The following is a 288,358-nucleotide window of genomic DNA, read 5'->3' as shown; positions in this document are numbered from 1 at the left end:
CTTTCCTTCAGTGACTTTTTTTAAGAATCTGCTCTACAGCAGGCGCTGTCCTAGGTGCTGGTGATACAGTAGTGAAAAGACGAGACTCCATCCTCAGAGTTTACACTCCTGAGTGGGGAGGTTGACAATAAACAAATTAAACAAGTGATTACCTAGTATTTTACAAGGTGACAAACAGTACAGAAAGTAACAGAGACAAAGCACTGGGGTGGGGGTGGCCAAGAAGATGCCACTGCAAAGGTAACACCCGAGAGGCTGAAGAAAGAAAAGGTATGAGGCATGTGACTATCTAGGAATAAAAACATTCCAGGAAGGAAGAAAACCAAGTGCAGCCCCTGAGGTGGGAGTGTGCACAGCATGCTCAAAAAAACAGCAAGGAGGCCAGAATGGCTGGAGTGGAGTAAGCAAGGGGTGTGTAGCAGGAAATGACATCAGATGCCTAATACGAGGGGTGGGGGACGGTGGCTAGAGGGAAGCCCAACTGCACGGGAAACTGTGCTCTAACCCCCATGTCAGTGCTACACGAAGCCAGCAGACCAGCAGAAGCGGCAGCGCCTGGGAGCTTGTCAGAAATACACATTCTTAGATGTCCCCCCACACCTACTAAATCAGAATGTCTGGCAGCATCTGAACTCTCAATGTGATTCTTATTCATGCTACACTTTGAGAAACACTCTTTGTAATAAAAAGAAGAATCCATCAATCTTACCCTGAAAAATCCTGAGCTGAAAATTCAATTCTGTCCCTTACAGTCTAACATTAAGCTAATTGCACAATCTGTCCAGGCCTCAGCTTTCCTCGTCTGTAAAGCAGACAAATTCATGTCTGTCTCCTTTTAACAAGAGACTTCCTTTTGAAATGTTTTAAGCCAAATTTGATGGTAAATGTTAAAGAAATGTGGTGACTGTAAATCTCTTGACAAATGTGAGTTTTTGTTACTATGGACAGGAGCCTCCAAGCCCGTCCACCCTCAGGGGTTTGCTCTCTTCTGTGGGACCCTCCAGTGCTGTTGGGTTGGTTAAGACTTGCACACAAAAGGCTTACAGTATATCTGCGCTGGTTATGTTAACTCTGGCATGGAGCCTGAACACTTGAGACTGCAGCTGGTGTGGTGCTGTTACAGTATATATGGTACCTGTCCTCGCTTTGGCAGGCAAGGCCCTCTCAGTCAAGCATTTCAGACTAGGATAATGAGACAACAGAGATGCTGTGGGATACTTAGCCCAGAACATCCCATCACTCTTTCTACCCCAGAGCAGTCACTGGGTTTTATGCAAACACTTGTTTGCTGAGACTTGGTACAGGTGGTGAGAGGGGCACTGAATTTGGAGTCAAAAGAGAAGGGCTCAAGCCCCCAGGTTTACTACTTATAAGCTAGGTGACCCAGAGAGCTCACATCCCCATGCTAGCTTACCTTCCCTGTCAGTCCCGCCAGTTGGCAGGAGGTTAAGCAAGATGATGTACATGAGAGCTCTCTGTAAAAACTAAGGCAGCATACAAGAGAATAGCACTTTGCTATCGTATCCAGTCCCTCAGTCGGTCAATAAACATTCAGCAAATATGTACCAAGTCCACAACGTAGCTGGCTGTGTGATGGCTCTGGTGCACAGCAATGAGTAGGACAGACCAAAATCACACCCCACACGGCACTCATAGTCTGGTACGGGAACAGAAAGAACAAAGGGCAGCATAAAGGAAAATATAATCTGTTAAGTGGTCATGAGTGCACTGGAGAAAAATAAAGAGGAGAAAGGGGATGAGGGAATGTTGCGGGGAGGGGCTGCAAAGTCAGAAAGGGAGCTCCTCGCTTGGACAGTGAATTTGACCAAAGACCCGAAGGAGAGAACAGAGCCCACCTGGGGAGAAGATCGTGTTCAGACCAGTACTAGACCTCATCGGTCTTATACACCTGTGATTCAGAATACTTGCAGAATTGTCCTTGTTTGTTAGTATTTCTTCCCTCTTGCATCACTTTTGGGGTAGTTAGCTGAGCATCATTTGTGTCATGAGTAACTCACACAAAGGCACAAACTCAAGCCATGTCAACAGCTTATTGGAGAACATTTTATTCACTGAGGAGTCTGAGACAGTGTCTGGCTGTTAAGTGAACCCCTCTTCTGTCAACCCCAGAAACGTCCCCTAAACATAAGAATGGGAGCCACACGCTCTGCAGATTAGAGACAAACCCCATGTCCACCTTGTTTTCACCACTAACAGTATTGTTTCCATTCAAGCATTAGCTCCCATTTGGCTGAACATCTATTATGGACTCAGTATTTTGCAGAAGAGGAACAAGTACCATTTTATAAAAGAAATGACTCCAGCACTTTTACGTGGTACAGGAGGGACAGAGCGTGTGTCCAGATAGATGGACTCCTAAGTGTATTTTTTGATTCAACAAAGGTGGACTCCAGAACCTAGTGTGAAATGGGAGTGTTAAATGAACATCATCAATTCAGAGAATGTTTCTGTTTCCAGTGGCAGATGTGGAGACTGGGATTTGGGGGGGGACCAGGAAATATGAGGATCTGAGAGGAGATGGAAGGCACTGTGGACCATCTGAGTTGAAAAAGCAAAACAGCAAATGAGAATCCCCTGGGGCAGTACAGGCAAGAAGTTTAAGAACAATGAAAACAGGTATTTCATTTTAAATATATTTTCTATCCCATGCTGCAGCTCTCCCCCATTATCCAAGCCTTCAGTAAAAACCACCTTGCGATCTTGTCTTTAGAGAACGAAAAATGAGGAACCACATCTGCTGCTCTGGAAACAAGACGGCAAACAAGGTTCAGCAGGAACCCGAGTTGAAAGTAAGAGACAACCAGGCAACTGTGAGCCCTCACCAACCACATCCCACAGAGAATACCTGGAGATGTGAGACAGACATTGGTCTTGCCTCAATCCAAAGGTGGTCACTTTACATCCACCTTAAAGTTGAAGTAACTCTCAGGTAACTGGGAAGGGTGGGGACCAGAACGTCTCACTGCACAACCCCAGGAGCCACTGTTCACATAAAAGTCTATGTGCAAGATGGCAGCCTTGTTGGGGACACTCAAGTTACACATACATCATCTCATTTGATCTTCACTACACTCCTGGGTAAAAGGCATTATTATCCCTGCCTGACAGATGAGAAAAGTAAGACTGAGTCACCTGTCCAAGTTATCATGAGTATAGGTGAAATCAGTATTGAGATTCAGTTCATCCCAACCACAGAAATCCACCCTAATTCCATACCTCACCCACTTCCATGAAGTAGTGAATGCCAGTGGGTCCTCCACACACAGTGCTTGCTGCCACTTCAGAACTACACTCCTCCACCTAAAGCAAGAATCTACAGAAACTGAAAGGACACAAAAAAATCCACTAATTTTGAATCACAGCACCCCAGTTAACACAAATTTATGCAAATTTGAACATATCACATCTGAATAACAATGGGCAAAGTTAAGAGGCAGAGTGTAGAGAGTTAATAAGTGAAGGGAAATCCTGGCATGAGAAACATCCCACTTGCTTCTGCTTTATTTCCAAATCTAAACATCACCCCACTTTAAATATGTAATGCAGTTTCTTAAGGCAGCTCCAAAGGATCAGTGTGCTCTCCTGTTTCTCTTTCCCCTAAGAAAGCCACAAATGCAGCTCATCTTAAATGTCACCAAGGCTTTAGACTGACTGCAGCCAATCAGCTCTCAGGGTCAGAGGAGCTTGGAGAAGGTCAGTCAAGTCTCATTTCCCTGGAGCTTTTCCACTTTTTCCATTATCTTCTCTCACCAATAACATCCTTGAGATCTTCCACTTCGCCTCACAGTCAGTGTGGCTGGCTCTGGACACCAGGACACCAAGCCTTCTCTGCATTTCCGTTTTCTTGTTTATATCTTCATTTTCATCCAGTCTTTAGATCCCTCTCTATGTGACTCAACCTTCAATCAAACTTTGCTCTGCTTCTTTGATGCTGTGAGTCCAGAGAAAATCGAGCGGCTACAGATTGTTCTATTGTCTGTCACTCTAATTAACCAACAAAGAATTTAGGCTTGTGACAAGTTGATTTCTTAGGATAAGTGACATCGAGCCATGTTCCGGAGCACACACTCTGATGGACTCCATGACCCTGGTTTCAGGGAAGCTTGTCCAGACTTCAGCCATGATCTGCAAGACTTCATCCAGAAAGACAGGAGGCACCATTAGTGATAATTAAAAAAGAGCAACCCTTTTTCCTAGGCTAGCTCAGTTATTTCCCTCAACCCCGAATAAAAGAACCAGATCTTCCAGAAACTCTGATGCCTATTTTTTGATAGGAAAAATCTGTTCTAGAGAGTTTTGTTTCCCTAGTTAATCTGCAACATTGGGGGGAAAAAAAAAAAGAAGTGAGTGGGAGGAAGACAAAAAGGACGTTTTTCTTTTCTTGCACACAGCTGCTGCTGACAATCTGGGTACTTCCCTGCTAGAAGAGTGCAGGCCGGGAAGCTCCTCGCACAGCGCAGGGACATTTCTGCAGGGGCTTGCCCCGTCATCACCGGCACGGATCTTTTCTATTTTAGTTCCAGTTGTCAGAGAAGTCATTATATCCCTTTCCTGACCGTTCTCCACTGGAGCTGCCCAGTGGAAAATACAAGAAGCACTCTGGCAACCGAGAGAGTTCCCGTCTGCAGAATTCACTAGCCCTCCATTTGTGGAGTGCAATGGTCCCGGAGCTAATCAGAACTTGTGGTGGGTAGACCTGTTAGCAACCAAACTGCTTAAGGCAAAAAGGAAGTGTATCATCGGCTCGTGCCAGTGAAAAGTTTGGGTTAGCTCTGGACTGGCAAGGCTGGACACAGGTGCTCCAACTCGGTCGTCAGAAAGTTGCCTCTCTCTAAACCCGTCTCCCTGCTGCACGGCAAGAAGGCTGCCAGCAGCTCCACGTCCATTTCCTATTATCTCATAAAGCCTACTAGAAAGAGGGTCTCTTCCCAAAAGTTTCAAAGGAAACTCTGAGATTTCATTCCCTTGCCCTTACCTGAGGAGGTGAAACGGCCAGACCATGGGCCCACCCAGGAGCTGACAGTGAGGTTACACACTGAACCACATAAACTGTGAACCACGGAGAAATGTTCCCAAATGAAACCAAGTCGTTGTTACCAGAAAAAGAGTGAGCAGGTACCGGACAAAGACAATCCTCTACCACAGGGAGATGAATGCAGGGGACAGCCAACCCACCAACAAGAACTTGTTCACTTCCAGCTGCCCCTAGAATTTGTCAAGTGCCCAATACTCAGTTTTGGAGGATCTGCAGAACCAGATGGTAAAGAGGGGAAGGAATCGGTGTACATTACACAGCCGTGTTTGGAAAGAATGAACATCCCTTCCTGAGCAGCATGGCCACACACCCACCCCCAAAGCCTACGGCCTTCCCTAGAAAACCAGGCAGAGCAGCTCCTCTCCTCTCCCAGCCACCCTCGCTCGTTCTAGAGCTACGAAGCAGGGCTTTTTCATTGCTACTTTCTTTTCCTTTCAAAGTTGTCCTCGATGATTATCTACAGCTAACATTCTTTCAAGTAAATCCCCTCTTTACTAACGATGGGTCAGCAAGGCCACAGGCAAGTCCAGCTACACCAATAACTGACCGAGTTTTAAATTCAAAACTAGAGAATAAACATCTGAAACCAGTTATATCAGAATACAGCAGCACCAGAGTGAACACCAAAAACCAACTGATAAGCCAGATGGCTCTCTACATAAAATTGAGGGGAACAGAAAGAAACACTGGAATTTGTCCCACACGTTCTGTCTCCTTAAAGATGACTTTAGGGCCCACGCTCGGTGGGGGATGGACCCAGTGTCCACCACTGCACTGAATAAAAAGGAATCAAAAGATACAGTTCCAATCATACTTGTTGAATGGTTATTAAGAGATCCAAAGCCTAAATTGATTTTTAAAAATAGAGTTGGCAATTATGGTGAATATTCTAGGTACCTTGGGCAGTCGGTGAAGGAAGAGAGATTTCAGGGAACCTCCAGGTGATCCAGGAAGGTCTGTCACACAATACGGGATGGATGTCAGCATTATTAGTTATCTGACGCATTCTTCAGTTATAAGCAATTGACATTCACTCTGGCTTGCTTAACCAAAGGGAGATTTTCTGCAAAGCAGCTCACAGAGCTGAAAGAGCTGCTAAAAAATGGACGTACAGGGGCAAGAACAAAGGTCACTCCAGGGATCAAGGCAGCAGCAGCAAACTGATATCCTGACAGGGCACAGCTTGCGTAAATCACCTCCAGCTGCTTTTCCATCCAGGTATTATTCTGCTCAAGTTTAGTGTCTCAAGAGAAAAAAATGATTGGCTCTGACTGGGTCATGCATCACTGCCTGGCTGGAGGGGGTGGTGTTGTGGGGGGAGGGGTGGAAGACCCTTGACTGGCTTTCCCACCAAGGCTGCACCCAATATGGAAAAGGTAATTCTGAAATGCCATTAGAGAACTACTAGCTGAAGAAAAGTACAGTTGGGCTCAGCAGAAAAAGAGAAGGAAGGGACAGAGGAAGGGAGAGGAGGAAAGAGGAAAAGGGAGGAGAGGGGAGGAGAGGGGAGGAGAGGGGAGGAGAGGGGAGGGAGGGGAGGGAAAAAACGTCCTCTGCCCTATGTTGTCTTTGATTCCTACTCCACAACGTCTCTTTACTGTTCCCACCTCTGTAACATAGAGATAATCACAGCACCAACCCCTAAGTGTTGCAGATTAAATGAGCTAGTATCTGGCATGTAGTAAGAACACTACAAATGTTAGTTCCTTTTAAATTGTTGTTATTATGACTACCTCTATTCATTAACCATATGAAGTTCAATTGACAAGTGAGCAACGCCTCCGAGGAGGAAGGGGCTTTGGAGAGGCAGGTGGAAGGGAGGCGCTGTGAGCAGGAGCACGGGGGCGGGATGCACATGGCACGTGGGGAGAATCAGGACGACAGTGACGTGGCTGCAGTGAAGAGTGGTCGGGTGGCCAGGACCCTCTGCCCTTCAGAGTTCTCTGATGGATGCTGCTCAGCACTGCTGCCTCCATGTGAGCCCTCCAGGTGATCCCAGAGAACTCCAGAGCCATCAGGCCGCAGATGACGGAACACTAACTGAATCCGCTTTTGTCCAGAATGGCTACCATTGTGTTACGGTCAACAGCATGGCCTTGGGAGTCAAACCTCAGCTTGAATCCCGGCTCTCCCTCTAAAATGGCTGTGTGTCCCTGGGGAAGCTACCAAATCTCTTTAAACCTCAGTTTCCTCAAGTGTCAAATGGAAAAGTTAAGAGTACCTTTCCAATGGGTTGTGAGAATTAAACGAGATAACACAGACGTGGTTAGCCACAATGACTAGTTTTATTAAGACTGTCGCTTGTTATGAAGAAGCTAGGAACCCCCAGTCAACCTTTCGAGTGGAACATGGGTAGAAGAATGACAGATGCATCTAACACCCAAGTCTGGGGAACTCCAGGTTCCAGTGAATTTACTTTGCTTCCATTTGCCCTGGGATATTCTTATTCTTCAGTCTAATTTGCCTTCAGGGGGGTCCAGCACACGTACATTACTTTCCATAAGCCACACAGGCCTGGGCACTGGGGACACAGGGATGAGCATCACGCACCCCTTGCTCTTGGGTAATTCGTGGTCTTTCGGGGCGACATATAAAGGAAAAATTATAGAGGCATGCTGAGCATTCAGACAGGGACAAGAGAAGTACAGGGGAGGGACAAAAATTGACCCCAACCAAGAAATTTGAGAAGTTCCACCAGAGGAAATGACCCCCGGGCTGGGTCTCAAAGGAAGAATGAAGGCTGGCCAGGTACAAACACTGGGAAGGCTGCTCCAGGCAGGGGAAGCAGAGGCCCAGCACAGAGGAGTGACCCTGCATGGGGTCTGCAGAGTGTGTCACGAGCAGGCACGCACCGCGTCAAGTGCAAAGCACCGTATGTGGAGGCAGGAGAGACGGGCACTTCTATGTCCTTCCTGAAGACACTTTTATGCCACGAAGTCCCCTCCACTTCGCACACTTGCACAGTGACCCCCTCTGCAGTCTCTGAACACAGCACATACGTCCCCACTCGCGGCCTCTGCCTTTGCAGTTAGCTCTTTCTTCCCACAAAATTTCTGTGTCTGGCTCCTTCTCATTAAGGTCCAGGCTCAGATACCAGCTCCTGAGAGAGGCCTTCTCTCACCGCCCAGTCTGCTCTTTCTGCTTCCCACCAGTCACTCCAGCACTGACCCTGGCTCTACACTTCCTTATTCCTATTTAAAGTCATCTCTCGGGGGAGGGCATGCCTCAGCGGCAGAGTGTGTGCCTAGCACGCACAAGGTCCTGGGTTCAGTCCCCAGCACCTCCACTAAAAATAAAATAAGTAAAGACCTAATTACCTCCCTCCCCCCAAAAACAAATAATAAAATCATCTTTTTTGTTTGTTTGATGCCTGCCCTCCCCTACATCACTAGAATGAAAGTTCCAGGAGATACTTTACCTATTTTAGCTAAAACTCAGATACCAAAGTCAGAATCTAGCATATTAGAAGCATTTGAAAAATACTGATTGTGCCTCATAAACACCAAGCCAAGGAGCATCAAGTAGAGGTTAGGAGCTCAGACTCCAGGACCAAACGCTTAAACTGAAACCTCTCGGCCACTGGTGGCTGTGTGGCCTCAGACAGGGCGTCTGGCCTTGCTGTACCTCAGTTTCCTTTCTATGAAATGGTGATAATTATTGCATCGACCTCACGGGGATGTTATGATGACCATGTAAGTGCTTAGCACAGTGCCTGAAATGCAGCAAGCGCTCAATGCATTTTAGGCATTTATCCTCTACGGGAAGTCACTTTATTATCAAGAAGAAATAGAAAACCATCTGTTTTTCTGAGATAAGTGCTAAATTTTGTTTGTATAGACCTAACTTACTTAAAATAATCATATGATCAATCATCTAAAATAAACAAACAGTGGAGCAATGGCAAGAGATTATTATATTACGTAGTGTGTCGCCGAAGAGGAAACCCTCAGGAGCACCAAGGCATACAAGGACCATAGGTTGACAGGTTGCGGCCTAACCATGAAGGAGGGATAGTTATTCATAAGGTCTAAATGTGAGTTTTCAGCAAGCATTTTAATGCACTGGTGAATGCTCAGTCCAGCCGAAAGGTCCCAGATGATTGACATCCCAGATACAGTCAATAAACAGGGGCACATTTCATTGCCACGTCCTCTCTGCACTGCCCATTAACGTGCCTTCTCTCCGTTTTGCCAGCACAAGTTTCCCAGGTCTGTCACACTCGGCTTCTGCCTAAGTCTGCTTCGAATGATGCCAATCGGGGTCCCACACTGCCCGGCAACCCCTTCCACATAGCTGAGCTAAAGGAAACCTCTAGCAGAGCAGAGGTGTTATCAGTCAAACCACCCGTCGATTTGCTCTGTTCTTAGATGTCAATTACTCACCACCCAGAGTCAATTCTGACCAGGGGGAAGGAGGGCTATTTCAGGTAAGAATGCTGAAATAAATACACCCTCCAACGAAGCACGCTGGCCTTCGAGGAACTGCGTTCCTACTCTGGTACATCAGCCCCACAGCCTGCCAACGAGCCAGTCTGTTCTGCGTACAAACACAGGCACGTGCATAACAGCTGTGAGTTTCTGGTGGGCATTTCTCGGCGAGCAAGTGTATGATTAAAAAACTGAGATTTGTGTTGAGGTGAAACGGGAAAGGGGGCGCCATCCCCATCAGCCTGCTATGTTTCCAGCACTAGTATCAGCTGCTCTGTTCCGTCCTAAACGGAACTGCTCTCTTCCCCATCATCATGTCATTTTTATCATGCCAACAAATGATAAGGCAAAAACCCATCATCACAAACCAGCCTGTGAAAAACCAACAATACGAAGTTGAAAATGAAGAAGAAAGTCTTGTATTTCCTTTCACCTGTAGGGGAAAAAAAGTGCTGAAGCCCAAGGCAAGCCCCCGTCACCATTCAGCAGTCCATCTGCCTTTAAAATATATAGCACACAGACTGAACAGGAAGATTCTGGCTATGCATGGCAATTGTTCCATTTTCTGTATTTCATAACCTGCAATTTTGAAGCCATGCTTGGTACACACGCTTGTAAAATAGTCCTATCAGATAAAAGCAGAGGGATGCTAAACTATTGGAAAATAAATCAAATTCTCAGCAAGCAGTTATAGCCATCATGTTGCAGCAAGCACACGTGTAGTTTAAGCTCTGCACGCACAGTCTATCCATTGTAATGATTTGGGGTCAGGATCCTGCCACGTGCACTCAGCATTCTCTGCGGAGTTAAGCCCACGCAGAGCGGGGAAGGCTGCGGAGCTGGAGCTCGTGGCCCTACAAGCTGCCCTCAATGCACCTGTTTGCGTACAGCCATTGTACCTAAGTACAAGGCAGAGAAGAATTAGCACATGCATAGAACCTGACTGTTCACAAGGTGCTTACATGAGCACTGTATCCCTCGATCCTTAAAAGAACCTCGGGAGACAAGCAGAGAAAAGCATTTCCATGTTACAGCAGCAAAATGACATTTGGAAACACCTGTAAAATATTGAGAAAAACTCTGAAAATCCACCCACATTCACTCCCTCTCAAAACTGGATTGGAGTTGTGGGAGGGGTGTGTTTCAGCAACATTTTGCCCCAAATCCAACATATTCACATTTGACTACAATGAATATTCCCTGTCTTTGACTTTTTTTTCTTTTAACACAAATACTCAAGTTTATCAAATTAATTAAATAAGGCTACTTTATGAGACAATGGCACAAGACTCTGTGATGCCTTATTTAAGCACCAAATATGAAAATAATTCAGCGAAAGGGATCACTGCTTGTAAATACCATTAAACTGAAGAACAGTGCTCTATTATGAGGTCCTAAAAAATATTTCATAATGTATTTATTTTAACGTAAAAAGTAAAGAAATTGAAACGGCTTGGGTTTTACTTAGGAAAAAAAACACAAAAAGCTTCAAATTCCAAATCTGAGTATCACACTAAAGCCAGGTTTGTTCACAAAGCTACGCTGAGAACAGCCTTAACCTCATCGATACAGCGCTCTCCCGGTAATGAATGTCCAACGACAAGCCTCCACTTCTCTCAGGATGCCGCTCCCTCCAACGTGAGCTCTGCTCCACTCTTTCCCTCGCCCTCAGCTCTGACTCCAAATCTGACCGTCTAAATCATCTTCCCTCTCCTGCCTTCAATTTCATAGCACCCTACGATGAAAACTTGACCTCGGAGCCAGGCAACAGTCCACATTTTTCCCCTCGGGAGGGGATCATAGGAATCCATCAACTGGCCCCTGTATTAGTCTTCTCACGTGGCTGCGACAAACCACCACAGACTGGGTGGCTTACACAACTGACATTTATTTCTCAGGGTCCTAGACACTGGGAGGTCCAAGGTCAGGGTGCCAGACAGTTAAGTTTCTGCTGAGGGCCCCGTCCTGCTCTTCAGAGAGCTCCCTCCCACTCTGTCCCCACATGGAGGAGAGAGGGCTCTCGTGTCTCTTCACCTTCTAAGAAGGGCACTAATCCCAACATGAGGGCACCACCCTCACGACCTCATCAAAGCCTAATGTCTCCCAGAGGCCCCCGTCTCTAAGTACCACTGCACTGGAGGTTAGGGCTTCAACTTATTAATTTGGTGGGGGGAGAACAGAGTCCACAGCTATTTCTAATTTTTGAGTTATATCCTCTGCAATACTCAACAGCAAAATGTTTACTTATTCTTGTCATCCCCCCTTAAATTTATACATGAAGCCAAAGAATTGCCCCGGTAATAGCTGAGGTTTTATATATATATATATATAAGAGTAGTGTTATCATATACTTGTATAAAAGAATAGAAAAACAAAAGCTAATGTATTAAAGAGTCCACATTACAAATCCTTTTAATGATCCTGAAGACCCCTTCAGGTATTCCCCTAAAGTTTTATAAATTCTCTGCTAATTAAAATCTTTTTCTCAATATCTAGCAATTAATATAAATAAATACTGGTTTCATTTTTAGTCTTTTTTTATTAAAGTATAGTTGATTTACAATATTGTGTTAGTTTCTGGTATACAATATAGTGATTCAGTTATACATATATATATATTCTTTATCATATTCTTTTTCATTATAGGTTATCACAAGATATTGAATATAGTTCCCTGTACTATATGGTAGGACTTTGTTGTTTATCTAGTCTATATATAGTAGTTTGTAACTGCTAATCCCAAACTCCTAATTTATCCCTCCCCCTCTTTCTCCTTTGTATGTCTGTGAGTCTGTTTCTGTTTTACAAGCAAGTTCATCTGTATCATTTTTTAGATTCCACAATTAGGTGACATCATATGATACGTTTCTCTATCTGACTTACTTCACTAAGTATGATAAATTCTCACATTTTTAGTTTTACTTGCTATTTTAGCAGTTTTTACTTTTCTATATAAATATACAATATTTCAGGTGCATTATGGATAAAAAGAGTTGTGTTGGAAACTAACCATTTCATAATATTTGTTTGGAAAGAGTGCTTTCTGAATTCCAAACAAGCATTTAAAAATAAATAAATAAACTTACAGGGAAGAAACAATCTGTAAGTTGGGACTATCCTGTAAAAGATATCACATTTACCAACATAACATTTAAGATTTGAGGCAATATAATTAAATTTAGAAAAAGTATTCTCCAATTTAATAAAAGGGAGAGAGACATACACAAGGGTCAGATGACAGCAAATGCCAATGTATAATTATTGATTGTCCATAGAAGTGGAAAACTTAATTGTAATGTCAGGGTTTCCAAGTATGAATCGAAGAATAAATCTATCCAACTTACTAGAAAAGTTTACACTTACTCAAGTTTTTCAAAAATGTACTATTTCTGTAGCATTTAGAACCAAGGAGGACAACCAACCAAAAGGAAGGAGACAAGAAAGCAACCAGAAAGACCTCGAAATGACCTTCTCCTAAAAAGTAGGCGTGGTCTTCTCAAAACCCCACTTCACTGAGCTGAACCTCAGTTCAGTTCTTAGCCTGAAGTGAAAGGACCCCCAGACTCCTGCAGGGCAACTAGCAGACCTCCCCCCGCCCAGAGCCGCCAAGATGCATCATGCACCCACTCACCACATTAAGGAATGTAAGGACACATCAGGTCCTGCTGAAGAGAATGTCCAAATAAATCGATTGCTGTTTCCCACACCCTACTGCTTCCAATCCCACCTTCAGTGTCTCAAAGCTACTAGTAGATCCAAAGTCATCTTTGGAGGAAGTGCCCAGCACGGATCAAAAAACGATACACGATCTCTACTCACCATGTTTTCTATTTCTGCACATTTCAACTCCATAAAGAGAAGCAGAACCAGGGTATAGGCACCGTGAACGGAATCTTCCCAGGATCCTGATGAGTTTTTATCACCCCTTTTGAAATCATCTTTCCCAAAAGCCTCACGTATAAAGCGAGCAAGGTCACCGAACTGGGAGGAAAACAAATCAAAAGAAAAAGTCTGTGACACAGGGCAAGCAGGAGATGCCCAGCCCCTTTCATCCACCCCACCATTTGCAAGCACTGCCCCGCTGGGCAACGTGCATTCCCACCTTCCTGGAGATTTTTATCCATTACTTCAGGGGTGTGAGGGGGTGAGGGCATGTATCACTGCCCTTGTAAGAAAAGACTTCAGGGGATGGTAATGGAAACAACATTAATAAGTTAATTTATATAACAACTTCAGTCCAATGAGTTTTAGGATCATACTACATACAAACCACTGGATTTTAGACTTTGGGGATTATTGACTTCGTGTGTGTGTGTGTGTTTTGTGAAAACTGCGGGACATTTTTAATGTGTGTGTGTGTTTTATGAAAACTGCGGGGCATTTTTAATGTGTGTGTGTGTGTGTGTTTTATGAAAACTGGGGCATTTTTAGTGTGTGTGTGTGTGTGTGTGTTTTATGAAAACTGCAGGGCATTTTTAATGTGTGTATGTGTGTGTTTTATGAAAACTGGGGCATTTTTAGTGTGTGTGTGTGTGTGTGTGTGTTTTATGAAAACTGCGGGGCATTTTTAATGTGTATGTGTGTGTGTTATGAAAACTGCGAGGCATTTTTACTGTTATATTGAGCAAACTAAACCACCCCCACCCCCACCCCCCCAGCCAGGAGGCGGGAGCTCACCCCGTGAACCCCGAGGGTCGGCGTCTGGAGCCTGGAGGACGCCCGGGGCCCAGGCCGAGCCCCGGGCCGGCCCCTCTGCGCACCCCCTCACCACCCCCCAACCCCAACCCAGCCGGCCCTCCCCGCACCCACCCCCAGGCCAGCCAAGCCTCACCTAGAAGCCCGGGCCGCCGCGCCCGCGGGGCCGCACGGGGAGCCTCCCAGGAGCCGTTCTCTCGCCCACAGCGCCTCCGGGGAGAGCCGGCCTGGCGTCCGGAAGTGCGCGCCGGCCGTGACCCCGACAAGGAGCCCGCCAGGGGGGGCGCGTCTGCGCCCGACCGCCCCGCCCCTGCCGCAGCGCCCCCTGGGAGAGCCGGCCTGGCGTCCGGAAGTGCGCGCCGGCCGTGACCCCCACAAGGAGCCCGCCAGGGGGCGTGCGTCCGCGCCCGCCGCCAACAGCCCGGCCCCTCCCACCCCTCCTGCAGCGCCCACTTTGTGTGTGTTTTTAATTCAAATGTAGAGTATTAAGCCTACACACTTAAAAATATGCCATATAAATTATGTTAAAACTTAAAGTAGATATCTGTAACTGGAAGGAAAAATCTGTTCTCAAAGATATGAGTGCCTGAAACTTGGGAGGGAATGAATGAATACACTTCAAATGAGTAAATGAAGTGTTATTTAGAGAGCATTAATTTGTGCCATACCTAACGCTGCGTCCATGCGTGTTGTTTCATCAGTCTGGTGTTGTTCTGATTTTATGAATAAGGAGAGAGTTACTTGCCAAGGACACGAAGCAGCTAACTGGTGGGACTGGGACTCAGGGAGACACTGTGCGGTTGGACAGTCAATACAGGACGAGGCTCTAGAAGTTAGGTTTTAGCTCTAGCCATGCCACTAACCTTTGTGACCTTGACGATGATTAAGATTAAGAATAATCCTTTTGTCCTCAGTTTCCTCCTGTAAGGTTCCCTTCTCTAAAATCCTACAATTCTATAAATGCATGCCATCCCTCACCTGCATTTCTGTTAAGTGGTTGGATGAAATTACCCAAGATGTGATGTAAAACCACCCAGTTCTATCATGCAACACATATTAGGCATGCCTTGAGTGCACTACCTCGATTTTCTAATCCATGCAAGTGCTTAATTTGTTGTATGTAATTTGTTCCCTTTCAAGTTAATATCCCTGTATTATAAAAATCAATAAACACACATTGAAAATAATTACATAGATATAAACCTCTTACTTTGCAAAAATACATGGTAATGCATGCATTTTTCTACCCAACAACTTTACTATGTGTTAAAATGATGCTCTATGCAATCTTAGACAGAGGAAAATGTTTCCTAGGGAAATTTCAAACATCTACATGGGAAAAAAAAAAAAGAGTACACATAATCAGTATAACGATCTCAAGGATGGAACCAACAGAAATAAAACTGCCTCCTTTGGTTCTTCTGGTAGAATAGCTAGTTAAAGACAAAAACCAACACTAGCAAGAGGAGGTGGTTAGCCAGGATCAACTTACTACTGTTCAGTGGGTGCATTTGATTATGGCTTTGCTACTAAGCATTGCAGGATGAATGAAGTTGCCCTGGATTTCTCATTCTCTACAACTACTGGTGCCAACCCCATGTGGGCCCACAAGGGGAGGCAGCGTGGAAACACAGCTTGTTTCCTGAGCTCTGACCACTGCTTCTGAGACCTTACAGCCAGAGTCCAGTGGATGCAGGCACTGGGATTCAGCACTTTCCCAAGTGTGCTTTATGAGATGCTCATTCAGGTCAATCAAATTTTAGAAATATTCCATCTTTTACCCCCTTTTTGAAGAATCACAAGGTATATTAGCATATGAAAGTCTCTAGGAAGTCTTTTATAAAGATGCATGCTTAAATTGGCCACACTTACCAAATTTATTTGTTTGTAGAACCCCCTTCACCCTGATATCTATTAATGCCTCACAAAGGATCCCAGGGAACACACTCTCCTTAGCCACGTCTAGGGCTCCTGATTCTCTGTGGTGAAGATTAAATGAGAGACAAAGAGGGACCCCACTCATGAATCACCTACTGTGTGCCTAGCTTTGCTCTCTGGGCTTTGCAGGCACAATTTCATTTAATCACCACAATAATCCTATGAAATAATATTCTACTATCCCCATCTGATAAATAAGGGAGCTGAAAAATATATGTAAGTTTGAATGAGACAGATGCTCACAAATTAGTGAAAAAATCAAATTATAATTATAGATAAATAAATATATAACACATGCACATTTATTATACATGGTCTAGAATGAAGATTGTTAACTAGCAGCCTATAGTTATTTCTTAATTCAAAAAAAATAGCTGACAATATTTAAAATCCAGGAGATTTCAAATTTAAGAAAAAATTAGAAGCTTCAGCAATGAGAGGCCACTTCCTTCGGGTAATGTTCTTCTGATGCCCCTGCAGGTAAGGCCTGCGATCTCTGCTTCCCCAAATCCCATCTGGCTGGCTTGACTCATGTGCGTGAGCTGTCTGGTTCATACAAACATTCAGGTGTGTGATGTCTGGTCTAGAAGGATAGGTACCAAAATGCTCTGCAGAAAAAAAAATTACTGTGGTTTCTCCTAGGTTACAGCCAGTCAGAACAGCTACTGTCCTCGAAAAGCTCATAGTCTAGCAGGAAAGACAGACCATTCACTCAGCTGCCCAAATGAGTCACTCTGGAGTCATCCTCAACTCCTCCTTGGCCTCCATCGGCCGAGCCAACCAGGCACAGCTCCACCTCCAGTAAATACCTCACAAGCCCGTCCTCACTTCGCTATTTCCGTTCCCACTGCCTTGGTGCCATTCCACGTCTTCTCAACCAAGGCTAGCTATCTTAAATAAGGCTATATTTGTTACGTAATTAGCAAATTTTGAGATCTATCTTTTTTAAATTGATGACTCTTGTGCCATATAAAATGCCTATAATTGTTTTTCTTTCTGTTTTATTTGGGGGGGTGGATTTTGCAAATATCTTTTCTTGAAAATGTCCCCTATAGTGGAAAACCCCAGATATGATTAAAAAAACCCCAGGTATGATTAAAGAAGAAAACACCTAAAGCACTCTTAAGAGAAGAAAAACAGGGACAGAGGGGCAAGGAGAGTCAGGGATACTCACGTGGCTGCTTCACCTTTTAAAGTTCTCTGCTCTAACTTGAAGGATTTATAGTTTTGTATTAAAGAGAGAAGCTGATTCTTTGTAGAGAAGCTTCTAGTGTTCTAGGAGTTGACACTGTAACACTGAATAAAATCTCCAAGGAAAAAATGACCAAAAAAAAGAATAGACAGATGAAAATGTAAATAGACGTTTCCCCAAAAAAGACAGTCCACAATGATACGAAAATTTCTAAGTGATACTTTAATAAGATTCCAAAGCTCACCCCCAGCCCCCCTCAAAAAAAAAAAAACTCTCCACTTTTTTTAGGTATATTTTGAAATAAGAATGATATCTAATATTCTCCTCATGTGTCAAAACTCTTGCTAATTCTTAACACGAACTTATGAGGTAGGTGTTACTGTGTCCATTTTATGAATGAGAAATCTGAGACCAGAGTGGTTCAGTAATTGCTGGAGCCACATTTACTCCACTATCTACGTGTTCTCACCTACTGTAGTATAATAACTAAGTTAACAATTTATCATCATACATAAAAGCTAATAACTGCTTCGGAATTTTACTGGCTTCAAAGTACTAAAAAAGCAAGAGGAAGATACAGCATTTCTTTTCTTCTGAGCCATTGAGATGAGAATCAAGTAGTAGCGATGCTAGTTTTACCCGCTCCTTTTCAGGTAACTGCTTCTGCTGGTACCTCTCAAATAGTGTTAAATGGTTATCGATGATAAGTGGACATCCTTCCCTTTTTCTTGTCTTTAAAATGAATGCCTGTACTGTTTACCGTTAAGCTTGGTTCTGGCTTTTTCACCGAGACTGATAGATCTCACCACATTAAGGAAATATTCGTCTATTCCTGTTGAGTACATGGATACCCGTAACTACTTTTGTAGACTGTCATTTGAATCCTTCAGCACCACGGCAGATTTAAAACACGGTCACAAATTCTTCCACACCCTTCCCCAAGAGAAGCAGGGTCTCCGTCTCCTCTCTTTAATCTGAGTGGTCCTGTGACAACTTAAACCAATAGAATGTAGCAGAAGTACCGCTATGTGACTCCAAAGGCTAGTTCATCTTAGGTCAGGCAGCTTTCTCCTTGCTCCCTGGAAATTGCTCTTCGGATTGCCCTTTGAAGATCCTGAAGCCACGGTGCTAGGGGGAAGCCTCGGCAACACAGAGAAATCACACATAAGGGCTCTGGTTAACAGTCCCGGCGGCACCCAGCCTTCAGCCATCCCAGACCATGCGCCAGGCATGTGAATGAAGGATCTCCCAAATGCTCCTCGCTCTCTGCCATTCAGGTGAGACCCAGGACATTTCACAGCAGAGACGAGCCACCTCTGCTATGCTCTGTCAAAATTCCCACAGAGACTGAGCATTTGATAAAACAGTTATTTTACACCACTAAGTGTAGTACAGCTGGTTATGAAGCTATAGATAACCAGAACAAATGTCAAATACCTCTCTCTGTCTCATTTTACACTTTTTGGTCGGAAGTCAACTTTGTCTAATATTTAGATTGCAAACCTTAATTTCTTTTGTTTGAATTTTCTTCTTTTGCCCATCCTGTTATCTTCAATTTTTCTGAATCATTTCAAGTCTGTCTTATAAATACAGCCTGGGGGGATGGGTATAGCTCAGTGGAAGAGCACGTGCTTAGCATGCACCAGGTCCTGGGTTCAATCCCTCGTGCCTCCATGAAAATTTAAATAAATATACCCAATTACCTCCCTCTCCTCCAAAAAAAAAAAAAAAAAAAAACAGCAAAATAATAAAAATTTTTTTAAATGGGAAATAAATGAGCAAAAATAATTAAAAATAAATAAATACAGCAGAGTCAGGTTTTTCTTTACACTCCAATTTAAAGATCTTTCTCTTTTGATAACTGAGCCAAACTCATTTATAATTTTAATATGACAGATATATTTGGCTTCAGTTCACTCGTATTGTTTTATGTTATTTTTATTTTCTCTTTTTAAGTTTAATTTTTCACTGCGTGGTCACCTTTGAGAGGGAGAGAGAGATGATTATGCGTGCATGGTTATTTTGCTCTTTTGGAAAGATTGTGTTCTTAATCCATGAGTTACAGCTATAATTACAACTTTATAAAATAATGAAAATCTTCTATTTCTAAATAGTATCTACTGGTTTCTTACTCTTTCTTGCCTCCTCTTCCTTCCCTTCATGTCTCTCTCTCTCTGCCCCCTCCACCACCCAGTGGTATATTATTATCTTTGTAATTGTTCTTTCTACTGCTAAATAAGCATTTCACTTTTATTACTTTCTTGTCACCTTTAGACGAAATCATTTGTCAGTAATTACCAATGAGGACTCAGCAAACTCATTCTACCTCCTACCTTCTTTGCTCCTTTCTTCTCTCCATTTAGTTAGTGGTATCACTCCTTCATTGTCACGCACACAACGTCTGCATTCTGTTCTCTCATCCCACTTTCCACAAGTGTCTTAGTCTTGGCTCCACTTTTAAATACATTTAAGATCATTGCCACAGAAGCATGAAGTTGGACACTTACCTTATACTACATACAAAAATTAACTCAAAGTGGATCAAGATCTAAGTGTAAAAGCTAAAACCATAAAACTCATAAAAGAAAATATAGGGGGAAATCTTTACAACAATGGATTTGGCAATGAATTATTGTATATGACACCAAAAGCACAGGCCACAAAAGAAAAAATAGATAAACTGGACTACATCATAATTTAAAACTATGCATCAAAGGACATAATCAACAATGTAAAAAGACAGCCCTTGGAACAGGAGAAAATATTTGCACATTATATATATGTGTTAGGGACTTGATAGCCAGCTATATAAATAACTCCTCTAACTCAGCAACAACAAAAAGACTCCAACTTTAAAATGGGCAAAGGATTTGAATAGACACGCTCCAAAAAGATATACAAATGGTCAGTTTTAAAGATATGCATGAAAATATGCTCAACATTGCTTATCAACAAAGAAATGCAAATCAAAACCAAAATGAAATGCCACCTCACCCCATTAGGATGGTTACTATGAAGCAGCCAGGAAATAACAGGCGTTGGTAAGGATGTGGAGAACTTAAAACCCTTGTGCACTGTTGGTGGGAACATAAAATGGTGACGCCGCTATGGAAAACAGTATGGCAGTTACTCAAAAAATTAAAAATAGAACTACCATGTGATCCAGCAACTCCTCTTCTGGGTACACCCCAAAGAACTGAAAGCTACAGCTCTAGGAGATACCTGTATAGCCACGTTCATAGCAATCTTATTCACAATAGCCAAAAGGTAGACGTAACCCAAGTGTTAATCATGGCTGAATAGGTAAAGAAAATGCAGCATACACGGCAGTGGAACACAGACACACCTCGGAGACATTGCAGGTGCGGGTTCCAGACCACTGCAGCACAGTGAGTATCACAATAAGTGAGACACAAGAAATTTTTGGCTTCCCAGTATATATAAAGCTATGTTTACACCATACTGTAATCTAGTAAGTATGCAATATTGTGTCTTCAAAATACTATACATGCCTTAATTTAAAATTACTTTATTACTTTAAAAATGCCAAAATAATTACAACAGTAACATCAAAAATCACCGAGCACAGATCACTGTAACAAATATAATAATAATGAAAAAGTCACATAAAGACATGAAGTAAGCAAATGCTGTCAGAAAAATGGCTCCCACAGACTCGCTCACTGCAGGTTGCCACAAAACTTCAATCTGTAAAAAAAACACCGTATCTGCAAAGCACCGTAAAATGGGGTACACCCGAATTGCCCGGCCTTAAACAGGAAGGCAGGTCCGACGCACACTGACGTGAATGATGCTCTGCGCAGGCGCGGTCTGTGGTCCGCACGCGTGCTAGGCCAGGCCAGCCCCGTTCGGGTTTCTTGGCCTCACACCTGGGCACCTGGTTGCTGCTCCGGGTTCCACCCTGGACCTGAAAGCCCGAGGCAACGAGTATGTGAAGGAGGAATTTAGGAGACCCGAGGCCTTGGGTTCCAGCGGGGCCCAGTGTTTCTTGCAAGAATGGGAGGCATGTGCAGCAGCGCTATGGCAACAAGCTAATGAAAACACAACATTCACCTGAAAAAGCTTGTTTCGGAACCATCCTCCCAGAAGAAAAACGTAATGACTTTCGTGGTGAACAAATTGGACAGTTGCAGGAGCTGATGCAAGAAGCCAGTAAACCCAATAGCCAATTTAGTATCACTGACTCCATGAAACCAAAAAATTTAGTCTATTAGAATAAAGTTTAACGAAGCACTTAGAGTTCAAAAAAATTATTAAGCTCAGTGGAATAAGTCAGCCACAAAAAAAGACAAATACTGTATGATTCCATTAAACAAGGTGCCTAGAATAGTCAAGTTCATTTATAGAATGGTATGTGCAGGGGCTGAGGGTGAGAGAAATGAGGCGCTGTTTAACCGGTACAGAGTTTTAGTTTTGCAAGATGCAAAGAGCTTGGGATTGATTGCAAAACAGTTTGAACACTCTTAATGCTGCTGAACTGTACACTTAAAAATGGTTTTTAATCGTAATTTTTACATTACGTGTATTTTACCACAATTAAAAATATTTTTTTTAAAAAAGAGAGAAAAAAACATATTAAAAGGAACTCAGAGACATATCAATTTCCACGTATAGCCCCTAACTGGAGCTCAATTTGAAAAAACCATGTATTTAAAAAAATTATGAGATAATCACAAAATCTGAATGCTGGATATTTGATGACATTAAAGAATTACTATCATTTATTTTTCGTTGTGATAATGGTATTGGGGTTGTATTTTTAGAATATGCTTTATGTCTTTTGTTTTAGAGATGCATAGTAACACATTTACGGGGGAAATGACATAATGGATTATTTCCCAGTTGGCAGATAGAAGGACAATGATTAGGGGTGTAGATGAGACAAGACTGATCATGATAACTGTTGAAGCTGGATAATGGGTACATGAGAGGTCATTATCTTATTCTACTTTTGTATATTTTGAATTTTTTTTTCTAATAAAAAACTTCAATTTCAGAAAGAAAACATTCGCTGCCAGTTCTCTTGCCCCAGACATGCAAGCCATCGTTTGACTGGCAGAACTTCTCCCGTGAGTCGTTTATTCCTGAAAGGCTTGTGGCAAGTCTTCCCTGAGATCTTCCACGCGCAGTGGGAGTGGATGTAAAGAAAGTGGCTCCCGCTTTCTTTTGCAGAGAATCTGAGAGGTGCTGCTCCTCCGGCCCCTGGTGTTGAATGTTGCTGTGGAGACGAATGTGGAGTCATATTTTTCCCTCTCTAAGTTATTGGAGCTTTTTACTGCCCAAAGAATTCTTCCTTCATCCTGAGAGTTCAGTCTCATCAGAACACTTCTTGTTTTGATGGTCTGGGCCAGTTTTCCCTGGGACACAGTGTTTTTTCGGTTTGTTCAGTCACATATTTTATTACCAGAAGTTTTCCCTGAATGGTATCTTTAAATGTTTGGGGTTTTTTTCATTGTTTATGATTGTTCACTGTTTCGTTGTTTTCCCACTAGAACTTCAGCTGACTGTCTCCAGGATGGCCCATTTCTAGTCTTTTATGCCCATTACTTCCATCGCTGTTTTTATGGTGTCGCTTTTCCTCACGTTTCTTCCAGTTGTGTCTTCATTCTGTGATTCTTTATTCCCTGCCTTGCAGCTCACCTTCTCTATTTTCCACTTACTCCCTACCTCCCCTCTGTATTCTTTTATTTTTTGCTTTGTGGTCTTCATTCATCAAGGTTGTTGATTGCTTCACTGAGTGTATTTTTATTTTAACTCATGGCAAATTGTTAGGACTAGATTTTCATCTGCTTGTGAGTGTTCTCCACCTGCAGGCCCACATTTTTTTCCCATAGGATCTTTCTAACAATGCCCTTTTTTTAAATTTTTTTACTTTTCCTCATTGAACGAATTGAACTTTCCCCAATGGGCTATTTTCAAGAAGTTCTTTGACTGGGGAGGGGGCAGGGCAGCCCAAACTCTACTCTCCTCCACTGCTGCCCCAGAATTAGACTGTTCCCTGCAAACACAGCTCATCCTGGGATTCTTTGTTCAGCTCTTGACTGTATTTCTTGGAGCCAAACCAGAAGAGGCGCACCAGCAGGAGCACCAGCCCGGCGAACCCTAATTCCTGGGCAGCTGTGTTGGCTGCGCACTTCAAGTGAGCCCTTCCCCTGGTATTTTCCCTGGCACGTCCGGCAATCGCCCATCCCGGTCCCTCTCTCCACCCTCTGTGTTACTCCTTTTTGTTTCCTCATTGGCAGCTGTTACACAGTTTCATCTCCTCTTGGCAGTTCTTACAGGTGTTAGAGAGTCTCGTTTATATTTGTCTCCTGGTTTTTCTGAAAATGATGGAGACTCTTCCTTTTCTTTCCCTTTTTTTTTTTTTTTTCTTTTGCATGATTCCTAGGACAGGAGGAGGGGAAAAGCCAGAAATCTGACAGCGTGATTAGGGAGACACTTTTGAGAAGCTTTATGCCTCCCATTTTATTGTGGTTGACTTTGGTTTTGTTACTCTGATTTTGATGAATCTACCCTCTATAAAAACAGTTCACTTTCTTCTCACTCAGTGTGTGTATAAAACTTGTTTAGTCCATTGGAGGCTTTCTGAGCAAGAGTAAACCATCTCATCCAGGAAAACATAAAAATAATGTAAAGGGAATGATAAGCCCAGATGCAGCAGAATTCTTCCACTCAGTCAATCCTGAAATGGAAGTGGGATTATTGCAAACCAACTGACGATGCCTTACCAGCTGCTGAATTGGATCCCGCTTTAACTCTGCACGATGACAGGGTGAACTTATTTCCTTTCATGTAATGAAACCAGGATCTTTCATGGTCAGTAAGAGTGTGGAAGCATCTGGATTCATTGACTGCAACAGACCTTAATAGTGTGCAAGTCGCTGGGGGAAAATTGTGTGTATCATATTGTCATTTTGCATCTGTTACTCTGATTAGGATCACTGTAATACATTCGAATTCATTAATGGTGGCTACTTTGGATCTCTAAATAATTAATGGAATCATAGGTGTCTCCCTAAGCAACACCCTGATGGCACTGTGTGTTAGGCAGTGCTGTGTGCTCTGAATAAACAGCTCTGACACAGCTCCATCTGTAGAGTCAGGCACCTCCTCTTGCGCCAGCTTCCTTAGCCAAGCCTGGAAAAATAGGCAGAGCCAGAGCAGACTCCGTGCATCACGATGGTTTTTAATGCAGGACGCCAGGCCCCAGCCCATCTCGTGAATTAGAACCCCTGATGGTGGATCCTGGGAATCAGCATTTTAATGGACATCCCAGTGTTTCTTTTGTGCCCTACAGTCTGAGAAGCTCTGGATAGAGGCCTGTTGTCCAGAAAAAATGTCAGCAAGATGGGGAAAATATTATGTTGTGACTCCTAGTCCACTGGAATTCCATCACATTGTATGTGAAATTTCCTTGCCCCAGATGCTTGATATGGTTGCAAGGCCTGAAGAAAACAATTTCTCCTAAGTTACAAAATAATCTCATCCTGCCCCACCTGATTTTGCTGATTGCTCTGCCTGATTCCGCCTGTGCTCTGAGGATGAGCAGTTGACAGCACGTGAAGCAAAAACATGACTATCTGTAGATTATTCTGAGAGCAAATCTAAAGGAATAAGAAAGAAAAATCAATTTATTAGGCTACGATTAAACACACACAGACAATTAGCTGTGGAAGTGCTTGTTTCCCAATATCCCGAGGACAACGACGCTTGGCAGATTCCTCAGTTTATCTGCGTTTCATCAGAGTAGAAGACCACTCACATAAACGGCAGCCATCTGTCCTGGGGCACCGCAGAGGTCATGAAAAGATCTGTAATCCACGCAAATTGCAAGCATTAATAAAGATAACGCCCTAGTCAGAAACTGTGGAGTGAATGTGGATTTGTAAACGTCTCAAGACTAGCCAGAAAGGTGGGGGGATAAAAGCAGAAGATGAAGGTTGCGGAGGAGACCAGGGGACGCTGCTGCAATCTACACCACAGAAATCCCTCTGCCCCGGCCTGGCTTGGCTTTCTTCTAGGCTGCACCTCAGGATGTCCCCCACAAAGTTTCCACAGATGAGCTCAGTAGCCCCACCCATCAAATCAAACCATTAGCTGCATAGCAAAGGGATCAAAGGGAGCCAGGGGATTCTTGTGAACTCCAGATGCCTAAACCGCTGCTCACAGAACAAAATGTCCTGGGCACACGGGGCTATACATGGCAGGCAACAGGCATCACCTGCAAATGGAAATGGCACTAAGAGGAAATATTAGCAAGGAGTTACCGGTAGCCACATGTGTCAGGCCTTACTGTCATTAATTTAATCCTCACAGCCATCTTTCCAGATTACACTTATTTCACTGATGAGGAAATAAATATGTAATAAAGACACTCATCTAGTGAGTAGTGGGACCAGGGTATGAACCATACAGATCTAGCTCCCAAGTCCATGCTTTTAACCACAATCCTGCTCTGGAAGACGCTGGATCCCTTCAGTGGTACAGGCTTGACGCTGACATTCTGGTCAGAAACACAGCAGCGAGAGTCTCAACCTAAGAGTCTGCACTCGATTCGGCGAGATGAGGGATGTGGCTCCAGACGCAGGCAGCACAGCGGGCTTTCCAGATGAGAGTGAGGCCAGAACTCAGCAAGTCCTGGTTCCGTCAGACTGCAACTAACGTGTAGACAATAGATACTCATTAACTGAATTATTTAATTTTTGACTTTGTCAATCTGTATTCCCAGTGTGAAACACACCTGGCACACAGTAAGTCCCCAATAAATGCATGATGAATGAGTAAATAAATATATGAACTGGTGAGTGGATGACTCAGTTTTCAAAGATACATGCACCCTCATACTCACCTGTAGAAAAACACTGCACATAGACCAACACACCAGCCCCGCCATCATCATTCCTTTCTGCCAGACACTGGTCCCCAAGCTTCTGCACAAGTAGAGGGGGGTTCATAGCTGCTTATATAACAGACTGTGCCAGGAGCAGGAAATAAAGGAGGCACAGGCCATGAACATCCCCAGGCCGATGGCTCACACACCACCAGGGTTTCCATCCAGGGCCATTATTTTTAGCATTGCTTTGCACTGCCCTTTTACTACCAGGATCAATCTGAACTTTGAATCATTTGCTCTTTGACCTAAAGCATATGGATTTACAGCATCCTTTTCAGGGCCCTGGGATCTTTATCTTGGATTTTCCATTGTTTAAAGATCAATCTTAACTAATTGGAGCTAATTAGAGATCAACAAAAAACCTTCCAGTGTCTATCTACAGCCTACAGTAGTATTTTAAAAAAAAAAAAAAAAACCTATTCAATTTTGTGACTGAGTCGAAGTTCATTTCATGGGCAAGTATAGGAAGGACCCACCTTTAGCAAATAGATTCCTCAGTTGTGCAGCTTTCAGTTGACAGATGCTTCAGTGATGGAAAAATAAAGGACAAGAAGTTAGACCTCCTAGGTTTGAAACACATTTTCACCACTGTTAGACGTGTGACCTTGAACAAATCACTGCGTCGCACTAAATCTGCTTGCCCGGTGAAAAACGACGTGTTGAACTCTCTGCGAGACCTACAAACACACACGTGTCGTTTATTATGGCCCATCTTGTTCCACCCGCTCAGCTTATTTATCAACAAGGTTGGGAGTCACTTGAGGATGTGTCATAAACTCTGTCTGCATTTCTTCCATTGCTTCCAGACACTGTTAAACACAAAAAGCTGGTCAGCGGTCAACTGGATTGAAGTAAATCGAGGTTCTCCATGTTTACCTTCCAAAATATACGAAAACCTTCCCAAATTTATGTAAAGAAAGCACTTCAATAATCAAAACAATATGCTCCATTTAGGGGTTTTGCCTTCTCTCTCTTATTTCGCACGTATGTGCTCCCGTGTGTGTGTGTGTGTGTGTGCATTGGAAATAATCCACGCTCCTTTCACTCTTGGTTAAAAATTGTAATGGTTTTATACATGATTTCCCCAAGTGAAATTTCCATTGAAAATGGAAAATACTCGATTTCTGTTTGCACTAAGTGGTTTAAAATGCATGACAATTAACAAATGAGTCGCAGGCAGCCTCTTCCTGTAACTAATGCCCTGCCAGCCGGACTCATCAGTTACATCAAGGACACAATATCCACTTTACCAAACACCCAGCTTTCCTGGACTTTGTGCCTGTTTGTCTGCTGGCCTTCCTAGTCTGTTTCTGCGTGTTTTATACATAAATAGTCTCCGGCAAGTTATAGCAAAGGTGTCTCCCTTCTCCGTTGCCACTTTGCCGTCTGCACTTTACTGCAGGGTAACAGCCATAGAAGCCACAACCAACAGCACCGACTCCGGGCTTCTCAATCTGCAAGCTTGGGAAGAGTCTCAGGGTGTTACGTGCTGGATTTAATGTGATGTTGTCATCTGAAGCGAAAATTATTTGTACAGCTGGAATAGAACATTTGCATAAGTTACAATTAAAAGGGAAAATATAATTACAAATTTTCAACTTAATTTGAATGGTTTTTAAAACGCTTATTTGGCATAGGCACCAGCTTGCAGGCACACAGAACGCACTCCCAGAGTCGCATCCCTTTGTCTGAGTATCACTGTGAACTCGTTTTTGAAGGGTTTGCTTTAACCCCCTGAATCCCAACAGTAACCAGCACGGAGAACCTAAGGTACAAGGCACTGTTTGTTTTCAGAACAGGATTACAACACACACAGCAATTCATAAATATTTGCATCTTTTAATTGTTTCTGAAAATTGAAGAGGCAAGTGGCGCCCGACAGTAGTGCTGTTCCTCCTGTGGGGTGAATGAGCAGTGGAATTTTAACTAGCTTCATTCCCTTTCAGCTCTCAGATCTGAGATCTTTGGTCGCATCTCCTGTACAATGTTTCCCTCATATCACAGTCTCTTTAATGGCCCCAGTTTCTGATTTTTTGTCCCCCTCCTTAATTACATGTCTCTTTCTTGTCGCTACTTCATGATGAAGGCATGTCATTCTCCCCAGACACAGGCTCGGCTAGGTGTCCATGCATCACGTCCATTTGTTCGTTTGTTTTCAAGATTTCTTTTCTAAGAAACAAAGGAATCCTTCTATTATCTTCAAACATAAGAATCAAAATTTTCATAAAATACCTTGTACAGTATGTTTACTTGAAACCCTGCTTCCCCAGAGCCATGATAACTGTGATTATTATGGAACACGCATTGTGTGGCATCAATGAGTTTTGAAAAAGAGAGAAAAAGAGAAAATTATTCCATTCAGTCTTTCTCAGGAAAAAAAAGATCGAAAAAGACATATAAATGGAAAAAAAATTGCTATTATTACAAATTACACAATTAACTATGCCTTTCTATTTTCCGGATCCTTCTTTTCACAGCTATCTCCAAATAATGAGACACCAGAACATACTGTTGGGAAAGAAATGAATTATAAAAACTGATCCTTTGTTCTATTTGCCCTGGAAGCTGAAAAGGAAATTCTATGGGAAACAGAAAAATATAAAGTAAGACTATAATCTTATTTCATCTTTTTCCTGAGAAACCACAAAGGTGCTCATTTGATTGAGAATATTATTAAGGAGCATGATTTCTTTTTAATCACAGAAATCCTGTTTATTTATGAAAGAACAAATACAGGACAATGAGAGAACCACCACACCACCTTCAGGAAAACGCACTGCGGCTTAGAATGTCCCCAAAACTAACAAGGAAGCTTCCTAAATGATGGCCTTGAGGGTGGTCATCTTCTGTGCAACAGACTTACTAACGTCACTACGCAAAACTGGGATAGAAATTGAATACCTATATATGACAAACACATATACATTTTATTTGATTAATTTGGGGGGGGGTTGTTTGTTTTGTTTTGTTGGCAGGGGGAGGAAATTAGGTTTATTTGTTTATTTTTGTTTTAATGGAGGCACTGAGGATTGAACCCAGGACCTCCTGCATGCACTCTACCACCAAGCTGTACCCTCCCCCCATTTATCCTGGGACCTATAGGATCCTGTCAACCTCCTGGCCCATCAGCTTCCTCATTTCTTTTCTCTTTGATGTATTATGGATAATTGTATCGGATCCTAAGTTTATAGTCAAAGTCAGAAGTCAGAAGTGGACCCTTTCCTAGAACACATGGCATTTCCCAAACTGTGGAAACTTTACCACCAATGAGGTAATTTTAACTGCCACACAGTTAAGTATTTTCATTGCTATCTATTTATTTGTAAAATAGAACATCACATCAAACTTGTGACTTCACCATTTTTATTACTTAGAATTATTCCCTTTTAAATTGACTTAAAGGAAAATATTGCGAAAACTATCACAGATGGTATATGTAGGCACAGCAAAGTCATGAAAGAAGTACCGAAATGACCGAAGTTTAGGAAACAGTATCCTGGAAAAGAAAATTACTTCTCCACCACGGATTGATTTCTTAAATTTAAAAAAAAAAAAAATTCTCTCAGAAAAATTTTAGAAGGAAATTAAAACCTCAAGGAAGGGCAAAATATTTTTAATCTTTACTCTTCTTTTTGATTCATGGAAAACATTTCTCAAAAAGAGTAAAAGCACCCCAGCACACTGACTTTCCTTGAATCATGCAGAGAGGAAATTCGAAACAGGTACTTTCAGGAAGATTCAGGAATTTTTCCAAAGGGCACCTCACAACAAGCCGAGACAGGAAGGGATAAAGGGGAGCCTCTGCCAAGTTGTGGACATGGTGCAGTTGCTCTCGTGGTTCAGCAGGTCACGTCACGCCAGGAATGGAGTGATGCTGCCCATCAGGTGAGGACTTCCCCCAAAACAGACCCTGAATGGAGCTCCCAGAGGTGGAAGAAAATGAGGGAGCCTGAGCTGGGCAGCCACCCTTCCCTCCTCAGCTCCGAGCCACCCCCCATCTCGTTCTCCCTCTCCCTTCCTTCCCTCCCCAGCTTCCCTGCCTTTATTTCCTCCCCTTCTCTCTTCCACCAACTGCACTAAACTATGACAGCATGGAGATCTGTTTTTCCATTATTTAATGTCTTTATATATAATTTTTTGTTTTCTCTCCTGAGTTTTAAATGTGCATGATTGCAAAGTTTTACATATCCAGTTCTCAAAAAAGGCTAAAATTAGGCTAAAACTAGCCCTAGGTTGGTTTTCACTTGTACGTCATTCTAAGATAGACAGTTTGTGTGATTCAGTGCCCACTCCCACCGCCGACACTGAAAATAGGGAGATAATCAGAGCTGAAGTGAAAGGACCCATTGCCCTTCTTGGTGGGAAGAGACATACATGTAATATAAGAATAACTAATGGAGTTGAAGAACTGTTGTGTTTTGTTGTTCTTTGTAGTCTTCTGAGTAAGTCATGCCATTTTGAATGGTATTCAAGTGAAATCTAGGCTAATTCACTATTAAGAGAAAATAGATCATTCTTAAATGTTTCTTTACACCCTTAGTATGGAGGTTCCCCAAAAAACTAAAAATAGAACTACCATATGACTCAGCAATTTTAGTTTGGGTATATATCCAAAAAAAAAAAAGAAACCAAAAAAACAAAACAACCCATAGTAATTCAAAAAGATACATGCACCCCAATGCTCACCTCAGCACTGTTTACAATAGCCAAGATATGGAAGCAACCCAAGTGTCCATCAACAGACAAATGGATAAAGAAGATGTGGAATATTACACAGCCATAAGACGGAGTGAAATTCAGCCATTTACAGCAACATGGATGGACCTAGAGAATGTTATGCTTATTGTGAAATAAGTCAGACAAACACTATATGCTATCACTTATATGTGGAATCTAAAAAATAATACAAACAAATGTATATACAAAACCAAAACAGACTCACAAATATAGAAAGCAAACTAATGGTTGCTGGAGCAGGAGAGGCAAATTAGAGGTATGGAATTAAGGGATATAAACTACATGTATGAGATAGATAAGCAAAAAGGAGCTATTGCACAGTACAGGGAATTATATAGCCATGATCTCGTAATAGATTTCCACGGAATATAACCTATAAAAATACTGAATCACTGTGCTACATACCTGAAACAAATATAGCTGTAAATCAACTAGATTTCTATTTTAAAAATGAGGAAAATGAAATTTATTTTGATATAGGATACTATAAGTATTTAGTTCACATTAGAACCATGAAGACAGAGTCCTAACCCCATTGATATTCCAAGAAGTTAGTCCACAAAATACCCACAGACCAAGGTGACTGAACAGACTGAAAACCTCCACTTGGCAGGAATATTAGACAGCTCTTTTCTGTCTAGTGATCACACGTTCAAGCTGCTGCTAGTCCCCCACCCTTCCACACCTCCCCATGCCTGCAAAAAAATGTCCAAATTCTTTAATATGTATTAGGTCCCTTCAAGACCCAGCCCATTCTCTTTCCCCGCCTTGCCTCTCACCACATGTTAGCCAGCTCCCTGTCTTACATGCCAGCCTGTGTTGGCCCTTTGATGTAGTTATGTCCTTTTTTCCGAAATCTCTGAATGGCAAAGTCATACTCATCTTTCAGAATCCAGTTCAAATTTCATCTCCTTCCTTGAAGAGTTCATGACTCGGCCTTTGTGCTACAGCTCCTGTTCAAGTGTCTACTTTACAACTTACTCAGGGAAGGACGTGGGGATGCAGGTCTCCCCTGAGCCTGAGGCCAGACGTAACTGCGCAAATGGAGAAAGCCAGTGGTGTGCATCCAGGGACCCCTGCCCAGGGGACATGGCGGGGGCGCTGACTGGGTAACCAGCCCCACAGTGACGGGGAAGGGAGGTCTGGAGCACAGAGTGGTATTGGCCTCGTGCATCTGTCCCCAGTCTGACCCCAGGGACACATCTCTAGGTCCTTAGAGACTGATGAATAGGAGCGTGAATTCTAAAGCTCAATGCCTGGACTCAGATCACAGTTCTGTCACTTTACTATTGGCCTTGAGTGAGTCAGTTAGCCTCTCCACCCTCAGTGGAGATGATAATAAGAGAGCTCCTGCCTCATGGGCCTATCTCAAGGATTACACGTTACACTGTTTGCATATAAACAGTACCTGTCCCACAATAAAGCATCACATAATAAGCACCAGATAGTGTACTTAGGAAGAGAGATGGCAGCTAGGTAAAAATGGAAGATGCTGTAAGGCCTTGGGGCACATGCAGCACTAACTCAGAACTCAGCACTAAACTGAGTGAAAACAAAAAGAGGCTGCTCTTCCCAAAGCGACCATTGGACACTTAGAGGCAGCGGCACCCAGAGAGGCCCCACTGCAGAGACGGCAGCAGGGCCCAGCGGGAGCCATGGCTGTCGTCTTGTGGCCTCCGTGGTCCCCAGAGGCGCTGTTGCCAGGCAGTGATGACAGCATAAGAGGGGTCAACACTCAGTGGACGCACGGGCTGAGATATCAGTCTGACTCACAAGTCTGTGGGACATAATTCCCACTGAGGTCGACCAGGAATAAGGGGGTGGGAGGGTGCTTTGCCAAGGCCCTCTAGGAGTCCAAAGTGATGAAGCCCTCAAATTATCATTGGTGTGACTGTGTTTTTTCAGAAGGGGGATACTGAGACATCATAAAAAGCACGAGCTTTGCTTTCAGGCAGACTTGTACTCCATTCAGCCGAAGGTATCTCCTGAGCATTTATTCTGTGCCTCAGGCTCTGCGCTAGTCGGTGGAAATACCACAGTGAGCAAGACAAAAAAACTCTTCACATAAAGCTTCTCCTACAGAGGGGACAGAGACCATAAAAGAGTAAAAAATCAAGCTAATCAGATTTCCTGTTTAAGAGCTGCGAAGGCAATAAAATAGGTGGTATGGTATAGAGATGGGGTAGAGGGAGCTACGCACACATGGCAGCCAAGTGACTCCTCCCCTTCACAGTGAGGGCTGATGACCAGCATGGCAGCTCGGGAAGATCTGGAGACAGAGAGTAGGACCCTAAGGTCTGGAGACTTGGCATACTGGAAGAACAGGAAGAAGAATAGTAAATCCAAAACAAGGTTCAGCGAACTATGGTCTGTGGGCCAAATCCAGCCTGCTGCCCCCTGATACAAGGTTTTATCCAAACATTTGTTCATATATGATCTGTAGCTGCTTTAGTCCTAGAATAACAGAGTTGAGTGGCTGCAACAGAGACTGTATGACCTGAAAAACCTAGAATTTTTACTAACTGGCCCTTTACAGAAAAAGTGGGCTGAGCTCTGATCTAAAGCCTATGAATGAGCTTGGGTGCGAGCGGGGGGAACTGAAGTCTAAGACGTGTGGGAGGCAGCCAACTGTGGGACAGCATAAAGCACGGCGAAGAACTTGGGTTGCATTCTACGGGTGATGGAAAGCCATTGGAAGGGTCCAAACAAGGGAGCCACATGATCTGACTACGTTCTCTACTCTGGGAGCTGTGTGGAGATGGACTGTAGGGGCGACGCGGCAGGGAAGGCAACTAGACAGCTGCTGTAGAGCCCAGGGAGAGGGGAAGGCGGGGTGGACGGGTGGCAGCGGTGCAGATGGGGACAAGCAGTCAAGATGCCTCATCTCAGGTGCAACAGGCTTGAGAATTCCCAACGTGGCTGTACGACCCTAGGCAAGTTACCCAAACTCTTTAAGCCTTAGTTCATGTGAGTAAAACCCTCAGAGCACTACTGTACGGGTTAAATTACAAAATGCACCCGAGGCACTTGTCAAAAAATAAGTGTTCAATGAATGTTGGCTGCTGTGGGTGCTGTTGCTGTTGTCGACGGTGAGGCCCATGGAAAAGTAGGTCACAGCACGCACCTCACTGCGTCGGTCCTGCCCGTCTCTCCTCGGCCAGACTGCTGCGTTCCCTGGAGACAGGGAAGTATTTATCCATCTTTATGTCCCCAAAACTGTGCCGGGCACATGGTAGAGGCTTAATAAATGTTTATTGATTTAACTATTAAGGTTTTTCTGAAGAAAAGAAAGGTAGTATTCATTCTGCCATTTTTCACCCAAAGTGTTCTGTTTTTAGGGTTGATATGGTACATTTTTATGACACAAATTGTTCTGAAGACACAGAGGCAGTTTGTATCTAAGGAGAGCTAGTAGCCAGCATCCTGTCCAGTGCAAAGGGAAACTCAGATACTGCTCCCCAGGAACCTTTAACCTGATAAAAATATGTCAATGATTACAATTATGTATTAAATCTGGGCTAAAAATCCACACACAAGAAATTCAGTCGTGTCAGAGACTTCTACATATAAAAGCTCTCTGAATTGTTTTAAAGTGTCGAGTTGTTTTTAGACACTTATTTCAAACTAGTTGGACATTCTGAGCCCTTGTCCAGCCATACTGAAGAGTACTCCACTTCTTTATTATTACCTTCTTTCTTTTATTGATCATTATTCTGCCTGTAATTGAAATTTTAGAATTTTTGGCCAACTCTCTTATTCTTTGACACTGCCACTTATGAGGAAAGACTGGAAACCTTCCCTTCGTAAAGGACTTAAATTTTCTCATCATAAAATGATCAATGCCGACTAAGCAATTATTTCAAATGAAATTAAATATGACATACAAATTTTCAAATGAAATATGATACCCATGAAGTAGGTACATATTTTGTGACATTATTAATTTTAAAAAAGGGGTGACATATCGTACGATATTTTGTATTGTTTTACAAAATTATAAAACCCCAGATGGGCCATCTCAATAAAATGGCACTAGGTGCGTCACCTCCTGTATTCACAGTAGTCACATGTATCCTTACCACACACTTGTTGCTATATCTTAAAAATTACTAGAATTTTTTTTTAATTAAAATAAGATAAGGGGGAAGGTGTAGCTCAGTGGCAGAGTGCACGCCTAGCAAGCAAGAGGTCCTGATTCAATCCCCAGTACCTCCATGAAATAAATAAATAAATCTAACTCCCTCCCCCTGGCAAATCAATAAATAATAAATTAAATTAAATTAAAATAAGATTAGGTGGAAAAGTATCTCAATGGTGGTCACCAAATGATAGCAGTGCTATGCAAACTTGTCAGTTTAGCCCACAAACTCTGAAAGTATAGGAAACTGAAACTGACAAAAATATTTAAAATAACAGGACATGAAAGAAGAAAATCCCTTATAATAGTAAAGAAAAAGGTAGAAATCCCTGAAACATCAGAGAGCAGCCATGAGGAGGGAGCTTTTTTTTTTTAACACGAAGCCTGGCATCTCACAAATAACGTATGTTCCATATTATGTGGCAGTTGCTATGGTAACAACCTTTATTTTCTGAAACAGTACACAGATGTGTACAACATACTAACTTGCTGGTTATAAATTATAGCTTTTCCCATAGTTCAGTAACTTAAGAATTCTATGTTTTTGAAATCTCAGAAGTTCTGTTGTTATTAAATTTCTTTTATGAGATAATTTTCTTTGTACTTTCAAAATGAGAGTGTTCCCAAACAGGCCAAGAGGAGGATGAGAAGATGGGGCAGATCAGAGAGTAGCAGCAGGCCGAGGTCTGTTTTCTATGAAGAGTCTGGATGAAACCCACTGAAATGAGGAGAAAATTATTTTAATTAATTAGGTGTCATGTACAATAGCGATGAGAAATATGTCGCCAGCAAAATGATGTTATAATAAAGTTATGAACTGATTTCTTATTACAAGGTGCCATATTTGCAGTTTTAAAATAAATGAAGATTATTTCTTAGAAATATTATGAGCATTAATATAATTTTACAAGCTACAGCAGTGTGGGGAGTGAATTAGCCTGGTTACTTGACTTTAAATGAAGTTTTTTGAATCTCGAAAGGGTCTGAGTCTGGGAGAAATTTATATTACTATATTTAATGAGTTAGCATCCTTTTGTCGGGTTACAAAAGACAGATTTTTACTGATTGGAATTTTTTTTCTTTTTATATTTTAACCTTAAGCAACAAATATTTATCAAGTGCCTTATATGTGCAGGAAGCTGTCTACAGCTAGATGCATATAGGTACGTGTAGAAGAAGAAATTATAGAAAAATTGAATTCTGTAGATAGTTTTTTCCTACTCTGAAGATTTACATTATGTTTTCTATGTGCTAGATCTGAATATTTTCTTTAAATAGTTCACTTTGTAGATTCTTAAACCTTATCAAAAAGAGTCATCTCTGCAGCATTTGTCAGGATCTGGGAAACAAGTTTGCAGACAAGGTTATCTATTTAGCACGTACACTTAAAATCTATCTTTCTAAAATAAGAAAAATATTTCTAATTACAAGGAGTAAGTATCTTTATAGAGAGAGTAACAAAGCACCCCAGATTTAGAAAGTCCAGAAATTACCCTGCAAATGGATATTCCTAACAAACATAAAACACTTGGAAATGCTGTTTCAAGTCACAATACAGTTACATTCAAATTCAAAATTGTCTTACAGCAGCAAAAACAGAATGAGAAACAACTGAACAAGGCATGGATGAGAACAAACCATTTTGAAAAGCTTGCACCATTAAGTGGTTGTTAAAAATTTTTTTCCTAATGCTTTCCTCGCATGCTCCTTCCAGTATCTTTCGAAGATATATTAAAAACAGAACCATGAGTAATCCATTCAAATCCTTACATGATCAGAGAGAGTTAAGTTATCACCTAATGGGGCCTTAGAGGCTAGAACTCGGAACCCAGTGGAAGACGAGTACTTCGCTGCTAGATGCATTTTAAAAGTATTACTTAAATTACATTTAAGTCATCAGATAATTATGAACTTTCTTCTCTCTTATATTTATACGGCATATTTATTGAATTGCACAGTATGCTTTTACAATAAAGTGCTTTTTACGTTGCCGCCTTTGTTCATCCAAAATAAAACTGACAGTTATCCTTTTATAAGCTATTCCAAGAACATTTTCTCTTCTTTGAAGCTGATTGATGCACTACTTTAAATGTTCCTGCAAATATCTTTTCAATTCAAGTTTTTGCATAATGTAATAAGAAGATAAAAGAATTCCATACTTCAACCGGAGACATTACAATGCAAGTAGAGACATTATCAAGGGCATTAACATGCTCCTAATAGCAATAAAACCTTTTAACTGTCTGATGTAGAGCATGCTCCCACCAAACCACCACGTATTACGGTAATTGGCTCCAATTTCTGAATCTTACATTGTAAAGTTACAAAGAGTTAGGTCGAACCAAAAAACAAACCTAGAATACTCATCTTCTTAGCGTTGCCATTATCAAATGTTTGCTTCCTACCTCGAACGAGGGCAGGTCTGGTCTGTTGCGCCGTTCTTTTCTGTGCTATCTTGTTTTTGCATCCTGTCTCATTTTTATTCCTACTGACTCTGATATAAATACATATTTTTTCCCCAAATAACCCTTTTCTAACTCCAAAACATCAGAGGAACACAAATAGCATTTTCCTCAGAGTTTCAGTGTCACAAATGTGTTCTCTGTGCATGCCTGTGTCACATTTCATTCACTTTATGTGTTCTCTCATCCCAGGGAGAGACAGTGGGGAAAAATATTCCATGAGGACGCTTTGATTTTCCTTTACAACACACTACTAAATTACGTGAGTAGCCTTTCCATCCTGGCTGTGAGGAAATATAATTTCAAACTAAAGTTGAGCCCAGATTCTGTTAAATTAAATAGCAAAGGAAAAATAGTTCTTGGCTTTCTCCCACTTAGATGGGAAGCAGGGCAACGGGGAATTGACACAAGTCGGTCCTCGGTGATTAACCCGCAGTTTATGGTTGTGTTTCCAGGTGACGTGTCCATCATGCAGGAAGCTTCTCGGAGGCTGTCGAGAGCAGCCTGTCTGCTTTGAGAACTGCAGATCTATCAGGATCCAGAATCAAGCTCTGAAAAAGCTGTCATTTCATTCCTCTAAAACAGCCTCTGATTTAATGTACAAGATGTCAAGAAGTAAAGGACAATAAAATAAAAGCCAAAAAGGAGAACTATTTCAATTAAGAACCATTTCTATACCAATTCTTGAAAATCACATAAAATAAAAGCTGTCAGAATCAATCTGTGTTTAAAGGTTGATTTCTGTGGTGCTTACATGCAACCTGTAAGACAGGGAAAAACACAAATTATTAACAGAGCAATTGAACCTTAAAAATTCCTTTCCTACTAGATAGATAATTTGGTTATTAAATGTTCCTAGTGGATCTAGAGAAAGCGTTTGTATGGCGGGTGCTGGGATTTAGATAGAGAAGGCGAGAAACATATCCTCATCCATTAACAAAAAGTCACAAATGTCAGCTCCACTCCTGTAAGAAGAAGGAGTTTCTCCCATTTCCAAGAATTTAATATTTTGATTGCCAAGAATTAAAAGCCTTATATAAGACTCTGGGAATTTACCTTTATTGCCATGATTTTCCAATGGTGTTTGAATGTCCTTTTCAGAGAAAGATAAATATTTCTTCAAGAACTGCCCTATCACCCCAGTAATCAAATATCTTAAAGGTGAACTGAGAAAAAAATCTTTATGAAATTTGAGGCAGCCTTTTATCTAAGAATGTAATAATATCAAATAGAGATACAAGCATTGCCAAAAATAAATAAAATTCTTCCAAATGTGTCTTCTTATTTGGAAGACATAACTTTCATTCTCATTTGTTTTAAAATGTGCTGTTTAAGAAACATACATTATAACTCCAACTTACTCCTGTCCTTAGAATTTTTATGATGTTAGACTTCTTATTCCACATCTTCTATTAAGGCAGATAGTGGACAAGGAAAGAAGAGATGAATTCACATGCTGTCCCCAGCTGACTTGTATATTTCAGGAATATGCCCCTTTCAATGGTCTATTTCCGATTCTTTATTTAAAAATGAAATGAAGTTTTCTCTGAAGGAAATACTTTAAAGAAGAAAATTCACTGCCTCATCATCAAATCGAGAAGTTTTCTTCAAGCAACTCGTCCATAAGCAACAAGAGAAACAGCCGAAGTACTGCTTCCAATCAAAAGGAAAAAAAACTACAAAATCAGCTCACTTGTGATTTCCTTAATGTACTTAAAAGAGATAAAATCCCACGGATGCCTCTAAAACTAAAAATGGAGGAAAGGGCAACTCTATTGATTCCCTACAAACCAACGAACATGTAGCTTATTGATAACACTAAACACCATCTAAGCCTTTAGTGATTTTCAACCAGAAGTCTGCCTCTGAATGAAGGTTTAAATCATTGTATTAATATATTAGGGGGGAAATTATCACGGGAGACCCTGGAAATTAATTAAAAACTCTGCACTCAGTTTGTTTGTGAGAGAAGATAAATATCACACATGGGAAAAGATGCCTGACAACTGTCATAGTTTTCAGATCCAAAATTAGACCCTGACAGCTATGTCTTTGTATGAGTCTCCTCAGGGTATGATATGCAGAGATTTAGAATATGAAGATTTCTGATAGAAGTATTTATTACTGACACTTCCGAAACATTCCATGTGTGGCATCAGCAAAGCATGCTCCATCTCAGACAGAAATGTCAGGTTTTCTTCCAAGATTTTTTTTTTCTTATTCCTTTCCCCCATTCTCATCCCTCCCTCCCCACCCACCACCAACCCCCTTCTCCTCCAAAATATGGGTTTTTTAAGAAGTTCAACAGCAGCCCCTGGTGGAACTCAGCAGTTGTTTCAGCCTGAGCACAGTTGTCGAAGAAACTCCATCTACCCTGTCAATAAGGAGAAAAGTGTATCTGTGTGTGTATCACCGCATCTGCGCGCTGACTCCTACGGGTCAGAGATCAGAATACGACCCCAAATGCCCAAATGCTGTGCTTTGTGATGGTAATTTCAGCCAATTTCAGTAGCTGGAGTTTTGAAAAACATACATATGTCACAAACAATAAGCCTCTGTCTCAAATGTCATATTCATTTTATGCATGAAGACCAATAATTAACTGCTCCTGAATAATGCCCACCACAGAGTGCATGCAACGAAGAGGCTCCGCACCCGCAAGCCAGCCATCACCATTTTGTTTGGCGGGTGTTGTGACAGATTCAGCTTTGTCCCTTAGCAAAATGAGCTATACAAAGTGACAATTCTATGCAAGGGGAGGATTTCTGTGGGTCAGAGCTCAGAAAACACGCAAGAATGCCACAGTCTGGCCCCACTGAAACGGCAAGCTGGACTGAACAAGAAAGCCCGAAGAGTGCGCTTCACGGAGCCCACAATACTCCTCCGCCTGCTTAGTTGGCAGCCACAGGTGATCACCTGTGGGCAGAGGGGAGAGGTGTGGCTCTTCGCAGCAGGCAGGGTAGGTCTGTGCACTTCACAGGTGCCTGGTAGAGGGCCTCAAATCCAGCTCCCCTTCTAGGGCACAGTCATGGTTCTGTGGCTCAGCCTTGTGCCTTTGGGGCTGTACCACTGCAGAAAGAGTTTTTTCCCTAATTCACACAGAGGTGCCATGTAGGCCTGAGGTGGCCCTGGTGCTAGGCGAGCAGAGGGAGAATTATCCTGAAGAAGTCTGCTTTCCTGGCTGAGATTCTCAAGTGCGCCAGGGCTGGGGGGCACGATGAGCATTCACCCTCCATGGGGCTCATGTTAGGACAAAGGAACAGTGGGAAATTTTCTCAAAAGACCCAAAATTTACTGGAATAAATTTATTCAAAATCTTTCACTGTGTATTTTGACTTTTCTCTTCTTAAATTTAAGATGTACTTTATCAAAAGGAAAAGCAAATAGTATATTTAAAGCTTAAAGTAATGCTATGATAAATACTGGAATAGAATAAATATAAATTTATATGAAAAAATGGTTTTTAAATATGGAAAGCACTGTACTTCACATGAGCCCTTCACATGTCCCTGAGGTCACCTGGAGCTCTTGACTGCTCTCAGGTGAAGCTGAATCAGTGAGCCAGTGTGTTGAGACCATAGATCCCAGGATGAGCCCCTTAGCGAGTGCCTGCTGGGCGCCAAGCACTGTATTTGACACTGAGGAACAAGAGGTATGAAAGGAAGTACGGCGTGGTCTCAGTGAGTTACAGTCTAGTGAAGGACACAGATCTATGTGAATAACTTTAATATCCTGTGGCAGCAACATGCAGAGCCCTAAAAGACAAAGTGGGGTACTTAGCTGACTTTCTATAGGAGTGACACTTGCACAAAGTCTTAAAGAAATATTAGAAACTAGCTACAGGGGAGAGGATTAGAGGACAATATAGGAGGAGAATCGCCAGGACCCAAGGGGTGAAAGCGTAAAACTACATGACGTAGCCAAAGAACTACGGGCAGCCTGCTATCACCAGAGCATGAAGTGCAAGGTGAACACCAGAGGAGAGGCTGCGGAGGCGGGGAAGAGCAGTCACGGAGGGCCTTGTCTGCCCTCCTAAGGAGACAGGAGTTGTCCTATCGGCCACAGGGAACAGTGAAAAGCCTTCTATAAAGGAGTGACGTAGCTGGGGGAAGAATGAGAGTGAAGGTCAGAAGACTGGTGGGGCTTTGTGGTGCTTGCCCAAGAGAAAGAGAATAAACCCCCGAATCCCGGTGGTGGAACTGGGGTTGGAGAGGAAAGCTTCAGAAAGAGTCAGAGGTAAAAGCAGAGAGTACTTAATGACTTATTGGATATGGGCAGAGACGGGGGAGGCTCGAGTAACTCCCAGGGTTCAGGTGTAGACAACAAAGACGGAGGCCACCAAGTGAGTTAGAGACTACGAGGGCCAGGACAGGTTGGAGGGGAGAAGATGACACTGAAAAGAAGTACTTCTCAAAGCATGTCCTCCAATACCCTCCACTGGCCTCCTCCACATGCTCCTTGTCACACTGATTATTAACACTGCCCCCAGTGTCCCAGCTGGAGAGGACCTCACAGATTATTAAGTCCAGTTGCTTTCAGACTGTGTGCTGTGGGGGTCCCGGGGGTGGCAGAGCAGGCAGGGCTCCAGGCTGCCTCCCCTGACTCAGCCCAAGAGGGTCTGCTTTTACCTGTTGTGTGTGTAAGAATTCTTCAGAAGACTTAGTTTTAAAAAGAAAACCACATGTTGAAAACCACTGACAACCTCTTCCTTTGACGGAGAGGAAAAGTGAGGCCCACAGACGCAGAATAACTTGTCTACAGACACAAGTATGTAGCAGAGGCTGAGCTGACCCATGGCACTGAGTTCCGCCCGTGTCAAGGCCACACGTCCTCTACGCTGTGGTTTCCTGAGTAAGAAATTATCTACTTCTGCTGTGCTTTTGGAGTGAGCACCACAAACCTCACCCCCAACACACAGTTAGTAGTTTCAGTTTTATTCTGTGAATAAATATTTACTGAGCATCTTCCACAAGCCAAAACTTCTTCTACTGAGATCATCTGCATTTCTGTTTGGATCCCCAGTTGCAGCCTTTGATTCTTTGGTAGACTTCTAATGGTGTCCCCAGTTGGTATTCGACTGTGGCCAGATGTAGTATGATCCAAGAAACAGACAGATATACTAGGGGTTACTTTAGTCCCAAGTAAACAGTATTATTATCAAAGGCCTGAGTTTCCTAACTCACTGGAGGATATAGCCAATTTATTTTAATCTAATTTTAATACACTTTTTAAAATCCATGAAGCTCCTAAAATACAGTAAGGCATTAGTCATATTTTTTAAAGAATTACTTTTCAGATATTACATTAATTTTCCCATACACATTCCAGTGCTCACCGGAAATAATGACCCAAAACTCACTGGTATATGAAATAATTATAGAACAGATTGCTTTCAGAAAGTGAGAATTCAAGCCAATCAATTCAATCACTCGTCCTCCCCATCATACTGACTCAGCACCAATAGGGTGATTCCTAAAACAAAGAGAAGCGCATCTTTTTTCAACCTAGAGAAATAAATAAATAGGGAAAATGTTAGCCGAGGGGTTATGGTAGCCTCTTGAGCTCCTCCTCCAAGATCATCCCATCCTGAAAATCCTCTCCCAGGGCTCTGAGAAAGGAGCAGCGGGCTGCCCGTTCGTCAAGTGTGAGTCAGGGTGGGGAACAGGAGCCAGCAGGGGGACGTCCTTCCGTTCAAGGCTGCCAGAGACCAGACTCACATGGCCTTTCCGGGAACATTCTGTAAGATCTCGGGGGGCAGAAAGAAACCACTGCTCCATCTCCCCTGTTGGGGAATCCATTCTTCATATTATCAAACTCCTTAAAATAAGGGAACGGGAACTCAGTCGTTCTTCAACTGCCTTTTTATACTTCACCACCCCACCCCCAAGCAATCTCTTATTTTCTTTCTTTACTCTTCCCATTTGCAGATAATTTTAAAATCAGAAACTCTATACTTTGACATATATAAAAGCCAGTTAGTGGAGGTAGGTTGCAAGTACAGAGAAGGAGCAAAAAGGAGAAAATCCAAGATTATAGCTCAAAAAGATTTCAAGGCTCACCTATTACCACCCCATTTCCTTCCAGGTGAAAAATCTAAGTCAAATGACTTGTCTAAGATGATCCGGGGTCGGGGGGTGGAGGTGCGGTGATGAGGGCACAGCTCAGTGGTAGCATGCACGAGGTCCCAGGTTCAATCCCCAGTATTTCCAGTAAAAATAAATAAACAAACCTAATTACTCCCCCCGCAAAAAAACAAACAAAACATAAATAAATAATAAAACTAAAAAACACTTTTAAAAAAGAAATTTAAAAAAAAAGATTATCCCACACCTCTGTTCCCATATAGTGGTGTTACTGGGTATAGGAGGCAAATAAGCAAACAAAATGTTTTAAGGATCAAACAAGAGCCTCATTACTCCACAGGCCCCCATTTATACCACCTCTTTTATGCTGCAAAGTGCATTAGTGGTAGACAGACTGAATCTCAGAGTGAGCAAACATTTGGTTATCACTTGTCCCCACTGACCTCACACTTCCCACGTGTATGAGTATATCCAGAGTTAATGTCCTTTTGAGATCATCATGTTTGTGGTATCTTGGTCCACCGTCCTGGAAAATCTCCCTTCATAGCCATTTCTTCCCTTCACTCAACAAAAGTTAGTGGGAAGCTTACCCTGCACCGGCCCTCGACAGCACTAAGGAGCAGCGTTCTTTTGCTCTCTTACCTGCTCACAGCTCTGTCACTGTGTGGTCAGATGCAGGAACCATGTTTCTTTCCCAAATCCAACACATTTATCTATCAGCATTTTCATACAACGAGGTTTAAAATGGCCTAAATATCCCTAAGCCCATCCAGGGCAGTAAATGAACGCTGGCTTGTTAGCTCCAGTTCCTCCTTTGGGTGCTCTGGCCTCCTTCCTTCTGTGAATTCCTCTGACTGCCCTGGGGCCTGGCTGATCTGAATGCAATGACACTGAGCTCCAGATGAACAGAATTTCACACAGCACATGAAGGCTCACTGGGAGCACTGAACAAAATGAAGTGCCTTGATGAGCTCTTCAGATTTCAGAATCCATTGGCTGAAGATGTCCCAGAAGGGAGAACTGACCGCGGCTTGGAAACGCGAGATAGATGGAGAACAGAATTTTCTGACAAATCCTTGGAAGCATCTGATGAAATGCTATTTAAAGATCCAAAACCATTCATGTGACTATGAAAATTAGCATAGGCCCACATACCTAGGACTGAAAGAAATTAAGTTGGGCCTAAAACACAGCTGGTTGCCTTGTGAGAAAGCAAATCGTTGAATAAAAAATGGAAAACGTGACCCAGGTCTGAAAGGCAATTTTTCCAGTGGTTAAGATACGGCTCGTCTAAGTACTCAATAAATATTAGCTATTATTACTATTTCTCTTCTGAGCATTTCAACTAACAACTTATTACTGTGATTAAAAATATTACATAATACCTCCAGTAAGTCTGTGAAAATTTGCTTTAATTACCATGTTAGATAAAATTCTACTTTTGGAAATCATAACGTATTGTGTGTAAAAAAAATTTTTTTAATCTTATCCTTGCCTGCCCCGCTTCCCAGACCTTTCATTAAATTTAGTTATAGCATAGATCCCCTCTGCCCTTGGGTGACAGGGAAGGATAAAGGGGTTCCCGGCAGCCCTCATCTATCCAAGGGCTTGTATTTCTTTAAGTTTGTTAATATTTGTATGTACATGTCTATTTAAAGCCAGGGGATTATCTTTCTATAAACACATAGCTGGCAAGTTGTAAAAAAAAAAAAAAAAATTAGCTACGCTAGGGTCAAAGGCCAAAGCAAACATCCTGTTGGCTAGTAGCGTTCTACTGACACGAGGAAAGTCCTCCTGTTAAGAGAAATCAGCTGCAAGTGAAACAGCCTGGAGACTGCTTGAAAAAAATCCATCTTTTTCAAAACCATCAGAATGCTCTAGAATACCTGAGAAGTATTTTTCCCAGCAATGTAAGCCAGTACATTTAATCACACGTTCACTGAACATTAATTCTGCACGGAACATCGTGCATGTTGCTCTGAGAGAATGTAGGAAGTACCGCACGGGTGTCCACCCTCAAGGAGCTTGCTGTCATGAAGAAAAGTTCATTTCCTCGGAGGGTGTTGATGCCACACTTCTCCCAGACTGTTCTGCATAAATATGAGAAAAATCAAATTTTTTTCTAAACTGTAAGAAACCTTTGGTTGAATCACTATGTCTTACACGATAGCTTAAAGAATATATTTTCCTTTGTGCATTTTGATATTTGAGAATAATAAATTCAAAAATTATTGGGAAAAGTAGGTCTGTAATTGACCACCTAGGGAAACTATGCAAAATCCCCTCAAAATTCCCGCCAGGAGGAGAAGAGAGGTGGGTTCAGACACAGCGCTCTGAAACCTTCCCAAGCTTTCTCCAGTGGAATCCTAATTAGTAAGACCCCTTTAAGCAATTTTAAAGCTGCTTAATTTAAATACAGGAAGTGTTTCCTTGGGCTCTATAATACTTTGGCAGAGCTGATCCTATTTCCTGAGATTAAATAGAAGAAAATTCTTTCCTCGGGAGATTGAACTGCACACAATAAGATCATTCATTAGAATGTTCATATAAATTCAAGATATACCACAGGAAGAGTAAATGTCTTCTTCATAAAAAGTAACACCCTAGAAATGCTAAATGGAGCCATGACTGGCTTTACTCTTGAGTTTTGGCCTTTATGAGTTACAAGTTCTTCAGGAAGAATTACTGAGGTGATAACTCACTTTGACAATGAAACCTAGTACAGAATAACTTAAAAAAAATTAAATCCTTTTTCCTAGATGAAAAAAAATCCATCAATATTATCTGCTTCTTCAAAATTTTGCTTCCATTCATGAAAATAAAGCTGTACCTTCTGTAATCTAATTTACTCCACTCTGCACCACTTAAGACTTAGCAGCTGGAAATCTCAGGAGCTTCATACCAAAAACTGCTACTCAAATGTCCAGTCGGTAAGGAGAGGGGGGAAGGCTATGCTTCTGAAACTTTTTTATTGTCCAAGAAAACAAAGGGGAACATTCTTCCATCCCTTGCCGTCCTTCTGTAAATTTACATCACCTCACTAAATTTGATAGCTAAATAGTGTTCTGACAGTGTTGTCGAGACTTGCATGTCAGATTTAGAAATGTTATTGTGGAGGCTTACTTTGATGGTGAGATTTGAGAAGCCTATTTCCCTGCTAAACAAATGTATTATAGAGTGATGGATAACCGAGATTCAAAGGATTACAATGAGAGATCAAGGAGTTCACCTGTAATATCTATCGCATTGACAGCCAACTTTATTGAAGTTTCACAATATTAACTGCCTCTCTGTGAACTGGCTTAGCTGGCTAGGTGATTATCAATTTATCACCAGTCAAAACACAGATTGCTTCATGTACAGTGTCTGTGGCATAATCATGTACCTTGAATCTGATCAAACTGGAATGATCCTACGAGGGTGATTCTTGTAAGAGTGAGGAAGAAACATGTTAGGAACTTCTGTAATGAAATTGTGTATAATTCGTGGTTTGATACAACCTTTTTTCCTGGATCCTAGATGGAGAATGCACCACCCCAAAAGGACACAAAGACAAAGCCTGACGGGAAGAATGAGAGAAGAATAGAGACTATTCACTCCCTTTTCCTGAGCTTTGCTTCCTCTAACCACCCCTCACACTCACTCCAGAGAGGGCAAGTAGGAAATTGACCAGCCCTTGAAATAGACTTGCACCATGAAACTCCACCTAGCATAATGGGAACTGACTGAATTATATGTAGGAAATTATCTGGGATAACCATGGACCAACACTGAAATGCTTACGTTACCTCTCTGACTCTGTTTTCAATATAGCTTTTAAGTGCTTTATCATTCTACCCTATTTCCTGATCCTGCCCTAAACAAGGTCTAATCTTTCTCCGCATGTTGTGTTCCATCAGTAGCCACTCCAATTAATAGCTGTTCAATGCAGGAACAGAGCGAGAAGATTTTGGCCTTAGGCAAAAATTAATAGCTACGTTAGCAAATGCTTAATGGCCACTTACTATGCGGCCATTTTCAAGGACTTTTTATATATTAAATAGTTCAAGGACTTCTTGTATATTAATTCATTTAATCTTCTTAACTATTCTGTGAGGAAAGTACTATTATTTTCACTGTGCCATCAATGAGAAAACTGACAAACAGAAACATTAAGTAACTTGTTCAAGATTACCCAGGCTGCAAGCTGAACCCAGGCAGATGCCTCTAGAGCCTCACAAATTCTGAAACCCAGTCACACACTGATTGGATTGAGTTGTTCTGGTCCTACTCCAGCTGCCTCCATTATATAAAGTAAAACTTCTCTAGAGAAAAATACCGTCATCCAGAGCCTCTACAGCTCTCCGTTCAAAAGTGTCTGGTGTTCAATAAAAAGTCACCAGATATACGAAAAAATCAGATCCCCCAAAAAAAGAAAGAAGGAAAGAAAAAATAGAGACAGGGCCACAGATGATCCAGATATAAGAGTTATCAAACATGAATTAATGTGTTCAACAAATAGATGAGAAATACCCTTACCAGAGAAATAGAATCTATAAAAAGAGAATCAAGTGGAAATTTTATAACTGAAAAATACAATAATTAAAATTAAGAAGTCAACAGATGAGTTTAATAGCAGATTAGACCCAGGTGAAAACAGGCTTCGTACTATAAGATAGCACAGTAGAGAATATTCAGACAAAAGGACCAAAAAAAAAAAAAAAACGCACAAAAGAATGAAATATAGAAAAGAAGAGTGAAAGAGACACATGGGAGATGGCAAAGTTCTAACGTAAGTGTAACGGGAGCTCCAGAAATACAGACATTGATTAGAGAGGAAACAGAGGCAAAAGCATTGTTTGAACAGCTAATCTCTGAGAATTTTGCAAAACAGATGAACAATGTCAACTCCCAAGAAGGATAAATACATTACTAATTCCATTGTAGTAAAACTGCCAAATGACAAAAAGAATAAACCATAAGAACAGCCAGACAAAAAAGCATAGTACCTTCAAAGGAATTACAACAATGATAACTAAGTTCTCAACAGAAATCATAGCAGCCAGGAGAAAGAATGACATCTTGAAGTGGTGAAAGAAACTATTGACAACTTAGTCCACACACAGAGAATATATCCTTCAAACATAAACGCATTAAAAACAAGAGTGTTTGTTGTCAGCAAACCTACAATAGAAGGAGTTCTTTAGACAAATGGAAAATGATCCCAGATGAAAAGATAGAAATGCAGGAAAGAATGAAGAGCAGTAGAAGTTAAATATAAGTATAAATATAAATGACTGTTGACTGCAACACAGTAATAACATGTGATTAAGTTTAAATGCAGGTATAGTTAAAATGTATGACAGCAATAACTCAAACAGCAGAAAGGATAGATGAATTTAATGTGTCCTTAAATCCCAGCCTTGTCTGGGAAGTGGTAAAACTACTAATTTATATCAGACTCTAGTAAGTAAAGGATGTTGTTATATCCAGTGAATATAATTCCAAGCGTATCAGTAATTAAATTAAATGTAAATGGACTAAATACTTCCATTGAAAGACAAAGTTTGTCCATCTAGATGAAAAAAATAAAAATTTAATTATATATTGCCTAAATAAGCACATCTTAAATATAATAATACAGCAAGGTTGACAGTAAAAGAATGGAGACATATCATATAAATACTTTTATTAAACATAAAAAAAGACATTTTAAACTGATGCTTTGAAGTTTTAATCTACTATATATGGAGATGAAAAACTGGTAAAACTAAATAATAATTTAAGGATGCTTATATTAATGAAAAACTTTTTAAAAGAAAGTGTGATTAACAAAAAATTCAGGATAGAAGCATGAGAAAGGACTAGGTAGCAACATAAATAAGAAGATTAAGAGGCTTCTGTATCTTAAAGTTGTACAGTGTTTATTTTTCTATTATCCTTTAAATGGTACACATATGTGACATCTTAACTCTCTTTTGTATGTATGCTTTATTTCACAATAAAATCACTTTCTAAATAGTAAAAAATTATTCTACCAGAAAGAGATGACAATTTTAAATTCATGTTCTGTCACTAATGAAAGCAAAAATTGACTCAGTTAAAAGTAGAGTAACCCCAAGATGATAGGAGGAGACTTTAATAACACTTTTCTCAGCTACTCATTGAATAACCAGACTAAATGCTGTAATAACAAACATGCCTTAATTAACATATATAAAACTCTGCATCTAATACGGAACAAGAGACATTTATCAAAATTGACAATATACTGGGCCATAAAAATAAGTGCCCAATTTCCCTCAAATTTCAAAATATTGAAAGCATTAATGTATTCTCTGACCCCAGAGGAATTAAGCTAGAAATCAGTAACAAAATGACTAGAATGTCCCCCAGATATTTGGAAATTGGTCAAAGAAGAAGTCAAAATGGTAATTAGAAAATATTTTGAACCTAAATGATGGTGAAAACATGACATATCAAAAGTTGTGAATACAGGTTAAGCTGTGCTTAGCGGGAAAAGTCAGTGATAGTGGTTACATTGAGAATGAGGGATCATGACTGAGCAGAGCACAGCAGGGGCCTCTGTGTCTTGCTGGAGAAGGTGACTACATAAGTCTTGTCCCTTTGTGAAGAATCAACCATGCTGTACATTTATGATTTGGGCATTTTTCTACATGCTTGTTATATTGGAAGAAAATTTTACTCAAAAAAAAAAAGAAGAAATTATTCCTGGCTCCTCTTTTTCTCACATTTCACATCCAGATCATCAACATTTCCTGTTGGCTTTTATTCAAAATTTATACAAAATCTGGCCACTTTTCACTACCTCCCAGCTGCTAATCTTGTCTAAACCAACAGCATCTCTTTCTCGATTTATTTCAGAGTTTCATATCTGGTCTTCCTGTGCTGCCCTTGTTCCCTGTAGTCTATTGTCAATACAGTCACCACAGTGAGCTGTTCAGGCTGAAACAGATCATGCCACCACTCTCCACAAAACTTCCCAACTAGCTTCTCATTTCATTCACTATAGAAGCCAAATAATTGTCATGATTCTTGTCTCTGAGTGACCTAGACTCCCATCCCCTCATTGACTTCATCCCCTACCACTCACTGCTGATTCACTGCTCCAGGCTTCCTGCCTCCCTACCCTTCACAGAACACACCAGGGACTTTCCTGCCCCGTGACATTTGCACTCACTATGTCCTCTGCCTGGATGTTTTGTCCCCTAGATTCACACAGTTCACTCCCTCACTTTCTTCAGATCTCATAAAAATCACCTTTGTCCCTGACCATTATCATTGCAACTCTCTCCACCAACAACTTCCAATCCCTCTTCAGTTCAGTTCATCAAGTGTTTATCCAGTGTCAGTATGAGCAGGCATTGGTCTAGCGCTCTGGACAAATTAGTAAATGAAACAGGCAAGCATTCCTGTCTTCATGGGATTTACATTCTAGCAGAAGGAGGCAATAAGAGACTGAATGAGGAGTGTAAGAGAAACAGGAAGGATGACTTCCAGGGTTTTGATCCAAACAACCAGAAGAATGTAGTTGCCAGCTGCTAAGATAAGAAAGAGTGAACATACAAGTTTAAAGAGGGAAAAATCAGTTCTGTTTGGTGTGTTATGTCCCCTTTTCTGCTTTATTTTCCTCCATAGCACTTATCAACACTGACATACTATATATTTTCTTTATTTATTTGTTATTATCTATGTTTACCCACTGGAATGCAATCTCCAAGAAGGCAAAGACTTTTGTTTGTTTTGTTCACTGCTACAGCACAGGCACCTGGAATGAATTCATCCACTCCGCAAGCATTTACGGAATGCCTCCCAGGTGACTGGGACTGTGCTAGGCTGGACCCTACATGTTTCCTACTGTAAGGAGCTTCGAGGCTAGTGGGACATACGGACAAATACACAGTCTGCATGTAATAACTCTAGGGATCCAGGACACCATGGGAGCACACAGGAGGGGTATCACACACAGACTATGAAGGGAAACTCAAGAAGCTGCCTGAAAGAAGTGATATTATAATACTGTAACCAAGAGTGGAGTTATCCACTTGCAAAGGAGAAGAGCATTCCAGGAAGATGGAACAGCATGGGCAAAGCTCGGAGGCTAGAGAGACAAGGAACACTCAGCAAATTCACCTGGCCTCTTAGATGCAGCCTAGAGAACGCACTGTGTCAGGTGGGGACTGAAAGAGTTACGTCACTAAAGAACGCCCTTGGCTGACGGTTGCTCCGCCAAAGGTCGGGGCTGAGGCCAGCAAGCACAGGCAGCCGCCACCAGCAGCAAGAGCAGCGATGGCCGCGTCTTCCCCGCCCACCAGGCAGCTGTGCTGGCAGCAACAGCAGAGGGTTCTGAGATTCGCTACCCGCCAGCAGCACTCCAGCAGGCTCAACCGTCGAGACCAAGGGCAAAATGGAGGAGGGCTCCTCTGCATTTCATCCCTGAGGGCAGTCTGTGCTCCCAGTTCCCCTGCAGGTAGAAACAGGCAGAAAGAACAAAACAGGAAAACACTCCTGAGGAGGCTGAGGAGGGAGGAATCCCATAGAAAAGGCTGGAATTTCTGTTAGCCGAACACGAGCTTGGTGCCCTTTGTAACCTCATTTGAATCCACAGACACAGAGAGTCTGGTGACATTCAAGTTCTACGAGAGCACACATTCTCAACAGGGGTGCTCTTACCCCCAGGGAGGTGAAATTGGTTCTTGGGGTGAAAGTATCTTAGGCTGGGGTACTAGCTCCACTACTACAAGGACACCAGAGGGTGGGGAGGGTTTTAAAAATGTCTAAGAAGGTTACTCAGGAAGGCTACAATTTTTTTAATGATAAACACTATACCAGAACACATCTCTCCTTGGGAGATGGAGACCAGTAGGGTTTAAAAGATGTGTTCCTTGGAAGAAGAAAGAGTAGGGGGCAGGGATAGAAAGGGGCAGGAAAGGAAAGTGGCTGGTGGCAGAAGGAGCATGCGCAGGCCTGGAGAAAGAGAAAAAGGTAAACAACACCAAGCGCAGCAGAGCGGCCAAGTACGATGAAGTCTGGGCGGGCTTTATTGCATTTAGCAATTCGGAGGTCGCTGATCATTTAACCTCTTTGTGCTTCAGTTTCAATACTTGTTAAATTAAATTGAAAAATAATCTCTAAGGCAACTTACAGCTCTGAAGACTCTCTCACCTGGCCTGGGTCTCCTTACACGCAGAGACACACACAAAACACACACCACACGCTTATAAACACTCCCAACACACATGCTAATCTCCTTCTTTAATCTAATTTTCCTGTCTCTCCACAGTTATATTTGCCTTTGGAGAATTCCAGTTCTCTTTGTCTAATTATAACAATGTTTTTTAAAAACCAGCTATGAGAGTCCACATTGCCCTGAGAAGCTAAGCTGCTGAACATTGAACTGGTGCTATCAGTCCCTGTAAACACTCCTAAAGCCTTGCAAAGACCTTTTATAATGCAGTAAACTCTTTAGAAAGGGGATACCAGATTTCATTTCATGTTCAAAAAAATGATTTTAAAACCCAGATTCATTCAAATGGGGCAAAAAAAATTATCTCCTCTTGAACTATCATTCATTCATAAAATATTTATTAAGTGCCTACTGTGTGTCAAACAGCACAATGTGTGCTCGGGAAACGATCAGTGAGTGAGACAAACAGTTCACAGCTTCCAGGAGCCTAGGGGAGAAAGCCAGGGGAGGAACTGAGAAGTTGACAATGTTAGACAGCTCCGTCCATGCTATCACCTGGCCACGTGGGTAACATGTGTGAACCTTGGACCTGTTCCTGACAATAGATCTTGAGGAATCAGGAAAAGTATCCGCTTACGAGGGGGAAAGATGGCAGCACAGACAACAGTCACTCAAAAAGGGGGGTTCTTAATCTTTTGGGGGCCAGAGACCTCTTCTCAGAATCACATCTAAAGTAAGATTATAAATGAAACCAATTAGATTAAAACACAGTTACCATGTTTTAAATTTGTGATATAGTAATGTATGTACTTCTTTACTAACACGTTAAATGATCCTAATAACGACAATAATCTTGAAGGGGTGATGAGCGTCAGTGATGTGTCGAGGCACCTGCAACCCTATAATGTGCTATGAAAATACTTGTGATTCCTGCTGATGACAAAGTCACGCTGTGCTTAACACTTTGGTCTGCGGTTGACGTCAACCAGTAAATGGAATGTTACATTTCAGTTAGAGGCTCATGGAAATACAGAGCTTTTTTATTATCTGAAGTCACAGTCCTCCCCTGAACTCCATCCACAGAGAGTCTGTGGCCCCCAGTTCTAGAACATAAAGCTAATTCAGGATCTTCTCTCTCACCCACACGGCTCCACAGTCACTCCCAGAGCTACCGCCCCATCCCTGCAATTGCCCAGAGAAGTAGCTCATCCATTATTGGGAGCACACTGCCATCCCATGGCTTCTCCTGAAGAGTTTCACAGTTAATAACACCCACAACAAAGCAGCCTTTTAGGGCATTAGACCAAACCTGCAAATTAATGCTCCAGCTCATCACAATTCATTAATCAAACTCAGACCGGATTTAACAACAGATTATTAAAGACTCAAAATTATACCCACAGAAAAAAAAAAAGGCAGCTCCCAGAGGGTCAAATGTAATGTGAATGGTTTTGCATAAAACTAAAAACCTGCTATTAAATTAAAAACAGGAAAAATTATGTCCACTGCTTATCGCCAGTCTTTTTCTTTTTTTTTAGAGGAATGTTACGCTAATTTATTTCTTTGCTGTTTCTGGCTACACAGTAAAAGACTAAAAGGTTAAAATGCAGTGGTTCTTTTGATGTTTGGTTGAGCAACTTACACTAACATGTACTGACTGAGGTAAAGAAATTAATGAAATTACTCCCATAATTCATTACTAATGGAACATTGTCAATGCTTTCAGCTGACAGTTCACACACATCGGTCTCAGACACCGAGACACCTTGTGGTGACTGACTGCAGGGCTCACTCCTTCTGATGATGCTCAGCAAAGCAGAACTCAGCTGCCTTGTCCCACAGTTTCCTGATCCCTCACCTCCGTGCTTTTGCTCTTGATGAACAAGTCTGTTCTCTCTGTGAACAAAAGCAGGAAGGGGGAAACAATGATTTGAATTTTTCTCTCTCTTCAGGGAATTTTGGCAGACCCGCTGGGAATTCCCAAAGACATAAACATTCAGAATGCTATAATTTGGCAGATCACAGTGCTGCAACCAACTGTGCAATGAATTTTTTTAAAAGGTTAATATTTTAGAGCAGCAATCACAGATAAAGAGCAGAAAAATAATAAGAAGTATGAAAAAAACTAATTTAAAGAACTGTATGATTTTTGTGACATCTTTGCTCTTTCCCCATTAGGATTGAATCATTAGTTCTTTCTGTTTTTGTAGAAACAGAAGCAAAAATTACTAGCACACATGCTGATTAAGGTAAGTGAGTGACATTTCTGGAAATACAAAATGTTTTATTCAGTGTAGGTACCTGTTTGATATTTATAGGGCGTTCTCATCTTAGTAGTGTTTTTTCAAACTCTAAATTCCTAAAGGAAAGGGCCTATGTCTTTGTTATACATCTGAAGATAATTAATAACTTCTCTTTGAAGATACGCTTCTACACACTCATACCAGGATGGTAGAGAATGATGTTATGGGTGAGGCAAATAAACCAAATGATCATATAATATGTGAGTAAGTCATTATTATATGTATGTATAATAAGGTCCAAAATAGTCAACACATTCAAAACACCTTGTAAATACCGGGAGAGTCTAAGAAAACAACATGACTCAGGTTTGGATTTTGTTTACATGGACGTAGTTTCCTCCTAAGCAGCAAGTACACAGTCCACTTTTGTCATCCCCCTCTCTCAACGCCTGGCAATCTTTTCTACCAGCTCAAGATCACAGTCTATCCACAACATAGCATTGCAAACAGCCTCCATCAAATCGCTCAGCGATCACTTAAAATGAAATCCATTCACTCCACTCAGGTGCAGCATCTGGCACATAGGAAGTTCTCCATAAATACTTACTGAAATTAAAAAATGAAACTCCCGCCCTTCTTCCCAAATGAAAACACACTACGTGAGTTCTGTTCTTCCAAAATCAATTTAACCACTACTAATTCCCACAAAGTGTCGTCCTAGAGATTAACAGCAAATAAGTGCCTTATAAAAATACTTTATATTTTTGCAGTTAGCCTCCAATCTCATGCAGATGTTTGGATACACCCCAAAAGAAAGCTATATGTATTTGAAAACACAATAATAAAACCCAGATCATAGAAACTGGGGACTTGGTAGGCCACCAAGATTCGCAAAAATGAAGCAGGCCTTAACTTTTGAATGGGAGCTCTTTGGGCAGAAGAGTCCTACTGCTATTTCTTTCTTCTCTAAGGTGAAATAAGTGGGCGAAGTATAATAACAGCTACAGTGCAGAGAGCCTCCCTCCACACCAGGCAACTGCTTTGCGGGTGACGCGAACAACAGTCCCATCATGCAGACGTGAGCATCACTGCTTTACTGAGCAGGAAGCTCAGAGCACGTCGGCAGCTCACTGAGGCCAGGCTAGGGAGTTGCAGAGCCAACAGGAAAAGTCACGTCTGCCTCCAAAGCCCCTGGGACACAACTAGTCCCCACTCCGATGCTCTTCTCTCAGACCCTCTCCCGTGTGTGCCCTCCACTAGAGCCACCTCAAACCTAAAAAATAATGACTGAAGGAAACACCTGGGCCCATCCCTATCTGGGTACCAGCTCCCCTTGGGCAGCCCACAAAATATAAGTGGCAGGACAGCAAGGTAGGTGACAGTCTGGGCTACGGCGTCACTGCCTAGGTTAGCTTCCCAGTTCTATGCCTTCCCCACGCAGGCACTTTTCTCATCTTCTTGTGCTTAGTGTTCTCCTCAATAAAATGAAGTGATAATAATACCAGTATCAGGAGGCTGCAGTGATAATTAAATGAGTTAATACATGGAAGTGCCTGGTGCCTGACACATAGAAAGTGCTGAATAGTGTTGGATGTGGTTTTTAGTTCTTTTGGCTATAATGGAATGGAGATTTGGTTATCCACAATTCAACGAGTTAGCTGACCAGCTTCCAAATACCAGGTTTCATTAAGCATCTAACACACTTCAACCTAAACAACAAAATAGTCTGAAAGTAGCTCTAATCTAAGGCATTAGATTGTAGATTCTTTGACATAATGGAGAATTTGGCAATTCCGGTCTAAGTCCCAGTGGTACAGCTATGTTCTGCCCGAGGCAGGAACACCTGATTCATCTCCGTGACTGAGTGACTCAGGTGAGTTGATCTGAGTCTACTGCTCATTTTTATTTCTGAATTTTTTAGTGTTTTACCCCAACCAATCATTTTATCTTTCTGCCCTTTAGTTCTTCAACTATTAAATAATAGCAAGGGGCAGAGATGAGCAAGTGGTCGTGAAAACGGAATGGGAAGGAAAAGTGCCATAAATTTTGTCTATAAAATCACTCAAGCTTTCATCTATTGTTTTAAAGTTGAAGAAATAGGGAACTCATGCTTAACCTTGCAACCTTATTTTCAATGTACAGATGTAAAAATTAAGGCCCAAGACCACCCAGCCAATAATCACAATTTTGAGATTTGAGCCCACAACAGACTGTCCTCAGATGCCTGCTCTTTCCACAGCTTCCACCTGTCTTTCTAATGAAAGGAAGAATTCAGATTTTCTTTCATTGCTATTATTTCTTACATATAACTCATTCTAACACATTACAACTATCTGACTCTTTTAGCCAATTATACAATAATAATAAAAATATATTGCTAGCATAGAAATCTCTAAATTACAAGAATAGCTTAAAACACTACCTTCCATATGGGCTGCAATATATGATAAAACTAAGGATCTAAATATTTTATAATTAGAATTGATGCAATGCTGAATTAAAAATCACGAGTCATACAATGCTCACACCCCCATAATCTGAATTAGTCTTTTGAAACAATGTTGAATTAACACTTGCATTCCCTGCAAGGGGAGACTTTAAAATTACTACAAGCTAGAGGAGCCAGTGAACTCTGTAGATACTGCAGTCAAACCCTCTCTAGGTCCTTTCCTCTTGGTTGGGAAAAGCAAAGGGATTTAGTTTACGGAAGAAGATAATAAGAATACACAGCAGTCTAAGGTAAACTGAATAAAGTATACATTCGTCCTTTGCTGAGGAGCCTAGCTCTTCATATCCGAAGTCACCCTGAGGTGAAAATGTCCCAGTGACACTCTGACCACAAGTCAAAAATCCATATGATTACAGGTAAACTGGGCTGCTGAGCCTTATCCTAAGCTATATTTCATAAAATCACTCTCTCTGGATCAATAAAATGCAAATGCTAAAATTATCTTGTAGTACCATCAAAATAAAAGGAACCTTGAGAATATGCCTGTCATTCTTAATTAAAATGAGCTTTCTAATTCCTTTACTCTAACTAACTGAAGTTGATATTAATACTATAAACACTTAACTGACTGAAGAAAGACTCTAGCCAGACCCCCAATGAGAGAACACTTAATTCATCTATGATGCAGCTTATAACTGTTTAGCAGTGTGGTTGTGGTAAGTCTCTTTGGCCTGCTTTTTAGATGATTAAATACTTTCCATCCAACTGAATAGATGTCTTCAGAGTTGCATTTTGCATGCTAAAACATTCTTTAAACACATAAGCCATCGCTCAAGATTTAAGAGGAAAAGAAATCTTTGTGACAGTACATTCATTATGTCTTTATTAAAGGTGGACTTTTCCATAGGGCTTTGCATCGCTGAAAATAAGGCTCAGTTTAACAACAAAGCTAGCTTTCCTAGTACCACAAAAATTATAAAATTTTAATGTTTAACGTGTTCCTTAATTATAGAAAACTCTGCAAAGAATAACATCCTTGAAATTTACTATGCAAATGCTCTTAATTTATGACAAATTGCTCCTTAAAACACAAGTATTAAATCTCTATTAGATTTGTTGAGGTAATGTACTAATGTGCATCACAGAGGTCTTAAATTTCTAAGCAGCAATGCTGTTTGTTAGATGCAAATAAGGATTTTCTTAATTAAAATACACTATCCCCAGCCTCTCAGCAGATTTAGCTCAGTTTTTATATAGGACAGGTTCATTATCTACCTCAAGTTATTAAAAGTATGACCTACTGTGGTTATTTCCTTTAAAATTTAATTTTAATTACTATTTTGTTAATGGAAATAAAGCACTAAAGAATTGTGAAGATGATCCAAAAGCAATTTTGAAAACTTAATTAAAATACCTCTTGAAAGCTTCAAAAGGAATTTAGCACTTACATGGTTTGATAACTGATGGCCTTACAAATATAGCATTAGATACCAACTCTATTTTTTAAAAAAATCTTTGGATGAAGCACAATTTAGAACTAAGGCATTTTCCTAGTCTGCATCTTGAACTAATGGTCCAACTAAATAGGTGTAAACATAAAACTTTTAATTCAAAATTTTAACAGTAGGCAAAGGTTCTTAACAAAGAAATGAAATGAATAACCATTACACAATGCCTTCACGATACACAAACCTTAAATGCATTCAGAGTTTTTGCATAAAACCATCATGGTTTAATCCAGATAATTGCAGATGTGTTCAGTTTGTCTTCTGGTCCTTCGGGACTTGAATATAAAATTAAAAGGCTGGTAAGATGCTGTATAAAATTCAGTACCAGAGTTTTATTAGGCAGCTTCCTCTCCAATCTAAATTTCAAAGGTTTACACATATATTATTGATCTTATCTGTGAAAATATTGGCTCAGTAAGTAGCCTTTAAACATAACACAATCCATAGATTTTATTGAGATTCACTACTCCTCATGAAAAAGATAAGAATATGAGATGCAGGGCATAACAAAGAGCGTGCTCCAGGCAAGAAACAGTCTTTGTGATGTTCAAAATATATTTAGCAGCTCTTATATTACAAACTTTACAATGTTATGGTTCATAATGCAATGTGCATTTTGGTATCAGGCTGCTTGACTACTTCCAGTAAGTAAAGTCTCTGAATTCATTAGCAATAATGACTTTTTCCTTTTTATATCTATTTAATGGAAAAGGCATTTTGCCAGATACCACCCTGTCCAAAAAAAAAAAAAAAAAAGAAAGAAAGAAAGAAAAACCCAGGATGCCATTTCAGTAGCATAAAATCATGGATCTATTCTTTTAAACATTGGAATTCAAACTTCAGAAATTAAAGAAATTTTATTTAAAATGTAAAATAAACATATGACTAAAATAATGGGATAACAATTAAATTGAGGTACCACTGAATTTCTATATTAAACTAGAAATGTGGTTTAAGATCACACCCCCAAAATCTGACCTAATTGAACTAACTAAAGAAATTCTATAAAAATAAGAGAGTCCATCTTTTGGTTTGGTTTGGTTTCATTTGGTTTTAATTCAACACACAGGAATTACCTATTTATAAGTGAATTATTTTCTAAGACTTTATTTACATGTCAGTTTTTTAAAATTGAAAATGAATATTACCCTAGAAGCAATAAATAGGGATTAGGTTTATCCTAAAAAAAATCTATAAAAGCTTAATTTAGCCTTATGGCACAGCTGAGAGACTTACAATGAAATATAGCAAGAAGCAAAGCTGTTTCAATACTAGCAATTAAAGAAAATGGAAAGTTAAATTGAATAAAAGATAGTTTATTATTCTTAAATGCTCTGGGAATAATAGATTTAATTTGAAGAGAAAGCAAATGGAGATGAGGCATTTGTCAGAATTCTGAAGGGGGTTTCTGAGCGTTTTCAAGGGCTTTGGAGGTTGTTGTCTTCAGCTCCGCATTAGGGCTGAATTTCATGTGAACACGTAACGTACATTACTTGTGCAGTTAAGGTAAGTTTAAAAATCGAGTGCCTTTCCCTTTCCTTGTTGCAGGTATTCTTTAATATTAACTTGATTTTTATCAACAGTGATGAGTAATTTCTGACTGATAATCTGAATGGAAAAAGAGCAATACCAGAGAAAGATTTTTCTGGTGATAACTAAACATGCATTGGAAGAATGGAGAGGGCAGTAAGGAACGAGGAAAAAGTGTTAGAGAAGGGGGCGGGGGTAAATAAGGAAGCGCGTACATAATATGAAAATGGTAACCTGAGGTCCATTGGTTCTTGGAATTTTTTTTGTTTGTGTGTGTATGTGTGTGTAAAACAGGGAAGAAAGAGAGGGATAAAGAACAAACAGTATGATTTCCTGACATTTGTCCTTCTATTTAAGTTAGTTGTTTTTGTTTTTTTTTTTTCCTATCTCAATTGTTTCTTTTGAGAGCAAAACATGCCAAAGTGGTGGGCGATTCATATGATCCCTTAAATACAAAATACCGTGGCTTACGTTTCTACACTAACAAGCATTGAGAAAAGGCATAATAAATAAACCTTAGAATAATTCAGAGTTTTTACATAAAACCACAGTGGTTTAGCTATATTATTACAAAACATTTTGTTTGTGTTTTGTCCCTCCAGGACCTATGCAAATTATTGAGCTGATAATGAACTGCATAAAATTCAGTACCAGAGCCATATTAAGCAAGAACCCAAAACAAAAAAACTCAGAGCCTTTAGCATGCTCATGTGCACTGGGACTCTAAGAGTGCGCACGGCTTCCCCCATGAGTCTGAGCTTTTCTCCAGGGGTATCCATCAGCGTTAAGAGTTCTGTGGGACACACCCTGGGTGAGAGTTAGAGTCAGGAGTAAGACAAAGAGTCCCACTCCCACCCCTATTGTTCAGTCGTGTTTTAAAAGATGTAGCCGATGTAGTAAAACACGTAAAGAAATTCGGCATAAATCAGAAAGGAAGAGATAGTATTACCATTCTTTGCAAATGATACTAGAAAATCAAAGAGAATCAACTAAAATCTATTAAAACCAACCAAAGAGTTCAGAGGAATGACAAAATAGAAAAGCAATAATTTTCACTTACACTAACAAAACAATCTGTTGGAAAATATAATAGAAAAAAATACTCCACTCAAAATAAGAATTTAAAAGAGAGAGGGAGAGGGGAAGAGACAGATCACCCGAAAGGAAAATGAGCAAAGACTATTAACAAGCAATTAAGAGAAATAGGCAAATAGCCAATTAACATATGGACAGATGTTCAAACTCAATAATAATAATAAATATATAAATTAGATCAAGATACCATTTTCCCCTTAAGAGAATTGAAATGATTAAAAACACGGGTAATACCCTATCTTGACTTGAAGTCTCTCTCATACAAGTAGTATTACTCAGAGTCCACATAGACAACAAAGAGCACACTCAGACTGAGCAATCTGAAGGGCATTTAATAAAAGGATTATTCATAAGGGCGTGAGCCGGGTAGAGGGATAGGGCAGTCCCCAAGGCTCGAGCAACACAGCCGAGCATGGAGACTCACCTACCAGGACTGTGACCCTGGGGCTGGGGAAGCAGCCAGCCCTCAGCAACCTCTCAGGGAGGCCCAGGACAAGCAGCACCTCACCCAACTCTCCTTCCTTCTCCTCTCCTGCCAGTGCCCCGCCCCTCAACCCTTCCATCAGTCAACCCAGCCCTACCAGAAGCCAGAAGCCAAGGGACCTGTACTCCTAGATGAGCCTCCCAGAGCACAAAACAAGGTAGAGAAAAGTAGAGGGTGCACACGAAGGGGCAGCAAAAGATGCCTAGCATGTAAGAGTTCAGGGAAATGTAAGTTAGTAAAGCCAAAGTGGGTGATAATCTGGTGGCACATATCACACATTTAAATATTCACACATCTGACAAAGGAAGCCAGAATACACAACGGAGAAAACACAGTCTTTTCAATAAGTGGTGCTGGGAAAGCTGGACAGCCACATATAAAAGGATGAAATTAGAATCTTCTCTAGCACCACATACAAAAATAAACTCAAAATGGATTAAAGACCAAAGTGTAAGACTGGAGACCATAAAACTCTTAGAGGAAAACATAGGCAGAACACCCTGTGACATAAATCATAGCAATTTTTTTTTGGCCTATCTCCTAAAGTAAATGAAATAAAAACAAAAATAAACAAATGGGACCTAATCAAACTTATATTTTTTGCACAGCAAAGGAAACCAAAATGAAGAGAAAAACTATTGAGTGGGAGAAAATATTTGCAAATGATATGACTGGTAAGGGGTTAATATCTAAAATACATTAACAGTTCATACAACTCAACAACAACAAAAACCCAATTTAAAAAATGGGCAAAAGACCAGAATAGACATTTTTCCAAATACAACATGGAGATGACCAACAGGCACATGAAACGATACTCAGCATTGCTAACCATCAGGAAATTGCAGATCAGAATCACAATGATACATCACCTCACCCCGGTCAGAATGGCTATCGTCAAAAAGAGCACAAATAACAAATGTTAGTGAGGATATGGAGAAAAGGGAACACTTGTACACTGTTGGTGGGAATGTAAATTGGTGCAACCACTGTGGAAAACAGTATGGAAGTTTCTCCAAAAACTAAAAATAGAACTACCATATGGCCAGCAATTCCACTCCTGGGTGTATATCCAAAAAAACCCAAAAACACTAATTCACAAAGATACATGCACCTCAATATTCACAGCAGCATTATTTACAATTGCTAATATTTAGAAGCAACAGATGAATGGATAAAGAAGCTGTGGTATATTTTTACAATGGAATACTACTCAGCCATAAAAAAGAATGAGATTTTTTTTTTTTCCATTTGCAACAACGTGGATGGACTTGGAGGGTATTATGCTAAGTAAAATGAGTCAGACAGAGAAAGACAAATATACAATATCACTTATATGTAGAATCTAAAAATACAACAAACTAGTGAATATAACAAACAAGAAACAGACTCACAGATACAGAGAACAAACTAGTGATTAGTAGTGGGAGAGTGAGCAGGGAGAGACAAGACAGGGGGCAGGGATTAAGAAGTACAAACTATTATGTATAAAATAAGCTACAAGGATATATTGTACAATACAGAAATCACAGTCAATATTTTATAATTATCAATGGAGTATAACCTTTAAAAATTATGGACCACTATATTGTACATTTGTAACTTATATTATACATTTCACTATACTTCAATTAAAAAAATAAAGAAAAATATATAATATGTATGTATATGCATGACTGGGACATTATGCTATACACCAGAAATTGACACATTGCAACTAACTGTACTTCAATAAAAAAAAGAAAAATATATATAAATATTCATATATATCATAACATTTGCTTAGTAATTTTTTTAAAAGTTGGTAAGAAAAATTCAAACTATTAGCAGTGTTTGTTTCAGAGGAGGGTTGGAAAGAAAACTCAGGGCTCAATGGCCAGCCAGGTCTGGGTTTTCATCTCAATTTAGCTGCCAGTCAGCATTCTTTTAACTGCAAAAAACAGAGAAAATCAAACTGACCAGAGAAAAAAGTTTTAGTCACGGCTCATACCACCAAACCATGAGGAAGTCTTCAGAAATACCTGGGTCCAGGGACTTGAACCTCATCAAGTTCTTTCTCTCCCCTCAACTTGCTGACCCTCCCCTCCCATAATCTGCCAGCGCTGCTCCCAACAGTTGGTTTCATTTTCTCAGGCCCTCTATTCCCACAAGTTCAATCCACAGACACAGGCAACACTAAAAATATATTCTTCAAGCCTCTTGGCCAGAGGGAAAGGAGTCCCCTGGTGCTTCCATTGTAAATTGTCCCAGGAAATGGCACCAATTGGACAAGCCTGGGTCACGTGGCCCGCTGGGGAAACAGGGCACGATGACTGGACCTTTCTGCTACAAACGTGCACTCTGTGGCCACAGGACATGAGCATTTTTTTTGGCCGCCACCACCACCACAGGTTTGAGATAGAAAATAAACACAATCTCCCCCAAAGAGAAATTTTCTTCTGGACAATAAAAAGGTAAATAAACACTATGTTAACAGTAACCTGGGACAAATTACTTAACATCTCTGAGCTTCAGTTTCCTCATACATAAAAAGGGGATGACAGTAACTATATCACAGGCTTGTTGTGGGTTAATCTTATTCTTACTATTTTATCATTCTCTTTCTCTTTGTATTTCCATATTATTCCATATTTTTAAAAAAACATGTATTCTTCTTATTCATGAACTAAAAAGCTATTTCCACTGTGAGAAGAAAGAAGAGCTCAACAACATTCATCGAGGAAAAGCCAACAGGCAAGTTAATCATTCATTATTCAAAATTTGTGTTAGTTTTATATTTACCATTTACAATGTACCTGTTATTAACAGTTACCACACTGTGTTCTATGTACACGATCAAGTTTAACCTTCAGACTTACTTCATGAAGTAGGTGCAATTCCCATTGTACTGATGAAACTCAGAGAATTCAACTAACTTACCCAAGGACACAGAGCCAGTAATTAATAGAGCCACTGTTTACACAGTTCTGACTAAAGAGGTCTGCAAACTACAACCAGCGGGCAAAATCCCCGCTGCCCTCGGTTTTTCTATGGCCCATGAGCTGAGGATGGCTTTTCCACTTTTTAATTGTTGAAACAAATGAAAAGAATACTTTGTGACACATGCAAATTAAATGAACTTCAAATCTCAGTGTCCACAACTAACGTTTTGTTGTAACACACTCATGCCCATTTGTTTAGACCTCTCTACGGCTGCCTTAGCGCTGCAGTGGCAGAGGGAAGGAGCTGGGACAGAGATCACATGGCCAGCAAAGCCTGAAATACTTACTGTCTACTCCTTTACAGTAAAGGTTGCCAACCCTGGGCTGAATCCAAAACCCATTATGTTTCAAGGACATCTCACTGCCGCTCCTTGATACTGCCTGAAACTCATCTCTTGGATGCTGTCATTATGAGTCTCTGGTGGCCCAAGCAAGAGAATTTCAATGCAAGAAAACAGAAGAGCACGAGCAAGTTCATCTTGGGCGAATGTAGAGAGATAAAGGAGGTAAAATATATATATACCACCCTACCAGCCATACCACTCTAAATGCACCTGATCTCAAAAGCTAAGCAAGGTCGGGCAGGTTAGTACTTGGATGGGAGATGAGAACTGCACCAATTGATAACGTCTGCTCAGGACAGAGCAGGGGAAAGAAACAGGTTATGCGTTCTCACATGGCACACGGCGTGATCATCCACTGACCGCACACTTTTATGCTGAATGTCTGAACTCAACATCACACATTATTCCCAACACCTAGTGGGTCAGGAAACCTTTTGTAATAAAAAATTTAGAAGTAAACCCTACACTTCATTCTAAAAGTATACTACTCAAAAGCAACAGAAATAAAAGGGGCGAGGTAAGAAATGATCTATTAAAATTTTTATAATCAAAACTGAAAACCTTCTAATCAGTTTGTAAATATCAGAAGACAGTCTGCTTTTCACTATACATAAAAAATGTGGACTTCCAGATTCAGAGCAATCCTAGGGGTTCTTCCAGTACATTCCCTGCTTCATTGCAGCCGTGCTACATTACACTATCCTTGGAAAGTAATTACCTACTATTTTCTCAAAAATCTCCTCAGGCTGTACAGCTACCTGTGTTCACACTATCTTTTCTCATGACCTTTACACTTAAGTGATGCTTCTGATATAATCAAAACATCAACAGTAAGAATAATTTTTAATCAGAGAGAGAGAATAGTAAATCCATGACTTCCTTTTACTTTATCACTGATTCACTGTGTAGCTTAGATATATACAAATCTTACCCAAGCTCTAAGTTCTTCATTTATGAATCTAAGCTAATATGAAATATTAAAAGAATTAGGCTGAGAAATTTTATGAATTCCCTTATCGTCTCTGACAATAGATGTCAAGGAAGTACAAGATATCGCTAGACTCTCATCCTCAAAATTAAAAAGCTGGGTTCCCCTAAAAGAACTAAGGAGCCACTGGGCAACCAGAGAAGAACTAGACTGAATACATGAGGAGAGAGCCGATCGCCGCTTGTTAGCCGCGTGACCCTCAGTGAGTTACCTAATCTCCTAGCCTCCACTTTCCTCACTGTTGAGCAGTAGTGTTCGTTAATGTGTGTTAAAGCCCTTTGTACACTGCTAAGTACTGTAAGAAATGTGAGTTTATATTGTTGTTCTCAATAACTGTCCCTGGGATCTCAGACTACTGATTTAGAAACACATTTCATAGATAGAGCCAGATCATTTTTAAGTTTCTGATGACTGCTTAGGGTTAAGAAATCAGGGCATAAATTTCATATGCAGCATTACAAGCGGGAAATAAACAGGAAAAGGCTGACGGGCTGAGAGAAGCAGAGAACATCTTGCTAACTGACTCATATTTTCTTTGTCTCATTGGGTTTGATAAAACTACGGTGAAGTCTTGATTGGAGATTGCCTATTACCTGGCAGGTTAACCTTTCTCTTCTACAGGATTTGGGTTCAAAAGCTGATGACAAAACCACCATGTGTCTAAAAACTGATCTTTTCAATCCTACTGTGTAAGCAGGTTGAGACTGCTATGCCTGTTAATTAACCCCTGAATCCTGTCAAGGTAATTGAAGCATAAACTTAGATAAGATTAATACAGCAGATAAAGTAAATTCCAGTGCATGCTTCTCCCACTCTCTGCCCCTTCCTGTCTCAGTTTGACAAAAAGCAGATCCCACAGCCTTAGCCCAGATCCACTGAGAGGAGTAAAGTGTGCACTCTGAAATAAAATAAAGCATTAACACCTCACACAACATTGTCAAATGTGTATTTTATAGATGTCTCGTCTTACTGAATTTTCTTGTTCCCCTTGTGCGTATTTTTGTGTTGGGAAAGGATAAACAGACTCCATTGTCCTTTCTCATTTGGTTAAACGTTGTAGTATTAAGCCAGAGATATGATATCAACTACTTTTACTTAGAAATTATTTTAGTTATAGACAATGATCTGTTTGGCTTTGTTCAAAATCAGGTCCAGGATGATCCTTCATATATTTCCATTAACTATGAAATTAAATAGAGGAAGCAATTTTTAAAAGAGAAATATTGCTTGTAGCCTGAAACCCTAAGTGTTGAGTTTCTGCCTGAAGTGGGTTTTTTTCAATTAAATTATAAACCATGGGTAATAGAGATTTATAATGGGAGTGCTGATACAATCTTAACTATAGGGAAGCCATCCGACACGCTCCATGCAGTATATGGATGGATTATTTGCATTAAATTATCTTTAGGAAATGCAAACAAAACAAAGAAAAATGTAAAGCTTGTTGCATTATTAGCATAAAATTAAAGTCCTTGAATGCATAATTGTTTTATACCCAAAGCATTAACAGATTTTATTCTTAGAGTTCAAAGACCTGCTGATTAATATGCAAAATGGCCTCATTTTATAAGCAGTTTTTTTTTTTTCCCTCCTCTCAGAAAAGAGACAGTTCTTCACTGGAGGAAAATACTATGAAGTTTAGAAAACACTAACTAATATTGATATAAAAGCCCACACATCTATACAGCCAAAAACAGTAACGCCTAGATGCTGTTAGAATATTTATATCTCTTCAGTCTGTGTACGACTATAAACTGTATGTTTAGCCAGATAATACCTAGCTTAGGAAGATTAAGTTTACAAAATATGAAGAGAAAACACTGCCTTTCTCTAGAATGGCTTACCTACTTGTATAGTAATTTTTTAAAACTATTAAAAAGAAAGAAAATCCAATAGAAAGAGAAATTCTGGGTCCAGTAGTATAAATTTAAATTATGTGATTCCAAATCTAATTTTACAAAGCGGGCTCCCTCCAATTTATATGGCCCCAGTCACCAAGATTTGTAACAAGAAAAAAATAAAATAAAATTTAAATTGCACAATTTTTTAAAACTAATGATTCTCCAAAATTCTAATTTCTTCTTATTTTTCTAAATAGATATCAAAATACTTTAATCCCTGGAAGTGATATACTGGGTTATTTTCTCTAACACATTTCTTTCCAGCGTGGACAGTCTAGAACAACTGATTTTTTCATTCTGAATATTGATGTATTTCTAAATAATTTATGCTCTTTAAAGCATCTGACACCTGGCAAATTAAATTATAACCACCACAACACATTGTCAAGTTTTAGAAACTGTGGAAATTTCTTTGACCAAGAAATAATGTTTCTAAAAGAGAGGTATGAGGTCTGAAATGTAGTGCAGTCCCAAATGTGTCGAACTCACTGCACAAAGGCACATCAGTCTACGGGACTCAACCTCCAGATACAACACCCGGCTCACTACCTGATTAGAATAACACTCCTTTGATATGCTGTATTCATGTGGCGAGTATTGATTAGGAATTCACCATGTGCCAGGGAGTGTGTTGAGCTCCCCAGCATCACCATTATGCCATTTGGGCCTCATAAAGTTACTCTTTTCAAAAACTCTTTTAGAGTTAGTGAACAAAGAAGGATGAATAATTCATCAGTGTCTTTTTCAAGCACTTAACACATAATCAATACTCAATAAGAAGTTGAGAGGAAATGAACAGTTAGAAGACAATATTAAGCCACATTCACATTTTACTCAAAATTAATAAAATTCAGAAATGCTTAAAAGAATACTTTGAAATGGAAAGTATACAGATTACATATGTAAAACTCTACTTTGAATGTGAAAATGGTTTTACTCATTAAGATGTCTTGTCAATAACACACTCTATTGCCCTACTAAATAAGCATATACAGATAAGAAAATGACATTTATCATGTGTGTTAACAGAAAGCATGTTCCAAAAATGACTAGATGATTTAAAATTTGTTCAACTCACAAGGGCCCAGTACTCCAACATAATGGGTGAGATTAAAATTGTTTTTATACTTTTCCCGAGGAAAGAACACCAGCCTTCTTGCTAACTCTGCTAATTTGCTAACCCAAAGGTTAAAATTAGCACTGTTATCGCCAAGGAAAAAAAAACACATTCTTTCATTACTTTTTGCATTTTTAAAGTTTTTAAATGAAATAGAACAAAGTGTTTCATTTATAAATTATTTCACAGTTTACCAAGTGTTTTCATACAAGCCACTTTCATTTAAGGGACTTAAGAGGCTTCCCTGAGAAATTACTACCCACAGATCACTGCCTGTGACAGTTCTATTGTGTTTCTAGCTAGTTAAACCCCATCTGTAATATAGAAATCAATTCTGGGAGCCACTGTTAAGAAGGACATTGACCAATTAGAGTGTAATGAAAAGTAAATGTCCAGGTGAACAGGAGAAGCTATAATTTTTGATAAATTATTCAAGCAACTTGGAAAGTGAAGAAAAAGGAAAGGCACAATATCTGCTTTCAAATATTCAAAGGGCTGCCGTGGAGAGATGAGTGTACCGATTCTGCGCTGCTGCAGAGGCTAGAGCTAGGGGAGAGAGCTGAAAGTTACGGCAGATTCTGATTGAATGCAAGAACGAACTTTGGATCTGCTTGTGCTGTCCTGTAACAGTAACAGCTGCCTCATGAGGGCGGTGCCGACCTCTGGAGGGTCTCAGTTGGAAGCTAGATGTCTACAGAGCTATCATTTTTTAAAATTACTGTACCTGGTGGAGAACTGGACTGAAAATTTCTAAGTTGCTTTCTGAGTCTCAGATTCTACTTTTCTAGATAAAATGAAATCTATAAATGCAGTGCAAAAGGAGATTTTTACTGTATGTTCAATTCTCTAAAAGAAAAATATTTTCAATTAAGGTTTTAAAAATTAATATAAGACTCTGTGATACACAGAATGCTTACTTCCAACCAAAAAGGGTCATTTGGCCATTTAAAACACTCAGTGTATGAAACGGGAGGTATAACAGGTCTCAGGCAACAGGCCCTGTACGCTCTATTCATATCTAAATAATCGCAATCATAAGAAAGCAACTTTTATTTGTGAGGAAACTATATGAATTTACCATGAGTATAAATTTAAGGGTAATTTTACAAATCAAGAATAAAGGAAATGACCTCTCCTTGCTAACACGCCGGAACAGAATGGAGCAGGTACCTTCCTAGGAGGCCGTAACTATTGGACAACAATTATTCCCTTGGCTCCCTGAGTTCTCCTTGATTGCATACAGGATGATAGAGCTAATACAATTCTCTTTCAAAGTAAGTTTATAGACCTAGGTCCTCGTTCTAGTTTTGCTACCACATATATGCCTGGCCTTGGGTGAGAAACTTACTTTAGTATCCCGCTTTAAAAAAAAAAGAGCAGTTGGATTAAAGCATCATTTTAGTTCTTTCTGGCCCTAAGGTCTATGACTTCTACGTATGAGATATCCCACTTACGCAGTCAAGCACCATCGACCTTCAGGAACAAACAATGAACCTAAAAATAGTTTTTAAGCCTGTAATTGTGAGTACCAATGGCAATAACAAAAAGGGAAAAGGGATAAAGTTTAAGAAGACAGACTGTGATCGGATGGCACACCGACTGAAAGAAAACACACTCTCATTGAGTGATGGTGGCTATAAAAGCTAAGCCCTGTTACCCTAAAGTCATAAAATTCGGAAGATGTGGCAAAAAGGGAGAGAAGAAAACTGCAAAGAAGAAAAAGGGCCAAAAAAGAGGGAAGAGAAGAGAGGAAAGAAGTCCTTAAGCAGCCAATCTCTGCAATGGCAGGTTTTTAAAAAGCACCAGAAATGGTGAGCAGGAAAAAGAGAGAGAGAAGAGAAATGAAGTAGTGGGAGCAAAAACAAAACACAGAAACAAACTCTGGCTGGAGCATGAAACAATGGGGCCCGTGCAGTAGAAGTGGGAGCCCAGGCTCGTTCACCTCCGCAGACCAGGAGAGGGCTTCCTTCTCCCACAGCAGAGTGGAGTCCTGGCTGTTAGTGACAACCGGATGCACTGAGCTTAGGGGAGTATGTTCAATCCGCTCTGCTTAGCAGATGAGCATGAAACATCTTTAAAATGTTTTCATCTCTAAGATGTTTCCAAAAGACACTTGTTAATTAAGGAACTGACCTTTGGGTCATGAGGAACCTCATTCATTCAGAATTCACTGAGGTACATGGAGTGAATTTGTGCACATATATACATGGATGATTTATAAGTAGATATAAGTAACTTCATACTTGAAGGCCTAGAACAAAGCTCAAGCCATAAAGAAATCAAATATACTCTGCCCTTCTCTCTATTCTCTTTCTACTTGGATTTCTTGGGAATTCACGTTTGTGTGGGCTGACGATGTAAATCCAGCAGTGGGCTTAATGAAAACCACCAAGTGCACATAAATTCACAGCAGATCTCTCCCCATTTTTTTTCTTTGTGCTCTTTTCTTAGGAACCGGTGTCTTCAGGAGAATTCTGAGCAAAAAGCTTCATGTCATTCTAGGTCTCCTGGCTATCCTAGCACCGTGCAAACTGCCAAAACTATTAGTAATCATTCTGGGAAACAGAAAGATCATAGTAATAAAAATAAAAGCACGCCAAATTAGCTTGTTCTTAAATTAGAAACATGGGAACATAAACTAAGAATGTGATAAGCTGATATTTCCCTACAAATAGTCAAAGGAATATTTATCTATAGGGTACAAGGCGGGATGGTATCTGGAAATACTAACTCACGTGTCTTCTCCCCTGGCATTTCCTTGTATCCTTTCCTCAGCCCAAACAATTGGGGCGTCTTACCTTCACTGCAGTATGGAATGGTTGTTGAAGCTGGATACAGGTAAACAAAAGAATTCAACTCTTAGACATGTTTTGAAAGCTTACTTTGAATTGAGAAAATCTAGATTTCTAAGAACTCCAAGCAAAAGTTTAAGCCATAAATAATAGATTTGGAATAATTCACAAGTCACATTTTTACCTTCTGTTATTTATACTAGGTATCAAACTTCACATCCATCAGGACTAGATCTGACGACGCATGATAGAAAGCTCCAAACGTGGCTTAAAGCCACAACGGTATATTCTTTCACATCAAAAATGAACAGCAGGTGGCTCCTGTTTGCTGCTCCACTTTCCCCCTCAGGCTCGCCTCACAATCCAAGATAGCTGTCGGCGTTTCAGCCATCCTGTCCACACTGCAGGCGGGGGGGGGGGGGGGGGGGACGGGGACGGCAAAGGCAGCAGCGGCCGGTGAGGCAAGGCCTTGAAGAAGTCTTGCTGGAAGTCACATATGGTGCCTCTGCTTACCCAGAATTTAGTCTGATGACCATATCAAGCTTCGAGAAGCGCTACAACATGTACTATTTATTCTAGACAGCAACGTACCCAGGTAGGAAATTACTAAGACAAATAACTACAAAGGAAAAGCCTGGCCTGGAAATTAGGTAAACACTCGGTGATCTCTACCGCCACCAGCTTTCCTCTCTCCAGAGGATTTACTGTTCTCTGGGCTGAGGGTTAAAGGGACTTTAAAGGAGACATTTTGAGTGAGAGAGAGAGAGACTAGAGCCTGAGATAAATCGAACCAACCAGAAAGGACCAAGTGGGCAAAAACAAACAAACAAACAAAAAATCAACAGAAGTTCTTTAAGGGTAGAAACTTGCTCATTGGAAGCTCAGTAAATATCGAGTTTTGTGAAATGGAATTCAGTATTCAGAGACTCCCCTGGAACAGTCCAGTGCGCTCCAGGGAACAATGCGGGAGCAGAGTTCGTGCCCTCTCACTATGCAGGTTCATGCAGGTGAGCACCACAGTTCACCATGAGGAGCTGGTGAGCTAAGGTGCTAGTCATCCTGCCCAGCGGTTTCTGGCAAGAGCCTCCTAGGAGCACAGTGACCTATTTGTGCACCAGAAGGAAATGTGCTCCTCTAGGCCCTGAAACTTGCCATGGTCTGGGTGAGCAATCTCCCTTACACTGAGGACATTCAGGAGACCACTGAAGCAGAAATTATGACACTAAACATCAAGATGGGTTCTGTGATCATAGGTTTGGTTTTGTTTAGAGTTTTTTTAATATACATTCATACGTACACAAACCAGTCTTTTCAGAATACAGAGGAGCTGAAATTTCTCTAGTAACACCCTTTGTATTCATTTCACAGTGAATATTTACTGAGCTTCCAATAAGCAAGTTTCTACCCTCAAAAAACTTTTGATCTAATAGTGGGGACAGTAAAAGTCCACTTAAAACTATAACATAAAGTACAGTATATACTAAGAAAAAGGAGGGGAGGAGGAGGAGAGGGAAGGTAAAGAACCTCAATGAAGTTTCTATTGTGAATCTTACACCACGTTAGGTGCACTTGCACATCGTTTAATCCAGTGATTAAACGAGTCTAAGAGATAAGAAAGTGGCATTATTCTCACTTTGCATATGGGGCAACTGAAACTTGCTACAAGAATTGAGACCAGAGAACAATTACTGATCCCAGAATGGGGATTGAACTCCTTACGGGAGAAAAAGTTCTAGAAACAGAAAAAAATGTCAACATAGTTAACGGAAGAATGGACAAGAGAAAAAGATATTTCAGGGAGAAGGATGAACCTGAGTATACGCAGAAAAAAGAAATTAGGAGTATTTATCTAGTTTAGCTAGGGCAAGAGGATACTCAGAGGATGACAGATCCAGAAATAATAGCTTGTAATCAAATTCAGAAGGCATCTGAAAATCGCAGAGGGAAGAGTTTACAACGAATCCAGCAGGAAGCGGGACGGATGTGCTTCCTTGGGGAAGATTTATCTACTTCAGGTCTACCAGTCTGTAGTCACAACTCCAAAATCCAAAAGTTCTAAAAATCAAAAATACGGAGGTTTTTACTAATTTATTTGGAGACAAAAGCCAATCTGATCTTTGGCATTAAAGTTTAACATGAACAACAAGAGACTACTTACTTAGACCATTTACACCATTATTTAGCTTACTTAATGTGAACATTCCTGCATTTCACTACAGAAATAACAACGCTTGATTACAAGATGCTGCCCAGTCTTTTTGGGGACTTTGTAATATATAGTATTTTCTCCATATTGCCTTTCTAAAACTCCAAGAGTTAAAAAGAAAAATCTGCATTCTAAAATAAGTCTGACTGCAAGAATTTAATATGAGATATTACTAACTGTAATGTCTAGCAACGTATAAGATGGGATGGAGGCACAAAAGTGAGAAGAATGGTTCGGACACTTCCAATAATTCTGGCCAGAAAAAAAAAAAAAGTAAAGTATGGTAGCTGTGAAAATGGAAAAGACGGGTGAATGTAAGAACCACTGGGAACTAGATTTGGCAGCTAATTTGATGGAAGAGAGTGAGGAAGTAGTCAAAGGAAATTCCTGGGAGCCTAGTGGCAGTTTCAATAACAATATCAACAACAGCAAAAGTGGGTTCATTAATGAGTTTGTTCTAATCATACTGGGTTTACGATGTTGGCGGACACCATCTAGGTTGTGATGTCAGGCAGAGTTAGTTACAGGCTTTTAGAGTTCAGGTGAGAGGTCAGGACCTGAGGCACAAATCTGAGACTCAGCTACATAGAGGGGATGCTGAAAGACATGGAAATGGACGAAATTCCCAAGGAATAAAGTGAGAGATGCATAGCATTTGGGGAAATCAGTAGCACTTTCCAGCCTAGTTTTCTTAGTTGCATGAAAGGTCTACGGCTGAAGCTTAGCAGAGGCTAATCATCCTTAACAACGGGGAAGCAGCGTTGTCAGGTGCAGCGGAATGCACCGGGCTCACAGAGCGAGGAGCACAGCTTCAGAGTTCTCTCCTAATGACACTTCGGGGTGTCTGCTGCCAACAGTAAACTGAGCAAACACTAAGTTAGAACTCTGGAAAGATGCCCCGAAGAAGATGAGTTCACTTTTTTCTAAAATCAATATATGTCCTTGAGTCCACATTTTTTATTCTCCCAGTCTAGGAGAAATGTAGCTTTCTGTGGAGTCTATTACTGTGGCCAGTTCTGTCTCAAACGGGACCGTTCAAGCCAAAGTAAACTACAGTTTGTCAAGTTGTTAGCTTACTTTGAAAATGGTATCTTTCTTACCAGCGCTACTACAGATTCATACTGTAATAGGGAAGGACAAACCCGACTCCATGTTCGATCTGCTCTTTAGCTCTGCCCCTGTGCTCTGCTCCCTGGGCTTACTCATTCTGGTTCGGCAACTTCTGTAAAAGAGTGCTGCCTGCAGCCTGAAATACACAGGAGAGCCAGTTCTCAGGGCTCTGACCTTCAAGGGTATAACACTTTTCCTTTCATACAGAGAAAAAAAGTTGCAGAACAGAGGATAATAACATTTGTCTTTTTGGAGGTTTACAGGAACATCATGACCTGACTCCTACAAGAACAAAGGAGTCCAACTCCAAGAAGTTTGCAACAACCAACCACATGCCCTCCCTTTTTCCATATAAAAGGAGCCTGAACTGTAACTTGGGTAAGATGATTCTCTAGGATATTAGTCCCCCATCTTCTTGGTCTGGTGGCTTTCAAAATAAAGTCATTATTCCTTGCCCCAACACCTTGTCTCCCAATTTATTGGCCTGTCATGCAGCAAGCAGAATGAGTTTGGACTGGGTAACAATATCAGTATTTAATGTTTTGTAGCAATGAAAACATGGTAAGAATAAATTGCAATGAGTTAAGCAGATATGAACGAAAAGCCACATTCCTCACCTCTAAAAACAAAGCTACAGATGAGATATTTCTTGACAGGTATGAGAGCTAATCTTATGTGTCAGCCTGGCTGGACCACATTGCCCAGATATGTGGTTAAACATTATTCTGGATGTTTCTGTGAGGGTGTTTTGGGGTGAGATTTACATTTAAATTGGTGGACTTTATGGTAGATTGCCCTCCGTAATTTAGGCGGACTTCGTGCAATCAGTTGAAAACATGAATAGGACAAAAGACTGACCTCTTAACACGAGGGAATTCTTCCAGCCTCAGCCTCCAGACTTGAACTGCAGCACGGACTCTTCCCTGGTCCCCCAGCTGACAGCTCTGGGCCTGCAGCTACTGCCTGGGTTCTGCCTGTGCCGGCCCACTCTGCAAAACTTTGGATTTGCCAGCCTCCATAATCACATGAGCCAATTCCTTAAAATAAATAAACGTATGTCCTGTTGGTTCTGTTTCTCTGGTTAATACAAGACAGGTGGAAGGAATGAAGCTACTTAACTTCAGGCGATACGAAGAAATCGGAGAAATTGAAATTTGTGATTCAGGTTGTTTGGGAAAAAAGCAATCTAGTCAAAAGCCAAATGGTAGAAAGCAAAATGATTGGGGCATTAAAGTAGTTGAAATAACAAACTGATCAAAATTAAGATTCCACTCCCTGACTTTTTTATTTCTTGATAATTTTTGTACATCACTGGCAATTTTACAACCTTTAGACGTTTCTCTTTTTTCACAATATGAGGGAAATGCTCCTATTTTTAATTTTTTTTATTTCAAATTCACCTTCCTGTCCAATGCAATTTATGTAGTAAAAACTTTAAAAACAGTTTTTCGTTGATCAAATTCAGACTTGTGTGCATCAACTTACAGACAAATCAGCCATCATATGACAATTCCAAAATTTCAACAGCACCTTCTTCTTATGTAGCTGTATTTTTACAATTATTTAAATGTTACATTTTCCCTTTTGTATAAAAATAAGTGGAAAACAGCAAATTAAACGGCCAAAAATAATGCTAACAAGCAAAGGTCTCGTAAAGGGAGCACAACTGAGAGAAGATGGAGATCATGTGGCACACAAAGGGGGATGACAGCTTCTATCGTGCAATCACTCATCTTTACTCAGCTGAGTGTTAATTATGAGACAAAGAGCAAGATTAAGAATATGTGAGAAATGCTAGAAATATATGATCAAATATTATTTGATAGACAAGGGGTAATTAAGAATTTTATAATATGTTTAGCCTCCTGGGCCTGGAATGCCCTTACAACATGTATGTCTACAACTTTTCACATTCAACCTCCTTACATATTTTAGGAACATACGACTATAGGATAGTGCTTCTCAAACTTTAATCTGCATGCAAATCACCCTGGGATCTTGTTAAACTATAGGCTCTAGTTCAGTAGGTCTGGGGTAGTGCATGAGATTGTGTCTGTGAACTACACCTTGAATGGCATGGCTACAAGAGACTCACACTCAGAGGTGCACACAAACATTGCAAAAGCTACTCTGTCCATGGTTTACCAAAATTCCACTAGATGAAAACTAGTAATTCATAATACTCAACCCAAACAATTGATTTTAGAGCAATTTTTTTCATCCAAACTGCTTTTGGAAAAACTATTTAAATTATATCATTTGCTTCCAGAACTTACATTTGTTAACTTGTTGTTGGTTCACAATTTGGCCCCCATACACAGAGAACAAGGAGAGACCTTCGAAAGAGGCAGACCACTCCAGATTAGTAGGTGGTGGGTTTTAATAAGCAAGTGAACTTACATACAAGGCTTGTTGCGGACAGCCCTAAGACAAGTAGATCTCTACACCCTGCCAGAATCTTAACTCTTGTGGGTTCAGTCACATATTCAGTCCAGGTGCTCTTAACTGCACCTTACTCTCTTAAGGCTGCCTCCTTGAAAGGGATCCTAGTTTAGGAACAGTGGGGAGAACATACATTCCAAGGACATAGGAGGGTTTGAGGGGTCCAGTTCTCGGGTCAACCAGCAGTGCACGTCCTCTCAATGACCTCCTCCAAAACTCATTGAATTCATTTTTTTAAGTCCTCTTTTCCAACAGACCTAGAATGGCAGCAAAGAAGAGGCAAGGAAATATAACAATTTCCTCTAACACATCTCTCAAATATGCTTCTTGTACAGACCCCAGTAATTCATAAGTCGATGGTACCACCATTCACCCAGCTACTAAGGACAAAACCTAAATATAATCTTTCATTTCGTTCTTATGCATCTTCAACCTCAGTCTGGCATCAAGTCTGCTCAGCTCTATTTCCAATGTTTCTAATAGCTGACCACTTGTCTCCAGTACCATCACAACCAGACCATCATCATCCCTCAGCTGGACCATTTGCTATTTGCTCTGTAACAGCCAGATGATCTTATTAAAGTGTAAATCAGATATCACATCTATTTCCAGTGCAATGAATTCCCATTACATGTAGGGGGGGAAGAAAGTCTTCCATTGCATTGTAAGACTCAACAGGATCTGGCTCCCTCCCTCTCCAAACTTATCACTGCAAACATACACCTTAGATGTTACCCCATACATCACTGTTTCCCACAGAGGCCACTCTTGGCTCTGACTGTTTCAAACAGGCCATGCTCCTCCAGGCCTCAGCTCTTCCACACCTACTGTTCCTGCTGTCTGGAATTCCTGCTGCCTCCTTTTCCTGTGGTTGGTGCCTTTTTTCCAGGTTATCAATTCTAATGTCATCCCCTTACAGATTTCCCTAACCACCCTACTTTAAATAAACTACACTTCTGCACCTAACTTACAATTTTGTTCATGGCTGGGCCAAACGTTAGGATAGAAATTGCTATTAATGACAAAGATTTAAGAATTATCTTCAATATTTTCCTCATTTACCAAAATTTTATAACTCTGGCATTTTTTTAAGCCAAGTTTACTTTTATAGGGGAAGAAATACAGAAATATGCACTAAAGTAAGTGTATAGTTTAATGAATTATCATAAATGAAGTGAATGAGAATCAGCACCCTGGTCAGGAGGTAGAACGCAGCCATCTCTCCCACCCGCCATGTGCCTTTTTCCAACCTCATCCTCTCCCCATAGGCAACTGCCATCTTGACCTTCACTGTATCAACTTCTTTGCTTATTTTTTAGTTTTAGCCCTTGAGTATGCATTCACAATTCTATGTCATTTTGCCTGCTTTTGAACTTTCAGAATCATATGGTACATATTCCTTTTGTTTTCTTCATTTGTTCAGTATTGCTTTTTTTAAGATGAATCCATGTAGCTCTGTGCGGCTATGACACCCTCATTTAGTTTTGCTGTATAGTGTTTCACTGCATGAATGTACCACAACTTACTTGTCTATTCTATGTTCATGGGTGTTTGGGTTGCTTCATTTGACCTATCAAAAATAATATTGTTAGGAACATTCTTGTACGGGTAACATCACACATATATGCACACATTTCTGTAAGGTATATGCCTTGAAGCACAAATGCTAGGTTATAACATATGGAACTTTCATTTTTCTAGATTATGCCAAGTTGTTTGTTCAGAATATTTGGGTTGATTTATACTCCTGCCGATGGTGTATCAGTGGTGCCACTGCTCCACTTCTTTGTCAACTCTTGCTATTAACCATCTTTTAAATTTGAGCTATGTTGGTGGGTGGCTAGTGGCATCATTGTGGTTTTAATTTGCCATTCTCCTAATTACTAATGCAGTATTACTTCATCCATGAAATTATGAAGTTGGGCATGTGCAAATGAACAGATACGTGCAAGATCCGGCTCAAGCAGGTCCTGAAGGCACCAGTAAGCGGCATGATCAAGCTGCTAGGAGGCCTACAGCGACTCCTGAACAGCTGCTTGTTCAGTCTACACCTAGGGGGTCCTGAGGACGCCCAGAACTTGTTTACTGAGGCAGGAAGAACTCAGGCCTGGTATTTGGATGGTTCTTCACAATATTTTTTAGCAATTACCATTCCAATCTAGAGTGTCTCTGAAAGGTAGAGGTGAAGAGAAATCTCAGTGGGCTGGACTTTGAGCAGTACTTCTGGTTGTCTGCTTTGTCTATGTAAAGAGAGGCCCTCACATGTAAATCTACAGTATTTCATGGGCAGTGGCTAATGGGTTGGCCAGGTGGTCGGGGACTTTGAGAGAATAAGATCAGAAAACATTTAATGACAAGGAAATCAGGGGCAGGGATGTGTGAATGAATCTCTCAGGATGAGCACAAGATACGAGACTATCTGTGTCATATATGATGGTCACAGAACCACCACTGCAGAGAAAGTCTTCATCCACCCATCCTGCGGCTGTCAGTGATCCTCTGTCCCTAGCACCCCAGAGTTTGCTCAGTGGGCTCATGTACAAAGTACATATGGCAGCAGGATGGAGGTTATACATGGACTCAGCAACATGAAATTCTTCTCAACAATCCTGATCTCACTATTGTCACTGCTGAGTGCCTAACCTGCTAAGAACGGAGACCAATGCTGAGCTGCCAGCAGGGCCTCACTTCCTGGGAGACACCAGCCACCTAGTGGCTTAATAACATTGGATCCCTTCTCTAGTAAAAGGACCAGCAATTTGTCCTCATGAAAATACTTATCCTGGGTATGAATCCTAAGTCCCTTCCCATAATACCACCAACCATAATCTCACAGACATGGTTCTCTCTCACAACGTAACTTCTAAATGAGAAATTCATTTCACAACAAAAGAAATGTAGTAATGAGCTCATAACTATGAAATTCATCGGTTTTTCCATGTACCAAATCACCCAGAAGTGGTTGGCTTGATAGAATAATGCAATAACCTACTAAGACTCGGATATTCGGCCAGTGGGAGACAAGCCCCTGAGCGGCTGAGGTGCTATTATGTAAGACGTAGCTACACTCTGAACCATGATTGGTATATGGTATCACTTCTCCCACTGCCAGAATACATGGGTCCAAGAATCCCAGAATAAAAATAGGATGGATTTCTCTCAGTATCATGTTTGATAACTCACTCACAGAATTTTTAAATTCCCATCCCATAAACTTGGGCTATACTGATTTGGCAGTCAGTTCCCATGGGGGAAACAATGTTCCTACCAGGGCACACGAAATGGTTCGGGTGAATTAGAAGACTGACACGTGAATATGTTAGGCTCCTTACGACACTAAACCAATAAGCAAAGAAAGAGGTTCCTGCCGTGGCTGGGGTGACTGATCCAGATTATTACAAGGAAACCGGTCTTCTGCTATGCAGTGGGGTCAGTAAGAACTACATCAGGAACCCAGCAGGTTCTCAGGTTGCCTTTTTGTTGTTGTTCTTTTTTTTTTTTGTTAAACATTTTTTATTGATTTATAATCATTTTTCAATGCTGTGTCAAATTCCAGTGAAGAGCACAACGAACACACATATACTCATTGTCTCATTTTCCTTGCTGTGAGCTACCACAAGATCTTGTATCTATTTCCCTGTGCTATACAGTATAATCTTGTTTATCTATTCTACATTTTGAAATCCCAGTCTCAGGTTGCCTCTTAACATTCTCTTACTAAACAGTGAAAGTTAATAAACCACCAATGCCTAAGGACTCAGATCCTTCCAGAATGAAGAGTCAGCCACCCTACTAGGTAAAGAGCCTTGACCAGCTAAAGTGCTGGCCGGGAACAAAGTAAACGAAGTAGACGAAGAAGTTGTCAATATAAACTGCAGTTTCATGACCAGTTACAGAAAATAGTGCTTAGGCAAATTTGCTTCATTGCTTGTTCCATGCATTTTTGTGCGTATTAACTATTTTTTTCTTCCCCTACCCTCTGTCAAGTTATGTAAGAAATGGTGGTGGTGCAAACCTGACAGCTTAATCATCTAGGCAGGATTGTGACTGAACTAGAAAAATGAACACCACTACGGATAATAGTAACTCATGGGACTTTATTTCTCCCCTTTTTGGGAAGAAGATGAGAGTTTCTTCATTTGTATAAAAGATAGTCACGTCTGCATAGACAGAAGCATAAACCTGTTGTCATACAGGAATTTAAAAATGGGTAGAAGGCTGTGTGTGGATGCTCAACAGCTAAAAGGGGAGGTCGTGCTGGTTCCTTACAACTGGCACTCAGCTCCCTCTCCCCGCACTTCCCATGGCACACCCACCCCCCTGGGGCTGGGACATGCAAACTACATTTCCCAGCCTTCTTGGCCAACGGTATTGCTGTTGGGCTTGGCCAGGTGGGGGTGCTGCTGGGAAGGCAGAGTCCCAGCGCCCTGGCGGTTGCTGGCAGCTGCTGCGGTGGCACAACGAGGGTGGAGTGACTCTGACTCCCAACTGCCAGCAACTGCAGCTCCATTTGAGGCAGCACCATTCCAGTAGATCCAGGCTCAATGACAACAGCCTCCGACGCTGCAGCCGCAGGCGCAGGCTCCTTGTGGCTTCTGAGCCCCGAGAAGTCACCCTCCCATAGAACCACCTGGCTGCACTTGCCAGTTCTCCAGGAAAACATCATCAACACTCTAGAGTGAGATAAAGGAACCGAAATCCCCTCTCATTAACGGAGCCCCATAAAACAGTCAACAGGTACAACGGCGCCTGAAAACGAGCCAATCAGATCAAACTGCCATAGTCACAGGACAGCCCTGTTGAGAACGCTGCTCAGCACGCCGCACGTTTCCTCAGTTCTCTCTCCCATCAGTTATAATTTTATAATGACATCACCGTGCTTGCAGTGAGAGGGATGTGCCTGGCCTTTCTTCCATCACTTGGCCCCTTATTCAAAGCACAGGTGGCTTCATGCACACAACTATCCTTTTTCAAACATGAGTGCCTATTTATGCTTGTGGTACAGATTTTAACACAAGCTTTTATTTTATGACTTCTCTCCTCAGGTCATAATAAATGCATTTTGAGGTTATCATACTTTAACAAATTTCGTAAGAAATAAAAAATAGTATCTCTATATAATTTCCTCCATCCAGGAAGCCAAGTTAATTTTGTGTGAAACATTTCTCCCCTTATAAAACTAGAAGGTAAGTATTTCAAAAGAGAATTTTATTTTAAATTGACTCTCCAGTCCTATAACTACCATGCTATTCTGGGACCCCAAAGAAAGAAATTGTAAATCAAGTTCTATAGAACTTCTTTGGTTTGTATTTAAACTAAGCATTTATGCAATTCCACAAAGAAAATCAGTGTTATATTTTTCTTAACATTCAACTTAAAACATTAGACATAATAAGCTGAATGGGGGAAAATCGTGATCAAATGCTAAACATGTAAACATGAAAATAAATCTCTTTTTAAAAATTCATTTAATTACGAGAAAATTGGCCAGAAAATAGCGCAGTTCCAAACAAATCCTCTGTATAAACACAAGGGCTCATTTACCATCATCTTTTCATATTTATCTTTTAAATAACATTCTATCTATTAAACCAAGCCTTTACTGGCAAAAATTAGAATACACAGTTGTTTTTACTATTTAATATTCCATAAACAGAATTGGCTCTTGTTCCTGAAGTTACGATGGTGTCTGTCATTGTGCTTCAGAGAAACTCTAAAATTGTTCCCTTATGAGTATTTCAATTAGCTACTCCTCAAATCCAATACAAAAACAACAACAACAAAAACCCCACCGCTGCTTCACTGAAAGACTCCTGTCTCCCATTTCATTTTACCAGCCCAAGTACAAATTCGGAGAAAAGCTTCTTAAGTCCTGCAGTTTCAAATTCCTTTTGTAACTCATCCAACGATGAATACTCTTTGACTTCAAATGCCAGAAACCTGCATTATACAAGAGAAACTCATGAATATGCTTAGATTTGTCAGAGTATAATTATCGATTCAGTTGCTTTTCCATCTGCAATAGTCCTAAATTATACCTTTTGTGTTCTGTCTGTACTTTTGTTTCAAATAGTACACTAATCATTTTCTCTTTGCATTTCTTTCCACTTGAGTCCACATCTACTTTGGAGGTTTTCTGAAGAATCAGGTACTCCTAAAGGATAATGCAGCACGTTAAAAACATACCTTACTCTGAATTTCAAAGTCCTAGTTTTACAGGAGACATAAACCTGCCGGCTTACTTTCATGCTTACAGAGTACTTACTCGCTTTCCGAACCAAGCAGCGAGAGTCACAGTGTCTTTACATCCTTGGATGCATAACGTACTGGCGAGTGCTGAAGTAAGAGGAGGATGTAAATGAACTACATAGGCTTAAATCTAGACTGGGCAGCCTGCTAGGTCTGATCCTGGCACTCGTGACAACAACCCTCTGTGCCTCAGTAACCTACTCCACAAAATGGTGCTCATAACAACACCTACCTTACGGGGCAGCTGTGAGGATTAAATGGGTTAATACACTTAAAAGCACTGAGAGGGGCGCCTGGCACACAGTGCTTAACACAGCGCCAGCGGCTGTCATTACTGTTACCACTTCAAGGCCTGAATGAAGTTAAGAGGTGCACAGCACCTAACGCCCCAAATTGATGCCGTCTATAAATATGTAACTAATTCTCCTGATACACAACCATAAAAACTGAAGAGATATTTACGTTAAACGACATTTCAGGGACAGCTAATAAAAAAGAAAGAACTCTTTAAAAAGTACTCTGCAGTAGCAGAGCTCCAGCCATACGATTAAATGCATGGTAATTAATTGATGGATCCAATCTGAGCAACAACATCTGAAAATCAGCCGCCCTGAGCCTGATGCGCCTGAGCTGGCTTAAAGAAAAAGCCGAGGCTTTTGGGGAAATATGAGCAAGGAAATTAATTTGTATTCATTTTGCCAGCCAGTATTTTACCCAAAAGGATCAAGTTTTGTACATATACTATAAATCACCTTAAAATATGTGGCTCCTTGGCCAGACCCCAGCCCAGGATCTATATAAATCTGAATTACTTGTTGTGCCTGTATGCTATAACCTAGCACTACTCTGGTTAGCTGAAGCTACTTACCAGCAAGTTTTGTGATGAGAGCCCATCGTGAAAAAGCTAGGTAGTTACCCTACAAATCTGTAAAATGATAGGTTGTGCAAGATAAATCCATAAATCTGTTTTAAATAAATTCCACTGTAATTATTGCTGACCCACCCCACCTGGAAGCATAAAAACCTATTGGGTTATTTGTAGCTCTTTTAAGATTTAAAATGCAATAAGCAGCTTGTCTTGTCTGGTCCCACACAGGTTAGTTGAGTTTAGAATGAGAACTTGAAACACGGGAGGAAGATGATGACTTTGAAAGCAGCTGCTGAGACAAGTCAGGTGGAAAGCGAAAGTTAGGGAGGAGGTGACAAGCTGACAGCGCTAACGACTCTCCTTCCACTCACGCTGAATCCTGGTTAGCAGGGACCAGCTCCTCTTTCCAGGTACTGCACACACCAATTCAAGTGTCAGAACGAATCTTTAAATGCCAAAAAGTTAAGATTTTTGCAGACTACTCACAAATACACACTTTGCTGTGCTTAAGAAAAGAAACAAAATATGCCCAAACTTTTAGGGCAAATTTATATAAAGTTTAGGCTCAACGCTAATTACAGAAACAAACACTCATGCACTGCAGAGATTTTTTTTAATAACCTATCACTCTCAGTAAGCGGCATGACTTTTAAAACATAATCTTCTACGTATTCTTTGCAAGTCTGTAGTTTTAAGTAGAAGTTAAAGATATTCTTTAAGTAGAAAAATAACGATCCATTAACATGTTAAGAGTGAAAGCAAAAACATCTTAATGATTAATCGGTCTCACTGTTATAAAACACATTTATACATTAGACACACCACGTCAGCAGAAAATGGCCAAATTCATATTCAACATTAAACTGTTGGCACCTTGATGTTGTTTCTGTCTCCTTGCAGTAAAATCAGTATTAGTTTACCCATGAACATCAGTCTTCCTGTCAGCCTTAAATCGGAAGCCCACTTCTCCACAGTCTTGACATATTTAGTCTTTGCTCTCATGTGATCTAAATGCAAAAGAGTTATCCACAATCCATCATCCGCAGTCGTGCTGACTGTGGAAGTACACTTTTCGCTGCCACTTCCAGTTTCGGGTTGCTTAAGGACGTGCCTGAGATTTTGTTGAATCCAGAGGACTAGTTCATGAACCATAGGTTCCGACAAAAGGCTCTCTGCTTGCTCGAGTAACTTCTCTTTCACAGTCAGGCACTGGGCCCTGGTCAGGTGTTCGGAGTTAACCACGACACCAGGTAGACACGATGGGTAATTGACCGGTAAATGGAACACCAATTGTAAGGGTATATCCGCATCCATAAATCCTTCGGCTTTTGCGAGAATTCTGAACACAGTCCCATCTGTCTCTGGAAGGCATCCAAAAATAATGATTAGCTGTGCCTAATGCAATTTGAATGGAACACTAACAAGTTAAAATTTTTGTTTCAAGTGTCAATTTATTGTTCATGTGAAAACTCATTTCTTTAATGAAGAGACACATCATACTCAGAAAGCAACAGTTTACAGATTATTTCCTTCAGCCATACATACATATCCACAGATTCATGCAGACCAGCACCCAGGATTTCACTGGCATTTACAATTGCTATTAACCCATTTTTATTAAGGTTACCAGAAAGGTTTCTCAGCACATGGTTTTTTTCCTACCCAGACTTAGTTGATAATTCTGAAAATTCCTAATAAACTCATATGAACATTCAAAAAAACAGTATCGTGTATATATAAAATCAGTAATTAGTTTAAAAGTTATACACGAAATCCAGTGAAAGTCATTTTGCAGTAAGTCCAAGTCACAGCAGACACTGGATCCCGCGTGGCTGTAGGGGTGCAGAGGGCGTGATGACTGTGCACGACTCGGGAACTGCCTGGACCTGCTCTTCTCTCACTTCACATACATTAGGATCGGGCGTAACACGAGGGCAGCGAGAAGAGCTAAACCTGGGCGGACACCAAGTCAGCCGTTTATGGCCCCCAAGGAGGAGGGGAAAGCACACCGAGGAAAGAGATGAAACACCCCGCTCTCTTTCAGATTTGCTCCACTTCACCCCCCTGATGTGTTCCACACCACTTCACCCCACTTTTCAAAAGCTGATAAAACGTCAGGCCGATTCATTCTGCAGGGGGCAGGAGCACGCGGATCAGAAGAGCAGAGGAGGAGAGAACTGGGCGCGGACGAGGCTCTTTGAAGCGAACCTGCCTCGTCGGCCCCGCTCCTTCCCCCACAGCCCGCGCTTCATTCTGCCTCACAAGACAGGCGGTCAAATCGTTCTCATTTTCATACCCGGACTGCTGCTCACCAGCCTCAACAATGGAAACCTGAATGCCTCCCCATTTTAAAGAACCTAACAGAACATTAAAATGACTCTCTAGCCATCCGATTCCACTTACATAAAAAGCGGTTGCTACAGACATTGATTCGTACCGGGCCAAACACATCTGTTATACAGGGTTTTTCTTTAATAGAAACTTCAGTACCAGCTGCACAGCACTGCTATTTTAGGACACCACCCTGAAACCCAGGCAGTAACCATTCTAAAGATCATACTAAAATGCTATAACTTAAATTTGTATTATGTAAGTAAAACGTGTGTGCATAAAGATCGTCCAACCCTAACTTAGTACATTCCTTTAAAACCCAACACCGTTTCCTCAAAACCCTTCTTTCTTCCATCTTTTTACTTATACTTTTTAAAAAATATTTTATTATTAAAGTAGGCGCCCTATATGTCAGTTAGATCAGTATGTTTCACTAGGTGAAACAGGCATTATAAACGGACCTAGAGGCAATGTACGCACACGAGGCTAAATAAACCCTCCAGAAATCACGGAGGGGGCCCACCTTCCCTCTCAAGGAGGAGGCATGACTTAAAGCTCTTCATTCATCCATCATTCAACAAGTGTTCACTGAGCACCCACGGGCCCAAGGCACTGTACCAGTCTGTGAGAGGAAACAGTGGGAAGGACTCATAGCCCTTAGCCTTAACTCAACCCAGTTTCGTAACATCACACAGTGGACAGAGCCAAAGTGGTCTTCCTCACCTTCTCTACACCCAAAAATGTCTTTACTTACAAACATATCTTCATATAATTTCTATAAACCTGTATATATTTTTTAATCTCCATGGAGATTACTCTTCATGGGAGTGGCATTTCTGAATATCTTCTGACCAAGGAAACTGACAGCTTTGGTCAAGGGCATGTGCATGATGGACAGCCTTTGAAGCCAATGTGCTGCTCCCTGCAGGCCGGGGAAGATTCGCTTCCAGACCAGAATAATAAAGATAACATGATCAAGACAAAGGTTGGGCAGGATTGCTAACGGCTCCCTTATAAAACTGGGGGCTCCGTGTTCCTCAGCTGTAACAAAGACCCCCAGTGTGTCCTCGTGGCCCCATGGGACTTGGCGGACAAGGGGAAGCAACATGAGCATGAAGTGGATGCTGCCTGCGGTGCAGTGAGTAATACACTGGCGAAGTCCACCAGGGCTCACTGTGTCCCGACAGAAGTGCGCCAGCCCTCGCGGTGGTCAGGAACGCCTGACCACCTGACAGTACGTTCGTTCTCCCCAGCGTTTCACTCTCCTTTTCACTCTTCTCTCTGAGAAGGAAGTGTCTTCCTCCCTTTCACGGCAAACCCCACCACCTCTCAGACATGGCTCCAAACTTGATCACTTCTCCTGTGCCTGCATGTTCCACCACTCCCTCTAATGTTTGCTTCCTTCTGCTTATAAAATATTTACCTTCTCCTTGCTTCAAAATAAAAAATTCAGTGCCACTAATTCTCTTAGGCTACAGATCTTTCACTGTCCTTTCATTTCCAATCTTCTTGAGCTCTCATTTTCACCCCTGCCTAGCTACTGGTACCGAGGCTTCTACCATCACTTCTCCCGGAAGCTCCTTTCCCAGACTCTGCCAGTGGGCTCCCAGCCACCGCCATGCTGGAAGGTAACCAGCAGGCCCGGGGTGCCGGGACGCCGAACTCCCTAGGAAGGCCTGTCCTCAGGTCGCTGGCTGGCTCCCAAGAAGTGAGCGATGAGCCCATGGGATATTCTGCCTGATGGGAGTGTCTCTTGTGTGGCTGTGGCCTTGGGCAACAGGGCACCGATTTGATTGAGCAGTACATGCTAGCAGCAGGTAACTCTCACTCTGGCTGGAGTCTGAGCAGCTGAGGTCAGCCATGCAGGCAGAATGCCACTGTGACTGCCTCCCAACTCGCCCTCTCCACACCTAGGCTCAGGGGAGCGCCCCCCGTTGGCGACACCTGTCACGTGCTGCCACACGTTGCCGAGAGAACTGCGCACGTTTGTGTGACTCCTGAGAGCTCACCCTGCTTTCTCCTGGGCCTCAGTCCAGGCACCCTTCCTCTCTGCTGACTTTACCTGTCCTTTTGCTGTAATAAACTGTAGCCATGAGTACACCAGCTTTGCTGAGTCCTGTGAGTCTTTCTAGCCTGAGGGGGCCTGGGACCCCGATCCAGCCACGTTCGATGGCCTTTATCCTGCCCTACCTTTCCACGGCATCTGGACCTACTGCACCAATCTCCTTCTCAAAATCCTCTCCTCCCTCCCCTCCCAGACGCCACACTGTCCTGCTTCTTTCCCTGCACCTCTGATCTTTCCTTTGCTGCTCCATCTCCTTTTCCTCACCTCCTAGGGCGTCCTTTAAAGTACAACCCCATGAACTACTTTCCCGGTCCAGTCACCCAGGCTTAAATTCTTAAAGCCACCTCGGCCTCTTTTTTCCCCCATTACTTCACACTTAACATTCAATTGCCAAAGTCCCACAACAAGTTCTCTAGAATTTCTCTCCTTTTCATTCATACTATCACCACCCTAATGCAAGCCTTTCTGTGGTTTCTGCAAAAGTGGGTTCCTCACTGCCAGCCCATCTCTCCCTAAACCAAATTACCCCATGCCACTCTCCTGGACTGAGAAACGAATTACAGACTCCTCCACCCAACGCCGAGAGCCAGCCTTCCACCCCAGCGTCCTCTCTCCTTACTTCAGCTAACCCATTTCTTGCTACGTCCTGAACACAGTCTCTGGTTTCCCATCTCTGGGCCTTGCTCCTCCTATCCCAGCTCCCAGAAAGGTCCTTAACTCTCCGCTTTCTGCCACTTTCTTGTTCAACCACCAAACTGCTCTCTAAAGCCTGTCTTATGAGTTCCATGGTACTCTGAATTTATTGTGGTGTTTTCATACCCAGAATTATTATGGTCAAACCAATTAACTATTTTCTTCACCACAGGAATATCTCAGTTTTCTTTTTAGACAACAACCAAGAAATAGTTTTATAATTTGTAAAAAAAAAAAAAAAAAAAAAAAACAACTTTAAAGTTTTACAGTCACGCAGCTCTGAGCACTACGCCACTAGCTTGTAGTCATGGTCTCCCGGGTGAAGACATCCCTGGTTCCTGTGGTAGGCCAAAAATTGGCCCAAAGATGCCTCCGTCCTCATCCCCAGAACTCGTCAATGTGTTCATTCACATGGCAAAAGGGCCTCTGCGGATGTCACCAAGTTAAGGATCCAGTGGACTCTAAATATAACCCCGAGTGCCCTTACGAGAGGCAGGGGAAGAGGTTACCATAGAAGAAGGCAATGTAATCACAGATTCTGTGCTGCTGGCTTTGACTATGGAGAATGGGCCACGGGCCAAGGAGGATAAAGAACGGAGCTCTCCAAGCTAGAAAAGGCACAGAAAGGGACTCTCCCCTGGAGCCCCCAGAAGGGGGGCAGCCCTGCTGACTACTTGACTGCAGCCCTGTGAACCTGATTTCAGACTTCTGACCTCCAGGACCGTAAGAGAATAAATATGCATTGTTTTAACACAACACATTTGTGGTTAGGTGTTACAGCAGCCGCAGGAAACTAACAGTACCTGTGCCCAGAAGCAAGCGTTTCCCTCAAGCAAGACTCCCCTCTGGTCAGAACCCTGAAACCCACCGCGTTCCCCAGCCTCTGCCATACACACACTCAGCTGCTCCGCCCAGTGCGGGGACAGAGACAGGCAGTCCAGGGAGAAAGTCCTGAAAGGCCACTGAGCTGGCCGTTCAAATCCTTACCAACTTCCTCTCTTACTCATTTTCTGGTCCTAGTCAGCAAATAGACAAGCAATGGGAGAAAATTCTGACTTTTGCCTCAGAAAACTGTGAAATTATGTTATATACTTAGAAGAAAAACTGCTTCGATTCTATCAAAAATTGGGAAGGATTGATAGTCTTCCTAATTGGTCTTCTGTGTGACTCCTTGCATGTCTGCACACACACACACACACACGCAGGAGTTGCAAGCTGAAATTACACAAAATGATGCTATCTCTGTAAGAAAATGAAAAGCCCATAACATACCCTATTTTACTAATATTTAACGTGGTAATAAAATTACGGATTCTTTTAAAGCTCACTTTCTCCCTACAACTCTAGTAGTTTATCTATTACTCTTCCATTTCTCGTCTGCCTTGGTTTGTCCATGCAATTAAACTGGCTCTTTTTTGCTTCAGAATTTTTCATGTAACTACATGCACTGTCAGTCTGATTTGGGTAGTTTTTTTTTGTTGTTTTTTTTTTTTTTTTTTTCATAAAAAAGAAAACAAGGTTGTCCCTATCTGCTTTAAGATTATTAACAGCTTAGAATCAGATTGATGAACAGAAAAATAATGGCGCTCTACATCTAGTGCTAATCTCTGGCCTCCCCTGGCCCCGCAAAACTCCAGTTATTAAGTTTAACTCACAAACTTACTCTCAAAAATCATCTACACCGTAGAAAACCTATGTCTGCCCCCAGAAAACCAAAATTTTCATAAGTTCCAAGACTATTTTCATCTATTCTAAAAGACCCTTCCAAAAGATGTAAGTCTTACCTCTGGCTGAAGTTCACCCGCATAACCCCTAGCTTGGGCTTGTTTTCTGTAGAAGTCATGCTGCCTTAATACAGTACAGCAATTTCATAACCGAAATAGGGGTATCAAACTTTATTCTTCCTCACAAGCACATGAAAGACATTATGCTCCTAACCACACTCCAAACAACAGAAATTCAAACAGGAGAAACTGAACTGAACTCCAAAGTCCACACTAATGTTATTTTTTAAGAATTCACCCTACTCCATAATTACACACAACAGAAACTCAATAAATGCCATCCAATAACAGAAAACGGTGGAAAATGTAAAGAAAACGTAGGAGAATGAGTTCTTCAAGATTTATTTTGAGCCCATTAAGACATCATTAAATACCATACACAATTGACTTGCCCTATACTTGCTTTTATTTTATTTTTTTGCAGTCTCTCTATGTCCCCTTAGGGTAAGACTTTGCTCAGAAAAGCACTCAAAAGCCCTCAGCACCCTCTCTTACTTCACTGCACAGGATTTTCTTTCGTCTTACTCCCAGGCAGCTCCCCACAAGTACGCATCCACCAGTGCCTGTTTTCATGTTACAGCTGGAGTTTTATATATGTTTAAAGTGTGGTTACAGGGGAAAAAAAACTAAAAATAAGTGAAGCTAAAAGTGGCAATCCCATCCTTTAGAAGAGAAGTTCAAGGCTGAATTGGTTTTAGTGGTGACCTCAGTGCCGACAAGCAGCAGGAAACAGGGCTGAGCAGATTTAGAGAGGTCAGTGGGTGACAGTCACGATGCATTTTGCAAGAGGGCCCAATCCAATCTGAACATCAGTGTTAGCAGAATACAAAAATTCACTCTGAAGCTACTGGACAAGCATATTTTATGAATTGAGTCTTGTGACAGCTCCCATTTTACAACTTTTTGATCTGTAAGATGATTTTCAGAAACACAACTTCATGTATAATGAGCACGGACTATGGGAATATCACCTCTGTGACCCTCAATTACCTCATCAGGACCATGAAGATTTGTAACAATACCAACCCAACCTGTCTCACAGGTGCACACCCACAGGCGTGCACACACTGCCCTTCGGAGCTCTTCTGAACAAGCTGGGTCACACCCGTCTCTGCTCGGGGTGCCCCTGCTCTCTCTTCCCGGACTAGTGTTATCCTTGCTCTAAGAACTGTCCTGAGACAGCAGCCTCATCTCTACCAAGGCCCCCGAAGCAGCGCGAGGGTCCGTACACTCTGGGGCCGGGTGGTTCCTTAACCAGCCTGAGCCTTGGTTACTTTCTCTGTAAAATAAAGTTAAGAATACCCCTCATCGAATTAAACATACGTAAAACATTCAGAACGATGCTTGGCATGGAGAAAGCACTATGTTAGTGTCAGCTGCTCTTACTACTGTATTCCTGTTTATCATTACCTTTTATGCCCAAGAATTATTACTAAGTAATGTGTTCCTAGCATGAACCTCTATACCTAGGCTGGATTTTATTTATATAACATTCAAATAAAATACTGGAAAGAAAAAAAAAAGAATACCCCTCACCAAGTAAGACGCATTTAAAGTATCAGGTACACGGCAGGTGGCCCCGTTATTATGCCTGGCACCTCGCCTGGCTGCACTGCACAGGGAGAAACCAAACACCCTTGACCTGTCTACCCACAGCCCTCGGCTAGACAGGAGTGGGCGCTTACATAATTTGCAGCCGTACTAGTTACACCTGATGCCTCTTACTATGAGCTTACTACAAACCATCGCAAAGAGACCACAATGTCCGTATGTCCCCTGAAATTCTCAGCATAAATTAGTCCAGCTAAACTGAATCCAACTATTCAGACTCTTCAATCTAACGGCCTTACCAGATGACCTTTGATTTGGCAGCCTGAGCCTTCTCATACCAGAAGTGCAATCCTACCCATTGTGAACCTGATTCCAGCGGTAACGAGGTGAAACGTATCTGGGGGGTGGGGATACGCCAGGAAGGAACTGATGGTGTTCAGAATGTTCTGGTGTTAAGCTTATATCCTCCAACCCTAGCTGACAGTGACCATGAGAGTGGTGGCCAGCAGCCCCCTGTCTGTTTACTGTGGTCTGTTAAAGTCCTTACCTTACCCTTATCTCCCAGTTGCGAGAATCAAACATCCCTACTTCAATCCCTGAACTGTTCTAGTCTCCAATGAGCCTTCCAGCAATAAAATGTCCTCAGTTGTTACACTGAATTCTTTTATAATTCAATTACTTATTGATGCCAGAAGACTGAGTTAAATTAATTAGGAGGCATGGCTTGAAAGTCATGCTCAATTTAACAGCAGATAAAGGGTCTACAGTGTTCTTCATATTAAGAAACTGCTTTCTTTCTATGCTTCCTTTTTTGGGTTTTCTCTGACCCATCAGCAGTGTCATATGCTCAGCCGTGTACTAGTGACCCAGACCACTACCACTCCATCCTCTTTCAGGTGTAATGAGAAATCATAGGTTCATTTTTCCAGGATATTCCCAGATGAGCCATAATAAAGGAATTTAAGAAAACTGATGATCTCTTCAAACAGCCTGCCTCCGGCAGAAGTAATTAGCAATAAAGAGAGCAGCGGAGACAGCAAGTAAGACGATGAAGAATTACAAATGCTATCCAATCAGTAGATGGGTCACAAGAAAACACTCAAAGTGGGTAAATCCTTTCACATGGAGTTTGAACAATTGTTTCAGAAAGCTACGAGACAGGCTAGGCACTAAAAGCAAAGCAGCTCCACTACAAGAGCTGGCTCACAAGGCCCAGAACATAACCATGCTCAGTGAACGTGTGCAGACGGCTGATCAAGAAAGAATACATGAAAAGGAGCCAACTCCTGCTCCGTGTGTGAATTAACACTCCACATGGATATCAGGAACAGATCCTAACCCTTGCTGGCTTTCTCACAACACCCAGCACATTTTAGACTACCTCTTAAAGGTTAACCAATTTATAGTCAGATAACTTTAGTAGTAGCTGAAACATAATTGACGTTTAAATCTCATGCCAAAAAATTTACATAATGCATTTGAAAGCTAAGTGAAAATTGAAAATTATCTGCATCACTGCACTTTTTCATAAACTGCAGTTTTGGCTTTTATTTAACAGAAGCCACAGACAGGGAGAGAATAAGTTTTAACTATCATCAAAATACGGCCGGAAGAACCTTTCTAGACTGTAAGCTCCTAGAGGACAAGGGTGATGTCTATGAAACCCTGTCAACGTTTCCGGGGAATAAATAAATGTGAGTTGAATAATTAATGCGCCCCCAAGACACCTTTCAGCAGACTAGAAAAGGCGTAAGAGGAGCAGTCAACTTGGAAACGTAACTGAGAAAGAATTCTGAGCTTTGGTCGAAATCAAAAAATTCATTCAACAAACATACTGAATAGCTACCACGTGCCTGTCACTGCCCTAGGCGCCTGTAGTTTTGTGATTGCGAAATAAACAGGGTCCCTGCCCTCATGCAACTTGAGACAACCAAGTTAAAACTGTGGTGGGTGCTCTGGAGGACAACGTGCATGGTGCTTACGAAGGACTTAACGCAGCTTGGGGAAGCTGGCTTTAAAGCGGGGGTGTCAGGACAGGCCTCTCTTTAGGGAGAGATGAAGACTGAGTGCAGGGTGGCCAGGGAGGGCATGGGGGAGTGCCCTCCAGGCGGGCACGGCTGGTTCGCAGGGCTGGGCGGCCGGCGAGTGGGGGGCGAGGGTTGTGGGCACGAGCGAGCGGGGGACAGGGCGCAGGGGGCAGGGGCAGGGGCGGCCCGCACGAGCCTGGACGGCAAGCTGTCGGTCTGCTGCCGAGTAGCGAGCAGGGGCGCGGCGCTCCCCACGCGTCAGGGGCCGCCTCCTTCACACGCCCAGTCCCGGCGCGTGTCATTCCGTCATTCAGCCAGCCGGGCCGCCAGGGGTGGGCCCGGGGCAGGAAGCCCAGCCTCCGCGGTGGGCAGGAGAGGGCGCCCGGTCCCTCCGCGCGGGGGTAGTCACCTGAGCGACTCAGCACTTCCCACTCGTCGGGCCCGCAGAAAATCGCGGCCAGGGCTGAGAGCTCCTCCTGCACCGGCTCCGCCATCGTTGCACCGCCCCTTCCGCCGGCTCGGCACCGCCCCTTCCGCCGCCGCCGCCGCCGCCGCCGCTCCCGGCCCAGAGCAGCGCGCCCGGGCGGCCACCGGGGGGCGCTTCGCGTCTCCACAGCGCGCGGAGGGCAGGAGAGCCCGTCAAGTCCCGCCCACCAGCTCCTGCTCGCTAACTCCAGACGGTGGGCTCAGCCCCTTCGGGGAGACTCTTCTCCGAGGGCGAAGGCCCCGTGGTCCCGGCAGGGTGTCTGCTCGAGGCCACCACGCAGCTCCCCTGCTGCCTTCCTGACAGGGACGCCTCCCCGCAGAGCCCGGGATTCTGGGACTGCAGCCCACGCCTTGAGGGCGCGCCGTTCCCGCCCAGACTTGGCCTTGAAAGGGTCTTGGAGGTTAGGAAGAGACAACAGGCAGCCAAGTGGCCAGAAGACGTTAGCCCTTGTCTGGCTCAGAACTGACCCAGGTGTTGGGGACACTGTAGCTAACGGAGCAGTCGAGATTCTCCGCCCTCGGAAAACGTCCGGGCGGTGACAAGTTCCAGATGCTGAGCTGTGACTGGCTCTGGGACTCTGGACCTGGACCAGATTCCTGGGACCCCTTCCTCTTAACGGATGCAGAAGGGGAAGGTCCGGCCTGTCCGCCCTGACATTCTTGAGGGAGCTATGCACCAGGGTGCTGGGCAGCATCCTAACGTTCCCGTTTGTCTCCAGCCTTCACAGGGGACAACCCTGAAGACATCGACGGGCCTTTGGGGGTACAATCAAGTGTATAAATGCAGCAAACGCTAGCCCTTCAATATTACTTATTTTGTGATATTCGGTGCAAACAAAACAATGTAATTCTTGAAACATAGTAAAGAAATGATCACCCCTGAACTCAGCGCTTAAAATTTAAAAATTTGAGGAATACCAACAGAGTGACAGGATTCTCAGTCCATTCTGTTTCAGCTTTGAGTTCGTGAACAAGGTTGCAATGATTGTGTGATAGTTCTGTCAGTCAGCATGTTTGATGTGTCTGATTTGTCCTTTTGTTTTTAAGATCACAGTTCAAAATTTTGCAGCCCCCAAAAGTAGCTGGTCTAGCTCATGGAGGTCCCACAACTTTTGTTTGTATTGGAGATAACATTATGTGAGATAAATCAGGGAAGTCAGATGGCTACACAGTGACTTCTGTCATTGACCTACAGAAGTCAGAACAAATGGGGCTGATTTTAAGACTGAATTCAAATTACCATCATCACCATCATCCCCACTGCTGCTAAAAAGTGGTTTTAAAAAGGAAAAGATACTGGCTTCCAAGACCAGAAAGGAAATCTAACAAGATAAGCTGCAGGAGAAATGCTTTTCAGAGGATTCCAAGGGATTTCAGTGACCCCAAGTAATTAAGGGCACTGCTGTGTACATAATTGAAAAGACAAAGGTTTATTTAAACGCATAATTATCTCTGACGTGGCCAATTTGTTTAAAAATAATGCTAATTATTCCTTTGAGTTATTTCCAAAATAGCAGTTCAGTAGGTTCATAATTAGCTGCTAAAGAGTTTGGTGAACAAAAAGAATAAATTTTTCATTTAAAATATCATTAAGTTCTGTTTGATTTTAGCTTGAGGTCCAATGTTAGTATTAAAAGTGATAAGAAAATAGTAATTTAGTTATCTGACTTATTTATTAAAGATACTCTACAAAAAATCAAATAGTTCATATATTAGTTTTAATTTCCCAAATTCAATATATGACTGAAACAGTGTGAACAGTAAGACTACAACTGTCAGAAATGTTAGGAGGCAGTCCCTGAAGCCTGCTGTCAGCAAGGTGTCCATGAAATTGATGTAAGAGTGCATTAATCTATTTAAAATGTTCTTGTCAATAGATTTCTTCTTTGCTCTTCCTTTCTTCCTTGATTTCTTAACCCACTTTTCAGACTCCATTTAGCATGTTTAAATAAGAAAGAAGTCGATGTGAATGTCTTTTAAATTGACACTATCCTAAGGCCCTGAAGCTCCATGAATAAGTTTCTGCTCTGACATTTGGAAGTAATCATCACAGAGAAAGCATAATGTCAGCTTGATATTTCTCACACTATGAAAAAATCACTACATGTCAAATATCTAAAGCCTACCTTAATGCAATAAATGTTCTTGTATTCACAAGCTACTGAAAATTCTAAATATTTAAATGTGGATGAATGTCTAGTCAGAGCACGGGTCCCCTTCTCTCTCTCCACTCCCCTGCCCCGAGCAGTGCACGGTTTCCTAGAACGGTGTCATTTATACCTGCAGCTTTTCAAAATAGTTGCTTTTCCAAGGCCAAAGGAGCAGCTTTCAATCTCTCACCTCCAGTTAAAACCACTAACCTGGGAGATAGTTCTTTTAACTTATTGGGGAAACACTTCTACTCACTTTATCATGAGTAGTATGTAGACAGATACAGATCAACTCTGTGTCTGAAATTTTAGGTCAGACATCATAGAATTGGGCATAGAAGCGAGAACATACAATTTTAAGAGCATTAAGAGAAGTTAAGTGTTAGCATTGTGTCAAAAAAGCTGAGAATCCTAATTCTGAAGTGAGAGGGGCTGGCGATAAGGAAAATGATCGTATTAACACTATGAGACAAGTAAAGATGCTTTCAGGAACCACTAAGAGTGCAGGACAAAAGAGGCATTAAATGCCAGCTTGCTAAATGAACCTGAACTCCAGTAAGCCGTGCTGCTGGTTTTGTGTTTGCTCACTTCATAAGTGTTCTCGGGCGCCGGCTGACCTTGGCCTGGCTCCGCAAGGTGAGCGTTAAAAGCAGCAAGCTCTTGCTTGCGTCGGTCCTCATGGGTCTACACAGGTAAACCCAACGCGCAACAGGTACCATTCTTTGATCACGCTGAGGCTACAGGAATTGTCACGTATCCTGTCATTTTCCTGGTGTGAAGGTCACTATCGTGTACAGGTGGAGGCAACGGGGCTCTGGGTAGCGTGTCCCTCCCACAACTTCCCGGAGGAGAAACATGCTTAGGAACGTGGTGGGTTTCCAAAAGTATGTGAAGTCAGGGGTGCTGACTGGTCATAGTTCTTTTTGTTCTGTTACTGTATGTGGGTCATAGATTTATTTTTCACCCAGGTAACATAAATAAAATGTGTGAGAATTTGATACTGACTCTGCAGTCGTTATCATGTTGTGGAAAGATCTGCCTCTACCTTGTCCAAGTAATCCGTACTCCCTCCAAAAAAGTGGTTCATTCTGCCCGTGAGAAACGTGCTCAGTTCTCACCCACGAGTGACAGCAAAACAGTTCCAGCTTGCTTTGTGAGAAAACAGCCACATGGCCCAGGGCCACTGACATAAAAATCCAACGCCTTATCAGTGTTATAAAAACAAGTCTTCACTATCAGTAAAGTTTTAGAGATTTTCTGGTCAAAATAACACTCAACACTTAATTTTGGTTACTACTGTAAGTGGATTCTTTTTATTCATGGTATTTTTCCAGTGTGTGTCACTAGTCTAACCAGTTTTTATTACCTGAGAGGGCAGTTAGGGTCTGTGCGAATTTTATAAAAATCCTTTTCTCCAAACTCATAAAGAGATTATAAATGAGTAAATGCCGCCATTGTGGCAAAATGGATTCTCAGTGATTGAAAATTGAAAAAGAGAGTATGTCAGAGAATCACAGTTGTGATTTCCTTAAGGGAAAAAGGAGTGAGGGTCCAACAGGCAGAAGATGCATTAGATTCAGACAGAGGAAGGGGAAAGGGGAAAGGGGAGAGAGAAGGGGAGAAAAGGAGGAAGCGGGAGGGGCAAAGAGGGGAGACAGAAAGATGAACGCTTCAGAAGGTGATTGAGAAGGATGGTTTCTTAAACTTTTAGGTTTTTTGGGGGGGGTAGGTTTATTTGTTTGTTTGTTTGTTTGTTTGTTTGTTTATAGTGGAGATACTGAAGATTGAACCCAGGACCTTGTGCATGCTGAACACGTACTCTACCCTTAAGCTATACCCTCCCCACAAAAAGATGATTTTTATGAAGTGAAGGAAACCATGAGTTAGGAATTTGGCTTAGTTTCTAGAAGGAAATTGATTATCTGCTTTTTACACAACAGAGAGTCATGAAACTTTATTCAGTAATAATAGGAGGTCTGAGGTTTGCTTCAAAATCATGCAGGAAGGGGGAAGAAGCTGGGGTGTGGATGGGGAAGTGGACCACAGGTTAATCACTGGAGAGGCAGAGTTGTGGGTACTGAAGGATTTGGCATTTATTCTGTCTGCTTTTGTATATTTTATATTCTCTATAGTAAGTTAATTTGTAAAATGTTTTCAGTAGATAATATATCAGGGTATTTTAATTTTGCATAATCAATAAAGGGAAAATTAGGAGGGAAGAGAAAAGAAGAAAAGAACCGGGGCTAAGTAGAGAGAACAGAGTTGGTAAAAGACATTAAGAGAGAAGATGACGGGTTCTGAAGTGTTAAGTTTAGCAAGCGCATGACTGAGGGTTTGTTCAGGTAAGAAAAGCACAGAACCGAAAACTTCAGTGTCTTTAACAAGACACAGGTGGTTTTCTCTTAGATGCTCAAGTAGAGGGAGGCAGGCAGAGCCGTGGGGCTCCTCCGTGTAAGACTCCCAACCCCGTCTCTTCTGCAGCTCCGCTCTGCACATCCCAGGTCCCCAGGTTTGTGTGTGGTCCAGGGTGGCCACTGGAGCCCCAGCCACCAAGTCTACATGTGGTCAGGAGAGTGGGACTCAGGCACGCCCCGTCGGCTAGAATTTAGTCCCATGACTGCCCCCAGCTAAAAGGGGGACCAGGAAATAACATTTTTATTGTGGGAGGCCATGTACGCAGCTAAAAGAGGCATGAAGCACCATTGTTATTATCCCTTCCTTATTGTGGAGAGTGGGGGAACAGCACTGAGACGGCTGGCAGCTTCCACCACATCAAGCTGAGTTTTGGCCAAGAGACGAAGTCGTCACGTGACCATAATTCTGTAGAGATAATCCTTTCTGCGTCCTTCGACCCCCACCACCCCTTATGCTTCATTTCACTGTCCCATTTTATGTTTCTCATAAAATTTACCATAACCTGAAATCTCCTTGTCTGTTTGTTTACATGCATCTTGTGGTTGCCCCACAGAGAGAGCAGGGTCAGTCTCCCACCAGTCCCTCCAAACTGGTTCAGACGTCCAGAGTGAGGAGGACACACAGACATCGAGAGGGTCTGAGAGGGTTTGCTGCTCACAAGCTGAGGCTTTCCGGGAAGAGTCGGGCAATTCAAAATGGCCTGAATGAAGGCAGGGGTGAGTGGCTCTGGTGTTCATCTGGCTAAGAGGTGGGGCCAGGTTGGAGTTATCCTCTGTACGATTGGGGTTTCTGTGGTCTGAACAAGGGAGGGAGTGCCAGACTTTCTTACTCACTTTCTCAGAGGCAGGACAGAAAGGAAAAGGGTGGGGTGGGCTTGAAAGCTGTGGACAGTCGAACATCAAAAACAGAGTCAGACATGCCTACTCTCTGTCTCCACTAGAATTCCAACTGCCACAAAGCCAGGGGTCCTGTCAGTCTTGTTCCTGTATCCTCCACATCTAAAACAGCAGCTGGCAAATTAGGAATTCAATAAACATTTGTTCATACAAATAAACTCACTGTAAAATTTATAAACTCTTCATACAGTGGCTCATTCACCAGGATTCTGGAGTGCTACTGTGTGCTGGTGACTTCATGAGGTCTCAGGCTGAGTAAGACACATGACTGCCCTCCTGGAGCTCTCAGTCCAGTCTGGGAGAGGCATCACCCTTCCCCGGGGATGGGTGATGAGTGTCCTGCAGGTGCATGGAGGGCCATCAGAGAAGGTCCCGGACGCCTGGCTTGGCCATTGTGTTAGAGGTTCTCCATCACAGGGTAAGAGGGGAGGAGGAAAGCTGCAGGAAAAGATGGCTGGAGATAGATCTCATAGATTTTATTCTTCAACAAGCATTTATTAAGCACCTTACTACATGCAAAGTATTACACAGGGTCCCAGCAAATCTGTGGTTGTAGTGAAGTAAGGGAGATGGGTCTTAAAAGGTCACACACGTGGTAATGGGCAGCCTGTTGAAATCATGGGAGTAGACAAGATGACCTGCTTGCATCTCAAGAATTTCACAATGATGGTGATGTATTTCCCAGCAATGGGAACAGAGAAGCACTGGTTTGTCAGTTTCTAACAATCTGGATCAAAACAACAGTCGCTTTGTGGTAGTGTCTCTGTATTTCCCTGTTGTTTTCACTTGTTCGTTTCATTCTGTGTTTAGTGAGGAGAAAAGTCAAGCTGAGAAAACAGAAAAAAATTTCTTCTGTAGCACTGTTACCACCTGGAAGGGTCTCTCTGTCTCTGTCTCTCTCTCCTTACAATAGAAAGACTCCCTAAGAATACAAGACTGGGCTAGAATACTTTGTTGTTGTTTCAGATAAAATCCTGCTATATTTATGTGATTCTTTTCTTTTTTCTTTTTTTATTTTCTTTCTTTATTTATTTTTAATTGAAGTACAGTCAGTTTACAGTGTTGTGTCAATTTCTGGTGCACAGCACAATGCTTCAGTCATACACATACATACATATATTCCTTTTCATACTCTTTTTCATTATAGGTTACTGCAAGGTTTTGAATAGAGTTCCCTGTGCTATACATAGAAATTTGTTGTTTATCTATTTTATACATAGTAGTTAGTATCTGCAAATCCTGAACTCCCAATTTATCCTCTCCCACCTCCTTCCCCCACTGGTAACCATAAGTTTGTCTTCTAGGTCTGTGAGTCTGTTTCTGTGTGTGATTCTTATTGCCCTTTGAAACACTGGTTGGCCAGTCATTTCTTCACTGGTGGCTTTATTAGTTTTAAAAGGAGCATTACATTCTAGGAGAAGCATAGCCAGGGTTCCTACCGTTGGGCTCATATCACCAAATACTGTGTCCTTAGCGCCTTCTCCTTTATCGTTAAATACTTTCCCACCTCTTTGTCTACTGAATTCTTGTCCATTCTTTGGGCCTGAATCCCACTCCTCCTTCTGAGTCTGATTGAGGACCCCTCCTTGCCTCCCCACCGTCTATCATATTTACATACTTGTCAGGCTGTATGGTAATCGCTCACGTGTCTGCAACCCCAGTAGAGTCTGACTTTCATGAGATGGGGAGGGTTTCTAGTCCACCTTTGGAAGTATCTCCAACTCCCAGCACAGTGACCTGCACACAAAAGACACTCAATATTTGTAGAATAAATAAAAAATGAGTGAATGCATGGTTGTAGTGTCAAAGTAAATAGACTGCGTTTTGTTTTTCTTGTCACCTCTACTCTGATTCCCACCAGATGTTACTCGCCCTCAAACATGTCGATACACATCAACATTAAGCAAACATGATGACCCATGGCCTTACCTGAGTCACATTAAGAGGTGTGAAGAAAGCACAAAGGGCAAAGGAAGCAGTGGGTTACTCCGAACAGAGAAAAGGAGAAGTGTATCGCCTCCTTCACAGTAACTTCTCACACGTGAGCAGCAGCCGTCCACAGTCACCACTTTACTTGACTATTTTGTAAACAAAGGAAAAATGAATTCTAAAGTAATTATTACAGCTAATGTACTATATAAAGTTTTGACATTACTGGACTAAGTCTGGAAATCACATGGTAGGTAAATCTATATAGTGTCTGTGTCCCAAACTGAAAGGGGACACCACCTGATACCTGATCCAGGCCGGCTAGAAATATATCATATTGCCACCTAGATGTGTGAGTAGGGCATGTATTTTATTTACTATTCAGGTTAATAGTAATCATTTCAAAAATCAAATAGTCACTTGAAGACAGAGTATTATATATAACAATGCAGCTGTTGTAATTAATTGGAAGTTACGAGAATCAGGTTTTCCATTGTGTAACTCATAATTACCTAAGAAGTTTCTTTTCTTTTCTCTTTTCATTTTCTGATACTTCAATATGTTGTTGACCCATGACTTAAGTTAAAAGATAGATTATGTTGAAAGGGACACGGGGAATGATTGGAGAGGGGCCCAGGGAACTTTTTGTCACAATAGAAACATTCTATTACTTGATTGGGGTGATTTTACTTGAGTTTATGCTATTTAACTTTAAGAACTATGAATTTACTTTATGCATAATATATCTCAATTTTTTTTAAAAAAAAGAGTATTGGGAAAAAAGAAAAGTTAGTAAGTTTATAATATTTTCATACATAAGATTTCTTTTTTTCTGAATTTGAGCGAAGTATACACTCAACTTGAAAATTGAAGGGAATTATTCTTTTTAAAAATCTTTAAGCCTTGCTGCTGCTTGGTTTTTATATATAACAACGAAGCCTGGCAAGAAAAAGCTGCAGGTTTCAAGTATCTTCAAATGGCACCAACTTGTCTCAGTGAGTGGGATGCTAACAGAACTGAAGAAACCATCCCTTCACTCAGGGCAAGCTGTTTTTAGCCTAAAAGTTCAGCCTACCATTGTCTGTTGATGTAAAAAAAAAATGATTGATACAAGTACACCTCATTTTATACAAACTAAAGAGGGGGCTATTCAAATACTTTTAATGCACTAAATGAGCTCCTCATTTCAAATAACTTTATGATGGCTTTTTTGGCTAAGTGAGGGACCTGTGATGATGTAGACGATCTACCATCTGTACATCAGTTCTTAGATGCACACATTTTTAATATTTTAACGTCTCCAAAATTGAAAAGCTTTAGACCACAGGCGGCGCCTCCCAGTGGCCATTGGCCAGGCAGAGGCAAGACCGATGTGGCTCACACAGGCATTCATTTGGTTGTTTTCTTGACTTGACTTCTGGTGAGTTCATGAAAGTAGCAGCATCAAAATGTGCAGAATGGCAAAATGAGTATTAGCAACTTGGAAAAAATCCTAGGATTCTACCATTAGTGGAGCATCTTTTTTTAAAGAAATGCTGCCTCACTGATGCTTTTGTTGGAACAAAGGATGACATATGTGGAAAAAGAGACACTGAGTTGATATATGATTCAGTCGACAGACATAGAATGTGAAGTCATTTTAGGAATACTTTAACCAGTTATTTTGGTTATACTGTCCTGTTTATGTACACACAAGAGTGATTTGATCATGTGCATCTAAATAAGTCCAAAAAAGCTTTTTCAAGAAATGTAAAGTAGAAACTTCCAGTGATAAGGAAGTGGGCCATAGTACAACTGGCAGCATTTTTTCTTTTGCAGTGGCCCATAAAATAATGGCCCATCTTACAAGAGACAGCATCTTAGAATCTATTAAAGCTGCTCTTTGCACTTTTTGTGTGTTGGCTTTTCAGGCAACAGCGGATGATGGAAAAGCAGGCAAGAAAGACTTGTCATCAGATAGTATCTTAAACTGATAATCATAACAATACTGTGTTTTGAGTAGCTACTGTGGACCAGCTACTAAGTGCCTTATGTACATCATTACATGTAATCGCCCCCAAAAACCCTGAGAGCCAGTTCTTACTGAACAGAATTTTATCTCTTCCAAGCCATAAAATAACATGTCCAAGTTAAGATTGCAAAGCTGAACTGGAACCTAGTTTTGACTGATCCCTAAAGTTCTTGGTCTTTGTGTAGTAGATTCTTGCCCTGTCTCTCCCCAACCCCACCTTCCCCACAAGTTCAAAGTGAAGGCTCACAGAAGGTGGAGAGAGAGAGAGAGTTAAGTACCCCAGCAGCATTCACCTTCTGTTCATGTTGTTCTTGAAGACAGCTTCCTCCTTGATTTGGTGAGGAGGTTGTTCCTTCAGTTATGTGCGACAGCCCAGAACCCGAACATCAAACCAGCCTCTTTTCTTGCCCTAGCTAGTTCTAACTGGGATTTTTATCAGTTGCAATGAAAAACACGCTACTATAATCATTCACAGTTTCAATACTTTACACATTTTTCTTGTAATAATAAAATATTACTTCTAACACAGCCAGAGTTTGAGCCCTGTTGGCTCACTTCATTAAACCGCACAAGGAATGCAGCTGGCTGTTTCAGTTACACCTGATTCTCTCTGGATTAAACAACGCCCTGATCTGCACAGGGCAGAAGCAGCGAATGCGGCGTAAAGAACACGGGACTGTGAGCCAGCTCAGGTTTTCCTCCGAGCAGCTCTGTGTTTCAGGACAAGTTGCTTAACTCTGATGGAACTCAATTTCCTTGACTGTAAAAAGATGCAAATTACAAGATGGTTTCTAAGAGTCTTTCTGATTTTGAAATTTTGGCTCCTACAGAGATTAAAGACATTCAGATAATATATAGGTTAGTATGTGTAAGGAAATCCAATGGACTTCAGGGCCAGTTTTACGCCCAGTTCCTTTGGTAATATGTATTTTTTTCTTAATAGAATTCAAATTCAATATTATTAGGTGATATGCTTAAGAAGATTAGAAGATAATAAGACAGTTTGCTTAATGGCAAAAAAAATTTTTTTTTAACTTTTAAATACTTATGGATGAAATAAAAAAAATTGATATTCTAAACATTATCTCCAGAAACTATCTCAAAATAGTTTTCATACTATAAGACTTGTGACTCAGGGAAGGAAAACCACCAACTTCTGGAATGGTGCACTGAGCTTTTTATTCTTAGCCAGAATAACAGCGTACATCCTTGAAATGGAAGTCAGATCTTTAAGCGATAAGAAGGATGTGGAAATGTTTTTGTTTTTCTTATGGACTATTGATTTCAAATTTTAATACCAAAATAGAATATATAATTACTTTTTTCCCCAAGTGATGACCTTCAAAAAACCCACATTAACAAGTGATTTGCAATTGTTAAAAATATTTATGCATTCAATCTCAGACAATCAGTACAATTTTATGAATCAAAAACTAAACTCTTTAGCCAAAATGTTGACTTGGAAAAACAAAACATGAAATGTGATTAGAAAATTATGATATTAAGTATTTCTTCCAAAACTAAGCATTTTTTCCAACAGAAGTGGAATTCTGATTTCAAGTTAATAAACTGATTTCAAGTTAAATAGACTGTATTTGAGGAGATAGGCCTCAATATTTTTTTTTTTACTGGTATCATGTAATTCCCTGAAACAGCTATTTCTTTGTTTTTTGTTTTTGTTTTTTTTTTTGCTTTTTTAGAGAATAAATATCTTGTTGTTTAAGCCACTCAGTTCATAGTGTGTTTTTTTAAAGACACATTAAAAAAATTTTTTATTATTTATTTGGAAGGGGGAGGTAATTAGATTTTTATTTATTTATGTATTGTGATGGAGGTACTGGTGGGTGATTGAACCCAGGACCTTGTACATGCTAAGCACACACTTTACCACTGACCTATACCCTCCCCCCGGAGGAGCCATTTCCTAACTCAGTTCAAAGACGGCTTAGAAGTTTTTACAGCTTTCTATGACATCTAACTTGCTCGTACTCAAGAAATTATTCAGGGGCATAATTTCCCTCATGTGTTCGGTGCTTTGGGTAACATTTGAACAAAAGGAAATTAAGAAAGGGAACAAAACTGCCCTTCTTGAACACCAGCGATGTCCACTGCCTTAGATGTCCACACCAACGGATGCGGGTCCGCGGAGCCACACGCTGGGAAGGGCTGCGCCAACTCGGCTTGCCGGCTCAGCCGCAGCGAGCACGCCTTCTGCAAGAGGAAAGGTGGCCTTTCAGAATCCCCACCCCCGGATCTCCAGGCGTCACAGCATCTTAATTACTCACATGTTGCGAGGCCCGGATACTGTGCTCGTCCCAGCGGTACACAAATAAATGACGGCCAGGAGGAGGCGGGCTCTCTGTGCAGCTCACAAGCGGCTTGCAGCGGTGATATTCAGAATATTAACCATCAGTGCAGCTTGGGCTCTGACCAGCCTGACATACATTAGGCAGGAGCGTGTGTACCGGCCAGCAGTGCACCCCAGCTGAGCGTCAGCCCCAGGAATTAGTAGCTTGAGTAATCAGTGCAACTTTAGACGTTACAAATATAGTTTGAAATACATTCTCACTTAATCTTCAAAAATTCTGTTATGTAGGCATGATTCGTTTTCTAAATTATAGATTTACAGAGATTAAGTAATTTTCCATAGGTCACATGGCTAGTAAGTGGTAGAACCTAGAAAAACTACCTACAGCTGCTTAACACAACCAGTTAGTTTTATTCTGCGGTTTCTCTTTCAATCTCAGTGCCAATTATAAGGACAGGAAACTCACTAACTTTGACTTTTTTAAACTGTTCTATCTGTTTAGAAATTAGAGAATGATAAGTGGCAAATAAAAACGTTGACTCAGTATTTCAGCTGCATGTTGTTCAAATCACTCAGCTATAAGCAGTTCCCATTAAATGACTTCTTTCTCGGCCTATGGAAATGTTAATGACTAGCATAAGAAATATGTGAATAAGACACTTTCAGTATTATTACATTTTTTTATAGAATCTATAGAATATTTATTATTTAAACCATCTAATCTATAGATGGCTTAGTATTTAAATTTAAAGTGTTCACCATTCTATAAATGAACTTACCAGCCTTGGACAAATTATACCCCCCACAAAATTTAGTGTGAAGGGTCTTGTTAGTCAGACTCAAGGCTTGGTTTTCCACCTGCAGCCTGCTCAAAATAAAGTGTACCCCAAGTGGATATATTTTCAAGCACACCAGAAAGCCTCTTTCTTCCACAGAATCATAATGACGCAATTGCTAGTTATCATTAACTTATTAAAGACCTTCCTTCCAGCCTAGATTACTTACCAATAATTAAACAATATTTTTAAGCACCAGCTTGGACATAATGTGTTCAGAGGGAATGGGGAAGAAAGGTTAATCAGTACAGCATCAACCAAGTGTTTCAAATGCTTCAGGACAAACTTTTAAATCTAATACTCTAATACCAGGGAGGGTCACTGGCTTTCCTTTGGACAGTGGATCCCAGAAGGGCCCAGCAGGAGATTTTTGCTCATTATTTCCCCTGTAAAAACTCTTAGTCTTTATACCAAGCTATTGTGAAAGCAGTCACCAGGACCGTTGCCGGTAGATGTGACCAGTGTCCAGGTTCTTGTCCCGTCCCAGAAAGAATTCAGAGACAGGATGCAGAGGTTAAGAAAGTAAAGTGAGGATTTATTAAGGGATGGATAGGACACTCTTAAAGGGAGGGCGGGCAGGCTCAGGTGAGTGGCTGCCATGAGTTTCTTTGGCAAGTTGGTTACACAGAGTGTAAAAATGAATGGGCGGAAATTTCATTAGGTAGGGAAGGTTTGGGGTTGTATTCCCTGATTTTCATCCCAACTCCACCTTCCCGAAGGGAGGAAGGATTTTTGTCCTTATTTAGTCTGGATCGGAAGTGTCATGGCTTCGGTGCATGATGGGTACTTCTAATCTGCAAGGCTAATTTTCTTTAAATGAGGACATAACGAGCAAAAGGTTACATTCAGACACTAGATATTCCTGCCTTTCCCCACCTTTCTTTGTCAGCCTCCAGGCTGCTTGTCACCCCAAAATGTGTGACTGCTTATCAGCCCACAGATCCCTGCTTTTCTTTCTCTGCCCAGGGACCCCTGGTGCTCACATGATGTATGGTTTCCTGCATTTGGCCTGTGCCCCTCCTTTCTGCCCAACTCCTGCCATTTGGCCTGTACTCCTCTTTCTCTGCTCATATCTAGCTATCTGCCTGCTATAATGGGACCACACATTCATACAGTTTTACTTTAAGTCACCTTTTTATTCATGTACAGCATACAGAAGTTTGTACAAATCATACGAGTTTTCACAAAGTGAACTCATCCGCATAACCAGCACTGAGATCAAGAAACAGAACATGGTCAGAATCCCAGGCACCCTCATCCTGCCCCTCCTCATCCTTACCCAGCCCTCAGCTCTCTCCAGTGTAACTTTTAACATCATAGACTAGTTTTGCCTGTTTTTGAACTTTATGTAAGTGGAAAATTTTTTATCAGACTTCTTTTGCTCAGCAAAAATATGAGTTCATGAGAGTCATCCATATTGTGCTTGTAATTGTAGTCCGTACATCCCCAGTGCCGTGTGGTATTCCATTGTGGGAGTATACAACACTGGTTTTCTGGTCTATTATTGATGACACTTGGGTTGTTTTCAGTTTGGAGCTATTCTGAATCGTGATGTTACATCATAGTTTCAAATCAAAAGTAGAGGCGGAGGGTATAGCTCAGTGGTAGAGCACATGCTTAGCATCCATGAGGTCCTGGGTTCAATCCTCAGTACCTCTATTTAAAAAAAAAAATGTAAATAGGGGGAGGGTATAGTTCAGTGGTAGAGTGCATACCTAGCATGTGCAGGGTCCTGGGTTCAAGCCCCAGTACCTCCACTAAATAAACAGGTGAATAAACCTAATTACCTCCCCCCAAAAAATATTTTTAAAAAATAATAAATATAAATAAATAAATAAAAATAAACCTATTGCCTCTCCTCCAAAAAACAGCAAAGAAGTCTTTTTAAAACATAATATAATCAGTTTGAATAAGAAAAAGTTTAACAGATTCTTTGTTTTCTCATTATTATTTTCCTCTAAAAAAAAAAGGGAGGCTATTGGATTAGATAGAGCAGAAATGAACCTGAGTCTAACAGTCTATGATCATATGGTATTTTAATAACACATCCTTCTTTTCATAAAAAATAATCCTACATAGCCAGTTTAGCTACTTGATTAGTTTGTGCTGCTGCTGTAACAGATTACTGCAAATTTAGAGGCTTGAAGCAGCGCAGTTTGTTCTGCTACAGTTCCAGAGGTCAGAGTCCAGAACAGGTCTTGAAGAGCTAAAAGCAAAGCATCGGGCAGGCCTGCATCCCTTCCGGAGGCCCTGGGGAGCCTGTTTCTGGCCTTTTCCAGCCTCTGGAGGCTGCCACGTTCCTCCTCCCATGGCCTCCAGCTTGGAAGCCCATCGCCACCAGCTGAGTCTCTTGCTGCGTCTCTGACTCTCATGCATCTCTTTCTCTTTCTCTCTAGTATAAGGACTTTTGTGGTTACATTGCCCCCCGCCCCCGCCCCCGCCCCGGATAATCAAGATCCTTAATCACATCTGCAAAGGCCCTATTGCTAGTAAAGTCACACATTCACAGATTCCAGGGATTAGGGCATGGACACCTTTGGGGGACCAAGACAGGCGGGAAAGGGGCGGGGCACAACCATGGAAAGAACGACACAGCAATTAGCACCAAGACGGTGGAAGATTCAACTCCCAGTAGACCTTGAGCTTCAATGTATGCTCACTGAAACACAATAGCTGCTAAATGGCACTCCCACAGGTGCCTGGACAGTTCTCAGGCTGACCATAAAAGGGTGAATGGTGGCCCAGCTCCTGGGGATCCCACCCACTTCCTCAAAGTAGCTGGAAGAACCCTCCCACTTGTTAGCGTACGGAGCTTCTGAGCCCATAAACTGACAGCCCCCACACCTCGCGGCCCTCCTTTTGCCTTTTGAGACTGGCTGCACTCTGTCTATGGCATATGTATCTCTCTGAATAGATCTACTTTTACTCAACGGTGGCTTGCTCTTAAATTCTTTCCTGCGCGAAGCCAAGGACCCACACTTGGCGGGGCCCATCCCAGGGCCTCTACCAAGACCTGGGACGTGGCCATCCTCTCGCCCCACATTTTTTCCTGTATCAGGGCTATTATTCAGCCGACCACACCAACCCTCTGAAATTAAGTTCAGCTCCCATTCCCCAGTACACCTTGCCCTTGCCACTTCACCAAAGAAAAGCAGACCCTCAGTGTCCTTTCACCATCTGATCTTAACTGGAAGACGTTTACAACATAAGCTCCTGGAGAATAGAGGCTGACCGGCTTCATTGCCTTCCCCCCACCACCCGAGTAATCTGTGATACTCAGGGGGCCCTCAGTGACTTGCTGAATGAACACATGACGTTCTCCCGACATCCTCACATCATGTCCCTGCCAGTGAGGGGCAGCTGCGTGACACTGGAGGACCTGCAGCTGTGGTTTTACTCAGTACTCTGATCTCAGCCACAACACATCAGGTCTCTCTGTGCCTCCTCATCTAATAAAGGGCGTGGCTGGCACAGGTAATATCTAGAGTATCCGGCCACCATTCGTATTAGTTTTAAGTGGGAAGATGCTTAGGATACACTATAAAGTGAAAAGGTCAGAATTCAAAATTTTATCAATGGCAGATTTAAACCGACTGTAGAATTACGCACCATGCTAATAGAAATGTCAGTAATAGGGGAAGTGGTTTGGGGGTACGTGGGTACTCTGTACTACCTTCATAATTTTAAAGTAAATTTTAAACTGCTCTAAATGAAAAAAATATACTTTGTTAAAGTTTCTTGGCAGTGAGATTAGATTATAAACTGCTTGAGGGCAGAGACCATGTTCTCCCTTACATTTGTTTACATGAAGTCTGGGACAAGGCTTCACACAGAGCAGTTGCTAAGCGCTAAGTATGAGAGATTTTGTTTTTCTTTTTTTTTTTTTTTGATTTCAGATGACCACAGACACAGTATCTAACAGTCTTGTAGGAACCGTGAAGGCAGCTTTGCTGTGTGAAAGCTGGCCTGCACTTGACGGAATCACTTCTCACTGAGGGATGGAGTCATGGAGGCGGCTGAGAATTACGGAGCCCTTAAAGGGATGCGTCAGGACTGGAAGTGAAGGAGGCCAGAAAGGGCACAGGTAATTCAGACAAGCATGTTTAATTATTTTATAATTGAAAAATTTCTAAAGTCTCTGTTTGGAGGGTTCTCAGTGGCGACAAAGATGCGTGTTGAAGAGACTGTGGAATACAGTCGGCCCTTCGCATCCTCAGGTTCCACGTCTGTGAATTCAACCAACCGCAGATTGAAAATATTCAGGAAAAAAAATTCCAGAGAGCCCTCCAAAGCAAAACTTGAATTTGCCTGTGGGCCAACAACTATTTACATAGCATTTACATTGTATTAGGTATTATGAGTAATACAGAGATGATTTAAAATATGCAGGAGGATGTGAGTAGGTTATATGCAAGCACTACGTCTTTTTACATAAGGGTCTTGAGCATCCTCAGAGTTTGGTGTCCTCGGGGGCTCTGGAACCAATCCTGCATGGTTACCGAAGGACAACTGTACAAATCTGCAAATACCAGCACAGGTCCAAAACTGCTTAGAAATTATGATGTGATCATGGGTTTTTAAAGTTTGAAAAACATGGGACTGAATAATTGGGCTCCTCATTAAAATGATTTTATTACAAAAATGAAGCTACTCACTCAGCATCAATGATCATAAACTTCTCTGCCTCCAAAACTACTGATTATCTCTAAACTTCTTATTTAATTCCAACCTTAAACAATTATCTTTATAAAAGCAGATGCAATGACCAAAAAAAAAAAAGTATATAAAAAGTTACATTAAGGAAACGTGAAAAAATTAACCATCGTCATTTTTTGGTGTCTAGACCATGGATCACATTTCTTTCCCTTTTGTTTTAGTAAGTGGGTTTTATTTCTATGACGAAAATAAAAGTAAACATTTAAAAAGTATTTTTAATTTTAAGAGTTTACAGAAAAAGTTTTTTTTATTGTTGACTCGTAATTTAGCAATTAATATTACAAATCTCTATGCACACTAACATCTATGATCAGAATTCTTTTCGAAGTGTTCAAGCGATTTCTCAATTTGCTCTTCACCCCTCACACATATCCCTTCCTTGGCCTTCCCCATTTTGTGATATAGGACCACCATCTTCCCATTCGTTCAGGCCAAAATCGTAGAAAATCATCATTTATCAGGCTTTCCCCCTTACCTTCCCACAAATCTATAACAACCACTATCAACTCTGCTTCTAAAATATACCCTGAATCTGTCCATTTCTCTCCATCTCTACTGTCAGCACTTTCGTCTGGACCAGTATTTTGCAAACTGTGAGACACCACCCACTGGGGAGTTGCGAAGTCAGCCTAGTGGCTGACCACCAGCCCTTCTACAGCGTGGCTGAATAGAAACAGCACAGCCCACCACCCACGGCGAGAGTATTGGCTCCTGAAACTTCTGTTTATGAATATGTGTTTATGTACTGAGTCACCCCCAAAATAGGTTTTGTCTTGTGGACTGTCATTTAAAAAAAATGTCTGAAAGCCTCCATTTAAGTCCCCATCGTTTCTCACCTGGACTGCTGAGAACCTGGAACACCTGTTCTAAGCGTGTCGCGAAGCCGAGCACTTTATAATGGCCTGAAGGCCCGGCACGGTCTGATGGCTGCTTCCCTCCCCACCGCGTGGCTTCTCCTCCTGCTAACCACGCCCTGATCACACTGGATTTCTTTTTCTTTCACACACCGAGGTATCCTCACCTCAGGGAATTTGCACCTGCTGCTCCCTCTGCCTGGAATGTTCTTCACCATACTTGCAGATTCCACCTGGCCTGCAAGGGTCACCTCTGCAAAGGGGCCTTTCGAAACCGTACCCCCCCCCCCAGCCCCACTGTCTTTTCTTTCTTTCTCAGCACTTACTTTTGCCACCTGAAAGTACCTTGTATACTTATTTATTTTCTTCAGACTTGTTCACAACCATTTTCCAACTACTAGCATGTAATTTCTAAGGGAGCAGAACCTTCCTTGCCTGCCTTGTTCACTAATGTATCTCCAGAGCCTAAAATAAAGCCTGGGACACAGCAAGCACTGACTAACTGTTTTCGGATTGAGTGCCTTACTGTCTGTGAAACGGTGTGCTAGATCTGGGCTCAAAGAGGGAAGACGCGGCCTGCAGAGTCGCTGACGTACCACACGCTTTCCTGTTCCTCACCTCTCGAGCCCTTCCATCTCTCCCAGGGCATGGACGTGATAATGCTGCTCACCGTTTACACCCTCTGCCTTGCATGGGGCCTGGCCCCTAGAGAATAAAGCCTTTGAAGTGGACGACCGAGATCGTGAACTTGTGCTGGCTCCAGTGACACAGGGTTGAATGATTTCTCAGCAGGCCTCTGGAGCCTGGGTCAAGCATAGGAAATGTGTGTATTTGTTTAGAGTCAGGATAAGGATACTTAAAAGTTGAAACTAATGATTGGAGAGTCATGAAAGGGGCAGACAACAGAGTGCAGACTTCTTCCTTCTGGCTTTGGTTTTTGGGTTTTTTTTTTTGGCATTTTTATTTAAAAACTAGGCCCCTTTTTAAAAAGAATGGTCCCAAGTTATAGAAGGATTCCTTTTAGTCATTTTTAAAGAAAAAATTAACACAGGGTCACATCCATTTTCTCCTCCATTCTTCAGAACATAAATCCTAGTAAATTCTAACATACTAATTAGTATTTCCTTTTGCTCATTACAATGCTGAGGAATCACTCGCATTTCCCCCTAGAGCAAGGCAGACTGCTTCTCACGTGACTTTTCTTCATGATACAGTGCCTGAGACAGTCCATCTACTGACTGTAAAAACCTGGAGTGGATTTTTACTACAGATAATTCCGTCACCAGTCAGGTAAGACCAAACAAGTTGTAGGAAAGAATTAAGCGTACCACCCAGCCAAGTCACACACAATAAACATTGTCAGAATAATTGCCCCATCCCGGTTCATCCTGCCTTGACTCTGCGCAAAGCCCACCAGATAACCCGGGCAGCCCACATTTAGGGTCGCTAAGAACACAGAAATCTCACGGAACGTCTGCTCACTCAGTACTGAGCCAATCAAGGCAACCGACCCGTTAGTGTTAGGCTGACTTCTCAAGATAATTGGAGGATTCAGATTTTTTTTGTTTTGGAAAGAGGAATAAATAACTTACTATTTACATTTTCTTTAGTCAGATACCTATTTCTTTTCTGGTGATATTTTATCGTGGGAAACAGAGAAAATGGATTCCATATTTGGATGCCACGGTCGGGATGTTTACATCTTCCAAAGGTTAATACTACAAAGAGGGTTTTAAAAAAAAATCAACTTGGCTTCAAATGTAATGGGAAAGTACATCATTAAACCTTTATCTGTTTCCCCTGAGTGTGTCCAAGCACTTAGCAAACACTCAGCCTTTTGCGCTAGGTTCATCGATCGCAAGTGACACCGTCTCCTCTTGCCAGTGGGGAAGACGGAGTCATGAACAAGGGGCCTCACTCATGGGCACGTCGTCACCGTCAAAATCAGGATTTAAGCCGCCTCTGAAAACTTACACAACTTAAACCAGTATACTAGAATTCTGTCTGCCATACCCTGGGCTAGATCCTAACCCCGATTCTAATTACTGTTACAGAATGAAGGACTTTGAAAGAAAAAGGGCCTCCAGTTCACCCAGTTCAACTCCTCGCTTTACAGACGAAAAAGCAGACGCCAGCAAGGCGAAAGCGCCTGGCCGAGAGGCTCCCGGCCGCTCGTGGGGCTGGAGCTGGACTCCAGGTTTCCAGGCTCCCAGAGGAAAAGTCTTTCCACTGCGTTACTCAAAGCCCTCGACGTCTGTGTAGAAACCTGGGAAAGGCTGAGCTCCCAGTGCTTGGCCCAGCCAGTCGGGCCGGGTGAACTAATTTCTTCGACTTTTAGGCTGAGAGAAAACATGACAGCTTGGCTCCGGCTTGGAGGCTTAACAGGACCGGACGCTCTGAGAGCCAGGCTCAGGCAAGAATGAGCTTCTTTATCCAGGTGCTCGTTTGGCAGTGCAGCCAGCGCTTAATAAATATTAAAATGATTCTGGGAACTTACTCCTTCCAACTCGGCATGAACACATTTGCCTGTTCTGCTCTTAGTAGGGAGAAAGAGCCAGCTCCTTAGCCGTGTCCTGAGGACGCGCAGGCGGCAGGCCTGTGGCAGGCAGGAGGCGCGGCGGGGAGAGCGGGCGGCAGCCGCGGCACCAGCTGGCGGGGCTTGAGCTCGGAGCTTCGGGCAAAATCACCGAAAACCTTACATTCGGTTTAAGGACTTTAGACTTGGGAGTAGTGTCGAGCAGGGCTGTGACACAAATTGAAGGTGCGTTTTTAGATGTGCTGGTCAGTGTCGGGCGTAACGGACGAGCAGGGAGAGGGTGGAGTGGGGAAGACCAACCAGGATACAGTCCGAGAGGGCCTGCCTCCCCCTCTCACCTCACAGCAACTCCCAGACGGGGACCGGAGACCTGGCACCAGCGCTGCAGCCTCCCTGCCCCTGCTCCGGGGCACACCAGCTTCTGCTCCACCCTTGGAACATTCGTCCCTCCTCTCGCCATCCAAAGGCCACCTCAGCTAAGGAGTCAATCCCACCCTAAGGACTTCTTCATAGACCTGCAGCCAGACTTCATGGAAGGGCCTTGTTCTTTGGGCCCCCTACCAACATCTCTAGGCCGTTTCCAAGCTCTTTGACTGGACAGTGCTGGGCAGACACCAAGGGAAGCAATGATTCATGAGGACAGGGTGGAGAGCCAGAAATGGGTGTAAAGATAGCCTGGGTCAGCTGCCAGTCAGGAACCTGGAATGAACAGACACGGGGGTCAAGGCAGGACAGTGGGTCCGACACAGAAAAGCATTTGAAACCCCAAAAGTAACAGTGAGGCACTTTGAGAGTCTTTTTCTTTCTCCCACATTGAATGAAGTCTACCCCAGACTCCATCCTGCCCTTCCAACCACCATACCTTCTCCTTCCTCATTCATGGCGAAATGCCTCTGACCTGACTTCCTTCATTTTCCTCTCTCATCCGTGACATCCCCCAAGAGCTGCCTGCTCTCCAGCCTCCCGCTGAGCCCACGGCTCCCCACATTCTGATGTCACAGCCACGAGCATCTGTCACCCTTCAGTTCCACAGACTTATTCGTGAGCCACGTTCAGTCTTTCTGACCCTTTTGGCTCCCCCCTGCAATCAGCATTTATCAGCTCTGGCCCGTCCACTTCCCGTCCTTGCCTCGGGCACACGTCAGGCGCACCTAACTGCATTTGTGGTTGCTTGGCCGGTGTCTCCATCGCTAACTTATCTCTGTCCTCCCACTCACTGGACACCGAGAATCTCCCTCAAATGTCACATCCATCACATGACTAAGCCTTACAGCTGCGCTCGCTCCTTCATAATTGCTTTGTTCAAATTAAAGCTCTTACGAATTGGATGCAGGAGTTGGAAGGAACGTCAGAGATACTTCAAATGATATTTTACAGATAAAACTAAGAGTCACAGAGATTCAAACACTTCTTTGTGGTTAACCTTAGGCTCTCTGGCACCTCACTCTTTCCAAATTGCTCTTTTCTAATTTCCCATTCAAACAGAACCCCACCCTCCGGGGCTGCATCCAGCCTTTCTGTCCACAGCGCGGTAGAGTTAAAAACTGCTCCTCCTCTTCTAAAACCTCTTGTGATGAGGCTGCCTGATGACACAAGTCATTCCAAGAAGCTGAATTGTTGGGCCCAGCTTGGCTTTTGGTAACTACAGCAGATCAGGACTGCAGGCTCAGGCACCCACGGGGACCACTGCTTCACGAAGGCCACCTCCTCATTCCTGCCTCTGATTGTCGGCAGTGGGTGAAACACTGCTCAGATATGCTCTCTTGTGTGTAAACACACACACACACACACACACACACACACACCCTCACACATACACACATACAGAGAGGAATACAGAATGAATAATGTGGATATTGCATCTTAATATAGAAATGACATAAACATTCTTACACCGTGTAGGGAATTCCACTCTTTCCATTTTTCTTGATAAGTTCACGTCACCCCAAATTCAGTGCACGTGGGCACAGCATTTTCCTACTTTATTTTCCCAATTCTCCTAAGTCCTTCCTCCTTCCCTTTCTGTGTCATTCTTTCCAAGTTTCCATCTCTCCTTGAGCTTTACCCTCAATAGAAATGCAGCCCATCTTGCCTGTTCCTCCTCCTTTCTCCCTGCAAGTCCCCTTTGAAAGTTCTGCTCAGGCAATTTCTGGAGGAGGTGAGATGATGAGACTAGGTGTGGCAGAAACAGGTAGCTGGAGGTGGGGGAAAAGAGGAAGGGGCTGTTTAGCCAGGGCAGGGAGGACCTAGGAGCGCCTGCCTTAAACCACAATGGGCCGCTCAGGCAGAGGGGTGCACACGGGTCGCAGGTGAAGAGTCCAGTTTGCGGGGAGCCTCCAGAAACACCTGTCAGATGATCAGTTCCTCGCGTGGGCAAAAGTTGGAAATCCACCATTATTGCTTATCTTGTGCACGTCTAAGGACCACCAAAGGGGAGGGCACACAGTTAAGTCGGCTTTGATGAAGATTAGAAGGTAGGAGGATAAAGAGAGACATCCCTGACAGCCGGAGGGCGGGAGGGGGCGCCCATTCACTCTTGCTGGGAGGGCTTCTGAATCCTCGGAATTTTACCTGTGGCCTGTCTCCACTGTCAGCTGTGACTGCTATTTTAATTCTGAAATGCAGCTGCTCCTTTGCCAGTCTTGACACAACCTTTTAGGCATGTTCTGAAGCATGACTCATGCCACTCTCCAAAGGCCAAACCGCCCCAGTGGTCTGTTCAATCAGCCCTCCGCTTCCTGGTCTAGGGATGTCCTCGGACCGAGGTGCAATCTGAGCAGGTAGGAATTCCAGCCAAGACACTTGGCAGAAGACTCTAGAGACCACATGAGAGGCCTCAGGGACAAAGGGAAGGAGGTTAAAAACGTAACTGCCAAAGTTTTACTTAATCTAAAAGAGCCTATTGATTATGTAGCACCATTCTTTCCACTAATAAGCAGGACTGAAATGTTTGCTGAGCCCTCGATTTGCTACAGGGCTGGGACCTGAGGGAGAGAGGGAAGGGGGAAGGGAGGGAGGAGGGAGGGAGAGGGGGGTTAACAAGCTCCACAGGTGTCTTGGAGAGCATATATTAACTTCAGGATTCCGATGCTAGGACAGGTGATTAAGTGAGGACAGTCACTTTTATCATTCATTAATTTCTATTAAAGTGTACACCTTGCAGACTCCAACTCTCGCACTGGATCACTGTGACTTTATTTTTTCCACAAAATACAAAGCTTCACACCACATTATAGTAGTGTTCTAACACAAGAAAACCCCAACATTTTCATGAAGGGGTGATTTATATATAGGATATTGATTTTATACGTTCTTAAAACAATGAAATTGTCATGACAAAGTAATGCCAAACTTGTATAACATGCAGATTATTGCTTAGAACTTGCATATACTTGAAAATGACACACCTACAAAGTACACAAACATTTCAAAATTTTAAGGGAAATACCTCAAGGTGTCTATTAATCCCTCCAAATAAAGCACAACCAGAAGCAAAAAAGGAAAGAACACTAAATTGCTGTTTTACTTGCTGATAAATCTGAATAACACTGATTTGTAAATTACCAAGTCTTGTATTTTATAAATAAAACCAAAGTTCTTCAGCCTTAAGGAAATACACTGGAAGGGATGTTCTCAAAATGTTAATAAATGTCTTCTGAAAAACTTCCAAAATCTGTCAATTAAATATTAATGTGATCTATTACCAGAAAAAACTAGGTATATATCACTATTGCTTTCATATTTACTGCAGTTTTCAAGTAAATTTTTCAAATCAAATCTATGTCTAAAATTATTATTGCAAAATAATTACCAAAAAAAATCTCATAACTCATCCCAGTTACAAGTTAGTAAGAGAGTATTATCAATGCAAAAATTCCTTGAGTAAAAAGTAGACATAATCATATCAGAAGCAAACCAAGCAAGGAACAGAAAAATACATAGCATATTTCATTTACAGTTATATTTTTAGGCTTCATTAACCAAAGAAGTAGCAGATACCTTGATGCACACTTAATTACAGAAAGAATTACACAAAGATATAAAGGAAAAAGGTCATAATCATACAGATGATGATTAACCAGTTTTCAGCCAGAGGTATTGTATTTATAGTTTTGAGATTTAGAAAAATTTCTCTCTCTCTTTTTTTTTTTTTTTGGTCTCAAATATAGGGCTTGATTTCAAAATTGTCTACTGCTCAGAGGGAATCAGTGTAAACATTTTCAATGCAAACAAGCCAATCGTTAGCTTCACTGCCATCCAAGTATCTTCCAAGGAAAGCATGACCTTATCAAAGCTGATAGAGACAGTTTGAGGTCTGGGCTAAAAAGGGACAGGGCTCAGGTCCTTGGCTGTTGTACTTTGGAAAACACCCTGAGTAACCCATCTGCTGGTAAGCTTGTTTTTAAAAGAAACAAGATTAAAGAGCAGGACACAATAACACTGCCGTAGACCCACACACCCTCCTAACGCAGAGCACCCTGGACTCCTCCTCCCCCCGTCCTGGGATGGGAGGAAGGACGCTTAGATAACTGACATGCCTACAGCAAACCCCCGGCTGAAACAGGCTATAAAGCTCTCATTATTGCTAAACCAGTTTAAGAGAAAGAGACTACAAATGTTCCTCGGTAAAACCATACCATCATTAGCTTTGCTTGGTGTTGTAAACTGAGCATTATTACACGCTAAACGGCTTCCTATAGCCTCTTAATAAATTATGGTTTGTCTGTTTGCTACTCAAACTTACTGCAATGCTTTTTTTGTTTCTCAACAAAAGAACATATTTGTGAACTTTTAAATTTGCCTCAATAGACTGGGAAGCTTACAGGTAAGGGGAGTCCCCAAAAGTTGACCTAGAAAGGTGCTGGCAAAAAGAAGGGAGGTGCTGGCGAGGTGCTCACGGTCATCGGAGGAAGAGCTGGATGCTGGACGGGCTCAAAAGATTCAGAGAGAAAACGAGATGGAGGGACCAGCATCGCTGCTTTTAAGGGCAAACCGGTTGGTTGTGGTGTCTCCTCCAACCGCAGGTCCTGCTGGGTTTTCTTTGTTCTAGCACACAGCACATATGCTTCGTGTCAGAACTCCCTTTCAGGACCTGTAGTGTGCCTTCGTCAGCCGGCTGTGGTTAGGGCTGGGGAGGCGTGCGCCCGGGGCCCCTGAGCACGGTGGGGTCTCGGGGCTGTGCCGGTGGGACCCGTGGAGACACGCGGTGCCACATTTCTGATAAAACCGCATGAGATGGCTTCTTACGGAATCCAAAACACACACATACATAGTCTTCTATGAGGTGAAGTGTAACTGATGATTCAACAATTACACGGACTTCCCAGTGTCATCCAACCGACTAAACCACTTAAAGCCAATTCAAATGCATAGCTGCATATTTGGAGTTAAGAGTAACCTAGAAACTGAAATTTGCTCAAACATTTATTTAAATAGTGTCTTTTGGAACATGTTTATTTTCCTTAAAAATGAAGCAGAACAAACATGAACATAACAACACACCTTTCCCCACATATCTCCATGAGAAGAATATTTCTAAACACATCAGAACAAATGGTGTTACCAACAGTAAAGGTGGCTTTTCACACCAGGGAAGAACCATTCTCCACATGTCCAATGCACCTCAGAGAAAGTGTACAATTTAAAAACTGATACGTTTAGCAAAAATTTGATTTGAGTCAAATAGGTTAAAATTTAGAAGAGTTTGATTCAGACTTTGATTACAACAGTACGGGGTCATCCACAGTCTATCAGTCGCCCTTAGGAATGGTGAAGACATTATTATTTCTCTTAACATAGGGCAAGTCCATAAGACAACAAAATTGAACAAAACTTTGAAATCAAAATTGCATTTCAACTTCCTATAACATATCAAGACAATTTAAGCAGGAATTCATTTCTTTGCATTCATATATAACTCCATTTTGAGTTTTAAATAAACGCAAATAATATTCATTAAAAAAATTTTTGATACAAGAATGCAAACTCTATAAACTCAAGCTCAAAGTTTTAAATTCTCCCAAATAAAATATAGAATGCAGTCTATGACCTTGCATGCTGTTTAGCTAATTTTCATTCATTTTCAAAATTTTGTAAGAATTTTCACTTTCTAGAGTACTACACATCCAGAGAACGTCTTGATAGTTACAGGTTGTCACTAATCTTTTTCTACAAAAATAGAGTTGCTTAAAAATTTATACCAATTTGCTTTCATTTTCTATAAATATTTTAACAGTTGTTAAATATCAGAATGCCTAATAGAATCGTTTAAATTAATCTATGTAGTTCAAAGATTTAACATGTAAAATGTCTAGCAAAAGTTTGTCATTTAATAAATGAAAACTTCATCATTTAATAAATGAGATGTCCTGTCTTTAACTACTTGTATCTTAGGGAGGTGGATACAATCACAGCACAGCGGAGTGCAGCTCCTGTCACGATCTGACTTAAAGGAGCACAGCAGCTTGCGGTGTCTTTTCCATCTCACATCTGTTGTGTGAGGTGAGGAAGTATGCACAATCCACTTCTGGATACTGACTCTGGACGTTAAATGAGCTGTCGCAACGCCAGCATAAAACGAGAATCGCCGACGAAGGGAATAACAAACTTGAGCTCGACACGTTGGTACTTTAAATGCACCTACTTGGAGAGGGGCTACCCTACTGAAAGGTGCTGCAGTGAAAGTGAAAGTGAAGTCCGAAGCATGAAATAGCAACTATAAGAACTGAAGCTGCCATATGGAAACTCACTAAGGTAATACAGCTTTATACTGTCTTCGTTTTGACGGTGGGTTTAAAATCTGTGTTCAGAAACTATAGAAATATCCAAAGAGTCAAAAATATTTATTTCATGTTTTGTTTCTTTCTAAAGGAATGTATTTCCAAAATAGTTTTCTAATATAAATGTTTTCCTTTTAAAAAGCCATTTTTCTTGCAAAAGAGCGAGAAAAGAACAAAATAAAACCCTGTGCTTTCCTACCCCTCGGAACAGTCAGTACATGTTTAAGTGCCGATGTGGAGAAGGCACTAAATGTAGTAACAAATGATCAGTGTACAATTAGTAAACTTAGAAACAAATACCTAAATTTTTACATTCCTTTAATTCTTTCAGAAATTAGTGTACCTGGTATAAGCCAATCAACTTCGTTGTATCCTTTTGTTACTGACTGAGATTTCAGTTGCCTTCTTTAAATGTTCTAAAACTTACCAGGCTCTATCTGCACTGGACAGTCAGGTCAAATCAAATCAAGTGAAATCAAAGGTCTGGAAATATCCAGCTAGCCTCCCTTCGTCATCACAACACGAACAATGAGAGTGAATCAAACCTTCTCCTTCAAGCTGAGAAACTGAACGGATTAGGTCTTTTGGTTTGGGTTCAATTAAATTCAAGTATGTACCACTGACTAATTTTTTTCCTTTAGGTAAGAGCGATCATTGAAGTCAAGTGCTTGAGAAAAATAAATAAAAGCAATAACAACTAACTATGTAATTCTATATTTAGGTTGTAGGGACCAAAGAGAAAGCGAACATAAACTCACACAAACAGGAGGGAAAGAAAAGTCACCAGTCACTTAGCCTCACATAAAACAGTAACATTGATCATCAGAACACTTGGATTAAATTATCTTTTTCCTGTCCTTTCGGAAGGATAGAAATTCAAACACTCAAAATGCTGATTAAGCAAGCATGAGTGTAAATTGTGAGTAAAATATGAATACTGATTTTTTTTTTTTTTGTAGTTTTGGTCTCATCAAGAAGAGGCCTAGTTTAGAAGCATGAAAAATACATACTGCAAAAGACTTTGGTGCTAATGACGCTGGATTCTGAACTCAGGGGAGGTTCTGCAAATAGAATAATGTTTTTCATAGAAAAAGTGCAAAGGAAGCAGAGAGACACAGCAGTGTTAAAGCTTTTTTCTTAATGACTCCTCCTATTAGCCTAAACCCTCATCTATAACATGCATGTTTAGAAGGACGAATTCACCGTTTAAGCTCTATTAGATCTGCCTTAAGCTTTACTACAAAAGAAAAAGGCAATAATTTGACAAAATGTTAAAAATAGAAATAATAAAGTGATGTCAGAAGAAATCGAAAAATGTAGGAAATATTTTCCGTAACTGAACTAACTAAAGATTCCCAAATAAGTAAAATACTTCCTCATTAGTAGGTGATGGCATATACATACGAAAAAAGACATCACTTCTAATGGCCTAAGAAAAAGAACATTTCAACAATTTGGAAATTAAACCTTACCCAGGTATTACAGCCATAGTAAGAAGTGAGTGCAGTACAACAAAATGTGGAGATCTATTTACAGATTTAAAAGCAGTTCCCATTCTTTCAAAATTGGTGACGTAAAACCAAGTGCACCAAATTAGCATAGTCATCTTTTCACAGAGAAAAATACCAATGCAGGTTAACAGATTGCTAAAAAGATCCATCACCATATTTATAATTTTTATTTAGACCTTTTAAGATTTTATCCATGCTTATAATGCCAAAGAAATTCAAAAAATAAATCTCGGGATAGAAATTAAATTTCAGTTTCTCTTTTCTAAAGGTTAAAAAAAGACCCTGAAACCCTGGATGACAAGTGTAATTAATAAAGAAGCACAAGAACATGCCAAGAATTCACCCTATCAGCAGATGTAATATGGGTAGTAATGAAGTAATGCTTATCAATAGCCCGCTTTTAGTCAAGTTTCCCATTCTGAAGACTCTTTTTGGCTTTCTCTTGTCTGATGAGAGAGATGACTTTGATGCACCCCTTTGAAATTTTGATCATCCACATGACGTTCATCACATCCAAAACTAAACAAGAAGAGATCCAGGTAAATTGAACTAAAACTCCAAGCCTCAAGTAGGCTTCTGTTCCCAACACGGAATATATATAGGCATACAAAGGAGGTATCGAGACAATCCGCACGACGAAGAACACCACTGTCATGAGTATCCCATTGATGACGTTCGCCCTGGAAAACTTAGGATACTTCAGAGCTTCAAAGAACCACCTGGGAAAAAAGTAAAGAACCATCATCTTTATTCTGCATCTCAGAGGGTTAACAATTTTAATTTTAGTTTTTAGTGCTTAAAATTCAGTGAACATTCCCCTAAGATTTACATGGCAAGGCCAAGGGCCTAGAATAGTCAACATAACCCTGAAAAAGAACAAAATTGGTAGACTCACATTCAAGACTCACTATGAAGCTACAGTAATCAAGACAGCATGGCACTGATGAAAGAACAGACAAACAGATCAATGGAACAGAGCAAAGAGCCCAGAAATAGACCCACACAAATATACTCAACTGATGTTTGACAACTAAAGGAACTTAAATGGAGAAAGATTAGTCTTTTCAACAAACAGTTCTGGAACAGATAGGTATCTGCATGTAGAAAAATGAACCTAGGCAGAGACCTCACATCTTACACAAAAATTAACTCAAAATGGACCACAGACTTAAAAGTAAAATGCAAAACTATAAAACTTCTAGAAGAAAACATAGGGGAAAAAATCTATATAATCTTGGTTTTGGTGATAGTATTTTAGATATAATACCAAAGGCATGATCCATAGGAGAAAATATTAACAATGTAGACTTCACTAAAATTAAAACCTTGCTCTGTGAAAGGCACTGTTAAAAGAAAATGAAAAGACATCCAAGTACTGGGAGAGAATAAATATTCAAAATACAAACATGATGAAGTACTTGTATCCAAAATATATAAAGAACTCTTAAAACTCAACAATAAGGAAACAACCCAACTATAACATGGGCAAAAGATCTTAAACATGCCATCAGAGAAGATATGTGGAAGAAAAAGAAACATATAAAAAGATGTTAAACACCATTTGTCATTAGAAAAATGTAAATTAAAACAATGACATACTATGACATATCTATTAGAATGAGTAAAATCCATAAATCTGACAACACCAATTGCTGGCAAGGATGTGGAACAAGAGGAACACTCATTCATTGTTGGTGGGAATGCAAAATGATAAAGCCAGTTTGGAAGACAATATTACAGTTACCATGCTAAACATATTCATGGCACACAATCCAACAATCACACTTCTAGGTATTTTTCTATTTGATTTCAAAATATATGTCCAAAAACCTGCATGCAAATGTTTACACTAGCTATATTCATAACTGCCCAAAACTGGAGGCAACCAAAATGTTATTCAGTAGGTGAATGGATAAGCAAATTGTGGTACCAACATACAATAGAATACTACTCAGCAATAAAAAGGAACAAATTATCAATTGATATAACACCATGGGTGAATCTTAAATGCATATTGATAAATCAAAGAAACCAGTCTGAAAATGCTACCTATTGTATGAATCCATTTATATCACATTCTGGAAAGAGCAAAACTAAAAAGACAGAAAACAGATCAGTGGTTGCCAGAGGTTCAGGGAGAGCAGGAGAGGGCAGAACAGGTGAAGCACAGCGACATTTTAGGGTGGAGAAACAACTCTGTATCACACTGTAGCAGTGGATACATAAAGTTACACATCCGTTAAAACTCAAAGAACAGCATGAAGAGTGTACGCAAATTTTTAAAAATCAATTTTAGGAGGTTGGGGGATGCCAGGCAGAATGTAGACCATGACAAAAGAATCTAATTGCATTCCAAATACATGACATGACCTCACTGAAGGGAGCAGGGTAAAAAGACATGACTTATGTAACTTTGAAAATGAATTAAGACTGTAAGACTAAAGACAAAAGAAACTGTACACAGGCACTATACTCTAAGCTAGTAAAATTGTGTCTCGTGGGGGAACAGGTTAACAATTGTGAAATAATTATATACGTATATTGGGTTTCAACAAGTAAGTAAATTTTGTTTGATGGTGAAGTGGGGACCAGGTTTCTCATTGTTGGAGTGGAAAGTTACAGACAATTCAGTGTAAAAGGTTAGAGTGGTCCATATGCTACTGGATTAGAGTTGGAAACTTCAGTATGAACTCATGCTTAGCTTAATACAGATACAAAGATGGACACCTCCAGAAATAATTACAGACATGTGTGTATGCACAAGTTAGTATATTTCCAAGTTGTCATCAGAAAGGGCATAGAACCAATAATGCCCCAGTAGCAGTGAGCACACCCAGGTCCCAGATTTTGGTTCCTAATACCAGTCTCCAATAAAAGGAATCAAGATTCCTTGAGAAATGGCTGATTCTAGGGCTGGGAAAGAGAACACACAATATAAACCTAGAGTATTTTTTAGTGTCAGAAAGTAAAGAAGTGCTCAAAAAAAAAAAAAAAAAACCAAAAAAAAACAAAACCACACACAAAACGATGAGGTTATGTAAAAGGGATGTAGTAACCATTTGAACTAATAATGTAGGACTGGGTTCAAACCCAAAGGATGAAATACATGTCCATGAAGCCATAGTAATATAAATGAATGAATGAATGAATAAGGGAGAAAAGATAAATAGCCTAAATAATTACCAATAACATAAGTAAATATTTCTCCCTCGTGAAGCATGACTCTTCATGAGGGACTCTGCGTAGCGACTTCCTTCCCAAGAGCTCAGTACAGAGGCAGGTGGGGTGGAAACAGCAGCTTTAAACCTGAGAAACTTTACAAACCCCAGCTCTGCCAGGTGAACGAGGTGAACATCCACAGTGATAAGCCATGTTTATGTACGAAGTCCTGATATAACGTATATGGGAACCCTCTGTATCCCCCTTGAAACTTTTCTGTTAGTCTAAAATTATTCTCAAGTAAAACCTTTATTTTTTAAGAATTCAGTGAGTATTTGCTTTATTCTACTTTTTCCTCCTTAAAAACAAATCTGTCTTGCCTAATTTTACCTCATTACATTTTAGATGTTAAATTGTAAATGCAGTAAAATATAGTCATGTATCTTAATATTGAACTTGACTGAATTAGTCACGACTAAGCTAGAAACTGCTCATCCTCAGAAACTTAACATTAACTGTTAAAATAAACCTGAAAATACTTTACTGAGAGATTAAAATATCAAATAGAAATAACCTGAAGGGTAAGAGAGGTATATACAAGTACATGCAGGGTGAAGCGAGAGGGGTTAAATTATTCAAGGCAGTTAAAAAAGAAACCAGTTAGGTAGCAACGGTCAAATTAATAAAATAATATCACAAATAGGAAAAATGTCACTGAAGCAGTAAAGTCAACATTTTTCCTCTATTGAGATCTCCGATCCCCCAGCTGACTCTGCTCCAGAGATTTTCCCCCTCTTATCCTCAGCCATTCATTTCTCTGACTATATGGTGGCCTTGGGCTTAATCAGAAATGCTACACCTCAAATAACTCTCCCCTTCTTAGCACAGCTCGCAGTTCCCCACATTTCCCACCACTCAGTTGCATCTAAACCTCCTCTCTGACCGTCCACTCCCAGTCGCTCACTACCAGCCTGTGATCACTTCCTCCCCACTCCCTGAACTCGGCTAGCTCCTGGACACGCACCAGCACCCTCAGTTCCCTCACTTCATCTGTCTCACTGTCTTGCCCGTGCCCACCCTCTCATCAAGCCCGCTTTCCTTAGGCAGGGGGGACAGAGGGAAGGAGGGCACCGTGCTCTGCAGTCAGAACGCCTGAGTTCAAAGCCTGCCCCGGCCCCTCAGCTGCTGCGCGGTCTCACCTCTCTGTGTCTGACCTCCGGCTCTCAGTTTTATCTCTGCAACCAGGGGCAACGACGGTACCTCCCTCACACTGTGAAGCAGCTAGGACACAAGGTAAGAATGCCTCCACACTAAGAGCTCAGTTGATAGCTGTTATTACTCAGCAGCACTGATATTAAGATAATGGCACACAGATCATTTAAAGAGATCTGAACTTCAACTGAATTCTCGAATTTGCTCAATGCTGTTCCTTTTACTTGACTCCACAGTCTCCAAAGAATTGCTTCCAAACCTCTGTCTCCCCAGTCAAGCCACTTCCGTTTCATTTGCTTCCACTCCTCAGTCCAATCAGATGAGCTGGCCTCTTCTACTACCAGCTTACAGGCCATCAGCCCTGGGCCCCTCCAGCTCGGACCCTAAGGCCTCAGATCTGCTTCTCAGGCATCTTCTTTTACCTCTGTGTTCAGACGAAGAAACTTCTCTTGCCCTCTCCACGGCCAGCTGCCTCTGCCCCAAGCTGCGTACCGAGGTGGACTCCGGTCCACCACTCATGCCCTTTCCCTTGCTCCAGCTAGTTCCCCATCCATAGATTCATTTTTTTCTTCTCTCTTACCAACATGCCCAGTTCTTCCTAATTCAAAAATTTCTCCTTCTCTGCTTGTCTTCCCTATCAGACTTTTAAAAAGAGAAGTCAACCGTGGATTCACAGGCATTCTTGCTGTGCTTCACATCCCGGTACAATACGATGGCATGCCCCTACAAAAGAAATCGGTCCCCAGGGCCTCCCTATAGCCAAGACAGTGGCTGCGTCTTAGCTTTCACCCCGCGTAGCTTTCCTACAGCACGCGACACTGCCAGCATCTCACTTCCCTCTCTCCTCTCCTGTTTCCATGAGACTGTTTCCTCTTGATTCCCTAACCACACTTACCTAGTCTCCACTTCCTCTGCCTGTCCCTTCGACACTTGTGCCTCCCAAGCACACTTCCTTCCATCTGCTCTGCCAAGGCCATTTCATCCATCCTCAGGGGCCTGAGGGGCTCAGAATGAGCTCCCCAAAATGTGCCACTTCGGCGAGCAGAACATTTTGAGCTGAAAGCAAGTAAGACCCAGCAGACTCAAGAAAAACTCCCACCTCCTCTTTAACCACCTAAAAAGAATATAGACAGGTGGTCTGGCCCACAAAGAGAGCTATTACCAGAGGTAACTTTTTATATAAACAAACTATTTATCTGGATGGCAAGACACACATCTAATTACCAAATATCTGATCTTCTTATCGTCCTGAGAATCAGCCTCCTCCCCAGGCCCCTGTTCCATTCCTTGGCTCAGGGTGGCATAGAAGCCTCTGTTGCCCAGCCGTGGGTCTCACTGTCCTTGTGGGACCCCCATGTGTATGTAATTAATTTTCCTTTCCTCCTGTTAATCTGCCTTATGTCAGTTTGATTTTTAGACCTGCCAAAGAACCTAGACGGGTAGAGGGGAAATTTTTCCTCCTCAAAAGCTCAATGCCCTGACACAAATCTCTGGTTTCAAGTTCTCTCCTAAATTCTACCTGCAGTTCTGTATTTCTGACTTAATGCTGAGCATATTCACCTGACAAATCACAAATTCTCAAATATGCCTAAAACTCAACATGCCTAAAACCAGTACCCTACTCCATGCCTAACCTCCCCTTCCCCCATGACCACCACCACAGAAAACGGCCTATTTCTCTTTCAAACCTCCCAATATTAATCAATAAAATCACCACTGACTTAGCCATCCAAGTCAGAAACCTGGAGCCATCCCCTCTAGACTGCCCCTAGTAACCAAGCCCTATCCATTTTGTCTCCTACAATTCTTCCTAATCCTTCTCTGATTCGTCCCATTCCCACTGCGGTCATTAAAATGTGCGGTCCTCGGTGTGTCTCACCGGCTGACCGCAACATCCTAAGTCCACGTTCCCAGCCGTGTCTCTCGGACACCGCGCAGCCTACGTTGCGCTCAGCCCAGCCCACCTCCTGTTCTCCAGCGCCTGGCGCGCTTTCCGCATGTTTGGTTGTCTGGAGAGGCGGTCACCTGCAGAGCCAGACTTCAGGAGCTTGTGCTTTGGCTTTCCTGTGCGGTCACCCCGTTCATCTCCGGCCAGTTTCCCCCGTGATGGCTGCCTGGTCTTTAAGCCAGTCTTTCAGAGGAACCAACTCAAACATTAATTCAAGGCAAAATAACATTTATGTAATTGTCCTTATCTTCCCCTCTCGTGTCAGAAGGACCGCTTATTTTACTGGAATCTCTCTCTTCTTACCTAATGAGAACACTCCTTCAACCCAACAAATAAAGGCTCACAGTCTGTGAGTAGCTGTGCGGAATCTGAGAGGGGAAAGGAGCAGGAGGAAGCAGGAACACAGGCGTGTGGGGAGGAAGGAGAGAGGGAAGACAGTCTTTCCTCCCCACCCACAGTCACTACTCGGATGGGCGTAAAAGCCAGCAGGTTGCACGTGTTTGTAATCTTCCCCAGCCCCGTGGAGACAGAGCCATCTCTGGTCACCCAGCACTTCTCCCTCCTGCTGCTCTTCTAAAGGACCTTGCGGTTAAGTTTCCTGGGAGTTAATTGTGCAGAGTGTGGTACTAACTACAAATGGTGTAAAAACAAGGTATGAGCTGGTGGAATTCACATTTGAAAAGAGGGGAGAGGGCTTCCTGTAACTAGAGAAAGAAAGGGGAAAAAAGCGAGAAAAGAGGATGGAGCAGAGACTCAATCCCTACGTGGTCCTGGTTCGGTGAGTTTTAGGAGCTGAGAGTCGGCAGTGCGAGTGAGCTCTGGGGAAGAGGCAGGGTCCAGGGGATACTGTGAGCTCAAGAGCAACAGAGAGAATTTTAAGAAGTGTTGCTGTAACAAACTGGATCTTGGTTGACACCCTTGGAAAAACTCCAAATAAAGATGCAGATGCTGTACTGCTTCTGGGATTCTACACAGAGACGGGGCCATGAGCTGACTCCTGGTTTTATCTTCGTTGCAGATGTAATGCTTTCAGGCATGTGGACGTTTGTGTTTAATAAATATTAACTCTGGAAATTAAGGAGTTCAGGAACTCAATTTTAGAAAACTTGTCCTCCATCCCAGTATTGTTTTGGCTTCCCTTCTACTTCTAAAGTTTTCCTTCACTGTACCTACTCTTCCTTCTCTCGTTCCTCAATTCTAGACACTCAACTGTATGTTTTAAATACCATCTTTTCTCATGATTTCAAATGTAACTGTTATCTGATCACTCCCAAATTCCTCTCTCCACCTTCTGCCACGTTTCCCCTCAGATGCGCTGTCCTCTTTCCCAGCATGTCCAAAGCCAACGCGTCATGTTCCCTCCAAGTCTTCCTAATTCTCATCTCTTTTCATTTCTCCAAGTCCAGTGTGGAAGATGATATTGTAAACATGTCTTCTTTCCCTCTATCTTTAATTTCTTATCACTGCCGAATTCACTTTTTCTTCCCTCACAATCTTTATTCCGTCATATCCGCTCTATCCCCCCAGCCTAACTTGGACTCCTGTTTATTTCCTGGACTAATGAAATTCCACTGTTTGTTCACAGAACTGAGAGCTGTATACTAACCTAACTCAACCTTTGGTCTCTTGTCTTACAATTTATCCTACAAATACCAAAAACTAGAATTACTCAGCACTGTTTTCAGAATGTGTTTCTCCACTAGCATGCATCCTTACTGTCCACTGGTCAAGTTCAGTCAGCTCTCCTTGGTGCTCAACACCCTCTCTGTCTGTCCGTTCTCCTCCTAAGACGTAATCTTTGATCCTGCAAATCTATGCAGTTTCTCTTTCATGTGGCATGTTTATTCCACCTTTCAAAAACTCATGTTCACTCCTTTCTCCCTTTGCCATATCCACCTCCAAAAAAATCCTAAAACATTTAAGAATATGTCCCAACTTCTCTTTGAAGACTTATGTGACAAACGTCAATCAGTAACAGGTCTCAAAATGTGGTTCATGGACCCCTGAGAGTTTTGAGGGGTGGTCTACATGGGAAAACTATTTTTAGAATGATACTAAAATATTATCCACCTTTCTCATTGTTCTGACTTCCATAACAATGGTGCAAAGTACTGATGGATAAAACTGTTGGCATCTTGGCACAAATCATGGCAATGGTACCAAACGGTCCTAGTCTAGTCACCATTGCGGTCCTTACCGTTGCATTTTTACACCTAAAAAGGGGGTGGGGTGGGGGAGAATTTCACCTAAGAATGTCCTTGATGAAGCAGTAAGGATGATTAATCTTATTAACTCATGCCCTTTGACTATATGCCCTTTTAATAGTCTGTGTGATAAAATGGAAAGTACACATACAGTACTTCTGCTGCAAGCAAACAGTTGTCTGGAAGAAAAACCCTTGGATGATGATTTGAATTGTGGGCTAAACTGCCTACTTTTTCCACAGAAGACCATTTCTACTTGAAAGAATAACTAAATAACAATGGTTATTCAGACGTGGGCATCTGGCAGGCATTTTCTTCAAAAATGAACAAAGTGAGCTTGTCAAATCAAGGAAAGAACTTGACAGTATTTACTGTCGATGACAAGACATGAACTTTCAAATGACAAAAATCAGAATTTTGGAAAATTTGTGTCTGCCACTGTAAATTCGGTAACCTCCCAATATTTAAAGCTTTTCTGATGAGATCAGTAGTAATACTAACAAATGTGGGCTTTTTAAATATTATCTAATAAATGTATCAGCATTTATTATAAGACCTACATAACTCAGTGAACCAGTATTTTCCAAATGATCAAGGCATGATGATACAAAATTATGCATGGGTAAAAGATTCAAAGCACAGGAGGGACGAATGGATTGAATGCACAGTGTATGAAAAGTTCAGCTGATATGGTTTCAGATTCCACATGTAACGAACCTTTAAGAAACTACCTCTTGGTATATTTTGGTGCAGTATTACAAGAATATCCACAGTTATTTGAAAAGGTTGCTAAAATACCCCTCCCTTTTCCGACTACACTATTAACTCTGAGAGGCAGATTTTTTTATATGTTTCAGACAGAACAACATTTCACAAAAGACCGAAAAACAGAAGCAGACTTGAGAATCCAGCTGAATTCTATCATGCTAGACATTAAAAAGGTTTGCAAAAATGTACAATAATTCTGTACAATGACAGAATGACTGTTCTCATGGAAAATTTTTCATTTTGGCAATGTAGTTATTTTTCACATACACAAAAAACATTATGTTAACGTGAAATGTTACAGTTAATAGTTAATAACTTAATAAATATTTTTAAATGTTTCCCTTTTAATTTCCAACCTGGTAACTATCAATAGCTATAAGCCTACAGGAAATAAGAGTTTATTCAGGTCCTCAATAACTTATGAGATAAACAAGTTTGAGAACAGCTGTTTTATATCATTAATGCCAGCACTTTTTCCCTGCCCTTTTCCACATAATGTCTTATTTTTACTAACTTGTTATTTTATGTTTTTAAGTCCTATGTTCTCAAACACAGATTTGACACCAGACGCTCCCCTTGAAGCTCCCTGAGGCAGGGATGAGGACATTCAGGTATGAGATGGAGTCAATAAATTCTGAATGAATGTATTAAGGGGCTTAGGTACAAGTTTTAATAAGGTATTTAACCTTAATCGCAATTCAAAAATATGTCCTCATGACAAGTAAGGGCATTCGGCAAAAAAGAAGTTACCATCGTTAAGTTACTTTTTATAAAAAGAAGCCTGATGCGTGAGTGTAACCCAGCAGCAGAAAGCTAACTGAAGCCCAGGTGTCTAAGCTTCATACTCCACCACATGCATCCATGCAACTTCTTATACCATACAAAAGTCTAAAATAGAATATAAAAATACCACCAACTCTAAAGAAAACAATTAAACTGTGGGAAACTCTAACAGCGCTTATGTGGCTGTGCTAAACTTTGTTACACTCTCCTTGCTGCTCCATGATACCATCTCTTGCTCATCTTCCAACCCCACTTCTCAATTTCTTAATCTGCAAAAGACTCGAAGCTTTTAAATAAAGGTATAGCATAGCTTTTTACTATAAAATTAAAGAATAAATTAAACTATCTCTAATACTATGATTTCTCAAAAAGAGTTTCAAACAAAAACAAATTGAAGTTTCTTTAAGGGTCAAAGTTGATTCTTCTCCTCCTTCAAAATCCACATCTCAATCATATTCAAGAGACAGACCTTGCTAAGGCTTAACGGATCACCTCTCAGGAACCATGCATCCAAAAAGCAACTAAATAACTGCTATGTGCAAGACAGTGTGTGGACGCTGGACCACGCAAAGTTCAACAAAATATGGCTCCTGACCTAATGAAAGGCAGAGATAAATAAGAAACAGAAAAGAGAGAGAGAGAACATTACAATAAAGTATATTTATCATAAAGGTACAACTGTGCGTCGCTGTTACAGAAGCACAGGTGAGGGACACCCAAGCCAGCCTGGAAGAGATGGGGGTTGGTGAAAGAAACGACCCCTGGGCTGAGCCCTGCAGGGTAAGTGAGGAGCCAGGAGGCCTTTCCAGCAAAGGAACAGGTTGGAGCGAGAGGAGATTTTTGAGGGAAAATGTGCAGAAAAAGAGAAGACAGCTCCACCTGGAGAGCTTTCCGTCACGTGACAAGCCCATACTTGACCCTGGAAGCGCAGGAGCCACTGGCAGGGTCTAACCAGGGGAGCTACGTGTTTATTTTTACGTGTTGGGGAGATCGCCGTGGAAGACAAGAACACAAAAGAGATGAGAAAGGAAGGGGGTGGAGGCAGGTAGCCTGTCTAGAGCTGGAATCAGCAGGCTTCTTCCAGAAAGGGCCAGAGAGTAAACACAGAGGAAGGGGCCTTGGAAGCTGCGCCATCTCCGTCACAGCTAGCCAGCTCTGCGCTGCGGGGTAAAGGCCGTCGCGGTGCACGTGCAAGCCCGCTGCGCTCCGGTGCGGCTGCACTTGCAAAACAGGAGGCAGGTTTGACCTTCAAGCCTCAGCTTGCCGACCCCAGTCTAGAACAGCACTGTCCAAAAGGGCTTCCTGCAACAACGAACCGTTCCACAGACGTCCTGCCCGATCTGACAGACACTAGCCACACGGGACTCCGAAGCGCTTGAAATGTTACAAGTTAGACTGAGGAACTGAATCTTTAATTTTACTTACTTTTAATTAAATTGCATGTAAATAGTCACATGTGGCTTGTGGCTACTCTACTGGGTGATACAGGGTTAGAGGCTGGTTCAGCACCCTGGGCAAGAGACAATGAACCAGGGCACTAGAGATGCAGCAGAGATGGTGAGGAGGAGGCCAAGGCAAGAAGTATTCAGGAGATGGTATGGTCGGACCTGGTGGTGGGCCAAATGCAGGTGAAGGAGAAGCAGTCAGATGATTCCCACATGTTAAGAATGGCTGGGCCACATGCTGAACAGGAGAATACACGAGAATACAGAGGGAAATATGTTACATTCTATTTTAGACATGTTGGACCCGAATTGCCACCTGGGAGAAAAAAACCCCTGACAACAGTATAAAGAAGTGGATAATGTTAAATGTGTTCTTTTTATAGGGGAAGCCACTGCAGCGCAGGAGTGTTACGCAACCCACCCAAGGTCAGAGCAAGAAGGTGGCAAGGTTAAACTGCAACTTTGCATGATTCTAAACTCCATGCACAGTCCACTACACCACATTGAGCAAATGGGTAGTGGCTAAAACCTTGCAAGCACAGCTCACCCAGAATGAAGCACAGAGAAGATCAGCGGGTCCAGAAGAGAGCCCTGGGGAACACCAGCATTTAAGGAACTGTCTCTTACAAAGAGGACTAAGAGAATGGCCGGAGAACTACAAGAACCGGGTGGGAGCGGTGTCATGGAAGCCAAGGGAGCCACGGCACTAGAAGGAGGAGGGGACCAACAGCATCAAGCCCACAGAGAGAGGCAGTAAGACAGGCACCAGAGAGAGTTCTCTACAGTTTGCAACGGGAAGTCACTGGGACCTCTAATGAAATCATTCCAGCAAAACAATACAAGGGGAAGCTTAATTTTAATGGGTTAAAGAACAAAAAAGACATGACAAAGTAGAGAAAGCAAACATAGGCGATGCTTTCGCGGTGTTTACTAGGCGTCAGCACACTGAACAGCTGCTACACTTAGCACTTACGGCAGTACTGACTGACGAGCACCCTGCCAGGTGCCTTACGTACGCATGTAAACATACATGTAACAAGACATACAACCTCACAGAACCTTCACAATACACTGTGAGGCCTGTAGGTATGAGTATCTTTGTTTTACAGGTAAGAAAACTGAGGCTCAGAGAGACCTGATCATCTTCCACTCATACACAGTGGGAAGTGGGACAGCCTGGATTTGAATCCAGATCTCCTGACTTCAAAGAACATGCTCTTTGCTCTCTATACTATCACATTATCAGAGTCTTTAAAAATCACAGATGAATTATTATCTGTAAAATTTTAAACATCCAAGTCCAAGGAACTTAGTATCTTCTTGAAGAAATAAGATTGTAACACGTGAAACGCTGGCAAACAAAGTAAGACAGTACATAAGGACTTGCGAAAGAACAGGCTGAGCAGCAGATCTGTAATCTGATTTCTCCTGTTTTGGGGAGGAAGGACCATCCCTCCCACCCCTGGCAAGAAAAAACGGTCATCAGGCTAACTGCTTGGTAAACATACTAGTGGCAGATCTCCTGATAAAAGAGGCTAATGGTATTTGTAGCAGAAGAGTCTTCATCCATGGAACCCGCTTGGAATATACCTAGTCTGGGGTTGTTTATGATACATGAACCTAGAAAGTATGGATTTGTGGGTCTGACCGCCCTGGGGAATGTTACATAAGCCATGTAACTATCTGAGTATTAAATGGAGATGTTTCATAACCAAGACGAACTATACACATCACTTACAGACCTCACAGGAAACCTCATTCCAGAGTGTGCCCAAAGAAGACCTGGAGAGCCATGCTGATGGTCCTGAACATCACTTTGTCTTGCCAGTGTCTCGTGATTACTTGTGCCCTTGAGATTAGTAGTAAGGCGGGATGCAGGGTAAGCTCCCTAACTTGCATGAGTCTGATTTGACTCCCAATTCTCTGGGTTATCTCGGCACTAAGTTACAAAAGGCTACATGTAATCATGGGAGCCATTCCCTGGGTTTGGGAGTTTGACCTAAGACTTGAAAGATAGGTAAATTTTTCAAAGATGCAGGGAAAATGGAAGATATAAATAAAGGAAGAAAAGTTAAAAAAAAAAAAACCCACAGAGGCATGAGGCAGTAAGGGTACAAAACTAACTCAAATGAGCAGCAAGAAATAAGGCTGGAGACGTGGAACACATGACAGAGAACTTCAAAAGTCAGGGAAGAATCTAGACAGGATGCAACGCTTAGTGAGAAAAGCAGGTGCTGAAAGTAGAGCCTAAGAAAGATGACCTGGGAGCCCTGAGAGGGACGGATGGAAAAGAGGGTGAATCTGGAGTTAGGGATGTCAGTTAGAAGGCGACTGCAGTGGTCAAGCCGCAGAGATCCCGAAGGCCCTAAACGAGGACCACGGATACGGAATGAAAGGAGCAGCTAAGCATCACACAGGAAAAAGTCAGCTGACCTTGCTAAATGACAGGATAAGGGTAACAGAGGATAAGGTACGATAAGTCCATTGTCAAGAGTGAGCAACTGGGGCGGCCATAGCTCAGGGGCAGAGTGCCGGCCTAGCACGCACGAGGTCCTGGGTTCAATCCCCAGTACCTCCATTAAAGACAGATGAATAGAAACCTAGTTACGCCCCTCAAAGTAAGAAATAAATAAAAGTGAGCAACCACCTCCCTCCAGAAGGTGGAGCTTCACTTTCTCTCCCCAAAGTTCACACCTGCAGGGACGCCACAGGGGTACCATGCAGCTCCTGACGCGATGTGACGAGAAGGGCCGTTCACCTCTATGGGGCTCCTTCTAAAACCTTTGTCGAGCCATGAGAAAAACAGACAAAGCGACACTGGAGGATGTTCTACAGGATAACTGGACAGTCCTCCTTCACACTGTCAAGGTCACGAAAAACAAGGGAAGACTAAGAATACGTAGCAGGCCGGAGGAGACTGGGGGGACGTGGCAACTAAACGCGGCGCAGCGGCCTGGACTGACTCCTGGAACAGAAAGGAGACACGAATGGAAAAACTGGTCGAGCCCAACTAAGTCTGGCGTTTACTTAATAGCAATGTATCAATGCTGGTTCCTTAGTTTTGATGAACGTTCCCTGATAATGTAAGATGCCAACAGCAGGGAAAACTAGGTGACGGGTAGTGGGAGGTGCTGCGCCGTCTCTGTAACTTTCCTGCAAACCTAAACGACTGCGGTTTGAAGAGGGACTAAGATAACGTCGGTATCAGAGTTTGCGAATAGGAAGTTGGTGTCAAGGACCGTGACTGGACCCGAGACAAATACAAGTGAAGCAAAGCATCATCATACCACAAAGAGAGCTGGGTCCAAGAGCCAGCGCCGCCGCCTTCTAGCCAGGGGGCTTGGATAAGGTTCTCTAATCTTTCCAAGGCTTGGTTTCCTCAATTGTACAATGGTGATAATAATTCATATCACATATTCTCATTTTTATATCTAGGACCTTGGAGAAATACGAAACAGCCCAAGTTTAAAATAATTAATAACAGTAACCTACCGCTGGTTCACAAAAGGGCTGGAAAGTTCTGCAAGCAAGCGAAAATTCCCAATGTATGCCAGCACTCCATACCTCTGGATGAGAAACAGAAAACATAACGTCAGGAATAACATTCTTATCAAAATTTCCAAATATCGAAGAAACATTCAGCAGCTTCTCAGCCAAAAATAAAGATCAATATCAAAACGAACCAAATCTGCTGAACGAACTTTCCTCTTTATGAACACTTAGAAATAGCATTAGGATTCTACAATATTTTTAAAAACAGCATATTGTGCACTTATGCTCACTTATGTATATAATGTTCACTTAGAAAAACAGATTTCAAGCAGTTGTCTCCCGTTGAACTAGTAAATTCTGCAAACAGCCATTAGTAATAGTATTCTCAACTCACTGTAGAAATAATGATCAGAGTAGCATGAATTTCAGAAGTTGAGGAATTCTACAGCAATTAAATACCTAACAGGAACATATTTTTATACGTTAATAGAAGCACCATAAAAATCTCAAATGTGTACTTAACATGCTAAATAACTATATATAAGCCTAAGAGCAGATATATATTTGCCAAACAGAACAACACGTGCTAAATCTTATCTGTCATATTTGACCTTGAAAAAATTTTTTTATCAATCAGAAGATACACACACACTTTTGGGAACTTTTTGAATTTAGAAACATAATGCCTAGCACCTTCCACTAATTTAATAATAGGAAAAGTATAGTAGAGTTAGTAAGTGTTATAAAACCAAAAGTATACATTCCAAAACTTTCATGTAATTTTAAAAGTGTTACTAAGGAAATGGAGTCATTCCAGCACTTCCAATTAAATCAGAATTATGATTACCTACTGAAGGAAACAGTCCCACCTGCCCCGAAACATTAGATACATTTGGAACTTGGGAAACATTTTCCTACCAGTTATACACGGCTTTCCAGATGGGAACTGTATAAAGCAATAATAAAAAACAACAATGCATGGACTTTTTATTTGAAGATCTTCAGCACTTCTCTATGTAAATTATTTTAGGGATTAAAAATTCAGAGCTGGTTTCAAGAATTAGCCTTTCCAAAATGAATCTAGAACGTTTTATAGCCTCAAACTCACTGTCCGGAATGAAGCTGAAAATGTGTGATGAGGAAGAGGGGAGGAGGACGGCAAAGAGACAAAGACGGCAGCCACAGTGAGCGCCGTGCACAGCAGCACAGGGCGAGCGGCATTTTAGAGCCGACGGGACACAGCCACACCGGTTCGAAGACACGTGCCCGTGTGTGCCAAACAATCACATCCGTGTGTTATTACTTCAAGACAGGAATATGAAGAAGAGGTGTGTATTTGAAATTACATATTATTCTGTACTATTCACTTTTCAGTTACAATAAAAGCTTTTATGTTAAAAAAAAAACCAGGACTAGTTAAGGTGGCCATTAGTAGTAATTAATAGTGGGACTAAACAAATAAAATTGGGGAAAATATAGTATTTGTATAATGTTTCTTTCTGCCCTTTTACTTAACTCTTTGTTGGATATTTAAATTTAGTAGGCTATATTATTGTATGTTTTTAAGAAGCATGAATGTAAGACTTTTTAAGAGGAGAATGTAAATACAGACTAATTAAACAGTTACTACCTATATTTAATTAAAAATAATAACGGTATCTTTCTATCCATGACAAAGCAGGATGTTTTTACTCCTTGTTTTCTTTTCCAATAATACTTTTCTAAAATGCCTGAGGCCTTCAGGATTTCCCTTTTTCTTGCAGGAGGAAAACACCTACAGTTAAACTTAAAATTCATTTGGACTTGTAGCTCTGCTCTGAGAGGCCCGCATTACTGGCAGCAGTCCAATATGATGATCTCAAGCTAAATATTTTCTCAACAAAGGTGTTTAAGCATAGAATACATAAAATTTTACTAGCAATAACAGGCTTGGAGAGTTACAAGAATTAAGTTTCTGGCTCTCTAACAACACCCATCTACCTTGTACCTAACAGGCTTGTGCTGGTAGACCAGCTGCTTGGTTTGCAAGGTCCTTTGTATGTACAAAGCCATCATGTGGGCCATCTATTTCTAAAACAGCCATCATGTTTAAACACTCCAAAGCACACTGGATGTATTCCAATAAGTTACTGTTTGAGATTTTAAAAAAATCCTATTTAATGTGGCTACTCTTTCTGGTAACACTTTAAGCAGCAGTCTTACTTCCCCAAAATGAGCCATTTTTTCATTGTCTGAGTTTTTGTCACAATCTGCACATAACTTCCAACTACACAGGTACAGACAGTCCATCCTTTTCTAGCTCCTTATGGCTCCTCGACAGTCATCGGTTTTGCAGAACTAGTACATAAATATTTCACTGTAACACTTTCCTGCATTCTCCCCCTCAACTTATTTCCAAACATTCTTCTTGCCTCGCACTTTGAACACATGATTCTACAGCAGGCCAACCCTCGCTGGCAGCGGTCAGAGCTCTCTTGTAGGCACACATCCACGGAGGTCATCTCCTTCCATCTCCATAAAGTCAAAAACCTCATTAAGTGCTCCTGCAGGTTTTGAGGAAACTAAAGGTGAGAAAGAACTTTCACTTTGAAAGCCTTGATCTCCGCGCTGAGCCAACCACGCCCCTTTTCAGCAGCACTGTATGCAAGGTGTGGAGGACATCCAGCAGGTGGTATCTTCTCATTGTCTTTGGTAAGAAGTTTTTAGACTGAATGAACTTTGCAAAGTTTACAACAGCACTTTCTGCTAAAAAATGCAGATAGATGAGCAAAATCCAATGTTTCTGAACAAGATATCAACAATTTCTGTTTTATGTGGTTTCTTTATAACCTTCATAGAAATCAAAACTTCAATTTGAAAATCCACTTTTCAAACCATAGGACCTAAGGTCTAGGGGAACATCGTTTCGTTGCTGTGATTCAGTGCATAACTTGCACGCTGCAGAAACAATGACCGCGGGTAAGATCCGACAGAATCAGCTCTACACACTGTAAGAAGCCAACGTATCTATTATCCAAACTTTTCCCTTCTTTCACCAGCGGACTATCGTTACTCAGCTTCATAGAGCAATCAAGGGAACAATAAAATGCTTATAAGCATGTGGAAGGTCCAAACTAATTCAATGCCTACTTTCAACTGAGCATGGGTGTCTTCTTAGAAGGTGAAAAAAGGACAGATTGACTAAGATGTCCCTGCCCGTCTCATTCCAGACTCGCGGGATGCAGTCTCTTTAGGTGCTTTTCCATGCCCTTCTCCACCAGGCCTGGGTTAGCTGGCCAAGCCCCCACAACAAAGTCCCACAGACCGGGTAGCTTCAGTTCTGGGTCTCCTGAGGCTAGGTCATAAGAAGCCACCCAGCTTCCTCCTGGGTCCACTGGAAAACTCACTCCTGAGATGCTCCCTCGTGGAACACAGCTGCCAGGCTGGGAGAAGCCCCAGCCACGCACGGAGGGGCCGCTGAGAGGAGCTCTGGGCAGCCAGCACTAGGTCACAGCAGGGAGCCCGCATCAACTGCCAGTTCCCTGAACGAGCACCTTTCAACCCCGCTGAGCCTCTGGATGACTCCAGTCCCACCTGTCCCCGAAGAGCACCCACATGCGAGGCCTCACGCAAGGACTGTCCAGCTTTTGTCCTTCTTTTTTTTTTTTTTCAGTATCACTAAGAATTTATGAGTCAATGGGTTTCAATGGCTGAAGTCAGTACTCTAACTGACAATCAAAATGTCACATTTTTAGCCAGTGGGAGAGCCACCAGGCTGGTTTTTGTGTTCTTTGGACACAGTCCCATTAGTCTCTGATAGGTTCCTTGCTTTCTGACACAGGATTGCCAGAGTTCTTCTGTTGTATGCAATACTTTAAGATGTAAACGAATTTCAACTTTTTGGTTTTGATCTCATTTTTATTCAAACACAGAATGCTAATTTTTACTTATGTACATACACCAATAGGATGCATTCCTAAACGTAAATGGTAATTAAGTAAATATAAATAGTTAACCTCTGGGTTGTGGGATCCGGGCATTCTTTTTTTCTTTTTGCTTGTCAAAAATTTCTGTCCCTCAAACTGAAATGAATGACCTAAGTTTTCCAAATAGCCCCTGCTTGAATGTTATTCACCACAGCCTTTTACTCACAACGTTGCTGTAAGGCGCCTAAACCAGTTTTCTTTCTCCCCTTCTGAAGTTCTCCTTTGCCTCTTTTAGAGTATCAGTCTTCTTCTGGTCCCTGATCCTATCCACAGCATCCCCATAAAACTGTATTTCTGTAAGGACCCTTTCCCCTGAAATAACCTTGTGTCACCACAAACTCCATGACCTCCAAAAGCATATTCCGGCCCAAACGGGTTCTCCCATTTTCTTCAGGGTCTCACATTCCTCTAATGCCCTGGGTCATTTTACTCTCTTCTTTCCCTTCATTCTTTGAAATCCAAATTAGTCACCAGGATCTACTGACTACAAAACGGCTTTTTAGATTAGTTTCTTCCTCATTAATACAATCACCAAAATTAAGTTCTTCATAATCTATCACCTACATCACTCCAATAACCTCCTAAAAAATATCCTCCACCACATAGATTTTTCCCCACATACCACCATCAGTTTTATCTTTCTAATATGTCAGCTGTATCAAGTTGGTTTTTGGCTAAAGGTCCTACAAGAAGTCTGCGAAGAGTGAAAATGCCAGGCTGGTGAGTTGGAATGTTCACTCCGTCGGGCAGCCCCATCTTACTCATCCAAACGTGCAGCCACCACCAGCCCACACGAACCCCGCAGGCGGACAACCCAAGTCCTTACTACCACCCATGGAGATCTGAGCCCCCCTCCTCATGTTCTCTGACCTAGAAAGCCTTCCCCACTTTATTCTGCTGACCTAAACATGCTCTTTTTTTTTTTTTTTTTTTGGAAGACTAAGTCCCATCTACATCAAAAGTTATTTTGGAAAATTCAAAAAAACATGAACATACACAGGAAAATTTATGCACAATTTATATAACTGCAAGAATACAAGTAATACTGTCAGCAGAGTAGTTATTGCTGGAGAATCAGACTTAGAACATGTTATACTTACTAAGCCCTGTGTTTCTACAAACTCAGAATTTTTTAATAAATGCCCATATTCAGACCAAAAAAATAACAGAAATGAACACATTCATCTTTCCATTTCCTAAACTGCTTTATATAGCGTTACTGATTTACCACCAGGTGATGCATTACTTCAATTTTTAAAAATAGTTTCCTATATTTAAATCCTAGAACCTGGAGATTTAATTAGGTAGATATCACATCCTTATGCCTTCCCTCCTGCCTCCTTAGTTCAGAACCACTGGGAGCCACCCAGGGCTGCAGAATTAAGCTTCCTTAGTGTGACGTCCACATCCTCTGATCCTATACATCACTGACTCCCAACCTGTTTAATCCAGTTCACCTGGGAGAGTCAGCGCCACGTGCGGCACAGGTTTCCAAAGGCCCAGGTAGCCATCAGATGGGCTTCAGGTTATGTGTAATCCCTCGTCACCTTATCCCCATCCACCAAGAAAACCTACCAGAGTATAAGTGACTGCAGGTGCTCTTAAGAGGACAGGTTTAGTCATTTCTGATACATGACAAATTCTGATACTTCACTGTTAGCAAATGACGGCAAAACTCACAACCGACTTCCGGTCAACACGGTGTTTCCATGTCTGCCATCTACCTTTAAAGAGCTTGGCCTGCAGTAAAATTCATACTGGCCACAGCCTCTGCGTGGCTCTGGGAGGGAAAACAAAACAAGACTTGTCTGATCCTTTCCAGAGCTTAAAAGAAAATTCTCTTTTCAGTCAGTGATTATGAAAATCTGGATTTTCTTACCACGGGAAATTTAATTTTCTAACAGCCAAGAGTGGCTAGGGTCAGGGGTTTAGAAGGTAAGGGAGAAAGATAGGCAAAATTATTATGCACCTACTGCTGCCAGTGTGGCACTAAACACTGTGCCACCGTCAATGGCTTGGAGTGGGATGGGCACGATGTCCCACCACTAGGGCTGTATAACTGGCGGGAGGTAAGTTACCGGCATCCCAAAATGGAACCTTGCATAAAAATGTGACTGTGCTGGGGAGGGTATAGCTCAGTGGTAGAGTGTGTGCTTAGCATGCACGAGGTTTTGGGTTCAATCCCCAGCACTTCTGTTAAATAAATAAATAAACCTAATTGCCTCCCCCCACAAAATGCAAAAATCAAAAACAAAATTAAAAACCAAAAATGTGACTATGTTCTACTGTAGCAATTATGAGGAACTTTCTTCTAGGCTATTTAGACTGACCCAGAATCTTAGCACATTTCCATGGGACACCCTTTCAGAGTACCATCCATCTGGAAATGAGATTTGGGGACCAAATCCACCCTATATTTAATAGCTCTTTCCTTAACTTTAATCATTCAAGGTTTTTGATGATTTTACTTACAACACAGAGTGGAAGGTTTGAGCTACACACAGGATTGGATTGCCAAGTCAGGTTCATGTGAAACAGTGGTCCTACCTAGAATTAAGCTTTGCTAACTGGATAGAGGATAGAGGCTATCAAATAACTCAGAGCGAGCAGAGAGAGGCTCAGGGCGCAAAGGGCAGTCGGAAAGCCAGGTCCTTCCTGTGCTGAATAAGCGGCTCTGGGCCAGAAGTGAGGTTCACAAAGTTCCTCACACAGCAGTGAGAGTTTACCTTATACGACACCTCCATTGTATACCTCCAGAAAGGTGCACAGCCTATATGACATTCTCCAAGGAGCCAGGCCTCACAGATCCAGGACTGTCTCTCCTATAGGGGATCCTAAGCCAGGAACAGGCTAAGGGCATTTCAGGGTTAAGATCTCTTTCTCCTAACAAATGTCAAGACACACTATTTGCCCAAAGGTCCTGTTGACAAGGAGATTAGACCTGGTCACTTGCCTTCCTTTCTTCCCCTCCCTTCCTCCCAAGGAAGTGAATGGATTTGCAGGCCAGCTGCTCTCACCCCTTCCTCCCAGGGTTACTTAAGAACCTGGTGACATATCGGAGCTCATTCTTGCTTGCCTACTGCCTAGCTCTCCGGTATTAGAACGAAGCCAAACCATTTCATCAAAACAACTGAATCACAGACTCTCAGAATAAGAACAGAACTTTAAAGATGATTTAGTGCAAGCTCTTGCCCAAAGTTTCTACTTACTGATTCTATTTTTATATCTATCTGATTGAAGGTACCTTATGATAGAAGAACCACTTTACAAGGCCATCCTTACAATCTTCTATGCACTGGGACATCCCTTTTGTAAAACAGAAGTCTCCCTTACCCCTCTTCACCATCCCCACTGGTCCTGGTTGCAACGTCCGAATTAAACCAGAATGAGTCTACTTCGTCTTCCACTTAACAGTCCTTTCACATTTCCAAGGACATTTCAAAGCCATGTAGACGTCCTACAACTTAGCTTTTCTAAGCTGACCTCTCTGGGTCCTTCAGTTGTTTGTCACAGGACAACAGCCACCTAATCTAATCTCCCCCTCCAGTTACCTGGCAGCCTACCGCTGGACTTACAGTTTTAGAGGCTCCAGATGATGTGGTATGCTCTAACTAAGAAACTGTAATTTTGTTTAAATTGGATACCGTACCTCCCCCGATAGAGTATACATATTTAAATAGCTCTTTTGCGGGGGTGGGGTATGATTAGGTTTATTTCTTTATTTAATGGAGGTACTGGGGATTGAACCCAAGACCTTGTGCGTGCTAAGCATGTGCTCTACCACTGAGACGTACCCTTCCCCCAAAACAGCTTTATTTTTTGGCAGATGTGACACGCTATTGGTGCCACTACAATTGTGATCATCTGCCACTTCCAGGTCACTCCTCCTGTTTCTCTACATTCTTTTTACACATTACACAGAATACAATGATGATTTGTGACCGATGTTCAGAGACCATACTTCTAACTTACAGCGTGATATGAAAGTCACATAGGTACCCACGCACATTCTTCCCAGAGTTAACCAGTATTTTGCTAGTCAGTTCCACATCTTTTCAGCAAAAGCATTTAGGAAACAACGTGCTATATTCCAACTAAGACTTGTGTAAGGTAGAAGTCTGTAGGTTATAACTAACTGTAAACTATTAAAATTTAAAAAGAAGACAAGGAAATAAATAGTAGTAAAAGCCAGTAAAAATAGCCTATTGCTTCAGAAAACTAAAGTGATTATGGACACCTACTGGGATATATAAGCACTTATTTATAACATTAAAACTAGCATAGTTTTTTAAACACTCATAATAATTATTTAGACTTATGAGCTCAAATGCGTGATACAGCGAGATGCTCTGATATATCCTGTTCTTGCAGAAATAGTGCCAAATTGATGTCCTATTCACCAGCTATCTTTGCGCAGGGCAATATAAAGAAAAACAGAAGAATATTATGAATGCATATTTGTATGAGTTTTTAAAAGCCCTCAAAATAGTCACAAATGTTCAATAATACATAGATTTTAGCAATACCAAATAAGAAAAAAAAAAAAGTCAGTGGTTACATTTACACTTGAAAACAGAGAAAACATGGAGTGGTATGCAGTATGTATCACATAAAGTGTATGCTATTCTAGTTTACACGTGTTTATTACTTCCCCAAAGCTATCTTGGGTTTGGTCGTACACCTAAGTTGAAAAATAACTGATTGAGGAGAAACCTAACAAAGACGCAAGGGATATAAAATTGCTAGTTCACAAATGTATAAAGTAGAAAAATAATTTTAGATATAAAATGAATACGGGGGTGTGGGGAGGAAGGTACAGCCATGGGCAGAGAGCATATAAGTAAGTAAATAAACCTAATTACCTCCCCCACAAAAAAGTAAAATTAAAAAAGTTAACACATATTACCGCCTGAGATTTGCTATATCCTTTATGAGCTCAGTTTTGGAATTTTGATGAAGTCACCGCTCCAGCCTACCTAAATGTAATTATGCGTGTACATGAAATTGAACAGGAATTAAACAGAAGAAAATTATTTCAGCCAGTTATACAGGAACCTATACCTAGCTCTCGCTGTTAAAACAGAAATGCATCTAGACAGAGTGACAAGCATCAACAGCCACGCGATCCTAAATTAGGGTTTTAAGTGAATGTTTGGGAAATTGGGGTCAGCTGCCTTTCTCAAAGTTTATGAAGCCAAATAGACCCATAAATGCAAACACACAAGTAAAGCTATTATTTTTGTTAACAAACAAGATAACATCACAAGAGTGGTCCCAGAATACATTCAGACTTGGTCTTTAAGAATTGTATGTTTAGATTTATGTTCACCCTTGAGTCGTTACTCCCAGTCCTGCCTGTTTGTTAGGTTACTGTAAGTCCAGGCACTCACCAGGACAAAGTAGTAGGCACACAGCGCTGTGCAATGGTGAATTATAAAATACTTGTCACCGATCACTTTCCAGTACAAAATGAGAATCAACAAATCTGCAAGAAGCAAAAATAAGTAAGAAATGACAAAGGAAGAAAGCTTCATTGTTTTTCACATGTATTTAACTACTACCGACAGCCCGTCACGGTCCACTCTGAGCCCACGGCCCTCTCCCCTGTGTCAGGAGTCCAGCTACTCACTCCACTGTAAGGTATGTGCTTCTGTGTAACTTCCCCCCCACTACTGTGACTCCTCCGGGATGAGGATCAAGGGTGGGCATCCAGCACTGCGCCTGGCATGTAAGTGTGGAGTGCATTTGTTGAAAGTATAAATGAAAAACTTGTTGCCAGGGTTAAATAAAATGAAAGTATTATTGAATAAAAATAATTTTAAAATAAGCTCAAATTACTGATTTTTGTCACAATTATTACTCAAACAGATTAGGTGGTCCCATGAAAGGTATAAAATGACCAACTCATTTATCACACAAATTCAGCAAAAAAAATTTTTTTAATTAACAAAGAATGTGGTTAAATACTAATTCAAAATAGCAAAAAAGACCCCACCAAGAATTATAACTATTAAGAAAACTTAGGGGCGGTGAGTACAGCGCAGTGGTAAAGTGCATGCTTAGCATGCACAGGGCCCTGGGTTCAATCCCCAGTACCTCCATTAAAAAAAAAAAAAAAAAAAATATATATATATATATATATATATATACATATACACACATATATAAAAAGAGGTCAAGGCATCAATTTTTCTTTAAAAGATCCTAAATCGACACCATGATTCAGAAAATCACTTCCTTTAATGAAACAGAAACTTCTCAGTATGTTAACACAACTATTTTCTTAACCAAACGGTTTAAACATGAAATTTAGACCTGGAAACAAATGGCATCATTGATGGAAGCCAGAGGGGGATTCAGGTTTTATGAGTTCTGGGGTTCTTCTTTTATAAAAATAAAAAATCACTAATATAAAACTGTATGTGACTATTTATAAAGATAAAAGAAATCATCAAATTATAAATTTTAAGATGAGAATAAATACCACAAATGTGGAAATCAAGAAAATTGAGCACTATTAGCAATTAATTGCCTGGTACACTTCTCTAGATACATTTTCCCTAAAAATTTTGGCTGTGTACTATTTGCTGGTCATCAATGTATATGGTAATGATCTTGTAATATTTTCTATAGCAAGAATAAAAGAATTCACTTTTCATTCAGCTTGGTTTAGAAAAGTGTGTTTCAGCTCATGACTTATTTTTAAGTTTTTTGGATTATTACCTTATTTGAGAAAAATCTTCATCAAGTTTCTTTCCTACAAGATTTCCTGGCTGGTAACTACTCTCTAAATTGACCATACTCATTAACCAGTGCACAAGGCATACTTCACATTTTGGGTTAACCTTGTAAATGATAGCATTTTGTACCAAATGAGCAAACCTTTTCCCAATGTGTCTACATGATTCACTCTTCTTTTAATTGGGCCATCAAATAATCCAATAGCCTATTCATTATTTCTGTCCCAAATGTATCTTTTCCTCTTAATAAATTACTGTGTTTTGGTTTAATCTAATTTTTGGTTACAATTCATTTTTTGATGGCAGAAAGTGTTCTACTGAGTCCATTACTCATCTTTATCACCTCTGTTTTGTATTCCGTTATTTTTATTTGGATTTTCTTTCAGCTGTTTATTAAATTTGAAAATTACAAAATAGAGTTTCCTGCATAAATGTCCAAATTTCTCTCTTGTTTGATTGAGACAGTCCAAAATATCTTTTCAAAAAGCAGTTTAAGTGGCATATTCTCAACTTAACTTCCCCTTTGTCTCATTGTATAAAAGGTTATTCCCACCCCATCCAACATGAGAGGAAAAATGAGAGAGGGAAATGTGGAATAGAATGAGGCCATGATTTTAAACTTGAATCATAGCCAAAATTGCCTACTTGCACAAATTTTACCAAAACAATACACAACCATAATCATGGGAACACATTTCAAGGGCCTTGCAAGTGAGGATCCTGAGGCTTAAACTCCATTACCTTCACAGGAATCGCCCCTGAGAGACCCTTTAGACCTAACAGGGACCATCAGTAGCTAAAAAATGCCCAGACCTAACTGAAGCCCCACCCTGGAGCTCTGATTCTGAGGACCAGAGAGCCAACACGAAAAACGTTTCTTGTGGCACCATCGCAACAGATTCTTTTTTTTCCTCAGTATGGGTCCTAAAAGCCACTTCTCAAATAAATACACCACAAGCATAGCTATGTATTCTTTGCATAATTCCAGAACTAGTTAAAAAAGAAATAGACAGTGAACAACATATCACATACCAGAAATGAGGTAGCCAGTAGAAATAGCAATGTTCACTTGTACGGGAGATGAAATACCCCTATAAACATTAAAAAAAAAAAAAGTTTCCTTTTTTTAGCACACGGCTATAGATGACAGCTACTTTTTTTCTGTTGAGCTTTAAATATAATTTAAATGCTTTCTATAGGTGCTCAAATGGTAACTTGTCATTTGCACAAGGTAGTGTTAGTTATGTAACACTTCTAACTACAAGAACAATCACAATTTCTCATACTTATTAGCCAAAAGTTTTGTGAAAGTAATTTTACCAAAAGACAACATTTTATAAATGTGTTCTCAAATGATTTGTTTGTGAAAAGATTCAAAGGGAATGAATTCCAGGTGTTGGCTGCTGCTGTTTAATTCCTTATTCTAAATCAGAGATTCAAACAGCCTCAAGAAATCATCTGGCCTGCCCCTGATTTTGAGGCCACATACTATTATCACCCTCACTGTACTGAGGGCTGGAGAGATTGTCTGTTATCACACATAATAAGAGAACAATCTAACCCTGCTGTTTAAACCCCTACACATATCAAGATCCCACACTTTTGCCCGACTCGTGCTCTTGGCTCCAAGAAACAAGTACAAATTATCAGTCCTTTATTTGACTTCTAACGTGAACTACTGCCAAAAAGAACACAAAATAAAACTGGTAACAGCTAAACTACAAATGGAAATATTTAGCAGAAGTCATGTCTTCTTTACAAATTTTGATCTATAAATATGATTTGGAAACACTGGACCTGGAATAAATTCTGGTATCAAAGAAAATGTAAAAGCATCAAAAATTACAACAGGTAAAAATTTGATAAGGACAAATTGGTCAATGAATCAAATCTTTATTATAAAATTTACTTTCCAAAACAATGGGACTGTTGTGTTCTATTGATAATCATGTTGGTAAAATAAAAATATGGAAAAAAAAAGGTAGAAATTTTTTAGGTAAATTTCATTAAAGCCTGGTCAAGGAACTAAATTCACTAAATTAATTCACTTTGAAAAACATCTTCCTAGGGAGTGGGAGGCATAGCTCAGTGGCAGAGCATGTGCTTGGTGTGCACGAGGTCCTGTGTTCAATCCCCAGTGCCTCCGTTAAGCGGAAAAAATATATATATATATATATTCCCAAAGAAAATTTACTAACACTAGGATAATTCTGACTGGCATAATTACATATTTATGAATAAAAGGCAACATTGTTGCAGTCAAACAGAGATGGTCAAAAGACCTGCTTAAATTGCCCCATGTCCCCCAGAGCCCACGTCCACCACATCCCTATTCAGTGCTTCCTCAAACATGCCCAGTTTCTCAAACTAAGCTGAACTAAGCCTTCTCATTCAAATTTTTCAAAAAGAATCATCTTATATAGTGCTCTGTTATTGCTGAATATAGTTATTATTCGTGCTTGAAACATCTCATGTGGTACTAAATTCCTCTCACACAGACATCTGTAATTCTCATTTTCCTATCTTTGATATCAAATGATGGGTCAAACATAAACTTCAAGACTAAGTCTTAAGTGTATCTAAGTTGACTATCCTATCTCAGCAGTAACCAATTTTGCTCAGAACAGTGGCTACAAAAACTTGATTTTACTCACTAACACAGCATAATGTTCACATCATTACCACATTCTCCCTGTTTTGGAGACATTAAGGCAAAATGGCCCTCATTATTTGTATTCAAATCAAAAATAAATCATTCTAATGCACCTTGCTGAAGTAAGTCTGAGCACAAGCATTTTTAATAAATCATACACCATCAATTTGCTTTCTGTTTTAAAGGAAAGTAAGAGATGTTACTATTAATAGTTAACATCAAAACATAAATCAAATTGACTATACTGGAAAGAAACAGCTTACCAAAGTGGATCAGCGATAGTAGCTTCGTCAAACAAGAAAATATATGAGCCAAGAATCCCAACCACCAAAGAATGACATGTAGATACTACCCTGAAATGAGATGAAATACAAAGATTTTAGATTCTGTGCAATAAATTTTAACTAATTCCAGCAAGACATTTAACACTCTGAAGAAGTTAAATCTGGAAGCATTTAAATATAGGATTGGAGTACATCTCCAATGTACAAAATTGCCATTTAGAAATCCAAGGACCCAGCTTTACTTTGGAATCAATAATAAAAAGGATGCCCTACAGGAAGGTCTACAATTTCCTGCTAGAAAATTGATGAATCACTTATTGGTGAAAGGTTCTACAGCAGAAGCATATCTGATGATACAGTCGACAGAGTCTGTGCAAACAGGTGGCACTTGGTAAGCCCACTGCCCTGCCCCCGGCTCCATCGCCAGCAGCATCTCTGCGAGATTAGTGTCCTGCTCCAATCAGTTAGGAGTGACTCCCAAATCTACCGGCTTTACCAGCGCCATCTCTGCGGATCAGAGTTGGAACGGATCATGAAATGAAAACGTATTACCTTGGAGATCTCAGTTTTAATACATGCATTATTAAACTTGATTCTTAGAACAAATGTGTGAGAAAGCTGGGCAGATATTATTACTCTCCACCATTACTATGAAAACACTTCTAAACAGAAAAATGGAGGACTGTGAATTTATTCAGAAAATCTATTTTTAAAAGAAGCACCCAAGTGAAAGCAAAATGTGAACAAGATCCAGGTCGAATCTTCTTTTTATAGAGGGAATAAGGTTTAGTTGAAAAACATCAGTTTCTAGGAACAAATCTTGCTAAAACTTAATGACTTAACCAATTCCCAAGCTCTATGATACACCACTTAAAGAACTGTATGCAGGGTACTGTATAGTTTACAAGTAATGAAGTTTCTTTGCTCTTCATTATAATAAAGGATAAGAAGAATAGTAAAGTTTTCTCTTTAGCAATTAATGGTGTACAACAAATCTCCCTACAATGACCCCAAATCTTTAAATGTAAGAGAAATATATCAACCAATATAAAGCTTGATATTTAAAAAAATCTTACTGTAACTTGAAAAACCAATATACTTGATTTAATATATGCTGTGGTTCTAAGTAGATATATCAAGTTAAATCAAATCATATTTTAAATGCTCAAAGATTCTCACTACTTTAAAGGCACTGAATCCTTTGTAATACCAAAAAATCATTTCATAGTGTGACAATCCAATTTATTTGGCTTACAAACCTGGAATTTTCATGCCAGGACACCTGTACTCTGTTTGAACATACCAAAATAAACATGTAAGTTCCTTGATGTCAAATAAAACACTCCATCTAAATAATCCTACAACCAGCTTTCGGTTATCATTCAAAAATTCTATGAAAGGAAGAAGCACAACCTGTTACTAACCTGTTGTGGTACTTAGTAACCTTATATCAAAAGGTTTCCTTTTGGAAAAAAATCTAAATTTTTGTTCCTGATACTCAGGCCTCAAATTCCTTTCTCTGTTGAGATGCCACATGGTAAAAGGAGAGAATCACAAGCCCTCAGCTGATGGAAACAGCACATAATTCATGAGAGAAAAGCTACATGTTACTTGGGTCAAACAGCTCTCTCTGCCATGAACAGGAGACACAAACACCCTGTGCTTATCTGCTACTCTGTACTAAAAGTCTATGCGTTCAGAAACTTCTGTTAATACAAATTTCAAATTTCATTCTTTAAAATCACATTCCTGGCAAAGCAAAATGTAGATTCCTTAGTGTCTTAAAAAAAAAACAAAAAAAACCCAAGATGCTACCCAAGATAAAAACTTCCAATTTTTTTTCCAAAGAAGGTTAAAAAAGAAGTATTTGTGCTTTTTTCAAGGAAACAATGACCATTTTAGGACAGCAACTTAAAGTTACTGATGTAACTGCTCGTAAGCTGTGTGAATATTACCAATAGAGATTATACAGCTCAGTCAGACAAGAGCTGTATTTTGAAGAAGTAGATTTAAATATTAGCAATATTTTAACACAATAGGATGCTCTATACCATAGGAAAGCAAGTAGACATAAGGACAGTTATTTAATTATATAATGTAAATAATATCTATTAACATGTATGTTTGCAGAAAAGGAACAATTAAATACAAGAATTTCTCACTTATAATTAATTAAACTGATCTCTCTAAGGTGTGAATTTTCTGGAGAGCTTTTCTTCCTTCTCTTCTTTTACTACTGGAGGATCTGGGCCACTTATTGTTCAGAGACTGCTTCCTGATTATCAGGAAGAATTAGGTGGGTTGTCTTGATCTGTCTGTTTCTAGACTGGACGCAGGGTTTGAAGATATGTATGTGTACTTTACTCAAAAAGCAGCCCTTTTTTTTTTTTTCCTTCTTTGCACTCTCCACCTCACAGCTTAAGTCCCATGTCAACTAAGCTGGAATGAGAAACAGGAGTAAATCTGAGAGAGAGAGAACACCATTTGAATAGCATAAGGAATTTTGTATAATCCCAGACTCCTTTTTCCAATGGGAACTCAGTTTCCCAAATGGTAAGTCTGAGAGCTTCATACAATGGCAGTGATAAAACTGAATAATGCAAAGTACTTTTCAATTTCGTCATTCCATGTCATTTTTATCTTTGCTTCAATCTATCTACACCCTTCCTATTTCTTTGGCTTGCAGTTCTCCAAGATTCAAATGCCTTTACCTATCCTAACCATGCTGAAAAGGAAACGAAAATAATTCAAAATTTAGTCGCAGAAAAATGTACGTCTTCACCTCCCTGCACCCTTTCTTCTCTTTCCCACTATTCTATCTTCATGTTAGAAAGGGTTTTACAAAATAATGGTTAGTACCTTTTGTATCCCACATGTGAACAATATCCTTGTGCTATTCTTAAGACAAAAGAATCATACCTCTTACTTTTAAAAAATATGTGGACAAATAATTCTCACTTTTTGGAAGAAAGAGCTGTAACATATATGAACCAGACCAATCAGTATAAGGTGCAGGAAAAAACAACTAGTTTTATTCACAGTCTGAGTTATAAATGTGAATGCCTGCAAAAACAATTTGGCTCAAATAAAGACAGGGTACTTCAGGTCACGTTTGACCATTCTCAAATAAACACTTAGACTTCGAGAGAAGTTCTTCCATTCTAAAAGGAAATTTTAATGAAAAATAATTATAGCAATTTTAAAGATCTGCTGGATGCATTTTCTAGGTAGCATTAACTTCAACTCAATAACAACAACAAAAAGTATTCCCATAGCTGCTTTAATTCACTGAGGTTTGCAGAGAGGTGTCCGGGCACCTGAAATGCTTTGAAGCAAGAGAAGCGGTCATCAGAGTTGTTCTGTGTTTGCAACCTTGTGAGCGATTAATGAGTTGCACACACAAAAAATTTGCGAATCAACTAATTAAAGCTCCTGGCAGATTTCTATATCCTTAGATGCCTTATTTGTTTTACATTTTTTTATTTAAAAAAAAACTAAAAAGCAGTTTTTAATTTAGAATTATATAAGAAGAGAACAGATTCTGGAGGGTTCTGAATTATAATGAGAAGTTCATTGAAGGAGAGACATGGATGTGCTAACTAGACACCGTGGTCTTTGGTGTGCAGTGTTTAACTGCCCTGGTCGGGCTAAGCCTGCCACTACGTATAGGCAGCCCCAATTAATGCTACTTCTCTTGTCATTTCCAAAGAACACGTGTGTGTTATCACAAATATTTCGGAGGAGAATGCAAAACAGTGCTCTTCCAGCCACAGTCAGCTGGAGTCTACTTCACACTTCCCCAGAAAGTGAAATAAATGCTTCCTAACATCTCTCAATATAAGAATTTAAAATTTTTCTTGCATGAGATCTACTTGTCTTTCTTTTCATTCCTAATGTCAAATAAAAAAATGTGACCTTAAGACTTTGCTAGATCCTAGATGAAAAAGACTTTTTGGAACAATTTAGATATTTAAATTAATTATTTAAATAGAAAGACGTAACTTTATCTCAGAAGATTAGGTTTTTTAAATCAATCAATCACATTTTCATATGCTTTACCTTGAGTTCCATTCAATCTTCTTTTCGAAGTTGAGACTATTAAAACCTGGAGAAACTTTTGCTGAAAACCAGTAACTTACAAAGTAGAAAAGAAGCTGAAAGGTGAAAAAGCTGGTAAAAGTAGTGCCGATGACCAGTGAGGGGTTGGTATCCATATTCTTCAACCTGTTAAGAGAAATGATGGCTATAAATTACCTTAAATTGCTCATCATATACCTAAATTAATTTTTTTAATTTTAAAAGATATGTGGTTGTATTTTTAGGAATTTATTTTAATTTAGTACAAATGTAAGAAAGCAAGGAAACTATAAGATTTTAAGCCTTTACCAGGTATTTGTCATGTATCTCATATTTGTACTTAAGAGGGAAAAATGTATTATCTTAGACATCTAAATAGTACAAATGTCAGGAGACAAGTTTAACATCATGATACTCAAAATTATCTAAGTCTGGAGTTTAATACTAAGAGGGAATTTCAAGAACTATAACTGACAGTATTCTTTTAGTAATATTTTTAATTAAACTTAGGACAAATCACCTGATTTCTCTCTGCCTCAATTGCCTCATCTGTAAAATGAGAGCATTGGCTACATAATTTCTAAGAAACAATTAAGCCCGAAAATTAGAACTAACATTATCAGCAATAGCAAAACAAAAAACAATTACATAATTAAAAAATAATTGCACAGTGAGACAAACGACGTTTAAATAATAATACCATCTTAGGAATATTACCATCTTGGAAAATAATCATACCATTGCTACTGCTTAAATTAGTATGTAACTTAAAAAAAATTCTGCAATCACACATATCCTTGAACCAAAAGTCCTCTACGGCATTTTACCTCTAAATTTTTCATAAAAGAGCATCAGGTGTTAAGGATAGAGTTAGCAGAAAGAATAATAATATGCATAATATACACATTCAAAGTATGTTTTCTACCTCAGTGAGCTAAACTTTATTTGGCTCCTAAAAAATCTTAGGAACAGTCAGACCAAAAAAAGACACCAAAGCATTGCTCATATCCAGCAAATACAGCATGTCCACGGCTTCATCTTTCATAGGGCTGACCCTCAAATGGAAAGGAAACAAATCAATACATATTTCCAGCTGCCTAACGTGAATAAAGTTACCCACTGAAGCCAGTTCACCAGAGAAAAACCAAGGCATTGACTGCACGAGCAATAACCCCACTTTATTCCTTTCCAACCAGAACATCACTATAAGAAACAGTCTCCCACGGGGCCCCTCTGACAGGATTCACGTGTGATGAATTCTTTCCTCACTCATTTTTTCTGATGTGTGTGCTCTGTGAAAAACTGATGTCACAATTCTTCTCCATGAGATTTCATTAACTTTATTGCTCCTTTAATTTTTTTTTAAATTCAACATGTGTTTATTGGGTATTAACATTTTTAATTTGTGGTCTTTTAGCCTACGTTTCCTATTAGCCAAATAATACATAAAAATTTTGTGGATAAATTACACATCATGATAATTTGCTAAGCGAGACGTAAAGGGGAAAATGTTTTTCTAAGATGAAAGCAAATGGGGATCTGGATGCCAGGTGGGCAGATAACTGAAGACAATGAAACCAGTAACCAGAAGAAGGTGGAGTCTAACTTAAATGTCAGGCCGGTTGCCCTGGATGGCTCTGTGTGCTCCCTGGAGGTGCGGGCGGGTGGCGAGGCATGAGCTGCTTGTTCACTTCAGTTAAAATTCAACATACACAGTGAGCATTCATTTCATGAATGTTTGCTAAAAAGTTATAAAGCATAGCAAGTATCATGCAAGTATCATCCATTTTACGAATTGTTAACCAACACGTTTTTAACAAGCAAACAGTTCACCATTAAGAAATTCCTCATTCCTAAAAAAAAAAAAAGCTAGTTTTTTTGAAATCTCATTACTTTGTACCATCATATTTCACAATATAAAACAGAGAACAGAGAACAATTTGGCCATTTATCTGAAAAGCTCGTTTTTATTAAGTCTTTGTTATACCAGAGATCTTTTATTTTCAACAGACTGTCAGTTAACTAGGGTCTTTGGGGTACGGGGTTGAGAATCTCCCTCTGCAAAAACATTTCATTTAAAACTAAAGAGCTCCACATCGTTACGTTGTGGCTCCCATTAAAGGCTCAACACGCAGAAGCTAATTAAACTGCTCTTCTCCCAGCTTTGCTTCTTATTAAGCAGCTGCTTGCTTCATCAGTCATGCCAAATCTAGGGCTAATCTAAGGAGTTTTTAAAAATTTTTCCACAGGAAACCAAGGCTTCTGGTAGGAAGCAACTGCCCCTGTTCATTCCCTGAATAAGGCAAGAAAATGGTAAAAATGGATAAAACCAAAAATGTTCATTACTGACACAGATTAAGGGCCTTTCAGAGTTTGGTGATTATTAAGCAGAGGAATGCATGGTAAACGCAGGAGAGTATTCGACCTGGTGTGCGCACCTCTCCACGTGGCTGGCAGCTGGCAGAAGGCTCAGGTGCCACCCAGGGACAGAGCAGCCAGAAGAGAAGTGGGAAATATTTCCGTGGCAGTTTACAAGGGGAGTGTCTAGACAGGAACGTTATAATACGGTAACTAGTCCATCTTGATCCACAGGAATTATGGACACCAAAGAAACTCTTCCAGAAGCTTCCTGAACACAAAGGATGTTTGTACTTTTCCCCCAGGATGGTTTCCATAAACTTTAATTCAAGTTGGTTTCTTCATAGAGAAAACCATGAAAAGGTCTGAAGGAAGGAGGCCTCTCAGCCATTAGCTGGTGAGGGCCCCTCTCCAGCAGGACACCCGGGGGCGGAGCCACCAGCAACAGCACAGCCAGGCTGATTCGGCCTCATCTTCTGCCAGCTGTTCATCCAGCACCCACCACGGGATTCTGGGACTCAGAGTACAAAGCGGGGACGTGTTTACAGGCCGGCAGGGGAGCGGAGAAACAGATCACCACCACATGAAGCGGTGCTAAGGGGGCACCTCCTGCTTCCCAGGGAATAAATATCCAGCAGAGAGGGAGGTACAAACAGCGAGGAGACACCCGAGGGCACTCAGTAAACCAGAACAGCTCCCCTCCTAGTAAAATCCCAACAAGGCGCTTTAAGGCTGAAGCCTGGGAAGGCTCATTTGCACCAGCTGACCCAGAACCACTGAGCTGGGAATACAATCATGACTCCCACATCCCCACGGCCATTATTCCCCTGTAATGCAGGGGACTCCTTAGAGAGTATGTTGGAATCACCCACGTCACTTCCAGTCACCAACACATAAACACACTAACGCTCCTTCGCGTTCTGGTACAACTTCCAGGTGAGAACCGCTGCTGTGCTGATTCGCAGTAAAAATCCTTGTCTTTAAGGGCAGCAAGGAAGGTGGATGCTGGGAAGAGCATGCTTGGCATTCCTCTTCCCATCCTGAGTCACTCCCTTTCCTAGTTTCCACATTGACTGAATATTCACTGCTCTCAAATCTCCAGTTCTCCCTCTCCTATATGACTTAAGATTTCTCCCCATTTTGCCAAAAAATGGAGGCCATCAAGCATGACCTCCTGACAATGGCAATGCTTACGACTTCCCCTCGCCTCAATCCAGAAGCTCTTCTTTGCACCCTATAGGCTCTTCAGGGGCACATGCCCACACTGTCAACGTGGCTCATGTTGTGTGCAACCAAACCCCACCATCTCCCCGTGTGCCAGTCCTGGATGGCCAGCTACCCTCTGGATGGCTCCATATGGGCATCCTGGGGACTGCGGGGCTACATGACTCACGCTGAACTTAACCCCAAACCAGTCCTCCCCCCAGGGGTCCATATCTCAGAGAAGACACCGTCATCTACAACACCTCCCTGCCTCCAACCTAGCACAGCTTAGTCATCGTGGGCTCCTTCCTATCTCTTATGCCTACAATTAAGTGTCTGCCAAACGCTGGCAGGCTGAAGGATACCAAATGAAGGACAACCTGATACCAGGACGGTTCTGACGTTCCTCACGATAGCCTTATAAAGAACACAAAGAAACGTGGCTGGACGACACAATGAGGTAAATCCAGAGTCAGCTGAAAAAGCAGAACCAGCACATCAGTCAACGATCCGAAGGAGACGTGAGAAATACCCGCTGCTGTTCTATCAGGCTCTCTCTTCGGTCTGTTTCAGTAATATTTTTACAAATATTTATATGTTTACTCAATCTGCATATAACACAGAGCTGGGAAAGATACTAGTATAATCAGTTAACAGAATCAGGCTTCAAAATCATCTTCAGAAGCTGAAATAATGGATCCCAATCAGAAAGATAAAACAGGAATAAATTCTTTAAAGGCAATACCCGCGTATAGGACTTCGCATAATAGCTGTGTAGCGTGCGCGCACACACACACGCACGCACACAGGAAACCTTAGCATTTTAATCTACACAACCCAGTGAGAAATAACAATGTAATGAAGACACTAATAATAAAAAAACAGACTTCAGAATGATTTATAATTGGATAGTGCAGAAGTACACCTCTGGGTCAAGGCATGTATCAGCCCCATTTTGCTCTGAATTAATTACATATTAAAGTATCTTTAGAGCCATGTAACTAAGATGGCGATTTTTAGAAATCGTATCATGAAGAGTTGAAGGGCTGAGTAACGTTCGCTTGGGAACAAGACTGCTCAGAGAGGACTTACGAGCATTCTTTGAACATCTAAAGAACTGTCACATGGAAAGCTAAAAGAATGAACTTGCTCTTCTTTAATCAATACGGTCCAAACGGGCAAAAATTACAGAAAAGGAATAGTTCAGCTTAATTTAAGGAAGAACCTTCTAACAATATAGAAGTGTCCGAGTACCGCATCGTGGATGCGGTGAAATGACCACGAGGAGGGTGGGTCTGCAGAAGGGGTGGGCGCTAGTCTAACCTTCAGAGCACGTGCAAAATAAGATTCTGGGATTCTGAGACTGAACTGAATTTTGGTATCTAAAAAGATAATTTTGTAATAAATACTGCATTAGCTTCCCGACAGTCTATCACCTATGTTAAAAAATCACAATCACACGTGTAAGAAAACGTCAAGCACATCCGACATGGTGGGAAGCACACGGGCTGTCACAGTCTTGGGTTTGAACCTCCGTTCCACCACTTGTTAGCTGTGTGGCGGGGACAAGTGACTTAACTTGCCTTACCTGCACCCCAGTTTCTTCATCTGTAAAAGGGAGGTAACAACAGCATTAACCTGACACGGGGAATAAACCACATCGTGCTGGCCACTTACAAGAGTCCTGGGCACATGGTGCACACTCAGTCAAGTTTCTGCTTCCACCCTCAGCCACCTCCAGCAGCAGGCAGGACGTGCAGTTTCCAGGACTGTCATCACTCCAGCCAAGGGAAACAAGACCCTCCCCTGACCCCTAGGCCCCAGGCCTCTAACTCATCCCCTTCTACATCAGTCCAACATTCAAACCGTAGGCAGCCTCACTGCAGGAGTCTATCCTCTACCACGTGACTCTCCCTCTCATGCTCCAAAGTTCCCTCCAGCCACCTGACCCAGCCCATCGCCCCCTGTGCCTCCCAAACCCGTCCATTAGGCCCCCTGGAACGGCTGCTCCATACCCAGAAAACAGTGCTCCGTCCTGCCCTCCCTTCTGCGTGCTCTGAAGACACGCCTCTTCTGCGGCCCTCCCACGCGGTGGCTGCGACATCTCTCATCCCTCAGAGTCAGGAGCGGCCCTGTAACCTCGTGCTCCTCGTGGCTCCCTTCAGGCCGCACTCCTCCCATCCTTCACCTCCTGTAAAGACCCAGGGTGCTGCGGTCTTGCTGGTCAGTTAAGCCAGCCCCCCCTCTCCTCTCTGATACCGTAGTCCAACCTCCCGAACACTCCCTCCCACTCAAAGCCTTTGGTCTTGGTTCACTTGCGTCCTCAAGCCCCGCCATCATCCTGAGTGACTTCCTGTCTGTGTAGAAGGCCCAGGTTGCCTTAGCAGTTCAGTCCTTCACCTGATGGCACCTCTTCCAGGCCACCTCCACCGCCCACAGACCTTTACTGTCCCTTGCTCATCACTTTTCGGCCTCCAAAGTAACATGGCAAGTACCCCCTTTGTTGACCCTTCCTTCAAGTGTGCTCAGTATTACGACATTCTCAAGTCCACGGATCCCAGCTTTTCCTCAGTCCACTGACCCTTTCCTCTTTTCACTCCCCTCTTTAATCAGCTTAGATCCCAGGGCCCATCGTTTCAGTAAGAGTCTTTCTAACACCCTACATTCCGTTTCCACTGCCAAGAGCCGGCAAAACTCCAGCCCCGGATGTGCCCAGCGATTTACTCGGTGCCAAGCCCTGAACAATCAGAGCACTGCTGGGAAAAGCCATGGAGCAGAGAGCTGAGTGTGAAACCGCAGAGGATCAAACAGCCTGCAACCCTGCCCCACACGCCTACCACATTGCCCTCGCCAACCCACCCTTTCACGCTCCACAATTAACTGTCCAAATTGTCCCCACTCTCTTCAAACCTCCAACCGTCTACCCCTATTCTCAACAGATAACCCCCATTCTACTTCACAAAAATTAGAAGCCGATGTATGAAAATTCTCAGCATCACATTATCAACCATTCAAACTACCTGCACCTCCACCTGCATTTTCACCCATCTGTCCTCCCATCCCTAGACAACCTCTCCAACCCGTGGACTTTGGAGACAACCTCTGGCCTTCTTGAGAAACTTTTGCTCCCTATTATCCTTTATTCTCTCCCCAACTAGATCTTTCTATTGGCTTTTAAACAGGCTCAAGTTCCCAGTCAAAAGTCAACAGACTCACCACCTCTTCATCAATCCTGTATCTCCCTTCCAGTGTGGTCTCTGGCCCTCTCTCCCTCTCCTTCACCCTCCCCCCGACCTTTAAGACAAAGTTCTAGAAAGGTTTGTCTATACTGTCATCATTTCTCATCTCTCTCACTCCTCAGCCCACTTCATTCTTGTCCCCACCCTCGTCACTCCCCTGCAGTAGCTACTGCTCAGGTCAGCAATGACTTCTCTGTGTGACCTCCATGGCACCTGACATCTCAGCCACATCGGACACTACTGACCATTTTCTCCTTGAAACACTTTCTTCCCTGCGTTTCCACACCACCACCACCACACTTCTTCCTCTGCCCGGACACTAAGTACAGAATTCCCCAGGGCTCGGGCCCGGGCCCTCTTCTCCCTACGTGTTTCCTATGTGGTTTCACCCATACCTGTGGCTTCAGTCACCATTTACACGCAGAAAAGTCCCAAGTTCAAGTCCCCACCCCAGGTCTCCCCTCTGAGCCCCTGACACGTACGGCCAGCTGCCTAGCTGTCGGCACCACACAGCATGTCAAAGGCATTTCAAACCAAGCTCAACTTCTCACCGATTACAAGAGTACTTATCTAGTGATTTTTCTGCCGTGTCAGCAGCTCTAACATGTAAAAGTGCTTAAAAAGTCTCTATTAGCAAACTGTAAATCATTTGTCAACGACACACGAATATAAAAAATGAGAAATTTACCAGACCAAACAAAAACCCTACCAAAAAATACCTGCTCCCCACTCATAATGGTTTTATTTGCATTTTCATATGGGTGGTACATTGCAACTGTCTTTCTCAGTGCTCACAAAATGTCAACGATTAACCAGAGACACAAAACCCTGTAGTAAAGAACAACTTACCACACTACCCACTTCTGACTTTCCTTCATGTAAAAACTTAAGCATCTAATCAAATGCACACCAAGCTTTCAGCTAACTGCAGTTAGTTTTTGTTTTTTATCATTGTTGTTAATTGTGTGTTGAAAAACAGGTTAGAATTACAGGCAGAAAACATTCCACCCTTTTTCGCTTCTGAGCATCAAGTTCCAAGAACCATCAGCATCAGGGTGAAAGTCGAAAGAGAGCCTTCTGCATAAAAGCCACCCTCCCGTCTGTGGTCCTCCGATCTTCGTGGTACTGCTCTTTAAAATGAAGCAAATGGGAAGAAACGAAGACTGAACCAGGAAAGGCTAAGGAACCCTCTATTAATATGATGAAGTTACACTCCCTTTCTCAGATATATGATGATACTTAAGATTTAACAGCGGGGGGATATAGCTCAAGGGGTAGAGCGCATGCTTAGCACACACAAGATCCTGGGTTCAATCCCCAGCACCACCTCTAAAAATAAATAAATAAACCTAACCACCTCCCCCCACCAAAAAAATTAATAAATACAACCCTCAAATTTTAAAAAGGAGAGAGAGAACTATTTTTAAAAGTTAAAAAAAATAAAGACTTAACAAGGAATTGCTTATTTCCATAGAAGAGGTTTCTCTATGGTTCTTCCCTGTTAAGAGACTGAGTTGTGCATAAGGGCACCCTTCATATATTCCCATTCTTTCAACACTTTCTTCTCCAAAAGCATGTGACAGAATTCAAGTTAAAGAAAAATGATTCGAACCTGCCTGTTACAGACCTTGGCAACTGACGTTGGCAATTCCCTGAAACAACTTTTTTGGATTATAGATTTTTAATGAGAACAGAGAGTAATGTATTTCAGGTTAAACATTCACACATTTCTAACTGGCCTTTATTTCCCCCATAATTCTATGTAATAATTTCAATCACAGGATGCTAGAGCAGGAAGGAGGCTGAACTCTGTTCCCTAAACTGGCTGTATGACCTACCCACTAAACATTCTACTGGACACCAGCAATTGACACAACACGGTAAACTGACTATACTTCAACTGGAAAAATAAATCACTCTGAAATTTAAAAAAAAAAAGAGTCGGGCGGAAGGTATAGCTCAAGGGGCAGAGAGCATGCTTAGCACGCACGAGGCCCTGGGTCCAATCCCCAGGTCCTCCATCAAGAAAAGGTGAATAAACAGACCTAATGATGTCCTCCCGCCTCAAAACATTTAAATAAAAAAAAATTTAAAAAGCGTCACCCACCCCCAGCAAGAAACAGCCTCACTCAAGGGACACGACCCCAGCTCACTACAAGAGTCCGAGAACGGTTCTGACAGGCAGTTCGTGTTGCTACAGGTCTCCTTGAGTTCCCTTTCCTCCCTCACAGTCCTGTCTGTCTCTTGACATCCTTTGTTCAGTGCCTTCTGGGAATGCAATCCCTGTAATTTAGTGTTTTGCAAATTTTCACATCCCAGAGCTTCCCCCCAACCCCTCCCACACCACACAGCACTGTCTCAGTACACATTCTGTTACTCCCACCAGCCGAGAAGAATCTGTCGTCTTTCTTCCTATAGTTTGTTTTCTGGGGGAGCAGGGGGCATAAGGTTTCTTGACATGTATTTTTCACACAGCCCAGCATCCCCACCAAGAGATACTGACACAGCAAGGGTGAAGGTAACCCCATCTCCTTAACCCCTCCCTGAAAATTCCTACTCGTCCAAGAAATAATTTTCCCCCTTAATTTTGCACAGCACTTGATCAATTCTCCCTTCTATAATAGGTATTTTTAATTAGAATGTTAACAAAACTTTCATTCTTATTCTCCTACGTTACATTTATTAATACTTTTTTACATGTCCTCCCGATTAACTTAAAAATTTAAAAATGAAATCCAGTATAGTCAATCTACATCATGTCAGCTTTTTTCTTTTGGTCTTATTTAAAATCCTGTATCTCATTTTACACTGACTCTCGGCTTGGGATTTGTCTTTATAATGCCTAACAAGAATGCGGCTGTGAGGGAGCTGGCAATGAAAAAGGTCTCCTTTCCCAACTCCCAACCCGCTGAAGAATTCTCCCCTTAGGAGACTTCAGGAGTTCATTCTCTAGGGTCTTAAGGCTCAGAGCACAGACGGCACATTTTATTTGCTTGATAAATGTTGCCTCTTAGCATTGTACCCCATTCAAAACTTTCATAAACAAGCCTTTGTTTTTTAAATCTATGAGTTCCAAACATAGCCACTGGATTTGGGATAAATCAGAATGCCTTAAGCCAGAAGCCAACAGCAATTAGAAGTCACACGCACAGCACCTGACACAGAAAAAGTAAGGGGTTGGAAGCTTATACAATTTTAGGGCCCATCTTTAAGGAAGTCAGCATTGCAGACATAACACACTCCTTGAGCCGCAGACAGGGTGTGAGTGAGTGAGGGGCCCTGCCACTGAAGCAGGGACCGGCTGGCACCGCATCACCTGGGGGACCCTGGAAGAGGGGTGAGGTTCTGCACTCAACCTCCACCACTTCTGATGTACTTACTTCCACACCTCTGCTCTTCCATTCCTGGAGGGATCATGGAAGGAGCCTCCTGGCTTGGGATATCTCTTGGCTTTCTGCCAAAACTGTGAAATCAAGAAAAAGCTGGACAGAGCAAGATTTTTCCAATTATGTTTTGTTCTTTCTTTTTTTTTTTTTTTTTTAAGGAATCACTGGGACATCTGCCAAGCAACCTAGGCAGTCAGAACCTAAGGAGACAGGGAGGTCCTTCTCACCTCCAAACTGCCCATCTGATTACCCCTGGGAGGTCCTCAGGACGCAGGAGGTGGCTGAGGTAGGGCTTTGCCTACCCACGTTCTCCCTCTCTTTTGCCTGCTCCCCACAGGAAACAGGAGACTGTATTGAATGGGTTGCAGGGGTTGAAGAACAATTCAGTGAATTTTTCCCACCTGTTGAGTTCTAATTCCATTCAGCTAGAGAGAGCGAGCTAGAATGCAACCCCAGGCTGTACGAGGTGTTCTTGGGCAAGAAGACTATGACCTCTTGACCTGCAGGTTCTATAAAATGGAGATGAGAAAGCCAGCGGTGCAAGACGGTTATGTGGCTTAAATGGGACAAGTTAAATTCACCTAGCACAGTGCTTGGCAGTTGCTGCCACTTGCAGTAAATCATTTAATGACCACGGATCCCTTTGTAATGTGACACTGCCACCCTATCACCCAGAGGTGGAGTCTATGTCTTTGCCCCCAGGAATCTGGGTTGGCCTGGCCACGTGCTGACAGACAGGATGCAGCAGAGGAAAGGCTGTGAAGGTCCAGGGGGTCTCAAAAGATCTTGCGGCGCCTGCTGCCCCTCTCCTGCAGCACTGCCCTGAGCCGTCCATCCGTGTAAAGGGAGCTGCCAGCCTCCTGGAGGGCGAGGCCGCGCGGAGAACTGAGGCTGCCCGCAGACAGGCCACACTCACGCCAACCACCAGCCCCGCTGCCAGCCTTCCTGCCCGGCCGACCCCCCAGCTGAATGCAGACCCATGAGTGAGCAGATAACCAGCCGAGGAACTGCCCGGCCACCCACAGAACCACAGGAAAAAAGAAATCACTGCTTTAAGTCACCAGGCTTTGGGGGTGGTTGGTTACTCAGCAGTAGTTCAAAGCACCACTCAGTAAAGGGCATCACTAATTATTACTGCCCTTGCCCAGCCGGGAAGTGCCCCAGCTGTCTCTCCGACGGCAAGTCCGAGGGAAAGGCTATCCCGTCTCTTAATCAGTGTGATCATTTCTCCTGCCTTTTAACCTTTGGCCTAAGGGCCCTGAAGCCCGTCTGCAACTATGATCTGATTGGGGAATTTGGTGGCTTAAATGAGAAGACAACCAAGGCTTGTTACTGAACTCTCTAGGTGGATTTTTATTCTGTTACCTAAGAAACACTTAAAACCCTACCTGAGGTGCTTTGGGAGTGGTCTTTCTGACCTCCTTCCGTAAGACTGCCACTGCTCCAGACTGATTGCAGCTGCATGCCTCTCCAATAAACATGGTACTTTATCTGACTCAGTACCTAGTGTGGCACAATCAGGGAGCCGAAAAACCTAAACACAGTGACACGTTTCCTCAAACTGTTTCACAGGCCAGAGAGGAGATGATGCGTGAAACAGACCAGATGCGGCTTCAGGTGACCTCAAGTTTAACATTTACTACAGACCATCAGTCCTGTAAAACACCTAAGCTCGGCTCTCAGACTTGGTAATAAAGAATTGTTCTGGGGCAGCGTTCCCGAGGCAAGATTCAAGCAGACGAGGTTACGGACGCTCAGCTCCAGGTAGCTCACGAAAGCCGAACTTTCCCCAGCTTCACGCAATCGGGTCAAGGTGCCCCAGCTTGTGGGTCTCTAATCCCAGTAACACACTCACCTTATGCAACCTATCAACAATTTTAGGCTTGGAGATGTTCTCAAGGCTTTTTGGAAAGGTGCTCTGATCCTTTCTAACTGATAGAGCTGATCAATGTGAACAATACCAAGTGTAGAGTTTTGCTCTTGTTTATTTTATTTTATGTTATGTTATGTTATTTTATCTTATCTTATCTTATCTTATCTTAAACAACCTCTGTTATGAATGCCGTCCAAAAACACCCTCACTTCTTGCTTTGTAAGTTGCAAGCTTAGGATTCTTGGGTAATTCTTAGGATTCTTCACAGAAGTTCCACTAAAATTATATACTCTGTACTGCCTTGTAGAAAAAATTGTCCAGGAATGATATCAGATTGCTGTTTTCATTGGTCACGTATCCCTCTCAGTCCTCGTGAAGCTATTTCTGGATTAAACCCATGAACTTACACCTCACCCTAGTGACCCTTCCCTGGGCAGTGCCAAGGCGTGACAGCCCCGGCTAGCCCGGAGGCACAGGAGATGAAATGGCACCGTAAAGCAAGGGCGCTAGGTTTTACTGCTTAGCCCCAGGAATGTTGCTGGGGATGCTGGTCACTGCAAATACAGCATTTTCTTGATGAAAATCCAAAGCAGAAATTTCTCTCACCTCCTCGAATCGAGAACAGATGGGCTTCTCCAATTTGGTTTTTTGGGGGACACCTTGATGCTTGCTCTGGACTGTTTGCTTCTTCTCTTTGGCTGCTGGAAAGCTGAGGGCCAGAACCTCCAGGAAGAAGGGTACTTCAAAGCACACCTCCCAGCCTCACTCACCCCTCCATCACATCCTCCTGTGACTGATTTTTATTTCTTATCCTAAGTCTACTTCATCTTGTCATGTTATGTGCATCTTTGTATGCCTCCCCTTATCATTTCTGGAACAAGGTGGAGCATAAATAAAAGAAAAGATGTTATAGTCATTGGGACGCCTAATCCCCCTACTCTAGAGAGTGAGCTCTTGCAAGCAAGGGCTGTGTGTTGCCCCCACTGTAAAATCCCTGTAGTGTTCAGGGCTGTGCTTTTACTGCGAAATGAGTATTTGGGTAATTAAATAGCAGAACATGTCCGTTTTGATAACTCTGTGTTACCTGAAACATAAAATAAGCAGTATACTAATGATTTTATCTTCTATCCTCAAAATAAATTCACATAAGTGTAAAAGGATGCATGTGCAAGTGTGTTTCCTGCAGCATCATTACTTATCAGAAGTAAGCTTAAGGTCTAACGACAGGGAAGCGGTTAAACGCGCTGGTACAGGCACGCCGTCACAAATTACACCAACACTGCAATGAACAAGAGCACAGAGAGGAACAGCCATCTCATACTACAAAGTGGGGGGAAAAGTAGGCTGCGAAATGATACTTTTTTTTCATAAATACATAGCTGGGTACATTTTGGCATTTGTAGAGGGAAAAAAAGGTCTGAAGGGCTGTACCCCCAAAACTGATAACTGAGTTTGGGGGTGAAACTGGGGAGGTGGGAGCTGGGGAAAGGGGAAGACGTGAACTTTCACTCTCTTGAATACTGACTGTTTGTAATGTTCTCTGTAATAAGCAAGTTTCTCTTTTGTAATTTAAAAATGAAAAACACTGAAGAAAACATTTAGAGACTTGAGGCTAGAAGCATTCTCAAATCCTCAAATGCCAAATGTCTTAAGGGTTTGTTCAGAGATACTAAACTGGGATACTCCAAACATGCTGCCTTTGCTCCAAGTGGCCAGGACTGCCCCCTCCAGCAACTTGGCCCTCCTCCCTGCAGACTTCCTCTTGCCCTGGATTTCTGCACAAAGCATGTAAGAAATTGATCTGTCCAGTAACACTCACACAGGTTTTTAAAATATGAAAAGGCAATGAATCTTTCTCAATCGGACATAGCTGCAGTCTTCAGAAGTCCTTAAAATAGCATGTAATAAATTATAAAGCATTTAATTTCATGATTGTCTCAATATTTTTACATGTATTAGAGCAAAACATGTTAAATTCAGCAAGACTAGTTTGGGGAATTATGTCCCTAAAATGAAACATTTTGTAAAAGGGGGTTTTTAATTTGTTCAAAAATTTTTTTATCATATGAAAATTCCTTCTTCCTCCCCTTCCACGAAATAAACACGTACCAAACAAGGAGAAGTGTTCTATGCCTTCAAAATGTACTTTTTAAAGGTTTTTAAAATCTATTTTGGAGAAAGCTAATTAACTTAACTTGACCAAGTTGATTTCTCCATGTCCCGAAAATTGCAAAGTTAAATCAAAACCAGTGTGTAAACCCATTGATGTCCAGTTATTTCTAAGGTGGCCTTGGCAGGATACGGTGGACACCAACACAGCCCAGGCTGGGGTCCAGCACGGGCTCCCAATCTGGGCTCCGTGGCGTCAGGTGGAGACAATACGTCTGCAGCTCAGAGATAACATCAGAGGAACCAGGGCTGAAAGCATTAGACAGCAGGCGGAGGAGGAGAGGTGCAGTCAAACACTGAAAATGCATCAACTAAGGTAAGAAAATCAGACAAGGCAGGAATGGGTCAAAGGAAGGCTCCAACTAGGTCAGAATGTGGATGATAACAGCAAGCAGTAACCAAGCAACCCGGCTGATCTTTGATACCCGTGTACGTTTTCCTCCAGGCTTTGTCGTATTTTGTCCACTGGTGTGGGTGTCAGGTGTTGGAGTCAGACGTTAATTACTATAAAAAGGAAATCAAAGGCCTGCAGATAGACTTTGCCCTTGATTAACTCTAGGGCATAGCTACTGGAATTAGCCCAAGGATGCTGGATGCCGCCTCACCTATTTCTCCAAGAAGCTTTTCTGGCAATCCCAAAGACTATGACTGATGGTCCCAGTTTGATTGTAGATCTTGAAATAGATGTCTGAGGAAGTCTTGATAATCTAACCCTTTCATAAAACATAATGAGAATACTTTCCCAATTCACTGTGAGGCAAGCAGCCAACTTCTTAAGGAGTTTGATCAGCAAATGGGGTTTTGAAACAACACATTCCATCCTCTTCTTCTGCACGAACTTCTCAAAGCTGGATGGGGAGACGTATGCCACCTACCCACGCACTCCGCGCCGTGGGGCCCTTTGCTCCCTAGCCAGCTGATGAAAGTGGCCTAAATCCATCAGCCAACTTATTCTGGCTCCATTTATCTTCCTATTTAACCTACAGAGAAAAATCTACTGCTTTAAAGACACTGCTTTCAAATCTCAGTTTCCTCCTTCCACACCTCCTCTTCCCTCAAAGCCTACTGTTTTGCTTTGAAGTGGACAGAACTGGTGAAGTTCTAGTTTTGCACCTGCCCATCCAGCTGCCTTTCACTAATGTGAGTCCTGCACCCATTAGACACCAAAAGGGCTTCCATGCTCCTACCTGTCCCCACCGACAGGGTCCAGGTATCTCCCGACCAATTCTCTGCTCCCCACTCTACCCCCTCCAGCATCTTCAACCCCAGTGCCCAGCCTGCTTCACGGCAGCCTGTGTTTCCCTCTATTAGACAAATGGTTTCCAAAGAGTGGACTGTGATCCATTAAGAGTTGAGTTTTTCAGAACACAGACCAGAAACAGAACGAGTAGAAATAGAAACAAAAATGGAAGCAATACACAGTAAGGGTACGTACTGTTTCATGGCAATTGTGCCAGTCATACTTACTGATGGCCTGGGTCTCAAAGTAAAAATACATTTTGTACAGTGTTGTAATCTGAAAATGTCTGAAACGAGCCTTTGTCCATCTCGTCAGCGCCTCCACCCGCCCCAGCTGCTGGGCCCGCTGTTCCGCAACTCCTTCCCCCAAGCCCCATGCAGGCTCAAGCTCTGAACAGACTGCCAGCTGTCTTCTTCATAGGCTGTTTGCACAAACCTTGGCCTTTTACAGTGACTCACAAGCTCCTCGTCATGTCGCCACAGGATTGCCTCCTCCTTGAGCAGATCAATGTTCTAAGCACAAGAAAAACTTTTGTTTGCTATCCTTTGCCCTCTTTTCAGGTCTGGGATCAGACTGCAGCACCTCCGACCGTCTCACTGTGAACAACAAACCCAGAGCAGTGCGGCTCCGTTTCTTTGTATGCTGCCTTTTATCTCCAGCGAGAAAAACCACCACCAAAGTCACTCCTGAAATACCTTAGATTCTCCTACAAAATTAACTTTCCTGATACCCTGCGTTCCTGGCGTAATACATCCAGTGCCTGACACCAGCGCCAGGTGAATATAGCTTAGCCCTCACGTTGAATTAAAATCTGTCTCCCATCCTTGAGAACAGATGGTGACGCCACCTCCATGTTGCCATCTTCCTCCTCTCACCAGGCAAATGGAAGGAGAGGAAGCACAAGGCGGCTGCAGGAGCGTGGGGGCCTCCTTCCCTCTCTCAAGGCCGAGGGCACGGGCTGTCCAGCACAAGTCCACCCCCAGCCCTGCTCTCCCTGCCCATCGCCCACGGTTCTCACCCAGACAATTCATGCATTATCTTCCTCTATTTCTGTATCTTTAGACTGTTCGGTTTACTTTTCTCAGTCAAACGGAGTATCCCACTTTTTAATTGTCCAAGAGATAGCGAAGCTAAATGAGTCTTTAATCTGTAGGATACAGGACGTTAGTTTGAGAAGAAGGGCGTGGGGAAACACTGAGGTCTGAAGGTTTCTTATGAAGTAACCTGCTCAGCGTCCTGCCTTACAAGGGAGGCCAGCTTTGAGGGAGGCACCTCCACATGGGGCCTCAGGTGGAGCACCAAGGGAGGGAGTGAACAGGTCTGAGAACTGAGGAAGAGCTGCCCTAGACCCTGAAGGGCACGAAATACTCTCAGAGGTAAAGACGGAAAGGCAGCGCACATCTAGGGCACATTCCAGAGTTCTCCTCCCGGCCCCCCTACTCCCTCTCTGCACGCATGCCCTTTTCCCATTTGCCAGTTGGGAAATGCAGGGCTCCTTTACCGCCTCTCTGGTAGGCATCTGGTTACCGGCAGGGAAGCCTGTCTGTCCCCTCCCAAGTGGCCACTTCCTCCTCCCTGACTCCTCACTGGGAATGTCTTAAACCAGACCAGCTCTGAGTTACACTTCTGAGGACTCCCTGCCCCGGAGGCCTGCATTTACCTTGCTAATCAAACGACTCTCCCTCCGATGGAGATTTCAGGAAACGAGCGCAGGGATAGGCCAGATCTTGTAACCACAGCTTAGGGTCAACGTAGAAGACTTGCTTCTTTGGAATTTACTATAAAGTTTCGGCCCCTCGACCACTGCCATTCCTAGGCACTTCCAAGTATACCACTTGAGTTGCAAAGAGCCATTATTCTTTCTGACGAGGTAAAGAAGGCTTCCAGTGGAAGGAAACAAAAGCTAACAGTGTATGTAAATAATCACGACTGACTGGGCAGCTGGGTTTGAGGCACCCAGCTCTAGACAGGTAGAACTCACGCACGATCACACGAGAATGATTCCAACTCTGGGCAAAAGGAGGTGCAGGGGTGGAGGAAAAAACACCCTCAAAATATATTACCCTCAGGATCATCTGATGGCACTGAAGGAAGGATGGCAAGTAAACTAAAATCCATCGCTCCTCAAGCATTCTTTCAAATGTTCTAATGCGGCAGGAGTTCACTCTTCTAATTTCGCTTCACCACCAAGACAAACAAGGGGGAAATTCTCTACTTCACAGGTAGCACACCTAAAAGGGCACAGGGACGCTTTAGTTTTACCGTAACTAGCTACACGAGGATGCAGCAGCATCTCACTTAAAACACACAATTCTAGGATTCATTTTTCTCAGTTCCATTTATGACTGAGCGAAGATTTTACTAAAATGAGTTTCCTCCCTACCTCACACATCAACTCCTAACATCCAAACAGACTCTTCCATCTTGTCCCCAAACTAGAATCGGATTCATTTAAACATTATCAAAGATCACTCTTCAAGGGCAATTTTAAAATTTCATATAAAAACTTGCACCACACTCACACATCTAAGAAAATACTGGCCAGCAACAGTGACCCTAAATGAGTGCTTTCACAGAGGGCGGTTTGAAAATGCTAGCATTACAGATCCCATTTCACGGCTGGGTAGACCGAGGCACTTAGTTTAATGAACTTGCTCGGGGTTACAATGGTACAGCTGGAAATAGAAACCAATTCCTCCCTCTGACTCTGCGCCCAGTCCCTCTCCCACTAGACTCTTCAGCACTCGGTGGCTAAAAATGGGACCCACTTGAGGGCTGCAAGGCTAAATAAAAGCTTCTTGTTTCATGGGGGGGGGGGGGGGACTTACCTACTTGATGCACCTGACCGTGTACTGGCCTCTAACAGGCAGGCTTGCCCTGGATGCCCGCAGCACCCACCCCTGCGAGCTGAGACCCAGGAGGCGCCGCTGGGCAGCCCCAGCAGCCCGAATGGCACAGCCCGGGAAACGCGAGTGGAACGCGGGGCGTCGGAGCGGCGCGGGGGCCGCGGGCCGGGACACCACCTGCGCCCCGAGCGGCGCCGAAGCCCGCCGGGCCGGGAGGATGCCGCGCCGGCCGTGCACACCTGCTGGAGCCCTCCGCGGAGCCCCGGGCCGCCTCCCGCGCTGCGGGCGCCCACGGCCGCGCTAGGCCGGGGGCGGGAAGCCCCGGCGCCCCAGCCCGCGGGCTGCGCACGGCGGCGCGGGAGAGCCGCGGGGCACAGCGAGCCCGCCCTCCTCCCGAAGCCTCTCCAGCGGCGTCACCTGTGCCGGGTCCCGCGGCGACTCGCGCGCGGGCGGCGGCGCGCCGGGCCGGGAGAGGGCGGCGGGTGGTTACAGGCGCCTGGTCATCCGGCCCGGCCCGAGGGCTGGCGCCGGCCGCAGCCGCCCGCGAGATGCTCGGCGGGAGCCAGGGGAGCCGCGGGCTCCGGGCCGCTGGAAGGAGCAGTCACTGAGGCTACTGCTGCCGCCGCGGCCGCCGCGCCCGCCCGGACTGCGGGCTCGGGTTACCGCAGAGCGGCTCCTTAAAGGGGCCGCGGCGCTCAGGCTCCGGCTCCCGGCGGCTCCGACCCCCGGCCAAAGTGGGCGGGTCCCCGAGGCCGGCTGCAGGGCCGACCTTCGGGTGCTGGAACTAGGGTCCCGGAAAAGGCTCAAAAGCGCGAACAGCCGAGGAGGGTTGCGGTGGGATCCTGGGAGAGCACACCTCGCCAGGGACAGCGCGTGCGGTTCCTCAGCTTTGCAAAGCAAGTAACAAAACTAGCAAGTGGGGAGAATTGTCTGAGTCCGCTTCCGCAGCGGTCAGTACCTGGGCTCGCCATGTAACCAAAATTCTTTGCAGATTATGAGTTTACATTCTGCCTTAAGTGTCCAGATTCTGCATAAATGAAGCGCATGGTTTAATCATCAAAAAGGAGGTGAAAGGGCAATTGTTGACCTTTCCTGCCACGTCCCACTTGGCCGAAGATGAGTCCCACGCTGCTTTTGCTTGGGGCTGCAGGTGCGTTCCAAACTGGGTAGCGGGCGTGTGTGGAAGAGGCAAGTTCTCTGGGAGCACCCTCCTCCGGAATCCCTGAAAAACACCCGGGAGAGTGCACCAACACCCCACCTACACCCGGAGCCCCTCAGCTGTCAAAGTGGGGAATTAGGATTTGGAATTTGGGGTGCTGGCTGAGAATTCCAAGTTGTCTAGTGCATAGAGTTTGCCATTAAACAGTAGGTATTTTGACCTGTTAAATACGGTCTCAAAAACTTCCAAGTGTTCTGGATCAACAAGATAGAATTGTTTAGAATAAAACAAAATAATTAAGACGTACACTTAGGCTGTTATGATTTGCAAAAGAATAATCACAAAGCCTTTTTAGAAAGAGGTGCGTTCTAAAGTAATTAATTTGTAAACACCACCATTAATAACGTAGGATAGTTCTTTATTTCTAAGGAATGTCTATCAGTAGAGCTAATATATTTTACCCAGTATATACATGCACACAAGCACACAGACTTTTGTTAACTAAACCTCACCGAGGCTCAGTTTCTTTATCCATAAAATGGGGATTATAATTTATAGACACCTCTGAAGTGTCTTGGCAAGTGGACCTCAGACTGACTTGGAAAAGACAAAACCCACTCCAACATACAGGGACAGAAACCAGCCCTGCAGTCCAGCAGAGAGGAAGATCTAAGCCCCCGAGTGCCTGTTCCCCTTTTCCTCCCCAAGACTCTCAGAACATGCCAGGGCTCCAATGCCCTTTGACCACACCTGCAACATCACAGTTGTTTCACAATGTGCACAGCCTATGACAACTTCGGTTTGCCCATATCTGCCCTGTGCTCTCACACAGCGTATTTCATAACTGTCCACAGGCAGGCGGGTTGTATGTGAACATCTGTGGGGTCAGCCCTGCAAGCACAGTGTACACATGTCATCTCAGGAATATGTACCACTCCCTCCTCCAGACTCTCTCCTGAGCTCACCTGCAGGGCTGATGGTTGCTCTGTTCCTTCCAGTTAAACACACCATGTTTATCTTTGATCTGCCTATCCTCAAGTAAACCCACAGAAGTACAATGTACTCTTGTGCCACTTACATGCCTTCATCAAATCCGCAGGATTGTTTTGAGATTATAGGGAGTATGCAAGTGCACGAGGCCTGAGATATGAAAGGAATTCAGTAAATATTAGTTGAATTTTGAAACTTTTAAACTAATTAAAACTCAATGACCCTAGGAGATAGAAAAATATACCAGCTGCTTATTTTTCCTCAAAATCTTAATGCTGCTTAATTTCTTCAAAAATAGCCATTTCATTATTCACATTTAAATCCTTAATTACTGTCCTTAACTTTGTTTTACCCAGTGCTCTTTTTTCAAGGACAGTTCCCCCAACTTCTGTATTTACTAACCTGAAGTTTTTCTGCATTTTAAAATATGAGCTCTCAGCTGGACTGCACTTTTTATATGTTTGCTTATTGAAACAGTTCAAAGAAAGAGTTCAGAGAAATGAAATTATCCATTCACACTTAAAAAGAGGAAAAAAATATGAAAATTCTTTTAAGGCAAATTTTCCTGATACATTTGTTTCAAAAAATTCCTAAACTTCTAATTAGAGCTAATTATTTAGAAAACTGAGACCAAAAGCTGCTTCTTTCTGAAATAACAAGATAATTAAAACAAAAGGATTTTGGGGAAATGGACTCAATTCTCCATTCTGCTCTGTCAGTGAAGACGTAACTCAAGTGGCATCAACATTTCGATCAGAAAAGTTTATCTAGTCAAAAATGAATGACTCCTGGCACTACTCCCCCCCCCCTTATTTGTAGTTTTAGCGTATCAAGAATTTTTGTAAGGTTTTTTTGAATAATTAAAAGTACTTTCATTTGTTTTTCAAAATTTTTCAAGAAGAAACTATTTCAGGGTATTAACAGTGGTTATCTCTGGGTGGGTGAGAGTCTATGTCTTTTGTGTTCCTTTTGTTTCTCTTACTTTATGAGCTTTTCTTCCTATAATATGTATGTATTGCTTTTGTTTGCATTTTTATTTTTAATGAAAGTAATACGTATAAGTGAAAATTCCAGTGGTTCTTAAAGGCTTTTAACTAAAAACCACCATGAGTCCTTTTGTCCCCTGACCAACTTCTCCCCGACTAGCCTCACCCCACGTTCCGCGTAACCCTGCTAGGTGTGCTTCATTTCCTCAGTGATAAACTTCTACCAATGTTTCTTGATTGTCCGTTGTAGACATAATTTCTTGACTTCTTGTTATGGCAGTTGAGGATTTAACTCTTTGACACACACCACTACCACTACTCCGCCCTCACCTTTCCTCCTAACACAGCCTTCAAGTCAGTAATTAGGGTTTATATCATCTTGACAATGTAAATATAGGGTGTTGCCGAATCAAATAAGGTACTGTGATAACGCTTTTCTTGAAAATCTCCTATTTTTTCTGGAGTTAAAAAAAAATGCCTTGTTGTTTCACTTTTTTTAATGTATCTAACCTGAATTTTATACAAATGCTTTAACCTATCTATCAAATGCCCATCAATAATATCTTCTAATGGCCAAACACATGATTTTTCGTTTACTCTCTTATTTTGCTAAAGCACAAACCCCAGTTGCTTACTCAGAAGGGGTGCACAGGAGATAAATTTTTGGAGGGCTTGAATGTCTGCAAATGTCTTTATTCTATTCTCATCCTTGATTGATAATTTGGGTAAACTGAAGATCATTTTCTCTCAGCATTTTTTAAAGCACTGTTCCCCTGTCTTTAACTTCCAGTGTTGCCATTGACTAATGTCTATGCCTAGTACCTTTCTAGTGCCCATTCCTCTATATCTGACCTGTTTTTCCTTCTAGAATCTTCCCATTGTCTCTGGTAATCTGAAAGTTCACACAAAGTGCCTGAGAATGGTTCTTTTTTTCACTGATTGTGCTGAATATTCAGGGGTTCTTTTTACCTTATCTGCAATTTTTTCCTGTTATTTCTTTGCTAATTTTCTCCCTCCTACTTTCTCTGTTCTCTCTTTATGAACTCATGTTAGTAGGATGTTGGGACTTCAATATTATTCTCTAGATTTATTGTCCTTTTATCTATTGATCATCTCTACAGTTTTCTTTCCTATTGTCTAAGACGAGGTTCTAAATGGGGGGAAGGGGAAGTTGATTCTCCCCACCCCCAGCTCTTTGGCAATGTACAGTGATATTTTTGATTGTCACAACAGGGAAAAGGGGCCTGCACTGCATCTAATGAGTAGAGGCCACAGAGGCTGCTAACCCTTACAATGCGCAGGACAGCCCCCCCCCCCCGCCACGACAAAGGATTTCCAGCCCCAAATGTCAGTCATGCCAAGATTGAGAAATCTGGACCAGGAGAATTAAATTATTTAACTTTAGCTTCCAACGTTCTGAAGTTTCTATTTCACACATATTTGTCTTTCCCATTCTCTGATTGGGCCTTCTGTTCTGGGAACTCTCCATCAAAAAATAAACTTTCTCCAGAAAAGAAACGTCATACTTCACAGAAAGGTCATGTTGGCAGAGGCACAGTCAGGGTGCAGTTCACGAGCGCAGGCAGGCTTTATGGGGTCGCGGAGGGACTCAGGGGTCCAAGAGCTTTGTAAATAACTTTAGGGCAATCCTTCTTCAGGCCTATGCCTCACCCTTGCCTTCCATGGTGCACTGCGCTTCCAAATGTTATGTCTCCTCCAGTCACTTAGGTTAGCCCTCTCCCACTCTGCCAAGTCAATTACGGTCGGCCTACCATATCTGTGGATGTGGAACCAGGGAATAGGGAGGGCAGACTGTACCTTGCTGTTTCACGTAAGGAACTTGAGTATCCATAGGTTCTGATACCCAAAGAAGGTCCTGCAACCAAGCCCCCCAGGATAACAAAGGATGATTGCATCTTTACTCCATCCAACTTCTGGCTTCCAAAGTTTATTGAGATCTCTCATCTGCTGTGTACTTTTCTCCCGTCTTTTTCCTTCTTGTGGTTTATATATTGTAAACCCCTTTGTACACTATCAATTTAGTGCAAATTAAAGATATGCAAATTGAAACTAACCAACCTTATTCCATAAACAGATTGTTATTTTACTTTCCCACTACTCTCTGACTTTGGAGCATTCACCTCTTACTATATTTTTAAAAAAATTTTTACAACTTTTTTTTTTTTAATGGAAGTATAGTCAGTTTACAATGCTGTGTCAGTTTCTGGTGCACAGCATAATTCAGTCATTCATATACACACATATACTCATTTTCATATTATTTTTCATTATAGGTTACTATAAGATACGGAGCATTTCTATTGCCTGGGTAGACTGTCCTAGGAGAACACTGCTAAGTTTATGTCAGAGGATGCTTTGCCTATGTTTTCTTCTAGGAGGTGTATAGTGTCTTGTCTAATGTTTAAGTCTGTAAGCCATTTTGAGTTTATTTTTCTGTATGGTGTGAGGGAGCATTCTAACTTCACTGATTAACATGCAGCTGCCCAGTTTTCCCACCACCATTTGCTGAAGAGACTGTCTTTACTCCATTGTACATTCTTGCCTCCTTTACCAAAGATTAATTGACAAAAAGTCTGTATGTTTATTTCTGGGCTCTCTATTCTGTTCCATCAACCCATATGTTTGTTTTTGTACCAGTCCCAGTCTTGTTCCTACATCTTCTAATCTACCTCTATTGCTGCTGTCAGTAAGAAAACAATGACTATTTTCTGAATTTAGATATAAATAAAATCATATACTCATCCAAAGTCCAGCTGGATTCTGGACAACTGCCTAATCATCGAAGCCCACCACCAACAGACGAGGCGGCATTATGGCACATCAGCGTCCAAAGCACAGTTCAGAGTCTCACAGCTGTGTGCTGGGAGTCTGATCACGCGACACACCTGGATTTTAAATTGCCTGAAGACAGAGCTTCTGTCTTCTCCGCCTCTGCACTTCCTGCTGCACCCTACAAGACGGGGGCTCTGATGTGTTCTCCCCACACACATTCTCCCCACTTTTCTCAGATGCCAAGGAGCTCAGGAGTTGGAAGTTCTCTGGCTAGGGGAGAGTCTTAACTGATAATCTACATTCTAGAGAGGAAAAGGGCAAAGGAACATGTTTCCCCTCATTTTTTATCCTGAGCAATTACCTAATGTTAATAAAAGGGCATCAAGCGATTTAAAGAACTGCTTTGCCTTCCCTTTTAGAGCTCCTGCCGAGGAGTCGCCCTCTGGTTAGCGCAGGAAGGGCTGCACCACACGGCACTGTACAAACCATCAGCATCTGGCTGTTAACACAGTCTCGTGCACACAGTATTCTACCGGTACAGAAAGGGAAAGTACGCCCTCTCATATATCAACGTAGAGGTGAAAGGAACTCAATTTCAATTCAGTTTGTCTTTTATTGGTCTTTTTTTTAAACTGAAGTACAGTCAGTTACAACGTGTCCATTTCTGGTGCACAGCACAATGTCCCAGTCATGCATATACATACATACATATATTCATTTTCATATTCTTTTCATTAAAAGTTATTATGAGATATTGAATATAGTTCCCTGTCGATTCACTTTGTCTTAATCCAAATTATTTTTTACATATATATATATATATATATATATATATATATATATATTCCTTTTCATATTCTTTTTTATTATAGGCCATTGCAAGGTATTGAATATAGTTTCCTGTTAATCCAAATTATTAATTCTTTCAACAAAGAATGCACATTGTAAGAGCATCACAGGAAACTTTTAAAATAGCACCACTTCTGATTGCAAGCCATGTAAGACATTCTTAGGAAAAAAGTATAACCACCGGCTAGTGTGCTTGGTAGATCTACCTTTCTTTGGTTTGCAATGACCATTACAACACTAAAAAACCAGTCATTCTTTGAATTTGGAAGTCAACATAAAAATACAAAGTTAACTCACTGACAGCCCTGTTCTCCTTCATTACCCTGAACCCAGAATTCAGCACTCCTTCTAGTTTCCTTAGAAAATTATCTCCAAGAATTCCATGATTTTCCCCAACTTTACCTACGATTAAGGGGTTCCTGAGGAGTTGAATGGTCTGCCACCAGCTCTGTTCCTCACTCTTCTGTCGCTTAAACTCCTTGGAGTCTTACTACTTACCTAAACTAGTTCTTCCAAACAAATACAGCACTAATCCTAAAATTAGTCCCAGGAAAAACATTCTTCAACCTGATTCGCCTCCTTCGCCCTCATTTCTCAATTAACTCTTGCACTCTCCTAGCCCTTGACCTTTCCATCTCCCAAGTTTTGAGAACTTCTTGCACCTGATTGCATATGGGCTTTTCTGCTTTGATTCTGAACTCTCAGTTTTGCAGTCAACCTTTTGCTCAATTCACTTCCACCCACTCCAGGTAGCAAGCAGCTCCTCCAACCTGGACCTGATCTCAGCTTTGGCTTAACTCCGCCCTCCCTACTCCAGCAATCCACCAGAAACCTGCTTCCTAGACTCCTCCCTCTTACTTAGCCCTCTGTATCCAAGTAGACACCAAATTCCGTCATCTCTACTCCATACAGATCGTTCATATAGTTATGTCCTCTATCCAAGTTAGGCCCACATACCTTCCTTAACCTCTGATGTCTATCTGCCATCTTCCCTCTTTGCGCCTTTAAACACAGCACACCAAGTATAACAATTTCTTCCCCGTGCTGAGTACCGCATGTTTCACTCAGGACAGACCCTCGATATATATTCATTACAGAAAAGGCTTCAAGTCCTTGTGACCTCACATCTTTCCTCTCCTTGCCATTCATAGACTGCCTCTCTCTCCAACCTCATGCTTCTTCTAGATTCTTCTAACTTGATGTTATCTTCTTAACCTTTTACCTCCAATCAGAGCTTTCTACTACTTTATATTGCTTCCCAAGTAAATGCATGGCATCAAAATGCCCCATTCTAGCACAGGCCTGCCCTTCAGTCTTACGTTCATACCTGCCCCCTCAGTCTTTACTCCATTTAGCCAAATCCAATCTTAGTCGTTCCCTGCAAGATGCTCTGCATTTTCCTGCCCCCTTGCCTTTGCTCACGCTGCTTCAAAAACACATATGAACACATGATGTCTTCACATCTTTCTGTCAAAAAGCTCCCTTAGTTTTAAGGCCCAGATCAAATGCCACTTTCTGCATAAAATTTACTGTTCCTTCCTGACAGAATTTCTCTCTTCCTCTTCTCCTTCCTTGAAACTAAGTTTGTAACCTGCTTTGTACAAGTATTTTATTTCTCCTACTAAAAAAGTAATACGATGGAGTTGTTCAAAGCAGTGTTTTTCAGACCACCTGCAACAGAGTAACTGGAGTCTTGTTCAAAACTAAAACAAAACAAAACCGCTACTGAATCAGACTGTCTTGAGGTGGAACTCGAAACTCTGCAGTTTAAAAACAAGCTCCCCAGTAAAGTGCACAGAAAAGTTGGAGACCTTTGAGTTGCAGAAATGGGCCTTGAAGTCAGTCTGACAGAGAGTTACATTCCAGTTGTATCTCTGTTAAAAGATAATTTTCAGAAAAAGCTAAACTTGTGACTGATACAGATAGAAAAGGGGAAAAAAATATTTAACTTGTTCACTGAGGGAACCAGGCAGATGTTACAACCTGTTCAATAGAGAATCTGAAAAAGACACACCTATACAGAGCTGTAAAATGACTCAAAGATGATAAAGGGCTCTAATCAGACAATCCAGAAAGACGTGCAATAGTTCAAAGACGGTGAAAGGCAAGAGTGAGTTGGCCTGGAAGGTGTCCTCTAGGCAGTGCAGAGTTCTCTACTGACACATGACATTTTTTACTATACCTCTTACTAGCTGTGCGATTTAGAGTGTGTTACTTAACTTCTCTGATCCTCAGTTACTTTATCTGTAAAATGTAAGACAACATCATAAATTTTTAAAAGTTATAAAGGGGATAATAATTACCTAACAGAGCTATTGTGAGAATGAAAAGAGCTAATGAATTCCAAGAGCTTAGGATGGTGTTGAGGGCGTGATACTCAATCAACATTACCCAGCGGCAGGAGTGGTGGTGATGGTATTACCAACTGTGCCTCTGAGACTTGCTCTTGTTTACTAATGAATGTAGTCATTCAATCAGTCAACCAGTATCTATTCATGCTATGTTTAGGTGGATTATGAAATAGCCTCTGTCCTCAGGCAGTCCAGGTTAGCAGAGGAGATGAGAACTTAAATAATTACATGGTATCTAGTAAGTCAAAGCGGACTATGTGAGCACAGTTAACAGAATGGCCAACTGCGTGTGGAATGTACGGAATGCTTCCAGAAAAGCATTATACAGGGGGATTTGAGCTGCACTTGAAGGGTTAGCAGAGAGTCACTAAGGAAGCCCAGTGTGCTAACAGTTACCGCGCTAGATCGTTATTTATGTCAATCTTTCTTGATTTGCACAAGAGCTGTGTAGTAATAGCTCACCCTAACTGAGTACTTACTATGTGTCAGGCGCTGTTTTAAATACCCTTCATTATCCTATTTTATGAAGAAAAAAACTTGAGGCTTAGAGAAATCAAGCAACTTTCCCAAGATGATACAGTCAGTGAGTGGCAAAGCCCCAATTCATCCCAGACAGCCTCTTTCCAAAATGTGGAAAGTATCATCTCAGTTTACTAATGGGGGATCAAAGCCCAAGGAGATTATGAGATCTTCCAGGGAAGACTGATTAGGGTTGAGTTTATCAAACATCTCCTGTGTCCAGTACTGTATTAAGTGGTGCGTCCATAAAAATACGTGAGACACAATCTCCTTTCACAAGGAGTCAAGCGTGTACAATACAGTTCTTCTGGCTGATTTCCTTTGTTCTAGATCCCGGGCCTCCTCTTTTATTTGCAACCTCACACTCACCCCTTTAAGTCTGACATTTATACTACTCTTTGGAAGTGATCTTGGTTTCCCTATGACATTGCCCTCCTCCCCTAACTTTGGACTGCGACCTTTCTTGGATAAGTCAGATTACACCTCATCTAATCCAGAACTATCCCCTGGACCCTACCCTGGTTTCATGACACCTGGATACTGCAGTGACAGTAAACTGATTCTCTCAGCAGCTGATACAAGAATTCTTCTCAGAGGAATACACCTCAATGAATCTTTATGGACAGATATGGAGCACTTGAGAACTTGGGTTAGCAAGGGACAGGATGATAAAAGAAAGACTGTTCTACAAAAGAAATTCACTTGGGGTATGGAAAAAGTGGGGGAGAAAATAGAAGACAGAGAGAAAGAAAAGAGACAGAAGGCAGAGTAGCTTCATAAAATACCTAACTTTATAACACATGGAAGATACTTGTCGTGGACGGTATTCTAAGTTATCTGCATTCTTCAACCCCCCTCACGTCCCCCAAATCCTCAGTAAGTCTCCCACTAACCCTAGCCCACCACAGCTCCCCAGAGCACACACACATTGTGAGCAGGGGTGGCGGCGGAGTAAGCGGAGAAATCACGGCACCAGTGCCAAGTTCCGCTGCTGCATCAAAAAGGAGCAGGCGGGAGGCAACACACCCGGAACAGGGAGACAGCCCAGCAACGGAACCCACCGCAGGAGCAGGGCCCGAGGTAATGCTGCAATTGTGGGTATCTGGAAAATTGACAGAACACTTCGGGAGACACTGAACTTTGTTTAAGAGTTGTGTGATAGGGGCCTGAACCAATCTTATTTAGTTAAAGTACAAAACAGATGATCTCAACTGATATCTAGGTCATGATTTCTTCAGACTTACTGACAATGGCTGCCTTTCCAAGATTCCTGTCTTCCCCAAAGCTGCGGAAGGAAAGAAAAGTTGAGGAAGGAGAAGACGAGAACAGAATCAACCTAAAAATGGAGGGAGCCCTTAAAGGCTAATTGGTGGAATGAGCTGAGAACTGTTTGAGCTGTTCCCTCTAATCCAGTATCCGCTCCTAGAATATGTTCTGCGTTGCTGTTGTAGTTTGCAGAGCGGTTTAAGAAGTATGCAATACATACTCCAGGCTTTCTGATGCAGCAACCAAAGTCTTTTTTTTTTTTTGGCCGAGGGCGGGGAGGGAGAGGTAATTAGGTTTGTTTGTTTAAACAGAGGTAATGGGGATTGAACCCAGGACCCTGTGCATGCGAAGCACACACTCTACCACTGAGCTACACCCTCCCTACAAGCAACCAATGGTCTAGGATGGTTTCACTTCTGCCTTGATCTCCAAACTGAATCTGTTCACCTTCTCTTTGGCTCCTGTTCTCTTCTCTCATGTCCTGCTCACAGTCTTGCACCCAGTTACTCTGTATTTGGTAATTCTCCTCTCAAAGTGCTCCTGGCTTGCCTTCCTGATCAATACTCTCACTTCATGTATCACGTGGTGGGCATATTCCACACGCCAGGCTCACGGGCTCCGTGAGCCAGGCCTACAGGACTTATTCAATCCTCACTCAAGCCTCCTGCTGTAAGAGATTCCCTCTCCTTGTCCGCACTTTACAGTTGATGGAATCAAGACCTAGAGGCTCAGTATAACTCGCCAAAGAGACAACAAACAGCAGGGCTGAGATGTGAGGGAAGAAAGTCTGATGCCAGAAATCAAGGTTCTAACTTCATACTACTCTATAGTTTCTCTCGGACCGTGTCTGTTTTCCTTACCTCTCTGAATCCTGTTCCTGTACCACCCTAGACGTCTTCTAAGTTCTCCTGCAAGTTTCACCCTGAATCTCAGGCACAGTGTGCTGAATCCAAGGTGATCATAATAACTAACATTCACTGAGCAGTCACTGTGCTAAGTGCTGTTCGTGTTACTCATTTAACCTTCACAGGCCCTAATAAAAAAGATAGGGTTATCTCTGTTTTACAGATAAGGAAATTGAGGCACGAAGAGGTAAAATAACGTGTCTAACGTCACACAATTAGTAATGGGAAGACCTAGAATTTAAACCTAGGTAGCCTGACTCCATAACCCATACTTCTGGGTAAGAGAACACACAGGGAAGTAGACAGCAAAAAGGATCCCTTGAGCCTCATAGGATGAGGGTAAACCATGGTGAGTTTGATTGACTCAGGCTGTCACCATCCAGGAGAGGAGACTCTAAGGACGCCTTAGTTGTTCATTGCTGCCTAAACAAACTGTCACCAAAGTTCATGGCTTAAAACAACAATCATTTATTAGCTAACAGGTCTGTGGGCCAACAGTGTGGACTGGGACTTGGCTGGGGAGTCCCTCTGCTGCTTCTGCCTGGGCTCACTCATGTGGTGACGGTCGGCCTCGGCAGCTTGGCAAGGGCCTGCAGACCCAAAATGATTTCTCTAGCGGTCAAGGCCAGCAGCGTGGGCACGCGGCTTGTGCTCGGTTCACTGCTCTGCCGTTGCTGTTTGAGCTTCTTAATAATTATAAAATAAGGGGCCCTATTGGGCCTTGCAAATTACATTGCCTGCCGTGTTGGTGGCTGGTGCTGGATGTCACCTGGGCATCCTTCTCAAAGTAGCCTCTCGTCCTCAAAGAGGCTAGCCCAGGTTTCTTCCCATGATGGCAGAAGCTTTCCAAGAGAGTGGGAGCAGAGCGTGCAAGGCCTCTTGAGGTCTAGGCTCGTACTTCCCACGTCACTACTTCTGCTGCGTGTGACTGATCAAAGCAAGCCACGGGGCCAGCCCAGACACAGGGAGCTGGAGGGCTGGGGTCCACCCCTCGGATGGAAGAACAGAGAAGTCACAATGCAACGGACACGCCTGGGACCACTTATCGCAGTCTCTCACAGAGGGGGTGCATGTTTAAGGAGAAATGAAATAATGTCAGTCTCGGACACGGTGCGATTAAGCTTTCTGCTGTGTTAAATCCATGCCACGGCGCCCAGTATTTGGATAACACAGGCCTAGAATATAAAAGAGAAGCCCGACTGGACAAATTTGAAAGCTGTCAACATGCAGGTGATAGGTTTGTAAATAAACGAATCAGAACCCTCAGGGAGACTGCAGTAATTAGGTGAAGGTAAACTAAGGGCTCAGTCAGTCCCTCAGACCACCCCAATATCTGAGTGTACTCTTTTTCCCATACGCCTCAGCCTCCCTCCCTACGGAGGCCATCCTGGGCCCATCCATCTCCGTAGCCAGCTCAAGGTCTGCCGTCTGCGAAAAGTACAGCCTTCTCTGTCATGTCCAGATACGGACGGCTACATATAGTCCAACAACCTATAAACTAAAAAACAGTTACTCGATCCTCACTTTGCGCCCAATATTCAGTGGTGGATCAGGAATGGAACAACCGCAATAAAAACTTCCATTTGAAAAAGGAAAGAACAGGAAACACACAGCGACCAGTAGTCCTTAATAGCTTTCCTTCCAGACAGAACTTTCTGCCCTGGCCACGGAGGAAGTTCTCTGATGAACCCATCTGGGTGCCTTTGGTGATGCCCGCAGTGCCCCTGGGTTCACCCTCTGGGAGGTTCTTCCTGGTCCATTATTCACCAGGTTCAAAATTGAAGAGGATGTTGGAGACTAAGCTTTCCTGGAGACTGCTTGAGGAAAGACACAAACAATGAATGGCTTTTGCAGGTCAGGTTTCTGGTTTTTTTAGCAATACAATTTCCTCAAAAACTTCATAGGCTTCTGAGCTATTCATCTCTAGTCTACGTGCCAGAAATGATACCAAAGTTCTTTTTCGGGCCTAACTCTTAAACTTGCTTATTCCACGCTTTCCATGTTCTACCCATTCCTCTTTTCATTGTTTTAATTGTGGCTACTTCGAGGTGATCTTAAAATAGAAGTGAGGGCAGCACCCTTCATCTGATCTTTGCTGGAAGGCTGGATTTCTTTCTTTGGCTGAGGAATCTTAATGGGAGGGCTTTAAGAAAGCCTCTGAAAAACAGTCTTTTATTCTCCTGTGAGGGCTGCAGAAATAGTTGAATCTTCCAATCCTGTGAGTTCCCAATGTTCTATACACTCTATTTCCTTCCATCTCTGCTTGCAAACCCCTTATTTCTTATGTGAGCTCATTTCTTTCTTGAAAAATTTTGCTAAATTCAGCAAGAAGCAACTATTACAAACTTATATTCTGGTTCTCTCCAAGTGCTTCCCCTCAAATTCAGCCATGGAAGGAACATGGTTAGCTGTCCAAGTTGAGCAGGAAAATTTTTCAAAATATTCTGCAATAGTATTACAAGGATCACCAGTTTTCCAGCCTGCAAGATCTGCTTCCTCATAGCCAATTGTCTGTCTGGTTAGGTAACGCTGTGTGTTTGAAGATCCGGTTAGAAGTCCCCAATTTCCAGGTATCAAGTTTCGTATTAGAGTAACTGCTAAGTTGCCGCAATAAAGAGACTCCAGGCATCAGTGACGTAAAGAAAGCGGAAGCTTCTTTCCTCCTCACATAACAGCCGGGCCTAGACCGACAAGGCGCTCTGTTCGGTGAAGTCATTCAGGACCCAGACTCCTTCTACCTCGTTCCACCCTCTCCTGCTAAGTCTTCCTCCCTTCCATGGTGACAGCTGGCCACAGACATGTCCACGGGGGGGACAGAAAGCAGTCCAAGGCAAGCCTTCTTCTTTAAAAAGGGAAGGCTGCACTCAGTCACTTCCAGCTCTAGTCCACTGGCAAGGACTTACCCACAGAATCATACCCAGCTGCACGCGGATAAGAATGTAATCTCCAGCTAAGTGACCATGTGGCCAGAAAGAAGAGAATGAACTTTATGGTGACAGCCATTTACCTGCCTCAAAAAGTAAGCAGCAAAGATACCCAAGGGTAAACACAAAGACCAAAGGGGGCTGGGGATAAACAAGGATTCTGATTCTTAGCGAGAAAGAGAATGACAGTGTGAAAAAAGGAAGAAGCAAAATCAAGCTGGTGGGTACCCAAGCTTCCATTTTATTATTTCCGGTACTTTTCTGAATATATATTTTTAAATAGAGGGGTTTTATAAAATTTTTAAGGGAAGTAGATAGAGAAAAAAAAAAAACCCAGGAAGGATATGAAGGTAGAAAAATAGCGAGATGAGGAAAATCGGAAGAAGAAAATGGAGTAATCAAAGTCAACGGGAGAAAAAAACTTCAGTTGCCCAACAGAAGACAAGAAAACTTTAAAAAGGGTTTTCCTTTGGACTTGAAAATCTAGAGGTTACTAGTGAATAATTATGGCAGAAGCTAGATTTCAGTGAATTAAGGAATGAAAATGAACAAAGAAAAATGAGACAGCAAGCATGGACCAGTCTTTAAGAACACTGACTTTTTAGGAAAGAAGAGCTAAGATGGTAACCTTGTTGTGTTAGCCTCAGGTACATGCGAAAGTGGTGTAGATATACATATATATATATATATATATATATATATATATATATATATATATATATACGTAGCTCCAGATTCTTCTCCTTTATAGGTCATGACAAGATACTGAATGCAGTCCCATGTGCTACACAGTAGGCCTTGTTGTTTATCTATTTTATATATAGTACTATGTATCTGTTAATTCCAAACTCTTAATTTATTCCTCCTGCTCCCCTTCCCCCCTTGGTAACTGTAAGTTTGTTTTCTATGTCTGTGAGTCTGTTTCTGTTTTGTAAATAAGATCTTTTATACTATTTTTACATTCTACATATAAGTGAGATCATATGCTATTTGCCTTTCTCTGTCTGACTTACTTCACTGAGTGTGATCGTCTCCAGGTCCATATAATGTGCATCTTGCACTGCACTAATTCAGCCAAGCTCTCACCCAGAAACTCACCGGGTCAGTACACTACAGAGGTCTCGGTGTGCACAGGACAGGGTCGTTCCAGGGCAAGGCCTGTGTCAGTCAATACCGGGCTTCAGCGGTGTTGGGAGGGCCACGCTTCCCCCACACGCGGAGAGGAGCCTCCATATGCCTGGAGTCCACCAAAGGCAGGCTGCCTGGCTACATGTTCAGGATGACTGCCTCTCAACATCTGAAAAATAACTTTGTTCTGTGCACACCAGAAGGCTTCAGTTCCATGAAATAGCCCAACTGCATAAAAATAGACTGAGAGTGGAAAAACACCCTGGCAAAGGGATGAAAGGTGTGGTTCAAGACTGGAGCACCATTTTAATGTGGCTGGGCTGTGCCCGACTGGCAGTTTATGGGATTTACGCTGGGTCAGACTGACTGAGGGAGAGTTTTATTGTTTATGTTTTTATTTTTTAATGGGGAAGACTTGCACTTTATACGCTAAGAATGAAGACACAATGAGAGCCAGTGGTTACAGATTCAGGAGAGAGGGCATAACTGATGGAGGAAACTGACCATAAAAGGTTTTGTTCAGTTTATAGCATCTTTTCAAAGAGGGAAATTTAGAGCTTCTTTTAAATTTCTAAGTTAGACACAGTTATTCCACAGTTCCCTAGGTAAACATCAATAAAGCATTACAAAGTGTTAAGACTTTCTCAGGTTCATTTAAGTTTCTTTTAACTTACTCCCAAACAAATATAACCAGCAAAGATCCCACTGGAGTACTGGTGTGCAGAAGGGAATCTTAAGTTTGAGAAATAGTTAAGTCATCTGAGAGTTCTACCCCCCAAAATTTTGTCAGTAAATTACCAAGCTTGTTTGTAACAAATTGAGAAGGGATTGACAATGAGGAGGGCACCTAATATTGCTGCAAGATGAACAGGATATTAAATAAACCATGAGATGCTGAGAGGGAATCAGGTTAAAGGGTACAGCAGGAGCTACCCATCTGCTGCTGAGAAGTATGTTCCCCGATTATTTACACAGAACTTCAGAGAGAAAATAACACTAACCTTTAGGGGGCGCTCTGTGAACCACATTCTTCTTATCACCTTCTTAGTGTAACATGTCTTCTGCATTAATTACCTTCCCTAAGTGACATCACTGTATTCCTGAAGCCGCTAGATGACCACAGCACATCCACAGGAAGTCAAGTCAAAGCACCAGCAGTGCTGACTTAGCGTGGTACAGCCTCAATTTCCTCACCTACAAAATGGGATAATAATAGTACTTAAGTTCACAGGACAGGGGTGAGAAGCATTTGAAAAAGTACACAAATGCTGGCTGACTGGGAGACTACATTGTGATCCTGGGTAAGAATTTCTTTCTCTTCATATAGAGTTAAGCAATAATGTAGTCAGACAAGGGTCATGACATAATTTGTGTGTTTCTATCAAGGACGAAAAAAAAAAAGTCTATGGAGCAGAAAAGGATTTCAGAAAGACACAGGAAAAAGGGCAGATGTATGATGGGGAAGAAAAGATGGACTCGACGGAGGTGCTGAGCGGAGGCTTTGGGGGTGGGGGGGTTGGGATGAGGAGAAAATTAATTCGACAGATTTCAAAGATAAGCAGTGTTACGTGCAGAAACATAGCGCTGCCCAAACAGGGTCTGCCTGGCTCCTGCAGAAGAGCTTCAGTCTTACTTGCCACCCTCATTAGGACTGAAGATGGCTGAACTCCGGTGGGAAGGGCCTCGCTGCCAGGCTTCCCAGTGGCCCACACTTCAGAGCAGCCCATCACAGGGTGGGGAGATGTCTTTTGTCTACGCAGTTCACAGAGCCAGGACCACTGCTAAGTCACCGTTGTGCGTGAAATGTCCCCGCCTTACCACCGTATCCCCCACGGTCGAGCCCAGCGTGCAGCCCATAAGAGGTACCAGGAGAAATGAACTGAAATCAGCTGAGAGCCTGCCGTCATCCCTATTTACTTCAAACCCCAGAAGCCTCTCAGATGACCCATTATCATCCTGATTCTTGTCTGTGTAGTTACTTGTAAATCCCCTGATCTGTCCCAATTCCCATTCCTTATCACCCTTCAAACCCTTCCCTGCACCTTTGGAAACTCCTGATCTGTAAGCTGCCAACTTCCCCTATATCTCCACTCCTCTATCTTCACTTTCCACTACGTCCAGGGGAAATTCCATGGACCTCACTCCCTGAAAAGCATCTTCTCTCTCTAATGTAGTCACCTGTCAAAAATCTAACTCTGGTTAAACTATCTGCCTTTTCCAGTGGGGGAAAAAGGCGTAAAATTATGCTGGCTGGTTTCTCTCTCTGTTTGTTATCACAAGCTTCAAATGGGCACCCCAATGTGCCCAGGAACCCCAGGCTGACCCTGGTGAGCGTGCCAATTACTCTTCGAGATGATGTCATACTTTCTAACTCCTTGAGCTTCTCATACTCTTCTGTACCCTCAGGCTCCACTCCCTTATGTATTCACCACCAAGCCTCCCAGGACCCACATCTGTATCCCTGCCCTCCATCCTGTCACCAATGAGTAAGGGTCCCTCCTACCAAAGCCCAGCCACTCCCCTTGTGCTCTAGGTTCCAACTCTTTTCATTTTCAAAAGAATTTTTTCCTGTTCTCATTTCCTTTCTCTCCTGCATCAATTTTCCTCTATTGGATCATTTTTAACATCCAACGAATGTCAGTTAACTCCTACCTTAAAAAAAATGTTTCCTTGATTACAAACTCTCCTCCAAAAAAAAAAAAAACTAACCTAAATGAAGCTATTTATGGAAAGTTTTTTAAAAGTTGAAACAAAAAAATTATCCTCCACTTCCCATCTAATTTATCCATTCCCCTTCAAAGAAAAACTTGAAATGATTGTCTACAGAAACTGCTTTACTTTCTCTCCCATTCTCTCCTCTGCCCATTTCCATCTGCCTTCTACAACCACTATTCCATAGAAATGCTGCTCATATTTAAATTCTCAGTGACCAACTTGTTCCCAAGTTACCTGATCCCTCCTATCAGAGCATGTGACGTAGCTGACTGCACTCCCACTCCTGAATCAACTTCCACTCTTGGTTTTGTGGACACCATTATTTCCTGATTTTCCTCCTATCTCCCTGGATTTTCCTTCTTCATCTTCTTTGCTGGCCCCATCTCCTTGACCAGACCTCTAAATGTTAATGACCCCAGACTCTTCTCTATCCTGAGCTGTCCAATACAGCAGCCACGAGCTGATGTTTCAATTTAAATTTGAAATCATTTAAATTAAATAAAATTAAAATTCAGTTCCTCAGTTGCATTAGCCACATTTCAGGTGTTCAGCAGATACGTACGTATAGTGGGTAACATGGACATAAACTATTTCCATCACTGCAGAAAGTTCTGCTGGACAGGACTGACCTAAACCTCCTCCCTGGGTGATCTCACCCAGGCCCACGGCTTTAAATACCATCTATATGCTGAATTCTAAATGTACACTTCTAGCTCTGACCCCAGCTTCAGAATTGTACATGAAACTGCCTATCTGACATAACCACGTGCATGTTTAACAGGCTATTCAGACTAACACCCAAAACAGGACACTTCATTTTCATCCTCTCCTCTTTCTCTACTCACAAAAGCTTGCTTCTCTTTCTGTCTGTCTATTCTTGGCAGATGACACCATCCAACCAGTTTTGAAGCCAAAAATCTAGGAGCCATCTAGATTCCAAATATCTAATCCATCAACAAGTCTTAGCAACTCTATCCACAAATATATCTCAAATTGACCCTCTTCCGCCTCCCACTGTCATCCTCCTAGTCCAAGGTTCTTGTCTGGACAACTGTCCTATTCACACGAGAGCTCCTCTACCTAAGTCTAGCACACAGTGGTGATCATTAAATATGTTGAATAAATCAGCAAGAACAATCCTATTCAATAGTGCAAAATAATCTTAATCTGTAAAATATTCATGAATAACAGATATTTGCCATAGAAACTTTAGGATACAGATTTAAGAAGATCATAAAAATCACTTCCCAGGCAGACTTTACTTATGATTGATGATAGCTCAATATTATTATTCAGCTTATCAATTATTAATACATTTTCATGCTTTTCAGAGCACTAAAAATTATCTCTGTACATCTCTTATCTGCATTGTCAGTGGAACTTACCTCCCTAGGAGAAACCTGAGTTGTTGCTTTTTTCCGCTCAGCCCTGCCTTTCCTGACCAATCCAGTACAGCTTCTTGACTTCTCGATCATCTATATTCCGTGCCTGTCACAGCCCGGGATGGTCCAGCTCACCCAGCATTTACTTTGATCAGGAGCTCCCAACTTTGTTCCCATCCCTGCCTGCCACCTAGCTCCTCCCTGCAGTTCTCAGCTTCCTCATCGGGAACATGGCACAGTTGGACTCTAGCCTTAATTCACAATAACTCAACCAATAACTCCAAACAATGCCTGCTACTCCACCCTCTTTTATTCTCTGCATTTACAGGCAGCCACTAAAATGCCTGATCATCCGCATTCATTCCTGCTGCATACCAAGTGTGGGCAAACTGATTTTTCAGACAGATACAGGTAATTACAGCAGGGAGGGGATAGGTACTTGGGGATGCAGGGGTATCTTCTGGGGCTTTGAGCCTAAACATTATTAATATGCTGAACACCTGCACGGCCTCTGTACGTTTACAATGCCACCTCAGACACATTATCCTTGCAGCAATCCAAACGCTCTGATTTGTCCACCCAGCAATCATCTCTCCTTCACCCTCCTCCAGCTTCCTCCTCTCCAAGAGAATGCCCATTTTGTTCAGTACCCGCCCTCCACCAAAGAGCCAGAAACAGCAGGTGAGTTGTGTGTCATCTTCCATCCTACCCCAGCCACCTTTGAAGTATCATTCTTTTTATGAATGGGCCAGTGATATAAGTATGGTCAGAAGGAGCGAAAATCTGCTGTGAGAGGTTTGGAAAAGGATTCCTCACCCTTAAAAAAAAAGACCCAATGACTAGATGACCTCCTGAAATCTGCAGACTGCCCAGTCTGAATGTACTTTCTGAGACCACTCATGTCCTCTTTTAAGTAAGAGGGGAGAGTCTTAGGTTGGAGCCATTGCTAGGAATGACAGAGTAGGCAGATGAAAGAAAACCACATCCTTTGTAACATTCTTAAGCTGTTTTTCATACGGTGCCAGAGGCCCTACCTCTGGACTTCCAACTATGTATTTGAACGCCCAGGTGATTCTGATTCCATCAAAATTTGAGAGGCACTGACTTTGAAATCCACAACTATAAACTTTCTCCACAACTTATTGGCTAAGTAATCTTAGGCAAATCATTTACTTTTATAGAATCCTTTTCTTTATCTGTAAAGAGGGGAGTAATATTCACCTTGGGGCCTTATTGTGAGGATGTAGGGTGAGGAGGATTTGATGGAAGACTGAATGTAGGAAGTGCTGTGAGGTCCCTTAGCCAGAAAATGACTAAATGTTTCCCAAGCTAGCCTGCTGATAGAAATGGACTCATTGCTCAGATGGGCAGATCCCAGGCCTCTCCCGTGGAGATTCTGATTCACTATCTCCCAGGAGGATCCTGAGAGGCTGCATTTTTAAAAATACCTTCTAGGCTCTAAGTGAGTGTGATAATCAAGCAAGTTAGAATTCGGCAAAGGAACACACACTGCAATACTCCTGTGCAGCGGGAGTCAGGATTTCGAGTTTCTAAATGCAGACCTGCCACTATGTCACGTGGGCAAGCTGTTTCACCACGCCGGACAGGTTTACTCATCTGTATACTCATCCCATCTAACCTACAGATCGATAGAGACCTGAGGGCAAGTTACACTTGGGGTGGAAGGGCTTCTCTAATCTGTCTTTTTACATTGCTGCAATGTGGATTAAGTAGACATAAAAATAAGCCAAAATTGGTATTGGGGGACGCGTTGGCTTTGCGGTAAAATCAACTGAATATAAACTGCAGGACGATGCCTTCTCTGTCCTGCCACTCCGAGCCCCTGGGCTTCCATTCCTCTCAGGATCATGGCAATAGCTTGAAGTGATCACTCTCAGCTACTCTGGTCACACTGAGATCTGCGAAAACGCCCAGAAAAGTTAAAAACATGAGTGTTGGGAAAGAGGAGATTTGGAAGAGGGCCCTAAATTCAGTTTTCTGAACCACTGTACCTCTTACCGGCAAACACTTTCAGTAACATCTGTATGTGCCACAGAAACGCTTCCCCTGGAATTTAAAAAAAAAAAAAAAAGCGATGTATGCCATTGCTCCCAGGTGTAATTCACATCGTTGGTGGAGCTGGAACACTCTTGGGCGCTCCGGGGCTTTACGGCCCACAGGTGGCCTGAGCTCGTCACGGTCAGAAATCAAACTTCTCCAGCGCTTTCAGTCCCCGAATTTCATCTTACGCTGGGGCTGCAGGCGTGCCGGAGTCCGCAGGAGTCGGAGCCCAGCTTCCGCCTCTGGCCCAGAACTCCTCCCAGCGCAAGCAAGCCCCGCCCACCAAGAGGCGCACACTTCAGGTTTGGGTCTCCGCAGCACCCGTAGTTTTGAACTTTGACCGCTCCTCCGGCAGCCGGCGCCCGGGGATAGCACGCATGCGTCCTTTGCTTAAATGGATGGCGCCCTTATCCTCGCCGCGGCGGGAGGTGCCGTGGCCGTGCTGCTGTTAGTGCGGCTGTGGGTAGTGCTGCGCCCCCGCGCCCCTGTGCCCCGGCGGTCTCTCAGCCTCCTGGTGGTGGCTGGGTCCGGTGAGTATCAGGGCGGTGACTGGCGGGCTCGGGTCGGACACTACGAACCCCAGAGCGCGCCGCGGCGCTCTGCGCCGGGCCCCTTGCGTTCTGTGGCGCGTTGCGTGCTAGGAGTTGTAGTTTCTCTGCGTGAACGGAGCTGGTTCGCCCCGCCTGGGCGAAATGCTGGTCTGTTGATGCGGCCCAGACCGCGTCTGTAATAACAAATGAGTAACTTGCATTTGTCTGTAATTAAGCTTCTCTGTAGCGTATATTCTTAAGTTGTTAGCGTACACAGAGGACGCAAAAGCCTGTTGATGCTAACATGCAATTCCCCTGAATAAAAATTGCTGTTTTCCATTATTCACCGAGGCATTTTGGAATTAGTTTAGGCGTCACGAATGCTACCTGATAAATGAGACAGAGTGAATTGTCACATTTATAACTATACATATACAAAATCCACGAGGATAGTAACAGTCAACTGCTAATAGGAGAATAATACACACTTCAGGATGTTGTGTCAGAGTATGAACAACAAGCTGTCCTATCAGGTAATACAGTTAAAACGGAGTCCACCTGCTCCCGAGGCGCTTACAACGCCAAATGGACATATATATATGTATGTATCTCTGTGTACGTTTTAAAATGCCAGGAGATTGCATCCAGATAGAATAATACTTATAGTATGAGCAGATGTTCTAAACGTATGTTCAAGTATAATTCATTACTTTGTTCACTTAATGTATTTTGAGTGTAGGAGAGGCCACTTAGCTAATTCCTGGAAATAACAAAACTGACTACTACTCCTTGCCGTGAAGTGCTATGTCCCAAGCATGTGAAAGGTGCACAGTGAATGAAATGGAGAATATGGAAGAACTAACAGAAAACAAAAAACAGAATGGGTACTTGCCATGATGAGATAAGTGCGATCACCTGGGAAGTAAAAACTGCTATGGAAGTCTTTAGACTGGGCCCCATGTTATCTTAACTTGAGACAGGAAGCTTCCTTGAAGAAGTGATGTCTAAACTGAGACTTGAAAGATAACTAAGAATTAGCCAGACATTGGGGAGCTGGGGCTTTGAGGGCCAGGAGGGTGTGAGAAGGTGATAGCACTCAGAATGGCCAGAGGTGAGAGGGCACTGTTGCACCGAGTTGGATGTCGGGAAGTAAGCCCAATGCCGATCCTAAAGGCTGTTTTAATCCCTGCTCTGTAGAGCTATGGGCACTACCCACTGCTTCCTTCCATGTAGAAATTAGGACCACATGCCTCTAAACTGACATAGCGCTGAAGTAGAATCACATCTCTGCAACCTGCCAATTTGGTGATCTTGGGCAAATTTGCCTTCTGTTTCCACCTTGAAAAATGTGGATTGGGAAAAGATGAGGAGAGACTAGATGTGGTAGCATTTAAAGTGTTTGGCAAAGTGCTTGGCGTATAGTAAAGCATTTAATAAGTGGTGACTATTGATAGTCCTGGCAGCAAAGGGATGTATTAAAGTATTTTTAAATGGGGAGTGACCCAGCTGAATCTGAGCTTCCATGAAGATCATTCAGTCTGCATTGTCGAGAGAGCGTCTCGACAAAGACTGAGGTCGGGATACAGGATAGGAGCCTTTGGAATAGTTCCAATGACAGATGGTGACAGCCTGACTGGGGTTGATGGGTGGGGATGGAGAAAAGTATATGCATTTAAGTGAAGTTTAGGAGATAAAAATCACTAGACTTGTGGACTGAAAGTGGAGGGTGAGGGAGAGGTGGGCTCAGGAATGATGTCTAGGTTTCTGGCCTGAATAAATGGATGGATAGGTGGGTGTTAGAGCCATTCACTTGACGTTAGTAGATTTGGTGGACTGAGAACCAAAGCTAAGGTTGAGAATACGTCTGGCCATTGGTGCCCTCTGTCATTCAAACCATTTGGGATGTGTAGAGATCAAGGACCTCAATCATCCAAATCGAAGAAAGACTTGTAGTCAGGCAGATAATTTAAGAGTTCATGCCCCAAATTTGGGAGGATGGGGAAGGTATTTTCAGTGTTTACCTTGAATACCAAAAAATATTTAATCTTACCATAAAATATTAATCGATGGCTTATATTCAAAGAACATCAATCAAAATTACTACTTTTCTTTGAATCACTGTGTGATCTCCTTAGGCAATTTTAGATTTACTGTTGAACTGTCATCCATTCGTTCATTCAGTGAGAGTGCCTACTGTTTTCTAGGCACTGGGTGTACAGCAGTAACAAAATGAACAAAAATCCCTGCCATCATGGTGTTCACCTTCTAGTGGGGCAAGGGTAGGGGGAGACAGAAACAAAACAAACAGACTGCACAGTAAGTTACATGGTGACAGACACTATGAAGTAGAGAAAGGAAGCTGAGTTTTAGGCATTATTGTCAGGGAAAGCCTCCTGGGGAGATGCCAGATACCCAACAGCAAGGAGGCTGGAGTGGCTGGAATAGACTGAGTAAGGGGGAGGAAGCAGACAGGGTCCAAGAGGTAACAATAAGGGGTCTGCTTCCAAAAAGCCATTTATTCTATATGAGAAAGGGGACCATTTGGAGGGTTTTGAGCTGAAGTAAGTAATTTGATCCACCCCTTTTAATAGGATCACTCTAGAGGCTGTGTTGAGAGTAGAACTGAAGTGGACACTTGCATAGACAAGTACAGCACGGGGAACAGACCAGTGAGAGTGACTTGGCTTGGAACAGAGCGCCAGCGAAGGAGGTGGTGAGAAGTGACTGGATTCTGGATTTCTTTTAAGACAGAACTGAGATTTCATTCCCAAAGGATAAATCTTAAGAGTGAAATGGAAGACTAAGCCCATCATTTTAATTATTTTATTCAGCAGCAAGGTTAAATTTTCAAAGAATCTATCCAGTGAGGGTTTCTTTAAAAACAACAACAACAGACTGTTAAAGCAAGTAAGATGAAGTTTCAGTTGCACTGGAAGGTGTCATGTGTTAGGTTCTATCCTTAATTGTTCCAGCTGTGAAAACAAGTACCTATTTGCAAACCACCACACTTTTTCAAAGCTAAAAACAAAAATACTGAAATGAGCATAAGTCAGATGTGTAAATTGCTTGCCTTGAATAAGGAGATGGATGACAAGTTACAAAGCTGAAGTATGGTTGTACTTCCTGTCACACTTACTCTATGCTGATTTCATTTTTTAATCTAATTCCTTCTGGGATCTAGAGTAATCTTTCCCCTTCTACTATAAGAAAATATATGCATTTGGAGAAAACACATGCTTAATTTGTTTGGCTATCCTGTGTGTTCACTGTGTCACTATTGAAAGCTTTCTTACAGTAGTAAGGCTGGTGAAGGGGAGGAGTTTCATCGTGTGACCAGAGGCAGGAAGAGGTAACAAGATGATCACAGAGGATGTTGAGGACCTCCACCTGGCTGAGGCCAGAGATTGTGCAATTATATTAAGTAGGCAGGATAGGGCCTATTAAGGGGTTGGATTGCTTCACATGTACGGCATACAGTTAATGTGATAGGTGAATGTTTTTTGAGTCTTTTCCCTGAAGGAAACCTCAGTAAACACAGTTGATTTTTAAATTCATGGTTTTAAAATTAAAATATAAAAATTTTGGAGATTGTACGACTTCAGAAATCGAACCCACAGCTGTTGGGTGAAGCTAGTGAGTATCTGAGGACTGCAGAGTGCTGAGACCTCTGTTAGGAGCAGGTGAACGCGAGTCTTCCTCAGGAAGACGTGAGCCTCGTGGGTCAGTGCTCACGCCTCCCTGGTGTTACTTTGCAACACAGAAACCTTCAGCAACTCCCTTGCAATTTTCCAACCTACTTTCCTGACCTTACCTCACCCTCCATCCTTCTTCCCAGTATTCCCACCATCCCTTGGACACACATCTCAGATCTTGCCTTCTCATGTCCTGATAACCTCACCCCTGCTCCGTGACCTCCCTGCTCCTATCTGTCCACTGGCTTCACCTTTCACGTCATTTCAGCCCATCCTAGGGATCCCCCTTATGCTTAGAACATTGATTTTTCATAACCGTTTGCATCCCCACCCTCCCTCATTTTAATTTTTCTTGCTGTCTTGCATCGTTTTTTATAGATCTGTGTGCATCTTGTCCCTTTGCCACCAGGCTTCTTAATAACAGGACCTGGGTCCTAGACGTCTTTGTACCTTTCCCAGCACAACCTACTGCTGGTGCTGATTGTATTTTTATACACTGATTACCCTCTTCCCCCATATAAAAGTAGTGTTTATACAAGGGCACAGATTATTGTTTCCAAATATTCTTTCTGTCTTTTGAGAACTACACAAAATACAGCGTCAGTACAGTATAGTCAGATGGATATATCCGTTATGGGTTTCTTAACCTCAGACCTTCCACTCTTTTCTCCAGGCGGGCACACCGCTGAGATCCTGAGACTGCTCGAGAGCTTGTCCGACGCTTACACCCCTAGACATTACGTCATTGCTGACAGTGATGAAATGAGTGCCCGTAAAATAAATTCTTTTGAGCTAAATCGAGCTGATAGAAACCCCAGTGATACGGTAAGTGATAATTTCTATTTCTAAGAAAGTTACAAATTGTATGTTGAATTTAATTGTCTCTGAAAACAGTCCTGTGGCCCCTCAGTGCCCTGCCCGCACGATGCAGTCAATGTTTATTGCTGATGCAATATATTTCCTTTACCACCGAAGGAGGAAAACATCTTTAAAATAAATCTTCAGATAAAAATGCTTGATTCTTTCCTTCCTTTCCCTTCTATTCTTTTCAATAGAGGAAATTGTCTTTGAGTAGTTGCAGCTGCGAACATTGTTTTGTTTATATTTACGTATGTAAAGCAGCCAGTTCATGTGCTTACTGGCTCTTTATTAAAGTTCTTTATCAACGTATTACGTGTACTGATAATTTTTTTTAACACAGAAGTTTTCTTCATTTATTTAGATCGTCTTTGATTTCTTTCACCAGAGTCTTACAGTTTTCTGTATGTAGATCCTGTACATATTTTGTTAGATCTCTTTATTTTATTTTATTCCTATTATTTTCTTATCTTACAATGTGTCAATTTCTGGTGTACAGTATAATGTTTCTGTCATACATACTCATACATATATTTGTTTTCACATGCTTTTTCATTATCGGTTACTACAAGATATTGAATACAGTTCCCTGTGCTACACAGTAGAAATTTGTTTTTTATCTATTTTATATATAGTAGTTAATATTAGCAAATCTTAAACTCCCAGTTTATCCCTTCTCACCCTCTTCTGCCACTGGTAACCAAAAGTTTCTTTACTGTTCTGTTCTGTGAGTCTGTTTCTGTTCTGTAGATAAGTTCATTAGTGTCTTCTTTTTTCTTTGTTTTTAGATTCCACATTAAGTGGTATCATATGGTATTTTTCTTTCTCTTTCTGGCTTGCTTCACTTAGAATGACAATCTCCAAATCCATCCTGCATGTACTGATAATTTGATTTATCTATTACTGCTTCTTATTCTTCAAATCATATTTGTATCTGCCTTTAAAATTACTTCTCTGCCCCCTGGTTGCTCACTTCATCTTAGCATTTTAGACGGAAGCTGGAGTGAAAGGGAGAAAAGCGAGACTACTTCATCAAGGAAGGATGCAGAGCTGGCTGCTCCTTGCTGGGTCATCTCCATCTGTCCTTCTCCCTGGCACCTGCTGGACCACGGGGCTCCAACAGGGAGTCGCACTGGGGCAGCTACCCCAGCTCAGGCCACTCAGAGTGTTCCTCTGGGCTTTGTGGACTTGACCCAGAGAATGAAAGTCGTCTTTCTTCAGGGGCAAACTCTATGAAGGGGAAAACTTGGAAGCTGCTGGCAGTCATGTTTTCACCTGCTGGCTAAAGACAGAGAGAGTGAAGTTAGTGCACAGAGAGGACATGATGCGGGACCATGTGCTGGGTCCTGCCTCCAGTGACCTCAGAGCTGCTTCCATGTGGGTCCTGTCTTGGTGGTTCTTACCTTTCTTGGAAATCAGGATCCACTAGGAGAGCTCATCCTCCATTGACCATTTTAGTTAAAGCCTGTTTTAGTTACATTTTGATCACTTGTAAACATCCCTAAGTAGTGCCCTGCTAAAATATATTCTCGGAAAATCCACGTCAGACAAGATTGGAATCTGCCTGCTACTAATTGGCCATTTAAAAATAAATAAATAAATAACAAGTATGTTTTGTCTTTGTGGGAGCTGAGCCAAAATGCTACGTTTCTGTTTGAGAAGTAAAGTGTGTGTCAGTTCCTAGGGCTACCATCGCAGAATACCACTAAGGAAATCGACGGAAATTTATTCTCACAGCTCTGGAGGTGAGAAGTCCAAAATCAAGGTACGGGCAGGGCCATGTCCTCTCCAGAGGCTCTGGGGTGAATCCTTCCTGCCTCTCCCTAGCTTCCAATGGTTGCCAGCAGTCCTTGACATTTCTTGGTTTGTAGCAGCATAACTCCGGTCTCTCCCTCCATCATCACAGGGCATTCCTGTGCCTGTCTTCATGTGCCCTTCTTATCAGGACACTAGTCATTGGATGTAGGGCCCACCTGGTTCCAGGATGACCTCATCTTAACTTGATTACATCTGCAAGACCCAATTTCCAAACGAGGTCGCTTTCACAGGTTCTAGGTGGATGTGGGTTTTTGGAGGACACAGTCCATCCCTGTGCACATACACGCACAGGACTATTTCAGGAAAAGTCTGTTTAATACAAAGCAAAACAACCTTTTTCCTTTTAGCAAGTGTGAAAATTTTCATTGTAGAAACTATTGGGTGTGCCAGTGATTCCTTTCAGTAATGTGTGAAACAGATAATAGTAGCTTCATTTTACAAATAAGATAAATGAGGCTCAGAGACAAAAATAACTCAGCCAAGACCCCTCCAAGTATGTGGGACTTACCTCATGTGTCTTCTCCAAAGCCTGTTCCCCGGCCACTCTGCCTCTTTTGTTTATTCTTTAACAATTCAAAGCACTCAGTGAGAAAAGAATGCCCTGAGAATTCTTATCCAAGACATCAGAGACTAAACATGCCATTTACTCTCTTATCTCAGAGTGTATATTAGACTTGGTAGAGAGTTTGGAGAAAATGATGGTGATTTTCCCACAAGAAAAATATTAAAAGTCATAATTTAGACTCCTTAAAAATACAAAGATCAAATAATGACAAAATTCTTACTGCCTTTCAACATAAGGAACAGGTATTTTTGTTTATACCCAGTTAATAGTGTGCATGTTCTTTTCTTTCTGAAGTTGTATCCAACTTGGAGGCCCCAGACTGAATTCAGCATACGTGTTGAATACTGCCCTCCAGGTCCATCACTGTGTGCTGTCGATTTGCTGAGTGACATCATGGTTTAGTGAAACACTTAGAAGATTGTTTTACACCGCGGATCATAATGCTTTAGAACCCAGTAAGCTGGGTTTGATTCGCTTTATTAAGAAAGCCAAAGATTTTGGATTTTGTAAGGGTCATTATTTTTTTTCTCATTATCCAAGTGACACCACAGTGTAGGACTGAGGACGTCTGTTTGACTTCCTTCTTCTGTGAGTTAATTTCCTGCTGGGGCAATGCAACCCGTGTTAGAGGGGAAAAAAACACCATCCCATTCCTAAAAGGGGGGTAGCGTGCACGTGCCTCCTGTCCTTTGTTTTGACCACCCCGTGAGCCGCACGAGGGGGAGAGGAGGCGGGGCGGAGAGGCACCTTCCCGCCGAGCCTTGCACAAGGAGGAGTCCACTTACTCGTCTCTCTCCACTGCCCCTTAGCGCCCCTGACAGCTATCTTTGTGTCTTACACGGAGCTCCCCAGACTGGGGAGAAGTGGGGTCTGCCTGAGGAGATCAGCAGTGATCAATGCACTTGCTGGCAGAGCCCCTGTCCGCCAAGAACACCGAGCACCCTAGACCTGCCGTGGCGCGTGCCGCGGCCGCCGGCCCTGGCCCAGCATGGGTACTGAGAAGTCCTTCGCCTGCGGACCGGCAGCTCTGCAGCGCTCCCACTGTTGGATGGAGTTTCTGTGCACGTATGTCTGTATCTGAGCTTCCTGCTTCGACTGGTTCGTTTGTTATGAAGGTCTTCTGCTCTTCAGAAGTATCTTGATTGTTTTCTCTTTTTCACATGTGTTTTTGAACTAGCTTTGAAACGCTCACGAAGAACCCTGTTGGAATTTTGGGTTGAACTGAACTGAATCAGTGCATCAGTTTCAGGAGAACTTACATCTCTTTGACGATGCCTTCCTGTCTGGAAACACCACCTTTCTCTCTGTTGTGCAGATCTTCCTTAATGCTTTTCAGTAACGTTTCTTATTTTCTTCGTAAGAGTCTGGCGTACCTGTTGTTCTGCTTATTTCTCAGTACCTTGTATTTTTTTTATTATAGTTGTAAGTGATATATCTCTTAATGATATTTCCTGTGTTGCGATATATAGAAATACAATTGACTTCTGTAAAGTGATCTTGTAAGCACCACCTTGCTATACTCTAATTCTAATAATTTGTATACTTTTGTGTTATCTGTGAAGATAATCTTACCCGCAGATAGTAGTAATTGTGATCCTTTCTTTGTAATCTTAAATCTTTTAGTTCTTTTTTCTCATTTTGTGGGTTAGAACTTCTAGAACAGTAACAAATAGGAGCTGTGTAGGGGTCATCCTTGCATTCTTTCTGCTTTAAAAAATTTGCCAAGCATTTTATTTTAAATCACATTTGGTTGTTGATTTTTATCAAATGTCTTTTCTGTGTATGAGATGGTATTATAGCTTTTCCAATTTTGTTTTCTGTTTATATGGACAATTTCATGGTATGAACTATGTTTGAATTCCTGGAATAAACCCAGTTTGCTCAAAGTGCATTATATCTGAATACATTGCTGGGTTTGATTCATAAACATCTCATTAAGGATTTTTTTCATTTATGTTCATGAGAGAGAGTGCCTTGTGTTTTCCCTTTCTCGTGCTGTCCCTTAGTTTTGGTGTCAAGGTTACACTGGTCTCATTATGTGACTTGAAGAGTAGATACAACTTTTTGCCCTTGGGAGGAATTTGTGTAAGTATGAAATTTACTTTTTTGAAGTTTTTTTCTTACAGTATTATTAACTATGGTCAGCATGCTGTATTTTATGTCGCCATGGCTTCTGTATTTATAACTGGAAGCTTGTAGCTTTTGACCTCCCTTCCCCATTTCCCTCAGCCCCAGCGCCCCGTCTCTGGTAACTGACAAATCTATTCTCTGTATCTATGAGCTTGGGTTTTTTTGGGTTTTGGTTTTGTTTCTTTAGCTTCCACGTGTGAGATCATATGGTGTTCGTCTGTCTCGGTCTCACTTCCATAATGCCCTCAGGGTCCACCCGTGCTGTTCGGTTTTACTGAACTCTTAGCTTCCGCTTGTCTGTGAAGCGTTCGAGCTCTCCATCCAATCTGCACAAGAGCCTGGCCGGGTAAAGTGCCCTTGGCTGTGGCTTTCCCCTTTTGTCGCTGTAGCTGCACTGTGCCACTCCCTTTTGGCCTCCAGCATTTCTGCTGAAAAGTCAGCTATAGCCCCCTGGGAGTTCTCTTCCATGTAACCTGTTGCTTTTCTCTTTCTGCCTTTAATAGTCTCTCTTTAACTGTAATTTTTGTCAGTTTAGTTGTGGTGTGTCTGGTGTGTCCCTTTGGGGGTGGTCTTGTGTAGGACTCTGTGCTTCCTGGACTTCGGTGTGTGCTTCCTTTCCCAGGTTAGGGAAGTTTTCAGCTATTGTATCTTCAGATACATTCTCAGCCCCCTTTCTCCCTCTCTTCTCCTTCTGGGACCCCTATAATGTGACTATTAGTGCATTGATGTTATCCCAGAGGTCTCTTAAGCTGTTCTCATTTCTTTCCATTTTTCTTTCCTTCTGTTCAGCATCAGTGGTTTCCACTTCATGTTTTCCAGCTCCCTGGGTTGTTCCTCTGTATTGTTTAGTCCACTGTTGATTCCTTCCAGTGTGTTTTCCATTTCAGTTATTGTATTCTTTGACTCTGCTTGTTCTTTATATATTCTAACTCTTTGTTAACAACTTAGGATTTTTCACGGTGCATTCATTCTTCTCTCAAGTTCTTTGATCATCTTCACGATCACTTGTGGGTTCTGGTTGTCGTGGGTTTTGTCCAGCAAAAGTCCCACCGCAGAAGAACGAGATTACTCAAGACTTTATTAAGTCAAGAGAGTGAGAGGGAGCCGGAGACTGACTCCCCGAGCTCCTCCAAAGCTCTTGTATTTATTGAGAACAGCCAAACAAAAGAATCAAAGTGAAATACTTCATAGGAATAGAGGGCAAGGTGTACGTGCAGGGATGCAAGTCAGCAGTTTCAGTTCATGAAAAACAGAAACATTATAACCTTGATTTATACTTAAATGGTACAAGCAATTATTTTTAGTCTCAAACAATCATGAGCAAGGTTACAGTGTTCCGAGTAACTGATAACGCAAACCCAGACCAGCACAGAGTCTCCATACTATGACCAGAAATTGTCTAAGCACGCGAAGCAGCCCAGCTGTCCCCTGCTAAGGGCTAAGGCACTGTCTTCTGTGAGCCAGAGCAGCCCGCGCTGTCCACCGGCGCCTGATGAGCGATGCACGTCCTGCCGGTCAGGGCGAGGGACGACTCACCGTTTTCCATGAGCATAAGCAGCCCTGAATCTGTGCCCTTGAGCTAAGCAAAGCGAGCAAAGCATGTCTCTGCTTTTCACGGCGAGGAGACAGTTTGTAGCAGGTTCCTGCTGGCAAAGCAGCTTCCAGGCTGCTGAGCTCAGTCCCGTAGATGAGGTGGGGACTGGTGCTGAGAGTTCAGCCTTTTATGCTCTTGGACATTCTGCTTTGAAGGAGCAGTATAATGACAGATATAGAAAGCATTGGTTTTGATGATACATTTCTTACGTGTTTACATAAATGTAAGAATATGATTTGGTAAAAGCAATGATTACAGTATCAAAGTTTGTTAACCCAGGTTTGTGCTCCCACAACCACTACCCTGAACTCTTTCTCAGGTAGAGTGCTTGTCCCCACTTCACTTAGGGCTTCTGGGGTTTTGTCTTACTCCTTCAGGTGGAACATGTTCTTCTGTTGCCTCATTTTGCCTGAATTGCTGTTTTTATTTCTATGTGTCTGGTAGGTTGGTTACATTTCCGAGCTTTGGAGAAGTGGCCTCTTGTGGGAGACATCCTGTGCGTCCTAGCAGCACTCTCCCCTCTTGTCACCAGAGCTGTATGCTCTAAGGGTTCCTCTTATGAGGGCCACATGGGTCTTCCCGTTGTGGCGGGCTTACCATGTGGGCAGTCTGGCAGCTTGGTTGGCCCTCAGTATGGTTGGCTGCCGGGCCCTGCTTTGTGCACGCAGAGGCTGCCAGTCACTGGTTGGTGGGACTGGATCACAGGGTAGCTGACTGCTGGACCCCAGGCGTGCCCAGGGTACTGCTGGTTTACTGATAGATAGAGTCAGGGTTCAGGAGACCCCACGGCTAGTACCCTCCCACAGGTGGGTGTAGCCAGGTCCTGGGACTAGTGCCAGCCTACTGGCAGGCAGAGCCAGGTCCTGAGATCTGGTTGCAGGTGGCAGGGGTCCCAGAGCTGATGTCAGATTGCTGGTGGGTAGGGCTAGTTCTGTCACAGTTGTTTGTGGAGTCTGGGCTGTCCTAAAGTTTGTGTTGGTCTCCTAGTGGGTGGGTCCAGGGCCCAGCTGGTCCCAGGGCAGGAGCTGACCTCCTAGTGGGTGGGCCAGATTCCCCAACTGCGTGGCTGCAGTTTTCTTGCAGCTGGTATCTGCCTCCTGGTAGGTGAGGCTGGTCCCAAGGCTAGAGCAGGCTCACCGGAGGGTGGGACAGGGCCCAGGAAAATGGAGTTGCCATTCATTTACATGAGGAAGATCGCAGGAGGGAGCAGGGGCCAAGTGTGGGATGTCTGTGAACACACAAGCCAGGATGTTGACTGTGCAGCTGGATACATGAGTCTGAAGTTCAGAAGGGAGGCTGGTGTGGAATATGAATTTTGGAGCCATCTGTGTTTAAATGGTAGTACTTAAAACAAGAAACTAGGTGAGAGCCCCAGGGACTGGTGTAGTTAGGAAGTAGAAGAGGACGAAGAACTGAGCCCAAGGTACTCCAGCTTTCAAATATTGTTGTCATGGAGACATCAGCTGTCAGCCTGGTGTCCCTGTGTAGACCTCCCCACCACCTGCGGGGCGCCCAGACCCCAGCTCCAGGTTTCTGGCACAGTTACGTCTTTCTCCCTAAACCCCAGCGTCACAGGCCGTCTGCTCCTGTTTCGTTTTCTTCTTGTTTCTGACAAGTAGGGATTGCCCTTCTTTCCCACCCAGGTAAAATAATATTTCATTATGTACCTTATAGCATCTTGATCTGTTTATGGAAGGAGGGTTTGGGGGTTGGTTTAAGGCAGAGTTTTAATGTCCTCTGTATAGATGCCTACTGTGCACCGTTTGTGTAAATAGCACCCCCACCCACACAATTTTCCTCGTTTTTTAAGTCTGATTTAACTGTACCAACAATGATGTCCCAGCTGTAGATAATACTCCTGTGATTAAAGGCCTTGCCTGTCTCTTTAGAGTCTAATTTATTCAGACTTCTTAAGCCAACCAGAAAACCTGCACCACTTGAAGGCATTAACAGCAACTGCACTCAGTGCAGGGCGCGGTGTCTCGGCCGCAGCGCTCAGAGCATGTTAGGAATAAAAGCGCATCAATTCCCGCTTGGTTCTGGTGAGACGCCAAAACCCACATTTTCAACACAAGCCTGCTCTCCCAGAAACAGACAGAAGATCTTCCCAGAAACCAGACGCTACAGATGACCCATTGTTAATCACTTAGAGTTGCCCAAGTAGCTTAGCATTTTCTGTTGGTTTATAACGTATTCTGATATGGAATTATTCAAAATATGTCTAAATGTTTTTGCTAGCTTATAGAAAAAATGTGTGAATGTCCATATTTATCTATTTATGCTAGATATAAATTTATAGCAGAGTGTAAAGCAAAATTTTGAATTAATGTGATCTTGTTAATTAAATGATAAGAGAGGAACTACTTTTGTTGCAGAAACTTCAACTTTCTCCTAATTCTTTTGATTCAGTGTATTTTGATGGTATTTTAAATCTTTAGGTTCGTAATTCATCTTACAGTCACACGCAGGTGAAGAATAATTATTCCTCGTGTACTTTTTAGTTCTACTATCATCTGTGTTTCTCTAAGTAGTTTAACTAGCTTTTTAAGAGGAAACAGGCTTCCCTTGGGAGAAAGATCTCAGTCCCACTCAAATGAAGCAACTGAAATTAGAAAGGTGAGGAGCAGAAAGCTAAGCAAACAAAAACTGACTGTTTAGCTGTGAAATTACTTATGTGAAAAAAAAATACCTTGAAAGCCTTCTAAAGAAAATGTAATTTCCACTGGGATTAGTTCTAAAACAAAGAGTAGGTAAAGTACTATCTTTCAGAAAAATTGGACCATAACCTTTCCAAATAGAACCAGTTACCAAAGCTGTATTGTATAAAGCGAAGTGAAAAATCGCACCAGAGCTTCCTCCCTGGAAAGCGGCGGTCTGCTTGTTGGTGTATGTTTTGCAGGGACATCCACCCCTTCGAGACAGGGAAGGCATCGGGGCTCAGGGCCTCTGTAGGTTTTGGTTCATCTTTTTATTTGCTTCTCAGTCTGCGCCTTGTTTGTTAACCACCTTGCTTGACAACTGTTAATCCTTGAAACCTCTGTTAGAGCCTGAGTTGGCACCTTCAGATCATATCACTAAAGAAAAAAGTTCAGTGACACTTGAATAGAACATTTTTTTTAATACACATAAAAATTAAAGAGTGCTCTCTTTCGTATATAAAACAATAATAGAAGTTGCTGAGAACTGATTTGAAGGGTTAAAAATTAGAGCCAACATTCTTTACTTTTGGGTCACTTAACTAGATTTCTCACTAGTCTATAGCTAAGCTTATAATGTTTTGCCAAGAAAGAGTATTTATTTGTTCATTTAGTTAAAAAACATTAAATGAGTACCAATTCTGTATCAGACACTAGGCTTATGTAGATATTTCCACAAATCTTGATTGAATGTGCCCCAGAATTACTCGTAGCAGGGCCGTAAGTGGTTATTTCCCTGTTTCTTTCCAAATTCTCTTTTTGTTTGTTTCTTAATTGAAAAACTGTAGACAGTGAAGAGGTATATAAAGTGAAAAACAGGAGTTCCCTGCAACCAGTCCAGTCCCACGCTCTAGAGGTGACCAGCCTGGGGCAGACCCTGACGGTGCGACCTTTTCCCTCCTGTTGTGCACGGACTTAGAACAAAATGTCAAAAACTCCATGTACATGAGTACATTGCACCACATAAGCAGGGACGGGGGGGTAGAGTGTGGCTAGTTTATAAATCACACCCTCAATGTTGTTTTCAGCAATTTTTTTTCATTTGAAAAAGACCTTGATAGTTTTGCATGCTGGTGCTTGTAGGCCTACCTCGTGCTTTTTAACACCCGGGTAGTCGTCGGCAGCGGTGACATACCATTTCCCCACGGCCGTTTTCAGTTTTGCACTGAGTGCTGTAGTATTTGTCTACCTCTGTTACATACAGTCTGCCAGTACTCTTAGAACTTTCCAAATTTTCTACACAATGTGGGTGTTACTTTGATTAGACAAAAATTTAAAACCAAAAAGCCCAAAGTAAGTAGCTTGCTGACGTTCGAGGGCCCGTCACCGCATTCCCACTACGGCGTTCTGCCAGACTGTGGACTGCGTTCCTGTTTCGAGGTAAATGGAGTAGACTAGGAAAGAATGTCACGTGCGGTAGAGCCGAGTGTGACAGATACCCCACACGCTTGCTGTTCTGGTCACTGAATGAAACCTTCTGGGCCCTCTGCCCGTATTTCTCAGTGACTTGCTCAGGCCGGCGACTCCAAGTGCCTGTTACCTGCAGACCCTCCACGTGCGCGGTTGCTCTGGACTCTGGTCCTGTCTGGGACACGTTCATGCTCATGGCTGCCCTTGTTTATCGCCCTAAAACATTGCTTTGCACAAATAAGCTATTATATTTCTAACATTTTTAATGGTTTCCTTAATATGAAAAAGTGTATTTTGAGGCCAAAAGCCAGGCTCAGTTAGAGGCTTTCTTTCTCCCTAAAATAAGAACCAAAGTAAGAATTTAGTCATTGATTTTTTGACTCAGCCCTTCACCTAAGATGAAATTGATAAAGAAGTCATATAGTCTATAAATAGGTATTATCTAGAAACAAAAAATATCAACTTAAAAACTGTTAAATAAGAGAAGTTCAGGAATGTGTCATGTTCAAGCTACATATGCAAAACTGAGTAATGTTCTTATATGCCGACTTTCTAAGAAAAGATAATGAGAAAAGATCCCTTAAACACTGGGAAAGATCTCGAATAAAAGGGAATGAACAGTATGGACCCAATAGTGAAATCTTATTGAGAGGCATTAAATATGATCTGAATAACTACAGAAACGTGTTTCTGATATATAAAAACTTACAAAGTTTTTCAAGTTTCCCCAATTTATGATGCATTAGCAATCAGAATATTTTTTTAAATGAACTTTGGTTTTTTATTCAACAATAAATATTTGCCTTCCATTTGCCAGGCTTTATTATAGGCATTTGGGATACACCACTGAACAAAACAGACCAAAAAACAAATTCCTACCCTCATGAAGCTGACTCACCTCCGGCTGGATCAGAAAGACATAGTGAATACCAGACATAGTGAATAAGGAAGTCACGCAGCTTCTTAGAAGGCAATCCATGCTATGGGAGAATTGCACAGGGATGGGAGGGGCAGGGTGGGAATTCTGACAAGGAGCTTCAAGAAGTTGGGGACCCCGGGGAGAAGAGCATTTCAGTCAGAGGGTATAGCCCTGGAGGAGCTGCAGGGGTGGCATCCCTGGATGTTGGGGGAGTGGAGGGGGTCCTGGTGGCCAAGCCTGGTGAGTGGAGGGAGAGGAGAGGGGAGGGTGGGGCCCGGGCCAGATGATACGGGGCCTTGGAGGCCAGTATAAGGACTTCCCCTCTTCCTCTGTGGAAAATAGAAAGCTGTTGGAAGGTTTTGCTCAGGGGACTGACGTGGTCCAGCTGCTGTTTTAAACAGATCGCTCTGGTTGCTGGGTTGCAAACAGACTGTAGGGGACAAGCGTGGAAACCGAGAAGACCAGTCAGGGGGCGGCTGAAAGCAGTGCAAGCAAAAGGTGGTGTGGCTCCCACCACCAGGGATAGGAATAGGGGAAGTGGTCAGATTCTGGATATTCTTTGAGAGCAGGGGAAGTGGTCAGATTCTGGATATTCTTTGAGAGCAGAGTTAATAGAATTTCCCGACAGGTTGGATATGAGATGCGAAGAAAAGAGAGAAATCGAGTGGAACTTTGAAGCCTTTTGGTCTGAGCAGTTGTAAGCAGACTGGAGTCGCCATCACTGACCCTGAGAAGTCTGTTAGTGAAGCATCGCCGTCTGCAGGTGTCTTCATAAATCATATCTCATGCCACTCAGATGAACCAGCAGCCGCTGCACTGGCTGGAGGCTCTTGGACACAGCCTGGGATTCATAGGGGGTGCCCAGGCCCTCCCTGCACTGGTTTAAAACCGTTTCCTAAGTCCTGTGCGTTTGCACTCTGTCTCCCTTTTTTCTCTCCCTTCCCTCTCTCTCCTCTCTCCCCCTCTTCAACCCAAAAACGTCCTTCCAGCTTCAGGAAGGATCCTGGGAAGTCCTTCCGGGTGTAGAGGGACTTCCATTGCTGTACTTCCCGCTGCCTCCGCAGCCCATGTTGCCGTCATGCCCTCATGCCGCCACCAGGTGGCAGTGCACTGCTGAACATTGCGCTGTCGGGACCCGCATCCGCGGTAGAGGCGGCGGGGACTGAACTTCAGAACGGGAGTGGAGGTTTCTAGAAGTGTCACAGACTATCTGCCTTGGGGAAGATAAGGAGGGGTTGTCTTCGGTTCTCTTTTAGAAACATCGTATATCTTTGCTGGAGGTGATTTTCCCGTCCTGCGTTTGAAATGGCTTTACAAAGGTTTTGAGCGATCTTTCCACCCGGAGAGTGTTTTTATTTAAAGACTTTTCTCACCAGACACCTTGCTGAGGTTGCAGTGCTGGTGTGTTTGTTTTATAGGCTCTTCTGTGTTTGAGACAGAGGAAACAGCTCCCTGGAAACCTTCCCCGAAGTAAAATCCTTCTTGAAAATCAAAAGTGGGCATTGATTGAGTGGTTTCTGTATGCAAGATTCGGGCTGCGTTTTATAAAGAATACGAGTAAGGAAAGGAGGTGCTCTTTGTCTGAAGAAGTTTTTGGTGCAGTTGGAGAGGCAAAAGCCTAAATGCTGGAAACCTTAGGAATTAATTAATAAAAGTGTGATTGGGCTGTGGTAGTGAATAAAAAAATAGTGAAGGTCCCAGGTCCCTCTGGAGCCTGGAGCGCCAAGCGGAGCTGAAGAGGAGGCTTCTGGTGGAAGTCTGCGCGTGGACAAGTTAGGCTCCCAGACTCTTCACCCTACCTTGGTAGGAAACCCAAGATTTACCCGTTGGAAAGGTTGAAAAAAGAGACCTTGACTCTGGGAACAAGCCAAGCCGCAGATGGGTAGGACATTGCCCTGAGAACAGGGGGCTCGAGGGACGTGAACAGCCATCCCCGTCCACATCACACACCACTCAGCTCTCCGTTCCAGGCGGTTCGTTTATTTCCCCCAGGCAGGAGGTTAAAGGTTAGCTTTGAAGAAACTGATTTGCTCAGGAGAATAGAAGTATAGATGCTGACACCTGGGACTTCCTCCAATGAAGGGGCAAGTTCTGACTATTTTTAGCCTCTACTTGACAAGCCCCACCCAGCACACAGAGCTTCCGGTCTTCCTTTTAATGCTTCATTCTTCAGTATGAACCAGGCTTTCTCAGCCTCCGTCCTGTTGGCATTTGGGGGCCAGATAAATCTGAGCGCGGAGGCTGTCCCCGCGCTGTGGGACGTTGAGCAGCATGCCCTGCCTCTGCCACCAGGGGCCGGTAGTGTGCGTCCCTTTCCCACCCCTCACCCCCGCGTCCGGGGCCAAAGATGTCTCCCCACCTTGCCCAACATCCCTGAGGGAGAGATCTCCCCCTCCCTCTTGAGAACTACTGGTTTGAACCAGCATCCAGACGACCAGACATCGGAGGAAAGTCCCTAACATAAGGGAAAGCAAAACTAACAGTCAGGGAGAGGAACTTTGGGGAAAGGAGAGGGGATGGAGAAGAGGGATTAAAGGAAAACAGTATCAGAGAAGGGAGAGAACATTATGTCTTTAAAAAGAGTAAGATCTATTTTTTAAAACTCTTGCAGAATAAGAACTTTTGCTATTAAAATTTTGATTGTAGAAATTAAAAAAATCAAATATTGGAAGATCATATATAAGAGCTCTGCTGTAAATCAGAACAAGAAAATAAAAACAATGGAGAAAAGGTAAAAATAAATAAATAATTTAATTGTGTATTGGCAATCTGCTATCCAGAAAGATCAAGAACACAGGGAAAATTAAAAAAAAAAGTGAAGATCTAAGAAAAATACCCAAAACTAGAAAGACATGACCTTCAAACTAAAGACTATCGCCCAGCCCAGTTAAACTGAGGTCACAACGACATATATCATCATGCAATTTCAGAACTAATGATAAAGAGAAAAATTCCAAAAACTTGCAGAAAGAAAAAAAGCAGGTGTCACACTGGGAGTTGTAATGGCATTCCGAATGGCAGTGGAGAAGTGTCCTCAAACTGAATCCCTGGATGCCCTTTCACGGAGGATGCACTCAAGCAACACGAGGGGCCCCCAAGAAGGAGGAAGACTCCAGGCCTGGAAGCTGGGCGCCGCCCAGGAGAACAGCGAGGGAAGTTCTCAGGACAGCAGTGAACGGAGTCCCAGTGTGAAGACAGCAGGTCTAGAGAGAGCAGACAGAGGCTGCAGAGGAGGGGAGATCTGGCGGGTAGAGTGTTGGGGCGGACATGGGGGCTTCTCCGAAAGGGTGAGGGGACGTGAGGAGCGAACATGGGAAGAAGTAAGGAAGTTGGGGAGTGCAGGGCCTGTTCAGACAAACGGAGGGTGTGTTTTGACTAGAATCGTGACGGGAGATTGGGAAAGCAGTGGGTTAATGACAAGACAAGAAATTATTTCAGTTTTAGAAACCTGAGACCATCCTCGAATTCAGTTGCAGAAAGGGTCTAAGTGATCTGATATTTTTTAAGGTTGTGCAAAGAGGGTAGAGGGATCATCTTCGAGTTATGAATAATGGTTGATTTTTGTTTTAGTTTGAACATTTTTGTGTTTTCTTAGGTTATAATTTAGGCTATAATTAGAAAACAATGAAAGGGTTTTTTTGTTTTTAAGAAGTGAAGCTGAGAAGAAATCAAAACCCCAGTGGAAGTAATAATTTTTTAAACCCACATAGCATCAGCAGTAATATTTTTGGACTAGTGTGACTGTATTTTGGAAGCACGTTAGTTTTTTCTGTTAATCACTTAGGGGTTCTTTTGGTTGCATCTCTTTGTCCGTATATATGTTTGATCCAGGGACAGTTTGGTGATTGCAGGATTCACCTGTCAGTGCTTCTGAAATTAACGTGCCGTGCTCCCACGTAACAACAGCTGCTGTTGTCCACGAGGTGGGGTGCTCCCTTCGCACAGTGGCTGAGACTCCATAGAACTTGCTGAGATTTCTAAATCTAACGTTGATGCATTTGGTATCTCTCTTTCATAATTCCCAAGCAATTCTAAAAGAAAGAAGTTTGTGAACTATGTAATTGCAGTTGTGGGGTTTTGTTTCAGTCTCTAAATTATGTATTACAACTCAGGGTGTAACATATTTACCTTTCTAGAATGTGACTAGTGTATATCTGTACTTTTCCTCTTTATAATGGACCTTAACTATATTCAATTAAAGGTAAAGGTCAAAAATATCTCTAATTTGGAAGAAGATAATTCTAAATGAGTGAAGTATCTTAAACAGAAAGTATTTGAAATCTATTGCCAATAGAGACCCTGATGTGGGTATTTCAGTGAATAAATGATTATTTTCAAAACAGTGCATCAGATAGATGTATACTTGGTTCTAAAGTATTTTAAGTAGTTTAATTTCTTAAATTTCTTCCGAAACCTTAGTTGTCCCATCCTCCATCTCTACAACAAAGGCAGGTAAGGTTAGACTTCCTTTGAATTAGATTCTGAATTGATGGAACTGAAATAACTGAATAACATTGCAGTTATTTCAACCTTCTGGTAATTTAGCTGTTTTCCCTGCACCAGTGAAATTTATGTGGGATGCTCATAACATGCAGAGCTAGTAACACTTACCATATGGTGCTGTTGTTTCTCCATTTTTAAAGCAAATTAAAGACATTCTAATAACCGGTGCTTGAATTTAAACATTTACATAAATAGCCTTTAAAAAAATTTTTTTTGTACTTATGTTATGAACACAACATACAGTGATTTGTTTTTTGTTCTTGTCACAGAGTCAGGATGTGTCCTGCTTCCCTTTATCCTGCCTTTTGCACAGATGGAGGTTCTTTGGTCCCTTTTAGCCATTAAGCTCCAGGAAGTAATTCTGGAGCCAGTAGTTACAGCCCTACCAGGGACCGCGTCGTTCCAAGCCCGGCAATAGTGAGGCTGACTGGTGGTATATTTGCATTTTCATCAGGGCTGACCACAGAGCTGAGCATGGGATGGGAGAAGTGGAATGGTGGGTGCAGAGGACAGTCACTGGTCCTTCAAGGACGTGACAGATGCTCGAGTCATGGTAGAGGGTGAAGTGCCATGAAGTGACCCATGATGAAGCAGCTGTGGGCCCCGGCCTGCAGATCACTGCTCTGTCACGTTGAGCGCGTGAGCCGCCCTGGACCTCGTCTCTCCTTGTGAAGCAGGGAGGCCTGGCTGAGACCAGGGGTCCTCCGCTAGCCTCCGTGATCCCACAGCCAGCTGTCAAGTCTGACTTGTCAAAGACCAGCGAGACCGCTGCTCCAGGCCAGCCACCCTAAGTCCTGTCCGCGCCCGCCTGGAGTCTAGATTTCTGATGGCTGCCTTTTCCTAGATTCTCGCCTGCCAGGTCAGTCCGCTGCCTCGGTCCCCAGTACAGACCCCTGTCTGCCCCACTTCCGCCCAAGCAGGCTCTGGTCAGTTCCTTCTAACCGTCTGATTTACCTTGTGCTCCTAGGCCAGTTCCATCACCTGGTGGGTGCTCTTGGGAGCGTCCCTGTGCTCGCAGTGAAGAATGCAGCTCTCATACCCAGTGTCGTAGACAACTGTTCCATCTGTGACTTTAGTGTGTTTTCCGTGTTAGGACAAGAAAGCAGTCTTAAGTTCATACCATTTTAAAGCTAAAAGGAGGGGTGTTTCAACTGTAAGTGACATAAAACTAAACTCACGGCTGGTTTGAACGATAATTTGTTGACTTACAAAATGGGAAAAATTCAGCCTTGTTTCTGGTGAGACTTGGTCCCGCTGCCCAGGGAGGTCACCAAGGATTGTGAGTGCGTCTTGTTCTATCCTCTTCAGCGTCGTCGCCATCGGGCTCCCCCAGTGGGTCCTCCAGACTCTCCCCTCAGGGCAACAAAAAGCATTAGCACCCCCTGGCTTCTTATCCCTGCACTGAACTGTCTGAGGAAGAGGACTGTCTCTTACAGCCTGTAGGTGAGGGAGCGATGGAGCTTCTTCTCCCCAGGAGTCCCAGCCAACGTCTCCTGCCTGATGGTCTTCAGTGGGTCGTAATCGCATTCTGAGCCAGCCACTGGGGCCCAGGATGAGTGTTGTTCCATGTTGACAAAGCCATTCCCGGCCGCTCTTGGAGCTGTAGGTGGGGAGTGAAGGAAACCGGCTGAAATCCCACCAAACCCATCTGGTGGAGAATGTGGACAGAGTGAGTTGCCCAAAGGAAAACTGGCTTCTTGCTGGCAGAGTGAGGGGGCAGTAAAAGGCTGGGAAGAGGACAATTAATGTTCATTGTGAAGGGCTTTAGAGCTCTTATGGGCCAGAGTTCCGTAATTGTTTCAAGAACAAATTACTTTTTCATTTCCCTGAGGCCTGAGACCTCCAGGCCAGGAAGATCTCGAGGTAAAGTGAGGAGTGAGTGCAAGTCAAGGGCAGGAGCAGCGGCCTCGCTGGTCTTTGACAAGTCAGCCTTGACAGCCGGTTGTGGGATCACGGAGGCCAGTGGAGGACCCCCAGTCTCAGCCAGGCCTCCCTGCTTCACAGGGAGAGACTGAGGTCCAGAGAGTCTGCCTCTCCAAGGTGACGGAGCCGGTGATCCTCAGGACCCAGCCTTGAGCCCACAGCTCCTTCCTCGTAAGTATCCTCATGGTACCTCCTCATCAGCCACCATGAAGTGAGCGACCACCAAGTACTTGAAGGACAGGCGTCTAAAAACTTTTTTGGAGGGAGAAACCGTGGTCATCTAGATTTCAGAATGGTTGGTTGAATCATCCAGCACACATGTACTATATATTATAATTTTCATTATTAAAAAAATAGTTACGAAGGAAAGCTGAAACCATTTTCAGTTGAATGAAATTTTACCATTTCATTTTGTCTTGTTTCCAAGATTCTGCAATAGTGTGGCATTCATTAAATAATAAACGTATTGTACATTTCAGTGTGTGGTAACAGCACAGAATGACTTCATAGACCGCTTGACCTGCTCTGTTGTGGTTTCTGGTGCCATCTGGATTCCTTGGTGGAATTATTTCCATCTAAATCACTATAAACTTCTATTTAGTTTGTCACAAATCTAAAGCCAAATATGTTTGTGGGTTGTAGCAGTGATGTAATTCTGAGAGATGCTTTGAAAGTTACAAGTTGTCATATACTATTAGCATTTAACTCAGTATTTCACATCATTTCAGACAAGCTAGACGACAAAAAAATCCACTTCTCCACTTCATTTTCTTACTCTTAGGCATTCTACCTCTGCTGTCTGTCTTGTCACTGTGTGTTTAGTTATGCGTCAGTCAAGCATGTGTGGGAGGCTGTGTGGCATACACAGTAATGCAGGGCATAGTCCCCACCGCTGCTTAATTAGGAAGCTTATATAGATAGATGGAAAGGATGTTTCACTAACTACACGGTGGAGAGAGAATAAGAGAGAAAGAGTCTCTCTTCTTTATCTTTTATGTTATAGCCAGTTGTGTGAAAGAGACTGGATCGCGGTGCAAGACATGCACGTCCTGCGGGATGTGCACACTGGCCGGCACAGAACGAAGAGGACTCAGCTAAAGCACGCTGTCTAGGAGTGTGTAGCCCACTTGGCTGCTGAAGGTTCAACAGAAAAGTCTGAAGATTTCTAAAGCCCTGTATTTTTATTCTGGTTTTTCCCCAGAAAAGTTCAGGCGCAGGGGAGGGGGTCATTGGTAACGTGAGAGGTGGGGGCGGTGTGCCAAACCTGCGTGCAGAGCGGGGCTCAGACGGATGGGAGGAGGCCGGGAGCTCAGTTCCCAGAGAGCTGGGGAAAGACACAGCCACTCTGGGGGCTGGAAGCTGTGGATACGCAGGGCTGGTGAGATGCGGCACAGAGAAGGAAAAGGAAATGGGTCAGGATGGAATGAGTAGTTGGCCATCTGCAGGAACAACAGGAGGCCGGGAGCACAGCTCCAGAGGAAACTGGTCCATCTCACTGTGTGCTGGGGAGCCAGGCTCCTCCAGTGAGGCACAGGGCCCCACAAACCGCCTGCAGAAGGCTGAGCCAGCAGCATACCTCAGGACCCGTGGAAGGCCCGGATTCAGGTCCGCCTCGACGACTTTCGTTCTCTGCCCCCTTGGGAAAGTTCAGGTGCCTCATCTGTAAAGGGCGAAGGTTGGATGAACTGGTCTCTTAGGACCCTGAGCTGTTATGAGACAAGGAGTCAGCATCTTCTTCAGCACAGACCACAGACTGAACTTGTAGACACCGTAATGACAGTAACCTGTCTATTTATCAGCTGGGGACAGAGCGCTCACGACGTCTGAAACACTGTTCTGCGCGTCAGGATTACAGCAGGGAGCAAGATGAAATTCTTTCTGCTCAGAGAGTTTGCATTCTGGGCAGAGAGGCAGACAGCAACTGAACAAGCCGTAAATGAGCAAGTGAACTTGAGTTGCCAATAATTGCTCTGAAGATGGTAAAACAGGACAGTGTGGTGGAAGGCAGCCGTGTACTGAGGGGAGCGAGTGGTGGGGGAGAGCTGACTCCTCTGCGGAGGTAATGCTCATGGGACGTGTGGTTTGCAGGAAGGAGCCTCCCGTGAGACAGTCCGGGCAGAGCAGACGCTCAGAAGCAGCAGGAAGGAGGAATGCTCCTGACACCTCAGACAACAGAAGGAAGCCTGGTGTGGCTGGAGGGGGTGCGCAGGGGGCGATCGGGGAGCGGAGCCAGCCCGCATGGGCATGGGACCTTGGCGGCCTTTGTAAGAACCTTGGATCCTATCCCAAGTGCAGTGGCAAGCCTTTGGAGGGTTTTAAGCAGGAGAATGAAAGGAGAGATCTGCAGTGCATTATAGAAAGATCGCTCTGGAGATTCTGTAGAGAATAAAACGAAGGGGAGCCAGAGGAGAGCCAACTGTATAACTGGCTGTATGTCAGTTAAAAAGAGGCAGTTGTAACAGTCATGGTGAGAGATGGTGGTGAGAGGGAGAGTGGAGGCAATGCTGGCAGTAGGTGGGCAGATGTGGAGTGTACGTAAAGGGGGAAGAAGGAAACATGGGGCAATGCCCCCGTAAACCCTGCCCCTTCCAACCCCAGCGTAGATCTTCACGATCGTCACGTCTACACAGGAAATCTGTTCATGATGGATTCTGCTGTTCATTTGTCAGTTTCTGGCAGGAACGGCAGTTGGTGGCAGGTATGATAGTCCAGTTTGGAGTTGTTATAGAAAAGCCTGGCCAGTAGAGGAACACTGAAACAAGTCTGTATCTCACACCCCGGTAGAATGGACCGAGAGCAGCCAGCCCACGGTGATTCTCAAAGGAAGAACTTTCCCTGGGTCTCTGTAAGATTCGAGGGAAAGACTGACCCTGCTTGGGTCATGTGACCACTCCTGAACTGAATGTTGGGTCTGGGGGGGGTGTGGGGGGGTGTAAAATGATGGATGACAAATCCTCTGTGTCCTGCATCCCGTTCATAGGACATAAAGAGGATCAGGGACAGTTCCCTCAAGGCAAAGGTACAACTAACAAAAACAGTAGGTCTGTAAAGACGCCTTCACTTGGATTTCTCCAGATGCCACAGTTCCTAAGAATGCCCGGTCCTAGCCAAGCCTAAATTGCATCTCTCAGAACCTCTGTCCCATTCCTTTGCCTTCCAGGGAACTTTTGTGAAGACTGAGATGCAAGCCTTCTATTGATAATTTTTCTTCACTTACTTCTTTATATATTTGATTATCTTTTTTAAACTATGTGTAAAACTATGTTATTTTCTAAAACTCTCTCGAGGCTTTTTCATGGCCTGGCTTTCAGTGTTTTCTTCTTGGCGACACAGGACATCAGATACCCCAGCACCAGCTTCTGTGTATCAGGCATAGTTAATCGGAGGACTCTGTCCCTGTCAGGATGACCCCAGGTTTCTGTCCACTTGACTGCACGCCTGCATAGCCAGTTTAATACAGAAGCAGTGGGCAGAGAATTTTTTAAGCAGTTTTAGGTGCAGAGTGAGAGGCTCTGCTCACTTTTACCTGGCAGGCTCCCTTCCCCTCTGTGCTCACCCTCAGGGCCTCGGGACACTCCTCTCTCGTGGACCTATTTTCTGGGGAGAGGACCCACCAGGGCTGAGAAGTGCCTGAGGCCCTTGTGAACGGCCGGTTCCACAGGGAGACGTCTCGGCTATGTACCTCAGACACACTGATGCGGAGGGGCCGTTTGTCTTTGGTTCCTTCTCATCTCCCCTTGGGGGTCAAAACCCCTGACTCTGGCAGTTTTTCAACTCTCAGTCCCCTGCTTTGTGTTTTCCCTCTAGACTCAGTAATCCTGTTCAGTTCAGCCGATTGATTGAGTGGACCTTACAAATGAGGCCTTAAGTAATAAGCACTTTGAAATTACCTCCTTTGTGTCCTTTCTGTGTTCTCAGTCTAAGTACATCTCAGCTAGGTGACAGAGGATTGAATTATTTTATATTAATGTTGCAATAACCTGGTGAAGCATTCATTCAGTAAATATTTTTGAGCACCCGCTGCAAACCAAATCCTCCTGCCTGCACTGAGACTGCAGAGGTTTCAAATTCCCGGCCTCCCGAGCCAAGCTGTGTGCTAATGGAGGAAACAGACGGTAAATAAACAAACACACAGTACGCCAGCACAGCAAGTGGAGTAGTTATAAAACATAAAGCAAGCCTGGTGATGGAGGAGGGAAGAGTGCACAAGTGGATGGAGCAAGGTTATTGAGAAAGGTCAGCCGGGCGGGGTGCTTCTGAGACCGGTCTGGTGGGGGACGGGAGGGAGGCAAGAGCCTTGGACTTGGAGAGAGATCTCCTTTTTGGTAGGATTTCCAGTTACCTACCTGAACTTACCAAAATGTCATAGTGTGAGGAAGATTTGGATGGGATTCAGAGGTACAGGCCTCTGTAGGGTAGAGCTGTAAGCCAGAGAGCTGGCACCGTGTGGACCCTCCCGCCCCTGGCCAGGGAGGGTCGTGGTTCTGGCCCCCGCCACTCCCCCCTTCCCCATGCTGGTCACACCGCCTTTCTGTTTTCCTGCTTGTCTCTCTGGGAGGGCCTCAGCTTGGCTTCCTTCGCAGCCGCCTCTTAACCTCTCTTCCTTGACGGTAATGTAGACCCTGGCATCATGTTGCATCAGGATGTTCTGAATAAATTTCCTTTCCTGTGACTTGGAAGAAGCTCCTCACTGCCCCACCCCATGGGTAACTATATACTTTATCATTTAATTTGGGGGACTTCTGTGAGCAGGAGCACTTTTAATAATTATGCTGGAACCACAGGTGTAAACTGGGATCATCCTGTGCAGACTGGATGCGTGGTCGCTGTAGGCATGCAGTCAGTGGTCCAGTTAGCACCAGCCCGCGAGTGGAACTGAGACTCCCCTCCTCAGCCTGGCGTCTGATCTGAAGTCAAAAGAGAGGTCATCACTCTTTTGTCACCACCTTTTTTCCTCACCCTCAGGGCTGTTTTTCTAGTTTCCTCCTTCTTCTGGGAAGGGACTGGAGACCTCCCAAACCCATCTTCTCTGCTCCCTCAGCCTGTACCTCTGCAGGCTCTTCTTCCATGTCCAGGTCTAAGAGAGCTGTCTCCAGACCCAGACACCTTGCACAGGCCTTGCCAGGCCGCTGTGTCTGCCTCTCTGGAGCTCAGAGAGAGTCAGAGGAGCTGGGCTTCCAGAGCCAGAGTCGAACTGATCCAGCCCCTCAGGACGCTAAAAATATCCAGAAACGGTGTTCATTGCTTCTTCGCAAAGTTATATGCTCACAGCTTTAGAAGATTCAAGGGATGTGGTAAACGCCTGAGACCAAGTCCTTTCCGCATCCCCCACTTCTTGTGTGTAGGACGAAGACTTCAGCCTCCTAGACCTTCCTGAATACCAAAGAGCAGATGCAAATGGTTACTCATCAGAGAAGTAAGGGAACACAGACACAAAGGAGGAGCGATCAGGAAAGACAGTGTGGCATTAAAGCAGGGTCCTGGTTCCTCCTCTAGGAACATACATGACAGTCCCTTGGAGTTCTTCTGTAGGGGCTAGGGCCCCACCCAGCTGGGGGATGGACCTTCAGGCTGAGCACAAGACTCCTGGAGCACTGCCCTGTTACCTCATCAACAAACAAGAAAGCCACGGGCCCTGCCGCCCTCACCCTGAATTCTGCCTGTTAAAAACTGCTCCCCGAAAACCGTTGGAGAGTTTGGGGTTTTTGAGCTTGAGCCACCCGTTCTCCTTGCCCAGCCCTACAGTGAACCTTTCTCTGCTCTAAGCTCCCGTATTTCAGTTTGGCCTCACTGTGCGTTGGGCACACCAGCTTGCGTTCAGGAACACACCCAGGCCTTTCTGAAGAAAATATCACAGCTATTAAGATCAGGCCTCAAAATGTGGAAGTAACGTCAAAAATCTTTGATAATAAGACCCTACTGGGTTATTTTGACTATAATAATAATGACATCTGATTGGGTTCAAGTGTGTTTTGTATTACAGGTCCATGGTCCCTCATCTGAAATTCAAAAAAAACTCAAGAGAACTGAGGGGAGAACAAAAAAGTCCCAAGTTTGTCACAAGTTCATTTGACAACAAAACCCCGTTTGAGTTGACGTGAGGCTTACAGTCGTTACCCTGCTTAGTGTGACTGTTTGCGTCTTGCTGCAGAAATATCAATATGTTTGGTTACTTCTCCAAACATCAAACATGAATATTATGTAATAAATGGTATGTGTACCATATTACCTGTTTGAAACACTTCTGAACCAAAAGAATTTTGGGGGGTTTTCTTTTCTTTTCTTTTCTTTCTTTTTTTTTTTTTTTTTTTTGGACAAGAAAGTAGGATTCATTGGTGGGCATGAGTAAGGAGGGGGTGGCACCAAGGCTCTCACAAGTGCAGGGCTGGCCATTTGTTGAGAGGGCCATGATTAGGGATGTATTTGACCCCACAGTCATCCCAAATGAGCCACTTTTCTGCCACCATGTTTTCAAACTCATCTGCATTAAACTTAGTAAATCCCCACTTCTTGGAGATGTGGACTTTCTGGTGGTGGCGGAACTTGAATTTGGTCCTGCATAGGGCCTCAGCCACATGCTCCTTGTTCCACAGCTTGTTGTGGATGGACATGAAGACTTGGCTGGTGTCTGCCCTGGGTCTTTCCAAAGACCCTGCACATACTTATCTGGAGCCTGTCACTTCCAGCACAGGACAACATCTTGTCCATGCAGATGACATGGGAGGGCCAGATCCGTGCTCGGTTGTGAAAACCATCTTAGCCACAGCTTTTCACCATGAACTTGTTGGCACAAATATGGGCAGCCTCCAGGGCTTCGGAGGAGAGCTGCGCATATTCATCTGACCCCATGTGGCCACAGAGTGGGAACTCACCCACTTCTACCCTCTTATGCCCCAGGTCAAAGATGTGGATCGTGGCATCCGCCTCGCCTCGGCAAAAAAGACCTTGTGTAGGGCTTGGGCTTCCGAATGGTTTCTGATAACGGATTTGGTGTCTGTAGCGCTGAAACGGAGCCAAGGGCACATGTGCCCACAGCGCAGAAAGCCAGACTCTGACAGCGAGAGTTTGCAGCAGAGTAAGGGTTTATTGTAGGGCCCCAAGCAAGGGAGTGGGAGACGAGCCTCAGGCCCACTCCCACTTGGTCTCTGAGTTAGGGGTGTTTTAAAGGGAAGAACAAAGGCAGGGATTAATTGTCTTGTGACATTTCTTAGTCATAGTTTCGAGCATCCATCTGTCTCTGGTTTATGAATCTCAGGCCATGTGGTCCGCGGCTCAGGGATCTGTTAGATCATCTTGCCTTGGAGAAGCCGCCTGGGTTTGTACATTAGTGGTGTCTGTGATAGCAGTTTTAGTACATTAACACATTACCCACAGCAGCGGCTTTAGTCATCTGACTGTTAGACTGGTGTTCAGTCAGCACAGGATTGAGGTCAGAGAGGACAAGAAAGGGAATAAAATTTTGGACAGAGAAGTTAATCATAAATTTGGTAAGGGAATTCGGTTTTAAGGGGACTTGGCTTCAGCACTCTTTTACCAATTACATGCTTTCCAATTAATAATCTCCACAAATTAGACAAATACAAGCCTCAAACAGGAGTCCTTACGAGGCTGCCCCCTCTTGGATACTGCTCCTTGTGGTCTCTAGTTTGGGAACTGTTCAGTATTATCTTCTAGTTCAGCATTTAGCACCTTAATCCTTTGGAAGGAAAGAAAAAAACATCGATTTAATAAATGATGAATAAGTAAATACAAATAGTGAATAACATTGAGCCCAGATCGCTCCTTCTCCACGGGTGCAACATGGAAGGAGGAGGGAATGCCCTTTCCCATCGTGTCTGAAGCAGAGCGGTCACATGCACGGTCCGTCTTCATTTTGTGCTGAATTATGGGAACGACACTCATGCCATCCTGCAGCATTACAGAAGCCCCCACATACAGTTTCACACCTTTCACTAAATGCACACAAACTTAGGACCAGTAGTTTTGTGTCTTCCACTAGTTTAGGAAAAAGCTTTTCTGTTCTTTTCTCAAAAAGCATGTTGTTCCTCAAGGCCAAAGTTGGGGGCGGGTGTGTGTTAGATGTTTAGTCCTTCACTTGTCACTGACGTAACGTTTGTGGTAGCCAGGCTCTAGGAAACCCCCAGTGATTCTTGCCTTCTGGTATTCAATCCCCTGTGTAATCCTTTCCTCATCAAATACAATTTGTGGCAAACAATTCTTGATTTTCTTCATGCAGATATTAATATGTGTGCATGTATGTATACAAACACACAGCTGTGTGGTTTGCTAATACACATTGGATCATATTAAACATACTGTCCTGCAATGTGCATACTGACTCTAACAGTTTATCTGGACACACCTTGCATATATGTTCATGTAAATCTATGTTATTTGTTCATGTATCTTTGTATATTTTATCATATAGACTTCTCCATTCCCTATGGGAGGCTATCTGGGCTGTTTCCAGTTTCCACAAATACAAACAGTGGTACAGTGGATGGCATGTGGGCAGATCTGTGGAATATATTTCTGGAAGCAGAAAGGCTGGATCAAAAGTTGACACATTTATAAACAACAAGGTCCTACTGTATAGCACAGTATTCAATAGCTTGTAATAACCTGTGATGAAAAAGATTTCATATATATATATATATATATACACATATATATATATATATAACTGAATCACTGTGCTATCCACCAGAAACTAACACAACATTGTAAATCAAGTATACTTCAGTTAAAAAAAAGTAGACAAACTTAAAATTCTGATAGATGTTTCCAAATTGCTGTCCCAAAATGTTGTACCAGTGTCCTTGCCCAATGTCTGTGTCCCTACCTCCTCAACAACACTGAGTATCCATAATCTCTGCCAGTCAGGTAGGTGAAAAATGCCTCATTACTTTATTTTGTGTTTAATTGTTAACCATCATTTCATATGTTTATTGGCTGTTTGTGTTTCTTCTGTTTGGAATTGTCTGCTCACCTCCTTTGTTTACCTTGATATTGGTTATTTGTCTTCTATATTGATTTGTAAGAACTCTTTGTATATTAATATATTAGCTCTTTGCCTAAAACATATTTTATAGGAAATTTCCCCCAACTTATTCCCAGTACTGACTTTAACATTTTGGAATCACATTTAGGAGCCTTTTTGTCATAAACCAATGATTCGTGTTGTATAAAACACGAAAAAGTCTTTATAAATTAAAAGAAGTTACAGTGAAAATTTAAAATAATCAAGAAAGCATTTCCTGTTTGCACAAATGTGTGCTGTTACTGTGTTTGACTTTGGTGTCAGTGGCCCAATTGATCTGGGTTTTCACTATTTCCTTCTAGTTTCCCCAGTACTGCATTCACTGCATTCCCAGGAGCCGCGAGGTCCAGCAGTCCTGGCTCTCCACGGTGCTCACCACCTTGTACTCCACGTGGCTCTCCTTCCCCCTGACTCACCGAGTGAAGCCAGATTTGGTACGTATGACGGTCAGAGGAGAGGGAAGGCCACTGTCCCGTGGATTCTTCATTAGGCACAGGTTGTATTGTTTTCTTAAACAGCTGCCATTTGTCAGTATGCCGGACACTACACCAGACTTTGTACTAATGTATGCTAAAATTTATCATTTCAGTGCACTTGCTAAAAGAGGTGAGAAGTTTGTCTTCCCTTTCTAACTATAACTTGAACTCTGAATTTGCCCTCTTCTCTTTGTCTCATGGCGGTAAGAACTCACAGGGCGTATCTGTGACCAATGTGTGCTCATGTCCATCTGTGGTTCCTGAGCCTACGTCATGTGCTCGCTTGTCAGCCAGAGAAGGACCAGTTTTTCTATTTTATTACTCTTCTTGTTTTGTCAAAACTCTGTCACCAAATTTGATATGCAGTCGGCAGAATGTCATACACACTCAAGTTTTTATAGGAAAGTAGTATGGGAAATAGAAATGTGAAAACTTACTCAGAGCACTATATTAGACCTTACCTTCCTTATCTGTAAAGGTCTTAAGTTCTCTGTGGTCTTTAGGATGAAGTTCTATGACTGAATTCTAAATGTACTTCGCAGCAGTGTACACAATTCTTAAGTGGTACTCATTCCTGGTAAGGCAGAATCCATTCATCTGCTTAGCTTCAAAGAAACTCTTTACTCGCTCTCCTTGTACATGAGTTCTGGCACAGTGGTTGTTATTCTCATGAACAGTTGAACAGAAAGGCAGCTTTGGGAAGATCTCTATCAGCTTGGCCATTGCCTTTCACCAGCTGGATCTCGGTTCAAGTCCCTCCTTTGGATGAGAATTTTAAAATCTGAATTTTCCACATGAGTAGTTTAGTTTTTTTTGGTTTTTGTTTTTTTTTGTTTTTTTTTGGAAAGGTATAATTTACAAACAGTGAAATGCCCAGATCTTAAGCATATAGTTTGAGCACATCTCTATCAAGATACAGAACACTTCCATCACCCCACCTGCCCCTTCCCAGTCAGCTTCTGGCCCCAGGCAACCACTTTCTGATTTCTTTCACCATAGATCAATTTTGCTTATATTTATTTTTTAAATTTTTGATGAAGTAAGTTTATCTTACAGCCTTCAACTGCATTTTTAGTGTGTGGAATTCAACTTTTTTTTTGATATGGTCATTATTGCTCTTAACTGTTTAATTAATTTATTTCTAAAATTTGAGACACAACGGAAGGAAGGAAAAATGTCTTCACATTTTAAGCTGGAAATTTTGGGTTTACGTTTACTAGATCACACAGTGCATGGTCACTGTCCCTGGCAGCCGCTAGGCTGAGTGTAGTGACTCTGGGACTGTCAGGTGTTAAGGTGAGAAGGAAGCAGTGATGTGCTGGATGGTGTCTGTGTGGACACAGAGGCGCTCTGGTGACTGCCCAGCCTAAGTGTTTGGTACCCTTGTAGTGGAAAGAGTCGTGGGACCTTTGGTCCCCTGCACACTTTGGCTTTTATTTTATTTTAGTTCCCATCATTCTCTCCCTGAAAAGAAAAGGATTGGACTGGCTGTCCTCTCAGTTTCCTTCTAACTTAGTTTAACATTTTATGAGCACCATAAATTTGCCTATAAGGAATAGTAGGGAAAAAATAACTATTATTATACTATTTTTGAAAGAATAAGGGGGGCAAGGGGAGAAATGTGAAAGACTTATTTCCATTTTAAACTAAGTTTTCAAAGTTATTTCAGACCTGAACAGTGTCCAGTCAGCTGTTCTGATGCAGTTGGCTCCACAGAATGAACTCCCACTTACTGAAATTCCTTTTTACACATAGAGAAAGTTAATGGATAAGAGGCCTTCTTCCTGCACCAAAAGCAGAACTACACCGTGCAGATCTCTCCTGTATTCATCCTTGGCTCTCTTAGGACTTTTATCAAAGTATCTTCTTTATTTCTTTAAAAAAAAAAAGTGGGAGGAGGGTAAAGCTCAATGGTAGAATGTGTGCCTAGATTGCACAAGGTCCTGGGTTCAATCCCCTGTACCTCTATTTAAAATAATAATAATAATAATAAATTTTTAAAAGACTAAATTGCCTCCCCCCATTAAAAAAATAGTTTTAAAAAGTGAAAGTAAAACCCACTTTTAGAAAAGACAGTAGCCTCAGGCCTTAAATTACCAGAGTTGTCTGAACAGCCTGGTGCCTTTCTGCTTTGCTTTAACCGTGTGCCCTGAGCCAGTGAGTCTGCTCTCCGTTCAGCTGTCTGTGTCCCTCACTTTGCCGTCTGTGAAACATAAATAAAGTCACTTTCCCTGTTGTTTCCGAGCGAATGCTGAGTAGTAGAACATTGCAGTGTTTTTTAAATGGAAGTTCCATCTGCTACATGATAGCTAACATTTACTGAGCACATTTATATGTGCCACACCTGGTCCCCAGCCCTAGCATTCATGCTGAGGTGGGTAGCAGTGTTACTCACATTTAACGGAGGAGGAAACCGGGGCTCAGTGAGGCAGGAGGTTACTTGCCTGGGGTGTGCACAGCCCGTCAGTCACAGAGTGGGTGTAGAACCCAGGTCTTTCTGATTCCAAAGCTCAAGGCCTTAACCACTGGACTGTGTGCCACTGTCTCTAACTCATCATGGAAGATGTGTTCATTCAGACTGATTAAGAATCAATTAATAAATTACTTTTTAAGTAAATTACACTGAGCATCATTCCCTCTAAATAAGAGTATGAAATTTAAATATATCCCAGCAGCTCAAGTTAAGTACCTGCTTTCATAGTAGATTTAACAAAGACTGACCCAATTGAATAATATTAATAATAGTGTACGTTTCAAACTTAATATCATGTATATTCGTCAAAACAAAATATTTTTTAAATTTCAAAGAGGAATATTATTATTAAAGCAGTATTATTACAGGATTTTACAAATGAGATTAACTTGGAAGTTTAATCAAATTCATATTTACCAGTTTCCTGTTACAGAAAATCATATGTGAAACCACTGTGAGGATATGTAATGTTTTATGTCCTAATTAACTCTTTAGATGAGATAGTAATCCACAAAACCTCTGGTTGCTGATGAAAAAGTGTGTAAATCTTGTTGTTGAGTGTATATTAAAAGTCGTTTCATCCAGGCCAATTACTAGATGAAGAACGTCTTAGAGGAAAGTTATAAATTCTGGCTTGGAGGCCTGAATCCAATCCTTAATAATTGGAATGGATGGCTTCTTTTTTTTTTTTACGAGGTCATTAAATACTTTTTAGGTGGTTCTGATATTTCACGTACCGTATTTTTCAAGATAAATGGGGTTGTCAGGCATCTGTGGATAAGAGGCATTAAGTTTGCTTAGATTATTCTGGAGTTTAAAAAGATAATGGGACAGAATACAGGCAGTTGGTTGCCAGCATCCAGGGGCGGTGGAGAGACTGACTACAAAAAGACTTGAAGGAGCTATTTTGGGTGAGAAGCTCTTCTGTATCTTGATTGTTTGGGTGGTTGGTTACTTGGTTACTTAACTGTATGTGTTTGTCATAACTCAGACCTGTGCACTAAAAACTACATTTTACTCTGTGCAAATTGCATCTCAGTAAGTATGAATTTTTAAAGGTAAATCATTGCCAAAAGCATAAAAACCTTTGACTCCCAGTAGCTTCATAAATGGCATTTAATTATTCTTGAGTAAAAGTGATTTGGTGAGTCGTTCCTTGCTCTTCTCGACAGCTCACCACTCCAGTGTCTAGAAGACCTTCTCTAAGTGACACAAATACTAGAACTGAGTTACAGCATTTGTCTAAAACTTCTGACACAAAATTCAGCACCTTTGTATTAAAAATCTGGTCGAGGGAACATCAGTAGCAGCCAAAAATGACAGTTCATCAAATGAACTGAGACTTCTCGTTAGTTCAGTAACTTATTATTTTGTTTGTCTCTGTAACCTTGGAAGCAGTAAACAGAGTTAGTCAAGGTTGGAGTGCTGTATGGTATGTCTGACTTTAGGTGAGTCTATCGTCCTCAAAGTCTTAGTTATTAAAAGTATATATTAAGTACCTGATACGTGCTTCTTTTCCACGTGCACATCCAGTAGGCATCTGAAGCGTTCTCAGTCCACGACAGTAGATGTTTGCTTCTATTCCCCCATCTTGGTAAATTGGCTCCAGTCCTCAGGTGCCATCTTCGATTCCTCTCTGCCACACCTTACTTCCCGTGTTCGGTAGCAAGCCCTGCCAACCAGCTCTTCAAAATTCGTCATCTCATCTGTCTGTCCATTGTCGCTGCCACCATGCCATCCAACCCCCTCACTGCAGAGTCTCCTAACTTGTCTGTCTGTGGAAGGAAGTTCATGACCACCTGCCATTTTTTCATCCCGTGACTACCAATGTGATTTTTTAATGTAAATCAGATTCTGTTACTCCCCACCCAAAACTGTCCAGCAGCTTTCTGTGTTCTTAAAGTCTAAACTTCTCAGCGTAGCCTGCACTCTCCAGCCCCACCTGCTTCTCTGACCTCTTGTCCTCCCCTCTCCCCCTACTTTACTAGTGCCAGGCAGGCCTGCCTTCATTTTTTCCCCCAACAAACCCAGCTGATTTGTACTTGCTGTTCCCTGTGCATGGGACTCTTCTCCCCTGCTCTAAACATGACTAGCTCCTTTTCGTCCTCTGAGCCCAAATGTTACCTGCCTGACTGCTAAGCCTTCATCTAGCTCATGTCCTCGTCCCTCTGTCACACTGCCCTGCTCTGTCTTCTTCACAGCTCTAATCCCAATAAAAAAAACTATGTAACTGTCTTTTTAGTGTATTTGTTTGTCATTCCATTAGAACCTGCCCTGCCTTGTTCATTGTACGTACGCAGCTGTGCCTGGCACATGGTGACCGCTCTGCTTATCTGATGAATGTTCCAGTCACTGTGCTGGTCACCCGGAGTGCAGACATGGCTGAGACATGGGCCCTGCCCTCAGAGGGCTTCAGCTCCAGGGGAGGAGACAAATGGCAAATAATTATAAGCAGTATGCCTAGTGCTTTATGGCGGTAAGTGAAAATGGCTGTGGGCGTATCGCAGGAAGAACTCAGTGGTTCATTCATCCACAGATACCTGTCAAGGACCCTGCTCTGTGGCAGGATTTATACGGGCGACAAGTACAACAGTCAGTGGGTGGAGCGCAGTCTTGCCCACAGCGGGGAGGTTGCAGTATGTATGATAGGTCCTCCCTGGAGAGCTTGGATAAGACTTAAGAGTGGAGATGACATTTAAGCAAAGATGGATAAGAGTTCATCAGTCAGAGAAAAGAAAAAGGTCATTTTAAGAAGAGTAAAAGATTAATAAGTCAGTTGAGTGAGAGTCACATAGTGTACGTAAGTATTTAGACTGTACCTTTATTAGTTAGCATTTTACACGTAGCATTTTAATGGGATCTGGAACTTAAGGCCTGAATGCAGTAGCAAGGCAGTTGTTTTTATAAGGTGGAATATTAAGGCTGATGTTAGGATGGCATATTGGGCTTATTTCTATGTAATCCCCATAAACAGACTTCTTTTCATTGAAATCCAATAAAAGTTAAAGGAAATGACCACTTAAACCTTTTATTGGTTTATCATTTTGATTCATGTGAATGAGTCACTTAGAAGTCTTATTTTTAAAAATTTTTAGAAAAATAACATTTATTGAACTTTCCCTACGTGTCAGGCACTATTCAAATACTTTACGTATATTAATTCATTTAATTCTCTGAACAGTCCTCTGACGTAGGACTCTTTACCTCCACTCTGTAGATGAGGAGCTCACGGTCCAGAGAGGACTAAGCAACCAGGGTCACAGAGCTAGTCAGGGTAGCATAATTCCAGTTCTCTTTAGAAATGTGTCAGATTTTGCCAGAATTAGATAACTTGCTCAATTAAAACCTTAACTAATTTTTTTAATGTCTGTATTGCAGCAGGCACTAAAGGGGATGAATAAAATATAGCCTATGTCCTTGAAAAGCTTGTATTTAGTTAGCTTCAAGAAAAACAGAGTAAAGAAACAACAGGTAGGCATGAAACAGAGAGTAATTTTGTTGGGAAAAAACTAAATCAGAGATAGTTCTTCCATCTCTTTAGCTTGCAGCTTATTTTGATACTTGAGATTCTTTTAAAAAGCATTTGAGCACAATTTTTTAGCATTTTTTTATTTTGGAATAATTATAGTTTCCAAGAATTGCAGAAATAGTGCATAGAGTTCCACGTACCCTTCACCCAGCTTCCCCTCATGGTGATGTCATATAACCAGTGCAACATCAAACTCAGAAACTTGATGTAAGTACAATACTGTTAACTAGACTATAAACCTTACTAAGTTGTCACCGTTTTTCCTATATGTTCATGGGTGGGTGGGGGTGAGTTTATGTATAGTTCTAGTCTGTTTTAGCCATGTATTTATTTGTATAACCACCACCAAAATCAAGATACATAACTGTTCCATCACTGCGAAGGAACTCCCCTGTTCTATCCCCAGTCCCTGTTCCATGGCAGCCACTAATCTGTTTCCCATCGCTATAGTTTGTCACTTCAAGAATATTCTATAAATGGGGGGAGGGTATAGCTCAGTTGGTAGAGTGCTAGCTTCACATGCATGAGGTCCTGAGTTCAGTCCCAGTACCTCCATTAAAATAATTAGTAGATAATTAAGAACCTAATTACCTCCCCCCAAAATTAAAAATTTTAATAAAAAATAAAATTAAAAAAAAAAAGAATGGTCTATAAGTGGAATCACACAGTGTGGAACTTCTTGAGATTGACTTTTTTCACTGAGCATAATGACCTTGAGATCCATTCAGTTTTTGGCATGTATCAATAATTGCTTTTTACTGCCAAATAGGATTTCATTGTATGGATGTACTACAGTTTGTTTAACCATTCACCCATTGAGGTACATTTGAATTATTTTCAGTTTCTTGCTGCTATGAATAAAGCTACTATGAACATTCACGTACAGGTTTTTGTAGAGGCATAAGTTTTCATTTCTCTGGGTAAATGCCCAAGAATAAGATTGGTAGGTCTGATTAAAAGTTCAAGTCTAGTTTTATGAGAAAATGCCAAACTGTGTTCCATAGTGGCCACACCATTTTGCATCCCACTAGCAAAGGGTGAGAGATCCAGTTTCTCTGCACTCTCTCTAGCATTTGGTATTATCACTCCTTCTTCAGTGTGTAGGGATAAACCGTTGCGGTTTTAATCTGTGTTTCCCTCGTGGCTAATGACGGTGAACATTTTCTCATGTGCTTATTTGCCCTTAGTATCTCTTCTTCACTGAAATGTCTTCTATTTTTTGCCCATTTTCTAATTGAATTGTTTTACTTTTGAGCTTCTCGACAGTTCTTTCTACATTCTAGATGTTTCTACATGTTTGTTGCTAACGTATCAAAATATAATTGATTTTTGTTTATCTCATATACTGTGATCTTGCAAAACTCACTTATTATATCTATGATTTTTTTAGTAGATTCTTCTGGGGTTTTCTAGATAACTGTATCTTCTGCAAAGTGGAAAAGTTTTATTTCTTCCCTCCCAACCAGCCATAAAATTTTTTTTTTCTTACCTTGTTGCACTAGCTAGGACTTCTAGTGATGTTTAATAAGAGTGATGAGAGCAGACAGCTTTGTTTATTTTCCAATTTTACGGGAAAACCATTCATTGTTTGACTACCATGTATGATGTCAACTGTAGGTTTTTTATAGATACTCTTTGTGAAACGGAGGAAGTTTCTCTTCTCTGTTTGTTAGGGTTTTCTAGAAAAGAAAGAACCAATAGAATAGGATTTTACTCAGCTTTTTTGTTCTATTCAGGCGTTCAGTTGATTGGATGAGGACCATCCACATTAGGGAGGGCAATGTGCTTTACACAGTCTACTGATTCAAATGTTAATCTTACCCCAAAACACCCTTAGAGTCATATGTCTGATCAAATGTCTGGGCACCCCATGGCCTGGTCAAGTTGACACATAAAATTAACCATCACAGTCTATGTTCCTGATTTTCTGAAAATGTTTTTATTAATGACATTATGAAAAATTAATATATTAATAACAAAATGAATTTTGTCATAAGCTTTTTTTTTTGCATCAATTGGCACAATCATGGTTTTTTGTTAGTTGTTGATACAGTACATTACATTGAATGATTTTCAGATAATTGAAACAGGCTTCTATTCCTGTAACAAATCCCACCTAATCATGGTGTATAACCATTTTTACATACAGATGGATTTGATTTGCTACTTATTTGTGAGAATTTTTATATTCATGAGGGACCATTTGTCTTTAGCTTTCTGTTTTGGACCATCTTTGTCTGGTTTTGGTATTGAGATTAAACTGGCTTTATAAAATGTTTAGGAAGTGTTTCACCCCCTTTGTTTTCTGGAAGAGATTGTTTAGGATTTATGTTAATTCTCTGTTAAATGTATGGTAAAATTCGCCAGTGATGCCACCTAGTCCTAGAGATCTTCAGAAGCTTTTCAGCTACAGATTACATTTCTTTAATAGGCATAGGATTGTTAAGATTCTCTGCCTCATACTGGGTGAATGTTGGTAGTTTGTGATTTTCAAGGACTTGTTCCATTTCATCTAAATTATCAACTTTATGTGCAAAGAGTTGTGATGTTTCCTCGTTATCCTTTTTTATGGCTTTAGGATCCGTGGTTATAGCCATGGTTTCACTCCTGATATTGGCAAGTTCTGTCTTCTGTCTTTTTATATTTGTCAGTCTTGCAAGAAACATGTCAATTTTATTGATCTTTTCAAAGAATCAGCTTTTTGTTTCATTTATTTGCTCTTATTTCCTTTCTTGTGTTGCTTTGGATTCATTTTGCTCTTCTTTTTCTAGTTTCTTAGGTCAGGGTTCTAGATTATAGATTTAAGACCTTTCCTTTTTACTAACGTAAGCATTTAGTGCTATAAATTTCTCTTTCAGTGCTGCTTTAGCATCATCCTACAAACATAAATATGTTATGTTTTCATTTGGTTCTAAGTATTTTTTATGTCCTTTAATACTTCCTCCTTGACTCGTTGATCATTCAGAGTGCTTTCATTTCTAAGTACGTGGAGATTTTTCTCCTATTACCTTTCTGTTACTGATTTCTAGCTCGATTCCATTATGGTCAGGGAACACACTCTGTTGTTAAATACGTTAAGGTATGTTCTACCACCCAGGATGCAGTCTGTCTTGGCGACTATTCCGTGGGTGCTTGAAAAGGACGTGTGTTCTGCTGTGTTGTGTGGTGTGCTCTGTGTTTATTTGTTAGATCTTGTTGGTGGATGATGTCACTGAGCTCTTCTGTATCTTTGCTGATTCCACCTAATGGGTCTGCAGACAGCTGTGAGACATGGGACTTTTCAGTAGCCCTTCTAAAGCCATGTCTGTAAGTGAGCTCATTGATCTGAGCTCTTCATAATCTGTTCTGTGCCCTTTTCCCCTGGAGTAATGTGCACAGTGATCCCACAGTAACATGAACTGGAAATAGTCCTTGCAGTTCACTGCTTTGTCTCGTGAAACTGAAGATTTCTTTACTATTGTGTCTTTTTAGTTTCTCCTAAAAGTAGGAGTCCTTGAATCTTCTTTGAGTGAGTAGGTGGATCTCAGGCTCTCTTAAAAATATACTCTAGAGGAGAAATTTGTTTGTTTCAAGGTGAAGAAGAGAACGTTGAATTTATGAGGCTGCTGATCATTAAACTAAAGTAAGGGAACTGCTTATGTTAAGGGAGAAAAATCTGTAAAGTTCTTGAGGGTAAAGGTCATGTATTTTTGTGTTTCCCATGGTCCCTTCCTAGAAGAGTGCCTTCCACATATTTGTGGAATGACTTAAAAATAAATGAATGAATACTGGGTGATGTGAGTCATCACAAAGACGAAGCGCCTGCTCCCTAAATCGGTATTCTTCTCAGGCTTTATTAAGAGTCTGAAAAACCAGAAGGGTTTCCCAAGTCTGCAGTGTTTGATTACTGGCTTCATTCCAGCCTGGCTGTTGTTAAATGAAATACTCAAAGAAAAAGCCCTGAATACAAAAATGAAACCTAATTTAATTTTTAATTAAGTGAAAAATAACTTTCAGATTCTAGATGTATAACAAATTGGAAAGAAATGGACCATTTCAGCCTAATACTCTGCCTCTTTGCCTGAAGCTGAAGCTGGTTTAATTCGCCATAACAAATGTAGATGTATTTATCACATGTACACTCATGCTTTGTATGAAAGAAAGCCATTATTTTACTTAGTCATTTTTTCCCATGTTCCATATCCAGTTTGAGCTGTGAAATGTCTAAGTTCATAGCAGAAGCGGGTTGATGACATGGATAATGGGTTATTGTCCATAAATGGGGTACTATGATTTAGGATTTTTTTTAGTTAGATATTTTCTGTGGTGAGCCACCAACTGAATGGTACTGGGATTACCACTGTTTGCATAGTATATAAAATTTTTATTGGCCTATTGATGGACGTGTGTTTCAGACATTAAGAAGAGTCAATTAACTTTTTGTTGATATGCCAGAACCCTTACAGGAACTTGGTTTTTCCCCTTAATTGCTGTTGGTTTGATTCTCTTTATGTAATGACCTTCATCTGGTATTATATTTTTTGGTGATCAAAAAACCTTAATAGCATGTTCAGAGGAAGCTAAGCTGGACAAAGAAAAGGTTAGCTGGCCCAAGATGCCTATCTATAAATAGAGTTAAGTGAGAATAAGATTTTTCAAGCCAAGTCAAATAAGAAACAATTAGATCACAATTGTCTACTGCTTCTTGTTTTCCGAGATTAAAGAAAACATACTTGGGAGCTATTTGTTTAAATTTGTTCCGTCCCTACTCCCATGTTGACCAGTCCTCCGGGACATGTTAAAGCAATGCCAGTGTTACCTTTCCCCAGCTTGTATTTCTCCTCCATACGTGCACCGTAAATTTAGCAACTTTCATAGCATCCAGAGGAACCAGCTCTGTATCGTACGTGCATTTAGCAGGTCTGATGATGGTCGGAGTCCACTGTGAGAAGTGATTGTATGTGAAAATCCTCCCACATATCTCGTTTCTTCTGACTGACAAACTGCTTTTCCCAGCTGCGTGGTGAAATTACCAGCTGTTCCACTGACATGTTGGCTGGGTGACAGCCTATAGCTGCTTCCACCCACAAATGAGGTATTTAATTTAAATGTTATGGTTTCTGTTTCACATTTTGAGTGACCTCAGAACAAAATCTGTGTCAAAATTAGGCTATATATTATCAGTTAGAGGTTGCTTCAAACTGTTTTTCTTTTTCTCCACTTTGGGGGATTCTCCGAAGCTTGAAAATGAGCTTTCTTTCTTTTCTAAGTTGATCCCTTTCCTATTTGGCAAACGTTCCAGAAGCCGGGGCGGCTTTGCCTACCTACCGCTTCTCGTTGCGTTTCGCCCGCGTCCTGGTCTGCGTGGTCTACGGCCCCGCCCCTCGCAGGCTCCTCTGCGCCCGGCCTGGTGGGCCTCTTCCTTTCCAGGTGAAAGCTAGCGTGCTTCCCCAGGGTAACGGTGTGGCTGCAGAGCAAACAGAAGTAAGAGCTGGAGGGAAAGGGGTCCAGCTGTGAGAGGATGAGAATACGGGACGCGTGAATGAAACAGAGCTGTTCTCCAAGGAAGGACGGCTGTGCGGTCAGAGGCAGTGAGACCTGGCCTGGTGCAGAAGGGTGCTGGGAGGCCCCGGGGGCTGCGTGAGAAGAGGGTGGGATCAACAGAAGGGGAGTCCTTGCAGTGATCTTCAGTTTTTATGCGTGAGTGATTCCTAAAACCAGTCCGTTTCCCAGCCTCACGGTGCCCGTTTTAAAGTTTCATGTGAATCTGCAGAGCTCTATTTTTATAGCATCTGAAAAAAATCACCAAAGTGCTGTTTTTGTCTAACATTTTAAAAATCTTCCTTTGGTCTGAAGGGAAAAAGAAAAGAAAGGCACACAAACAGGACACAAATAGTTGAGCCTGGGATGGGAGAGAGAGCTTCGAAGGGCTGCAGCGGTCCCAGGCAGGTGGGCTCATGGAAGACGTGGAAATGCCTGGAACTTGAGTTGGTAGGGAAGCAGCTTGGGGGTTTTTGAAATTTGGACGCAGACCGTGAACTCCTTGAGGGAAGGTAAAATGTGTTACTCATCTTGGCAATCCTAGCACCTAGGAAAGGGCTCAGGGGCATGTTGGAGTTCAGTAAATATTGAAGGAGAGAAGTTGGGCAGGAGGGATATAGAAAGGAAAGAGAGAAGCTATTAAAACTTAGTGATGACTGCTTAGAGCTTTTAGTGGGGTGGAAAACATAGAATAGGGGGAAAAAGCATTGCATAATTGCTCTTTGGCTAACTTTTGTACCCATTGAATAAATCCCTGGAATTCATCTAAGGATTTTCTTGATAGCACATTTCTGAAGTGTTAAATATTATCTCTGTCAAAGCAATCAAAAGGAAATGGCAAAAATTCCTCAGTCATCTTAAGCAGAATACAGTTGCTTTACTTTTTTTATTGAGATGAAATTCACATAACATAAAATTAACCATTTTAAAGTCTTCAGTTCAGTAGCATTTGGTACATTCAAATGGTGGGCACCACCTGTATTGGGTTCCAAGACATTTTCACCAACAGTTGCTTTATTTTAAGGCCTGAGTATCATGAAATCACTTGAGTTTTTTACTATATTAAAACAAAAAAAGATCAAAACTTAGACAGTGTTTTCTAACAGCCTCTGGAGACTAAATCCCATCTTCTGTTTTTTTAAATTTCTCGTTTCCTTCCCCATGAGTTATTTGGGTAAAACATACCTTTTTAGGCTGGCATTTTCTCTTTGGTAATTTGCTTTTTGGTGATTTCTTTTTCTCCTGGCCGCCTGGTATAATTGTTCCCTTTTGTAGCATGAATACAATGAAGCTCCTGGTCATGGATTTCTTTTTCTAATGTTAGACACACTGGAATTCAGTCAGTTGCAGAAAACTCATCACTTCTCTATGTGGAGCATGAGATTTGAGAGTCCACTTGTAGCAGGACAGCACTTTGTAGCAGAGGTAAGCCAGGTGCTTCTCACCCTCCGTGTTGCTTGTCCACAGGAGCAAACAGGCAAACTCTGATCTTCTCTAAGACATATGGGCAAACAATTATAAAAATATTCTTCAAAAGGACATTATAATCAGAGATGAGGAAACTATGATTACCCTAGATTTGCTCAGAGGAATGAATAAACACCTTACAAATTTCAAGCATTGTTGTGGCTTACAGTAAAAGATATTTTAGCATTATTGTTCAGAGGAGTGAAACGGGTCTATTAGAAACAGGTTAGAGAGCTTGAGAGCTCTCAGAAACAGCAAGATGTTCCCTGCTGATAAGGCTGAATTACAGAAAGAACATGTCGTGACTGATCATTCCTTTTAAGAAATGTGAATACTGGATTTATAAGTTTCATATGCTTATGATGTCAAAATTGCCATATTCTGCCGTAAAGAATGAAATCTGCTGTGGGATCAACTGTAGAATTGCAAAGGGCAGCAAATTCCATCTGTTAGCAGAACACCGTTTTGCATTCTTGGTCTTTGTGAAGTCGCATTTAAGCCATTTATACAAATCTTTGACAAAGCAATTTTTTAAAAATTTTTATAGCTGGTGAAAACAGGTTTGCTCTTATGGGCTGAATAATTACTTTTCTCTAAGGACAGGTGTTTCATGCTTAAATCAGTTGTGTCCACATCTTCAAAGCTCCATATTTGCTTACACAATGCAGTATTTTGTAGACGTCTCCTTAGTGGAGGCAGTGCCCAGAGCCCAGGGGACTTAGTCTGTTGCTGTTTTATTATTCCCAAGCCAACTTTCCTGTTTCAGCTTTTCAAGGAACCGTGATTCATCTCTGTGAAGTCACACAAGGAGGAAAAATCCCTCACTGCTCAATACGAATGGAGAATAGAATGGGGTGGGGGGCGGCTGGGCTCTGGTGGGGGTGTGGCTTTCCCTCCTCCCTCTGGGAACTGGGTGAGACTTGTGTGTGGCAGACTTCCAGCCTTCGAGTCACAGAAGAGCAGTTCCTCATTTTTGTTATGTAGGTTTCATCAGGAATTCACCCTGAGCTTTGCGCAGTGGCAGTGTCGTAGCCGGTGAGGTTTATTCAAGGCGAGATTGTTGCTAATTGAAGAATTCACTCTGAGTGTTTGCTTTACATTTTTTCTTAAAATGTCCACGTTACTGTTTTCTCTGATTAGCATGCATTATACCCTGCTCACGGTACAGAGGGATATACGCCGTCCTGGGGGTCAGGAGGTTTTGGTTTTGCTCTCAGCTTTGTGAGTAATTAGGCTTGTGACTCAAGGTTAATCAGTTAACCTGTCTGAGCTTAGCCTCTCCTTCCGATCAAGTAGGAATAGGAAGCCACAGCGGACGGAGCACAGAAGTCAGATCCATTTGCTTTTGGACAGGCCACTCCCTCTGCCAGGAAGGTGATTGACTCCCTGCCTCTCAAAACCACCGATTTCTGCTCACCTCCCAGCTGAATGACTAATGTTCTTCCAAGCCCCCGCCCCTCATAGTGCCTTAGGTGTAGTGAATGCCCAAAACATATTTTTTTAATTGAAGTATATAGTCAATTTACAGTGTTGTGTCAATTTCTGTGTACAGCATAGTGTTTCAGTCATATGTATACATACATATATTCTTTTTCAGATTGTTTTTCATTATAGGTTATGACAAGATACTGAATATAGCTCCCTGTGCTCTACAGTAGAAATTTGTTGTTTATCTATCCAAAACATTTTTTAAATGATGATGATGACTTAGCTCTGAGAGTCTTTCTGGGGCCCCTTATGTACACACAGTATATTCACAGAAGACTATGAAGTAGGTGTCGGATCATCCAGCTTGGATGACGTGGTATGTCTAACTGTTTTCATGTCTCTTACCTCTGGTTGTTTCATTTGTGTGGGTCCCCTGAGTAGGTCCTGTTTGTGTCCAGCTTTCATGCCCTTCCTGATGACCGTCATGAGCGGTAGCAGCGCAGAGGGTGGTGTGGGAGCCTCGTCCACCCGGAGGACTGCGTGCAGGCCGCGCAGGTGGAGGGAGTGGGCTTACTGTGCACGGCAGCACGACAGGCCTGCTGTCCCCAAGCCCTTACTCTTTGAAGTCCTGGAGCTGCCACTACTCTTGTGGCAGAATAGTTCCTATTTATCAGGTCACTTATTTCTTGGTGGATTTTTAATACAGAGATCACTGTGTATCCTCACACTCCCCTCCTCTTTTTACTTAGAACGGTCATATTAAGTCATCCCCTGGTGGGGAATCCAGTCGTACACTTAGAATCATAAACTTACAAAGATAATGCCTTCACAATAGTTTAATCGCACATCCTCTTTTTAAGGTGTAGATAATAAAGCCGAGAGGGGGAGTGCCTTGTTCAGAGCCTTAGAACTAATGGCAAAGCATGGAAGGAAAACCCAGTTCTTCTGACTCCCAGCTGCACACTCAGCTCGAGACCACGCTACAAATGAGACAGGTTCCTCTCCTCTCCAAGGGTGACCAGGTGTACACGCCCCACATAAAACAGAGGAAACGGGCTTGGGCAGCGTGCACACTGGGTTCAGAATCCAGGTCTGCCATTCAAATATGTGGGCAAGCTTAATTGAGCTATTTAATCTCCAAAAACGTCCTTTCCTTCATCTGTAGAACAGAGACCATAACACCTGCTTCATGGTCTTATGTGACTATAGCTGTATGTACATAATGGGCCTCCACGGTAGAGTCCTAGGTCCTCCCCCACTCTGTCCCTGGGTTAAATATTGTCTTCCAAAAATTGAGAGGCTAACAAGGAGTTAATAAATATTTTTAAACTTAGGCCAAGGAATGTCTGCGCGGCGCCCAGCTTGGGTGACGTGGTATGCCTGTTTCCATGTTGATTTTCATGCCACAGTGAGCCCCTTCAGGCATGAAAACAACCAAGGATTATTTGCTTCTCTGTTCTTTCTTTTTTGGCTCTTGTGTCTTCATCACAGACTCCAGCCCTTCCAGGAGCAGTCTGTCAGGGCGCTCTCTCCTGCTGGGCCCCATTTCAAGGATGTCCTTCTGAATCTGCCCCTCTCAAGGAGAAGTTCATCGGCACGGGCCTGATTCTCAGTTACACAGTTCATTTCCTCAGTTTCTGGAAGCTTCTTCTGAGCTGTGTCTTGAACTTCCACTCCATCCAGATCTTTCCTGCCTGTGAACTCCTCTCAAACTTACAGGCTAGCATTTCATTGTTCTCTGTTCACTTCCATTCATTTCCCCTTCCCCAAATTACATTATGAGCTCTTTAAGGGCCAAAAACTAAGTCTTCTGGCTTTATTATTATCCGCCAGGGAGCTTAGCAGTGTGTGGGGTGCTTAGAGAGATCTTTTTTTTTTTAATTGAAGTATAGTTGGTTTACGATGTTGTGTTAATTTCTGGTGTATAGCATGATGATTGAGTTTTATGTGCGTGTGTGTGTGTGTGTGTGTGTGTGTGTGTGTATTCCTTTTTAATTTTCGCTTACAGAGGTCTTCCGTTGTAAGGAACTGGAAGACACCATGACAAAAATTAGCAGCTCCGGATCCCACCTCTCCCCAGAGCGCCGCCCTGTCATCCTTCTCTGCCAGTTAAGTATCTCCTCCTCGGCTGCCAGCCTCTTCTCCTTCTTAGGTCCCACCCAGAGGTGCATGGTGTACAGGGGCCCCTGGAACTGCTCCTGGACCCCCGTTATTACTGTGACTCTCTCGCTCCCTACAAGCCGGGTGGGCCCAGTGATCAGAGAGCGTGGGAACTTGGATGTCCCCTCTTCTGAGAGCGCCATGGCCAGTTTAAAACCATGCAAAACTCTTCAGATTGAAAAGGATTAGGAAACAACCATGTCTGAGGAACTCAGGTCTCCCTCTGCTGCCATTCCGCCAAAACACCCACTTGATTCTTAAGGAAAATGTCATTCATACAATTATTTTTTTAAAAGGACCTGCAACTATCAATGTAGAATTGGTTTCTGATGCCACATCCTACAATCATAAAACCTAGAAATCAGACTAAGATTTTACTGGTTATAATCTGAATCTCTATCCTTTGAGGTCACTTATTCCTGAATTCGTTATTATTTCATAAACTTGTTATTATTTTCAAATAAAACATTATGTGTAAATAAATGTAAAAATAATTGTAATTTATCTGTCAGTAATTGTAAATAAATAATTTGCAAAGCTGTTTTCATTTTACACTGAATAACTGCTTTGAGCTGAGACCTGAGCTGGGCACCGTGGAAGGTGGAAGTGACTGTGAGGTATGGGTGGCACTCACGCTCAGAAGAGCATATAATCTGGGAGGCAGGCCAGGCCCCACGTCCAGGGTTCGGAAAGAGGGATCAGGAGAACAGGGGCCTGAACTGACCTGCCTCAAGGTTCAAGACAGAAACACCAGTGTGATTATTTAGAAGTGTTTTAAATCCCAGGCCCCCTTCTGGAGGGGAGAGCAGGTTAACGGGCCATTATCCCATCAGTCCCCGCCGCACAAACTCAACAGTGAAGACTGTGGCATAAGGCTTCGGGAAGTCTGACAGAATAGTTCCAGAAGGCGGGAGTAGCAAGTGTACTTCAAAGAACCCAGAACAAATAGCCCTTTAGGTCAATTTTTAAATCAATAACAGATCGGGCACTAAAGAGGAAGCCTGTTTCCCAGCCAAACGGTGAACAGTGCTAGACGCCCGGCTGTCACAGTCCCTGGGGAGTAATTAGAACTTGCTCAGGAGTCGGCCAATTTGGGTTCCTGAGAATGATTCTAAACACAAAATGATAAAAGTTGGGTGAAGTAAACAAAATCATTGCTTCATAATCAAATTTCATAGTGCAATTAAAGAGTCATAAAGTTAGAAATGCTGGAGGGTTTTTTGGTTTTTACTTTTTGTTTTGTTTTTTAAGGAAAAATTTAAAAGCAATGCTATTAAAATAAAAATAACTCAATGCTAAAAATACAGACTGAAGCATTTTATCCCCCTGGGGACCTGAAAACAGTAAAATATACAAGTTGGAGTCTAGTCCCCGTTAGACCAATGCATTCGTTTTGGAACTCAAGTAATTGTTCAATTTCTTTTGTCTACAAAGCCAGTGCAGATCTGGGGATTGTGTGTTTTAATTGTTGGCAAAACACTGTAAACATCCAGGTTCTGGTTGCTGTATTTTTATTTTAAAGCACAGGAAACTTACTTCTATTAGAAGCAATGGTGGGTTAGGGTAAATTGTGAATAAACAGTAATTTTTGGTCAAGTTCAAATACAGCCTGCTACTTGTCCTGCACTGGGAAAATGAGGTACCTCTATGATTGCAAATATATAGTAACCTTATGTTTTTGATGAAAGGGAAGGATTCTTTGGTACTGTTTTTTTGTTTGTTTGTTTTATTTTATTTTGTTGTTTAATCCCCAGTGCAAACATAAGAAAGAGTTGAACATCTTACCAGATTATACTTTTTCCTCTGATATCTCTTTTGATCTTTAAGGCTCCTTCCAACTTTAAGAGTCTGACTCGGTGATTTTAATGTGGTGTATTAGGAAATTCCACCAAAGCCTGGAACACGGATGTTCTCAAGGGGAACCCCAATGCATGATGATGTAATCTGTGCTAACCTGCAGAGTGCTGCCTGACGAGAGGTACCTCAGAACTTTCCTAATTCTGCTGGCGTAACCTTGGTGACCGCCGAATCTGACATTTGTACTTCTTAGTAACAAATGTGGAGAACTAATCATTACTTAACGAGCAGCAAAATCTTCCTAGGCTCTACTCTAATTCCTGGTGGCTTTCTCTAATAAAACAAAACAACTGTAAAGTAGTTCATAAAAGTTTAGTACCAAGTCCATGTCTCACCAGGTTGGATGGTATTTCCCTAAACTAGAGCTTTTGAGGATTACTGTGACATTCACCATATATACATGGAAGTTCATATGGTGGAATAATAATTAAATTTGATTAAATCTTTTAATCCACTTTTTATCACTTTTATTCATTAAAAGTGAAGACCAAAACAATGATCTAATTTAGTTTTTGAAGTTCAATAATAAGGAATAACAATCTTACTCCTGTTTTTTACGGAAGTAGTTGGGATCTTCAGGCCTACGCTAATTGAGATGCCCCCACCATCCCTCATTCTTTTCTGACTTGACTTTCTGATCATAGTATGGCCAGACCAGCACACAGTATTCTCAATATATGATAAGAATAATTCCTCTGACTTTATTCAGTTTATTTGTTTATATAATGAAGAACATTGCTTGTTTATATTCCTACTAGGCCCAGTTGGAATTTTCTCTTCCAAATTTGTAGAACTTTTCATTAAATATGGAATGATGTTCTGATATTTTTTTCCCTTCCAGTCAATAAGAACTTTCTTTTCTTCGTAGAACTCAGAAATGGCAAAAAGAACTAACTCATTCTTGTGGTATTTTCTGAATCCATAATACACAAATGAGTAGTCACGTGGCTGATAGAAATATCAGTGTACAGTAGCTTGTTGTTTCTTTCTCTCACTTTTTTTAAAGTAGATTTTACTTTTAGAGCAGTCTCAGGTTTTCAGCAAAATTCAGCAGAAAGCCCAGAGATTTCCCATGTACCCTCTGCCCCGACTCGTGTACAGCCTCCTGCATTATCAGCGTCCCTCACCAGGCTGGTACGTTTGTTGAAACGGAGGAACCCACATTGCCACATCATTATTACCCAAAGTCCAGTTATCTGCATAATTGTTCACTCTTACTGTTATACATTCAGTAGGTTTTGACAAATACATGACATGTATCCACCATTATATTATCATGGAAAGTAGTGTCACTGCCTTAAACGTGCTCTGTGTTTTGCTTATTCGTTACCTGCTGACAATCACTAATTTTTTTTTTTATCTGTCTTTGTAGTTTTGCTTTTCCTAGAATGTCATATATTTGCAATTATACAGCATGCAGCCTTTTCAGATTGGCTTCTCTCAGGTAGTAATATGCACTTAAGGTTCTTCCATGTCTTTCCGTGGCTTGATAACATTTCTTTTTAGTGCCGAATAATATCCCATTGTCTAGATGTACCACGGTTTAGTATCTATCCACCTACTGAAGAGTATCTTGGTTGCTTCCAAGTTTTGGCAGTTATGAATAAAACTGCTGTAAACATCTATGTGCGGGTTTCTTTGTATACATAAGTATTCAGTTCCTTGGGTAAATACCAAGAAGCGCAATTACTGGATCATATGTTAAGAGTATGTTTAGTTATGTGAGAAACTGCCAACGTGTCTTCCAAAATGGCTGTACCATTTTGCATTGCCACAAGCAATGAATGAGAGTTCCTGTTGCTTTACATCTTTATCAGGATTTGATGTTGTCAGTTTTCTGGATTTTGGCCATTCTTATGGGTATGTACTGGTATCTCATTGTTTAATTTGCATTTCCCTAGTGATATATGATATGGAGCATTTTTCATAACCTTATCTGCTGTCTGTATAACTTCTTTGATGAAGTATCTGTTAAGATCTTTGATCCATATCTTAGTTTGTTCATTTTCTTATTGTTGACTTTTAAAAGTTCTTTGTATATTTTGGATAACAGTCCTCTATCAGATAGGTCTTTTGCAAATATTTTCTCCCAGTCTGTGGTTTGTCTTTGTTTTCCTGACAATGTCTTTTAAAGAATATAATTTTTACTTTCATAAAGTCCAGCTTATCAATGGTTTTTCCTGGATCGTGCCTTTGATGTTACATCTAAATATTTATCACCAAACCCAAGGTCATCTAGATTTTCTATGTTGTCTTCTAGGAATTTCATAGTTTTTCATCTTACATGTAGGTCTGTGATCCATTTTGAGTTAGTTTTTGTGAAGGGTGTAAGATCTGTGTTTAGATTCTTTTTTTTTTTTTTTGCACATGTATGTCCAGTTCTTCAAGTACCATGTTTTGAAAAGACTGTCTTATTCCATTGTATTGCCTTTACTCCACTGTCAAATATTAGTTGACTGTATTTATGTGGCTCTATTTCTGGCTCCCTGTTCTGTTACTTTGATGTATTTATCTATTCTTTCACCAATGCCATACTCTCTTGATACTGTAACTTTATAGTAAGTACAAAGTCAGTACTTGCTTGCTGAAGTCAGGTAATGTCAGTCCTCTAACTTTGTTCTTCTTTGATGTTGTGTTACCTATTCTGTGCCTTTGCCTCTCCATATAAACTTTAAAATCACTTAGTTGATATCCACAAAATAACTTGCTGGGATTTTGACTGGGATTGCATTGACTCTATAGATGAAATTGGGAAGAACTGAATCTTCCTATCCATGAACATGGATATCTGTCTGTTTGTTTAGTTCCTCTTTGATTTTGTTCTTCAGAGTTTTGTGGTTTTTCTCACATAGATCTTATGTATCTTTTGTTAGATTTATACCTAAGTATTTCATTATTTGGGGTGCTAATATAATGTGTTTTTCATTTAAAATTCCAATTGTTCAACAGAAAAGTGACTGACTTCCAGAATGAAATAATGCCATTTTACAGCAATATGGATGGACTTAGAGATTATCTCTTATGACTAAGTAAAGTAAGTCAGAGAAAGACAAATATAATATGATATCGTTTATATGTGGAACCTAAAATATGGTACAAATGAACTTATTTGCAAAACAGAAATAGACTCACAGACATAGAAGACAAACTTATGGTTACCAAAGGGGAAAGAGGGTGGAGGGATAAATTAGGAGTTTAAGATTACCAAATACAAACTATTGTATATAAAATAGATAAACAACAAGGTTCTACTGTGTACCATGGGGAGCTATATTCAATATCTTGTAATAACCTATAATGAAAAATAATATATATTTATATATATATAAAACTGAATCACTTTGCTGTACACTAGAAACTAATACAACATTGTAAATCAACTATAGTTCAATTTTTAAAAAAAATGTAGTGGAAGAGGGTAGAGTTCCGTGGTAGAGTGTGTGCTTAGCATCCATAAGGTCCTGGGCTCCATCCCCAGTACCTCCATTAAAAATAAATAAATAGATAGATAGATAGATAGACAGACAAACAAACCTAATTACTCCACCCCCAAAAATTAAAAATTTAAAGAAAGAAAAGTGATTGACTTGTGTGTATTAATCTTATATCCTATAACCTTGCTGTAATCACATAGTAGTTCTAGGAATTTTTTCCTCAGTTCTTTCATCATGCCATCTGCAAACAAAGACAATTTTATTTCTTCTTTCCCAATTAGTACACCCACTATATCCTTTTCAAAATCTCATTGCATTAGCTAAAACTTATAGTATGATGTCCCCTTTCACCACTCCTTTTAACATTATACTATGTCCCTGCCTTGTTCTTGATCTCAGTGGAAAAGCTCCTAGTTTGTCATCAGTAAGTATGATGTTAGCTGTAGGGTTTTTGTAGGTATTCTTTATCAAATTGAGGAAATTTCCCTTTATTCCTAGTTTGCTGAGAGTTTTTATCATGAATGGATGTTGGATTTTATCAAATGCTTTTTTCTCCATCTATTGATACGATCATGTGATTTTTCTTCTTTAGTCTGTTGTTGTGATGGTTTAAATGAATTGATTTTCAAATGCTGAACCAGGCTTGCAAACATGGGATAAATCCCACTCAATTAAAGTGTATAATGATTTTCAAACATTGTTGGATTCGGTTTGCTAGTACTTTGTTGAGAATTTTTGCATCTGTGTTCATAAGAGATGTTGGTCTGTAGTTTTCTTGTAATGTCTTTGTCTGGTTTTGAAACTAGGTAATTCTGGCCTCATAGAATGAGTTAGGAAGTATTCCCTCTAGCTCTATCCTCTGAAAGAGATTTTAGAGAATTGGTATAACTACTTTAAAATATGGAATGCTTTTTATTTTGCAATCATTTTAAAGTTGCACGAAAGTTGCAAAAATAGTAGAAAATTCCCATATATCATCCATCCACCTCCCACTACTATTAGTATCTTATGTAACTGTAGTACAGTTCTCAAAACCAAGATGTTAACACTGGTATGATAGCTATTAACCAAATTACAGCCTTTATTTGGATTTTGCCAGTTTTTCCATCATTGTACTTTTTCTGTTCAGGAGCCAATCTGGGATTCCACATTGCAGTTACTCATCAGGTCTCCATAGTCTCCTCTAATCTGTGACATTTCTCTAGTCGTCCCTTGTGTTTCATAACCTTTACACTTTAGAAGCAAACTGATTATTTTGCATACACAGACTACAATTATATGATCACATAGTGGGATTTGTTCTTTATTTCTGAATGAAAATTTGAGTTTTCTAAAGAAGACTATATTTCGTGTTTGTTGGTGTTTACATTTTAGCAAATTGCACTTTTTGTGACTTCTTACCTTTTTAGGGATCTGTAGTTATTTGGAAATTCTTCCTTCACTACAAGAAAATGGTATATCCTCTGTTCTGTTTCCTACAGCAGTCTTTCTGTCTCCAGTAATGATATGTGAAGTATTAATGTGAGGAATAACTTATTTATTGCAGAATATAGTTCCTAAATTAATATTTTTATAAGTTATCATTAAAGCCTTATATAGATTCCTCATAAAGTTAAACGTAGAATTACCATCTGACCCACCAATTTCACTCTGAGTTTTATGCAAAATAATTGAAGAAGAGACTCAAATAGGTACTAGTACACCAGTGCTCATAGCACACTAATCAAAAGGTGAAAGCAACCCACGTGTCCATCAATAGATGAATGGATAACCAAATGTGGTCTGTACATACAGTGGAATATTATTCAGCCATTAAAAGGAATAAAATTCTGATACATGCTACAACAGCTATACTTGAAAACATTATGCTAAATGAAATAAGCCAGGCCAAAAAAAAAAACAGATATTGTTTAATTCCAGTTACACGAAGTACCTAGAACAGGCAAATTCATAGGGAGTAGAACAGAGACTACCGAGGGCTGGGAGGAAGGGATAATGGGGAGTTACTGTTTAATGGGTACAGAGTTTCTGGTGCGATGAAAAGGTTCTAGAGATGGTTAGTGGTTGTGATTGTACACATGGTAAATGTACTCAATGACACTGAATTGTACACTTAAAAATGATTAAAAGGGTAAATTTTATCTTATATATATTTTACTACAATTTTTTAAAAGCCTTATCCAATTGTAGCTCTCTTTCCCACCCCGATTTATTGGATTATCTTAATCCAATATATAGTTTTTTCCATATTTCACAGATTAAAATTTTTCTGAGATGCCTTAAGTGGTATTATCAGAGTAAAGCTGACATTATAAAAACTGTATTTCATCTATCACTAGAAGTTTGAAAAAGTTTCATCTCAAATTTATTTGCACATGAATAAAATAAATTCTGATACTACTATTTGATTAGTTGTGAAGCTCAATAATATTATTAAAACATGAGCTCGTTCTCACTCGAGGCTCATTTTATCCTCTTGGCTTGGGTGTGTGATGGACAGTCACGTGAAGTTCAGCCCCTGAACGATCTGCCTGCAGAACGCGCCGCTCGCCTTCATCAGACCTCCTGACGTTATGCCTCGGATTCTCCAGAAGTAAGAGGAGTGCAGGTGCCTGCTTACCTGTAGGGAATCTCGGGCTGGGGCCGTGCACATTCACGAACTCCAGACTCATGACACCACTTGCTAGCTCGTTTGGTGCCACAATGGGCAGCAAGAAGCGATTCTCCAGAGAAAGGAATACTGAGCGGAGCAAAGACAGGTGACTGCCACCAGGTCACTTCATGCACCCTTTCAACAAGTGTTTACTGAGCAGCTATTCTGTGCTAGCACTGTTCTGAGGGCTTGGGGTACACCAACTAACAAAACAGACAACCCCACTCTCACATAGTTTACCTTTGGGCTGGTCTGTTCAGCCGCACAGGCACGTTGGCACTTGGGCAGTCAGCAGATGTGACACAGAGTGCTTACACTTCTGAGGCCAGCCGGTCCCCTATTGGTTGGTTAGTTAGTTGAGGTCTTCACCTTCAGAGTAGATAGCAGGCTAGTATCTGTGTCAGAGTGGTGTTCTGCAGAGTTCTGCTGTCGCTTGCAAAGATTCAGACCAGTGGAAGGTGTCTCTGTGGTTCGAGAGCCCTTAGCATCTAGAAGGGGAGATGAACTGGTTCTGTTTCAGTCCCAGGGGACAGCATGTTGGCAAGAGCCAGTCAAGTTTTTGCAGGGTTTCAGTCTCAGACCAACATAGGATGAAAAATCAGGAGCCTGGATGGAATTATGCATGGTGGGGCGCAAGCCGAGGTTCACTAGACACACAGGAATGCAGGGGCTTTCCACACACACATCAGATCCATGCTTATTGCAGAAGCACTAATTCCAGTTCACAGGCCAAACCTCTGGGAAGGGTGGTATACTTGCCAGTACTGGTTAGATCAACTTGGGACATGGGCAAAGAAATGACTGTAGGGTGGTGGCAAACTGAAGCTACCAGCAAATAAAAGTAATTGTTAGTGTTTATTAGCCAGGCCCACATTTTCATTTAATTCTCAGAAACAAACTAGGGAGGAAGGGAAAAAAAAGCTCTTTGAGATCAGAACTCTAAATGAGACAATTTAAAAAAATCAGATTTAACTTGCTTAACGAAAAAGGAAAATTTTTCAGTACTGGCAATACAATATGATGACGACAGATCTCTGCTGCCTCCTCCTTCCCGATCTCACTGTGTGGAGCAGTAACAGTTTCCCCTTTTGGGGGGATATTAGGAAATACAACCATGTATCTCAGCGCTGGAAACCACATTCAGTTCTAGGCACCACAGTTTTAAAGGGCCACTGACAAATTGGAGCACGTTCAGAGGAAAATGACCCAGATGGTAAGGGAATATGAAACCAAGTTATATGAGAAACAGCTGGAGGAAGTAGGGAGATTTAGCCTAAAGGAGAGGAGATTAAGCAGAAAGCATTACAGAGACCACAGTTGTCAGATTCTGGACGAGACACCATGGGCCCGGGCTTCCTCGTGCTCTGCCCACTGGAGCCTCCCAGAACAGGGTCTGTGGTGGGGGTGGGAAGAACATCGAAAGAAGTTGATGAAAATCAAAGCCATGTCGAGAAGAATGGCCCTCGTTGGAGGCAGATGCCAAGGCCCACATCTCTCGGACTGTTCTAGCAGGGGGTGTCCCGCGGCTAGCGACGTCTCTTCCCCTCGCTTGCCCTTGGCGCTTTACTCTCCGAGGCGCTGCCGTGGTTTCCCGTGCACTCTAGTCCCATTTATATGTGTGTGTCTCACGCTAGTGAGTCTCAACCCTTTCATCCTAACATGTTCTTTTATAACAGCTGTATTATAACATGCCCTTTCCCATCCTGAAATGAAATTCATGGTTAACATGACCCACCTGTGCAGTGCTTAAGTCCAAAAATACAACAGAGTGCCCTAGTTGCCATTAAAAAGAGAAAGAAAAAAGGAATTTGTGATCAAGTTACATGTTTTACAGTAGCCCCAGGTAGGACCCCCCCCAGGAGACAAGTGAAGCAGGTCGCTCTGGACGTGGGGGCAGCCTGGCTGGGACAGCTGCAGCGCGGTCTGGGGGACCGTATTTGTGACTCCACAGCGGGTGGGTTGCTGCCCATGATGTAACAGTCTTTTTCTTTTCTTTTCTTTTCTTTTTTTTTTTTGATTTATAACTTATTTTAAACTATATAGCATAAAATGTATCATTTAATCAAGTGTACAGTTCTGTGGCATTAAGTACATTCACGTGGCTGTGCAATCACCACCTTCCATCGCCACAACTTTTTCATCTCCCCCAACTCATGATGTAATTTTCTTAAGTAGTAAACAGCTCTTGGTAAAGGTCCAGACAAAGTACAGTCTTCCTTCAATTTCCATGGCAGTTCTGTTAGAGAAAATTCAGTGTGTATATAAAGCATGCAAAGAAGATTTTTGTCTTTCTATGTAAAACAGAATTGGGTTCTCAGCTAATTATAAATTACAAATGGACTGTCACCCAGGGGATGGCAAGTGGGCTACGGGGTACTGCTTTGTTGTGTGAACCAGTCCCCAGTGTTGCTGTTCCCACAGCCCATCCGCTAAATGCAGACAGCACCGGTCCGGCCCTGTAACAACCCGCAATGACCCTCCGCGTCTCAGGGAAGCCAGACTGGTGTCATGCATGAACTCCGAGGAGGCAAGGCTCTGTTTTGTTCTCTTTCACCGTCCTTAGTACCCGGTATGAAAAGCACCCAGTGTTTGTTAGAGAATGTAGGAGAGAGGATGCCCAGATACCCCCACGCACCTGTAACTCAGCTCTTCCAAAACTGACCTCAGGTATCGTCTTCCTCCTCTCTAACCCGCTCCTCAGTCCGTCTCGCCGCCTTCATTCCCAGGCTTTACAGCAGTTAGCAGCCATGGAATCATCTCCCTCACTGTGCACACCCTGCAGGTCATGGACCATCGCCTCTGCCTCTCCTAACTCTGGCATTCTCCGTTTCCCCTGCTCCGGCCTCCCTTTATAGCTTCACGGAGGCGATCATAAGATCCTTGTTTCCTGGCCTCCGTGGTCATCCCCCTTCAGATACGCAGTGAACTCTGCACAGACGTGCAAGCCCCCCGTGCTTTGGTATTGTAGCTCCCTGTGCCTAGAGTAATCGTTACCTTTTTCACCTGGAAGAACTCCTCGTGCATCAAGACCCAGCTTAACTGTCTCCTCCTTGGGTCCCAGACCAGAAACAGGATTACTCAATCTGTGTCTCTGTTCATCTTTGTTGTGTCCTTCCTTGCGTTAAACTTTATTTGTTCATGTGCCTGTGGTCTCTGCCAGACAGGGTTCCTGGAGTAGAAGTTAAGTGCTCAGGCTTTGGAGTCAGTGGCTAGAGTTTGAATCCTACGTGATTTAGCAGTCCTATGGTCTTTGGCAGAGTCCATAATCTCTGGAAGCCCCAGTTTTCTTATCTGTAAACTGGGGATAATATGCTGCTTATAAAGTAATTAAAACAAAACTTGAAATGTTAATTATGTCCATCGGTTTTGTGTCTGTCCAGCACCTCCTCGGAAGCATAATGGAGAAGGTGTTTACTAACTGTTTTGAATGAAGGAAGGAAGGACTGCTGATCTTGTCAAATGCAGAGATTTTATTATTTAGTCACGTTAAAACGGATGTTATATTTGGCAGTTAGAGCCAATTCTGTCATGCATAAATTTATCCATGGAAAATATTCTTAAAAGAAAAAAGGGATCAGTTCTCCCCTCCCCCACCTTCTTTAGGTGCATAAAAAGCACTCATTCTGAAACATTAACATAAAAACCCTTGGGCTGGTAAAGTCCATGCCCACTATGGAAAATTATGTGCCCCAAAACTCCTGTGTTTTGGATTTTTGACTTGTATTTCCCAAAATGTGAAGTGTGGGGAATGTCACCTTTCTCTTATTCATCTGAACAGTTAAGACCAGCGAGTGCCCCGGTGTGGTTGAAACCAAAGCCGGTGACTGTCCTGTACTTGCCTCACCTTCAGTACAAAAGACATGTGCGTGTTCAGCTTATAATTCAATTGTTTGCTTTTAAAAGTCTTAAGGGCTGTTTGCAGTATAAAACTAAATCCTAAATTTTAAAAACTTCCATAGCTAATTCTCTGCTCAGTGCTGAAAGCCCGACATTTAATCTCGGTGAACTGGAGCTCTCTGATTTCACTGTTTGCAGCTAGTAAATGTCACTCTACACATTGCTGCTTTCACTCACACTTAAGCACTTTTATCTGCAGTGGGTGCAGTGTGTCAGAGAATGCTTTGTGCGCTGCTCTGTGAGGGGAAAAAAAGACTAAGCCCGGCCTTTAAACAGACTGAAAAAAAACTGCTGGGAAGACAGCGATGACCCTGTTTTTATATGGTGTTTGTGACCACACAACCCTGAGTTCTACCAGATACTCTTCAAAAGCAACTATATTAGCTCAGTCAGAACTGGGGCCCCGCTGAGCTCATACCCAGTTGCCAGCCAAGCTGCTCCCCGCTCTTTTGTGACCGGAGGGGGATCGGTGGGGAGAAGGCGTGGAAGATGTTGTCATTCCTTTAATTTCGCTTTTGCCTGCTGGAGGAATCTTGTCATCCTCTGGCTCCCCAAACTGTTTTCAACCTGGCTGTTTGACTTCTTGGTTCCTGAAGGCTGCTGGCACCCAGACCAGCCCTCCCTTTTCATCATCCTGATGTGAAATGGAAAATCAGTTTGTGGCTATTTTCATAGCAAGAGATTTCCTCCTGTTCTTTTTTATCTGTCTCTGCTTTCTACTCTTTGTTCAGACATATTTTTATTTCCCGTCTCTGCAGCCTTTTGTTCTCCTGGGATTTTTCTGTTCATTCTTCCTTCCCCTGCCTCCTCCCCATCCCCCACCCCCTGCATCCCTGCCGGCCTTTCTCCTCTTGGTCCCCAGGCCCTTGCCCTGCCCCTTTTGTGCACATCCTGCTTCCTGCCTGGCTGCCTGCCTTTGTCCTCCCCCGCCTGTCACAGGCACTGCTGGAGCCACCTCCAGTGCTTCCCCCGTCCCCCAGGCCCCGCTCCACCTGCCTGGAGGCACAGCCAGTACCGCTGGTCCCTAGTCCCTAGTAGAGAACTAGGTCATCAGCTGGGCTCTTAGGCAGGCATGTGCTTTCAGGATAGTTGTGGCCCACACCAGCCTTTGTTTCCAGTTTGCTGGCAACCATGCTGAAGTATGAGTTGAAGCCTGGAGCTAGAGCATCTGCAAGAAGCTCTGAGGTGGAATCGTAGGAAACGCTGGGCTTTCCTGTCGGACGTGGATTCAAGTCTCTGCTCCGTTGCTTATCACCTGTGTGGCCTGGGACAAATGCATTCTTTTCATGTAACATGTATTTATTGAGTACCTATTATGTGCCTTGTATTTGGCTTTTAGGGAGCTGGTTTATGGCCCTCTGTGTGCTCCTCTAATGTTCCCAACCAGCTGAGAAATAAGCAAATAGAAATGAAAATATTAGTGTGATCCATTGATAAAAGCCAGAGTGGAGGGTGTGGCTACTGTGTGCAGCCACCACGGGTTTACTTCTCTTCTCAGTTGGACGACTGGCTGCCTCTCTTCTCTCCTCAGCACACAAGCCAGGCATGGGGGGTAGATGCTGGAGACAGACCAGGTGAAAGAAGAGAGTGAGAAAGCCCTGGGGGCCTGGCAGAGCCGCACGTCCTCAGTCTGTTCTCCTCAGGTCCCCACGGGCAGGCCTGAGAGAGAAGAGACCTCACTCCGCCCTCCTGGGACCTGGGCGCTCCCTTCCCTCCGGGGAAGCAGGGGGGTTGAGTGTTGTCCTAACTGAAAGCTGGTGATCACCCTCGTGGGCAAAATAAATACTGCTAGTCTGTTTCCTCGCCTGTAAACTATGAAGAGTCAGACCTCTCTCTTCTTGTGGCTCTGGAGGCTAAAATGAAACCAGCTGCTGCTTACAAAGAACACGAGTACCTGTTCGCTGCCATTCTTTGACCAGGACCAGCCTAGAGTGGAACTGGTCCTTCAGTGACTTGGAATGTCTCTTTCTTCTCGTTCTCTTCTCATTTTGAGTCCGAGTTTGGTCATTTTTCTCCTTCTCATTCCTGTTTAGAGGAAAAAAAAAAAAAGTGGGAATACTGGTCCTAAAGCTTTTGATTCCCAGTGAGCACACTGGGCAGATCTTTTCCAGTCCTTGCGTCTATGTGTTACACAACTCATTAATTTGGACAAAGAAAGCATTTGGGACAACTAAGTCTACTTGAGAACTAAAAACTGGTCGTACCTGAAGGGTCACCAAGGCACAGCACAAGGCTGCAAGTACGTGTTAGGACATGAGGGATGTATGTCTTGATTCCTCGCGTTTATTGTTGTTCTGTTAACCTGAGCCATACTCGTGAGTGTCTCTGCTACCACAGAAAGTAATTCAGATGAGCCTTGCAACCACAATGATGAAGAAAAGCAGTACAGCTACTGGGTTTTAAGAAACCCTTTAATTCACCAGTGTTTGGACTTTAGTTTGAGGGCAGCAGGAAGCCACTGATGATTAAGTGCTGACATGGTCAGATTTGTGTTTTAGGGGAAGGTCATGTAGCAGCACTGAGAGCGAAAGGGAGGAGGGGGTGAGGCTGGGGAAGCCAGGAGGAGGCGCCGGGTGAGCCTGGGGGAGGGGAGATGCCCCCACCACACCGTGGAGGTCAAGAACAGTGCGCAGCTCTAAGAGGCTTTAGGAGTAGAACTGACAGGGTTTGGGTGAGAAGGGGAAAGGGAGAAATACATCTGGTAAGAGGACTGTTTTCTAAAGTTAAAATAATAAGATTTCAAATGGCAGTGCTGCCAGAGGCCCTTCCCCAGCAGGATTAGAGGGTTAACATGGGGAATCTGGCCTGAGAGAGACACTGGAGCCGAAGGAGAGATGGGCTGGACCAGTCCCCCGGGAGAGAGCTGGAGAGGGGGCCCTCCGGCGTGTTAAAGCTGCAGGTGTGGCGTAACACTGAGATGTGCCTGCCACTGACGGGAAAGAGAGGGGAGGGAAAAGGAGGACAGAAGAGGAAATAGGTCAGCGTGTTGAGCACTCTGGGGGACCGCTTTCAAGAATGCCATGATGAGGCAGGTTCTGCCGCCTCACGCATAATTGCGTCTAACCAGTCACGTGACAAAACACATGAAGCCTCCTTTCAGTTTTTCTAAAAACAGATCTAGCAGAAGTATCTAAGTGGATACTAAGCTAGATGGGTTTGTATTATGAGCTACATCTTTATTTTCTTTGGGTTTTTATATCGCATTCTTTCATTGGGCGGGATGGACGGAATTCAGTGCCTACGACAGGCTCTCTCCTTGCAGTCTGTTTTTATAGGATGTTACAGAACTTTGCGATTTTAAAACAAGGATCTAAAAACAGTAAACAAGATCAGATCAGTGAATACTTTTGCCAGGTGGAAGGGGAAGGAGGAGGGAAGGACTTCACGGCTTCAGAACAGACTGTGGTGTTCCTCTCTCCCCCTTCTGTTTCCATAGCTTGCCTGACAGTTTGTATTAATTGGACGTAGCACTCTGTGCCCCTCGTAACCGAGCAGTGTTGGGCGTATCAGTGGGGAACATGCACTTCAAGTTTTATAAGGGATTACATAAAACAATGAAAAAATATTTTCTCCATCTGTTTAAAGACTAAAGCTTTCCCCTCCATTTCACCGTTTTTAAAGACTCAGTATTGGAGCGGGGAGTCGTTAATGACATACTGTAAAAGGGTTTTGTTCAGATTTGTAGAGGGGATGTATGCCATTGTTTTTTCTGAGGTATCTTGTGATATTAAACTGACCAACAGTGAATCAGCAGTTTCTGCTGGTTCCCCCTGGCTTTTTTTTTTTTTTTTAGTTTATTTAGGAAAAGCAGAAGAATTGCACCCCTAAGACTCCTGTTGTGCACCTGTTTTATGCAAAATGCTTGATAGGGACTGAATGCAATGCCACGTTTCGAGATTGTAGGCTCCTCAGTGGCTTGCTTATCTTCCCAGGCCCGAGTGCCGAGAAAAATGCCAGGTGTCATTGTAATACCTGTTGACCTTAAACAAATAGACTGCCAGTTATTTCTCCAGCAAAAAATGAGTTTACTTGGGATCAGCAAAGAATTGCAATGTGAGATGTGCAAGTCCCTGCCACCAGGGCAGAAGGAGAGGAAAAGTTGGGGTTTTTTTGTTGTTTTGTTTTTTGTTTTGTTTTTTTAATGGAGGTACTGAGTTTGAACCCAGAACCTCGTGCATCCTAAGGATGTGATCTACCACTGAGCTATACCCTCCCTGAGAGAAGAACTCTTCTAACTAGGGAAAAAGGAACCTGGAGAGCTGTAGTAAACAAAAGGTCCATCAGAGGAATTGAGAGTTCGAAGAATAGTGGTTTTTGACTGGCTGAGCTGTGAGCGCTTGCCAGGCAAGAAGAGGAATCTTTCTTCTTCCTGTTGGGCTCTGCCATTGTCTCATGTAGGGCGTGAGAGCCTTCTGGCCTCCCAACTCAATTTTAATTGAGTTTCTCTTTATTAACTGTTACGTACCTTACACGTGTTAACTCGTTCAATCCTCAATCCTTACAACAACCCTGTGCCATTTTTATTCATTTTTACAAGCGTTACACAAGTATTAATTTGTTTCATCCTTACAACAAGCCTGTTCCATTTTTCTCCCCATTTGCAGACAGGATAACTGAGGCATAACGGAAAAAATTGACTTGCCTAAAGTCTAACAGCCACTAAGTGGCAGAGACAGGATCCAAACCCAGATAGCCTGAGACGACAGCCTCTCTACTGTAGTCGTTATACTGTGCCACCCTTCTGCTTGGGACACAACTGCTGAATTTATGAGCAAACTTCCTAAGAGAGTCACACAGATGAGACAACCCAGAGTGATGGGCTCGTGGTCGTTACTAGAATTACAACATGGATGTTTAAACACATTTGATTATAATTGACATCAGGCTTAAAGTTAGCATCTGTCACATGTGTGAGTGCCCTGCTCCAATTCCCCTCCAGAATTCCTCTTGCCAACATTTCCCCGGACCAGAGGGAGCCTGGTTTTGTTTTTGCACCCAGCTCTCCATTTCAAAGACTCAGACGGCGGTGGGTGGGCGGGGGGAGGCTGAATGGCATTAGACAGCCGGTGGGGGTAGGAGTCACGAGTGACAATGACCGAGTGGCATGAAAGGCTGCACGGCGCTTACGCTCCCTGGAAACGCGCCGTCACACTCAGGAAGTATGATTTAATCCTCGTGAAGATAATTCCATTTTACACCCTAGAATGGACTGTCCATTGAACAGAATTTTATTTTCAGTCTTTCCCTGGGCAGCCCTACCAGTAAGCAGCTCGGTGTACACTATTTGCCCTGTTAGCTGAACTGTACAGAAAGACAGAGGTTGATCCTCCCTCCATCCCACCTCTTTTTCCCTTGAAAGGCCCTTGAAAGAGGACCTGAGAACCCACTGCCCCCACAGAAGACGCCTGGACCGCGGCCCAGCAGCGCCCTCGGCGGGGTCTGTGGGAGGAGGGAGGCCTGCACTTCAGTCAATAGGGCCGCTGTTGATCCTGAAAGAACATCAGCCACGCAGATGACACGGGGATTCTGTTCCTCCTTCAGCTCTAAGACCCCTCTTTTGGTCTTTGTCGTGAGGCAGTCTTAGGCAGAGAGACTAAAAAAATAACAGCAAATACGCCTAAGAGACTTGCTGAGTTCTTAGTGCTGTGCAGACTTTACCTCACTTCGTCCTCACTTTAATGCTCTATAGAAAGCACTGCTTGAATCCCCATTTTGCAGATGAGGAAACTGAGGCACAGAGAGGTGAAGTAACTACCCTGAGATCACGCAGGTAGGACGTGGTGGTACCAGGATTCACTCCCAGGTGTTCTGGCTCCAGGGTCCTTTTCACTACTGCCCTTTACCTGGACTTTCAATGCCTCAAACATACCCCATCTTGTTTACAGTTAGACAGAAACTTGTCTCAAGAAACAGGGGGCTCCATATTTGAATTAGAAAACCTGGAGCTTTGGTATCCCGTCCATAATGGCTAAGAATCTCGTCTTAACAAAATTTGGCTTTTGGTCAGGAAAGATGTTTCCCAGATTCCCTGCTGGATTAAAACCTGTTGCCCTGCCCTTAAGATGCCTCTGGCGGAGGACTCACTCTGATGCTGCCGACAGACTGGCCCTACCACTGAGGCCCTGCTTGTCCAGCCCTCCTCTCCCCAAAAACCCAGATTGTGATGCCAAGAAGCATGAGGCAAACCCTTCCCTAGGTCTGCAGAGATGCTCCTTCAGCACAGTTGGGATGGGGCCCCTTGCCAGCTAAGAGGCCTTTTAGTGGCAGAAGATATGCTGCCTTGCCCGTCCCTGTTACTGTCCCTTTCTGTCCTCCAACCCCTCAGGGCCAGCTCTGTAACCTGTACTTTACCCTCAGAATGTTGTCAGCTAGTCATTTTTAAAGCATTCACAGATATTTAAGGAGCTAACTTCCAGTCCTTAAGAGAGGACCCCTCCCAGGGATGTGTGCTCTCTGAGAGATGATGCCTGAGTCTAGCCCGTGGGGCCGAGGAGGGGCGTCCTGTGGAGAGCCTCAGTTTCTGGCAGTTCTCACTGCTGTTGGGGACCTCAGGCTCACCGGAAAGCTCTTCCGGCTGAGTTCATTGGGGCTGCTTGTCCCCAAAGTGATTTGGAGCAGGACGAGTGAGAGACTGGCCTTTGGTGGCTCCCCAGCCCCCACGTTTCCAGTCCCCCACTGCTTTCTCCTTAGCGCACCCAGACCCATTTAGCAGGAATGAATGTGTCTGAGGTGCCACTTCTGAAGCTTACCAGCCCCTTTCCTGTGAGCAGAGCGCAGAGGTTTCCAAGCTCAAATTTGTACCAGCATCGCCTGGGAGCTTGTTTAAAATGCATATTCCTGGGCCCTGGACCCAGAGATTCTGATTTGGAAAGAATCTGCATCTTTGACAAGTACCGCTGAGTGAATGTGAAATACTTACATGGAGTCCCTTCTCTAACTGCTGGTTTAAGGGGTCCTCTCTGAACAGAAGTGGGACCAACCCACTGCTTCTCTCAGTTCCTACCAATGCCTCTGTGTGTCAGTCTATAAGAAGAGAGAGTGGTTTGTACAGCCAAACACACCCAGCAAAACGCAGCTAAACCCAATGTCAGTAAACACAGCCTGATTCTGACAAGGGTGTCATTCGGCTTCTGCAAGTTACTGATGGAGTCAGGTGCACAGTGCTGGGCTTCTGATAAATGTGTAGGGGACAATTAACAGAAAACCCCTTCTGAATGCCCGAATGCATGGAGTAAAGCACGTGTTCTTTGAAGAAACCTGACTGCGGATTTAAGGTGTGGAATCTAAGCTCGGTTCTGGAGTACGGTGTTCTTTAACCACAGCCAGGCACAGCTCCTTAATGCGTCTCAGTCTGTTGAATTCTGTCTTCTTGCCTCTGTTTCAGCATCTGTCTTTGAGTATATGTGATGTCTCTCTGTCTCTCTCTTATGCACATACACTCAGAAACTCATATAAGTGTTTTTATGTAGCCTTTTGACTTTGAATTAAGGAATTAGATAATCCTCTATTTTAAAAAATCATAAGCCTTTTAACTAGATAATCCTCTATTTAAAAAAGTTATAAGCCTTTTTAAAATAATCTGTGTAAATTATCTAAGGAAAACCACTGACTAGCTTTTGGTTCAGCAAGATAGAAAATTTATATGTAGGTACATGTAAAAAAAATTAGGGCGGGATCATGAAGAAATACCACTTACCCACTTAGGAGAGGCCTTGACAGAAGCCAGGCTTATGTAATTGCTTTGAATTCAGGCCAAGTCTTCCTGTTCAGAAAGGGCACTCCCTTTTTTTTGAAAGTGTTAACCATTTCCCCCTCTTTGTATCTGCTGGAAAGCTTTCATAATCTATCTTAGTCCAATGGTGTATATAGGCTGCCACTGATTTCTCTAAGAAAGTTATAAAGTATTAATAACAGTTGCCAGAATTTGGCCTTCAGGCAAACTCCCTGTGTCGCTTCTGCCCAGGGGCCTGCCTGGCCTTCGCCCCCCCCCCCCCCCCCCGTCACATAGTCCTGGACCTGGCTGGCAGGTGCAGGACCGGGACGGGGCCAGAAGAGCCTCAGGCTGGTTTTCTAAAGCTAGTTGAAGTCTAAGCTGTGTGAGCTTTCATAGGTCACCGTATTTCTCTGGGCCTCAGTCTCCTTGTCCAAAAAATGAGGGCACCGACACCCGCCTCGGGAGGCCGCTGGAAGGTTTAAGTGAGGTGATGGTGCAGAAGGCCGCCCTCAGGCTCGGTGCCCGTGAACGTCAGGTCTTCCCAGTCCTTCGGAAGGGCACGGATTGGCTCCTGAGACCGCGTCTCACACTAACAAACGGTGCATCCGGGAGAGCCACTGGCTACACAACGTGCGGAGAACAAAAGGGAAAAGTCCTGGGTTACCAGGATTCAGAGACCTCCGCGAAAACATTTCAGGGGGTTGAAAATACAATGAAAACATACAAAAAAAGACTGAGAAGGCAGGAAGTCGTCACCTTGACCATTTGGCCCAGAGAACAGGAAAACCAAAAGATTCGGTTTCCTCAACTGAAGGGAGAATCAGCCAGGAAGGTCAGGAAAACAGTGTGTGCTTAGCCTGACAGTGATCCTTAGCGATGATGCGAAGTAGGCACAGCTTAGCAATTCAGATTTTTAAAAAATGTTTAAGTTGTTAATTTTATCTGTGTATTTATTTTTTATGATGGACCGGCAGGGCAAGGAAATAAAATGCCAGCCCGGTGTGGGCACTGGCGACCTCTGAGCTCCTTTGCCTCGTCTGCTCTTATGGCCGGAGGAGCCGCAGGTGGAGTGCCCAGACTGCGTGGAGCCCTGGGGCTGCAGCCTCCTGGTAGCACGCGCTGAAACTACAGGCGGACATCCCTTTTGTGGAGGGGAGGACAGAAGAGAGCCTGCTGTCTGTGTGTCTCTCACTGTTTAGCTTCCGCCCCTGTAGCTCAGCCCAAACCCAGCAAATCAGGGTGGTCACAGAAGGCTGGGAAGTGCGTTTCCCACACCAGGGCAGACTTGCCGACTCTTGTTTGGAAATGAACAAGATCGGGCTTATTCATCAGGTCATCGGCTCATTTACCATGTCAGGGCCACCGACTTCCGGGGCCATTTGGCCCCAGGCTGACAGGTGCACTCCTGCAGCTCCACAGAGCCAGAGCCGGGTCGCTCAGGAAGCCTTCAGTCATCTGCCATCTGGGGGAAAAGAGAAGGCACCCTTCCTGTTATCAGGCTCCTTCTGGCACTTTTTTTTTTTTAACATAAGCATCATTTGGAATGGATCAGGCAGAGCAAAAAGTAGGACTAGAAGATGAAGAGATCAAAATGGGTGCTTGGGTTACTTTGTAAGGGACCCTCTGAAGGCAAGAACAGTTCGTGCCAGCTCAGCACCATGCCTGTGACAGAGTGAGGGGCCAGCCTGGGGCCACACAGTGCCCTTCAGAGTCTGAAAAATGCCACAAGCGTTCTACTTTAACTTTGGGAGGATTATAATAATGGCTACCGTTTACTGAATTTTTCCCATGGGCCAAGCAAGCCCTGTGTTAAATGCTTTACATGTATTCTTTTAGCTCCAAAGCAGCGCTGTGAAGAAGATACTGTTTTCCCTGTGTTTGTGTTTGTTTCTGGTTGGATTAGCATTCCCCACCCGACATTCTCTTCCTTACCATTACGCCCAGAGAAGACAGTACATTAGATCTTACAACCCTCCTTCCCCAGAGGACCATTGGAACCAGTCTTATCTTGCCCTTTATATGTATCTTTGTTTACCTTGTTCACCACGAGAAGTTCAAGCCCCTGACACAGAGATTCCCCCAGACCTAACCGCTTTGTTAAGTTATCATCTGTCTCCAGCTCCCACGCCTCCCCAACCTGCCAGACCCCTTCACTGGCCCTGATTTGTGGTCCGTCCACAAAATCTGCATCATCTTCTCTCCTGCCTCTTGTCCCAGTTACCGTCCGATCTACCCAGAATATCATACCACTTCATCAGTTATTGGCTCACAAGTCACTTTCCTCCCAGGTCTTCTCTGACCTCCACATCTCCGTGCTCTCTTCTCCTGTGTGTCTTCTCTCTTCATCCGTGTGTCTGTTATCTTCTGTCTGCCCGCTGGAATATCAGCTTTGTGAAGGCAGGGATTTTTGTTCACTAATGTATCCCTATTACCCAGAACAGTACCAGGCATATCATTTTTGCTCTGTATTTCTTGACCAAATGAACCCATGAATGAGGTAACTGAGACACAGACTGGATAAGCAGCTTGTCCCTGCTCACACTGCTGTTAAGCAGACAACCCAGATCTATGGGATTGCAAAGCCCTGGCCCACAGCACCATGTTGTTCAGCCTCTTGATGGATTATGTGAATCCAACATGAGCAGGAATATTCTGGTGGGAATGGGAGTAAACAGTGTTGATGTGTCAGTATAAGGAACCCATCAGTTGGGCAGGATCTTGCAGGACCGAAGTTTACTGTTCTTTGTTTGATTACATCATATGATTATGTGTTGTATAAGAAAAATATATGTTTTGTCATTCAGGTCACCAGAATATATTTTTCATATGTATTTGGTTTTCGTCCATAAATCCTGACTCACAGCTCCTAAAACCCTTGGAGTTTCCTAAGAGCTGAGAGCGATAAGGGTGTCTTTTGTTTAATTGGATGAGGTGACTTTTGGAAAGCACCTAAGGATAGGGGCTGGTTGCCAGTGGAGCCAACCATGTGATTAGAGGGTTGGAACTTCAGTCCCACCCCCACCCATCCCCAACCTCTACCTCTGGGGTGGGGAGAGGGCCTGGGGTTGAATCAGTCACCAATGGCCAGTAATTTAATCAATCGTGACTATGTAACAAAGCCACCATAAAAACCCAAGAGGACAGCGTTGGGAAAGTTTCCAGGTTGGTGAGCACGTGGAGACTTAGGGAGAATGGCACACTCTGAGAGGGCGTGGAAACTCCACACCCTTGCCCATACCCTGCCCTGGTCTATTTCTTTCTCTGCCTGTTGATTCGTATCTTTAATATCCTTTCTAATAAATCCATTAAACTAGCTCAGGGTTTTCCTGAGTTCTATGAGCCATTCTAGCAAATTAATCAACTGACTTATAGCCTGTCAGTCAGAAGTGCAGGTAACAACTGGGCTTGTGACAAGTGTGTAGAGTGGAGGGCGGTCTTTGGGACTAAGCCATTAACCTGTGGAATCCGGGTAGATAGTGTCAGAATTGAGTTAGTAGAATGGTCCCTGGTGTCTGGAGCATTATGTGTTATGGGGAAGTCCACACACACATACACACATACACACATACACACACATGTTGGAATTGGGTCCAGGAGCCTGATTTACTTTGGGAACAGTTTTTTTGAGTTGTTACCAAGCAAAGTACAAGTAACTGATATTTGAAGAGCCAGCAATAAATTCAGTGTCTTTACAACGTAAGCCACTAGCCTACATAAAAACAATTTATAACTTACTTACCTTTTTGCGATGGTTTAAAAGAAGATGAGGGCTATGCCTGGGTAAAGAGGAGTAGGGAAGTGGCCAGGTGGACTGGGACGTGTTCAAGCAGTGAAGCAGCTGGTGCCTGTGTAGAAACACGGAGTGGAAGTGGTGATGTGATTGGAAAAGCAGGCCTCAAAATGCTGCACACAAAATGATGACAACTCAAAATTCTGTGCGCCAGCAACAGAACGGTAAGAGACCCCGAAGTTCATGAATAGTTGGTGATTTTGGTGTTTAGGATTTATTTGGTTATTTCCCCTGGGTCTGGATGGTTAGATGTTCCTGTTTAAATGTGACTACTCAGATGATTAAATGTCCATAAAAAGGAACTGCGGTGCAGCACGACGTGCGCCAGGCGATGCCGTCATCCCGGCCGCGGCGCGGCCATTCCCCCCCGCTGTCCGCCTCCACCGAGCGCGACATTCGCTCGGGCTGTACCCCGCCCCGCCCTCTGACAGTCGCCTCTCCGTGCTACAGACCACCTGCCTTTGCCTCCCTGCTCGCCTGACTACTCTCAGATGCTTCTGCGTCCAGTTTTGTGAGACTTCAGCCCGTTGCTCTTGCGCCCCTCTTCCCTGGCACGAGGGCCCGGGCGCCGCCTTCCCCACGCTGGGGCGCTCCCCGCTCTCTGCCGCGTGGTCCGCGTCCCCGTTCCACTCTGTCTCCTCCTGCGCTCGCCCTGCAGCCCCCTGAGCCCTGCCTGAGGAAATCCTGTGACTGCCCTGGCACGATCCGTTCCTTCTGACTCTGCAGTTGCTGCTCCCGAAGTCTTTGTTCTTGCCGTACCCATCAGGTTCTTGGTAATGAACCATAAAAATCCACTCCGGCTGATGAGACAGAAAAAGAATTCAGGCAGAGGCTGCTGAGAGTCCTCAGAGTTACTGGGTGAGTTAACGAAGTAGGATTAGAGAGCTCAAGGGGACGGGGTGGGAGCCGAGCAGCTAGAACCATGGCCGGAATTTCATGGCCTCAGAGCTGGTTTGGAGGGTAGGGGCCACTGCTGCCACCCCTGCCGGACAGTGAGCCCTGCGGCTGGCACCACTGGTACCGGACGCCAGACTGCCAATGGCACCTCTGCCATCAGAACAGCCTCTCCTCCGGCCTTGCATCTCTTCACCGCTAGCTGCTGGACAGGCCTGGGCAGAAACATCTGGCCAAGTCACAGGCCCAGCCATGCGCTGTAGAGGGGACCCAGAAAGGAGTACCTCACTTGTGCCGTGACAGATGGGCTCTGCCTGCTGCCGCAGCTCACACGGTGGGAAAGCACTCCGTTTCCAGACAGGAACAAAACAAAGCAAAACAAAACAAAACGAAAGGCCTCATGGCCCATCCTGGATTCAGGACAGTTGTTTTATTAAACTTTCTACAACTTCCTTATGTCCTTGAAGCTGTTTCTTCTAACCTCTCAGCAAGAATTCTGGAGCACAGTTCAACACAAAACTGAAACTTTAGGGGTCACAGATTTATGTAAAAAATATTCACAACAGCATGACTTAGGATAGCAAAAAAAAAGTCAGCCTAAATTTCCAACAACAAGGAACAGTTAGATGAATCATGAGATACCTACAGGATTACATATATGCAGTCATTAAAATCATGAATTTTTTAAACCTTTTACAACACACAAAAATATAACTGAAAAAAGCTTTACAGTATTTATATGTGAGCTCAGAATTATGCGTCTGCATATATGAATGTATTTATAGTAAAATATAAACGTGTATCTGAAGGCATACACTGGGAGAGAATACGCCAAAATGTAGCAGGTTGATGACCTTAGAAGGATTACTTTCTTCTTTAAGCTTTGCTGTACTTTCCACATTGAGCTGGAAAGTTACAAATATTTAAAAGAAAATCTGTTGAGGGCGCCACCATTTTTACCCTCTGTCATGTCCTCCGAACGTACAGTGTTACCCAAACCAATCTCAAACTAAATACTCTTGAATTCTTACTCTTTTCTCCTGGTGTTGGAAGAACTCACTTTTTTCTATGTAATCAGTCCCTCCTTCACCACCAGTTCATCGTCACACATCTTTATGTCACATACAGAGCCTTCGCTCCATTCTATAAATCTTCCCTTCCTGTATTTTAGCCCAGTGAGTGACTGAAGTAGCCACCTCTGGGTTTCCATTACTTTTCTCTTAGCCAGATCTGAAAGTTTTGTCTCTGTCTCTATCTTTGTAGCTTTGTTGGGTGCAAGAAATAATGTTGATTATTTCATCATTTTTAACACTCTTTTGGGCATAGGCTAAGCCAAGTGACCTTGTGATTTTCTTATTTTCTGAAGTATGAAGGCGCGTTCTAAAGCACCTTACCTGGGAGGCTTCCTAGTCAGCCTACGACTGAGCTCTTCTTCCCGTATCTCCTAACTCGTCCTGTACTCGGTGTTCACTCCCTTCCTCATCTCCCCGTTTACCTGTCTACATAGTGGAACCAGCAGCCTGTACACAGAAGTGTAGGCGTGGACAGAACTGGTGACTTCCACAGAGACTACCTGCCTGAGCCAGCTCAGCGTTGACAGGGGGCTCGAGTTCTGCAGCTTCATCCTCGGCCCTGGACGCCCAGTGAAACCTTGCTTGCTGCTGTGTTCCTGCACTTCGTTAGCTTTCTCCAGCCTCCACCTCCACCAGCAAAAGGCTGTCCAAACGTCTGGTTTTCAAGCTAGTGCCTCCGAGGTGGACTCTACTTCTCTGTCCACTCTTTTCAGGTCGCAGCCCTAATCCGACTCTCCATCTGGCTTTCTGTCTCACCTGCATATGCTCTCTCTTGGATCGCCGTCAACTTCATGGTCTTGGACCCTTCAAACCAACCCAGGACCCTGGCAGGTCTTAGCCCATATTCTGCGTATGGGGTTCCTACAAGGCTCGGAGTTAAGTTCAGACTACCCAAGGTAGATATGTTCTTTTATGCAGGCTGATGTCCTGTCTCAGCTGACAGGACTTGACCTATGGTGACCCAAATCTACAGAACAACAGTCCTCCTGGAACTATTCTTGATCCGTGATCTGGCTCATCTACCCTCATGACTTCATATTTCTACTAGCCCTGATCTCTTTCTGTTTTCTAGGCCCATAACTTACATTATCTTTAGTGCATCTCTTGGCTTTCCTGCTCTCAGAGAAAGTTATTTATTGATTTGTTAATTCATCCAACAGGCACATATGAACACCTACTGGTTGGCGCTGCAGACAGTCAGAGACGAGTCAGGAAGTTAGACAAAATAAAGGGCTATGTCAGTTAGGATGCTTTTTATTGCTAGTGACAGATGTCCTGATTCAAACTGGCTTAAACAAAAATGGAATGTATTCCCTCACATATCTGGCAAGTCTAGGGGCAGATCTGGTTTCCTTCAGGCACAGCTGGATTCGTGGATCTTAAATGCTACCTTTGGGACCTGGCCTGTCTTCATCGCTCAGCTCTGCTCTGCTCGGCGATGGCTTCATTCCCAGGCTGTCTACATGGTGGCAGGATAGATGTTGACAGTGCCAGGCCCACATTTCCCCTGGTTCCAGGACAGCAGAAGAGGCACCGCTCCCTCAGCAGCCCCACAAAAGTCCCTCCAGATCCTGTGGGTTCTCCCTGGGTGCTGTGCTCTGCCCTGAACGGATGAGTTTCGCCAGGGAAATTCAATGCTCTGACTGGTCAGACTGGAGTCATAGGTCCTCTCCTTACATTTGAGTGTGGAGTCAACTCTGTTCAAGCACTTAAGTTGCGAGCTAGGGATACAGTGGTTCCCCTGAGGACAAGGCGATGGACGTCGCATGGTTAAAAAAAAAAAAATTTCAGCTGCCAGTTACAGCCATTATGTTTATGAAAAATGTATATGGTAAGTTACTGACAAGGTCAAGTCTGGCAAAGGGAGTGTTTTATTTCACTTGGTAGGTAATAAGCAAAGGACTTCCTCCTCTCAGCATCACTCCCTCCTTTCCTTCCTTCTTTTCCGCAGGACTGAGTGCCTGCTTTGTTCCAGGTGCAGAGAGTAGACCGTCCTAGAAGGGGACCCTGCTCGTAAGGAGCTTACAGAGTGTGAGGAAGAGAGATAGTAGCGATGCACCCACGTTTACTGAGGACTTGTATTTTAAGAAACATAAATATAAAGAATATTTCTGTGTTTTTTAAAAAATTAAAAAGACAACTGCAACCCCGGCTGTCTCAAAACACTTCTGTTTTGTTCAGCGCTTGGAATAAGTCCCTCTGGTATGCTTTGTTAAACAATGGAAACGCCATAGCCACAGTTTTTTAATTTTTTTGCGTAGGCTGCTGTAAAACTCAGACTTAAAACCTGTGCTTAATTAAAGGAAACTTCTCTTGGCCTAAGTTTTCCTTAAGATTCCTTTGCGCTTTTTTTCCCCCTTTTTTTTAATATTTGGTTTAGGTTTTTGTGGTTTTATCATACCTGGTACTTTTGTAGTGAGGTATTGGAAATAGAGATGCAACAGAGATAAACAGAATACCTTTCACTTCTACTTTTACTGCAACCGTCTCTGCTTCTGATCTGTGGCAGGTTGTTAATGCATCTCCCACCAGTGCCCAGTCGTTTCCCCTCCTGCCTCCAGACATCATCAGTGCGTTCACAGCTTGCCTGTAGCGGGCCGACCAGATACTGAAAGGAACACGTGTTCCTTTTTTTAAGAAAGGCAACAAACATGAGAATGTGTTTGTGGCATTCAACATCCAACATGCAACCTTCATATTATTTTTTAGCTGTAGATTTATTCGGCTCTGTACTATGGAAAAGAGATTGAGAGAGGCAACACAGATAATCCAAGGATTAGAGAATACGTGAACACAGAGGTTCTCAGCTGGAGGTCTGGCAATGCCTGAAGACATTCTTGACCATCTTGGCTCCTGGAACCGTGTGGGTAAAGGTCAGAGATGCCACCAGACATCCTACTATGCACAGAACTGCCCCCCCCCCGGGGAATTATCCCGTCCAAAATGTCAGTAGTGCCGCTGTTGAAAAACCTTGCCTCGATTGGATTTTTAGAATTCTAAACCCTGAAAGGATTCAGAGTAAGCTTGTAATTTAGGCTTAAGACAAAACTGGAAACCAATGAGACTCAGACAGTTGTAGCCTCCTGGCGCTGACAGGAAGTCATCTCGTCTAGTCTTTGTTTCCCACGTACGGTAGCCAAGCCACATGGGAGAAGAGTAACCAGGGGCAGCAGAACGCTGCCTCCTGGACGTGTGAGCAGGCAACTACCCAACCTCTCTGTGCCTCCATTTCCTATTCTGCAAAGAGAGACACGAAGACTTGCCTCAGATGGCTGCTGTGAGGATCAAGTGCAGTGACACGTGAGGTGGCCAGTGCAGAGCCCGGCCACGGCGAGGGGTTAGTAAGTGGTAGAGGTGAGCGCCGAGGTGGTAGTCACTGTCACGTTGTTGTTCGCGGGCGCAGAGCTAGCTTGCAGCTTGGTTAGCCCTGTTCCCTGACTGCCTGTCCCATTTTCTTTCTCTTACGCTGCCTGGAGGGTCTGTGAAGCAAGGCCATAGGGGCCACTCGGTGCGGATTAAAGGGCACTGGCCTGGAGAGCAGCTGTGTAGCTGGTAATTCAGGAGAAAGTCTGGACAGAAGTTCTTCACGTAAGACCAGCGAGAGGGTTAAATTGTAGGCAGAATCTAAGGAAGACTGAAAAGGAAACAGGCTAGTCTCTCTGATCCCAAAACTCTGTGAGTGGTGCTCCAGGAAGGGCGGAGCTTAGATCAGATGGCCTTTACCAAACCTTTATATCCCTCACCGTTCTTGCCGCCCCGACAGACGTATGTCTGGGAGGGTCCCTGAAATGCTGGGATGCTTAGAGCAGTATTTCGGGGACCCTTTCAGCTCTAAGATTTTCTGATGTCTGGTAAGTTTTGTGGGCCTGGTGCTGGAACGATCGTGTGACACTGTAGGTGATGCCCAGTGGGCACACACAGACAACACAAATCTCTTATTTTGTGATTTGTGGAGTAAAAAACGCTTTATTTTGTTTTACTAATTCAGTCAACATGAGCATGTAATTAAGATGTTGTGCAAAATGCTTTTTCCTTCTGACAATGATAAATTATCTTACCAACAATTCTGTGAAATAGGTTTCCTCTCATTTTCTTAAAAGACATAAAAAGTATTTGTAGTTACTCTAATTTTTTTTTGTTTGATTCACCACCTAAATTGTTTTTAACCAGCAGCTTTCTACAAAAATAAGCAAAATTCAAAAGCATTAAAACTCTCTGGATTATAAGGATGGGGTAAATTCTCTTGAGGGCGAATCTCACTCATTAGCCTTCTCTCAAATATCCCGTGTGTTGAATTGAACTCCCAAGTGATTCTACGTCTGACAAAAATATTCTGTGTGTCGTTTAAAGACATTTTCTCCTACATCTTATGTCGGTCCTCCAGCTGTCATAAAGATTACTTTAAAAAATCAACTCAAACAAGTTGCTGCATGAGAAAACAGTGAATCACAGCTGATTTGATCTATTTTCTGTCTATTTGTGTGACATTCAAGATCCACAAAGCAGCTGGAGAAGAGGCACACGCACCCATCCCCTGGCTGCTGGCTGAGCACCAAGCACTGGGCTAGACTCCCGGAGCACAGGGCAGGCCCCCAGGCACAGAGAGGGGAAGTGACTTACCCCAGGTCGCACAGCTCGTAAGCAGGAGAGCCACAACACAGCCCCACAAGGCTCCTAAGTGCGTTAGTTTGCTACAGACTGGATCTTGACAAGGAATAATTGAAGACTTGGAATTTAAAAAAAAAAAATCCCCCCTAAGATTTGACTGTTTTTAATTTAAAATGCCTCATTTCGAGAAGTATTCTGTGGTTTTGTTTGACCTTCCACTTTTTTTTTCAAGGTGTTGTGTAACGGACCAGGAACATGTGTTCCTATCTGTGTATCTGCCCTCCTCCTTGGGATACTAGGAATAAAGAAAGTGATCATTGTCTACGTTGAAAGCATCTGCCGAGTGGAACATTTATCCCTGTCCGGAAGGATTCTGTTTCACCTCTCCGATTACTTCATTGTTCAGTGGCCGACTCTTAAGGCGAAATATCCCAAATCTGTGTACCTTGGGCGAATTGTTTGATGAATGACAACTTACTTCTTTAGAATTTTACAGGCAACAATATTTATTATAAATGGAGAACAAAAAACTGCATGTTTATTGTAAAAAGCTTTTGAAAATCCTGAGAATTATTGGTGGTCAAGAGTAAAAATATATATATATAAATAAACCAGTGAGGAAACTGAAGTTGCTCTTATAAAACAAACATTAATAAACCACTATGTGTGCCTCTGTGCTCCAAATTTCTTTTCTGTACAGAAGTATCTCTCACTACCTGCAAGTTATCTTCTGACTGATTTTAGTAATATTTTTCTTCTAGAACTAAATATAGAATTTGTATGATTAGCTCCATTTCCTGTTCTACAGCTTTTTTTAAATAAGTATTCTGCATTGTAGACAGAAAAATATTTTTTAGTTTTTGTTCAGACACAACAGGCTTTATTTCCTGTATGGAAACAGAGAAGTCCCTCGTGAATCCTTTCAGCGTAAAGGAAGCAGTTATATTAAACTGGCTCCATGACAGTTTGCACTCCACAGGCTTCCAAAACCGAGCACATAAACCAGTATCTTTTTTTGTTGTTGTTGTTCTTCGGTTTTGTTTTGTGAGTCGTTGGCCTCCACCCAGAATATCTTTTAAAATCTTTTGTTTGTTAAAATAAATTAAAAGGTGACCACTGTCATAGTAATAAAAACGTGACTCTGTTTATCAGGTCGTTTTTTTTAATGTTTCGGTAAATTCACGGTGTCCCGGCTGTAGTTGTCTCTGGCTGGCTGAGATGTTCAGGCCCAGATAAGTACAGATTTACGTAGCATTTACGTGCGTGCTTGTTGTTTGTCAGAGATTCTTCTAAGCGCTTTTCATATATTAACTCATTGAGCTCTGAAAACAACTCAGTGAGGCAGCTACTGCTGCTACCCCCATTTCACAGATGACTTCCCAGTCAAAGCCGGGATTCAGGCCCAAGCAGCCTGTCTTGAGAGCATGGGCACGTGGCCTGTGCGGTCACGTGGGGACCCGTCGTTAGGAGGGCCCACACCTGGTTGACTACTCAGCTATCTCCCTCTTGAATTTCTTAACGTATTTTGAACAAGGGGCCGACACTACATTTTTCATTGGTCCGTGCGAATTGTTCAGCGGGTCCTCCTTGAGAGTCTGCTCCCAAAGAGCCCCGGCAGGCTCAGCAGAAGCACAGCAGGTGCTGCGGGGCCGGCCCGGCCGCTCTGCGGTCCCCAGGGCTCCCAGTGCCCGCCCTGCTACTGGAACAGGGCCACGATGAGAAGACCTCTCGTGGTATTTAAGTCGTTTCATTTTTCCGCTTCAATCTTTCTTATGATACAAATCTAATAAAGAAATGGTAGGAAATTAAAGAAATTGACTTCTGGTGAAAAGAGACGTGGTCACCCAAGATGATGTAAAACTAAAATGCTCAGGCTACCCTAGCCTTTCTCCTTCTTTTAGAAAATCTTTCTTCTTCTAGAAAATCTCTGAATCAAGTAGGTACGTCTGACATCAGGTCACTTCCTTGGGTTTTTGGCTGGAGAAGCGCGTGGCAGAAGACTCTCAGGACAGGGAAAGCACTTTGCTGTCTGGATGTGGTGGCCGTGGGGCAGCCAAGCGCTAGTTCATCGCGCTTTGACTTTAATTCTCAAATCTCAGCCGCCGTAAAGGCCTAAAATATCAGACAGCATGTTTGTGTGGTTCAGCCAGGAGTGGAGATGAAGGACACCTCTACGTTTCTGTGGAGAAAGTGGTTTTCTAGGGGCAGCAGCGTGTGTATTTCTTGCATCTTTGAGTTTTTCTCTGCTCTGTCCCTACTCCTACGTGGCACGAGGTAGATGACTGGGGAGTGAAACTGGACTGCGTTCAGTGCAGTTAAGGCCTGTCTGTGCTCCAGGGCAGCCACCCCGGCGCCCCCACAGCTAAGCTCCTGGAGGGCCAGAGCTCACCACGCTTAGGCCACAGAGAATTGTAGAAAAGAGGCCATGATTTTTCCCAGAAACATATGCCCCAGATGTTTTGTAGAGCCTTGACTTAGCCAGTGGTCAGCCTGGAATGTCAGAGGAGGAATCTGTATGTGTCAGATCACTGAAAGCTCAGAAATATCTTCCTGGATTTAGGCTGCTGTATACATATTCAGAGTCAGGCTGAGACACACATCGTCACGTCCTGCTCAGTTTCAGATTATTTGGTAAACAAATGTGTGCTCTGCTCTTACTCTATGAGCTAATTTTGTATTTTTGTTGTTATTATTATGGCTAATTCAAGTCCTCAAGGTCGCAGGTCACACTAGCAACGGGGACTGGCCTGACAGTGGGAGCAGCTTCCTGCCATGCATTTCTGTGGCATTAAGAAAACTGGTGCTCCAGAGTCCATGCACACCGAAGGAGACCAGTAGCTAGCTCGCCCTTTCCAACTGCTCTCAAAACACTCTGGAACGTAACTTTTACTGGAAGAGACTGTTCATGAAAAATCAGTTGCATCAGTCTTTAAATGAGAGGCAGGGAAACCACACATCCTGCCCACACCTCCTTCCCTGGAAGATTTTATCTACAGTTCAGCAGTCCTAAAGGGCCTCAAAGCCTAACTGTTTCAGAAAGGACGTCCAAAAGCCATCACAGGAAGCTTCTGCTGGCACGAAGAGTGCTGTGGACCCATGTCAGCAAGAGGAATGATGGCCCAAGCTTCCTCTTATAAAAGCAACTTGAAACACACTGTTTACTTGGCTTTACCAAGGTAGGTTGCGGTGGAGAAATGTATCACCCTCTTACCGTGCAGCATCCTGTGCTGAATGCTCTGTGTCTTCTGAAAAGCCCCCTCTCACCACAAGGAGTTTGATAGCAACGTATTCTGCATCTTTTATGCACAGCAATGTCATCATGAGTGTCTTAAAGAGAACTGTCCTCCCTCCAGCTCGGTGTCTGGGGCCTTGTGGCGTTTCTTCCCCATGATTCTGGCTTTGGCAAGCCATGAGCAGACACCCGGACTTTGCCGTCTGCCCTGAGCGTTCTTCTGTAAGCCCCAGCACCCAGCACTCTGAAGTCAAGTTGTCTCCAGTTGTCTTCTCGCTGCCACTCACTTTAAACATGGATTTGACGTGGCTCAGCCTTTTCCCTCCAGAGCAGGTGCCGCAGTTGCCTGGTGCCAGGCCTGGTTATATCTCACACAGCAAACTTCGAAATAATTTTGATTTTTTTGCTCTCTTTCCTTAATCCACATATAATTGGTTGCCTTTTTATTTTACTACCCCCAGAATTTTCCCTTGTCTTTTCGTCCTCTTTTCTCCTTATCATCTGAATTCCCTATGGGTCTGCCTTTGAACTAGTTCATATCCACCCGTGCTTTTTAGTCCTATGGTCACAACTAAGCTAACTCGCCAACATAAATGCCTTGTTCTGTTGGTACGTTTTTTGAGGAACTGAGGCAGAGAGAGATTAACAAGATTTTAGACTTAGAAAGTAGCAGAGCTAGGATTTGAACCAAGGCACCCTAGCACCAGCCAGACTTCCTGGTGGTCCCTGGGCCACATTATGTTAGGTTTAAAATTAAAAAGTGCTGGAAAGGAAATTAACAGGTGCCGTGATGGGAATGCGGTGCTGGTTGCTGGAGGTGGAGGGGGGGGAGGTATCCGGAAAGGCCTCGCTAAGAAAGGGACATCCTAGCTGAGAGCTGAGGCGCAGCGCCTGAAATCCTCGTCCTCTTCCCACTTCCCCCGCAACTTACACGTCGCCTCTCCCGTAAAATCCCCCTGTTCTCCCGTAGCCTGCTTTCAGCAGCTTCTCCAGACACTTCTGTGTCCTCGCCACCCACCCGGCAGGTCAGCACTGACTACATACCATGCAGCGGCGACACCCGCGAAGGGAAGAGCATGCGGTTTTGCTGCTGAGCTCTGCACGTGTGCCTCACTTCAGGGGCTGCACCTCGTGCTGCTCTTGTATCCTTGCTCCACTCTTGGGCACACCTGCCACAGTTCTGGGTGGAATGTAGCCTTTAAGTAGGTACATAAGTTCCTGCACCTTCAGGCCTTGTCTAGGCCTGTTTAGTTGCATTTCATCTGGACCAGTGGTTCCCAAGCTTTTTGGTCTCAGGACCTCATTAAAAATTGTTGAAAGACCCCCTGCCATGAACTTTCGCTTATATTTCATCAATCTTTACTACATTAGAAATAAACTAGAAATTGTTTTTTTTTAATTCTTTTTTTTTATTGAAGTGTAGTCGATTTGCAATGTTAGTTTCAGGTACACAGCAAAGCAGTTCAGTTATACATATACATACATATATATTTTTTCAGATTCTTTTCCATTACAGCTCATTACAAGAAATTGAATATAGTTCCCTGTGCTATACAGTAGGTCCTTGTTGTTTTTGTATTTTATATATAGTAATGTGTTGTTCGAGAGTTTTTTGGGGGGGAGCGGTAATTAGGTTTGTTTGTTTGTTTATTTGATAGAGGTACTGGGAATTGAACCCAGGACCATGTGCATGCTAAGCACGTGCTCTACCACTGAGCTATACCCTCCCTCCTTATATATAATAGTGTGTATCTGTTAATCCCAAACTCCTAATATGTCCCTCCCCTCTTCCCCACTGGTAACCACAGTTTGTTTTCTACGTCCTCGAGTCTATTTCTAAACCAGAGCTTTTTTAAACATAAGAACACACAGGGACACATTCCAGTAGCCGTCGGAGAAATGACATCATCACACATCATGTAGCATCTAGAAAACTATAAACCCATGAGAAAATGAGAAGGAAAAAGGAAGATAATGTCTTAGTGTGTCTTAATACGACAATCGTTTTGACCTCATGGGCCCCTGGAAAGATCCTGAGGCCCCAGGCGCCCCTGGGCCACACTTTAAGAAGTGCTGCCCTTCATAGTGGCACACCAGTGACTTCACCTCCGCGAACAGCCTTCCGTCCGTCAGTGATCTGTACTAGTTTTCTGTTGCTGTGTAATGGGGTGCCGCAGACTTCGTGGCTTAAGATAGCGCCTATTATCTCCCCACGCTGTAGATTAGAAATCCATGCAGGGCTCCGCTGGTTCTCTGCTCAGGGTCTCACACGGCTATAATCAGTGTAACAGCCAGGACGGGTTCTGATCTGGAACTCTGGCTCTTCTTCCAAGCTCATTCTGGTTGTTGTTGGCCAAATGCAGGTCCTTGTGGTTGTAGAACTCATGGTGACCTGTTTCTTAAAGGCCAGCTGGGGAGTCTCCACTGCTGCTTGTCTCTTTTAAGGACTCACATGACTGGGTCAGGCACACCTAGGGTACCCTCCCTTTTAATTAACTCAGAGTCAACTGATTGAGGGCTGTAATCACATCCTCAGAAACCCCTTTTGCCATATTAATAAAACCAGGAGAGTGACAGCCGATGATACTCGTAAGGCCCACCTGTTCTTCAGGATGTGGGATTATGCAGGGTGTGGGCGTCGTGAGCTAGAACACTGGGGGTCATCCTAGGACCCTGCCAACTACAACCTGCCTGGTGTTTTTTGTTTTGTTTTGTTTTCAAAAAAAAAGGTTTTTAAATCTTTTACTTATACCTCCAAACTCTAGCATCAATATCCAAGTTCTCTTTTTTATACACATGGGAAATTCATGTCTTCCAAACCTCGTCCATTTTGTAGCAAGTTATTTTGTGCCTCCCTTTGTTTACTTGTCAGATAGGTGTAATACCGCTACCTACCTGTAGAGTTGCTGTGAGCACCAAACCAGATGGCACACGGCCTGCCTGCAGCCCGACACACCATGAGCCCTCGGCAACCTCCTGTCTCCAGACGTAGTGGCCTGAAGGAAGACGCTCCTTAAACTAAGCGCAGCAGGCGCGTCCCACCCTCTAGGATGGCCTTGATTAAACAAAGCAGAAAATAACAACTGTTGCCAAGAACGTGGAGAAATTGAAACCCTCGGGCATTGCTGATGGGGATGCAGAGTGCTGCAGCAGCTGTGGAAAACTCTCTGGCAGTTCCTCAAAGACTTGAAGTTACTATATGACCCAGCAATTCCACTCCTAGGTCTTTGCCCCGGAGAATGAGAACATGTGTTCACACAGAAACCTGTACACCAGCAATCATACCAGCATTGTTCGTAATAGTCAAAAGGTGGAGACAACCCAGATGTCCACCAATGGGTGAATTAACAAAAGCGGTGTATCCACACGATGGAATATTACTCGATCACAAAGAGGTCTGAAGTGCTGCTTCACAGATGAATGAACCTAGAAAGCATGCTAAAGGAAATAAGCCAAACAAAGAAATGCCGTATGTTGTATGATTCAGTTTATATGAAACGTCCAGAATAGGCAAATCCATAGAGAGAAAATAGATCCATTATTTCCAGGGGCTGTGGGAGGGGGCAATGGGGGTGACTTTGAATGGTTATGGGATTTCTTTTTGGTGCAATGAAAATGTTCTGGAATTAGATTGTGGTGATGGTTGTACAGCTCTGACTATACTAGAACCCCCTGAGCTGTACACGTTACATGACTGTACCGTACAGCATGTGGATTATTTCTCAGTGAAAAAAACTCTCATCAACAGTAAAGGAATCCATCCATGTATACGTGTGGGCGTGTATACAGATGAGAAAAGACAAAACGGAAAAACTAAGCAGAGCAGCCGGGAAGCTGCTGCAGGGAGGGTTTCTGTTTGTCGTGATTCTATCTCTGCCCACAGCAGGCCAGACGAAAGGTGCTGGAGACAGAGCAGAGCTATTGGGGAAGAGCTGAGTAAGGGCTGGGGGAAAAGGGCCCCGGGAAGGGGCCGGAGGGAGAAGGTGGCCTCCCTCCCCAGCTCCGCGCTAAAGGGCCTCACCCCAGATGACCGAGGTGAACTGTATTTTCCAGAGTTGGCCGGCCACATGCTCTTCTGCGGTGCGACCTGGCCGTTTCCCCACCCAGAAGTGGAGTCCTGCTTGCTCTCCCTTTGAACCTAAACCGGCTGACTTGCCTGGCCACCAGAATGCAGCGAATGACTTGGTCTCTTGAAACGCTCGCCCTCGGCTCACTCCCCCTGGGGACGCCCTCGCAGGAGGCAGCCACCACGCTGTGAGAAGCCACGTGGAGAGGCCAAGTGAAGGCGTTCGGGTCATGGTCGTGGCCCAGCACAGACTGAGTCATCTCAGTCCAGGTGCTGGTGAGGGCAGAAGCCTCCAGGTGACTCCAGCCCTGCCACTGGAATCACTCCCAGCCTTCCTAGTCCTCCCAGCCGAGCTGCAACACCCCAGGCGCAGAGAAAAGCCCTCCCTCCCGGTCCCTGGGGATTTCGGAACGGCGAGTCCCCTGGGCAGGATTAAGTGGGTGCCGTTTTCTGCCACTCAGTTTTCAGGGAGTTTTGTTTCAAAGCAATAGGTAATTAGAGCAATAACCTTTCAGAAGGAGCCAGTCCCTCCAAAGTTTGGTTACTTTGGCTTCATATTAGGAGGGGAAACGATTTCTCCTTCCCCCCTACCCCACAGACAAAAGGATAGGAAAAGGCTTTTTTTCCCTCCTTGCTCCTTGGCCTGCATGTAGCAGTGAAACAGAAACCAGTGGATTCTTTTAAATCCTTTAACCATATGCAGATGAATAAGCAAATGGTTGGACTTGATTCCTAATCTCTTTTCCTTTCCTGTATAACTGACAGGGTTTTTTTTCCACTCTAATAAACTTTAGCATTTAAACAGAAGTCATGTGTCGCCTGTATGACGATTAGCGGCAAGAATGTAGAAAAGGGGATGACTGCTGAGCACGAAGCCTTAATTAATAGCCAAGCCATTCAACTGAAAATAAGAACAATGTTTCTGGCAGGGAAATGTGAAATCTTTTTTTCTGTCTAACTTGAAATCCTTTTTTCCCCCCCTCAGTCTTTTTCAGATAATCATTTAAAATTCAATGATTATAAAGGGAACTTTAAAAAAATTTTCCTTGAGCTCCAGTGATTGAAGGACAGTAATTCAGTGTCATCGAGTGGGGCCACCGTCCCCATCCTTGCATATCCCCGCCTCCGCCCTGTGAATTGCCAAACCCCAGAATATGCAAACAGAGACTAGTGCAGAAGTTAAACAGAAGAAAAGGTGACAGCACAGGACGGGTGGGGTCTGGAGTGACAGTCTTCTCCTCTTGAAAAAAGGAAAAGAAGTTTCATTCTTCAAAGGAAAGGGAAAGAAAACAAGATTTTTATGGAAATACCATATACAGAGTTGGCATAAATTCAGCAAGGAATAAAAAGTACCCAAAATGTTTCCTTGTTCAGTTCCAGCCTGGCAGTCAAATTAAAAGAGGCTCCATTTTCAGGCTGATTTGTCCCGGATTCTCTGGATCTGTGACCGTGCAAAGCCTCTAGAAGGGCCCAAGCTTTAGTCTGTTGATTGTCCTCCAGCTGAACGAGCTAAGTCTTAAACAGCCAGATGGAAAGGGCTTAAAATGTTCATCAGAATCTTGCAGAAAACCAAGTGGCTATGGATGAAATGACAAAACAGTCTGAGATTTGATTCAAACTCCATTGCCAGGGTGGGGATGGAAGGCGAGTTTACAGATGAAACAGGATTAGCCACATGTGATCACTCTGGAAGCTGGGAGACCACGTTACACAGCATCATTATACTCAACCCTCATCATATAATCTCCTCTATTTTCACATAGGTTTGAGCATTTCCCTAACTAAAAGTTTTAAAAATATAAATCATGTAAGAAATCTTTAGATGCTAAAAAGTCAAAGAATGTATTGATTATGAGTAAAATGAAACAAACTAGGTTTTAAAATGAAAGCATGGAAGGAAATTTACAAATTACTTTTATTTCACGTGTAACGCATGAAAAGAAATTCAGTCCGTCTGCAAATCTGATTCCTGAACCAGAACAGGCTTTTTTTGACTTAAAAGAGTCAGTCCTGGACCTTTCACTACCCTGTTACCGAGGACAGAATGTCACCTTTTTCTTTATCCATGCTTCTCATTGTTCAGTAAATATTTGAGGTGTTCCCACATCACCTTGACGAGACTTTCACAGGAGGCTCCCCGACACTGACTCCCACTGAAGGTGCCCCCTTTCTCCAAGGACACACTGCCTGCCCCTGTTCAGAAGACGGCAACAGTTCAGGTCACCTCTGTGGATGGGGAACGTTTAAGCCCGTGCTGACCCCAGCCTCTTTTTGCTGCTAAAGAGACTGAATTGTGGCCCAGAGGAAAGGCAGCTGGGTGGTGAGGGCCCCGGGTCTGGTTCCGGCTTTGCTGCTGTGCTTCTGTGTAGTTTCAGTATTTCTGTGTTTCCTCCCCACGTACATTAACATGAAGGTTTTGGATGACATCATCTTGGAGACACCTTCCAACAACAGTGCTGCCACCACCGCAGCAGTGACAATAGCTCCCATCATTTGTCGCATGCTGGCGACATGCCAGGTGCCACACTAAGCACTGACTGACTTAATCCTCAGACCCAGACCGCGGAGTCTAGAGACCCCTCCACTTACCACATCTCTGAAGGATGTGACTGCCCGAGCCCACACTCCCTTTCTGGACCAAGCTGGGGCAGCCGAGGGCCCCAGAGCTCCCAGCCTCAGTGGCGCAAGCCTGCCTCCGGGACTTGCACGGCCCTCCTCCCCAGGGCTGCCCTCCCAGGGAGGCTGCGGTTGGGGAAGGGCGTGGAAGGGCTAAGCCCTGTGGCAGGGGGTGGGGGACGCGATGCGCCACACTCCTGGCAGAACCAGGTAGGAGGAGGGGTGGGGGGTCGGGGCTGGAGGGTTATTTATGCTCTTGGCTGGGGTCCTGTAAATGTTAGGCGTAGGAATAATGCGGTAAGTGTTATTATTATTACCATCTTGATTTTACAGAGAATAAAGCAGAGACGCAGGAAGCTTGAGTAGTTTGCCTGAGGTCACACGGCTGCGGAGGGGCACAGCCAGGGCTCCGGCGGTCGGCCTTGAGATGCCACGCTCTTCCTTTTCACGCCGCCACCCAGCAAAACCTGCAGAACCCGCAGGCGCCCCGAGGCCCTCGGGAGACGCAGGGATCCTGAAAAGCTGTCTTCCACCCGTCCAGTTGCTATTCTGCTCCCCACGGCATTACTGGTGCCAACTGAGAATGTGGCAGACAGCCGTGGTGGCAAAGCCTCATCCATAAACATCACCGTGGGAAGCTGACTCAATAGAAAAATATCGGGTACCAGAGTGACGGCTGGTCCTCGGGCTTTTCACTTTTTGTTCTGAACTTCCGACCCACAGCTGCTAGACCAGCCGCGGAATCTCAAGACGGTACCTTAACTGGATTTTAACTCTGTTAAACGAGTGTTTGGCCAATCAAATAAGCAGGTCTTTGTTGATGTCCTGTAAACTCTAGAACCAGGAAATTACCTCTAATGTGTTCAGATGCCCACCTTCCCTCCAAGGACGTCCTGAGGCACAGAAATAAAGTCTAACCAAACATACTTTCAATGACTCCTCATCATCAAGCGTCCAGCAAATTACAGGTAATTTGAAAAAGCAAATTTTTGAACGAAGCTATAAAAATATTCTTACAATATTTTTAGAAGGCATAATTTGATGTATTTAATACCAAATACGCGATTTAGTCATGTGTTAGATATTAACCACAAATATCTGAAGTTGGGAGTAAGAGTAGTAGCCAACAGGATGGGGGACTCACTATGTGCCAGACACAGGCCTTTGTCCTATCCACGTATTCACTCAGTCCTCACAACAACCACGTGAAGTCGTTAATATTATTACTCTTTCACAGGCAAAGAAACTGAGATACACAGAAGATGAGGTTATACACAAAGGGGTTTATCAAAGTAGTATTTATAATAGAAAAAAAACTGCAAACAATCCAAATTGGAAAATGTTAAGTAAATTACGGTATGTCCAGATAATGGAATATTTGTGCAGTCGTTAAAAATCATATTGTTGACGACTACTTAATGGCATAGAATAATGCTTAAAATGTTATATTAAGTAAATTTTTGTAAGTGATGCAAATAAGTGTATATTAGGATCACGATTTGAAAATCTATGTAAATGTATGCAAAGTTTAAAAAGGGCTTAGAACATACAAAAGGTTTAAAATGGCTATCTCTGAGTTAAGGAATTATGTATAAAATTTGTTCTGCAATTTAAAAAATTCTATATTGAGTGTGTATTACATAATGAAAGAAAATAAGATTTTTTAAAAAATGACTAAATTCCTGTGAAGTAGAAAGAAGGGAAACA

The 288,358-nt window shown here is 42.6% G+C and overlaps 3 protein-coding genes, 1 long non-coding RNA gene, 2 other non-coding genes and 2 pseudogenes across 15 annotated transcripts; 3 read left to right on the top strand and 5 right to left on the bottom strand.

The window, feature by feature from the left end:
* Positions 1-83,306: 83,306 nt before the first annotated feature.
* RWDD3 (RWD domain containing 3) lies at positions 83,307-96,100 on the bottom strand. Of its 5 annotated transcripts, none has more exons than XM_031457648.2 (4): positions 95,997-96,100; positions 86,010-86,497; positions 84,058-84,173; positions 83,307-83,959 (listed from the first exon to the last, which is right to left on the bottom strand). In XM_031457648.2, exons 1-4 carry the CDS (start codon positions 96,079-96,081, stop codon positions 83,845-83,847), a joined length of 804 nt encoding a protein of 267 aa, XP_031313508.1. In that variant the 5' UTR covers positions 96,082-96,100; the 3' UTR covers positions 83,307-83,844. The 5 variants fall into 5 exon arrangements, 3 of the variants coding, with proteins under 3 accessions (XP_031313508.1, XP_031313511.1, XP_031313512.1); XR_010382187.1 differs by lacking the exon at positions 83,307-83,959 and adding an exon at positions 84,285-84,355 and having other exon boundaries at positions 84,065-84,173; positions 85,137-86,497; XM_031457651.2 differs by lacking the exon at positions 84,058-84,173.
* A 5,921-nt stretch (positions 96,101-102,021) lies between these two features.
* Positions 102,022-106,445, bottom strand: LOC116154695 (uncharacterized). 2 transcript variants are annotated; one of them, XR_010382185.1, is made up of 4 exons: positions 105,768-106,445; positions 103,464-103,612; positions 103,153-103,271; positions 102,022-102,361 (listed from the first exon to the last, which is right to left on the bottom strand). It is a non-coding gene; the product is annotated as an uncharacterized LOC116154695 (long non-coding RNA). The 2 variants fall into 2 exon arrangements; XR_004138634.2 differs by lacking the exon at positions 105,768-106,445 and having other exon boundaries at positions 103,464-104,282.
* A 13,455-nt stretch (positions 106,446-119,900) lies between these two features.
* Positions 119,901-198,334, bottom strand: TLCD4 (TLC domain containing 4). 5 transcript variants are annotated; one of them, XM_010975378.3, is made up of 8 exons: positions 198,045-198,334; positions 192,930-193,122; positions 157,727-157,891; positions 153,647-153,736; positions 151,763-151,821; positions 149,381-149,475; positions 140,026-140,099; positions 119,901-125,733 (listed from the first exon to the last, which is right to left on the bottom strand). In XM_010975378.3, exons 3-8 carry the CDS (start codon positions 157,879-157,881, stop codon positions 125,415-125,417), a joined length of 792 nt encoding a protein of 263 aa, XP_010973680.1. In that variant the 5' UTR covers positions 157,882-157,891; positions 192,930-193,122; positions 198,045-198,334; the 3' UTR covers positions 119,901-125,414. The 5 variants fall into 5 exon arrangements, with proteins under 5 accessions (XP_010973680.1, XP_031313505.1, XP_064344814.1 ...); XM_031457645.2 differs by lacking the exon at positions 192,930-193,122; XM_064488744.1 differs by lacking the exons at positions 192,930-193,122; positions 198,045-198,334 and adding an exon at positions 191,899-192,137.
* Positions 152,805-152,876, top strand: TRNAT-GGU (transfer RNA threonine (anticodon GGU)). The gene has a single exon. It is a non-coding gene; the product is annotated as a tRNA-Thr (tRNA).
* TRNAA-CGC (transfer RNA alanine (anticodon CGC)) lies at positions 187,280-187,352 on the bottom strand. Its single transcript has one exon. It is a non-coding gene; the product is annotated as a tRNA-Ala (tRNA).
* A 114-nt stretch (positions 198,335-198,448) lies between the features above and the next one.
* ALG14 (ALG14 UDP-N-acetylglucosaminyltransferase subunit) lies at positions 198,449-277,421 on the top strand. The gene is made up of 4 exons (XM_010975408.3): positions 198,449-198,616; positions 202,982-203,133; positions 230,067-230,198; positions 276,970-277,421. Exons 1-4 carry the CDS (start codon positions 198,481-198,483, stop codon positions 277,198-277,200), a joined length of 651 nt encoding a protein of 216 aa, XP_010973710.1. The 5' UTR covers positions 198,449-198,480; the 3' UTR covers positions 277,201-277,421.
* LOC135322198 (large ribosomal subunit protein uL16-like) lies at positions 227,096-227,573 on the bottom strand (annotated as a pseudogene).
* On the top strand, positions 244,236-244,351 carry LOC116155037 (U4 spliceosomal RNA; annotated as a pseudogene).
* Positions 277,422-288,358: the final 10,937 nt, after the last annotated feature.

The sequence above is a fragment of the Camelus dromedarius genome, chromosome 9 (assembly GCF_036321535.1).
Source record: "Camelus dromedarius isolate mCamDro1 chromosome 9, mCamDro1.pat, whole genome shotgun sequence".
Classification (NCBI taxonomy): domain Eukaryota; kingdom Metazoa; phylum Chordata; class Mammalia; order Artiodactyla; family Camelidae; genus Camelus; species Camelus dromedarius.
Note: the sequence above shows the minus strand (reverse complement) of the source record. Positions and strands in the feature narration are given on the sequence as shown.

Excerpts from the sequence above, each read along its gene's own strand:
- ALG14 (XM_010975408.3), top strand. The coding sequence starts at position 198,481 with ATGGATGGCGCCCTTATCCTCGCCGCGGCGGGAGGTGCCGTGGCCGTG. Across the intron at positions 198,617-202,981 it reads CCTGGTGGTGGCTGGGTCCG|GCGGGCACACCGCTGAGATC; the intron begins GTGAGTATCAGG and ends TCTTTTCTCCAG. Across the intron at positions 230,199-276,969 it reads ACCGAGTGAAGCCAGATTTG|GTGTTGTGTAACGGACCAGG; the intron begins GTACGTATGACG and ends TTTTTTTTCAAG.
- TLCD4 (XM_010975378.3), bottom strand. The coding sequence starts at position 157,881 with ATGGATACCAACCCCTCACTGGTCATCGGCACTACTTTTACCAGCTTT. Across the intron at positions 149,476-151,762 it reads TACTGGCTACCTCATTTCTG|ATTTGTTGATTCTCATTTTG; the intron begins GTATGTGATATG and ends TGCTTCTTGCAG. Across the intron at positions 140,100-149,380 it reads GTGCCTACTACTTTGTCCTG|AGGTATGGAGTGCTGGCATA; the intron begins GTGAGTGCCTGG and ends TTTCTCATCCAG.
- RWDD3 (XM_031457648.2), bottom strand. The coding sequence starts at position 96,081 with ATGGCGGAGCCGGTGCAGGAGGAGCTCTCAGCCCTGGCCGCGATTTTC. Across the intron at positions 86,498-95,996 it reads GGAAGTGCTGAGTCGCTCAG|AGACAGATGGGACTGTGTTC; the intron begins GTGACTACCCCC and ends GATGCCTTCCAG. Across the intron at positions 83,960-84,057 it reads GTACAGACAGAACACAAAAG|GTTTCTGGCATTTGAAGTCA; the intron begins GTATAATTTAGG and ends TGTATAATGCAG.